The sequence below is a fragment of the Mobula hypostoma genome, chromosome 4 (genome assembly GCF_963921235.1).
Source record: "Mobula hypostoma chromosome 4, sMobHyp1.1, whole genome shotgun sequence".
NCBI classification, from domain to species: domain Eukaryota; kingdom Metazoa; phylum Chordata; class Chondrichthyes; order Myliobatiformes; family Myliobatidae; genus Mobula; species Mobula hypostoma.
In genome coordinates this window covers 10,703,285-10,937,356 of record NC_086100.1, presented here as the reverse complement: position 1 = coordinate 10,937,356, position 234,072 = coordinate 10,703,285, and the positions used below count along the sequence as shown (strand labels likewise).

Genomic DNA, 234,072 nt, shown 5'->3' with positions numbered 1-234,072 from the left:
GTCTTACATAAGCACATGGAATGGAGGGCTGTGCGGGATGGAAGCTTTAGAATGGGCCAAAGGCCCTGTACTGTGCTGTTTTGTTCTATGAGAACTTTTCCGTCACGTCATTAACTGATACAGCACTTGGAAAATTAATGGTTTCCGCACCCTCGTCTCCATACTTTGATGTTTGTCAGTGGAGGTATGTTATAAGGGTCACATGGTTCGTGACACAAGAATTTTGTTCAAAATTACTGTTTTTCCCTTTAAGACTGAATGTCCCTTTCAGTACAGTTACACTGAAAATGTAGTGGATTGCAGGTGCTAAATTGGCTTATTACTATCACAGTGTGCTTTGTATGCCATCCAAGCAAATCATTTTATTACAATACAGTTAGTATATGGTTAAACAACAGAATGCAGAATGAAATGTTACAGTTACAGAGAAAGTGCAGTGTAGGTAGACAGTAAGTTACAAGGACATAAAGAGGTAGACTGTGAGATCAGGAGTCTATCTTATGCTAGAGAACTGTCTTTTAACAGTGGGATAGAAGCTGTCCTTAAGCCTGGTGGTACGTGCTTTTGATCTTTTGTCTCTTCCACCTGATGGGAGAGGGGAGAAGACAGAATGTCCGGAGTGGGTGGGGTCTTTGATTATGCTGCCTGCTTTACTGAGGCAGTGAAAAGCGTAGACAGGGTCCAGGGAAGGGAGGATGGTTTCCACAATGTGCTGACCTGTGTCCACAACTCTCTGTAGTTCCTTCCAGTCTCAGACAGAGCATTTGCTGTGATACATTTGGATGAGATCCTTTCTATGGTGCATCAATAAAAATTGGTGAGGGTCACTTTTCTTTAGCTTCTCAAGGAATAGAGGCACGAGTGAGCTTTCTGGTCTGTGGCATCTACATCGTTGGACAAGGACAGGGTATTTCTGAAGTTCACTCTCAAGGTGGTGGTCTCCAAGTTAGATGCATGTGATGACATGATATCAAGCCACAGGTACCTGGCCTGGTTTTGGTGTTGTCGATAGAGTGGAATAATTAGAAGAGGCCTCAACAGCTAGAATATCTGTTAGGGTCTCTGCTGATGCTGCCATAACAGAGAACTTACTGGCAAGTGTGCCTGGCAGCATAGTAGCATAGTGGTTAGCACAATGCTTTACAGTACAGGCGAGCCAGATTCAATCCTGTTGCTGCTTGTAAGGAGTTTGCATCTTCTCCCTGTGACTGCATACGTTTCTTCTGGGTCCTCTGGTTTCAGTTGGTCGATTAATTGGTCATTGTAAATTGTCCTGTAATCAGGCTAGGATTAAATTGGGAGATTGCTGGGTGCCGTGGCTCAAAGGAAAGAAAGGGCCTATTCCATGCTCTATCTCAATAAAACGCAAAGCAGCTGAGTTCAACAGGTCAGGTTGAAACACAGAGCAGTCGATGTTTCAGGCCGAGACCCTTCATCAGGACTGGAAAGAAAGGAGGCAGGTGATTGGTGAGAAGTGACAGAGGGTCTCACTGAACTCCCATCAAACAGAAGATTTAAACTTCTTCAGGGTAGACATATCTCAAACAAAACTCACAGTGGAGCAGCAAATCATAAACACAAGATGCACAGTGGCATAGCATCGCATTACAGTGCCTGTGACCAGGATTCAATTCCTGCTACTGTCTGTAAGGAGTTTATGCTTTTCCCGAAGACCGCATGGGTCTCCTCTGGGTGCAGCAGTTTCCTCCCAACTTCCAAAGATGTGTGGTTTAGTAAATTAATTGGTCACATGGGTGTAATTAAGTGACGCGGTCTCATCAGGCCAGAAGGGCCTGTTACCATGCTGTATCTCTACATTAAATTAAGAGGTTCTGCAAATGCTGGAAATCTTGAACAGCATGCAGAAACTGCTGGAGGAGCTCAGCAGGTCAGGCAGTATCTGTGGAAGGGAATAAACAGTCGACATTTCAGGCTGAGTCTCTGTGGTGGTGTGGGCCACTGCTGTTCGCTGGTTAGTCTAAAGGTGAAGAGCCCCTGCTTTGGCATCACTATTGCCCTCTGAACTGTGGCTCAGCACAGGCCTGAAGAGGAAAGGATTAATAGGCCTTGTCCACCATTCTTGACAAAATGACAGCTCTTCAAAACGGTGCATTCAGTTCCACCTCTCCTGGGCCAATTGCAGATACAGCCACTTCCATTTTAAAAACCGTGCGGGTGGAATAGGCCTAGACATCAGCATTTTGATGGATTATGTTCCAGCTCCCTTCCAAGATGATGTTGGCCCTGTCACTACATCACAGGAGCTGATGCAAAAACAGTGAACTATTTAACATTTGGAAAATAGCCTTTGGAAACTGCTTTACTGTCTTTATTGCAAACTACAAGTGTTTTTCTTCTAATGTATAGTGTCGTTTAATTCCATTAAACACTTGTAGGCCGGTCGTGCTGCTGCCAATATTGTCTCTGATGGTTTTGAGAAGACATTTTGATTTAGAGTTGGAGACGTAATACTGGCCTACCACCAACACTGCAGAGCTGCCCAATATCTGGTGCAGGAGCAGCCAAAGGAACTTGCTAGCCTTGACTTTCTTTTCTGTTGCTTTGAGGTGGTATGACCACATACCACCCTCGATGATGTAATCCCAGTTGGTTTGTGTGCTATCCCTGCCAAATCATGTATCAGTTTTTCCCCCTCAGATGAATAATTGCAATATACTGTTTTGTACAATGGTGTATTTTTTATCTGTTGAATGTGCAATAGTTGTTTAAGCATCTGCTTGAGTGTTGCTGTGCTGACCCACAGCTGTGACAAAGATTTCATGATTAAATGCTGTGAAAAGCAACCATCTTAGGAGTCTTGTGCTGTCTTGCCCAATTATTTTCCCATCTCCCATGTGTGCCAGTGTTTTCTGTTTGGTTTATTAAAGTTGTTAAAAATACGCCATAATCCTTAACCAATAAGCAAATCAGTGTAGGTACTGGAAGTCTGAAATAAAAGTGGGAAGTTCCAGATACACTCAGTCTGTCGAGAGAGGAACAGAATTAATGCTTCAGGTAAATGACCTGAAAAGATCTTATCTTCACGAATTCACATCTTCAACAATTCATTTGAAGTCTTCATAAAAATTCATACATAGGAAGAGGCAATTTGATCCAGCATATGTTTACTAGCCCCAGGTTAATCCTAGTTTCCTGTTGTGACTGTGAATGAAGTCACTGGGAGACACTGAAACTGGCGATATAGCAGTCTTTATTCAGCACACAAACTAGAGACACTCTTGGAAGAACAGGCCTCCTAAACTCGAAGTACATCATATTTTTATGCACTTAAGATCAATGGTAACTCAATACAGTTTCATTGGTTACAGTGAAATTGTTTACTTAAATAATTTGGGTGGACAATGCTTCGTTTAAATTACACATAATTTTCAAACATCTAAATCTTCACAGTAACACTCCAGACACCCTAGACTGAATGTTGAACAGCATTGTCTCTCCAGCTGCATTCATGGATATGCAGACATCTCAAGTGAATGGGTGTTTTCTGATTTGCAATCAACCCCAATCTACAGCTTCAGGAAGACCAACATTGAGAGCTGCATTTTAAATTCAATCTACAATCCCCATTCAGATCTGAAGACTGGTTGCTGTTGAAATTAATATTTGCCATATACCATAACTCCAGGATATGCCCTAACAGGCCAAACATTCAGTTCAAATTTCAGCAGTCCTTGTGATGCTGGTACACTAATGTAGCATCAGATATTCAATTCTCCAATAATAGTGAAGTGTCATACAGCACAGAAACATGCCCAGCTCATTCAGATCAGCTTGTGTTTGCTTACTGAGCTGGTCCCACCTGCTTAAATTTAGCCCATAGCCCTCTAACTTTCTCCTAACCACGTACTTACCCAAATGGCTTTTGAATGTTAATGTGACCACATTGATTCAAAGTACATTTGTTCTCAAAGTGTGTATGTACTATACAACCCTGAGACTTGTCTTCCCCACAGACAGCCATGGAATCTGTTCAAAGAAAAACAATCAACCTCCACCGCCCCCCACCCCGGCACAAAGAACAAATCGCCCAAATAGCAGCAGAAAAGAATGAGCAAAAACACAGAATATAACAAGAGTCCATATTCAGTTTAGCTCATAGTGTTCATTATCTGCAGGCCGTCCTCGTTCAAAGTCACCCAAAAACCGCAAAGGAAAACGAGATCCAGAAAACACATCATAATGTGAACAACAGTCCAATCCACAAGCCGCATCGATTAAACCTTGCTCTGGCACCACCTTCCGATAGCATCGAGGGAGGGAGAGAGATTACTTGAACACAGGGACCTTCCTTCAGGAGCAGCGAGTGAGAGGGAGAGAGAAACCGTCACACACAGACATCTCTGGCAGCAGAGAGTGAGAGGTTGGTAGATAGAGTGCTGAGCATATACTCTTCCACACTTGCCTTGATGTTTTTGATCTTCGTCTACATTTTAATCAGTGAGAAATGGAGTCACTAATGGGCTCGCGCCCCATCTCCAAGCTTCGTGGCTTCGAGGAGGCCGCTCACCTCCCAGAATCCTCTTTGAGACAGCAAGGTGCCAGATTGTTCAATTGGCTTGAAAACACACATCAAATTGTCGATCACAGACTTCAACAGCATCAGAACCATATTTGAAAGAAAAGAATGTAAAAGAAGTGAAGAAGCAGTTTTGTGAACCATCTGGAGGATGTTGCCCACGGTAGCATTGTTGGCTGGCACCATCTTCAAGCTGCTCATTCCAAATGCACATCATCCTTTGTGTGAAGAATCTGATCCTCATGTTCCTTTGAAATCTCTTGCCTCCAATCATAAACCCATGCCCTTGTGTTTTAACACCCCTTCTCTGGGAAAAAGACTGTGTGCTTTTATCCTGTCTATGCTCTAACAAGTCAACCTCAATCTATGTTCCAGGGATTGAAGTCCTAGTCTACACAATCTGTCCTTGTAACTCAGGTCCCCATGTCCAGGCACATCCTGGTAAATCTTTTCTGTATTCTTTAGAGTTTAATAACTTTTTTCTATAGCAGCGAAGCCAGATCGACACAATATTCCAAGTGTGGCTTTACCAATATCTGTATCTATCTGCAACACGCATAATGGGTGTCATGGTAATGTAGCAATTAGTGCAATGCTGTTATTCAGAGGAAACATCAGAATGGGGAAGAAATCTTCCTGCCAGTTTAACAGTGATAGATTTCCTCTTGTCCTTACCACCTCACCCACAACGTTTGCCATCTCCAAAGGGATCCTACCACCAAACATATCTTTACTTCCTCCCCTCCATCACTTTCCGCAAGGGTCTCTACCCCCATAGTTTCCCTGTCCACGCATCCCTCCTGACACTGATGAAAGTGCCACACGCCACACGCTGCCTCCTTCCTGTCAGCCATTGCTCTGTCCATGCCAGTATATTTCCTGTCACAGCATAGGATTTTATCTTATTGAGCAGCTTCATGTGTGGCACCTTTTCACATGCCTTCCGAAAAACTAAGTAAATGACATCCACTGCCTCTCCTTTATCCACTCCATTTGTTAGTTCCTCGAAGAATTCTAACAAATTTGTTAGGCAAGTTTTCCCTTCACAGAAACCATGCTGACTTTCACTTATTTTTGACTTGTTTTAAAATGCATTTGTGAAATTATGGTGAAATGTTCAGGTTAAAATATTGTTACATTTTAGCTTGGGTTATATAATTGTTTGCTTGTGTGTTTGTGGGTGATCCTGACTGTAACCGGGGTGTATAATAATCACCTTCCCTGTTCGTATGTGACTGAGTTGGTTCTCAGTGAGCGATGGAACTCTGTCTGTTAATGTGCTTGTTGCAATAGAAACAGCAGTTGAGATAAACAAGCTCTTCTCGTCTGTCATCATGGACTCAATGCTTGCCACAATATACCAGGCCTGAAAAGACTTATTGGTCCAACTACATTGAGGTATGCTCAAGAATGCTCGCCAACACCTCTGGTTCCTCCGGAAGCTAAGGAAATTTGGCAAGTTGCTATCAACTTTTACCAATTTTTAATGATTTACCGTGGCGACCCACTTTCTAGCACACACGAACCGGCGCGTGCCGGCCCCAAAAAGGGCGCCAGGCTATCTTCACCAGCAGGGGGAAGATCCCACGCGTGGGAACGGGAAGGCTTAAAAGAAGGCCGCGAAGTTTGAATAAATCTCTTTTATTGCAACTCCAACTCACCGACTACGTGTCGTTATTCTAGCGCTGTGTGTGGCACACTGCTACAGTACCATAGAAACCATTTTGGCTGGATGCTTAATGGCTTGAAATGGCAACAGTTCTGTATGTGACAACAAGAAAATGCAGTATTGTGGACAGAGCTCAGCACATAATTGAAATCAGCCTTCCCCCTATGCACACGGGCACAGAATATCAAGCAAGGATGCAGTGCTGAGGCTTTAGAAAGCATTGGTTAAACCACTCTTGGAATATTGTGAGCAGTTCTGGGCCCCTTATCTAAGAAAAAAAAAGTACTGGCATTGGAGGTGGTCTAATGGAAATCATAAGAATGATTCCAGGACTGAAATGGTTAATATATGAGGAGCATTTGATGGCTCTGGGCCTGTACTTGTTGGAATTTGAAAAGAGTGAGGGACAAGATCTTTGAAACCTATGGAATGTTGAAAGGATTGGATAGAATGGATGTGGAGAGGATGTTTCATTTAGTGGGGGAGCCTAGGACCAGAAGACACAGCCTCAGAATAGTAGGACATCCATTTAGAACAGAGACGATGAGGAATTTCAATATCTAGGGGGCAGTGAACTCATTGCCATAGACAGCTGTGGAGGCCGAGCCATTGGATATTTTTAAAGCGGAGTTTGATACGTTTTTGATTAATCAGGGCATCAAGGATTATGGGGAGAAGACAGAAGAATCAGGTTGAGAGGGATAATATATTCCCCATGATGGAATGGCACAGCAGACTCAGTGGGTTGAATGGCCAATTCTACTCCTATTTCTTGTGGTCTTATGGACACTATACTTCTCACAATCCCAGTAAAACAGCCAACATAATCAAGGACCCCATCCACGTGGACGTTCTCTCTTCTCACCCCTCTGATCAGGTGGAAGATACAGAAATCTGAAACCACGTACCACCTGGCTCAACGACAGCTTCTACCCCACTGTTATTAAACTCTTAAACAGACCTCTTGTCTGATTAATGCACTCATGGCTTCAGAATTTACCTTATTATGATCCTGCACTTTATCATTTTTGTGCACTGCACTCTCTTGGTAGTTTTTACACTTTATTCTGCATTGTTATTGTTTTACCCTGTTCTAGCTCAATGCACTGTGTAATGATTTGATCTGTATGAACAATGTGCAAGACAAGCTTTTCACTGTAGCTCAGTACATGTGACAATGATGTACTTCTCTCGTAGAAGTCTCAAAGTTTTGCACAGAGTGACAGGATAAGGGGCCAGTCATTAAAAATTTGAGTCAGAGTCGTAGAACACTACAGCACAGAATTAGACTCTTTGGCCCATCTAGTCCATGCTAAACTGTTGTGCTGCCTAGTTCCATCAACCTGCACTTCCTGAGCAGTGCATACCCTTCCCATCCATGTACCTATCCAAATTTCTCTTAAGTGTTGAAATCAAACTTGCATCTGCCTTTTTTGCTGGCAGCTCGTTCCACACTCTCACCACCCTCTGAGTAAAAAGGCTCCCTCTCATGTTCCCCTTAAACATTTCACCTTTCAACTTTAACCCATGATCTCTAGTTCTAATTTCACCCAAGATATGTAGAAATTTCTTCAAAGATTCAAATTATTTTGTAATCCGTGTATGCGGTATACAACCCTGAGACCAGTCTTCCCCACAGATAGTCATGAATCAAAGAACCATGGAACAAAGCCAATAAAAAAAAACATATCAAACATCAAACCCCCCTCCCTCACGTGCAAAACATTGTGCAAACTGCAACAAAAAAAGAGTTTCAACACAGAATGCAAAACACAAAATCCAAAGGTATATTTCAGTTCAGTTCAAGGATGTTGAATCTTCAGGGTTTCCTACTCCTGATGGTGTTGGTGGACAGTTCATTAAGATGGAGATGAGACTGGAATTTGCACTCCACCGGTTCTGCAGATTTGAGGCAGCCTTTGCTCTCAAGGGTTCCAACCCCACTGTTCCACCTATTGCTCACCCAGCTCCTGGTTTTAATTCTTCCACATTTCCTTCTGGCTGATCAAACTGCCCTTGACAAACTGCCAACCCTCTGCAGTCTTTTAATTCAAAGTATTATTGCAAATGGTCACATGTCCCCAGAAAATAATCCCAGTAATTAAGCATAAATCATTATTTTTCTTTAAAGTTTTTAAGGTCCCACAGTCCAAAGATATACCAGTTGGTAGGTTAATTGGTCATTGTAAATTGTCCCATGATTAGGTTAGGATAAATCGGGCGATTGCTGGGCTGTGAGGCTTGAAATGCCAGAAGTGTTTCTTCTGTTTCCTCAATAAATAAATTAGTTTAATTAAAATGCCACCTAAATGATATCTTGGAAGTTACAGGTAGAAACAATGACAAACTGATTAGCGTCCTTGGGGAAAAAAATTGGTAGCTGCACAATTAGAGAGATTTAATAAAATTCAATTTAATGATTCAACTCATGCATAATTTTTAGATAATCCAGACTGATGATTGTCAAATGTTCTTATGCAGTTGTGAGGCTGGAAAATGAGGAACAATCGATAACTGATCACCGCAATGACATTTGTTCAGGCCATTAGGATCTTGTTGTCATGGACCCAGTTCCCACTGCACACAAAGGGAGCTTTCTGAAGCTTACAGCAATCCCAGTGGCAGAAGCCATCAGGGATGAAAGAAATAACATCAGGGGGGATGTCTCTGTGTTTCAGCCAGTAGACAGTGCCAATGAGGAAGCTGTTTATGAAGCAAAGCCAAGGAACATTCAAATCTATATAGGCTGGAAGTGGCGCCCAAATCAACACAATAGCCAACTGGAGCAGAATAAATGGCATCCAGGTCAGGGAAAAGCACAGGGTGATGTTGGCCAGAACCTGTTTCTTGCTTGACAGAGGCTGTAGCTGGGCAGCTGGATGGGAGCTCCACAAAACTATTTCTTTCAAGTAAGAATCCACGTGCAAGGATCTGACAAGGGATGTCAGATCAGACCAGCAATAAATTGAGACCAGGACAAGAATTATAAGGATCAAGAGAGACAGAAGTAGGCTCTGGTTACTGAAAGGAATATCACATTGGTACAATAGGGGGTCTAATATCACTTGCCATGCCACGTGGATCTTGTAGTCAATACAAACATAGACTATGGCTCCAATCCATAATAAGAACACAGTAAAGAGGTACGTGAAAGTCCGGGATCCATTTAAGGATTTGGAGAGATTGTGCAAATTCACAAAATAGTCAAGACCAGCCAGGAGACAGATTGGAACATGCAAGACATGGTAGATATCTGAGAAGAACTGCAGATGCAGGCTGATCTGATTTTGAGCTCCAGTTATGATGTAGTTATTCAGAACTGAAGCCATCACCATGCTTGTGAATAAAGCAAAGTCCATCAGGGATAAGGAGATGCAGAAATAGCCAATTAAACTCTGGAGCACCTTTCGATTTACACTTAAAATGAGCCAGTTGAGGACAACCTTCACAAATAAAATGACCAGCAGGATCTTCCTCGTATCAAAGGTCTGCAATAAATACATTCTGCAGCCAACTTTTATACAGTTGTTGCCATAACCATCATCCATTTTCATGATCTCTCTCCAGGATTAATTCAAAAGGGATCTACTCCTCACTGTAGTCAGAACTTCTGGAAGTTAAAAGAAAAACAAAGAAAGTTAGTCCTTCAGATATTAAAGTTCCATGATCAAGAAAATTTCTCATCAAAGACCACAAGACCATATGACACAGGAGCAGAATCAAGCCATTTAGCCCATCATCTTGTCTGCTATTTCATCACAGCTGATCCATTTCTGTCTTCAACCCATTCTTGTGCCTTCTCCCCATACCCTTTTAGGCCGGACTAATCACAAACCCATCAATCTCCACCTTAAATGTACCCAGTGACCTGGACTCCATAGCCACCTGTGTCAATGAATTCCACAGATTTACCACCCTGAGATGAAAGAAAATCCTCCTCATCACTGTTCTAAATAGACATCCTTCTATTCTGAGGTGTGCTCACTAGTCCTAGGCTCCCCCAAAGGAAAGATTCTCTTTACATCCACTCTATCTCAACTTTCCAACATTCGACTGTTTTCAATGAGATCTTTCCTCATTTTTCTAAATCCCAGCAACTACAGTCCCTGAGGTTTCAACTGCTGCTTAAAAGATAACCCTTTCATACCCAGAATCATCCTCTGAAGCTTCTCCAAAGTCAGCATATCCTTTCAAAAATAAGGAGACCAAAACTGTTCAAGTACTCCAAGTGAGACCTTGTGCCTTCTATAGCCTCTGCATTACATTCTTGCTTTTATATTCTCATCCTCTTGAAATGAATGCTAACATTGCATTCACCTTCCTCACCACCAATTCAACCTGCAAATGTACCTTTAGGGAATCCTGTATAAGGACTGCCATACCCCTTTGCATCTCATTTTTTTTAATGTGTTATGTCTGATCCCTTTACTCCCACTCTTTGCCTCCTGCCAATCAGCCAATGGTCTATCCATGCTAGTGTCTTTCCTGTAATTCCCTGGGCTCTTATCTTGTTTAGCAGCCTCATGTGTGGCACCTTCTCAAGGACTTCTGAAAATCCAAGTGCATGATATCCAACAATTCTCCTTTGTCTATCCTATCTGTGGTTCCTTAAGGTTATTATAGCTGGGAGTGGTAATGGGGACAAGCTCCCACTGCCTATTAATTGCTCCCAATGGCGAGCACTTCAAATAGCCTCTGACAACCAAGTCCTGCTCCTGGCCTTCATGTGTGGCTTAGCTACTAAGCCCGGTGGAACCATTTCTACTGACAGGAGATGGGGAAAATGCAGGTTACTGGTGCCTTAAAACCAGTCGCTTCAGGCAGATGGGGCTCATTAGCTGTGGTTGGTAGCTCATCTGAGAGAGGGAAAACTCCGATCTCAAACCTCTGCTGCCTTGCGGCTGTACCCACTCATGGGGAAGGCTTTGGGAATAAATCTGAGTAAAAAATGCACCTTTGGCAGCAATTACAGCTTTGAGTCTGTGTGGATAGGTCTCTATCAGCTTTGTTCATCTGGACACTGCAATTTTTCCTCATTCTGCTGTACAATACTGATAAAGCTCTGTCAGATTGCACGGGGATCGTGAGTGAACAGCCCTTTTAAAGTCCAGCTACAAATTCTTCATTGGATTGAGGTCTGGAATCTGAGTTAGCCAGGACATTATCTTTGTTGTTTTAAACCATTCCTGTGTAGCTTTGGCTTCATGTTTGGGGTCATTTTCTTGCTGAGAAACAATCTCTCCCAAGTCCCAGTTCTCTTGCAGGCTGCATCAGGCTTTCCTCCAGGATTTCCCTGTATTTTGCTGCATTCATTTTACCCTCTACCTTCACAAGCCTTCCAGGGCCTGCAGCAGTGAAGCATCCCCACAGCATGATGCAGCCACCACCAGGCTTCACGGTTCGGATGGTGTGTTTTTGATGATGTGTGGTGTTTGACTTAGGCCAAACATAGTGTTTAGTCTGATAGCCAAAAAGCACAGTTTTGGTTTCATCAGACCATAGAATCTTCTTCCAGCTGACTTCTACAAGTATGTGAAGAGCAAGAGGATAAGACATGAAAGAACAGGACCAATCAAGTGTGACAGTGGAAAAGTGTGTATGGAACCAGAGGAGATAGCAGAGATACTTAATGAGTACTTTGCTTCAGTATTCACTATGGAAAAGGATCTTGGCAATTGTAGGGATGACGTACAGTAGACGGCAGGGGTCGGTTCTGGGCCTGCAGCTTTTTACCATTTACATTGATGATTTGGAAGAGGGGTCTGAGTGTAGCGTAGCAAAATTTGCTGTTGACACTAAACTGAGTGGAAAATCAAATTGTACAGAGGATGTGGAGAGTCTGCAGAGGGATATAGATAGGTTATTGAGTGGGCCAAGGTCTGGCAGATGGAAATAAACGTTGGTAAATGTGAGATCATCCACTTTGGAAGGAATAATAGAAGAGCAGATTATTATTTAAATGGTGAAAGATTGCAGCATGCTGTTGTGCAGAGGGACTTGGGAGTGCTTGTTCATGAATCGCAAAAAGTTGGCTTGCAGGTACAACAGGTTATTAAGAAGGGAAACGGAATGTTGGCCTTCATTGCTAGAGGGATTGAATTTAAGAGCAGGGAGGTCATGCTGCAACTATACAGGGTATTGCTGAGGCCACACCTGGAGTACTGTGTGCAGTTCTGGTCTCCATACTTGAGGAAGGATATACTGGCTTTGGAGGCAGTGCAAAGGAGGTTCACCAGGTTGATTCCAGGGATGAAGGGGTTAATCTATGAGGCGAGATTGAGTTGCCTGGGGCTATACTCTTTGGAATTCAGAAGAATGAGAGGGGTCTTATAGAAACATTTAAAAAAATTTGAAAAGGATCAATAAGATAGAAGTAGAAAAGCTGTTTCCATTGGTAGGTGAGATTAGAACTAGGGGACATTACCTCAAGATCCAGGGGAGAAGATTTAGGACGGAGATGAGGAGAAACCTTTCTCCCCCCAGAGAATGGTGAATCTGTAGAATTCTCTGCCCAGGGAAGCAGTTAAGGCTTCTTCACTAAATACATTTAAGATACAGTTGGATAGATTTATACATAGTAGGGGGGTTAAGGGTTATGGTTAAAGGCAGGTAGATGGAGCTGAGTTTACGGACAGATCAGCCATGATCTTATTGAATGGCAGGGCAGGGTCTATGGGCCAGATGGCCTACTCCTGCTCCTATTTCTTGTGTTCTTATGAAAAGCTTGAGCATATAGAAATTAAGAAAGAGGATGTGCTGGAGTATTTAGAAAGCATCAAGTTGGATAAGTCTCCCGGACTGGATGAGATGTACCCCAGGCTACTGTGAGAGGCAAGGGAGGAGATTGCTGAGCCTCTGGCAATGATCTTTGCATCATGAATGGGGATAGGAGAGGTTCCAGAGGATTGGAGGGTTGCAGATGTTGTTCCCTTATTCAAAAAAGGGAGTAGAGACAGCCCAGGTAATTATAGACCAGTGAGTCTTACTTCAGTGATTGGTAAGTTGATGGAAAAGATCCTGAGAGGCAGGATTTATTATGCCTCTCCAAATTTTCATATGATTAGGAATAGTCAGCATGGTTTTGTCAAAGGCAGGTTGTGCTTTATGAGCCTGATTGAATTTTTTAAGGATGTGACTAAACACATTGATGAAGGTAGATCAGTAGATGTAGTGTATATTGATTACAGCAAGGCATTCGATAACGTACCCCATGCAAGGCTTATTGAGAAAGTAAGGAGGCATGTGATCAAAGAGGACCTTGCTTTGTGGATCCAGAACTGGCTTGCACACAGAAGGCAAAGAGTGGTTGTAGACGGGTCATATTATGCATGGAGATCGGTGACCAGTGATGTGTCTCAGGGATCTGTTCTAGGACCCCTAACTCTTCATGATTTTTATAAATGGATGAGGAATTGGAGGGATGGGTTAGTAAAATTTTCTGATGACACAAAGGTTGGGGGTGTTCTGGATAGTGTGGAGGGCTGTCAGAGGTTACAGCGGGACATCGATAGGATGCAAAACTGGGCTGAGAAGTGGCAGATGGAGTTCAATCCAGGTAAGTGTGAGGTGGTTCATTTTGACAGGGCAAATATGATGGCAGAATATAGTCTTAATGATTAGACTCTTGGCAGTGTGGAGGATCAGAGGGATCTTGGGGTCCGGGTCCATAGAACATTCAAAGCTGCTACACCGGTTGACTCTGTGGTTAGGAAGGCGTACGGTGCATTGGCCTTCATCAACTGTGGGATTGAGTTTAAGAGCTGAGAGGTAATGTTACAGCTATACAGGACACAGGTCAGACCCCACTTGGAGTACTGTGCTCAGTTGTGGTCACCTCGCTACAGGAAGGATGTGGAAACTATAGAAAGGGTGCAGAGGCAATTGACAAGGACATTGCATAGACTGGGGAGCACTCAATAGGTTGAGTGAACTCGGCCTTTTCTCCTTGGAGCAGCAGAGGATAAGAGGTAACCTGACGGAAGTGTATAAGATGATGAGAGGCGCTGTTCGTGTGGATAGTCAGAGACTTTTCCCCCAAGGCTGAAATGGCTGACATGAGAGGGCACAGTTTTAAGGTGCTTGGAAATAGGTACAGAGGAGATGTCAGGGTAGGTTTTTCATGCAGCAAGTGATGAGTGCGTGGAATGGGCAGCCTGCAATGGTGGTGGAGGCAGGTACAATAGTGTCTTTTAAGAGACTCCTGGACAGGTACATGGAGCTTAGAAAAATAGCGGGCTATGGGTAACTCTAGCCCTCTATTTAACATAGAAACATAGAAAATAGGTGCAGGAGTAGGCCATTCGGCCCTTCGAGCCTGCACCGCCATTTATTATGATCATGGCTGATCATCCAACTCAGAACCCCGCCCCAGCCTTCCCTCCATACCCCCTGACCCCCGTAGCCACAAGGGCCATATCTAACTCCCTCTTAAATATAGCCAATGAACTGGCCTCAACTGTTTCCTGTGGCAGAGAATTCCACAGATTCACCACTCTCTGTGTGAAGAAGTTTTTCCTAATCTCGGTCCTAAAAGGCTTCCCCTCTATCCTCAAACTGTGACCCCTCATTCTGGACTTCCCCAACATCGGGAACAATCTTCCTGCATCCAGCCTGTCCAATCCCTTTAGAATCTTATACGTTTCAATCAGATCCCCCCTCAATCTTCTAAATTCCAACGAGTACAAGCCCAGTTCATCCAGTCTTTCTTCATATGAAAGTCCTGCCATCCCAGGAATCAATCTGGTGAACCTTCTTTGTACTCCCTCTATGGCAAAGATGTCATTCCTCAGATTAGGGGACCAAAACTGCACACAATACTCCAGGTGTGGTCTCACCAAGGCCTTGTACAACTGCAGTAGTACCTCCCTGCTCATGTACTCGAATCCTCTCGCTATAAATGCCAGCATACCATTCGCCTTTTTCACCGCCTGCTGTACCTGCATGCCCACTTTCAATGACTGGTGTATAATGACACCCAGGTCTCGTTGCACCTTCCCTTTTCCTAATCGGCCACCATTCAGATAATAATCTGTTTTCCTATTTTTGTCACCAAAGTGGATAACTTCACATTTATCCACATTAAGTTGCATCTGCCATGAATTTGTCCACTCACCCAACCTATCCAAGTCACCCTGCATCCTCTTAGCATCCTCCTCACTGCTAACACTGCCACCCAGCTTCGTGTCATCCGCAAACTTGGAGATGCAGCATTTAATTCCCTCATCCAAGTCATTAATATATATTGTAAACAACTGGGGTCCCAGCACTGAGCCTTGCGGTACCCCACTAGTCACCGCCTGCCATTCTGAAAAGGTCCCGTTTATTCCCACTCTTTGCTTCCTGTCTGCTAACCAATTCTCCACCCACACCAATACCTTACCCCCAATACCATGTGCTTTAAGTTTGCACACTAATCTCCTGTGTGGGACCTTGTCAAAAGCCTTTTGAAAATCCAAATATACCACATCCACTGGTTCTCCCCTATCCACTCTACTAGTTACATCCTCAAAAAATTCTATGAGATTCGTCAGACATGATTTTCCTTTCACAAATCCATGCTGACTTTGTCCGATAATTTCACCGCTTTCCAAATGTTAAAGTTCTATTCTAAAGTAAGTACATGTCCAGCACAGCATTGTGGGCCGAAGGGACTCAGGAAAAAGTGCAATAGAATTTTAATGAACTTTTATTACAGTTGTAAGCTAAGATCATTCAGCCCATTGAATTTATGCCGACCAAAACCAGCAGGTGGACCTCCATGTGCTCATCCAAGTCCTGTTTATTTGTGGTAACAGCTCTCCCACACTTTTTCTGGAACTGAGTTCTACACCCCCACAGCTTTCTGAGTACAAACTCAAGAGATTCTGCAGATGCTGGAATTCCAGAGCAACACACACAAATTCAGGAAGAAGTCAGCAGGCCAGCCGGTGTCTATGGAGATCAATGTTTCAGGGAGATTCCTGGTGAAGGGTCATCATTATCATCATTATTACATGCTGTGTTGTATGTCAGCAATCATCGTTTCATAACCGTGCTTGTTCTTGGGAAATATTTCTACAGAAGTGATTTTGCCTTTGCCTTCTTCTTGTGATAAGCACCAGCTGCTCGTATGACCATCCACCACCAACTCCCATGGCTTCACATGACCCTGATCGGGAGGGCTAAGCAAGTGCTACACCTTGCCCAAGGGTGACCTGCAGGTGAGCAGAGGGAAGGAGCCTCACACCTCCTCAGGTAGTGATGTGTCTCCATCCCGCCGCTCAAGGGAAGGAAATGTGTCAGCCAGAAATGTTGAGTGTTTGTTCCCCTCCATTGAGGCTGCGGGACCTGCTGAGTTCCTGCAGCATTTTGTGTTTTACTCTCAACTCACCCAGCTAATACTTTTCCCTACTTACTTAAAGAGGTTACTTGTAACAGTTGAAGGTGAGGAGGAAAGATTTAAAAGAAGCCTGAGGGGTAATTTCTTCACACAAGGGGTGGGACCTCCATGGAATGAGCTTCCAGAGGAAGTGGTAGAGGCATGTATGATAGTATCATTTAGGAAGCACTTGGTACATAAAATTCTGCACCTGAATAAGGTCACTCCTCATTCACTTGGTAATTAGACAGTTTGAGGCGACAAATAGGACTATTTCAGGTGGGCATCTTGGATGAGTTGGGCTGATTCTATGACTCTAAGTCTATGGGTAATTATTGATTTCTCATCTCAGGGAAATGGCTTTCTCACTTATCCACTAATTTAATTTAATTTTATTCACTTTTTTCAGAGATACAGTGCACAGCAGACCCTTTCGGCCCAGTGAGACATTCTGCACACCCACCTCTCTTACTTAACCCTAGCCTAAATTCTGGACAATTTGCAATGACCAATTAACCTACTAACTGGTTCGTCTTTTGGACTGTGAGAGGAAACCAGAGCACCCAAAGGAAACCCACGTGCTCACAGTAAAGGCATACAAACGTTTTACAGGCGGGATAGGAATAGAACCCCAGGCTGTTGTCGTGTAATGCGAACTGATATACTACCATCAACATTGGGGCATCCACTGCCGTGCTGCCATATCAAGTTCAGTCCTGATCTCCGGTGCTGCCTGCGTGGAGTTTGCATGTTCTTTCCCGTGACTGCACGGGTTTCCTCTCACATCCTGAAGACGTGCAGATTGGTAGGTCAGTTGGCAGCTGTAAACCGCCTCTTGCTGGTTGGTGAGCGGTGGGGATCCAGAGAAAATTGATGGGAATGTGGAATGAATTTTTAAAAATGGGATTAATGCAAGAAGGTGGCTGATGGACAGGGGCTGAAGGGCCTGCCTCTGTGCTGTATCCCTCTATATTTCTCTGAGTTGGAACTTCAAACCTGGTCCACCCTCAATACGATCATGAACACAACAATGCTCCAGAAAAAAGACAGCAATAAACTGCTGTCCTGGGACATGTCTGTGGGTGGCGACGTTTCTACATCTGTGCTGTGGAGGTTCTAGAACCTTAACATAGGGTTCTTGTCGTAAGGAGCTTGCACAATGTAAGCAACACACACGAAAAATGCTGGTGAACGCAGCAGGCCAGGCAGCATCTATAGGAAGAGGTACAGTCGACGTTTTGGGCCGGGACCCTTCGTCAGGACTAACTGAAAGAAGAGATAGTAACGCCGACTGTACCTCTTCCTATAGGTGCTGCCTGGCCTGCTGCGTTCCACCAACATTTTTTGTGTGTGCTGCATGAATTTCCAGCATCTGCAGAATTCCTCGAGTTTGCACGATGTATTACTTCATGACTTGCCCGAGCAGCTGAGAGCCAAAAATGCACATCTGTAGAGGACAATGAATGCACCACAAGATCAGAATACAAGAACAAGAGATTCTGCAGACGCTGGAAGCCTTGAGTAACACACACATCGATTTCTCTCATTTCCAGTCATCTCTTCCGCTTCCCTTCTTCTCTCCTTTTCTTTTTCCTTTTCTGGTTCCCCTTCTCTCCGCTCCTACTCTCTCTTACCTCTTCCCCTTTCTCTTCTCCTCTCCTGCCCATCACCTCCCTCTGGTGTCTTTCCTCCTTCCCGTTCTTCTATGTCCCTCTCTTATCAGGTTCCTCCTTCTTCATCTCCATTATCTGTTCCACCTATCACCTCACAACTTCTTACTTTGTTTCCCCTTCCCCATCTACCCACCTTCTCCCTCACCAGATCTCACCTATCACCTGCCAGCTTGTACCCCTTCCCCATCTACCCACCTTCTCCCTCACCAGATCTCACCTATCACCTGCCAGCTTGTACCCCTTCCCCATCTACCCACCTTCTCCCTCACCAGATCTCACCTATCACCTGCCAGCTTGTACCCCTTCCCCATCTACCCACCTTCTCCCTCACCAGATCTCACCTATCACCTGCCAGCTTGTACTCCTTCCCCATCTACCCACCTTCTCCCTCACCAGATCTCACCTATCACCTGCCAGCTTGTACCCCTTCCCCATCTACCCACCTTCTCCCTCACCAGATCTCACCTATCACCTGCCAGCTTGTACCCCTTCCCCATCTACCCACCTTCTCCCTCACCAGATCTCACCTATCACCTGCCAGCTTGTACCCCTTCCCCATCTACCCACCTTCTCCCTCACCAGATCTCACCTATCACCTGCCAGCTTGTACTCCTTCCCCATCTACCCACCTTCTCTTCTGTCTCGTGCACCCTTCCATTCCAGCCCAGGTCTTGGCCCAAAACATTAACCATTCATTCCTCTCCATAGATGCTGCCCGACTTGCTGAGTTCCTCGAACTTTTTGAGTGTGTTGCTGAAGATCCCAAAAGGCACAGTTCATTGAAAGCAGCACAAAAGCTGGACAGGCTGGTGAAGAAGGCACTTAGCACTCTGCTTCTTCGGAATCAGGATCTGAATCCGAATTCATCGGTTTTGGGTAGTGCTAGTTGGAACATGGGAGGTGTACAAGTTGTTGGTGAGGCTGCACTTGGAGGACTGTGTAGAGTTTTTAAGTCATTCTGTTCAAATTTCAAAGTTCAAAGTAAATTTATTATCAAAGTACATACATGTCACCATATACAACCATAAGATTCAACAACTTGGTTGTTCAATCAGTGTGCAAAAGACGATGAACTGTGCAAATACAAAAAGGAAGGAATAATAAATAAATAAGCAAAAAATATCGACGTGAGATGGAAGCATCCTTGAAAATGATTCTATTGGTTGTGGGAACATATCAATGATGGGCCAAGTGAAGTTCAGTGAAGATATCCCCTTTCGTTCAAGACCCTGATGGTTGAAAGGTAATAACTGTTGCTGAACCTGTTGGCGTGAGCCCTGAGGCTCATATACCTTCTTATAGACAATAGACAATACACAATAGGTGCAGGAGTAGGCCATTCGGCCCTTCGAGCCAGCACCGCCATTCATTGTGATCACGGCTGATCATCCACAAATCAGTATCCAGTTCCTGCCTTATCCCCATGACCTTTGATTCCACTATCTTTAAGAGCTCTATCCGTCTCTTTTTTAAAAGCATCCAGAGACTTGGCCTCCACAGCCTTCTGGGGCAGAGCATTCCATACATCCACCACTCTCTGGGTATAAAAGTTTTTCCTCAACTCTGTTCTAAATGGCCTACCCCTAATTTTTAAACGGTGGCCTCTGGTTCTGGACTCACCCATCAGCGGGAACATGCTATCTGCCTGATGGCAGCAGTGAGAAGAGAGCACGTCTGGATAGTGGGGGTCTCTGATGGTGGATGCTGCTTTCCTGCGACACTGTTTCATGTAGACGTGCTCAATGGTGGGAAGAGCTTTACTCGTACAGGACTGGGACATATCCATTACTTTTTTGTAGGATTTTCCATGCAAGGGTATTGGTGTTTCCAGACCAAGCTCTGATGCAGCCAGTCAATATACTCTCCACCACACATCTACAGAACTTTGTCAAAGTTTTAGATGTCATGTCTGTTACAGGAATGACGCAGTTAAACTGGAAAGAGTGCAGAGAAGACGTACAGGGATGTTGCTTGGACTAGAGGGCCTGAGGGAAACTCTCTCGCTCTCTGTTGTATAGGGAGAGATTGGCCCGACTTGTTCTTTATTGCTTAGAATGTAGGAGGATGAGGGGTGACCTTAAGGAAATGTTTAAAATTATGAGGGTCATGGGTAAGGGAGACCAAAGCTAGGGCATATAGATTCAGGGAGAGAGGGGAAAGGTTAAAGGGAAGTGAGGGACAACATATTCACACAGAGGTGGTTAGTATATGGAACCAGCTTCTGAAGGAAGTGGTTGAAGCAGGTACAATACTATCATTTAAGAAGCACTTGGTACATGGAGGGGAAGGGATATTAGCTGAACGCAGAAAATTGACTCTTTGGTTTGCAGGGACTGCTGGGGCGAGAGGACCTGCATCTTGTGCTATATTCTTTTATGACTTAATGATTGTACGGAGAGCGAAAGCTTCTATCCTTCTGGTTGATGTTGGTTGAGATTAGGGAAAACTTTGAAGGAATGTCATTGGGGATCTACTCAGGCAGCTGGGGACTTTAGGTTCAGCATCTCAGCCGAGGGGCAGGATGGCTCGAAAGATCCCTTCCATTACCTTCAGGAAAAGGAGAGTAGTATGGCAGATTATCCGAGGAAACGAGGTGGTGAGGAGGTGTTCCACCAGCTCCAAGTATACCTACCACTGCCAGAAGCATGAGGTGTCTGCAGCAGCCCCAAGAAATGTTTCAAGCTGAGTGAACTTTGTGGTTTCCATGGAGATGGGTAATTGTTCTTTCAGAAACCATCACTAGTATAAATATTTGCTGAACTGCATTCAGTACAATCAAAACCAATAGGCACTTGGAAAGTCCAAACAAATATAAGTAATAACAATTAGGTTTTTGTTAAATGTCACCACTCCTGACTGCACGGTTGATCCAAATAAATCACAATTGACCTCTGACCTATGACATCGTGTAATGAGTCTCAAAATCTCAGTCTTATTGAACAATGCATGAAGCATTCCGGGGAGGAAATTTTCAAACAACTGATCTTATTTTGAATTAAATTAGAAAGTATATTATTATAATTTCAAAAACATTACATCCAATTTTCCAGTGAGCAGACGTTTTTTTTTATATAAATGTGGAATCCTGTTGCAATGCTGATGATACAATCTGAAGGATGAGGAAACATTGAATAGGTTAGGATTTTATTCCCCAGAGCGTAGGAGAATGAGGGGAGATATGATAGAGGTATACAAATTATGAAGGGTATAGGTAGTGTAAATGCAAGCAAGCTTTTATTGCAGACATTGGGTAAAATTATCTGGAGATTATAGGTTGAGGGAGAAATATACTCCTGTATACATGCATGTACGTTCGTATTCTTCTACAGCTGTAGCCCGTCCACTTCAAGGTTCGACGTGCATTCAGAGCCGCTCCTCTGCACACCACTGTCATGATGCATCGTTATTTGAGCTACTGCTGCCTTCCAATCAGCTTGAACCAGTCTGGCCATTCTCCTCTGATCTCTCCCATTAGCCAGGCATTTTCACCCACAGTATGAGGCTCACTAGATGCTTTTTGTTTGTCACACCATTCTCTGTAAACTCCAGAGACTGTTGTGCATGAAAATCCCAGGAGATCGGCAATTTCTGAGATACTCAACTGACCTTGACTAGCACCAATAATCATTCCAAGTCAAAGTCATTTAGATCACATTTCTTCCCCATTTGATGTTTAGACTGAACAACAACTGAACCTCTTGACCATGTCTACATGCTTTTCTGGGACAGAGTTTACCCCCATTACTGATGTTGACCCCCAGTGTCCATTTTCAAATCACAGAAGGGTGTTCCACTAATAGCATCAGCACAGACCAGAGGACAAAGCCTCAGAGTAGAGGGGAGGCCTTTTAGAACAGACATTAGCCAGAGGGTGGTGAATCTGTGGAATTTGTTGCCTTACTTGAGACACCTTGTCAAAAGTCTTCTGAAAGTCCAAATATACAATATCCACTGCATCCCCTTTATCTATCCTATGTGTTATCCCCTCAAAGAATTCCAACAGGCTCATCAGGCAGGATTTTCCCTGAAGGAAACCATGCTGACTTTGTACTATCTTGTCCTGTGTCACCAAGTGCTCCAAAACTTCATCCTTAACAATTGACTCCAACATCTTCCAACCACTGAGGTCAAGCTGAGTGGTCTATAATTTCCTTTTTGCTACCTTCCTCCTTCCTTAAAGAGTGGAGTGACATTTGCAATTTTCCAGTCCTCTGGCACTATGCCAGAATCCAAAGATTTTTGAAAGATCATTACTAATGCCTCCACAATGTCTAGGATGCACAGTTCATCTGGTCTGGGTGACTTATGTACCCTTAGGTCTTTCAGCTTTTTGAGCACCTTCTCCCTTGTAATAGTAACTGCACCCACTTCTCTTCCCTCACACCCTTCAACATTTGGCACGCTGCTAGTGTCTCCCACAATGCAAAATACTCATTTAGTTCACCTGTCATCTCCTTGTCCTCCATTATTATTCCTCCTGCCTCATTTTCTTGCGGTCCTATACCCACTCTCATCTCTCCTCTTTTTTTTCCCCATACTTGAAAAAGCTTTTACTATCCACTTTGATATTGTTTGCTAGCTTACTTTCATATTTCATCTTTTCCCTCCTAATGTTTCTTTTAGTTGCCTCTGTAGGTCTTTAAAAGCTTCCCAATCCTCGGTCTTCCCACTAACTTTTGGTTTGTTTTATGCCCTCTCTTTTGCTTTTCCATTAGCTTTGACTCCCCTTGTCAGCCACAGTTGTACTATTTTGCCATTTGAGTATTTCTTTGTTTTTGGAATACATCTATCTTGCATCTTCTTCATTTTTCTCAGAAACTCACACCATGACTTTTCTGCTGTCATCCCTGCCAGCATCTCCTTCCAATTTACTTTGGCCAACTCCTCTCTCATATCAATGTAATTTCCTTTACTCCACTGAAATACTGCTACGTCAGACTTTCTCCCTATCAAATTTCAAGCTGATCTCAATCATATTGTGATCACTGACTCCCAAGGGTTCTCTTACCTTAAGCTCTCTCATCACCCCCAGTTCATTACAAAGCACCCAATCCAGTATAGCTGATCCCTAGTAGGCCCAACGACAAACTGCTCTAAAAAGCCATCTTGTAGGCATTCAACAAACTCACTTTCTTGAGATCCGTTACCAATTTGATTTTCCCAATTGACCTGCACTTTAAAATCTCCCATGACTATCATAACATTGACCTTCTGACACGTCTTTTCTGTTTTCTGTGGTGATATGTGGTCCACATCCCAGCCACTGTTGGGAGGCCTGAATACAACTGCCATCAGGGTCTTCATACCCTTGCAGTTTCTAACTCAACTCTCAAGGAGTGAACATCTTCCAATCCCATGTCACATCTTTCTACTGATCTGATGATATTCTATACCAGCAGAGCCTCGCCACCCCCTCTGTCTACCTTCCTATCCCTCTGATACAGTGTGTAACCTTTTACATTCAGTTCCTAACTACATCCATCCTTCAGCCATGATTCAGAGAGAAGAGTTGGCCACAACATCATACCTGACAATCCGTAATAGTGGAACAAGATCACCCACCTTATGTCTTATACGCTGTACATTGAGATATAGCACGTTGAGACTGTATTTGCTACCCTTTTTGATTCTGCATCCCTGATGCATTGGTACTCTCCCTGCAGGTTACAATTAAGTCCTATCATCTGCCTGCCCTTCCTGACAGTCTGACTGCACACTGTGTTTGCTTTTTTACCATCCGTCCTATCCTGAGTCCCTTCACTCTGGTTCCCAACCCCCTGCCAAACTAGTTTAAACCCTCCCCAACAGTCAGGTAGAGTTTAAGGCAAAGTTTGATAGAACCTTGATTGGTCAGGGCAAGAGATGATTCAGGGAGAAGGCAGGAGATTGGGGCCAAGAGGAAAAATGGATCGGCCATGATGAAATGGTGGAGCAGACTCATTGGGCCAGATGGCTTTATTCTGCTCCTCTATCTCATGGTTTTATGGTCTTATGGAATGCACAGATGGACGCTGTTTCTTGGAGGACACAATGACCAGATCAAATTCAAGGGGATATCTAATCATGGAAATGCTGATCGATTGTCCCATTTACCCTGGAAAAAGGAAATACGGCACATGAAAAGTTTACGAACAAGGACACTCGATATATTCTCCCAAATGCAAATCGGAAGTTTCCCTATTACGGCAGGACTGATCCAAAGGAAACCGGAAAAGACCCCACACTGTCTCAGGACTATGTGGCAAGCCAAAATGGCTGGAACGTTCTCCCATATTTACCAGTGCTGGGATGAACTTTACCTTGACAGGGGTTGCCTCATGTGGGTATTGAGAGTTGTTGCACCATCCAAGCTGAGAGCTAAAGTGTTGGAGGAGCTACATGCCAGTCATCTAGGTGTAGCCATTCTGTATTGAGTTGGAGCTTATAGCTAAGCAGGGAGGATTTTAGTTTATTTAATATTTCAGTAATATTGTAAATATATTACTTGATTAAAAATTCTTTGTTGTTCACATAATTAATTGAAGGTTATATGTAAAAGTATGCGAATGGCATACGTCATCCTGCCACCATGTCATACATATTTGCCCGCCTCACTATAAGTAAAAAAACTAATCATACTTGAGTTATTCCCAGCTTCATGCTTTCTTTTAATTAGTTTTGTGTTTTGAAGTTCCAAAACACAACACTATGTCTTATGGTTTTGTGGTCTTAATACTGGCCATCTCCCTCTCCACCCTCTGTCCTGAAGCAGGGTTTCAATCCTCTCCATTCAGCACAGATGCTGCTCGGCCTACTGGGACCCTGTAGGGAGGTGCTAGTGTGGCTGAGAGAGCTCTTGAGAGAAAATCCGGGGAAGCCAGTGGACCAATGGGATTAATCAGATATATTTGAGAGCTGGGAACACCCTGATGGACCAAATACACACCCTCTATGCAAAAAGAAAATAAGATCTGATGGAATTACAAAGAGTACAGAAATCATGACCTCATTTTGGGGGATCTCCTGGTCGACTTGCTCCTGGGCCTGGCAATGCTGGCCATTCATGGCTCTGGCAGCAGACAGTTGAGGGTTTTGCAGAGTATCTGCCAGAGTTGCGTCTGTTCCTGTGTGTCCCTGGAGATGTCAGAGGTAGGTTTTTTCACACAGAGTATAGTAAGTGCCCAGTATGCACTGCCAGGGGTGGTGGTAGAGGCAGATATAGTAGGGACATTTAAGAGACCCTATACAAGCACATGGTGTGAAAGATAAACAGAGGTGTATGGGCAATGTTAGATTGAATTTAGAGGAGGTTAAAAGTTCAGCCCAACATCTTGGGCTGAAGGGCCTGTACTGTTCTATGTTGTTGATATAAACAGAGATTCAGCAAGCACTGTCATTCAAAGAACAAAATTTATTCCTGTACATTGGGTTTCAGGCAAATAACCTGTCAAAAGAATGGATAGGCAAGAAACTGTATTCTATAGTCAGTTAACCATGTACTATATGTAAACTGGAATGTACAAAGTAATGCTATTACACCTCATTGGCCTCAAAGTCCCAGCAAGAGATTCTCAGGAAGCAAATAAGAAGGCTGATGAGAATGAGGTATTAGACATTATCAATATGGACTTTAGTAAGGCACTTGACAAAGCCCTGCATAAAGACAAGAAATTCTACAGATGCTGGAAATCCAGGGTAACACACACAAAATGCTGGAGGAACTCAGCAGGTCAGTCAGCATCTAAGGAGAGGAATAATTAGTTGACCTTTTGGGCTGAGACCCTACATCAGGACTGGAAAGAATAGGGGATGGGAAGATAGTAGCAGAGATCACAGAGAGGGAGCAGTGTGAAAGGGTTTAACTGAACTCCCACCAAAGAGAAAATTTAAACTTCTTCAGGCTAGGCTTAAAGATGCTTCACAGTAACACACATAAAATGCCGGAGGAAGTCAGCAAGTCAGGCAGCATCTACGAAAGAGAATAAACAGTCAACGTGGATCCTGCATGGTAGCTAGTCCCGAATATTAAGGCACAATGGATCCAAGGTGAGTGTTGGATTTGGAGTAGGCGAGAGGAGGGGAGCTGGAAGCCAGGAGCAGATGGGCAGGGATTGGCCACCACTGCCGGCCCACCAACTGGAGAGTGTCATGGTTAAGGGTCGAAAGATTGGGAACCACTTGATGACATCTGCTCCTGGCTGAAGGCTACGGTTACCTTATAAGGTAACTGGAGAATGCACCCGAACAGGTGTATGTAACAAGATGCAAAAGTGGTTTGTTGATCGGAGGCAGAGAGAAAGGATACTTATCTGAATAAAATCTGTAAGTCTCCTGTTTCTCCAAGTTCAAGTTTATTGACATAGATGTATACCTCCAAATGTTCCTCCAGACCAAGGTGTACAACACAGTACATATAACTCACGTGCACAACACATAAAGTAATATTCCCACAAATAATAAAATATATTCCAGAAGACTGTTAAAAAGTAAACAGATGATGCTGCTGGCACTTCATATGTGATGAGACCTGGGTCATGGCGAGGAGTTCGGCAGGATCACGCCTGGGGGAAGAAACTGATCCTAAAGCCCTTGCTCTAATGCTACAGTACCTCCTGCCTGATGGTAAGGGGTCAAAGAGATTGTTGGATGGATGGGAGGGATCCTTGACAATGTTAAGTGCATTATACTTGCACAATGCAATGCTTATGAGGATAATTATTCAAAGAATAAGAAAAGTTGTTGCTTGTATTGTTCTGCTGAACATTGTGGGCATGCTATGTTGGCGCCAGAATTTGTGACGATATCTGCCCCTAGCACATCCTGACTTAATGCAAATGACACATTTCACTTTCTTGTGATAATTAAATAAACCTGAATCTGAATCTGAAACATCATACATTTTGCAATTGCACATATGATCTTCCTCCTGAATTTTCTTCAGTACAGAGACTTGAAATGGCAAATTACCAACCTTGCAGGATGTGGTGATCGCTCAGCTCTGTCCTGCCAGACAAGTGTGTGAATCCACAGGAGGTGACTAAACCTCCCGTAGATCATGCTCTGTGCTTGTCTTGGTTTCAAAAAACTCTGAGTTTCCTCTGCCACAGGGCTGCAAACTCCCTGCACTATTGATCTGATATTAAAGCAACAAGCTAGACATAAAATGTATTGGATGTTTTAAAATGGGTTTTCATGGTCAATTGGTTGTAAATTGGATCATTCCAATTAGCAGCTGCAACGTTAAAAGCATTATGGCTAGCCAATCACAGAAATAGAGACTTCTGTTAGAGAGACTTCTCTAATAGACAAGCAGCTGCAAATACTGGAACCTGGAGCACAAAAAATCTGCTGGAGAAACTCAATGGATCGACATTAAGCATTGCAAACCTACATCAGTACTGAGAGTGGGTAGACAGCTGCAGAATATGAACCCTTATCGCTGCTCACTGGCAGTGTAATCATGTCATGCTAAGCTCTTCATCCACCAGGGTTAACTATGACAAAGAGAGCACGATAGCGCCTCTACTTCCTTAGGTGTCTGCGAAGATTTGGCATGACATCAAAAACTTTGACAGAATACTATAGATGCTGTAGTGGAGGTGTCATGGTCCGGTCTATGAAATCCGCGTTCCGGTCCGTGGATTCTGGATGCTGGGTCTTCTGGCTGTCCCTTGTTTCAATTGGGCTTAGGCATAGGCACCTGATGCTCGTCTTGGGGCTGGGAGAATAAGTAGCCCTGGGTTCGAGTGTGGTGGATGGTTCGTCTTGTCAGTATCCTGTTCTTGCGTCCATGGGGTAAGTTAGGCCATCTTTGCCGTTACCCTGCGGGTTGGATCTGTCCCTTCCTGTCCTTGCCTCCATTGGGTAAGCCAGGCTGTCTTTGCCATTACCCTGAGGCTGGACTGTTCCCTTCCCTTCCCTTCTGGAGCCTTGCCTGCAACCTTGTCAAGTTCTACCACTGGAGGGAGACCGGAGCATTGCTGTGTCAAGATAAGGAACTGTCTATCGTTGAGTTGGAACTGTCTCTGTGTCCACACCTTTGCTAGGTAGGTCTGGCCATTTGTCGCTACCTATTGTGGGGAACTGTCTTGTCGTGTTCAGCATTCTGTGTAGAGCCCCAGCCCCAAGTCCTGTTCCCAAGGAGGGGTCCCAGCTCTGTGTTCCATGTCCCTGTGTTCCTGTCTCTCAAGTCAAGGCTCTGTGTTCCCGTGCTCTAGACCAAGGCTCTGTGTTCCTGTCCTCCCCAAGACCAAGGCTCTGTGTTCCGAGGTTCCTGTCGTTCCAAGTCCAAGGTTCCGAGGTTTCTGCCATCCTAAGTCCAAGGCTCGGCTGTTCCTGAGTACCAAGTCAAGGCTTTGTGTTCTCATCTTGTCCATGTGCTTCGTCCTGTGCTGGAGTTCCCTCATCTTGCCCAGGAGTCTTTCGTTCTGTCCTGTAGCCTCGCCTAGTCCTGTCGCCTCGCCTAGTCCTGTCTCCCAAGACAATGTCAGGTCTTTGCCTAGTTCCGGAGTCCGAGCCCAAGGTTCTGGGTCCTAGTCCTAGTTCAGTCTCTGACTTGGAGTCTGAACCCAAGCCTCATCATGTCCTTGCCTCGAAGTACCCATACTAGTTCCTGAGGATTGGAGGGTGGCTAATGTTACCCCGCTTTTTAAAACAGGAGGGAGAGAGAAACCGGAGAATTATAGACTGGTTAGCTTAACATCGGTGGTGGGGAAAATGCTAGAGTCAGTTATCAAAGATGTGATAACAGCACATTTGGAAAGCGGTGAAATCAGCGGAAAAAGTTAGCATGGATTTGTGAAAGGAAAATCACGTCTGATGAATCTCATAGAATTTTTTGAGGATGTAACTAGTAGAGTGGATAGGGAAGAACCAGTAGATGTGGTATATTTGGATTTTCAAAAGGCTTTTGACAAGGTCCCACACAGGAGATTAGTGTGCAAACTTAAAGCACACGGTATTAGGGGTATGGTATTGATGTGGATAGAGAATTGGTTGGCAGACAGGAAGCAAAGAGTGGGAATAAATGGGACCTTTTCAGAATGGCTGGCAGTGACTAGTGGGGTACCGCAAGGCTCAGTGCTGGGACCCCAGTTGTTTACAATATATATTAATGACTTAGATGAGGGAATTAAATGCAGCATCTCCAAGTCTGCAAATGACACAAAGCTGGGCGGCAGTGTTAGCTGTGAGGAGGATGCTAAGAGGATGCAGGGTGACATGGATAGGTTAGATAAGTGGGCAAATTCAAGGCAGATGCAATTTAATGTGGATAAATGTGAGGTTATCCACTTTGGTGGCAAAAACAGGAAAAAACATTATTATCTGAATGGTGGCCAATTAGGAAAAGGGGAGGTGCAGCGAGATCTGGGTGTCATTATACACCGGTCATTGAAAGTGGGCATGCAGGTACAGCAGGCGGTGAAAAAGGCGAATGGTATGCTGGCATTCATAGCAAGAGGATTTGAGTACAGGAGTAGGGAGGTACTAGTGCAGTTGTACAAGACCTTGGTGAGACCACACCGGAGTATTGTGTGCAGTTTTGGTCCCCTAATCTGAGGAAAGACATCCTTGCCATAGAGGGAGTACAAAGAAGGTTCACCAGATTGATTCCTGGGATGGCAGGACTTTCATATGATGAAAGATTGGATCGACTAGGCCTATACTTGCTGGGATTTAGAAGATTGAGGGGGGATCTTATTGAAACGTATAAAATCCTAAAGGGATTGGACAGGCTAGATGCAGGAAGATTGTTCCCGATGTCGGGGAAGTCTAGAAGGAGGGGTCACGGGATTAGGACTGAGATGAGGAAAAACTTTTTCACACAGAGAGTGGTGAATCTGTGGAATTCTCTGCCACAGGAAACAGTTGAGGCCAGTTCATTGGCTGTATTTAAGAGGGAGATAGATATGGCCCTTGTGACTAAAGGGATCAGGGGGTATGGAGAGAAGGCAGGTACAGGGTTCTGAGTTGGATGATCAGCCATGATCATACTGAACGGTGGTGCAGGCTCAAAGGGCCGAATGGCCTACTCCTGCACCTATTTTCTATGTTTCTATGTTTACCCAAGCCTCGTCATGTCCTTGCCTCGAAGTACCCAAGCCATGAAGAACCCAAGCCATGTCCAGTCCTGTAGCCACGTCATGTCATCGCCTAATTCTGGGGTCCAAGCCCAAGTCAAGATCCGGGTTCTGTGTCCTTGTCCAGTCTCCGGCTCAGAGTCCAAGCCCAGGCTCCTAGTTCCCAGTTTCTCGTCCTGGTCCTGCTTGCCTAGCCAATGTCCTAGCCCAAGTCTGTGTTCTTGTTCCAGCTCCTGGTCTGCATCCAGTCACGTCCCTAACTCTAGTCCTGTCCTGTTCCTCTTACTTCATTGTCTGTGTCTTGCATATGGGTCCACCATCAACACCCCTGTTATGACAGGAGGGAGTATTGACTGGCTGCATCACAGCCTCATACCAATGCCTTTGAATGGAAAATTCTAAAAGTGTATCGGATTCGGCCCTGTACATCACAGACAAAGCCCTCCCAATCATTGAGCACATCTACATGCTGTCATAGGAAAGCAGCACCCATCATCAAAGACCCTCATCACTCTTTTTTTTCTTGCTGCTGCCATCTGGTAGAAGGTACAAGAGTGTCAAGACTCGCCTCATCAAGGTCAAGAACAGTTACTACTCCTCAATAATCAGCCTCTTGAACAAAATGGGATAACTACACTTATCTATTGAGATGTTCCCACAGCCAATACTCTCACTTTAAGGTCTCTTTATCTTGTTATTTCATGCACTTGTTATTTATTGCTATTATTTATAGTTGCAGTTTCACAGTTTGTTTTTCTTCTGTCTCGTTTCACGGCCATTGGCACCCAGTTTAATGGTGCATTACCGCCACCTTCTGCTCCAGAGTGTGCAATAGACTTGCATTCTAAATCCCTTCACGCAATCACACACACACACACACACACACACACACACACACACACACACACACACACACACACACACACACACCCTAACCTACACTTTATCCTCCCATCTTTGGCCATCCTAGTACCCTATTCCTGCTTATCCATCATATCCTATATTTTTAAAAAGCCCTGTATCCCTTAAGAAAGCTAAAAATACCCTGACTTGTGCTCTCTCACCCATGCCCAGCAACCCTTTTAATGTGAATTCCTGCACCCCCAATTCCCTTAGATTAATTCTCATCATCTCTCTCTGTATCCCATACTTCCTGCAGCTCTTCCATGCTCCACTTGATCTTTCAATGATCCTGTTATAGTTACTATTCTGTAGATTTGCTGGGTATGCCCACAGGAAAATGAATCTCACAGTTGTATGTGGTGACACACATGTACTCTGATAATAAAATTTACTTCGCATCTTTGAAACTTTTAACATAAAATGCTTTTTTGGGTTAAAAGTAAATACATCCTCTGAAAAGAAAAGGGTCTGAGATTTAAAATGGTTCGCAAGAGGAAAATGCTAACAGAGAAAGATCAAAGTTCAGATTTATCATCAAAGTATGCATACCATTTACAATCTTGAGATTCATCTTCTTGCAGTCAGCCACAAAACAAAATAAACACTATGGAACTCACAAGAAGCTACACACAACAAAAACCACCACATATCCAATGTGCAAAAGAAGACAAATTGTACAGTTTAAAAAAAAAGGGTAAACAAATAACATGTGAGACATGAACTGCAGGGCTCCTGAAAGTGATTGCATGGCTGTGGAGCCCGTTCAGCATTGGGCCACAGGCCAACAACTGCTCGCGAACCTGGCTGTGTGGCATCCAAGACTCTTGCACCTCTCGCCCGATGGTACTGGTGGGAATAGAGAGAGACCGGTCACATCCGGGCAGACAGCACTGAACACCTGCTCATTTTCTACTCTCAGCCTCGTTGGTTTTAATCTCGCTTGACCCGCTAATCTGCGTGTTGTAATGGAGCTCAGCATGGGTTTGTCTTCCGCCGTCAGGCTTTGCCGCACTGTCCACTCCCAGCAATGGCTGGCCCAATGTACCAGCGCTCTCGAAAGTATTGTTTGCTGAATCTCCCAGAAGACTGCAAAAACACCAGCTCATTCAGATGGCTCGAAAGTACACCCCTTAAAGGAAAATTGCAGCAATCACGGTTCAGAAGTACGTCTATTAGAGTATCTAGTAGTTTTGTGAGCTGCCAGCAAAATGTCACTGTTGGTCACCAGTGCCATCCTGGAGACAATGTTGAACACGATGAAATCAAAGATCAGCAGTGTGTCTGTGTTGATAAGTTCACTGCCATACAATTAACATCATTGAAGCTATGATGATTTCAACTCTGTTTGTGAGACCTTGCTCTATGTGGGTTGAATTGCTTCAGTTATAGTGACCAACCAGGACTAAAACTTAGCAGCCACACTTAAAACACACCGGGCAAAGTTTAACTATGTGATCAATGCCAAATTATACACTCAGTGGTCACTTTATTAGGTACACCTGTATGCCAGCTCATTAATGCAAATATCTAATCTGTCAATCATGTAGCTCCAACTCAATGCATAAAAGCATGCAGTATGGTCAGGAGGTTCAGTTGTTGTTCAGACCATACATCAGAATGGGGAAGAAATGTGATCTAAGTGACTTTGACCGGGAAATGATTGTTGGTGATAGTTGGGATGATATGAGTATTTCAGCGACTACTGATCTCCTGGGATTTTCACCCACAACAGTCTCTAGAGCTTAGAGCGATCCATGCGAAAAGCAAAAGAGAACATCTAGCGAGCCGCAGTTCTGCGGCCGAAAATGCCTTGTTAATAAGAGAGGTCAGAGGAGAATAGTCAGACTTGTTCAAGCTGACAGGAAGGCGACAGTAACTCAAACGACAATGCGTTGCACCAGTGGTGTGCGGAAGAGCATCTCTGAGTGCACAACATCTCTAACCTTGAGGTGGATGGGCTACAGCAGCAGAAGACCATGAACATACACCCAGTGGCCACTAAATTAAGTACAGGAGATATCTAATAAAGTGGCCATTGAGTCCAGAACAGAAAACGGTACATTGGAGGAGCAGGCCTCTCAAACTACGATGTCTATACCATTTATTTTGCCACATTAAACTAAATGCCTTCTTGTCTGTACATGGTCCATATCCCTCCATTCCTCACATAATCATGTATCTCAGTGAAAGCCTCTTAAACACCACTGTCATAACTGCTTCCAACACAACCCCCCACATCTTGCAGAAAAAGAATGTCAGCGTTGGATGTGGTGACAAATATATACTCTTATAATAAATTTTACCTTGAAATTTGATCATCCTATTCCAGGCACCTACAATTGTCTGTGTAAAAAAAAAAAAAAAATCACACTCCATACACTTCCATTAAACTTTTCTCCTCCCACCTTAAATACATGCCCTCTATTATTTGACATTTCTACCCTAGGTATAAAGATTCTGACTGTCTAACCGATCTGTGGATTAAATTGTTCATTCATTATGTGCCGTGTCGTATGACCTGGGTGATCATGGTCTTCTCATGACCATGATTGTTCTTGGCATATTTTTCTACAGAAGTGGCCTTCCATTGCCGCCTTTTGGGCAGTGGCTTTACAAGATGGGTGACCTCAGCCATTATCAATACTCTTCAGAGATTGTCTGCCTGACATCAGTAGCTGCAAAACTAGGGCTTGTGATGTACACCAGCTGCTCATACGATCGTCCACCACCTGTTCCCATGGCTTCACATGACCCTGATTGGAGGTAGGGGAGGGGGTTAAGCAGGTGCTACACCTTGTCCAAGGGTGACCTGCAGGCTAGCAGAGGAAAAGTGTGCCTTAAAGCTCCTTGGAAAGAGATACATCTTCTCCCTGCCACCCTGGAAGATCTAATAATGTTATAAATTTCTATCTCAAACACGAGGAAATCTGCAGATGCTGGAATTTCAAGCAACACACATAAAAGTTGCTGGTGAACGCAGCAGGCCAGGCAGCATCTCTAGGAAGAGGTACAGTCAACGTTTTGGGCAGAGACTCTTTGTCAGGACTAACTGAAGGAAGAGTTAGTAAGAGATTTGAAAGTGGGAGGGGGAGGGGGAGATCAGAAATAATAGAAGAAGACAGGAGGGGGAGGGATGGAGCCAAGAGCTGGACAGGTGATTGGCAAAGGGGATATGAGAGGATCATGGGACAGGAGGCCAAGGGAGAAAGAAAAGTGGGGGGGGGGAAACCAGAGGATGGGTAAGGGGTATAGTCAGAGGGACAGAGGGAGAAAAAGGAGAGAGAGAGAGAAAGAATGTGTATATATAAATAAATAACGGATGGGGTACGAGGAGGAGGTGGGGTATTAATGGAAGTTAGAGAAGTCAGTGTTCATGCCATCAGGTTGGAGGCTACCCAGACGGAATATAAGGTGTTGTTCCTCCAACCTGAGTGTGGCTTCATCTTTACAGTAGAGGAGGCCATGGATAGACATATCAGAATGGGAATGGGACGTGGAATTAAAATGTGTGGCCGCTGGGAGATCCTGCTTTCTCTGGCAGACAGAGCGTAGGTGTTCAGCGAAATGATCTCCCAGTTTGCGTCGGGTCTCGCCAATATATAGAAGGCCACATCGGGAGCACCGGACGCGGTATATCACCCCAGCCGACTCACAGGTGAAGTGTTGCCTCACCAGGAAGGACTGTTTGGGGCCCTGAATGGTAGTGAGAGAGGAAGTGTAAGGGCATGTGTAGCATTTGTTCTGCTTACAAGGATAAGTGCCAGGAGGGAGATCGGTGGGGAGGGATGGGGGGGACGTATGGACAAGGGAGTCGCGTAGAGAGCGATCCCTGCGGAAAGCGGGGGGGGGGGGAGGGAAAGATGTGCTTAGTGATGGGATCCTGTTGGAGGTGGCGGAAGTTACGGAGAATTATATGTTGGACCCGGAGGCTGGTGGGGTGGTAGGTGAGGACCAGGGGAACCCTATTCCTAGTGGGGTGGCGGGAGGATGGAGGATGTCTATCCACGGCCTCTTCTACTGTAAAGATGAAGCCACACTCGGGTTGGAGGAACAACACCTTATATTCTGTCTGGGTAGCCTCCAACCTGATGGCATGAACATTGACTTCTCAAACTTCCGCTAATGCCTCACCTCCCCCTTGTACCCCATCCGTTATTTATTTACTTATATACACATATTCTTTTTCTCTCTCTCTCTCCTTTCTCTTCCTCTGTCCCTCTCGCTATACCCCTTGCCCATCCTCTGGTCTTTCCCCCCCCCGCCCCCCCCTTTTCTTTCTCCCTGGGCCTCCTGTCCCATGATTCTCTCATATCTCTTTTGCCAATCACCTGTCCAGCTCTTGGCTCCATTCCTCTCCCTCCTGTCTTCTCCTATCATTTCGGATCTCCCCCTCCCCCTCCCACTTTCAAATCTCTTACTAGCTCTTCTTTCAGTTAGTCCTGACGAAGGGTCTCGGCCCGAAATGTCGACTGTACCACTTCCTAGAGATGCTGCCTGGCCTGCTGCATTCACCATAAGTTTCTATCTGGTCCCTCAGCCTTTGACACTCCAGAAAAAAAAGACCCAAATTTGTTTAACCTCTGCATTTGGCACATGCCGTCTAACTGAGGCAAAGACCTGGTGAATCTGTTCTGCACCCTCTCCAAAGCTTCCATACTCTGACATTTAATGAGGAGAATGAGGGACTGTACGTATTATCACTATCTTTCTGGATCCTGTGAAACCTGCCAAGAAACTACCTGAAAGAACTACACAAAAACCTTTGATAAACACTTGGCAGCACGGCATTGTGGAGGTTAGCATAATGCTGTTACTGCCTAGCAGCCCCGGTTCAGTTCGCACGTCATCTATAAGGAGTTTGCACATTTTCCCCAAGACGAGGCGAGTTTCCTCCAGGTGCTCTGATTTCCTCCCGCATTCCAAAGATGTATAGGTAGTGGTCATTCGAATCGATTAAGATACTTTCCTAAGGGGTTATCTCTTAGCGGGTTGTAGGGGCCGCATATTCTGGATTAGTAGTTTAATTGGTCACATGGGTGTGATTAGGCAGTGCGGGCTTGTTGGGCCAGAAGGGCCTGTTACTGTGTAGGATCTCCAAATAAATAAAAATAAAACCTATTCTCTTCCGTCATCTCTCTCAATCCCAGACCTTCAAGCCCACCAATTCTTCACAGTGTCTTCCAATCCACAGAGAGAAGAGAGAAGCAGGACCCCGATGACTGTCTATGATTGAGAATCGTGATCAACTTAGATAGATATCAATAGTTAAATCCTCTCCTCCACCTGAAGAGCTCCTGCTGTTTAGTGGGTTAAAAGCATTTTTTGGCACAAATACAAAAGATTGAATGGCATCTACCTTGCTTCAAATTCTTTGGCTTCAGTCCCTTGCCAAACAATACAGTATTCATTATTTGCAAATGTATGGTTACTTTGAAGTTCTGAGCAATACTTTGTCCTTGGGGAAATTTAACCTTCCGTTGCTTTATCTGCAGCATATCAGAATTACAGCACTTCCAGCTTCCTCATATGTAAGATGGTGTATAGATTTGGATTCAGATTTATTTATCACATGTACATCGAAACAGACAGTGAAATACTGTGCATCATTTGCATTAACAATCATAGTTAATCTTACCACAGTAGGTTACTTTCTCAGTACTATGTCAGTATTCTCAATTTCTTTCTCATTGTAGATTAAGGTTAAGTTCATTGTACAAACACAAAGTCTTCAGATGCTGGAAATCCAAAGCAACACTCACAAAATGCTGGAGGAACTCAGCAGGTCAGGCAGCATCTATGGAAAAGAGTAAACAGTCGATGTTTTGGGCCGAGTACAATATGTTATTTAGTAGGTTAGAACTGTAGGATCGGATAGCCCACAAATTGGCCCTCTCGACCCACCTCACCTATGCTGAGACCGTGATAGTTATCTTCATTAATTCTACTTGCCTGCTTTGGGCTTATATCCCTCTACACCAGGCATTCCCAACCTTTTTTATGCCATGGACTGCTACCATTAACTGAAGCATCCATGGGCCCCAGGTTGGGAACCACTGTCCTACACCATTCCTGTCCATGGACCAATGCCTTTCAGACTCTTAATATAATTTATTCTGATTGAAAGTAGCTGAGCTGCAAGACTCAGACAAAGATCATTGAACGAAATCATCACTCCTTCATCTCATCACAGAGCATCTTAGCAGAGAAACAAGCCTTTCGGCCCACCAAGTCAGTGCTGGCCTTTAAGCACCCAGTTTTACACACAAAGCTACCATGGTATTTGTAAAAAAATCTTCTGACATTCATGTTGGTTGTCTCAAATATTCAACAGTCACCTGTACATGAGGGGCAATTTACAAAAGGCAATTTATATAGCACTCTGAATATTTTTGGGATGTGGGAAAGCCAGGTCACTGGCACAGCGAGGAAGCAGCTCTACCAGCCGAGCTAATGGTATCACTCCAATTAAAAAGAAAGTCCTAATTAAGGTTTAAGCGTCTCTTACTATACTTAAGAGTGTGCCGTCCTGGTTTGTTGTTGCTGTCCTGGTTTGTTGTTCCCGTCCTGTAAGCAGAAGTTCTCTTTCCAAAAGACCACCTCTCGTTGCCGCATGCAGGTCTCGATTCAATGGGACGGGAAGAGGTGAGGGCAATGTGGGAGGGAGAGAAAGAACTAGAAAAGAAGGGGGGAGAGGACCTTATGTACTTACTCCCTTGTCCCTTCACTCCGCCCATTTCAAACTAAGCCAGTGCCCCAGGCTAGGGGTGTGACTGACAACTCCTTCACCAGATTGCTGTAAGAGAAACAATATACCACATTATCTGTAATTGCTTTACTTTATGACTGGTTTCCAAGGTTAGGCAATTCCTTCCCCAACTCTCTTTGTAAATTAGAATATAAATAAACTCAGCGGCCGCTTTGTTAGGTACACCTATACCTAACAAAGCTTGTTAATACAAATATTTAATCAGCCAATCATGTGGCAGGAACTCAATGCACATAAACATGCAGACGTAGTCAAGAGGTTCAGTTGTTGTTCAGACCAAACATCAGAATAGGAAAGAAATGTGATTTAAATGACTTTGACCATGTAATGATTGTTGGCGCCAGATGGGGTGGTTTGGGTGTCTCAGAAACTGCTGAACTTGTGGGATCATCATGCACAGCAGTCTCTAGAGTTTACAGAGAGTGGTGAGAAATACAAAAATATTCATTGCTTGGAAGCTCTGTGAGCAAAAATGCCTTGTTAACGAGAGAGGACAGAGGAGAATGGCCAGACTGGTCTAAGCTGACAGGAAGGTGACAGTAACTCAAATAACCACGCATTACAACAGTGATGTGCAGAAGAGCATCTCTGAACACACACCATGTGGAACCTTGAAGTGGATGGGCTACAGCAGCAGACGACCACAAACCACGTGTGGTATTTAAAGATTAGCCACTGAGTGTATACACTTCACCTGATTAGAAATGCACCATCTACTTAACAGTGAGTCAAAACACTTCCATCTAGAGATTACCTTCTGTGGTTTCAAGGATACATCATCCATTCCATTTACTCACTTCAATAAAAAATATCCATTTCAGAGTCACGAAAGATTCTGAAGATCAAGATGAGGAGCTAGACTGTTTAATCTGATTTCTGGTACACAAATGTAAAGGAGAACAAAATAATTGTTACTCTGGATCTGATGTGGCAAAAGAAAATCCAAAATAAAATAAAGAACACAGTAAATATAAATACATATGATAACTTATATATGTAGATCGATTGTATGTCCATAAAGTGCACAGGAGCGACAGAAGATGACTGACAGGAAATGAGAAAGTAGTGGTGGTTGGGGAGGCATGGGGTTGTTGACTAGCCTCACTGCTTGGGGAAGTAACTGTTTTTGAGTCTGGTGGTTCTGACGTGGATGCTCATCTCGGATAGGAGTGGGACAAATTGTCCATGAGCAGGGTGGGTGGTACCTTTCATGATGCCACCAGCCCTTTTCCGGCACTTTACTGAATATATGCCCTTGATGACGGAAATCTTGAGCAACACATATAAAATCCTGGAGGTCTCAGCAAGTCAGGCAGCATATACTGAGGGGAATGACCAACAATGTTCTCTCTTTTTTTTTAACAGCTGCACAGACCAATCATTGCTCTGAGCAGGAAATTTTTACACGATCTGAAAATTTTGCAGCATTTGAAATGTTCTTATATGTAATATAAATACAATGATATTGACTGGATAACGCTGGCATTCAGTGGGCTGTGGTTTATTCACAATAAGCTACTGAGTTCCATTCTGTGTTTACTGTTGCAATTTATAACAGTTGTAACTTTGAACACTGACAATGTAAATACGTTGGAGCACTAAAATATTCCCAAGTAATGGTTGTGGTACACTTATTATTTAGAAAATGTATGGATTATACAGGATATTCCACAATTATATCAACATAGATTTCAAAATTATATTAGCATAATTTCAAAATGATATTAACATTATACAAATGAAAATTCCAGCTGTGGGCTACGTGTACGGGAGCATTCAGTTACTGTGCGGCTGTGTACCCGCATAGCTTAGAAGTAACAGTGATGATCAGTCAACATTTCTGACCAGGTTTCAGTCTGAAACATCCACTTAACTTCCCCCCAACCAATTCTGCCTGAGCCGCTGAGTTCCTCCACTATTTTGTGTCTGTACATCCATTTCTATAGCATCTCTGACGTAGCAAAATGTCCAAACTGGTTTACAGGAACATTATCTGGCAAAAGTTGACAATAGGTCTCAAAGGGAGATTTAGAGGTTTTTGGATCCTAATACTTCTGTGATCTAAAAGGTTCTTTGGAAGTCAAGAATGAGACATAATACTTGTTTCTTACAAATTTATTGTTAGATGCACCATCTACTTAACAGTGAATCAAAACATTTCCATTTAGAGATCACCTTCTGTGGTTTCAAGGATGCCCCATGTATTTTACGTCCATTGGAATTACTCACTACAATAAAAATACCCATCTCAGAGACACGAGAGATTCTGAAGATCAGGTGAAGATGAAGAGCAAGATTGTTTAATCTGATTTCTCAAACACAAGGTGACATTTTATTGGATGTTACAAAAGCAAAGGAGAATAAGAAGAAGCTTTGAGAGAATAAAAAGACCAGACTAAGTAGTAGTCATGGTCTTCTCATACTCAGTCTCGAGACAACAAAATAACAATGAACCTATAAAATTGCCAATTCATGTGGCATGACAACTGCTACTGAAAACTATGAAGTTTCCAGAAAAATACAGAAGCAATTGTACTGCCTTACTGCCTATTTCACCGTTGGCATTTAGGGCAGCAACGAAAGTCCTCCACCTCTGGCAGTTTTCTAGGTGTCCTCTCAGTTTTCACTACTGTCAGTCATGCAAGTACTGGGCGGAGACTCGGGAAAACCGTCACGCTCAGATGTAGAGGGATTCTTCATCGCTGTTTCTGTAACAATTTTGTTTGTCCAGTCAGGGATGTTAGCTCTGAGCTGACTCCTGAAGCTGGAGAACTGGTGGACCACTCTTAGTTTGGCCTCTACCCTTTGACCTGTTTGGCGTGTGTTACCATAGTAAGAGCAAGCCCTGACTCCAGCCAACATAGCTCTCTGGGTCAGTGAGGTATGCGAGCCTCCAAACTACAAAAAGATTGTGATCTTCTTGGAGGAACAGTACAGTAATTACTGGAAAATTCACTGAACAAGTACAACCCGGAAGCTATACAGGCTGAAGTCACAGCCTTATGGTTTTTCTCTTGTTTTGGTCACCCATGCCAAACAGGATTATCTTATTAAGATTTAGGGATATGAATATGCTATGTGTTTGGGAGGGTGGTGGCTGAGGATGCTGGGGTAATTGCTTATGGTTAGTGTTGGGGGTTGGATTGTAGGGAGTCAGTATGTGTCTGTGGGGATGTGGGACAAGGGTTGACGGGCTGTGGGCCAGCGTTTGTGGAGGTGTGGGCCTGGGCTTGTGGGGTTCTGTGCCAGGTTTTGTGAGAGTGTTGAGGTTACAGTTAAGTATAGGGGTAGGGTTGGCGGGGTGGAGGTCAGGGCTTGGAGGGGAGAGGGGTGGGGAGTGGAAGTGGGACCAGACAGCAGACATCCCACCTCTCCCGCATATCGATAGCGGCTCCCTTATGCCTGCAAATTATATACAATATTCCGGAACTCGATTTTTTAGAGAGAGAGAGGGAGAGGGAAAAAAAAGAAAGAAAGAAAATGAATGAATCCTGCTTGATCTCTCCTTGTGCTATCAGTTTTCTCTCTGGGCGGGTTTTACAGTCGACCACTCTCTCTCTTCCATATTCCATCAGTTCAGTTACTGCCATCTGTAATGACTCTGAAATCATCCGGACAACTGTTGGTGATGAAGTACAAAAGCCTGGCGAAGTAATTCCCAAGGTTGGCGGTGACAACCTGACTACGCGAGGCTGTCCTATACGGGCGGGGTACATTGGCGTCTTCAAGGGGATTAGAGTGGGGTTCAAATTGGAGTGAAATTCCAAAATCGTCTGCTAAGACATCTTTAAAAACGCGTTCACAGCAAGCAAATTCTTTGGGGTTTTCTCCTGAAACACTTCCACTTACAGGTACATCGAAGCCCGCGATGGGCTGGGTTCAAGCGCAGCCGTTTTCAGAAGAAAAACCAATTTTAATAAATACCCGGCCCCCACCGAGGTCTCGTCTTTAGGACAGCAAACTGTTTACCTGTGGTGCGCACTTTATATGCATTTTGAATTACACTTTATTAAATAATATGGTAATATATTGTTTTATGTGGTGTGTGTGATTATATGTATTGTGGCTACACAATGGTCCAGACAGAGGTTGTTTCGTTTGTGGACGATCAGCCAAGTGACAATAAACTTGAAGATACAGAACTTCTAAATCACTCATTTAAAATCCCCCATTTCGATGTAAAAAAGTAAGTTCTGTTCCCGACTATTGCAGGCAATGTGTGTGTTGTGACGAGAGTACACATAGATTAAGATGTTAGCTGTCCTGTGCTGGCACCAGTGGGATCAGCAGTTGGTCTGCCACCTGTCTTCAGGAGAAAGAGAGATAAGGAAAATAATGGAGCAGCATTTGGAGATGTTAATGAAGGGACGGGAGAGTTTAACGGAAGGAGAGCTGTCAAGATTGGCTCCCCCTTTGAACCCTGAACTGTTTGAAGTGATGGACAGGCGATACCCCAGCAGGGGGATAAAAAGGGACAGGTTCATTAAGGCAGACACACACGACACCCCGAGGTAACAAGACCCTGGAAGCGGTGCGTCTCCCACAAGTCGGTGGGAGGTTTTGGAGGGGTGATCACGGGACCAAGCCATAGATGCACAAGGTGGAAAGGTACGATCGGCGGGAACCTGGTGTGTGTCTGCCCTTGCCTGGGTGCCAGGTTCACCGCAGAGAACCGATCGTATCTGGAAACGGAGGGGTCACGGTCGGTGGCCTCAGAAGAAATCACAAAGGGCTCGCCCGAAAGCTGACTGCGAAGAATGTCGAAGGTCTGTGTGGAAGCCGTTTGAATATTCATTCGTTTTTGCTCTCTCTCTCTCCTTCCCCCCACTGTCCATCTCCCACGGCAGTGATTACTGCGAACTGAACTGAATTCAATTGAACTGAACTTTGCGTCACTTTGAAACTGGTCATTTACCCCTAGATGACGATAGAGCTTGATTGATCCTGTTATCTTAATTCTGTGTACACGTGTGTTTATCATTGCTGAACTGTTGGATTTATTATCCTTTTGATTAGAGTACTGTGTTGCTTGTTTCTTTAATAAAACTTTCTTAGTTCTAGTAATCCAGACTCCAACTGAGTGATCCATTTCTGCTGGTTTGGCAACCCAGTTACGGGGTACGTAACTGTGTGTGTGTGTGACTACGGACGTATATACGATCGGACGTTGTCTGAATGGACGTTAAGCAGCGCACACCTGTAATAAGGATACACCTTATGCTTTTATTTTCTTTAGGGACCACAACATATTAGGGAGGCTAATTGCAAGGAAGTCTGCTCAAGTATTTCACAGTTCTTTTCAGCAGAAAACCGAAGTCTGACAGAGAAGGTCACTAGAGCTGAGGTGTACTTTACATCTTTCATTGTTGAGCATAACCTGCCATTCCAGGTGTGTCAGCACACAGGCAAGCTATTCAGGAAAATGTTTCCTGATTCAGAAATAGCAAAAAACTATGCCTGCTCATCAACCAAGACAGCAGCTATTGTGAACATGCACATTAAGACAGAATTCAGAACTCAGCTGTCTGACAAAACACCTCTGACTGATGTCTTGCAAAATTAACAAATTCGTTGACAAAGACTGCTATGAGGTTGAGACTTCCAGTTGAGACCTCCCTGAAATGAGTTTTTGCAGGGTGAGATGTCTGAGACAGGGTCATAGAAAGGTGTGGAGTTAGGGTTGTCTAGGGTTGGGGAATGGAGGCCAGAGCCTGGGGCATGGTGGGAAGAGAGAGGGGTGGTCGTTGGCTAGGGCTTTTGGGGGTATCAGTCAGGGCTTGTGGAGGTGTGGACCAAGGTTCGTGGGGTTGTGTGCTATGTTTTGTGGGCATGTGGAGGTTACAGTTAGGGACAGAAGGTAGGAGTCTGTAGGAGAGTGGGGGTATGGAGGTTAAGGTTATGGGTAAGGTTGGGAGATGGTGGTGAGGGCTCAGAGGGGAGAGGGATGGGGAGTGGAAGTGGGGCCTGACAGGACTAGGGTTTATGGGGGGGTGAGGGCCCAGGTCTATGGGGGGGTGGGCCCGTAGGAAGGTGTGGATGTTAGGGTTATGCATAGGGTTGGGGGCTGGAGGAGAGAGGGGTCTGCCTGCTTTGCTGATGCAGTAAGGAGTGTGGACAGAGTCCAAAGAGGGGAGGCTGGTTACTGTGATGTTCTGAGTTGCATCCACAACTGTCTGCATTTTCTTCCAGTCTCAGGCAGAGCATTTGCCGTTCTACATTCAGCCAGGATGCTTTGATAAAAATTGGAAAAAGTCGATAGGAACATGCCAAATTACTTTAGCCTCCTGAGGAGGTATAGGCAGTGGTGAGCTTTCTTAACCATGAAACCAATGTGGTATAAATAAATAACGGATGGGGTACGAGGGGGAGGTGGGGCATTAGTGGAAGTTTGAGAAGTCAAAGTTCATGCCATCAGGTTGGAAGCTACACATTTTACAGTGGCCACACATTTTAATTCCACGTCCCATTCCCATTCTGATATGTCTATCCATGGCCTCCTCTACTGTAAAGATGAAGCCACACTCCGGCTGGAGGAATAACACCTTATATTCCGTCTGGGTAGCTCCAACCTGATGGCATGAGCATTGACTTCTCAAACTTCCACTAATACCCCACTCCCCCTCGTACCCCATCCGTTATTTATTTATATACACACATTCTTTTTCTCTCTCTCCTTTTTCTCCATCTGTCCCTCTCACTAGACCCCTTGCCCATCCTCTGGTTTTTTCCTCCCCTCCCCCTTGTCTTTCTCCCTGGGCCTCCTGTCCCATGATCCTCTCGTATCCCTTTTGCCAATCACCTGTCCAGCTCTTGGCTTCATCCCTCCCCCTCCTGCCTTCTCCTATCATTTTGGTTCTCCCCCTCCCCCTCCCACTTTCAAATCTCTTACTAGCTCTTCCTTCAGTTAGTCCCGACGAAGGGTCTTGGACCGAAACGTCGACGGTACCTCTTCCTAGAGATGCTGCCTGGCCTGCTGTGTTCACCAGCAACTTTGATGTGTGTTGCTTGAAATTCCAGCATCTGCAGAATTCCTCGTGTTTGTACCAGGGCAGCCTATTGGTGATGTTCACACCTGGGAACAGGAAGCTCTCAACCCTCTCAACCTCAAAGCTGTTGATGTAAACAAGAGCGCGTGCACTTCCCCCTTCCTGAAGTCAATGACCAGCTCTTTTGTTTTTGTTTACAATGAGGTAAAGGTTGTTGCTATGACACCATGTCACTAGGCTCTCTATCTCTTTCCTGAACTTGTCGTTGCTTGGAATACATTCCGCTATGGGGATATCACCTGCAAACATGTGGATGGAGTTAGTCTAGAATCTGGCTACACAGTCATGAGTGTACAGGGAGTACAGGAGGGGGATGAGGATGCAACTGACTTGCAGGTTTTTGGGATTCTGGATATATTTGCTTTTGCACAGTACATTGTCTTCTGCCCTCTGGTTGATCTTTCATTGACCATAAAGACCATAAGACATTGGAGCAAAACAAGGCCATTTGGCCCATTGAGTCTGCTGCACATTCAATCATGGCTGATCCTTTTCTTCCCTTGTCAACCCCATTCCCCAGCCTTCTCCTCATAACCTTTGACGCCACGTCCAATCAAGAACCTATCAAACTCTGCCTTAAATACACCCGACGACCTGGCCTGCGCAGCTGCCTGTGATAATAAATTCCACAAATTCACCACCATCTGGCTAAAGTAATTTCTCCACGTCTCTGTTTTAAATGGACACCCCTCTATCCTGAGGCTGTGCCCTCTTGTCCTGGACTCTCCCACCAGGGGAAACATCCTTTCCACATCTACTCTGTCTAGGCCTTTCAACATTCAAAGCGTTTCAATGAGATAATTCAATTGATTGTGTTATAGTCACTATTCTATAGATTTGCTGAGTATGCCCACAGGAAAATGTATCTCAGGGTTGTATATGGTGACGTATATGTAACTTGATAATAAAAGTTTATTTCGAACTTTGGAGTCGTTGTTTGCATGCAACAGTGGCCACACCTCAGTACACTACTTCGACAGGCAAGGGTAGCCGGGGGCCTCATACCCTGCTGAGATAGGAACAAGTCTACCCGAGAAAACAAAGTCAGCTTCAGTGGACTGGGTGAATGGAATCTGCAGTGAGATCCAACAGCCACAAGGTGGCACTGCAATGCTCCGTCGAGAGCGAAGGGCATGACAAGGTACAGAAGACGCCGTGGTCACCCACTGCAACAAGGAAGACCCCAGACTGTGATGTTTGTTCGTACCATTGCATCCGGACTTCAGAGGTCAAGAGAGTGGAACTTTCTCAGTGCAATAGCTATTCCACTTTAAAAACTTTGATGTATGTTGCTGCTTAAAAACTTCTGCACAGGTTTCCTGTCATCATCGGACGTGATGGACAACAACCGCCATCCACTTAACATGATGAGATGTCGGCCTTTACCTCCACAGTTGTAAATTCAAAGTTAAGACCATAAGATATAGGAGCAGAATTAGGCCATTTGGCCCATCGAGTCTGCTCCACCATTTCATCATGGCTGATCCAATTTTCCCCTCTGCCCCAATCACCTGCCTTCTCCCCATATTCCTCCATGCCTTGATCAATGAAGGATCTATCAATCTCTACTTTAAATATACATAAAGACTTGGCCTTCACAGCTGCCTGTGGCAAAGAATTTCACAGATTCACCACTCTCTGGCTAAAGATATATCTCCTCATCTCTGTTCTAAAAGGACGCCCCTCCGTCCTCTGGTCTTAGGCTCTCCCACCATAGGAAACATCCTCTCCACATCCACTCTATCAGGGCCTTTCACCATTCGATAGGTTTCAATGAGGCCACCCCTCATTCTTCTGAATTCCAGTGAATTCAGAAGACCCAGAGCCATCAAAAGCTCTGCATACGGCAAGCCATTCAATCCTGGAATCATTTTTGTTAATCTCCTTTGAATCCTCTCCTGTTTCAGCACATCCTCTCTAAGATAAAGGGCCCAAACCTGCTCACAATACTCCAAGTGAGACCTCACCAATGCTTTATAAAGTATCAACATTACATCCTTTCCTTCATATTCTAGTGCTCTTAAGTTTATTGTCATCTGCACAAGTCTTTGTATGCACAGGTGCAATGAAAAGCTTACTTGCAGCAGTATACAGAGCATCATATAAGTAGCATCCAAAGAAAGACATGGATTAAACATAAATTATACAAAGTTATTCAAGAAGGAAACCAGTTAGAAGAAGATGGAGTGTTGAGAGACAGCAGGTGCTGGACATCTGGAGCAACACACCCAAAGCTGGAGGAACTCAGTTGGCCAGATAGCATCTGAGGGGGGAAACAGACAGACAACATTAATGATTAGAGTTGGTTCAAGAACTGAATGTTTGAAGGAAAGTCACTGTTTTGAACCTTGTGGTGTGGAACTTCAGGCTTCTGTCCCTCATGCCTATTCAGAGCATTGAGAAGATGGCATGGCCGAGGTGGTGGGAATGTTTGATGAGAAATTTTGTGTCATTATTGGAAAGAATACGGAAGAGGGTGCAAAGGACACTTACCAGGATGCGGCCTGGATTAGAGAGCGTGTCTTATGAGAATTGGTTTGGTGAGCTAGGGCTTTTTTCTTTGGAGGAAATGAGGATGAGATGTGAGTTGATAAGAATCATAGACAGAGTAGACAGCCAGAGACATTTTTCTCGGATGGAAATTCTTAATGCGAGAAAGCATAATTTTAAGGTGATTGGACAAAAGTATTGAGGAGATGTCAGAGGTAGGTTTTTAACACAGAGAGTGGCTAATGCGTGGAACGCACTGCTGGGGTTGGTGGTAGAGGCAGAGACATTAGGATCATTTATGAGACTCTTGGACGGGCACATGGATGATAGAAAAATGGAGGACTATGTGGGAGGGGTCACTTGGTTGATCTTGGAAGAAGTTGAAAGGTCAATACATCCTGAGCTGATTGTACTGTGCCGTAGCTCTGCAGACCGACCAGCATTTGCAGTATATCTTGTGTTTATGATGTGCTGTCCTGTGTTCTTTGTATATTAACAAATGTTTGCTAAGTTTGTATTCTTTGTATGCTAAGTTAGAGTGTTGGCGCATGGCCAAGTGGTTAAGGCGTTGGTCTAGTGATCTGAAGGTCGCTAGTTCGAGCTTCAGCTGAGGCAGCGTGTTGTGTCCTTGAGCAAGGCATTTAATCACACATTACTCTGCGACGACACTGGTGCCAAACTGTATCAGCCTTAGTGCCCTTCCCTTGGACAACATCGGTGGAGTGGAGAGGGCAACTGCCGGTCTTCCATACAACATTGCCCAGGCCTGCGCCCTGGAAACCTTCCAAGGCGCAAATCCATGGTCTCATGAGACTAACGGATGCCTATAATGCTAAGTTAGCCAATTTCACGTCACCTGCCGGTGATAATAAACCTGATTCTGATTCTGATTCTGTTCTTGAGACAGCACTTGGCCTCCTTATTTCTTCCAGTAGCTTTTTTTCCAGGTCTTCCACCTAGCTCCGTTGACAATGAAAAACGTCAGGATAGCACTATATTGCAAATAAAAGCAAGGAGTTTTCTCTGGGTGGAGACGGTATAAATTTATAAATGCAATGTAAAGATTTGCTTTGTAATCCTAGCATACACTTTTGAGAAGGTCGACATCATTGCCAAAGAGATCTATAGCAAACTTACTCAACAGGTCAGGCATCCTCTTCATAGATACTGCCTGACCTGCTAAGTACCACCAGAATTTTGTGTGCGTTGGTTTGGATTTCCAGCATCTGCAGATTTTCTTTTGTTTGTGATCTGCAGATGATCTGGGTTTACGGAGTAAAATTCCTTCTTTGACAAGTTACACGGGGGAGGGGCCTTCACACCTCAGCCAATCAGAACACAGCACCGCCGTCAAGTGGACAGCTGCGCCTTTCCTGACTTCCGATTGGATGGCCTGATGTGGGCCAATCGCTGGCGAATCGTGGGTGCGGTACTCGGGCGCCGCGGCCAATCGGTATCGACGTTGTTGTTACGGGTGGGCAGGTAGGCTGGGTCTGGGGAAAGTCGGGTCGCTCTCGGGGCCTCGGCCTCGTGTGAAGTGCTGCAGCGGGGTTGGAGGTGGGGGTGAGGGCGCCGAGCTCCATGAGGGCCTTCATTTGGCTTCAGTCTCAGGGAATGACGCCTGGTTAATGTTCTATTGTAAGTTAAAGCGTCTCAGTGGGTGTAAATCAATCTCCAGGCCAGGTCTTGCATTAAGCCCTGTGCTCACCTCCCCTCCGTCTTCTGCTGAGCCCGACCCCGCTTTTTCTGCACCCTTTTATACCTTAACTCTTTTAGCCTCTGCCTTGAGTTAAGTTTCTCCCATGCACCCTGGCCGGGCCAGGCAGGTCAGGTTGCAAAGTGAGGGAGATGAGGTGCAGGTTGCTTTAGGGCTCCTCCTTCCTACGCAGTCCAGAATTGAACATCGATTTCTCTAGCTCCTGGTGATTTCTACCCTCTCCCCAATCTCTTTTTCCATTCCCCGTTCTAGTTCCTCTCCTACCCCTTCTTTCCTCCTCCCCTTTCTTCCATAGCCCACTGTCCACTGCTGCCTGATTCCTCCTTCAGCCCTTTACGTCGCTCACATATTCCCCCTCCCCTCACCTGGTTTCCCCTATCATCTACCATCTTGTACTCTTTTCCTTTCCCCTACACTCTGGCTTCTTCCCTCTGCCTTTCCAGCCCTGATGAAGGGACTTGGCCTGAAACGTCGGCTGTTCATTTCCCACCGTAGATGCTACTTGGCCTGCTGAGTTCCTTACAGTATTTTATGTCGGTGCCTTCTATTTTCCTTTCATCACGTGCACATCTAAGAGTCTTTTAAGTGTCTTGGATTTATCTGCCTCTACCACGACCCCCACCGCAGCGTGTTCCTAACACTAAGCACTCTGTCAAAAAAAAACTACCTCTTGACATTTCACCTAAACTTTCCTCCTCTCACCTTAAAAGAATGTCCTCTGGCATTGGGCATCACTGCCTTTTTTTTCCTGGAGACTGGGGGGCGGTGTTGTTAAGCTAATAAAATCAGGTTGACAGAATCTTCTCCCCAGGGTTGAAATGAAAAGACATGCATTTAAGGTGAGAGAGGGAAAGTTTGAAGGGGATGTGTGAGTTGTGTTTTTTTTTACAAAGTTGTGAGTGATAGAATACTACAGCACAGAAACAGGCCCAGCTAGTCTATGCTGAACTATTATACTACCTAGTCCCATTGACTTGCACTTGGGTCATAGCCCTCCATACCTTAGTGCTTAGTATGGGCTGCCTGGGAATGGTGGTGGGAGCAGGTTTGACAGTGGTGTTGAAGCAGTTGTTGCATGGGTACATGAATGTTCAGGGAAGGGAGGAATGTTGATCATGTGCAGCAGAAGGGATTTAGTTTAACTTGGCATCATGGACAGCTGGAGGGCCTGTTTCTGCACTGTGCTGTTCTATGTCAGGCAGCATCTGGGATGGTGGAGGGAGGGTGGGACGTGTCTGATACGGCGGCCATGGCAGTAGGCTGTGTAAAGGTTATCTGCTTCAGCTCAGAGCAAGCTGCTGGAATCGGCATCCCTGGTGTTAGAGTCTCAACCCAGAGTATTGACTGTTTCTTCCCCACCCCACAGCTGCTGCTCAGCATGTTGAATTCTGCCCATCTGCCTTTTGCTCAGGATTCCAATGTCTGTGCATCTTCTGTCTTTACCTGTTTCTTTTTTTTGTTGTGAGGTGGAGTGGGATGATGTGAAGCACAGTCGGATCACGCACTTGCCTGCCAGATCTGTGTGATATCAGGGATTGTGAAAGATTCGCTGTGTTTTCTCTATAGAGTCATAGAGAAGAACAACACAGAAATGGGCCCTTCAGCCCATCTAGTCCATGGCAAAACCATTTAAACAGTCTACTCCCAATGACCTGCACCTGGACCGTAGTCTCCATATCCTGACAATCCATGTACCTATCCAAACTTCTCTTAAACATTGAAATCGAACTTGCGTGGACCACTTGTGCTAGAAGCTCATTCCACACTCTCACGGCCTTCTGAGTGAAGAAGTTTCCCCTCATGTTCCCCTTAAACTTTTCACTTTTCACCCTTAACCTATGACCTCGGGTTGTAGTCCCACCCTACCTGGTGGAAAAAAACCTGCTTGCATTTACCCTATCTATACCCCACATGGGGTGTCTAGGGAGGGGTAGCACCTCTGGTGGGGGGTGGAGGGGTTGCCGTGCCCCTTTTCAGGACAGCTTGTCCACCTTTGGTCCCCACCTGGCGCCTAGCTCTCACCTGTGGCTCCAAGTAGCTGTAACACGCGCAGTGGCCACACTCCGGTAAACTCTGTTGGCAGAGGGGTCAAACCAGGTGAGGGTAGCCAACGGGCCTTCAACCCTCGGTGAGGTAGGGGATCTGTCTATCCCGTGTGTGAAGTCTGGCCATAGCAGATTGAGCGGAAGAGACCATTTAATGGTCCAACGGTCAAGAAGGCAGGCCAGCAGGCGTGGTGGAGCGCTTAAGAGCATGACAAGGCACTTAGATGTCCTGGTCATTCACTGCAAGAGGTGGTGATCTCTTTAAACCCACCCAGCAGAAGGCCACTGCTTAACCTGCCACGAACATGATTTCCCAATATGTCAGAGCGGCATGGAGGGAAATCGTCCGCCAAATGGAAATTCCAGATGTGACCTAACGACAATACCCCACGTAGTTTTGTCTAGCTCTATTAAATCTCGTCTCAATTTTCTACATTCTGAAGAATGCAGTCCTAACCTATTCAATCTTTCCTTATAGATCAGGTACTCCAGACCGAGCAACATCCTTGTAAATTTTCTCTGCACTCTTTCAACCTTGTTTACATCTTTTCTGTAGGTTGGTGATGAAAACTGCCCGCAATACTCCAATTTAGGTCTCACCAACTTCAACATAACATCCTACCTCTGTACTCAATACATTGATTTATGAAGGCTAATGTGCCAAAAACTTCCTTTATGACCCTATCCACTTGTGAAGCCACTTTCAATGAATTATGTATCCCAGATCCTTTTGTTCTACCACACTCCTCAAAACCTACTCTAGATGGTTATACCAAAGTACTGTACAAAACTTTGCCCTTGTCTGCATTAAATTCCATCTGCCATTTTTCCAGCTGATGTAGATCCCTCTGCGAGCCATGATAGCACTCCTCACTGGCCACTACACTCCTAATCTTGGTGTCATCCTCAAACTTGCTGATCCAGTTAACCATATTCATCCAGATCACTGATATCGATGACAAACTACAAAGGACCCAGCGGTGATCCATGTGGCACACTACTAGTCACGAGCCTCCAGTCAGAAAGAAAACCCTGTACCACTCTCTGACTTCTCCCACAAAGCCACTGTCTAATTCAATTTATGATCTCATCTTGAATGTCAAGATACTGAGCCTTCTTGACCAGCCTCCCATGTGGGACCTTGGCAAATGCTTTGCTAAAGTCCATGTAAACAACATCCACAGCCTTGCCATCATCCACTTTCCTGGTAACTTCCTCCGTAAGATTGGTTAGATATGACCTACCACACACAAAGGCATACTGACTATCCTTAATCAGTCCATGTCTATCTAAATATTTACGTCCTGTCTCTTAGAATACCTTCCAATAACCTCTCCACAAACTGATGTCAGACTCACTGTCCTATAATTTCCTGGTTTCTGTTTAGAACCTTTTCTAAACTGCGAAACATCTTTGGCTATTCTCCAATCCTTTGGTGCCTCCCCTATTGCTAAGGACGTTTTAAATATCTTTGCTGGAGCTCCAGCAATTTCTGCATTTGCCTCCTGTAGGGTCTGAGGGAAAACCTTGTCAGGCCCTGGGGATTTATCCACACTGATTTACTTCAGGATAGCCAACACCACCTCCTCTGTATTCTGTACAGGGTCCAGGAAGTTTATCCAGCTTTGCTTCACATCTATCTTAAACCTCTTCTTTTCTCATCCAGTCTTACCTCTATCAACATGTACCATGATTTCTTCAAAATAGTTAATCTGTATGTGCTGGAAGTCTGAAATTAGGGAAAAATCAAATTCTAAATTTAAAGTAAATGGAATTTGGAAGAACAGAAGCATCTTGGCTTCACGTTCATAGATCCCTCACAGTTGTGACAAAGGTTGATAGGGTGCTTAAGACAGCATGTGACCTTCATTAGTTAGAGGATTGATTTCAAGAGCTGAGAGGTAATTTTGCAGTTCGGTAAATGGCTGGTTAGACCACGCTAGGGGTATTGTGTTCAGTTCTGTTTGCCTCATTATAGGAAGGATGTGGAAGCTTTAGAGAGGGTTCAGAGAATAGTTACCAGGATGCTGCCTGGATTAGAGAGTATATTTTATGAGGATAGGTTGGAGTGAAGGAGGATGAGAGGTGATTTGATGGAGGTGTACAAGAGAGTGGACAGCCAGACTTTGTCCCAGGTTAGAAAGGGCTAATAGATGGCCACAGTTTAAGGAAAGTATGGGGGAGGGATGTTAGAGGCAGGGTTTTGCAGAGAGTGGTGGGTGTACGGAACATGCTGCCAGGGGAGGTGGTAGTTGCAGATACATTAGGAGCGCTTAGATAGGCACATGGGCAATAGAAAAAATGCAGGTGGATGTAGGAGGGAAGGATTAGATTGGAGTAGGTTAAAGGGTTGGCACAACGTCGTGGGCTGAAGGGAATATGCTCTGTGTCAAAACAAAATGCTGGAAACAGTTCCAAATTAATCGGGTAGTATCTGTGGAAGGCAGAAGTGGGAAAATGTTTCCGGTAGAAGCAATTTCTTATGAAGGGCCTACGGTTCTGACGTGGAGGTGTTTACGTTAACTCTTTCAATTTCCACAAGCATGTGTCCCGATGTGGGGAAAATGAGATTAGTGGAATTGGGCTGAAAGTTTGCCAAGGATGTGATGGCTTGAAGGGCCTGTTTCTTTGCAGTACACTTCCTGTTGTTGCGTGACCTGCTGAGTGTTTCCAGCAATTTCTGCTCTTGTATATTATTTTTGCTTTAGACCAGGCTTTCCCAACCTTTTTTTATGCCACAGATCAATACCATTAAGCGAGGGGGCCGCAGACCCCCGGCTGGGAACCCCTGCTTTAGGCTATCGGTCAGGTTTTATCTGTGCATTCATTCTATTTGTCGGCAATCTTCAATGCCATTGAGATGAAGGGTCTCAAGCCAAAACGGTAATGGCCATTTCCTACCCCAAATCCTTGTGAACAATACATAAGAGAAGTTTCTCCACTGTATCTTGGTGCATGTGACAATAATAAACCAATAATAATTAATAAGGTGCTGCCTAACTAGCTGTCCATTCAACAATGTGTCTTTTGCCCCAGATTCCAGCATCTGAAGGCTCTGCTTTCCCCTTCTCTGCCTTGCTAGTTAACTGCTTATCTATATGTCTTAAAAATGTAGCTATGTATTTGTCTCCAACACCTCTGTCAGCATATTCCAGATATCAACCTCTGAATATGATTAAAACAAACATTTCCCTTGGCTCCCCTGTTGAACTTCTATTCATCTTAAACTTGTGCCCTTTCGCAAAGGCATACTTGTCCATTGTACAATAAACTTGGGTTTGACAGTAAGACCGTAAAATATAGGAGCAGAATTAGGCCATTTGGCCCATCAAGTGTGTTCCACCATTCCATCATTGGTGATTTATTATTCCTTTCAACCCCACTCTCCTGCCTTCTCCCCATAACCTTTGACGCCCTGATTAATCAGGAACCTATCAACCGCTATTTTAAATATACCCAATGACTTGGCCTCCACAGCCAGGTCTCATCTCCCTCTGGCTGAACAAATTGCTCTTCATCTCTGTTCTAAAGTGATGTTCTTCTGTTCTGAGTCTGTGCCCTCTGGATTTAGACTCCCCCCACTATAGGAAATACTTCGTTTTTGATACCCGTACCATGGGAAAAGATATCAACTGTATGTCAATTTTGATTTTATGTTTGTCTATGAAATGAATGAATTTCATGTCACGTGTATTCATGCCATTGCATATTATCTCTCCCATAACATGTCTGATAGCATGTGCACAAGAAATTTGCAGATGCTGGAAATCTTGAGCAACACACAAAATGGTGGAAGTTTCAGGTAAATTTAGGGCAGATGTCGGAGGAAGATTGTTTATACAAAGTGGGAAACATCTTGAATGCACTGTCAGGGGTGGTGGTAGAGGCTAATTCAATAGGGACATTTCAGGGACTCTGAGATAGGCACATGGATGGAAAAAAAATTGGAAGTTTGTGGGCTGTAGAGGAGGGAAAGGTTAAATTGATTGTGGAGGAGGTTAAGTGGTTGGCACAAGATCATGGGCCGGTCGGTGTGTACTGTTCTGTACTATTCTATGTTGTATGAACTCAGCAGGTCTGAGTCTGGCTCTGTGGCTCAGAAGGGTAGGAAACTGAAGAGGGCGGCAGCAGCAATGGGTGACAGAAAGGCAATTTTGTGGACGTGAAAAGGAAACATGGAAGGTAGTTTGTCTCCCAGGTGCCAGAGTCTGTGATGTTTCTGACTGCGTTCACAATATTCTGAAAAGGGAGGATGAGTAGCCAGAAGTCGTGGTACCTATTGGTACTGATGACATGCAGAAAACGGGAGGAGGTCCTGAAAAAAGAATAGAAGCAGTTAGGAAGGAAGCTGAGAAGCAGGACCTAAGGGTAGTAATCTCGGGATTGCCACGCGACAGTGAGGATAGGAATAAAATGAGATGGCAGATAAATGTGTGGCTGAAGAATTGGCACAAGGGGGAGGGATTCAGATTTCTGGATAATTGGGACCTCTGCTGGGGCAGGTGTGACCAGTACAAAAGGGACCTGTTGTACTTGAATCTGAGGGGGACCAATATTCTCGTGGGTAGATTTATGAGAATTTTTGGGAGTGGTTTAAATAAGATGGCAGGGGAACGGGAGCCAGTAAGCTAGAACTGAGGATGAGCCAATAGGTTCACAATTAGATGATGAATATAATATGAATGTAAGGAAGGACAAGCCAATGATTGCGTACAAATGTAGACAACAAAGAGTTAAATTGTGCCACAGATGCAAAATTCAAAAGGGTGAAGAATGCAGGACTGAAGGTGCTATATTTAAATGTGCATAGCGTTTGGAATAAGGTGGACAAACTCATGGTACAGTTAGCAATTGGTCAGTATGATATTGTGGGCATCACTGAGTCGTGACTGAAAAAAGACCATAGTTGGGAGCTCGACATCAAAGGATATACTTTGTATCGACAGGACAAGCAGGAAGGCATAGGCAGCGTTGTGGCTATGTTGGTACGAGGTGGAATTAAATCTTTAGAAAGAGGTAACATGGGATTGGAGAATGTTGAATCTTTGTGGGTGGAGTTAAGAAACTGCGAGGGTTTTTAAAAAAAACTATTATGGGAATCACATATAGGCCTCCACATAGTAGCCAAGATGTGGGGTTGAGATTGTAAAGGGAGCTGGAAAAGGCATGTAATAAGGATAATGTCACATTGTAATGGGGGACTTCAATATGCAAGAGATTGAGAAAATCAGGTTGGTGTCGGATCGCAAGAGAGGGGATTTGGTTGAATGCCTATGAGATGGCTTTTTAGCGCAGCTTGTGCTTGAGCCTACCCTGGGAAAGGCTATCTTTGGGTGTTGTACAATAACCCGGATCTTATTAGGGAGCTTAATGCAAAGGAACCCTTAGGAGGCAGTGTTCATAATATGATTGAGTTCATACAGCAGTTTGCGAGGGAGAAGCACAAGTCACATATATATGTATCACAATGGAATAAAAGGAATTACAGAGGCATGAGAGAGGAGCCTTCCCAAGTGGATTGGAGGAGGATAGTGGTGGGGATGACAGCAGAGCACAGATGGCTGAAGTTTCTGGAAATAGTTCACAATATGTCCCACAGAAAAGGTTGTTCTTAAATGGCAGGGGTAGACAACCGTGGCTGACGTGGGAAGTTGAGGACTGCATAAAGGCCAAGGAAAGGGCATATGAGGTAGCAAAAGTGACGGGGAAGTTGGATGATTGGGAGCAATTAAAATCCAACAAAAGGCAAGTAAAAAGCTATAATAAGGGAAAACATGAAATATGAGGACACACTAGCAATAATATAAAGCAGGATACTAATTTTTTTGTCATGTAAGAAGTAAAAGTGAAGTGAGAGTTGACATTGGACCACTGGAAAATGATGCTGGTGAGGTAATAATGGGGACAGAGAAATGGTAGATGAACGTAATGGATGCTTTGCATCAGTCTTCACCGTGGAAGATACTAGCAGTGTGCCATAGGTCTATGAGTGTCAGAGAGCAGGATTGAGTGCCATTGCTATTACAAAGGAAAAAGTGCTAGGCAAACTGAAAGGCCTTAAGGTGGATAAGTCACTTGGACTAGGTGGATGAATCCCAGAGTTCTGAGAGGGTTGCTGAAGAGATGACGAATGCATTGGTCATTGATCTTTCCAGAGTCACTTGATTGTGGCACGGTCCCGGATAACTGGAAGATTGCAAATGTCACTCCACTCTTTATGAAGGGAGGAAGGCAAAAGAAAGGAAATAATAGGTCATTTAGCCTAGCCTCAGTGGTTGGGAAAGTGTTGAGGTCTATTATTAAGGATGAGGTTTCGGGGTACCTGGAGACTAATGATAAACTAAGTCAAAGTCAGCATGGTTTCTGTAAAAAGGAAATCTTGCCTGACAAATCTGTTAAGAGTTCTTCAAGGAAGGAACAAGCATGGTGGACAAAGGAGAGGCTGTGTATGTCCTTTACTTGGATTTTCAGAAGGCAATTTGTAAAGTGCAGCACATGAGGCCGCATAACAAGATAAAATCGTGTGGCGGTACAGGAAAGATACTGGCATGGATAGCGGAATGGCTCTCAGGCAGGAGGAGTGAGTGGGGGAAAAAAAAGGGCCTTTTCTGGTTGGCTGCCAGTGACTAGTAGTGTTCCTGGGGAAAGTATTGGGATCGCTACTTTTCACATTCTGTCAATGATTTGGATAATGGAATTGATGGCTTTCTGGCAGAGATTGTGGATGATACAAAGATAGGTGGAGAGGTAGGTAGTGCTGAGGAAGCAACACAATCGTAGCAGGACTTGGACAAATTGGAAGAATGGGCAAAAATAGTGGCAGATGGAATACAGTGGTAATGTATGATAATGCATTTTGGTAAAAGGAACAATAGTGCGGACTATTATCTAAATGGGAGAAGGTTCAAACATCAGAGGTGCAGAGGCACTTTGGAGTTTCATGCAAGACTCCCAGAAGGTTTCTTTACAGGTTAAGTCTGTGGTAAAGAAGGCAAATGAGGTGTTGGCATTTATTTCAAGGGGAATAGAATGTAAAAGCAAGGAGATAATGCTCAGCCTTTATAAGACGCTAGTCAGGCCGCACTTGGAGAACTGTCAATGGTCTTGGGCCCCATATCTCAGAAAGGATGTGTTGTCATTGGAGAGAGTCCAGAGGACTTTCATGAGGATGATTCCAGGAAAGAAGGGATCAACATTTGCGGAGTGTTTGGCAGCTTTGGGCCTGCCCTCACCGGAATTTAGAAGAATGCGGTGGAGGTTGGGGGGAGGAGCTCACTGAAACGTACTGAATGTTGAAAGATCTAGATAGGGTGGATGTGGAGAGGATGTTTCCTGTGGCGGAGGTATCCAGAACTAGAGGGCACAGCCTCAAAATTGAGGTTCTACCTCTTAGACTGAGGTAAGGATTTCTTTTTAGCCAGGTAGTAGTGAATCTGTGGAATGCGCTGCCACAAGACTGTGGTGGAGACCAAGTCTGGAAGTTGATAAGTTTCTTGATTGGTCAGGGCAGCCAAGGATATGGTGAGAAGGCAGGTGTATGGAGTTGAGTGGGATCCCGGATCAGCCGTGAATGAATGATGGAGCAGACTCAGGCTGAATGACCTAATTCTGCTTCTGTGTCTTGTGAACGTTTCATCTTCGTGACGAAGTGCCTTCGCCTGCAACGTTATCATTTCACTCCAAAGATGCTGCCTTGCTTGTTTTATGTATGAATTCTGACAGCACTATTTGTGCCTTGACTGTTTTGTGCACACTTGCCTTGCTCCTTATACCTGTTCATTGAAAAACTATGCTGCTTATGTCTTAACTTGCATCAAGACTCTTGGCACTGTGGAGGATCAGAGGGATCTTGGGGTCTGAGTTCAGAGGACGCTCAAAGCAGCTGCGCAGGTTGACTCTGTGGTTAAGAAGGCATACGGTGTATTGGCCTTCATCAATCATGGAATTGAATTTAGGAGCCAAGTGGTAGTGTTGCACCTATATAGGACGCTGGTCAGACCCCACTTGGAGTACTGTGCTCAGTTCTGGTCACTTCACTACAGGAAGGATGTGGAAACCATAGAAAGGGTGCAGAGGATGTTGCCTGGATTGGGGAGCATGCCTTATGAAAACAGGTTGAGTGAACTCGGCCTTTTCTCCTTGGAGCGACAGAAGATGAGAGGTGACCTGATAGAGGTGTATAAGATGATGAGAGGCATTGATCGTGTGGATAGTCAGAAGCTTTTTCCCAGGGCTGAAACGGCTGCCACAAGGGGGCACACAGTCCTGACGAAGGATTCCGGCCCGAAACATTGACTGTTCATTTCCACTGATGCTGCCCGACCTGCTGAGTTCCTCCAGCGTGTTGTGAGTGTTGCTTTGACCCCAGCATCTGCAGATTATTTTGTGTTTAAGGTGCTGGGGAGTAGGTACAGAGGAGATGTTGGGTAAGTTTTTTACGCAGACAGTGGTGAGTGTATGGAATGGGCTGCCGGCAACGGTGGTGGAGGTGGATACTATAGGGCCTTTTGAGAGACTTTTGGATAGGTACATAGAGCTTAGTAAAATAGAGGGCTATGGATAACCCTAGTAATTTCTAAGGTAGGGACATGTTCGGCACAACTTAGTGGGCCGAAGGGCCTGTATTGTGTTGTAGGTTTTCTATGTTTCTAATTCTATTTCTTCATATGACATTGGAGCAGAATTGGATCTTTCGACTCATCTGCCATTCGGTCATGGCTAATTTATTATCTTTCTCAACCCATTCTTGTGCTTTCTTCTCATAATCTTTGAGCCTGATTAATCTAGAAACTAACAATCTCCACTCAAAATATTCCCAATGACTTGGCTTCCATAGCCATCTGTGGGAATGAATTCCACAGATTCATCACCCTCTGGCAAAAGAAATTGCTGCTCATCTCTGTTCTAAAAGGACGTCCTTCTATTCTGAGGCAGTACTCTCTGGCCCTACACTCCCCTACTATAAGAAACATCTTCTTCCTGTCCATTCTATGTAGACTTTTCAGAATTGAATAGGTTTCATTCTTCTAAACTCCAGTAAGTACAGGTCAAAAGTCATTAAACAGTTCTCGTATGTTAACCCTTTCATTCCTGGGTTCATTCTTGTGAACCTCCTTTGACTCTCCAATGCCAGCACATGCTTTCTTAGACAAGGGCTCAAAACTGCTCACGATTCTTCAAATGTATAAAGTCCCAGTATTACATCCTCACTTCCAGTCCTCTTGAAATGAATGCCAACATTGCATTTGCCTTTTTACCACTGACTGAAGCTGCAAGTTAACCTTTAAGGAGTTCTGCATGAGGTTTCTCAAGTCCCTTTTGAAAAAATTTACCTGTTTACAAAGTATTCTACATCCTTTTTCCTTCTACCAAAGTGCGTGACCATACACTTCCTTACAATGTATTCCATCTGCCACTTCTTTGCCCATTCTCCCAATCTAAGTCTTTCTGCAGACTCCCTGCTTGCTCAACACTATATTTTCATGCACTTTTGTATTTGTTGACCTGTGTTGGAGCATCTTGTTCTTAAAATTCTCAAGTGTTTCCAGATTCTTGTCATCTTGCCCCTCTTATTGAATACTAGCATTTTATAGGATAGCAGGAGTCCTGCATTCAAATGGAGGACAACCTCAATGATTGGAGTCAAACTTGTAATCCAGAGCCTGTAAATATTTTGCAAGTCGAGGCTTTCTATAAATTCAATAACGTGCATAATCCCAGTGACAAATTAATTAGGTACATCTGATCCTTAATGCAGACATTTAATCAGCCAATCATGTGGCAGCAAGTCAATGCATAAAAACTTCCAGGCATGGTCAAGAGGTTCATTTGTTCAGAACCAAACATCAGAATGGGAAAGACATGTGATTTAAGTGACTTTGACTGTGGAATGATTGTTGGTGCCAGATGAGGTGGTTTAAGTATCTCAGAAACTGCTGATCTCCTGAGATTTTCACACACAGCAGTCTCCAGAGTTTATGGAGAAAGGTGCGAAAAACAAAAAATATCCAGTGAGTGGCAGTTCTGAGAATGAAAATGCCTTGTTGATGAGAGGGGCTAAAGAAGAATGGCCACCCTGGTTAAAGCTGACAGGAAGGTGACAGTAACTCAAATAAACGCGTTACAATAGTGGCGTACAGAAGAGCATTTCTGAATGTACAACACATTCAGCCTTGAAGTGGATGGGTTGCAGTAGCAAAAGAACATACTGGATTCCACTCCTGGGCCACTTTATTATGTACACTCCTGAATGTGCTTTCAGTGTTTTCAGTCATGAAGATATTGATGAAAATTTTAAACATTTTTGTTCCTCTCAGTTGTGGATGGATTCACCGGGCAAGTCTGCTGCCCTGAATGGGGAAGAGAGCACTTCAGCCCCCAGTGAGTCTGGAGCTGGGCCTGAACGCAAGCCCTGTCCCGGTGAGGAGAAGTGGGATCGTATGAAGTATTGCCGGTCATCCAAGAAGCATGAAGAGGTCTCACCGCCACTATCTGAGAAGCTAGACTCCAGCTCATTGGCAAGAAAACAAGATCAGTTGTCACCTAAGAGACAGGAGCAGGTAGAAAAGTCCCCACGGAAAAGTAAAACCCATCGGAAGGTTGGACAGAGGTACAGTGTTCCTACCTACGGGAAGGAGGGGGTTGTATTGCTTGTGTGATACCCTGGTTTAAGGCCTTGTTTTAGTTTATTAATACAGTTATGCTATTGGGTATTTTTTTGTAGATTTTCTCAAAATGCAGTGAGTGTCACTTTAATTATATTATACAATCAAGTATTTCATTTTTCATCATTATCATCATTAGGTGCCATGCCCAGTTTCAGCTTTGACTGCCATGGCCCACACACTCCTGTTTTAGTCAAGTGGATCAATTCATTGGTATTCATTTCGAGTTCTCTGGCTGCTGTCTCCATCATCATTTGTCTTTGTCTTCCTCTTGCTTTCTTCCCTTCAATCTTTCCCATAATTACCGTGCATTCTAACTCCTCTTTCCTAATCATGTCCAATGAAGTTATGTTGCCTTTTCATGATCTCATACATTATTTCTCTTTTTGCGTTTGCTCTGTTCATGACATCCTCGTTAGATATTCGTTTTGTCCATGATATTCTTTGCATCTTCCTCGAAAACCACATTTCTGCTGCTTCAATTCGTTTCCTCATGTTACTAGATATGTCCAGCATTCTGAGCCATATAACATAACTGGATAAACGTAACATTTCAGTACTCTGAGGCGGGTTGTCATGCCTAGTTTTGTATCGGTCAGTATACTCTTCATTCTCGTAAAGGTGTCTTTTGCCATCCCTATTCTTCTTTTATCATTTTTACTGTTTAAAATATTAAAAAAAATTAGTTGGTTAAGTTAGTCTTGTTAAATTAGCCAATAGGATTTGTCTTGTTAATTTTATTTTGGAGAGTATGTGGGAAAAGAACAGGGAAGCCATTTTCCAGACAGCGTGGGATCGAAGAATGAAAAAGGAAGTGGACAACGAACATTTCAGACGAACATGATGAAACCATTACAGAACCCATTTGGAAGGGCAGATACTGCTATCAGAAAACCCTAATGCAGACTTTGGTTTCACAGAGAATGTGCAGATAACGTTTAGTTACCTTGGAGAAAGTTCGACGCCTTGTCCTTGGATGTTGCATGGATAATTATTTATGTTTCACTTGCAGTGGGTTATATATGTGTAATGGGCTATTTTCTTTATTCTGTTTGTTATAGTTTAAAATATTTTGTCAGTACAATTTTAATCTAAGTTTATACTGGTTTGATCTAAATTATTGCTTGTTGAACAGTGAATTTGCATATCATATTTACCTTAGATATGTTTGTTTATTGGAAATGTCCTTCTTATCATTATTCTCCATGCATTGTAGAGTTATATTTCTGTTAGTTTGAATTCACAGTAAAAGCTGATTCATTACGAGCCTACAGTGAGAGGGTTATACTTGTGCCTTGGAAAGCCGTTTTATTTCTGTGGTGAGGTTACAGTAGCTGTCAGTGTCTACTAATGTAGCAATTGAGATGGACAAAGCAAATGTAGTGAAAATTACAAGATTTAGTAGAGTAAAGGGAGAACATCATTGTGGGGAGCTGAGGCCATCTGATGCTCGAGGTCTTCAATGGATGTTGCTTCCTGATTCTCCACGTTTGATATGCAAGCCAGGGCAGTATGATGTGGAGAGCAAGCTGAAGCCCACGCAGCAAACTCCCCCTTTTCCATGTAGCTGATGAAGTTCAAACAAAATGTATTATCTCCGTACCCATATGATACCATGTATAACCCTGAGATTCATTTTCTTGTGGGCAATCACAGAAAATACAAGAAACACAATAGAATCAATGAACGACCCACCCAACAGAATGGACAACAATGAATGTACAAATAAAAAAAAAACAACAAACTGCAAATACAAAGAGGAAAAATAAATAATAAATACAGGGAACATGAGATGAAGAGTTGTTGAAAGTGAGTCCATACTTTATGGGCACAGTTCAGTGATGGGATGAGTGAAGTTGAATGAAATTGTCCCCCGTGGTTCACGATGGCTGAGGGGTAATAACTGTTCCTGAACCTGCTGGTATGTGTCCTGAGGCTCCTGGTGGTAGCAGTGAGAAGAAAGTATTACCTGGATAGTGGGGGTCCTTTCCTGTGACAGCACTCTGTAGATGTGCTCAGTGGTGGGGAGAACTTTACCTGTGATCGGCTGGGCTGCATCTACTACTTTGGGCATAGGTGTTTCCATACTAGGTCGTGATGCAGCCAGTCAATATACTCTCCACTACACATCTATACAAGTTTGTCAGATTTTTCAAAGTCATGCCAAATCTTCGCAAACTTCTAAGGAAGTACAGGCAGTACGGTGCTGTCTTCATTATTTTACTTGTGTTCTTTCTTCATGTTTGCCCTCCTGTAAGGCTGATTCATCACCACTTTTGATTTGGCAAACAACAGTGGTGATATCAGCAAAATTAAGTATGGCGTTGGAACCTTGCTTATCCTGACAGTCATAAGTATAGAGTGAGTAGAGCAGAAACATACGTACTGCCTTCTGGTGTCCCTGTTCTGAGGGAGATTATGGAAATGATGTTGCCAATCCAAATTAACTGGGGTCTGGAAGTGTGGAAATCGAGGATCCAATTGCATAAGGTGGTATTGAGCCCTAGAATTGAAGCTTATTGATTAGTTTTGAGGGGAAGTTGCAGCCAATGACAAGCTTTCTGATGTTTGCATCTTCATCATCCAGATGTTCCCTGATTGAGTAAAGAGCCAATGAAATGGCATGTGCTGTGGACCTGTTGTAGGAAAATTGGAATGGATCCAAGTTGCTTCTCAGGCAGGAGTTGATATGTTACCTCACCAGCCTCTCAAAGCACTTCATCACAGTGGATGTAAATGCTACTGGACGATCATCATTAATGCAGGTTACCACATTCTTGGGTACTGGTGTAATTGAGCCTACTTGAAGTTGGGTACCTCAGACTGCTGAACTGAGAGATTAAAGGTGTCTGTGAATACTCCAGCCAGTTGATTAGCATAGGTCTTTAGTACTCAGATGGGTACCCTGTCGAGGCTGGACGCTTTCTGTGGGTTTATCCTCATGATGGATGCTGTCACATCGGCCTCACAGACTGAAATCACAGGGTCATTGGGGGCTGTGGGAGTTCGTGAAGGTCCTCCATGTTTTGATCGTCAAAGCAGGTATAAAGGCATTGAGGTAATTGAGGGCAAAGTCTTTGTCACCTATGTCGCTTGGTTTCACTTTGTAGGAGATGGTAGCATTCAAACCCATCACAGCCGTCAACCATCCTTTAGTGATTCAAGTTTGGTCCAGAATTGCCAATTCACATGTGAGATGGCGTTCCAGAGATTGTACCTGGATTTGTTGTACTTAACTTGTTGTCAGACCTTAATGCCACTGATGAGGCTCTCAGTAGATTGTGGATCTCATGGTTCATCTAGGGCTTCTGATTGGGGAAGACTTTTGTGAGGATCCACTTGTCTACAGCTGTTTTTATAAACTCCATGACAAACTGCTGTTTGATTTGGATCCTCGGTCTTTGAACGTGGCCCAGACCACTGAATCGAAGCAATCCCGTAGCCACTCAGCCTCCTACAACCACCTCTTTTTTTTTGTCTTTATCTCTGGAGCTTTGCTTTTTAGCCTCTGCCTGTTTGCAGGTAAGAGCAGGATAGCTAAGAGACTAGATTTCCAGAAAGGTGGTCTAGGCATGGACCAGTTACAGATCTATGGTAGTGTAACAGTGGTCAGGTGTGTTAGGACCCCTGGTGCTGCAGGTGATACGTTGATGATAATATGGCAGCGATTTCTTTAAACAATCATGACTGAAGTCTCCGACAAGGAGTTGAAAGGCTTTGGAATAGGTTGTTTCTTGTTTGCTAATCGCAGCACTCAATACATCAAGTGCTTGCTTATCTTCCTTTGGCAGTATGTAAACTGTGGTCAGGATCACAGAGGAGAACTGTTGATAAATAGAATGGTCAGCACTTAATCATCAGCTATTCAAGGTCAGGGGGACAAGAGTCCAACAAGACTGCTGCATCCGAGCACCTCAGAGTTTATCACCCTCACCTTTTGCCTTCTCTGAATCAGCAGTCCAATCTATTGGGACTCCTGCTCTAGATTTTTCCTTTTGGGGTTTACTTCCAAAGGTTTCCTCACAAGTGGGTGTAGCCGCAAGGCAGCAGAGGCCCGAGGTCAGAGTTTTCTTTTTCCTTGATGAGCTGCCATTCATTGCTGATGAGCCTTGCCTGCCTGAAGCGACTAGTTCTAAGGTGCCAGTAACCCACCTTTGCCCCTTCAGTCAGTAGAAGCGGTTCCACTGGACTTAGTAGCTAAGCCACACATGAAGGCCAGGAGCTAGACTTGGTTATCAGAGGCTTTTTGAGATGCATGCCATTGGGTGTATTTGATAGAAGGCAGGAGAAATTAATTAGTGATACAGCACGGAGTAGGCCACCCCTTCCGGCCTTCGAGGCACACTGCCACAGCAACCCCACAACTCTGGTTAACCCTAACCTAATCATGGAACAACTTACAGGGACCAGTTAACCCACCTGGTTTGTCTTTGGACTGTGGGAGGAAACTGGGGCACCTGGAGTAAAACTAGGCATTCTAACTTCTGTGCTACCATGAAGCATATGTAGAATGGGGTTGAGAGGGATGATAAGTCACACAGGTCAGCATTTAACACCATCATTTCCACAGTCCTGACTGAAAAGCTACAAAGCCTGTACCTCCCTCTGCAACTGGATCCTCAACTTCCTATCTGGCAGATCGCAATCTGTGGTGTTTGGAAATAACATCTCTACCTCTCTGGCATCAACACTGGCATTTCACAGGGATGTGTGCTTGGCCCACTGCTCTACTCTGTCTACACCCATGACTGTGTCGCTAGGCATAGTTCAAACAGCATCTATGAATTTGCTGATGGTACAACCATTGTTGGCAAAATTTTAGATACCGTAGTGATGAAAGGGTGTATAGGAGGGAGATATCCCTGTTGAGTGATGTCACAGCAACAACCTTGTACTCAACATCAGTTGATTGTGGACTTCAGGACGCGTAAGATGAGGGGACACAAACTAATCCTCATGGAGGAATCAGAAGTGGAGAGAGTGAGCAATTTCAAATTCCTGGGTGTTAACATCTTTGAGGGCCTAACCTGGACACAACATATTGATGTAGTTATAAAGAAGGCAAGATAGCAGCTATATTTCATTCGGAGTTTGAGGAGATTTGGTTTGTCAACTAAAACACTTGAACTTCTGCAGAAGTACTGTGAAGAGCATTCTGGCTGTATCATCATCTGGTGTGGGGGGTGGGGGTTGCTACTGCACAAGATCGAAATAAGTTGCAGAAACTTGTAAAATTAGTCAGCTCCATCATCGGTACTGGTCTCCGTAGTATCCAAAACATCTTCAAGGAGCGATGCCTTAGGAAAGCCGCATCCATCATTGAGGATCTTCACCCAGGTCTTCACACTGTTACCGCTGGGAAGGAGGTACAGAAGTCTGAAGGCACACACTCAGCGATTCAGAAACAGTTTCTTCCCCTCTGTCATCCAATTTCTGTATGGACATTGAACCCATGAACACTACCTCACTACTTTTTTATTTGTTATTTTTGCACTACTTGTTTTAACTTATCTATTTCATAGATATATACTGTATATACCAGGTAAATTTCCAGGTTATTTATCATGTATTTCATTGCACAGCTGTCATAAAGTTAACAAATTTCACAACATATGCTGGTGATATTAAATTTGATTCTGATGGAAAATTAGAGTAGATTCGATGGGGCAAATGGTCTGATTCTGCTCCTATAGGTCTTGTGGTCTAACAGAGATGGAGTCATATGGGATATGAAGACATACTGTTCCTCTTAATAAGTTATGTTTTTAAGTGTACAATCTTAGATCAGATTTATTACTGATTTAGATGAAGTGAAGTTGGTTTGTGACAGCAGCAAGTGCCAAGACAAAGTTAACTGTAAATTATAAAAATAAATGATGCAAGAACAGAAAGGAACAATGAGGTAGGATTTCTGAGGCATTCAGAAATCTGATGATGGAGGGGAAGAAGTTTTTCCTGAATGGTTACGTGTGGGTCTGAAAGCTCCTTTACCACCTTCACGATGGTAGCAAGAAGGCATGTCCCGAATGTTGAGGGTCCTTGGCGATGGATGCTGCCTTGTTCAGGTGCGTCCTCTTGAAGATGTCCTTGATGGTGGGGAGGGTTGTGTTTATGATGGAGCTGGCTGAGTCTACAACTCTCTGATTACAGGTGTGAGGAAAGAGCAGGGCACAAATTGGATTGTTTTTGAAGATTTGGCATGAGCCAAGATGAAAGGAACAACCTCCTGTACTATGTGTCTTCTATTCACTTTGACACCCTTTGGACAGCTAGTACTGACCTTTAGAGGTTCACGTTGCTTGCTTCTAGAATTTGAGTTCTGGTGAACTTGTGCGTAGAAATAATAACTACTTACCCTTGAAGTTGCATGTTGACTCTGATCCCTTTTAAACACATCCCACTTATCGGGTGCTATTTTCAACTCTAGCAGCTGTTCCCTCCCAATCTTCCTTTGCCAAATCTTGTTTAATACTGTTGGAAATTCGCCTTCCTTCAGTTTATGGCCCTGTCTTCGACCAACCTTATCTTTTTCCATGGCGACCTTAAAGCTTACTGAACTGTGGTCACTATTCACAAAGGGTTCCCGCACAGATACTTCAATAATTGGCCCATCCTTGGTCTCTGGGATAAGGTCTTGATCAGTCCCTCCACGCAAACCCCCCCCCCCCACCCTGTGGGACTCTACATACTACTTCAAGAAACCCTCTTGTATGGAATTTGGAAATCTTACCCCATCCAAGCCCTTGAACTAAGACAATTTCTCTTGATAGTGGTAAAGTCACCCCCCCCCCCCCAAACCACCTTTGCTATCTGGCTTGGTATCCTGTTCTTTTAATTCCAACTAATTACCAGGAGTTCAATAGTCTAAGGCCTATCAAAATGATTGCCGTACTAAATTCTACACACACAGTGTCATTGTCCAGTCCCTCCAAGGTATCCCAATCTATTGCTGTAATGTTCTCCCTGATCAGTCACGCACTACCCCCTTCCTTTTGTACCCTGCCCTGTCACACCTGAAATATTTGTACCCGAAAAACACTGAGCTGCCAGTCTTGTGTTTCTGTGATCGCAACAATATCATGATCCCATGTTCTGATCCAGTTTGATAGATTGTCTCTCTTGTCTGTGAGATTCCTGGCACTGAAGGCAATATGGTTCAGCTAACCAGCCAGCTTGTGTTTTCCCCTCCTTTCTGTTTCTGCTCTCTCCACTGGATTTGCCTGTTCTGTTTTTTTACGTGAGATACACTGTCACGGTGAGTCTCAGCCTTTGCCTTTATAGTCTGAAAATTCCCAAGCAGGACTGGACCTGAAGACCACAGTACTTATAACCTCAACCACTCCATCATGGCTGATTTATTATCCCTACCAACTCCATTCTCCTGCTTTCTCCCTGTGCCCTTTAATGCTCTGACTAATCAAGAACCCATCAATGTCCATTTTAAATATACCTAGTGACTTAGCCTGCACAATTGTCTATGGCAATGAATTCCACGAATTCTCCACCCTCTGACTAAGAAATTCTTGCTCATCTCTGTTCTAAAGGGATGTCCTTCTATTCTGATCATGTCCCCTCAGGTCCTAGACTCTCCCATTGTAGGAGACATCCTCTCCACATCCACTCATCTAGGCCTTTCAATATTTGATAGGTTTCAATGTGATCCCTCCTCATTCTTCTAAACTTCAGTGAGTTCAGACCCAGAACTACTGAACTTCCTTGCTGATATACAAGTGATCCTCCAGTTCTGGTGCTATCTATAGTTGTACAGTCATTATAGCCCCAGGAGAGATCCCAATTAACTAAAAACCCAAAGCTGCCCTATCTATGCAGCTTTTTAAATGTGAATTCATCTTCCTATTTTTAATAGTCATAGCACATCAGTGCTCATCCCTGCATCAGGCAGCATGGTCGGCACAATGCTTTACAGTGCCAGTGATCACCCATTGCGGTTCAATTACTTCTCCCCCGACTGCATGAGTTTCATCTGGGTGCTCCAGTTTCCTCCCACAGTCCAAAGAGCTGTGCCGGTTAGTAAGTTAGTTGGTCATTGTAAATTGTCCTGTGATTAGACTAGGGTCAAATAGTTGGGTTGCTGAGTGGTGTGGCTCGTTGAGCCAGAAGGGCCTATTCTGTGCTGTGTCTCTAAATAAATAAAATATAGTTACAGAGAAAGTGCATTGAGTTCAATTCCACTGCTGTCTGTAAGAAGATGCTACATTCTACCCATGACTGCCTGAGTTTCCTTTGACTGCTCCGGTTTCCTCCTACATTCCAAAGCCTTACAGGTTAGGGTTAATAAGTTGTGGGCATACTTTGTTGACGCTGGAAGTGTGGCAGCACTTGCAGGCTGCTCCCAGTACATCCTCATACTGTTGATTGTTGATGCAAACAGCCCATTTCACAGTATGTCTCAATGTACATGTGACAAATAAAACTACAGTAATATTTTTAATTTTTTCAAACTTTGCTAGTCTAGTAACAGAAGTTACTCATAACTGTTACACTCAGTGCAGGTTCTTTTGTCTGCTGGTTTACAGCTTAAAAACTAGGACAAGGTATCTTCCGATTCTAATTAACTTTCAAACCTGAGATAATGGATTTTTAAAAAAATTTCTAACATAATTGTAAGCTAATTTTTATCCAATTCTGAGGTAACCAGGAAGGGGCCCCCATTGAAGGGGTTTGTCATATCCATTCTGGGGCAACTCACTTGACTTTGGTCTCCACCAGACACTCAGCTTTCACCCCTGGCTCCAAGTAGCTGTTTGCACGCAACAGCAGCCACACAACCTCGACAGGTGATCTCAACCAAGTGAGGGCAGCTGGTGGCCTCATATTGCGGTGAGATAAGGACATACCTGTCCGGGCATGCAAGTGAGCTCTGGTGGACTGGGCATGTGAGATCTGCTGTGGGATCCAATGGCCAGGAAGGTGGTACTGCAATGCGCTGTGGAGAGTGAAGGGCGTGGCGTGGCATAGAAGATGTCATGGTCATTCACTGCAGCCAAGGAAGACCCCAGTTGGTGATGCTTGTTTGTACAACTGGACCCAGACTTCTGAGGTCAAGAGAGTGAAACTGTCACAATGCAACAGCTTTTCTATTTTAAAAACTCTCCCATCCACATTTCCGGTCATCATCGTATACGATAGACAACCACCAATTCTGATTGTGGGGAAAAACTTGCACTGTTAAACAGAATTACCAATCATGCAACATTAAATTTGGTAGAATAGCGTTATTGCTGTGCCAGTAAACGAGGTTCAATTTTGTCTCTGTCTGTAAGGAGTTTGTACGTTCTCCCTGTGACTGCCCCCGGATGCTCCGGTTTCCCTACACATTCCAAAGACCTACGAATTAGTAGGTTAATGGGTCACATGGGTCTAATGAGCGATGCAGGCTGTTGTGCTGTTACTGTTCTATATCTCTGAATGAAATAAATTCAGCAAATGGCAAAGCCGAGCTCCCCCCTGTCTTTGGTTGTGCTGTCATCTCATATAATCCTATTTTTCCTTTCCTCATTCTGTTAAATATTTTGCATGATGCTGGAGAGGTAGTAATGAGGAACAGGGAAATGGCAGATGAACTGAATAAGTATTTTGCACCAGTCTTCACTGTGGAAGACAACAGAATTGCTGGAAGTTCGAGAGTGTGAGTGGTCAGAATTGTGTGAAGTTACCATTATTAGGGAGAAGGATCTTGGGAAACTGCAAGGTCAGAAGGTAGATGTGTCACTTGGACCAGATGGTGTATACTCCAGGGTTCTAGAAGAAGCTGCTGAAGAGATGGTGGAGGCATTAGTAATGCTCTTTCAAGAATCACTTGATTCTGGAATAGTTCCATAAGACTGGAAAATTACAAATGACGCTCCACTCTTCAAGAAGGGAGAGAGGTAGAACAGCGGTCCCCAACCACCGGGCCGCAAAGCATGTGCTACCAGGCCGCGAGGAAACGATATGATTTGGCGATATCAGTGAGCTGCACCTTTCCTCATTCCCTGTCACGCCCACTGTTGAGCTTGAACGCATGCGAGGTCATTATCCACGCGTCATCCATGTCAGCGCGGGAAGAAGATCAACTCCTCGAGCTTGCAAATGATGGCAGGCTGAAAATTATGTTTGACATAACATCTCTGCCGGCATTCTGGATCAAAGTCAAGGCTAAATATCCTGAGATAGCCATGAAAGCACTGAAAACATTGCTTCCATTTCCAACATATCTCTGCAATGAATGCAACGAAAACTAAATTGTGGAATAGACCGGACATAAGGAACCCCCTTCGAGTATCGCTGTCTCCCATCACCCCTCGATGGCACCGTCTTGTTGCAGGGAAGCAAGCCCAGGGCTCCCACTGATTCAGCGATATTGGTGTGTTGCAATGATTTTATATGTTCAAACAGGGAGAATATGTGCTGTGTGTTTAATATCCAAATGTTACTTAAAATATTATGATGCTATTGACTTATAAGTGACTTATAATTGACTTATCAGTATATTCATGCGAGGAAAATATGTGCTGTGTGTTTAATATTAAATTCGTTAGATAAACCCTTTTAGAAACGAAATTGAGTGTATTAGCCACTTATCACCTATATTCCGGTTGTGATTAACATCCCCCCCCCCGGAAAAGAATCACCAAAAACAATTTGCAGAAAAAAATCGGCGTGTACACGCATGCGCACTGGTGCCCGCACAAGGCTTCATGGTCATGGTAGTCTTTCTCGGGGTAAACTCAACATATTTGACTGCTACTCTTGTCGGTTGGCAACCCTACCGCATCCCCCCCCCCCGGCTGGCCAGTCTGCAAGAGGTAGAAGAACATAGAAACATAGAAAATAGGTGCAGGAGTAGGCCATTCGGCCCTTTGAGCCTGCACCACCTTTCAGTATGATCATGGCTGACCATCCAACTCAGAACCCTGTATCTGCCTTCTCCCCATACCCCCGATCCCTTTAGCCACAAGGGCCATATCTAACTCCCTCTTAAATAAAACCAATGAACTGGCCTCAACTGTTTCCTGTGGCAGAGAATTGCACAGATTCACCACTCTCTGTGTGAAGAAGTTTTTCCTCATCTTGGTCCTAAAAGGTTTCCCCTTTATCCTTAAACTGTGTCCCCTCGTTCTGGACTTCCCCAACATCGGGAACAATCTTCCTGCATCTAGCCTGTCCAATCCCTTTAGGAATTTATATGTTTCAATAAGATCCCCCCTCAATCTACTAAATTCCAGCGAGTATAAGCCTAGTCGATTTAGTCTTTCATCATATGTAAGTCCTGCCATCCCAGGAATCAATCTGGTGAACCTTCTTTGTACTCCCTCTATGGCAAGAATGTCTTTCCTCAGATTAGGGGACCAAAACTGCACATATTACTCCAGTGTGGTCTCACCAAGGCCTTGTACAACTGCACTAGTACCTCCCTGCTCCTGTACTTGAATCCTCTTGCTATGAATGCCAGCATACCATTCGCCTTTTTCACCGCCTGCTGTACCTGCATGCCCACTTTCAATGACTGGTGTACAATGACACCTAGGTCTCGTTGCACCTCCCCTTTTCCTAATCGGCCACCATTCAGATAATAATCTGTTCTCCTGTTCTTGCCACCAAAGTAGATAACCTCACATTTATCCACATTAAATTGCATCTGCCATGAATTTGCCCACTTACATAACCTATCCAAGTCACCCTGCATCCTCTTAGCATCCTCCTCACAGCTAACACTGCCGCCCAGCTTCGTGTCATCTGCAAACTTGGAGATGCTGCATTTAATTCCATCGTCTAAGTCATTAATATATATTGTGAACAACTGGGGTCCCAGCACTGAGCCTTGTGGTACCCCACTAGTCACTGCCTGCCATTCTGAAAAGGTCCCGTTTATTCCCACTCTTTGCTTCCTGTCTGCCAACCAATTCTCTATCCACATCAATACCATACCCCTAACACTGTGTGCTTTAAGTTTGCACACTTATCTCCTGTGTGGGACCTTGTCAAAAGCCTTTTGAAAATCCAAATATACCACATCCACTGGTTCTCCCCTATCCACTCTACTAGTTAGATCCTCAAAAAATTCTGTGAGATTCGTCAGACATGATTTTCCTTTCACAAATCCATGCTGACTTTGATGATTTCACTGCTTTCCAAATGTGCTGTTATCACATCTTTGATAACTGACTCTAGCATTTTCGCCACCACCGATGTCAGGCTAACCGGTATATAATTCCCCGGTTTCTCTCTCCTTCCTTTTTTAAAAGCTGGGTTACATTAGCCACCCTCCAATCCGCAGGAACTAATCCACTTGGCACGTGGCCAAGTGGTTAAGGCATTGGACTAGCGACGTGAAGATTGTGAGTTCGAGCCCCAGCCGAGGCAACGTGTTGTATCCTTGAGCAAGGCACTTAATCACACATTGCTCTGCGACGACACCAGTGCCAAGCTGTATGGGTCCTAATGCCCCACATTGGTGTTGTGGAGAGGGGAGACTTGCAGCATGGGCAACTGCTGGTCTTCCATGCAAACTTGCCCAGGCCTGCGCCTTGGAGAGTGAAGACTTTCCAGGCGCAGATCCATGGTCTCGCAAGGCTAACGGATGCCTTTTTTTAAATCCAGAATCTAAAGCGTTTTGAAAAACTATCACTAATGCATCCACTATTTCTTGGGCTACTTCCTTAAGCACTCTGGGATGCAGACCATCTGGCCCTGGGGATTTATCTGCTTTAATCCCTTCAATTTACCTAACACCACTTCCCTACTAACGTGTATTTCCCTCAGTTCCTCCATCTCACTAGACCCTCAGTCCCCTACTATTTCCGGAAGATTATTTATGTCCTCAGTGAAGACAGAACCAAAGTAGTTATTCTGTTGGTCTGCCATGTCCTTGTTCCCCATGATCAATTCACCTGTTTCTGACTGTAAGGGGCCGACATTTGTCTTAACCAATCTTTTTCTTTTCACATATCTATAAAAGCTTTTACAGTCAGTTTTTATGTTCCTTGCCAGCTTTCTCTCATAATCTTTTTTCCCTTTCCTAATTAAGCCCTTTGTCCTCTGCTGGACTCTGAATTTCTCGCAATCCTCAGGTGTGCTGCTTTTTCTGGCTAATTTGTATGTTTCTTCTTTGGAGTTGATACTATCCCTAATTTCTCTTGTCAGCCACGGACGCACTACCTTCCCTGGTTTGTTCTTTTGCCAAACTGGGATGAACAATTGTTGTAGTTCATCCATGCGATCTTTAAACGCTTGCCATTGCATATCCACCGTCAACCCTTTCAGTATCATCTGCCAGTCTATCTTAGCTAATTCACGTCTCATATCTTCAAAGTTACCCTTCTTTAAGTTCAGAACCTTTGTTTCTGAATTAACTATATCACTGTCCATCTTGATGAAGAATTCCACCATATTATAGTCACTCTTACCCAAGGGGCCTTGCACGACAAGATTGCTAACTAACCCTTCCTCATTGCTCAATATCCAGTCTAGAATGGCCTGCTCTCTAGTTGGTTCCTCGACATGTTGGTTCAGAAAACCATCCCGCATACATTCCAGGAAATCCTCTTCAGCACCCTTACCAATTTGGTTCACCCAATCTATATGTAGATTGAAGTCACCCATTATAATTTCTGTTCCTTTATTGCACAGAAACAGAAACTACAGGCCAGTTTGTCTGACCTCAGTGGTCGGGAAGATGTTGGAGTTCTTTATTAAAGATGAGGTCTCAGGGTACTTGGAAGCGCATGATAAACTAGGCCATACTCAGCATGGTCTCCTCAAGGGGAAATCTTGTCTGACAAATCTGTTGGAATTCTTTGATGAAATAGCTGGCAGGAGAGACAAAGGAAAATCGGTTGATTTGTGTACTTGGATTTTCAGAAGGCCTTTGACAAGGTGCATGGTATTACAGGAAAGATTGTAGCATGGATAACGCAGTGGCTGATTGACAGGAGGAAAAGAGTGGGAATAAAGGAAGCTTCTGGTTGGCTGCTGGTGACTAGTGGTTTTCCACAGGGGCTGCTTCTTTTTGTCAATTACTTGAATGAAGAAAATTCACAGAAGACATAAATGAAGTTGGCTGAAGGAGCAGGTAACTTTGAGGAAGTAGAGAGACTACAGAAGGACTTAAACAGATTCGGACAATGGGCAAAGAAGTGGCAGATGGAATACAGTGTTAGGAAGTATATGGTCATACAATTTGGTAGAAGAAATAAAAAGGTAGACTATTTTCTAAATGGAGAGAAAATTTAAAAATCTGAGGTGCAAAAGGATTGGGGAGTCCTTGTGCAGGATTCCCCACGTGTTAATTTGCTGGTTGAGACAGTAGTGAGGAAGGCAAATGTGATGTCAACATTCATTTCGAGAGGACTAGAATATAAAAACAAGGATGTAATGTTGAGGCCTTGCTTCGATTAAGTTGAGGAGCTTTGGACCCCTTATCTTAGAAATGACCTGCTGACAATGGAGATGGTTCAAATAAGGTTTACAAAAATGATTTCAGGATTGAACTGCTTGTCATATGAAGAGTTATTGATGGCTCAAAGTTCAAAGAAAAATTTATTATCGAAGACTACACACGTCACCACATACAAACCTGAGATTCTTTTTCCTGCGGGCATTCTTAGCAAATCTACAGAACAGTATCTGTAAACAGGATCAATAAACAACAAAATGTGCAAATGCAATTATAAATAAATAGCAATAAATAATGAGAGCATGAAGTAACAAGATAACGAGTCTGTAAAGTGAGACCTGTGGGATCTCCAGAAATAGAATGAGTGTAGCTTTTGTTCAAGAGCCTCATGACTCTGGGCCTGTATTCACTGGAATTCAGAAGAATGAGGGGTGACCTAATTGAAATTTACTGAATGGTGAAGGGAGGATGAGTGGGCTCAGGGAGGATGTTTCCAATGGTGGGAGATTCTAAGATGAGAGGACACAGCCTCAGAATAGAGGGCATCCTTTTAGAATGGAGATGAGGAATTTCTTTAGCCAGAGAAGGGTGAATCTGTGGAATTCGTTGTGGGAGGTGGCTGTGAAGGCCAAGTCTTTACGTATATTTTAGACAGATGTAGATTCTTGATTGGTCAGGGCATGAAGGGATACAGGGAGAAGGCAGGAGATTGGGGCTGAGAGGGAAAATGGATCAGCCATGATGAAATGGTGGAGCAGACTTGATGGACCAAATGGTTAATTCTAATCCTCTATTTTACGGTCTTGTTCATTTGAAGGGATCTCTCTGTACAATGCATGAGCGAATGTCACAGAGTAAATTCCTCCTTTTAATTATATTGTTTCGAATGTTTTCCCCAATTTTAACTCTTTGGTTATTAAAATATATGGTGTTCTACTTTGCTGTCAAAACCACAAAAAGGACTACTTTGCAGTTATTTAAAACTTTGGTAGTTTTCCTCCCTACAACAAACTTGAACTTTTCAACTCAACAGCCACTCACCTATTGACCAAAATGTCCCAATTGATTTCCAAAACTGGTAAGTATCTTATGTAAAGGGTTTAATGGAGATGGTCCAGAGAATTATACCCAGAATGAAAGGATTAACAAATAAGAAGCATTTGATGGCCATGGGCCTGAACTCGTGAGAGGTTAGAAGACTGGTGGGGGCGGGGGCGTAATCTCATTGAAACCTACCGAGTATTGAAAGGCCTTTGATAGAGAGGATGTGGAGAGGCTATTTCCTATGGTGGAGGAGTCTATGGTGAGGGCACAGCCTCAGAATACAAGGATGTCCCTTTAGAAAAGAGGTGAGGAGGAATTTCTTTAGCCAGTGGTGGTGAATCTGTGGAATTCATTATCACAGACAGCTGTGCAGGCCAAGTCAACTGGGTACCTTTTAGATAAAGGTTGATAGGTTCTTGATTAGTATCTGTCAAAGGTTATGGGACAAAGCAGGAGAATGGGGTTGAGACGGATAATAAGTTAGCCTTATTGGAATGGCAGAATACTTGATGGGCCGAAAAGCCTAATCCTGTTCCTATATTTTCCAATCTAATTGTTGCCTTTATTTTGTTTCGATACGTTTTTAAAATTTTAATTTTCAAGATGTGATGATCAGTTGCATGTAAGGAAATGAGATGTGTTCAGCTTTAAGTGTCGCATAGGATATTATTGCATAAGACTTTGTGCCTTCGGGGTAATAGAATTGCATGACTAAAAGGTTGTTTCTAAAGATTTGCCTTCTTCGTGATGGCTCTTATATGCTGGTCCAAGGACAGCTCCTCTGATATGATTGCACTAAGGAATTTAAAGTTTAGATGAAGAAGAGAGAAATGTAGGGACAAAAGATTGTGAGAAATTGAGAAATTCAGCATTGATATAATTGGGTTGTAGGGTTGTAGGCTACCTAGACAATATGGGGAGACTTTGCGTGGTGGTAATCACTACTGGATCAGTAATCCAGAGACCCAGTTATACGCTGGGGACATGAGTTTGAATCCCACCAGGGCAGATTGTGAATTTAAATTAAAAAAAAATCTGATTACCATGAATCCATGTTGATTGTCATAAAAACCCATCTGATTCATTAATGACTTTTAGGGGAGGAATCCTGCCATCCTTACCTGGTCTGGCCTGGTTGACTCTTAAAAACAGAGATGGGTCATACCTCGACACTTTTATCCCCCCCTTGTTCAATCCCTTCCCACCTATGTTTGTGACACTTCTCACGCTCTGAATTTTTTCAATGATTTTAAGTTCCCTGGCCCCCACCGCCTTATTTCACCATGAATGTCCAGTCCCTATAAACCTCCATCCCCCACCAGGAAGGTCTCAAAGCTCTCTGCTTCTTTTTGGATTCCATACCTAACCAGTTCCCCGTACCACCACTCTCCTCCGTCTGGCGGAATTAGTCCTTACTCTTAATAATTTCTCCTTTGGCTCCTCCCACTTCCTCCAAGCTAAAGGTGTAGCCATGGGCACCTGTATGGGTCCCAGCTATGCCTGCCTTTTTATTGGCTTTGTGGAACAGTCCATGTTCCAAGTCTATACTGGTATCTGTCCCCTCTTTTCCTTTGCTACATCGACGACTGCATTGGTGCTGCTTCCTGCACGCATGCTGAGCTTGTTGACTTCATTAACTTTGTCTCCAACTTTCACCCTGCCCTGAAATTTACCTGGTCCATTTCTGACACCTCCCTCCCCTTTCTTGATCTTTCTGTCTCTGTCTCTGGAGACAGCTTATCTACGGATGGCTACTATAAGCCTACGGACTCTCACAACTACCTGAATTATTCCTCGTCCCACCCTGTCTCTTGCAAAAATGCCATCCCCTTCTCGCAATTCCTCCATCTCCGCCGCATCTGCTCTCAGGATGAGGCTTTTCATTCCAGGACGAAGGAGATGTCTTCCTTTCTTTAAAGAAAGGAGCTTCCCTTCCTCCACCCTCTACTCTGCTCTCAAACGCATCTCTCCCATTTCCTGCACATCTGCTGTCACCCCATTCTCCCGCCACCCCACTAGGGATGCGGTTCCCCTTGTCCTCACCTACCACCCCACCCCTCCGGGTCCAACATATAATTCTCCATAACTTCTGCCACCTCCAATGGGATCCCACCACCAAGCACATCTTTCCCGCCCCACCTTCTGCTTTCCGCAGGGATCGCTCCCTACGCGACTCCCTTGTCCATTCGTCCCCCCCATCCCTTCCCACCGATCTCTCTCCCGGCACTTATGCTTGTAAGTGGAACAAGTGCTACATATGCCCTTACATTTCCTCCCTCACCACCATTCAGGGCCCCAGACAGTCCTTCCAGGTGAGGTGACACTTCACCTGTCAGTCGGCTGGTGTGATATACTGCGTCCGGTGCTCCCGGTGCGGCCTTCCATATATTGGTGAGACCTGACGCAGACTGGGAGACCGTTTCGCTGAACACCTACGCTCTGTCCGCCAGAGAAAGCAGGATCTCCCAGTGGCGATATATTTTAATTCCATGTCCCATTCCTATTCTGATATGTCTATTCACGGCCTCCTCTACTATCAAGATGAAGCCACACTCAGGTTGGAGGAACAACACCTTATATTCCGTCTGGGTAGCCTCCAACCTGATGGCATGAACATTGACTTCTCTAACTTCCATTAATGCCCCTCCTCTGGTGCTCCCCTTCCCCTTTCTTTCTCCCTAGACCTCCCATTCCGTCCCATGATCCAGCCTTGTATCCCTTTTGCCAATCAACTTTCCAGCTCTTAGTTTCATCCCATCCCTCCTGTCTTCTCCTATCATTTCGGATCTCCCCCTCCCACTTTCAAATTTTCTTTCAGTTAGTCCTGACAAAGGGTCTTGGCCCGAAACGTCAACTGTACATCTTCCTATAGATGCTACCTGGCCTGCTGTGTTCCACCAGCATTTTGTGTGTGTTGCATGGGCAATAAATGCTGGCTTCCACATCCTGTAAATGAATAAATAAAAATAAAACTTGACAATATAAAGTGTTGTTCTCCAGTTTGCAAATAACCTGCCAAGTTCCTTCAGCAATTTGTTTTTGCAAAGGTCTAAACCTGTGTTAATTGTAGTTAACCACTCAGCCAGTGGAATATAATATGAGGTAATCCACAGTGGGAGAACAGAGAAACAAAGTTAGTAGAAAAAGAGGTGAAAGAAATTTGTAGTACAAAGGATCTAGATGTCCTTGTACTTGGAAGAACAAAGTTACCCTGCAGGTACAGCAAGTGATTAAGAAGGCTGATAGGATTGAGGCCATTATTGTAAAGGACTAGAGTGCAAAGGTTTTGCCACTTTAGGAACATGAGGAATAGAAGCAGGAGTGGGCCAGTTGCCACTTATACATGCTTCAGCAGTAAACAAGATGAAGGCTCTCTTTACATTTTGGGGCAGCATGGTAGTGTATTAGCTAGTGTAATGCTCTACAATGCCAGTGACCCTGGGTTCAATTCTCACCATTGACTGTAAGGAGTTTGTACATTCTCCCAGTGACTGTGTGGGTTTCCACCCACATTACAAAGATGTATGGGTTAGTAGGTTAATTGGTCACTTGGCTATATTGAGATGGTGTGGACTTGTTGGGCTGGACCATCCTACGTATCTAAATAACAAAAAGTAAATAATTTTATTTCCAATGTTACTTTTCCATATTCATTTATTTTTAATGTCCAAACATTTATTGATCCCATTCCCTATCCTAATTGGGCACTGCGGGCTCGTGGGGCTAAACCACATCTCTAAATAAAATGAAATAAATAATTAAATACACAGGAAAGCAGTGCCTTCATCAGAAGTAGAGTCTGTTACAAATGTTAGCGTGCAAAGTAATGATGCTATTGGAAGATACTTAGAAAATGTCAGTGCAACGACAGTCAAAAGTGGATTTAAAAAAAGGCAACTATCTGGAGGAATTTTTCAAGAAAGGATAGGTAGAGTAGAGGTAAATCAGTGGGTACAATGGCTCTGGAATTTAATAAAATGTGAGGATATTGTGCAGAATTATAGCACGTGGGATAAGACCATAAGATATAGGAACAGAAATAGGCCATCGAATCTGCTCCGCCATTTAATCATAGACTGATGATCCAATTCATCGTCCTCTCCATTCCCCTGCCTTCTCCCCATACCTTCTGATGCCCTGGCTAATCAAGAAGCTATGTATCTCTGCCTTAAATGCACACAATGACTTGGCCTCCACAGCCACTCGTGGCAACAAATTCCACAGATTTACCACTCCCTGATTAAAGTAGTTTCTCCCCATCTCTGTTCTAAATGGACGTCCTTCAATCCTGAAGTCATGCCCTCTTGCCCATAAGTTGTGCCCACTTGTTCAATTGTGGGTAATGTACTGGCATGGATTGAAAATTGGTCCACAGATGGGAAACAAAGTAGGAATAACAGAGCTGCTGAAGGGTCTCAGCCTGAAACGTGGACTGTACTCTTTTCCATAGATGCTGCCTGGCCTGCTGAGTTCCTCCAGCATTTTGTGTGTGTGTTGCTTGGGTTTCCAACATCTGCAGATTTTCTCTTGTTTAATAACAGGGCTTTTCCAGGGTGGTAGGTGGGTGACTAATGAGATACTGCAGGGATCAGTGTTTGGGGCCCATTTATTTGCAATACATACATACTCTACAAAAGTCTCGGGCATATGTATTTTGCTGGGGTGCTTAAGACATTCACAGTACTGTAGTAATTTTCTGTATTGCACTTTGCTGCCACAAAAAGAATCAAATTTCATGACATACGTGAGTGATGATAAATCTGATTCTGATATGGGTCTCTATTGTGTACTAGAGTGGGAAGGGAGCAGGGAGAAGGGAATCATAGTTGGGGAAAGGGGAAGGGAGGGGGGCACCATTCAGTCATGTATGATTTATTTTTCTTTTCTTCACCCCATTCCCCATTCTCCCACCTTTTTCCTGTAATCCTAAATTAGGTTGCCAAACAAGAACCTGCTAATCTCTCAATAAGATACACCCAATGACATTGTGTTCATAGCCCTCTGTGATGAGAAATTTCAAAGATTTCTCTTCTCCCCCCCCCCACCCCACCGTTGAAGATTTTTTTTCTCATCACAGTTTTAAAGGGGCCACCTCAGCAGGTCAGGCAGCATCTATGGAGAGGAATAACGAGCTGACGTCACACAGTTCCTGTAGCATTTTGTGTGTGGATTTCTAGCATCTAGGGAATCTCTAGTATTTGAAGGGACTTTCCTTTATTCTAAGGCCATCTCCTCAGATCTTTGACTTTCTTATTAATGGAAGGATTATCTCCATGTCCACTCTATCCAGGAGGTTGCCAAGGAGGTTGATGAAGGGAAGGCAGTGGGTGTTGTTTACATGGATTTTAGCGGTGCATTTGATGAAGTCTTGGGAGACCAGAAGGTTATAGCCAAGGCAAATTGGCTTGGCAACTTGAGATCGACAATATTATGCTCACTCATTAACCTACTCCAAGATCAACCTAACCATTCAGTCTCACATAGCTTTCCATTTTTACTTCATGTATTAGGAATGGGGAACGCACCCCCATATTCCATCCACTTAATTTATGCCAATAAAATTGCTGAATGTGGATGCCATTGAGATGTGTCCAGCTCCATGCGAGAAGCTCTTCCACTGAAATAAGTACACTTACTGAAAGTGTGCCATGTCCAATCTGGAGAATGCTCAGTCAGTTATTCCTCAGCACAATGCTGGGAAATCCAAGCAACACACAAAATGCTGGAGGAACTCAGCAGCCAACTTGAGCCGTCGACTGTACTCTTTTCCATAGATGCTGCCTGGCATTCCACTACCAGATTCCATGAGGACCCTGGGGTGGAGTGCAGTGTGAGGGCATGGATCAGATCTGCAGACCCAAAAGCTAGGAAATTCATGATCGTTTGTGTTTATGCCAGGAAATTGGTTCTTCTGGGTCTCTGTAGCTTTTTAGTTTCCTCACTGGGTTTCCTTGTGGCAAAGAAGTCATGCAGATGTTAAACTTTTGGGGTGTAGAATATACAAATGGGAAAATTATGGTACAGATATAAAATATTAGGCTGCATCTGGAATATTGTGTACAGTTTTTGTCACTACGGTATAGAAAGGATGTGATCACCCTGGAGAAGGTGGAGGGGAGATTCACCAGAATGTTGCCTGAGATGACTATCTCATTTATAAGGAGAGCAAGGCTTGTTTTCCTTGGAGCTAAGAAGACAGAAGGGGGAACTGATAGAAGTGCTCAGATGTAGTAGAGGCATTGTTATAATTGACAACAGTAAAACTTTCCCTTAAGAGGTATCTAAAAGCAGCACCATAGATTTAAAGTAAGGAGTTTGCCAGCAGAAGTAATGGCTACAGGTTCAATTTCCACATTTAAGAGAAGGTGGGTGTGTGGGTGGGAGGGATATGGAGGTCTAACTAGGCATGTGGATCGGAGAGAAATGGAGGTCTATGATCCACTGTTTGGGGTGGGAGGGGAGGGCTATGGAGGTCTGTGGTCCAGGTGTGTATGGGAGTGATATGAAGCTGTATGGTCCAGATGTATGCGATATGAAGCTCTATGGTCCAGGTGTGTAATGGAGCGTTATGAAGCTCTGTGGAAGGAGATGGAGGTCTGTGGCCCAGGTGTGTGGGTGGAAGGAGAGGGATATGGAGGTCTATGCCTGAAGGACCTGTTTCCATGTTGTGTGGCTCCAGGACACTGCACCCCTGCCCCCCCCCCCACCTATGAAGAAAATTACACTCTAAATTATCTCTATGTTTCTATTGGTTTAATCTACTGAACCAAAGTAAACGTGTTTTTTAAAATTTCCTCTTATCTTATTTCCATACAAGCTGCATATTTGCTCTGCTAAAGTCTACTGTCCAGAGACAGCTGCATGCTATGCAAGGATACACTGTGCTTTGGCAAAACACATAGCTTTGTATTCGGAACTAGCACAGTACTGGGTGACCTAACTGTTACTTCAGTGGACGACTTCTGTCTTGTTACCTGTTAACTTTGAGTGCAAGCATGGCTTCTGTGAAACAACCCTTTGATTACCGCAAGCACCTTTCATATATAAGCTAAAGGCTATGTTCCCCTGTTAAAGTTCAGTCATATTCTTAGTGAGTTTTAGTAGAACTTAGCACAGCACAAGAACAGGCCCTTTGGCCCGTGATGTTTTAAGACCATAACACGTGGGAGCAGAATTAGGCCATTTGGCCATGGAGTCTACTCCACCATTCTGTATTGGCTGATTTATTATCCGTCTCAACCCTGTTTTCTTTGTTATCTTTGACACCTGTTATGCCAAACTAAATAAGTTAGTGATTAAATGCCCAGCTAACTTATTCTTCTACCTACACAGTATCCATATCCTATCATTTCCTGCACATTCATGTGTCAATCTAAGAGCCTCCTGAATAGCTTTATTCTACTTGCCTGTACTGGGCTCCCTGGCAGCACATTGCAGGTACCCCCCATTCTGTATGTGTTTAAAAGAAAACTTGCTCCGCACGTCTTTGAACTTACACCCTGTCACCTTAAAACACACGCTCTGTGGTATTAGATGTTTCTACCCTGAGAGAGATACCAGCTGTCTGCTCTATCTCTGCCCCTCACAATCTTATAAACCTCTGAGATCCCCCCCTCAGTTTGGAACATAGAACAGAACAGTATGGTACAGGCCCTATCCCACAATGTGCTGACCTTTTAACCTACTCCAAGATCAATCTGACCGTTCCCTCCAACATAGCCTTCTATTTTTTTTTCTTTCATCCATGTGCTTATCTAAAATTCTTTTAATTGTCTCTAATGTACCTGCCTTGTACCACCAGCCCTGGTACTGTGTTCCACACACCCACCACCCTGGGGGGGCGGGGGGGGGAATAAAAAAACACCTCTGACATTTCCCCTATACTTTCCTCCAGTCGCCTTGAAATTATTTCCTCTTGCATTAGTCATTTCTAACCAGTGAAAAAGGCACTTGTTGTCCACTGGATCTATTCATCTTATCTTGCATCTCTGTCAAATCACCCCCATCTTACTTTGCTCCAAAGAGAAAAGCCTTAGCTCACTCTACCTATCCTCATAAGACATGCTCTTTAATCCAGGCAGCATCACAGTAAATCTTCTCTGCACCCCCTCTAAAGTTTCCACATAGTGAGGCGACCGGAATATTCCAGATACTAAAGCATACAATTTTTTTTTGTCCATCAGTTTTGTAAATTTTCCCTTAAATATATATGCTGATATATGTTTGATTCTTTGTGTTAAGGAGGTTCACCTGCATTTCTTATTGCATTTATTAGTCATTGCGTACAGTCTTCAATGGAAACATCATTGACTAATCCTCTATGAGACCTTAAGACCATAGGACATGGGAGCAGAATTAATCTATTCAGCCCATTGTACCTGCGCTGCCATTCTATCATGACTGATCTGTTATCCCATTTTCTCCCTGTAACCTCTGACACCCTTACTAATCAATCTTCGCTTTAAGTATACCCAGTGACTTGGCTTCCACAGCCATCTGTGACAATGAATTGAACAGAATCGTCTCCCTCTCGCTAAAGATATTCCTCTTCATCTCTGTTCTAAAGGGACATTCTTGCATTCTGAGGTTGTGCCTACTGGTCCTAATTCTCCCACTATAGGAAACGTCCACTCTATCTAGGCCTTTCAATATTTGATAGGTTTCAATGAGATCCTTCCTCATTCTTTTATACTCCAGCGAGTACAGGCCCAGAGCAATCAAACGCTCCTCATAAGTTCGCACTTCCATTTATGGAATAATTTGCATGAACCACCTCTGGGTGTATGAATCCAATCACAAACATGTGAAAATCTGCAGATGCTAGAAATCTGAACAACACACAAAATGCTGGAGGAACTCAGCAGCCAACTGCAGCCGTCTACTGTACTTTTTTCCATAGATGCTGCCTGGCCTGCTGAGTTCCTCCAGCGTTTTGAGCATGTTACTCTGGATGTATGAACTTTTTTCTATTTTTTTAAAGAAAAAGATAGATAATTTTGAAGCCCTTCATCTGGTCACACTATCTTGTGGATAGAAAAGTTCCTGTTGGCTCACCAGGTTTTGATATGCGTAACCAGTGTTTGAAATAATTCAATAAATGTGATTTATCGCAAGTTCAACAATATTGAATATAGCATACAACAGGAATTCTGCAGATGTTGGAAATTCAAGCAACACACATCAAAGTTGCTGGTGAACGCAGCAGGCCAGGCAGCATCTCTAGGAAGAGGTACAGTCGATGTTTCAGGCCGAGACCCTTCGTCAGGACTAACTGAAGGAAGAGTTAGTAAGAGATTTGAAAGTGGGAGGGGGAGGGGGAGATCCAAAATGATAGGAGAAGACAGGAGGGGGAGGGATGGAGCCAAGAACTGGACAGGTGATTGGCAAAGGGGATATGAGAGGATCGTGGGACAGGAGGTCCGGGGAGAAAGATAAGTTGGGGGAGAACCCAGAGGATGGGCAAGGGGTATAGTCAGAGGGACAGAGGGAGAAAAAGGAGAGTGAGAGAAAGAATGTGTGTATATAGATAAAAAACGGATGGGGTACGAGGGGGAGGTGGGGCATTAGCGGAAGTTAGAGAAGTCGATGTTCTTCTAACTTCGATGTTCATCTTCTAAAGTCGATGAACATCGACTTCTCTAACTTCCGCTAATGCCCCACCTCCCCTTCGTACCCCATCCGTTATTTATTTTTATACACACATTCTTTCTCTCACTCTCCTGTTTCTCCCCCTGTTCCTCTGACTATACCCCTTGCCCATCCTCTGGGTCCCCCCCCATCTTTCTTCCTGGACCTCCTGTCCCATGATTCTCTTGTATCCCCTTTTGCCTATCACCTGTCCAGCTCTTGGCTCCATCCCTCCCCCTCCTGTCTTCTCCTATCATTTTGGATCTCCCCCTCCCCCTCCCACTTTCAAATCCCTTACTCACTCTTCCTTCAGTTAGTCCTGACGAAGGGTCTCGGCCTGAAACGTCGACTGCACCTCTTCCTACCGATGCTGCCTGGCCTGCTGCGTTCACCAGCAACTTTGATGTATGTTCCCTGCTGTTTTGGCTGCTTTTGTAGTGTCACCAAGCTGTGTTGCTATTTTTAGTGGTTTGTGACTTGTCCAGATCTCTCCATTTCTCAGCCTTTCATCTGGGCCTATGTAACTTCGTTTTTTTTCTTGTGAAAATGTTCTCCATCAGGGTTGTCTCGATTGATGAGTCTGAACCAGTAGGCTGTTTGTAGCTGGTTAGTTATTCATTCTGCTGCTTGTTCCTTGATTCTTTTTGTTCTGGCCTTCGATTTGAGTCTGTAATGCATTTCATGACAAAGGCCCTTTGGAAATACTTTTGATTCATTCGGGTCTGCAATGAGCGGAGAGCTTGTAGGTAGGAACTTGTACAAGAGATTGTGCCTTTTGACAATATAGCTTTCCTTTGGTAATACATCTGAAAATGACTTGGAAAATTTCCAGCATCTGCAGCATTCCTGTTGTTTGGGAGATCAATAGCCTGTTTTAAAAGATATTAAGCTACTAGCCATTAGTTTATCTTGTGTATCATTGAGTAGAATTTTTTTTACTTGGGTTGGTTAGACTGTGGAGCTGTCAACATGGGGTGTGATTTAGGTGGCTAAATTAATTTTGAGAACCCAGGTGAGTTCTTGAGGAAGAAAGACATAGAATAATGTGTGGATATGTTGAACACTATTTGTCTGGAGTGGGAATTACAGGCATCTGACTGCAATTCTCTACAAAAGATTGTGAGAGCTGCTGAGGGAATCATCGGGGTCTTTCTTCCACCCATCGGAGATACTTATCAGGAGCACTGTATACACAGGGCCTTCCCACCTGTCCAACAATCTCTTTGATCCTCTACCATCAGGCAGAACATAGAACAGTACAGCACAGTACAGGCCCTTCGGCCCACAATGTTGTGCCGACCCTTAAACCCTGCCTTCCATATAACCCCCCCCACCTTAAATTCCTCCATAAAGGTATCGTGGCATTGGGGCAAGGACTCTTGGGATAGGAACCTGCTTCTTTCCCCAGGCCATGAGACTACTGAACTCCCACACCACTCAGGTCTCATCTCATATAAAGTGTCAGTATCACTATACTGTTTACTTTTTAACTTGTGTCATAAACGTACATTTTTAAATTTGCACATTATTATTTAATTTGCACTGTATTATTTAATTTGTGGTAATGTTATTTCATATGTTGCATGTAAGCCATATGTACTGTGTTGTGCAACTTGGTCCAGAGGAACATTGTTTGAACTTGAACAAAAGGAGGGTGAGAGAAAATGGTGCATAATGACTAGTATAGGATATTAAGTCAAAATAATTATTTTAGAACTGAAAGCCAATCTGTGGAACATTGGACGGATGCTGTCCAGATGTGGAGTCCTGTTTTATTTAAAACTTATTCCATTGTTTTAACAAAATTATATCAAAGTCATTGATCAGTATAGCACAGAAACAGGCCCTTGGACCTGCCTACTTCATGCCAGTCCATCGACCTGCACGTGGATCACAGCCCTCTGTATTGGTAGCATAGTGGTTAGCGTAAAGCTGTTACAGAGTCTGAGACCCGGGGTCAACTTTCACTGCAGTCAGTAAGAAGCTTGTACATTCTTACTGTGACTGCATGGGTTTCCTCCAGGTGCTCCAGTTTCCTCGCACATTTCTAAAGATGTGTGGGTTAGTAGGCCAATTGATCATATGGGTGTAAATGGGCAGAGTGGACTCGTTGGGCCTGAAGGGCTTGTTATTGTGCTGTATCCCTAAATAAATAAAAGTAATACCCTTCCCATTCATGCACTTATACAAACATCTCTTGCGTGTTGCAATTGAAACCATTTCTGCCGATAGCTCGTTCCTCGGAGTGAAGAAGTTTCACATGACCTCTCGTTCTAATTTCACCCAAACTCAGTTGAAAAATCCTGCTTGCATTTACCCTATCTATACCCCTCATTTTCTATATCTATATCAAATCTCCCCTCATTCTCCTACCTCCAGGGAGTAAAGTCTTAATGGGTAAATGAAGCTGAACTGAGATCAAACCTGTGGATTAAGCTGTTGCATTCACAAAACAATACCATTAATGTAATTGCAAAGGCCTAGATAGCGTGGATGTGGAGAGGATTTTTCCTGTAGTGGGAGAGTCTTGGACCAGAAGGCACAGTCACAGATGAGGGGAAACTTCTTTAGTCAGAGGGTGAAGAATCTGTGGAATTCATTACCACAGACATCTGTGGAGAACAAGTCTTTGGGTCTACTTAAGTCGGAGGTTGAAAGGTTCTTGATTGGGAGTGCCAAAAGTTATGGGGAGAAGGCAGGAGAATGGGGTTGAGAAGGATAATAAATCAGCCATGATAGAATAGCAGAGTAGACTTGATGGGCCAGATGGCCCTATTCTGCTCCTATGCCTTACGAACTGGTGGTCTAAAATATTCTTAAGCTTCATTTATTTTCCACAGATGGCTAGGTAGCTCTCAACTGAGATATTACATGAATGCAAGGAAAGTGATAAGTAAGTTATAACACCAATGTTGTCTCTTTCAGACATGCACATTTTCTTCATGGCCCATCACCTGATACACATTTTGGACCCAAAGCCTCCATTCTGCAGAACTCCACCAGCATCGTGTAAGTAGAAAGCAACTTTTCCTTCAAGCTGACTCTGAAGTTGGGCAGTCACTGCTTTGTTAATGAAAATATAAGAAGCATCGCAGATGCCAGAATTTGAAATAAAAACAGAAGATGCGGTAAACACATAACAACTGTGAAATGACATAAGAAATTAACGTTTTAGGATAAAGTGTGAACAATGGTCAATGTTAAATTGCAGCATGGATGGACAGGTAAAAGGGAACTATCTCTGTTAGTGAGACCAGGGCTGCCACTGTTTACAGATCTATCTGTTCCATAAATTAGTGAGGGCATTTATAGAAAGAGAACCAAATGCAGACTAGGTGATCATTTTATGGGGCTTGAAGTTCCAGTTGCTTCTGATTTTAATTGTGCAATCCCATACCCAATCTGAATGATCTCTTGCACCCAGCACTGGACAGGCCACACTTGGAGTTTTGTGAGAAACGATGAGAGGAGCATTTGATGGCTCTAGGCCTGTATTTGCTGGAGTTTAGAAGGTTGGGGCGGGGGGCTCATTGAATCCAATAGAAAATTAAAAGGCCTTGATAGAGTGGACTTGGAGAAGATGTTTCTTATAGTTGGGGGGGTCTTGCACCAGTACACCCCTTTAGAACAGAGGTGAGGAGGAATTTCTTTAGCCAGAAGGTGGTGAATCTGTGGAATTCATTGCCACAGATGGCTGTGAAGGCCACGTCATTGGGTATATTTAAAGCGAAGGTTGATATATTCTTGATTAGTCAGGGTGTCAGAGGTTATGGGGAGAAGGCAGGAGAATAGGGTTGAGGGGGATAATAATCAGTCTTGACTGAATGGTGGAGCAGACTTGATAGGGTGAATAGCCTAATTCTGCTCCGATGTCTTATGGTTGTAATAAAGCCAGTGGAGAATTCTGGCATCCCCAACATTGTGTCTGCTGAGAGAGAAAACAAAAGTTAACATTGTAAGTAGAGAGATTGGGTGTGGGAATGGGCTGGACAGCTACATTAGTAGGCAGTTCAAAGTTTCAAAATGTATTATGAAAGTACGTATATGTCATCATTTACTTCCCTGAGATGCATCATTTTGTGGTGATCTGCAGATGGTATAAAGAAACACAACAGAGTCAGTGAAAAACTACAACGTTTGTACACACAAAGATGACCAATATGTAAAAGAAGGCAAACTGTGCAACTACCAAAAAAACCCAAATGTAATACATAATATTGAGAACACTGGTAAAGTTCGTGAAACTGAGTCCAGAGGTTCTGGACCTCAAACCTTACAAAGTGATCACCTAATTACTTGGTTCCTTCAATATAGAGAAGGCCATCTTATGACCTTCAGTAAAATAGAAGTGCACATGAATTTTTGCTTTGCCTGAGAGGACTATTTGGGTTCCTGGGTGGTGGGAAGGGACAAAGTATAAGAGAAGGTGCTGCATGGGGTAGTAATGTGAGGAAGAGAGTGGTGGATGGAAAAGAGAGAGCAGGAGGGAAATGTTCCATTCGCAATGTTGATGCTTCCTTCTGAATTTAAAACTGACTCATTTTCTCAAATTTGCAGTTTTGCTGAAGGATCCTTGACCTGAGGTGTTAACTGTTTATCTTTCCACAGATGCAGCCTGACCTCTCGGGCAGTTTTGTTGTGTTGGTGGGTTGAGTTCAATTACTGCAGTTTTGCTAACTTATCTGGGAATCCCTGAATGGGAGCAAGGAATGTACAGTTGGTATTATTATTGAGATACAGCGTGGAGTAGGCCCTTCCAGTCCTTCGAGCCACGCATCCCAGGAACTCCTGATTTAACCCTATCTTAATCACAGAACAATTGACATTGGCGAATTAAACTATCAGCTGGTATGGCTTTCAACTGAGGGAGGAAACCGGAGCAGCCGGAAGAAACCCAAGCGGTCATGGGGAGAATGTACAAACTCCTTACGGTCAGTGGTAGGAATTGAACCTGAGTCACTGGTATTGTAAAGCGTGTGATAACCACGGCACCACTGTACTGCCCTTGTCAGAAGGCATTCTGTCATGTCTCTAATCTAAACAGTGCAAAGCTGCCCTTGCTGGGAAAGTTTAATTCTCTTAATACTGCTGCTATAATCAGCTGACAGTACTATGTCCAAATGCTGGAATATTTTGAAGCGGGCATTAAAGAAAGAAAATATGGAAATGCATATTAGTATCAGTAAAGCAGAGGTTAAGTGTATAATCTGGGAAAAAATCAACCAAATGTGGCAAGAAAGATGGGACAGGGAGGGAAAAGGGAGGCATTTGTATCAAATGCAAAAAAGTGTTGCAGGTACTAGGGTAGGTAGTGGATACAGAAGAGAGGAAACTGTGTGAACTAGGTTAAAGCTGGGGCACTGTGCATTAAACAAAACATTGAAAATGATAGGGAAACACCAGACAGGATTGTGTGAGGAATGTCAGGAAGAGGAGTCAGTAGAACATAGAAGCATAGAAACATAGAAAGTAGAAAATACTGCCATTCAGTACGATCATGGCTGATCATCCAACTCAGAACCCTGCACCTGCCTTCTCTCCATACCTCCGATCCCTTTAGCCACAAGGGCCATATCGAACTCCCTCTTAAATATAGCCAATGAACTGGCCTCAACTGTTTCCTGTGGCAGAGAATTCCACAGATTCACCACTCTCTGTGTGAAGAAGTTTTTCCTCATCTCGGTCCTAAAAGGCTTCCCCTTTATCCTCAAACTATGACCCCTCATTCTGGAACATGTAGTTCTGAGTTGCAGGAAGTATGGGATACAGAGGGAGATGATGAGAATTAATCTAAGGGAATTGGGGGTGCAGGAATTCACATTAAAAGGGTTGCTGGGCATTGGTGAGAGAGCACAGGTCAGGGTATTTTTAGCTTTCTTAAGGAGTACAGGGTTTTTTTTATAGGATATGAAGGATAAGCAAGAATAGGGTACTAGGATGGCCAAAGATGGGAGGATAAAGTGTAGGTTGGGGGGGGGGGTGCGGTGTGTGTGTGTGTGTGTGTGTGTGTGTGTGTGTGTGTGTGATATTTAGATTTAGAATGCAAGTCTTTTGCACACTCCGGAGCAGAAGGTGGCGGTAATGCACCATTAAGCTGGGTGCCAACCACCGTGAAACAAGACAGAGAAGAAGATGATGGCCAGGCATCATCACTGAAGATGATTGCAGGGTTTGTCAACGAAACGTTGGTTATAATGGAAACCTGTATATGACTTGAAACCTGAGAGGAGTTTATTGGTGGTATAGCAGTTTATCACCTTCTACATTTTTCATTACCCATATGGTGTCATTGTTTTAGTTATGTAGTCTATAAACTAATTTAATAAGGAATTTCCCTTATCCATAAAAGTGATAGGTTTTTCAGAAGCTCTATCTTTTATATCTTTATTTCTTTGTCTTTCATCTCCTGGGATTAATTCCCCTCTGAGCATTGTTTCTCAGCTCTTTACTTAGTTTGCTTGGTATTTGTGTTTGTACTCTAAAATAAATTGAAATATTGGAATTAAGACTGCACACCATTCTTGTCTCCTGGAATAACCCTAAGGATCAGAAACTAAAAAGTACCTATCTCAAATTTTAGTATCCCCACATTCAATGTTCCCTCTAATTTGTAGTAGTCAGTGTGCACAAAAATCTTACGTTGTGCAGATTTTTTTTCCTGTGACAAAAGTATGTGCGCACTGAATGTACATATGGGACAGTTTATGCAGATTTACAAAATATTTGACATAAAACTGCACAGAATAACAACAAAATAACATACATATTTAAGTCATTCAGTTATTTTATTTCTCTGTCCTGTCTTTGGCATTTACCCATTCTTTGTAAACTCTATCTAGATTAATAGAACTTCCATCCAATTGATAGCTTTTGATTCTCATTAATATATCCAAATGACACTCACCTAAACGGTTTCTCAGCTTGTTTTTGAGTTGATTCATTAGGCTAAAACCTCGCTCACAGTCCGCACTAGACGCAAGAAAGGTTCGCCCAATGTCCATCAACTGTACAAGGTTGCAAAACTATTCATTTTGAAGTACAAATGCTACCATTTGAGCAAAGTTTGAAATCGGTTTGGATTTAATTTTTTCTTGCACGGAAAACTTGAAATCATTAAACTGTCTAACTGTTACAATATTGTCATATTTTGAAAATCATGATATTTTAGACATAAGCCATTAACTTGTTCATCGCCAAATGTGAACTCACAATCTGCAATTGCGGAGAAATCAAAAGCTGACCATTCTTGTACCTCAACTTTGATTTCCTCTGGGTTTGATCGTTTTCACTCTCGCTCATCTGCACTCAACCGTAACATGCGTAGCACTCCTGTAACAGGTAATGACGGGTTTTGTTGCCTGAGCTTTTGTACACCGTCCAAGTGCGATTTACTTGCCAAAAGACGCTTCACAAGTCAAGTTTCCAAATACCATCCCACTTCTTTCCACTAGCAAATTCTCTAGCAACTTTCGCATCACGACAATACAAACAGATAACTCCAGTTTCCGAATCATACGTAAATATTTCTTGTAGCTGAACGTTCATGACCTCATGAGCTTTCGGTGTAACAGTTTCTACTATTGAGTTGTGATGTAATGTTGAAATTGTACAAGGCATTGGTAAGGCCAAATTTGGAGTATTGTGTACAGTCCTGGTCACAGAATTAGAGGAAAGATGTCAACAAAATTGAGAGAGTACAGAGGAGATTTACTAGAATGTTACCTGGGTTTCATCTCCTAAGTGACAGAGAAAGGTTGAACAAGTTGGGTCTTTATTCTTTGGAGCGTAGAAGGTTGAGGGGGGACTTGATAGAGGTATTTAAAATTATGAGGGGGATAGATAGAGTTGATGTGGATAGGCTTTTTCCATTGAGAGTTGGGGAGATTCAAACAAGAGGACATGAGTTGAGAGTTAAAGGGCAAAAGTTTAGGGGTAACATGAGGGGGAACTTCTTTACTCAGAGAGTGGTAGCTGTGTGGAATGAGCTTCCAGCAGAAGTGGTTGAGGCAGGTTTGATGTTGTCATTTGAAGTTAAACTGGACAGCTATATGGACAGGAAAGGAATGGAGGGTTATGGGCTGAGTGCAGGTCGGTGGTACTAGGTGAGAGTAAGAGTTTGGCACGCACACACACACAGCCTAGAGGGAACTATGCCCACAATTGTTAGCCATCCTTATTCTTCACTTGTCCATCTGTTTCCTTTTCTCATTCACTTAAAGCAACTCTTACGTGTTGTGTCACGTGATATGTTTCTTGATAATATTCCTGTGAAAACTGTTGTGTGTTTTGCAGTTCTAAAAAATTACTGTTGTGAGAATTCTTTTAGATGAGGGTAAATATTGATTGAAAATCACCATTGAAAATGTTATTTCTGGATTGGAGTATGCTGGAATATATTCTGCATTTGCATGTGTAATTCTTTATTCCTACTTCTATCCAGGCATATTCAGGATCCAACTAGTCAAAGGTTGACTTGGGACAAACCACCGACGAACGTACTGGTCATCAAAAAAGTCAAGGATGAAGCTCTTCTGGAGCCATTCAAGGAGTTGTGCACTTTTCTCATTGAGGTGATACAACACATTAGTGTGCTTTTTCTATGTCATCATAGATTTTTCTTTGGAACCTGCGTGTTAAGTTGTTGCAGGAAGGGGAAAACGTAGTGGTGTTTGAGAATGAAATGGTGAATGGTCCCATCAAAATGTTGGAACGGAGTAATGGACATTACATTTGATCATAGCAGCAAAAGTAGAGGATAACCCATGGAGAAAACTGAGGAAGAAGGTGGAGATAAGAGTGGTGGGTGCCTGGAATTTGCTTCTTGGGATGGTGGAGGTGGCAGAAACATTAGAAATTTTCATGAGATGTTTAGCTGGGAACACGAATGGGAAAATGGAAGGATATGGATATTGTGTAGGGAGAAATTTATTGAATGCCAGCAGTCCTTAAAAAAAATCTTTAGACATAGTTTAAATTTGTTGGCATTCAACTGTATACATGTATACCGTGAAATTAAATATACCTGTGGACCACAGTGTCGAGATGCACAATAGTTAATGTCAGGTGGGAACTAGAGAAAGGAATTCAATGTGAGACATTGACTTGCTCCAGAGAAATTGCCTTGCCTGGTGAGTATGTCCAACAGTTTATGTCCTGACGAAGGGTCTCAGCCTGAAACGTCGACTGCACCTCTTCCTATAGATGCTGCTTGGCCTGCTGCGTTCACCAGCAACTTTTATATATAGTTATGTTTACAGCTTTGATTATGCTTTTTCAACACATTTTCATCTGGAGGGTGGGGTGTCCGGGATGTTTTTAAATTTTGGAGATTGATTTCATTGGATATTCCAGTCACTTGAAATCTTGGAGAAGCTGTCAGCTTTAATCTCTAGCCTGTACCAAGCTGAGGTGAGAACAAAGGCTGACAACAAATGGGCCATTCAGTCCATTAAGCCTGTTCTTCTGTCAAGTTTTTATTCAGTTTTTTGGTCATCTACTATCATCTCCCTCTTTTGGCATGTAACCAAATTTTGATAATGATATTGATAATGTATATAAGCTACCTTATGTATTTATAATTATTGTACTTTATCTTATTGTGTTCTTTAGCTTGTGTGTTTTTGTGCTGCATTGGATGTGGAGTAACAATTATTTTGTTCTCCTTTGCACTCGTGCACTGCAAATTTATTAAACAATCTTGAATCTTGTAAGGGGCTTTGACATTTTTCCATGCTAAAGGTGTGGTATAAATTAAGATTTCTTTTGCATAATCAGATTGTGCTCATTGTAAGTTGATTCCATTAATATCTTCTTTACGCCCTTTGAAGCTGTTAGCACTTCATTCTATTCTGGAATCAAATCATGTGATTTGATTTCTGATTTCTAATCTTGGTTTTACAGATGATAGTCATGAATTTTGCTGTAGTTTTCTGTTGCTTCTGAGAAGCAGCAAAATATTGAAGGTGTATTAATGCCAATGCCAAATACCAACTGTCAATAACCTGGGGTGGAGGTCACTGTTAACTTGAGACCTAACTGGTCTCACTACATAAATACTGTGGCTACAGAGCAGGTGGGAGAATGTGTGACTTGCAGAGAGTCACTCATCTGACATTTTGTTGTCTTTCATCATTTACAAGGCAAAAGTCGAATGCATGATGCACAAGTCTTTACATGTCTGGATGACTTCAGGAGAAATGTGTCTCCTTTTCACCCACTTATCATCAACAACTCTACAATTAGCTCCGCTTCTACATTCAGGTTCCTGGGTATCATTATTCTGCAATACCTTATGGGAAAATCATATCTCCTTCATTAACAAAAAGGCTCGGCAGAACATACTGGTGCCATTCTACACTGCCATCATAGAGAGCATCTGCGCGTCAGCCATTACTGTTTGGTTCGGTACAGCATCCTCTCACAATATACAAAAACTACAGTGAACTGTTACATCAGCAGAGAAGGTTGTTGGCTGCAGTCTGCCATCACTGCAGGACTTGTATGTGTCTAGGACAAAGAAGCAGGCAGGAAAAATCATTGTGGACACTACTTACCCGAAAGACTGCCTTTTCCAGTAGCTCCCCCCCCCCCGGAAAGCATTATAGGGCTAATAAAACAAAAACATGCCATCTTAAAAGTTCCTTACCAAAGGTGATTAATCAGTACAGCCATTCCAGATAGCCACCCTCACCCCCCCCCTCATCTTTTACCTCTGTTCTACACTGCTGTGTAAACACTTTAAACCATTTTTTGATAACATGTCTATAAAATACAGATGGAGAATTAGGCCATTCATCCCACTGAGTCTGCTCCCTCATTCTATCATGGCTGATTTATTATCGCTCTCAAATACATTCTTCTGCCTTCTCCCCGTAACCTTGGACACCCTTACTGATCAAGACCCTATCAAACTCGGCTTTAAATATACCCAATGACTTTGCTCCAAGCAATCTATGGGAATGAATTCTACAAATTCATGCATTCTAAATACATGGAAGTATTTATGCACATTTTATTCCATAGCCATAATTTAATCCCTAAATTTATTTTCATTTAATTTTTTATAATTGATGCTGTTTTTGTTGCATGTCTCGACGCCACACCTCAGCAAATTCCTGATGCATGTAAATGTATCCAAAAACTTGGACACCATAGACAAAGCTTCCTACTTCATTGGCAACCCTTCATCTCCCTGGATATTCAGTCCCTCCATCAATGTAGCTCAAAGGGCGCAGTTGTCACTTTTCTTCCAGGCAGTGCATCCTAGATTATAACATGATATTCCAACAGCACCTCTTAAACCAGAGTCCTGGTCGCAAGGGTGGGGGCAGACTGGAATTCGTAGCCCAATGGTCTAGGACCCTAAGTCAGGGAGGGGGTGGGTTGGTTTGGAAGTCGTAGCCCAATGGTCCAGGACCCTGGGTCGGTGTGGGGGGGATGGAGTGTTCTGGAGGTTGTGGCCCAAGGCTCTAGGACCCTGGTCGGTGTGGGTGAGGGGGTAGTCTGGAAGTTGTAGCCCGATGGTCCAGGACACTGGGTTGGGGGTGGGGTGTTTTTGTCTGGAAGTCGGAGGCCTGCTGTATACAAGTCTGGAAGTTGGACACCTAGAGGTGGCCTGCCTTGGGATTGGAACCTGGCTATGTGTGTCATCGGATGGGTGGGAAAGAGAAAAGGGGCTTATTTTATTGTTCTGTTTTGTTGCTGTGATTGTGTTGTTGGTGTTGTTTTGCTGAACACCGTGGACATGCTATGTTGGCAGTGGGAAGTGTGTTGAAACTTACGGGCTGGCCTCAGCACATTCTTGGGTTGTATTAGATGTTAATGCAAACAACACATTTCATTCAGTCCCCTCTACCACCACTCTGCTCCGTCTAGCGGAATTAGTCCTTACTCTTAATAATTTCTCCTTTTGCTCCTCCCATTTCCTCCAAACTAAAGGTGTAGCTATGGGCACCCGTATGGGTCCTAGCTATGCCTGCCTTTTTGTTGGGTTTGTGGAACAATCTATGTTCCGTGCCTATTCTGGTATCTGTCCCCCACTTTTCCTTCGCTACATCGACGACTGCATTGGCGCTGCTTCCTGCACGCATGCAGAACTCGTTGACTTTATTAACTTTGCCTCCAACTTTCACCCTGCCCTCAAGTTTACCTGGTCCATTTCCGACACCTCCCTCCCCTTTCTAGATCTTTCTGTCTCTGTCTCTGGAGACAGCTTATCCACTGATGTCTACTATAAGCCTACTGACTCTCACAGCTATCTGGACTATTCCTCTTCTCACCCTGTCTCTTGCAAAAACGCCATCCCCTTCTCGCAATTCCTCCGTCTCCGCCGCATCTGCTCTCAGGATGAGGCTTTTCATTCTAGGACGAGGGAGATGTCTTCATTTTTTAAAGAAAGGGGCTTCCCTTCCTCCACTATCAACTCTGCTCTTAAACGCATCTCCCCCATTTCACGTACATCTGCTCTCACTCCATCCTCCCACCACCCCACTAGGAATAGGGTTCCCCTGGTCCTCACCTACCACCCCACCAGCCTCCGGGTCCAACATATTATTCTCCGTAACTTCCGCCACCTCCAACGGGATCCCACCACTAAGCACATCTTTCCCTCCCCCCCTCTCTCTGCATTCCGCAGGGATCGCTCCCTACCCAACTCCCTTGTCCATTCGTCCCCCCCATCCCTCCCCACTGATCTCCCTCCTGGCACTTATCCGTGTAAGCGGAACAAGTGCTACACATGCCCTTACACTTCCTCCCTCACCACCATTCAGGGCCCCAAACAGTCCTTCCAGGTGAGGCATCACTTCACCTGTGAGTCGACTGGGGTGATATACTGCGTCCGGTGCTCCTGATGTGGCCTTTTATATGTTGGTGAGACCCGACGCAGACTGGGAGACCGCTTTGCTGAACATCTACGCTCTGTCCGCCAGAGAAAGCAGGATCTCCCAGTGGCCACACATTTTAATTCCACATCCCATTCCCATTCTGACATGTCTATCCACGGCCTCCTCTACTGTAAAGATGAAGCCACACTCAGGTTGGAGGAACAACACCTTATATTCCGTCTGGGTAGCCTCCAACCTGATGACATGAGCATTGACTTCTCTAACTTCCGCTAAGGCCCCACCTCCCCCTTGTACCCCATCTGTTACTCATTTTTATGCACACATTCTTTCTCTCACTCTCCTTTTTCTCCCTCTGTCCCTCTGAATATACCTCTTGCCCATCCTCTGGGTCACCCCCCCCCATCTTTCTTCCCGGACCTCCTGTCCCATGATCCTCTCGTATCCCCTTTTGCCTATCACCTGTCCAGCTCTCGGCTCTATCCCTCCCCCTCCTGTCTTCTCCTATCATTTTGGATCTCCCCCTCCCCCTCCAACTTTCAAATCCCTTACTCACTCTTCCTTCAGTTAGTCCTGACGAAGGGTCTCGGCCTGAAACGTCGACTGCGCCTCTTCCTATAGATGCTGCTTGGCCTGCTGCGTTCACCAGCAACTTTGATGTGTGTTGCTTGAATTTCCAGCATCTGCAGAATTCCTGTTGTTTACATTTCATTGTGTGTTTCATTGTACATGTGATAAATGAATCTGGAGAAAGACAAGGATGGCCAGTGCATGGGTCCCCCTTTAAGTTGCATGCAGCTGTATTTGGATATATTGCTTCATTGTGACTGGATGTAAATCTGAGAAGTTCCTAGAAGGAGTTTCATTGGGAAAACTACAGCATTTAAGGTGGCTTAACACAACCTTTTCAAGGGCAGCTCCTGGTGGACAAAAAATATTTTTTCCAGCTAAGCGCTGATTCTGAAAGGGAACAATGGAATTCAAAGGTGTCATGGTTCCATTTCTGCTTTTTAAGTCATGTTCAAGTTCATTGTCATCCAATCTTATTGCCAAATGAAATGACATTCTTCTGGACCAGGTTGCACAACACAGGACATAACTCGCACATAGCACAAAGTAATATTACCGCAAGTAAACTAACAAATAATAAAAGATATTCCCAAAGGTTGGGATTTGCATATAGTGCATTTATGACTCCAGTCAAACAGTAAACAGTTCTTCATATGTGATGAGATCTGGTGGTGGCAGGGAGTTAGTCTACTAATGCTAAAGATAAATGCAGCATGCTGCCTATCTGAAACTCTTCAAAAGCCTTACTGTTCCTAAGCCCATCATCACTTCTGCAGCAAAGGCAGCTGACAGCAGCTCACTAGAGTCCTCTGTCCTGGGCTCCAGTCTTTCAAGTTGTCCCCTGGTGTAGCACATCTTCTAGATCCTTCCAGGAGTGAGGTCTTTCGAACTTCTGTTGGTGTTCCTGTAGGTTTGTGTTTTTACGGGATGGGGTTGCTAGCCCTGTTTCACAGCCTGGCTGGGGACTGTCCAAAGTATAGTTATTTTTGTGTTAATTCGTAGGTCACACTTGTTCCCCTCTTCCATCCTACCCTCACTCTTTGTCAGCTTGAGAGAATCATGACATAGTGTTCCTAGCCGGCCTCTGTTAGGGCAGAATTATTTCTCCTTCAGAAGAAGGAAAAGCTGACAAGTGGATGGTAACCCCTGGTGGAAAATGATAGTAGCCTGGTGGTAATTGGCAGGATGGACATGGGAAAACGAGATAAATTGTCCTTGTACTGAGCTGTGAGCTGGGGTGCATGGTCTGGAAGAAAGATGGAATTGGATCCAATAGCAATTTTTCAGAAACAACTTGTGTAAATGCTTGACCTTATTAGAGCTCAGGGCATCAGAGTTCAGAATTCAATTCCGATGGCATCTGTAAGGAGTCTGTATGTCCTTCCTGTGGAATGTGTGGGTTTTCTCTGGGTCCTCCGGTTTCCACCCATAGTCCAATAACGTATCAGTTTGTAGGTTAATTGGTCAATATAAATTGTCCTGTGATTAGGCTAGGGTTAAATCATGGGTTTCTGGGGGGTGCGGCTGGAAGGGCTGTTCTGCACTGCATCTCTAAATAAGTAAAGTAAAATTAAATTAAAAAAATACAATTTTAAAGGGCTCTGAGGCAAGAACGGGAGTGAGACACAATGTTGCATGTTTAAAAGGGCAATGCAACTGAGTAAGGGGTGGGAAGTTCAAGGGTGATATTAGAGGAAGGTTTTTTACTCAGAGAGTGGTTGGTGCGTGGAATGCACTGCCTGAGTCAGTGGTGGAGGCAGATACACTAGTGAAGTTTAAGAGACTACTAGGCAGGTATATGGAGGAATTTAAGGTGGGGGGGTTATATGGGAGGCAGGGTTTGAGGGTCAGCACAACATTGTGGGCTGAAGGGCCTGTACTGTGCTGTACTGTTCTATGTTCTATGTTAATTAGTTAAAACAAAATCCTTGGGGTAGACTCTAAAGAAATGTTCTCCTCTTTTTCACCATGCCTTTGTATATCCAGGAGAAACACTTGGTTGTATTTGTTGAGAAGAAGGTGGTGGATGATGCAGCGCTCGCTAAGGATGTAGACTTTGAGCGCATCAGACAGCAACTTAGCCCCTTCCGAGAAGGTGAGATGATAGGCACGGGTACCATCATTGTGTAGATTTATTTAAAGAATAAATGTAGCTGTTATTAATTTCCAGCATCTGCAGAATTCCTGTTTGCTGTTATTAATTTAGTATTTTGGGATATGGGTGTTGGTAGGAAAATCAGACTCTACTGTCTTTGCTTGAGTGCTGTTACATTAGGGTGTAGAATTGATATTTTTCTTTGAGTTTAACTTTCCTATCCTTGTATTTTTATGTATTTTTATATAATCACCTATATACATGTAATTGCTCAGTGTAGTTTCCAGTAATTACAGTACAGTCGCTCTTTATTTTTCTAGAAGCTTCAAAGTTTTTCTGCAGCAGAATTCACGCCCCACTTGAATCCTTATTTTATTGGTTAATTGTTATCTCTGAAATTAAAAAAAAATCTTTTATCTGACATCACAACTTCTTTTCTGTCATCTTTCTTTTTGTTTGTTCTTTGAACTTGTAACACAGCCATAACCACCGAGTTTTATGCCTCATTCTTGTCTCCCAAAGAAACTCCGTGCTAGTATCACCAGATCAAACTGTGCTCTTAAGATGGCCAACTTGAACTGCTGTAGTTCATATGATGAAGGTTTGTTTCTCCATCCCTTAGCTGAACCATTAACTGTAGATGAGCCTGTGGTATAAGTTCTATTTTTTGTTTTTCATTTAGCCATATAGCATGGAATAGGCCCTTCCAGCCTAACAAGCCACACTGCTCAGCAAATCACCTCTTTAACACGAGCCTAATAACAGGACAATTTAGGTCATGACTAATTAACCTACTAACCGGTACATCATTGGACTGTGGAAGGAAACCAGAGCACCCGGAGGAATCCCACACGGTTCATGGGGAGAATGACAAACGCCCTACAGACAGTGCCAGAATTGAACTCCAAGGTCCGGAATGCACCAAGCTGTAATAGCATCTCACGAACTGTTATGCTGTCGTGGCGCCAGTAGTTCTGGATTGTCTTTCATTGGGCATCAAGAAATCTGGAGAGATTTAATGACCCACTGAAGGAAAGAGTAGCATTCCCAAAGGCCTAGGCACTACGAGTGGAATGAGGAACATGAGGGAATGATTAGACAAGAAGGAAAATGGGCGTCAAGTGAAAGAGCTCCGTGTTGAAGGAAAATGTGTGGAGTATTGCCGGGGATGAAACTAAAGAAGGCTGACATTTTTCATGGTGTATGTAATACTTTGTTTAGCGATTTTGTCTAATCTGTAAATCAAGTTGGGTATATGCAGAAAATGTGACACTAATATATGTACTTATTATCCTGGAGTCATTTTTTTTATTCTATTACAACTTTAAGCAAGTCTACAGAGAGTTTGGCCTCATCACGTAGGACATCAATAGAGTAGCTCCGTAGCAGCGAGCCAGCTAGTTTAAATAACATCAGCTATGCTAATGAATGACACCTGTTAAACTGACCTCACCACGTCTTTTACATTTTAACCCACCATGGGCAATAGAAAAGTCACTGTTGCAAACAGTGCAGCAAGCAACATTGTCATTATTTTTGAGGTCGACTGTAAAGCCCGCCCACAGGGAAAATTGATAGGTCTACTTACCACGAAGAGAGACCAATCAGGATGCTCCCTCCTCCCCCTTGATTTCCAGGATATTGTAGATAATTTGTGGGCGTCAGGGAGCTGCCACCAATATGCGGGAGACTCGACCTTCCGGGAGAGTTGGGATGTCTGAAAATTTAGGAGGAACTTGGCACATTAGATAGCATCTTTGGAGAGGAATAAACAGTTGTCATTTTGGGCCAAGATCCTTCAGCTAGTCCTGATTAAAGGATGCAGCCTGAAATGTCAATGGTTTATTCCTCTCCATAGATGCTGCCTGATCTGCTGAGTTTCTGCACACCATTTTGTGTGTGTTGCTCTGGATTTCCAGCATCTCCAGGATCCCTTGTGCTTATGGAAATTTAAGATGTGAATGTGATTGAAGAGTACGTTGAAATGTGTAGCAAGAAATTACTGGACGAACTTAGTGGCTTGAGCTGCATCTGTGAGGGACTGGTGGAATTGTTGATGGTTGGGTTTGACATTTGCAGTCTTTGTGTTTACGTTGAAATGTGTGAAGTAGATGTGGTTAAGAAAGAAGAGGACAATTAGAAGATGAGATTTAAAAATTGGGCGGCGTGAGCTTGTTGTGCCAGAAGGGCCGTGCGGTATCTGTAAGTAAATAAATAACCAGAAATAGAGGGACCAGAGGAGGTTAACAAGAATGATTCTGGGAATGAACAGGTTAATGTATGAACAGTGTTGGAGGGCACTGGGACTGTGCTGTAGTTCATAAGAACGAGGGGGAATCTCATTGAGACTTATCGAATATTGCAAGGCCTGTTCAGAGTGGATGCTTCCTACAGTGGGTGAGTCTTGGACCAGAGGGCATAGTCTCAGAATGGAGGGATGTCTACTTGGAACAGATATTAGAGGGAATTTATGTAGCCAGAGGGTGATGAGTCTGTGAAATTCATTGCCATGAACAGCTGTGGAGGCCAAGTCATGGAGTATATTTAAAGACACAGACATGAGGAAATTTGCAGATTCTGGAAATTCAAGCAACACACACAAAAAATGCTGGTGAACGCAGCAGGCCAGACAGCATATATAGAAAGAGGTACAGTCGACGTTTCGGGCCGGGACCTTTCGTCAGGACTAACTGAAAGAAGAGATAGTAAGAGATTGGGGAGGGGGGGATCTGAAATGATTGGAGAAGACAGGAGGGGAGGGGTGGATCATGGGATGGGAAGCCTAGGGAGAAAGAGAAGGGGGGAGGGGAACCCGGAGGGTGGAGAGCAGGCAAGGAGTTATAGTGAGAGGGACAGAGGGAGAAAATATATTAAGAAAATATTAAATAAATAAATAAGGGATGGGTAAGAAGGGGAGGTGGGGCATTAACGGAAGTTAGATAAGTCAGTATTCATGCCATCAGGTTGGAGGCTACCCAGATGGAATATGAGGTGTTGTTCCTCCAGTCTGAGTGTGGCTTCATCTTGACAGTAGAAGAGGCCGTGGATAGACATATCAGAATGGGAATGCGACGTGGAATTAAAATGTGTGGCCACTGGGAGATCTTGCTTTCTCTGGCGGACAGAGCGTAGGTGTTCAGTGAAACGGTCTCCCAGCCTGCGTCGGGTCTCGCCAATATATAGAAGGCCACATTGGGAGCACCGGACGCAGTATATCACACCAGCCAACTCACAGGTGAAGTGTCGCCTCACCTGGAAGGACTGTTTGGGGCCCTGAATGGTGGTGAGGGAGGAAGTGTAAGGGCATGTGTAGCCCTTGTTCCGCTTACAAGGATAAGTGCAGAGAGGGAGATCGGTGGGAAGGGATGGGTGGTACGAATGGACCTGACGCAGGGTGGGAGACCACTTCCCTGAACACCTACGCTATGTCCGCCAGAGAAAGCGAGATCTCCCAGTGGCCACACATTTTAATTCCACGTCGCATTCCCATTCTGATATGTCTATCCACGGCCTCCTCTACTGTCAAGATGAAGCCACACTCAGACTGGAGGAACAACACCTCATATTCCATCTGGGTAGCCTCCAACCTGATGGCATGAATACTGACTTATCTAACTTCCGTTAATGTCCCCCCTCTCCCCTTCACACCCCATCCCTTATTTATTTATTTAATATATTTTTTATATGTTTTCTCCTTCTGTCCCTCTCACTATAACTCCTTGCCTGCTCTCCACCCTCTGGGCTCCCCTCCCCTCTTCTCTTTCTCCCCAGACTTCCTGTCCCATGATCCTCTCCCTTCTCCAGCTGTTAGATCCACCCCTCCCCTCCTGTCTTCTCCTATCATTTTGGATCTCCCCCCTCCCCCTCCCACTTTCAAATTTCTTACTAGCTCTTCCTTCAGTTAGTCCTGACGAAGGGTCCCAGCCCGAAATGTCAACTGTACCTCTTCCTATAGATGCTGCCTGGCCTGCTGCGTCCACCAGCATTTTTTGTGTGTGTTGCATGAGTATATTTAAAGCAAAGGTTGATAGGTTCTTGGTTAGTTGTGTCAAAGGTTATGGGCAAAGGCAGGAGAATGGAGTTGAGAAGGATAATAAATCAGCCATGATGGAATGGTAGAGCAGAGTTGATGGGCTGAGTTGACTAATTTGTTCCAAGTCTTATGGTCTTGTATCCCAGGCAATTAAGAGGTGGTTGAGAAGACATCACAGATCTCCAAAAATTATTTTCTTTGTCTGTAGACCTGGTAGCAGAGTGTGAATACTATTTAAAAGGGGAAAAAGATGAACACGGTAACTACAGGCTATCAGCCTGATGCCAAATAATTAGGTGTTAAAAGATCTGAAGGTCTATATAAATAACAAAGGAATGGTGGCCCATGGATTTGTCTGGCTTGATTGATGAGGAAACCCTAATGCGAGGAAACCGTAACCCTAACCCGAAAGGCTGGTAAAGTTGAAACATTTGATATAGACTGCACATTTTAGCAAAGCAATTCACTAAGTCACAAATGGCAGCATGATCAGAAAGATATAAGTATTTCAATCTAAAGGAGGTTAAATCCTGATAAATACAATGTAATGCAGCTTGGATGAGGACATGAATTTCCTCCATGTACTCAGGCCATACACATAGGAACAGAATTAGGCTACTCAGTCAATCGAGTCTGCTCCACCATTCAATCGTGGCTGATTTATTTTCCCTCTCAGCCCTATTCTTCTCCCCGTAACCTTTGACACTTATTGCTATTTATTTATATTTGCATTTGCACAGTCTGTTGTCTTCTGCACTCTACTTGATCTTACATTCATCCTGTTATAGTTAGTATTCTATAGATATGTTGAGTATGTCCGTGGGGAAAATGAATCTCAGGGTTGTATGTGGTGACATAGATGTATTCTGACAATAAAATTTATTTTGAACTTTGAACCAATTGACTTGTGCTGGGTATATAATTTATAGAGTGGGAACAGCCCTTCTGATTGACTTTTGGGATATCTGAATATTTTTCCTCTCACTTGGCCCAAGTAGCTGTGGTCTTTCATTGATTCTGTTATGGTATTATTCTATTATGAACTTACTGAGAAAGCCTTCAAGAAAATGAATCCCAGGATTGTATATGGTGACATAAATATACTTTGATAATAAATTTACTTTGAACTTTGAAAGTGATCATATGATTAGTATGTAACAAAGTTCATCACCCAGTTTTTTTTAAAATCCCAGGTTATGATGAGCTTTCGGGCTGCATAGACCTAATTATTTGTCTTGGTGGTGACGGCACGTTGCTCTATGCTTCCTCACTCTTTCAGGTATGTTTGTTTTTGGCCTCAGCATCTTCTCACCAAGAAATGGCATGCGAACATAGGACATAGAATAGTACAGCACAGTACAGGCCCTTTGGCCCACAATGTTGTGCCGACCCTTAAACACTGTCTCCCATATAACCCCCCACCTTAAATTTCTCCATATACCTGTCTAGTAGTCTCTTAAATTTCGCTAGTGTATCTGCCTCCATCACTGACTCAGGCAGTGCATTCCACGCACCGACCCACGCTGAGTTAAAAACCTTCCTCTAATATCCCCCTTGAACTTCCCACCCTTACCTTAAAGCCATGTCCTCTTGTATTGAGCAGTGGTGCCCTGGGGAAGAGGCACTGGCTGTCCACTCTATCTTTTCCTCTTAATATCTTGTATCTTATATCCTATCATGTCTCCTGTCATCCTCCTTCTCTCCAGGGAGTAAAGCCCTAGCTCCCTTAATCTCTGATCATAATGCATACTCTCTAAACCAGGCAGCATCCTGGTAAACCTCCTCTGTACCCTTTCCAATGCTTCCACATCTTTCCTATAGTGAGGTGACCAGAACTGGACACAGTACTCCAAGTGTGGCCTAACCAGAGTTTTATAGAGCTGCATCCTTACCTCGTGACTCTTAAACTCTGTCACTTGACTTATGAAAGCTAACACCCCATAAGCTTTCTTAACTATTCTATCTACTTGTGAGGCAACTTTCAGGGATCTGTGAACATGTACCTCCAGATCCCTCTGCGCCTCCACACTACCAAGTATCCTGCCATTTACTTTGTACTCTGCCTTGGAGTTTGTCCTTCCAAAGTGTACCACCTCACACTTCTCTGGGTTGAACTCCATCTGCCACTTCTCAGCCCACTTCTGCATCCTATCAATGTCTCTTTGCAATCTTTGACAATCCTCTACACTATCTACAACACCACCAACCTTCGTGTCATCCGCAAACTTGCCAACCCACCCTTCTACCCCCACATCCAGGTCGTTAATAAAAAAAATCACGAAAAGTAGAGGTCCCAGAACAGATCCTTGTGGGACACCACTAGTCACAACCCTCCAATCAGAATGTACTCCCTCCACCATGACCCTCTGCTTTCTGCAGGCAAGCCAACATTTGGCCCCTTTCTGGATGTCCAAATGCACTGTACAACAAAGACGTACTTTTAAGGTTTAAATACTGTAGAATCAAAATCAGGTTTATTATCACTGACATATGTTATGAAATTTGTTGCTTTGTATCAGCTGTACAGTGCAATATATAAAATGTACTATAAATTACAATAAGAAATATATTTAGGTAGTGCAAAGAGAGAGCAAAAGTAGTAATGTAGTGTTCATGGGTTAATTGTGTGTTCGGGATTCGGATGGCAGAGGGGCAGAAGATAAAAATGTTCAGTATGTGTCTTCAGGCCCTGAACCTCTCTGATGGTAGTAATAATAAGAAAACAAGACATGGGTGGTGGGGATCCTTAATGATGGATGCTGCCTTTTTGAGTCATCACCTTCTGAAGATGTCCTCGATGCTGGGGAGGTAGTGCCTTTGATGGAGCTGGCTGAGTTAGCAACCCTCTGCAGATTTTCTGATCTGTGCAGTGGCCCTTCCATACCAGATGGTGGTGCGACCAGTTAGAAAGTTCTCCAGGTTATGTCTAGAAATTTGCTAGAGTCCTTGGTGACATACCAATTCTGCTCAAACTCTCAATGAAATGTATCTACTGGTGTGCCCTCTTTATAATTGCACCAATATGTTAGGCCAAGGATAGATCTTCAGAGATGTTGGCAACCAGGAACTTAAAACTGCTCAGCTTTTTCAATTCTGACCTGGTGATAAATACTGATGTGTGTTTCCTCGACTTCCCCTTCCTGAAGTCCACAATCATGGTCTTCGTGACAAGTGCAAGGTAGTTGTTACAACACCACTTGACCAGATCATCTTTCTTACTTCTGTATGTAATACAGATTTGAGAAAGAAGCTGATAATCTGTCTGCACTCCAATACTGACTGAACAGTCAGTGATCCAGGTACATTTGTTCCCATTCATGTTCCCCTCCCACAACCCCACCTCATCCCAACTGTGGAACCGAAGATTCCAGAGGAAAAGGTGACTAGAATCTAAGCAACCACAGCAATTAAATAATTTTAAACAGCGTGGGTACAGACTGCACCTGGGGATGGGGGTGTGTGGGTGTGGTGTAAGAAGAAAATACCACTGGCTTCCTCAGAGTTAAGGAAGAAGTTATTTATTCAAACAGCGTGGAGTAGGCCCCTCTGGCCCTTCCAGGAACCCCTGACAAACCCGATTAACCCTAACCCAATCATGGGACAATTTACAATGACCATTTAAGCTATCCGTATATCTTTGGTGTGTGGGAGGAAACCAGAGGATGTACAGAGACTCCTTGCAGAATGGTGCTGGAACTGAACTTCGAACTGTGGAATGCATTGTACTGTAATAGCGTCATGCTAACTGCTACGCTGCCATGGGTCCCTAATGTGCAGCACTGGGTTAGCAGCTGATGAAATGCTTCTGAAATGAATTACAGTAGAGCCCACCACAAAGATTCTTTCTCGAGGTATAGATTCTTGTCCATTGGCTTTTAGCTTTTATACCTGAGCCATGTGTTTGGTCATTTTTTTTTCTGTATGGTTATAAGGAGGGAATGGTGGCATGGCTAATAAAGCTGTTCCATCCCTACATGATGGTCCAACCCTGAGTCCTGGCACTAACTTGAACACATGGGTTTATCAGAAGATAATGGGAGCCAGCCAGTGCAAAAAAAAACTCTCTATGGACTCTGTGTATATTTCTCGCTGCCTTACTGAAGCAGCCAGCACAATCAAAGAGGGTCTTTGAGCCTGGTGCTACGCGCTTTCAGGCTTTTGTATCTTCTGCTCAATGGGAGAAGGAAGAAGGGAGAATGTCTAGGGCAGAAGGTACAGAAGCTTAAAAGTACATGCCACCAGGCTCACAGACCACTTCTACTCCATTGTTATCAGACTACTGATTGGTTCACTAGTATGGTAAGATGGACTCTGGACCTCATAATCTACCTCACTATAACTTGCACCTTATTTTCTGCCAGCGCTGTAACACTATTCTGCATTCTGTTATTGTTTTACCTTGAACTACCTCAACGCACTGTTGTAATGAAGTGGTCTGTAAGAACAGTATGTAAGGTAAAGTACGCAAGCTTTTTATTGCATCTCTGTACATGGGACAGTAATATTCCAAATGGACAGGGGCTCAGAGGTCACATATGAAAGTAGGGGCCATTACCCTTCACTGTATGGCATTGGCAGTTTAATTACATGTGGCTAAAGTGCTGCGATCTCTTTTCAGACCAGTGTCCCGCCTGTTATGGCATTCCATCTTGGCTCACTTGGATTTCTCACTCCATTTAAATTTGAGTCCTACAGAACAGAAGTAACCAATGTAATTAAAGGTAAGAGCAAAACTTTCTAGATTATTCTGTTGGCTGTGTGCATGGATATAGAATACTGGTGCACAGCAAAAGGCCTCTTGACCCATGATGTCTCTGCTAACCCCATATAAACTGCATATCTGCCTGCATGTGATTTATATACCTCAATTCCCCACCTGTTCATTTGCATATCTTGGTGCTTCTTAAATGTCACTTGTATCTTCTTCTGCCAACTTCCCAGGCAATGGGTTCCAGGCACCCACCACTCTGTGTTTAAGTATAAAAGAAACCTGCCACATAAATCTCCTTTGAACCTTCCGCCTTTCATCTTAAAGCTATGCCTTCTAGTTGTTGACATTTTCATCCTGGGAAAAGATTTTGACACTCTATCCTATCTTTGCCTCTTTGTGATTTTATGAACCTCTACCAGGTTGCCTCATAGGCATTGCTTCACAGAAAACATCCTGAATTTGTCCAACTTCTCTTTGTAGGTCCTACTCTCCAATCCTGGTGAACATCTACAGTCTCTCCAAACCCTCCACATTCTTCCCGTAAGCAGAACTGCACAGAACCGTGACCTAAGCAGTTTTGAGATGTATTAGATCAAAGATACACTGTGGCTAATTTATTGGGTACCTCGTTTACCTAATAAAGTGGCCAGTAAGTGTATGTTTGTGGACTTCTGCAGCTGTAGCGCATCCACTTCAAGGTTCAATGTGTTGTGCATCCAAAGATGCTCTTTTGCACCGCACTGTTGTTATTGTTGACTTCCTGTCAACTTGAATGAGTCTGGCCATTTTCCTCCGACCTCTATCATTTAAAAGGTGTTTTCACCCACAGAACTGCTACTCACTGGATGTTTTATTGTTTTTGCACATTCTTTGTAAACTCTAGTTACTGTTGTGCTTGAAAACCCATTGACGGCTCCTCCGTTGAGATCGTTAAGAGCGCAAGATTTCTTTGTGTTCACCTGGCGGAGAATCCCACCTGGTCCCTCAATACCAGCTCCATAGCCAAGAAAGCCCAGCAGCATCTCTACTTTCTGCGAAGGCTGAGAAAGGTCCATCTCCCATCCCCCATCCTCACCACATTCTACAGAAGATGTATCGAGAGCATCCTGGTTCGGGAATTGCACGGTCTCGGATCGCAAGACCCTGCAGCGGGTAGTGAGGTCAGCTGAGAAGATCATCGGGGTTTCTCTTCCCACCATTACAGACACTTACACCACATGCTGCACCCGTAAAGCCAACAGCATTGTGAAGGACCCCATGCACCCCTCATACGAACTCTTCTCCCTCCTGCTATTTAGCAAAAGGTACTGAAGCATTCGGGCTCTCACGACCAGACTGTGCAACAGTTTCTTCCCCCAAGCCATCAGACTCCTTAATACCCAGAGTCTAGACTGACATCTACATCATTTATTATTATATTGTAATTTGTCCTCTACTGTGCCTGTTTTCTTGTTTATTATTTATTGTACCGCCCTGCACTGTTTTGTGCACTTTATGTAGTCCTGTGCAGGGTCTGTAGTCTAGTGCAGTTTTTATGTTGTTTTACATAGTCTAGTGTAGCCTTGTGCTGTCTCACATAGTCTAGTGTAGTTTTGTGTTGTTTCATGTAGCACCAGGGTCAAGGAGGAACATTTTCATTTTAACTGTGTACTGTACCAGCAGTTTATGGTCGAAATGACAATAAAAAGCGACTTGACTTGACTTGAGATCAGCAGTTTCTGATATACTGAAACTACCCTGACTGGCATCAACAATTATTCCATGATTAAAGTCACTTAGGTCTCTATTCTTTTCCATTCTGATTTCTTCTCCATTTTGATGTTTGGTCTGTGCAACAACTGAACTCTGGACCATGTCCGCATGGTTTTATGCATTGAATTGCTGCCACGTTATTAGATATTTGCATGTACAAGCATGAGTACCAAATAAAGTGGCCACTGAGTTTCTGACAGAGTAGTTTTCTTCTGTCCTTTTCTATGCCTGGACAATTTGATTGTCCTGCCCACTGTAGCGCTAGATTAAAGAAAAAAGTTTAAATTAAGGATTTGTTTTGCTACATTTTCTGGTATAATGATCCACCAGTATTGTAACCCTGTCCTTGTTATTTTACTGGGGTAGTGATTTTTAAACACTTTATGCATAATGAGGGTAAAGTAATTTATAGAAATTATAACAGTACAGTGCAACTGTTGGTCTGTAGACTGCCATGTCTAGGCAATTGAGGTGCAGATTCTAAGTACTACTTAAGTACTGTCAGTGACTGCTTCCACCACATGCTCAGGCTTGCCACTCTCTGGGTGAAAATGGTCCCCCCTCAGATCCCCTCTAAGTCTCATTCCCATTATCCTTTAGTTTTATTTAGAACACATTTGGCCCCTTTGGCCCACTATATTGTGTTGTGTTTACTTTAAGAAAAAATCTACCTTCACCATCTTCTTGTGAACGAACAGAAAAGGCTTTTTTAAAGCTCCATTTTTCTATTATCCATGTGCCTATCTAAGAATCTCTCCCAGGAGTCCTGGGAGACCCAGCGTCTTCCAGGGAATTACACCTACGTGAAGTGTATCAGGCTGCAGGTCCTTGAAGACCAGGTTAGGGATCTGGAGCAGCAGCTGGATGACCTTCGGCTGGTACAGGAGAGTGAGGAGATGATCAGTCAGTTACAGGGAAGTAGTCACCCTGAAGTTGTAGGAGCCGAGTAGCTGGGTGACTGACAGGAGAAATGGAAATATGAATTGGCAGTGCAGAGTACCCCTGTGGCCATTCCCCTCAATAATAAGTATACCGCTTTGGTTACTGTTGTGGAGGATGACCTCCCGGGGAATGCCATGGAGTCTGTGTTACTGGCACTGTCTGTGGTGCAGAACGGAAAGAGGGAGAAGAGGGAATGGGTTGTGATAGGAGACTTAGTAATCAAAGGAATAGACAGGAAATTCTTTGGATATGAACAGGACACCTGAATGGTATGTTACCTCCCAGGTACCAGAGTCAGGGATGTCTCGGATCACGTCCACAACATTTTGGAGTGGGAGGGAGAGCAGCCAGATGTCTTGGTACATATTGGTAGCAATGACATAGGAAGGAAAAGCAAAGAGGTCCTGAAAAGGGAATTTGGAGAGCTAGGTAGAAAGCTGAAAAGCAGGACCTCCAGGGTAGCAGTTTCTGGATTGCCTCCAGTGACGGTAGAAACCAGATGATTTTGCAAATTAATGTGTGTCTGAGAAGCTGGTGCAGGGGGCAGGGCTTTAGGTTCTCAGATCATTGGGATCTCTTCTGGGGGAGGTATGACTGTTCAAAAATGATGGGTTGCACCTAAACCCGAGTGGGACCAATATTCTTGCGGGCAGGTTTGTTCAAATCTGATGGCAGAGGGGAAGAAGCTGTTCCTGGAATGTTGAGTGTGTGTCTTCAGACTTCTGTACCTCCTCCCTGATGGTAGTGATGAGAAGTGGAAATATCCTGGATGGTGAGGGTTCTTCATAATGGTTGCTGCCTTGAGGCATTGCCTCTTGAAGTTGGCCTTGATGGAGTGAGCCTAGTGCTGGCCAAGTCTATAACCCTTGCAGCTATTTTCCATCTTGTGCTTTTTTTTCCCCATCCCATAATAATTTAATTACTTCTATGCTCTCTCATTTCTTGTCCATATTTTTTGAGGAATAATCTGAATTCTGGAAAAATAATGAAGTTCAAATTTGTTGAGAAATCTATAAATTGACATGCATGGGTTAGCAGTGTGATGGGTGAGTAGTAAGAGGTAGGTGATTGTACACAATGCTGAAAAGAGAGGAAATGCTTGTGCAGATATATTCAAGCATTATTGTCTCTGAAGGAGCAGGGGGAAGAGTCATAGAGCACAGTAACAGACCCTTTGGTCCATCCAGTCCATGCTAGCCTGATTTTCTATCTAGTCCCATTAATCTGCACCCAGACCATGTCCCTCCATAGCTCTCCCATCCATGTATCTATCTAAACTTTTCTTAAATGTTACAAATGAACCCGTGACTATCACTTCCGCTGGAAGCTCGTTCCACAGTCACACTAAGCTGTGAGTGAAGTAGTTCACCAGTATATAATTCCTGAGGTGTCCTGTTTTAAGCTGAATGCAGTTTTGCTCAGGTCTCTGAACAAACAAAGCATGACCTATAGCATTTGTATTTCTATCTTCACCACTGCCACCTGAATAACACAACACACCTGAATAGCACTTCAACGCAGGCTCAAACTATAGACAGTAAATGAAAAATAAAAAAAAAGCAGATGATGGAAACTTGAAATAAAACAGAAATTTCTGCAAGTACAGCATCTGTGGAGAGAGAAAGTTTCACCTGAGCCAATTTATTGAACATTTCAGACATTTTCTGTATATTGTGCTGCAGAGGTATTTGCTTGAGATGATGGCTCTACTGTTTAGGCCCGAGCAATAGGCAAGGCTGTTAAATGAAATTTAAAAAAAATTAACAGAATCCAGATGCTGGAAATCTAAAATGAAACCAGAAATGCTGGAAAAACTCAGCAGGTCACACAAAAGCAAAATTTTTCTTTTTTTTTAAAATCAGTCATTAATCTGTGAAGCCTTACTGAATTGCTACTTGAGCATATCCAGAGTTGGACCCTAACATGACTGTTCAAAAACTAGAATGTGGGTGCAGACTGTCTCTGGATAATAAACAGGTTCTGTTGTAACAGAACTTTCAAAATTGGTTTATTTCTAACGACAGAGAATACACTGAAGTACCCATTCCTCTGCAGGAAATAAAAGCACATCACCAGAAACTTTGACAAACTTCTATAGATGCACATTGAATAGTATCCTAACTGGTTGCATCACGACCTGGTATGGAAACACTGGGAGACTTCCGCCTGCTGCTTAATTTTTGTGGCTGCGTTTAATTCTTCCTTTTCCATAGGTTTAAACTCTGAATTTTTAACTTTTATTTGTCTGATCTTGGAGGGGAATAGTTGTCATTATTTCACAATCTTTAAGAAGTGGAAAGCAGCTTTCTGAATCCAGCAATGGAAAGGGAAAAACTTCGAAAGAAAAATCAGAAAATATGCCTGTCTGGGCTGAGCGTTTAGAACGTGCGTTGATGGCTCTCGACAAGAAAATAGATAATAACACTTCTGAGATCAAGTCATTTCAACAGAGTTTTCAGTTCGTAGAGGAAAATATTATTTCCTTGAATTCTGAGCTTAAAGGGTAGAAGCGTCAGCGGATATTTCAGCCCGCTTGGAACAGTCTCAACGCAAGATTATCAATTTGGAAGCAAGGTCTCGTCGGAATAACATTCGAATTGTTGGACTGATGGAAGGATCTGAGAGTGGGGATTTATTGGATTATTTTGCTAATTTGTTTCAATCTCTGTTTCCGGATATTCTACCTCAGCCTCCCGATATTGAAAGAGCGCATAGAATTTTCACTTAGAAATCTCAAGTTCCAAATAAACCAAGGTCAGTTTTGGTCAATTTTCTTCATTTCAAAGTTAAAGACCAAATCATAAAATATGCAAGGAAACAAAGTTTTTAAATTCAAGGGTTCCGAGATTCGTTTTTATGAAGACTATCCATGGGAAGTTGTGGAACAGCGGTTGACTTTGTTCCAGCTGTGAAGATAGCCCGTGATAAGGGATTATTCCCATCACTTCGCTATCCAGCCCGATTAAAATTATTTCCTAAAAATTCAACTCCAAGTGTTTTTTTTGGATCCCAAAGCGGCATTGGACTATGTTAATTCTATCTTGGAGGTGGCTGAGGTTTGAATGGTATTAAGTCTGCTGAATAATTTTCTGAAAGAGAACAAGCTTTGAAGATTTCTGATACGTTGAAAATGTCCTTTGATTGATGGGCCATTTAAAGAAGATGTGAACTACTTGATTTGACTGATGAATGACTTTTCCGAATCTGTTTGGTATACTGAGTGAATTAACACAGCGGACAGATTGTTAACTGGTTTGATTATTTGTTTTTATTCCAGTTTCTCTTCTAAAAAGTTGTTTTTAATTGGGCAGTAAGTCAAAGGGATAATGGTGCTGATTTTTCTTCGTTAGAGATTACGTAGACATTTTTCTTTTTGTTTAGGTTTAATTTTATTGTTTTGATGTCTTTGGAGATTGTTTTTGCATTCCCCAGTTTATTTTTAATGATTAAACATAAACGTCTTTTGTTTCCTCTACAGGGCTTTCTTACTTTAGGGCCTTGTGTTTTTTTTTTGTAAATGGGGGGGCGGGAGGGTGGAAAACTTTTAAAACCACTATTTAAATTGAGCAGCTCGCAGAGTTCTGTTTCATTTTTCTTTTTCTATGGGGACGCATCCCGGCCTACTCTTTTTCTTTGCCGGATTTCTAGCTTTTGGGATGGTGGGAGGATTGGAGGTCGTTTCGAACTATAGGTTTCATTGTAGGATTAATTTCATTTTTTTCAGTTTTTGTTTCTTCTTGTATTTTTTCCCATTACGGAGTTCCGGAGCATGCGTGGTTATACTTATCACCGCCATTTTTGATTAGCCTGCGTTGGTATGCGTGTATTTATATGTTAACATTTTTTTTATGGTACTTAAATAGATGAACGTTATTAGTTGGAACGTACGTGGCTTGAATCACCCTATTAAGTGAAAGAAGACATAAAATTATTAATCGATTCCAATCCGATATAATTTTTGCTCAAGAAACGCATATCAGAATGAGCGATCAAAATAGATTTTTTAAAATGTGGAAGGGTCTTCAATATCATGCCACTTGTCAGAATAAAACAAAGGGAGTATCTATTTTTATTAAATCTAATATTTTATTTATCCAAGAAGACATTGTGTCACATACTAATGGCAAATTTGTAATTGTCAAAGGAACAATTTGTAATAGAAAAATTGTCCTGGTTAATCTACATGGACCTAATGTAGATGATCCTTTTTTTAAAAACGCATTTGGTTTATTGCCAGATTTAAATGAATATATTTTGTTAATGGGTGGTGATTTTAACCGTTGTTTAAATCCTTTAATTGACAAGAGTTCAACCAATCAGCGGCTTCCGAATTGTTCAGCATCACTTATTAACTCTTTTTTAATTGATTATGGTTTGATCGAAATCCGGAGACATCTACATCCTAATGACAGAGATTATTCCTTTTATTCACATGTTCACAAAAAAATATTTGAGAATCTATTATAGCTGATTTCCTATTTTTGTCCAAAGTCCAGAAATGTAAATATGACGCTATCGTTGTTTCGGATCATGCGCCTTTAAGCTTGGCTTTTGAATTGAATGATGTCGATATTGCAAACTTGCCTTGGCGTTTTCCAGAAAGTTTATTACAAAGTTTGGACTTTGTCAAATTTATTGAGACTCAGATAAAAGGTTTTTTTCTTTTTAACAATACAGGAGATATGTTGAAATTGATTATATGGGATACATTTAAAGCATATTTGCGAGGTCAGATAATCTCCTATTTAGCAAAGCTTAAGAAACAGACAAAAATAGAGTTAGATAAGATTTCAAAACAAATTAAAGACTTGGATAATATTTATGCAGTCTCTCCTAACATTGATTTATAAAAACAAAGGGTTGAACTTCAATCACAATATAATTTACTATTAACTTATCCTATTGAAAGAAATTTGCTTAAATTGAAAAGTCAATTTTATGTGTTTGGAGATAAAAAATAATAAGCTATTAGCATCCCAATTAAAGGCAGCTGGAGCTAAAAGACAAATTTTAAATATTTGTAAGGGAGACGGTAGTTTAGCTTGTAATTATGAAGACATTAATAAAATTTTTCAAGACTTTTACAGTGAACTTTATAAATCTCAGTTTCCAGCTGATCCTTCTAAAATGAATGTCTTTTCACAAAAGATTGATTTTCCTAGAACATCTGTTGAAGATCAACAAACTCTTGATACTCATATTACTAAAAAATAATTCAGAAAGTTATTCTTTCAATGCAATCTGGTAAAGCTCCTGGATTGGATGGTTTTTCTGTAGGATTTTATAAAAAAGAATCGAAAAATTGCTTTCTCCATATATGTTGGAAATGCTTAAAGATTCTTTTTTGTTAGGAGAGTTACCTCCCACATTTTATGAAGCTTCTATTTCTTTAATTCTTAAGAAAGGTAAAGACCCGACTGACTGCGCTTCATATAGACCTATTTTATTATTAAATGTGGATGTTAAAATTCTTTCAAAAATAATGGCTAATCGACTGGAGAATATTCTAGCTAAAATTATTTCCCAGGACCAAACAGGTTTTATAAAAGTCCGTTATTCCTTCTCTAATACTTGGAGACTGTTAAATGTTATATACTCACCCCTTTCTAAGACTCCCCAATGTGTTGTTTCTCTTGATGCTGAAAAGGCATTTGAAGGAGTTGAATGGAAATACTTATTTAACGTTTTAGAGAAATTCAACTTTGGCACTAATTTTAATAAGTGGATTAGAATGATATATAAAAGCCCTATTGCTACTGTTATTACTAATAATTGCAGATTTTTTTTCGACTTTCGCGGGGTACGAGACAAGGATGTCCGTTAAGTCCCCTGTTATTTAATTTGGTGTTAGAACCCTTGGCCATTGCACTTCGTGAAGCTAAAGACATCCATGGAATTTCCATAAATGGGACTATTCCTAAGATCTCCCTTTATGCTGATGATCTCTTAGCTTATGCTTCGAATCCTGAAGAACCCATTCCTAGTTTATTAAAATTATTAAATGAAATTGGAAAGTTTTCGGGATATAAACTAAACCTTTATAAAAGTAAATTATTTCCTCTAAATGATTCTGCTTCTATATATGATGACATTTCTTTTAAAGTTACGGACTCTGTAATTTTTATTGATGATAATACCTAAATACTTAAAAGAGACCTTTATAGAGCTAATTTGGTTCATTTAGTGGATTTTATGAAGCAGTTATTTTGTAGATGGAATCCACTTATACTTTCGTTAGCTGGCCGAATTCATGCAGTTAAAATGCTGATTTTACCAAAGTTTTCATATGTATTTCAAAATATTCCTACTTTTTAACTAAGAAGTTTTTTGATCAGGTTGATTCTATTATTTCATCTTTTGTTTGGAATAATAAAAGACCAAGAATTGGAAAATATCTTTTACAAAAACTAAAAAAGGATGGAGGTCTTGCTCTGCCTAATTAAGAATGTATTATTGGGCTGTTAATATACGTTATGTGTGTTCTTGGTTATATTGGACTGATAAAAATGAGCGACCACCTTGGGTTGATTTGGAATTGAAAGCTGTGAAACAATTTTACTTAGCTTCGTTATTAGGAGCTTCTTTACCTGTACAACTAGCCAAAATTTGTATTCTAAATTTATATCCTATGATTAAGCAGTCATTAAGAATTTGGTACCAGTTTTGTAATTTTTTTAATTTCAAAAAATTTAACCTTCATAGTTTAATTTATCAAAATTATTTATTTAAACCTTCACTAAGTGATCCTACCTTTTTTCTTTGGAGGAATAACGGAGTCTATTCCTTCATGGATCTGTTCTAAGAAGGCCGATTGATGTTTTTTGAGAAATTAGTAACTAAATATTCTGTCTTGTACTCACATTTCTTGCAGTATCTTCAGGTTAAACATTTCTTACAAGAATATTTAAGTAATTTTCCATATATACAAGAATCTGACCTGTTAGACATTATTTTAAAAATGAATCCTTCAGTGAAAGGTTTTATTGGGAAAATTTATAATTTACTATTACAACAGTACAATTATCCTTTACTTAAGATTAAGCAAGTTTGGGAAAGAGAGCTTAACATGACCTTGATAATAGAGGATTGGTTGCGAATTTTGAAGTTGGTTTTAACTCTTCTTCCATTTGTGCCAGTCACTCTTTAATTCAATTTAAAATTGTACATCGTTACTATTTGACAAAGAAGAGACTGTCTAAAGTATTTCCTAATGTTGATAGTCAGTGTGATAGATGTAAAACTGAGACAGCTATATTGACACATACGTTTTGGTCGTATTGAAACGGTTTTGGAAATCTATTTTCTCTACAATTTCTAAGGCTTTAAAAATTAATTTACAACCTAATAAATTGACAGTTTTGTTCGGCATTATCCCTCAATATATTCATGGTATTTCCATATCAGACCAACATGTGATTGCATTTGTTACACTATTGGCCAGAAAGGCTATTTTATTGAAATGGAAAGATGCCTCTGCTCCCACTTTGATACAATGGTTCTCTCAGGTGATATTATGTCTTAGTTTGGAGAAAATCAGAAGTTGAACTTTTGATCCTCGAATTGACTTTGAGAAAAGGTGGGGTTCTTTTGCCCGCTACTGTGATTTGATTTGAGTTAATTAAGATTGTTCCCTTCTGATTCTTGTGTAAATGGACTTGGTTGGCGGATTGATGTTTTTCTTTTATGGAAGCTTGTATGGCGTATAGCTCTGGGGTTGTGCTCCCAATGGTTTTTTTTTGTTTTAGTTACTCGGGAGTTTTTTTCCTCCTCTTTTCCAAAAAAAAATAGTTTTACCATTTTATTTTTTCTTCTTATTATTGATATGTTGTTTAGCTTTGTTAATCAGTTATTTGATAATTTCTCATTGTACATATTGACATGTTGACTTGATTACTTTAATTTTTTCTGTTGATCTTCAATAATAATTAATAAAGAAGATTTAAAAATAAAAATGGAAACACCAGTGGACAGGAATAGAAATGTGATGGCAAAGTCTCCCCACCAATGAGTACCTTTGCAAGGAGCGCTGCCATAAGGAAACAGCAACCATCATCAAAGATGCCCACTAGCTCTACTATCCTTGGGCAGGAAGTTTAGGAGCCTTGGGTCCTACACCATCAGGTTAAGGAACAGTTATCCTACAACCAACAGGCTCCAAAGCCAGCATGGATAACTTCACTCACCACAACTCTTAACTGATTCCACGACCTACAGACTCACTTTCAGCGACTCTACAATTGCAGTTCTTAGTATTTTTATTTGAACAATTTGCTTTCTTTTGCTCATTGGTTGTTTGCCAGTCTTGGTTTATGTATAGTTTTTCGTTAATTCTATTGCATTTCATTATTTTCCTTTAAATGCCTGCAAGAAAATGAATATATGTACTTTGAAAATAAATTTACTTTGAACTTTTGATAAGAAACAACAGTTAGTAAAAATGTAAGGACAGGAAACTAGCTCAGTCCTTAGAACAAAGGCACAAATTGACAAACCTATGTTGGAATTTTGAATTTAATATTTTGACAGCTTTTATGTTGGGGTATTCATAAGAAGGGCATTCATAACTTGGAGATGGCCTATGATATGAGGAGTGCAAAACTTAAGGTATTGACAGCTGTAGATTTGAGCAAGCAAGAGAGAAACTTCCAGAAGCTTAAAGGATTAATAGAAGCATTCAAAACATTTTCACGGGCCTATGAATATTAGTCAAGAGTGCAGTTTTGGATGCTAAGTTTTGGTCTTGGGATATTCCCATTCTCTGTGACCAAGTGCTTGGGCTGCTGGGACTCAAGGGCCTGAGTTTATAGTGAGGGTATCTTTTCCTCAGGGAAAGAAAATCAAAAATCAGAAGGCATCGATTTAAGATGAAAAGGGAAAGGTCTACGAGGGACTTGAGCGGCTACTTCATGATGCAGATAGTGCGAATATAGAGGAAGTTGCCAGAAGATGTGGTTGAGCCATGTACAAAAGCAACACGTGGAGAAGTATATAGATAGAAAGGCTCTATCGGAATATAGGTCAAACACAGGCAAATGGAACTACTTTAGATGGGATTTGTAGTATGTATGGTTAAGTTGGCCTGAAGGGTCTGTTTCTATGCTGTGTTTCTTTATGACTCACAAGTAAGTATAGGGGGGGACTGTGGGCTGGTGCCGTGAATAGATGAACTGTTTTGTAATTGGTGCCTTTATTGCTATTTTAGCCAGTGGTGGAATGATCAACCCCATAAGTGAACAGAACTTAATTTGGTACCTTGTCTTTGAACAGGAGATGCCAGGATAATTTTGAGGAGTCGCCTGAAGGTGAAGGTGGTTAAGGATTTAAAAGCAGCAAAGCCAGAGAGCAAGTACCAAGTGGAGGATAATGGACTGATCCCACAGAGTCGGATTGACAATGAGACACAAAAAGCCTTCATGCAGATACATGTATGTAAACAATGACTACTGGCCCCTTTGCAAACTCCTGTCAACACAAGACAACACAGGAAGGAACAGCAAGGCCATGGTCACTAATTAGAAATGTTATAAAAACCTGTTCAATTTGCACCAAATTGTGCGAGCAGAAGTTTCTATTTTATATAGCGTTGCTCTAAAGACCTGATCAAGTTTGTAGATTAGCTTTATTTGTCATAAGTACATCAAAGTGAAATGTGTCATTTACGTCATCGACCAGCACAGTCCAAGGTTGTGCTGGGGGCAGCCCACAAGTTTGGCCATGCTTCTGATGGCAACATAGCATACCCACAAGTTTTTAGCCCAAAGCCGTCAATCTTTGGATTGTGGTAGGAAACTGGAACACCACAAGGAAACGACATGATCATGGGAAAAACAGACAAACTCCTTACAGACAGTGGCGTGCATTGAACACTGATCGTCGGCACTATGAAATGTTATGTTAGCCACTGTGCTACCATGCCTCCCAGAGTAAGCTCCTACCCTATAGCTCCAACAACCTGTGTTCAGTCCCGATCTCTGGTGCTCTCTGTGTGGAGCTTGAATGTTTTCCATGGGCTTTCCCCAGTGCTGGTTTCTTCTCCAATTCCAGAAACATGGGATGTTTGGTTAACTAGTTACTGTAGCTTGCCCTTTGGTGGTAAAATCTGTGGGGAAGTGATGAGAAGGTAGATTTTTTTTACACAGTGGTGGGTGTGTGGATCACATTGCCAGGGAATAGTGGTAGAGGCAGATACATTGGGAGCATTTAAGAAACTTGGGTAGGCACATGGATGAAAGAAAATGGAGAGTTTATGGGAGAGAAGTGTTAGATTGATCTTAGAGTAGGTTAAAAGTTCGGCAAACATTGTGGGCCAAAGAGCTGTATTGTGCTTTTATTTTCTATTTTGCAAAAGTGATGTTTGAAACAAAAAGTATTCAGCAAATTGAAAATTTGTGATGTGTTTGTAGTCCACATCTGCATCCCAGATCTTGTCTTGTTTCCTAATGACAAAGATGGCCATTTCAGCTCATTGAGCCATTCGCAGCTCACAGACCAATTGCATCCCTCGCTGATTTTCCCTGTAACCTGTTCTACGCACTGGGAACAACTTGCAATTGACAGTTTACCTTCTACCCCTTAGAATGTGGGAGGAAGCTAGAGTAACTTGGGGAAACCCACGCAGTCACAGAGAGAAGGTGTAAAATCCACACAGATGGCATCAGAGATCAGAATTAAACTCGGGTTGCTGGAACTACGAGGCAGCAGCTCCCCTAGCTGTGCCACACTGTCCTGTCTTGCATTTATCCCTTGCACTGTTAGCATTACTGTTGCTTTTCTTAGACCTAGACCTTAAGAAATAGAAGCAGAATTGAACCATTTGGCCCATTGAGTCTGCTCCACCGTTCTATCATGGCTGATTTGTTAACCCCCTCAACCCCATTCTCCCGTCTTTTCCCCATAATTTTTGATACCCTGACTAATCAAAAATCCACCAACCTCCACTTTAAGTATACTCAAATGACTTGACCTCCCCTGCGATCTGTGGCAATGATTTCCACAGATTCATCACCCTCTGACTAAAGAAATTCCTTCTCATCTCTGTTCTAAAGAGGCAGTCTTTTATTCTGAGACTGTGCCCTCTGGTCCTAGACTCCCCCGTTATATGAAACGTTCCTCTCCACATCTAGGCCTTTCAATATTCGATAGGTTTCCATGAGATCCTCCTTATTCTTTTAAACTCTGCTGAGTACGGGCCCAGAGCTATCAAGTGCACCTCCTACATTAACCACTTTGTTCCTGGGATCATTCTTGTGAACCTCCTCTGGACTCTCTGCAATGCCAGCAGATTGGAAACATCATCTCTACGTCCTCTCTGGTCTTGTATTTGTGCTTGTAGATTTGGACAATGTCTCTTGTGTTCTTACTGAAGAGACCAATCAAGGCAAGTTCAGATTCACACTTGGCTACCTGAAGCAAAATATGCATGATAGATAACATTAGGTAAAAACTACTGCTAATTGCATGTTGTGAAGTTACATGAACTTCACATATTTTGCTTAATGCCGTTCATTTACCCTGGCTGTGAGAACAAAGCGTGCCAATGCAGTGAACATTGACTCTTCCGAATGCATGTTGTTTCAGGTACTGAATGAACTGGTTGTGGATCGAGGCCCTTCTTCATACCTCTCCAACGTGGACTTGTACTTGGATGGGAGACTCATCACTTCTGTCCAGGGTGACGGTAAGAATAATAATATTCGTAATTCCCTAGAGCATAGGAGAATGAGGGAAGGTTTGATGGATGTGTACAAAATTATGCGAGTTACAGATAGGTCAGTGTAAGCAGGGTCTTTCCACTGAGTAGGGGTGGGACTTGAACTAGAGGTCATGGGTTAAGGGTGAAAAGTGAAACATTCAAGGGAATCTTGAAGGGAGCATTTTTTTTTACCCAGAGGGTGGTATGAGTGTGGAGCATGCTGCCAGCAGAACTGGTTGATGTGGGTTTGATTTCAACATTTAAGAGACATTTGGATCTCTTAAATATCCAAATATTTAAGATATTTGGAGGTGTATGGGGGGGGGGGTTATGGTCTAGGTGCAGGTTGATGAGACCAGGCAGATTAAAAGTTTGGCACAAGCCCCACAAAAAAAGGTCTGTTTCTGTACTGTGGTTCTACGATTCTATGACTCTTTATTCGGCAGTTTATTCACACACTAGTTAGAAATTTTTAAGACTTCATTCTTTCGGCACCTATTGCCCTGATCTAATTCACCTCTGGTTTTGTGTGGATTTTGTGATGTTTGATGTGTTTTTGGACCAGATAGTTTGGTTTTTCTGACCTGTAGCTATAGAGTGTGTATTAACATAGGCCTAATGATCATCACATCACCCAAGTCAGTGCCTCGGGTTGAACTCAACTATTCGCAATCCCAGCATCGTATTCAAACTTGATATCCTTTGCATCACCGAGTCCACCACTTTTTCACCCTGTCTCTATGTAGTTGTCCCTCGTGTATTTCTGTCATCTCAGTCCTTTTATATTCCTCTGGGCAGCATCCCATCCTTCAGTTCATACAATTCTTGCTCCATCTGTTCTGATGCCTACGTAGTTCTGTTTGTGCATCAAAAGTATTGTGTACTGACCAATCCTCAGTGGCCACTTCATGGTCTTCTGCTGCTGTAGACCAACCACTTCAAGGTTGGATGTGTTGTGCATTCAGAGGTGCTCTTCTGCACACTACTGTTGTGTTATTTGAGTTGTTATCACCTTCCTGTCAGCTCGAACCAGTCTGGCCTCTCTCATCAACAAGGCAAACTGCAAGGGTGAAAAGGTGGTGGACTCTGTGATGCAAAGGATATGGAGTCTAAAATGGCATAAGAAATGCATTATTTAAAGTGCAAAGCATTTCAAGCAGCACACTGAAACAAATGACAGGGGTCATTGACCGTTTCATTGGTCAGAAGGCATACTTGGGAAAAGGCTGAGGAAAGATTGTCTAGTTTATTAAGGCTGACAGCCTTATACATCATTGTCCTTCTTTGTTACAGATGACTGTGGAGACCAAGTCATTGGGTGTATTTAAGATTGAGGTTGATAGATTCTTGGTTAGTCAGGGTGTCAGATGTTACAGGGACAAGGCAGGGAAGTGAGGTTGAGAAGGATAAATCAGGCATGATTGAATGGGCTGAATGGCCTAATTCTGCCTCTGTCTGATGGTCTTCTTGGGGGACACTAGTAAGCAGCTTAAATACATTTAATTTTAGGGCGCCTGTTACCTACCCCATTTAAATGGTGATGTCATCCTGTCTCTCAAATTTAGCTGCCCTGCTTTTAAAGTTGCGTAATTTACTCCTGCATGGCGTATTTAATTCCAATGGCTCCTTGTGAAAAGAAGAGACTCTCTAATGCATTTTAACTACAGTAATTCACACAGTAGAACAGAGTTTCAACAAAAATGTGCAGCATAAGTTGGTCTTGTCAGTGAATTGGCTTATTATTGTCACAAGTATCAAGGAACAGTGAAAAGCTTGGTGTAATGTGCCAACCATGTAGATCATTTCATCATCTCAGTTTATTGAGGTAGTACAAGGGAATGCAGAATAGAGTGTTACAATTGCAGACAAAGTGGAGTGCAGGGAGATAATAAGGTGCAAGGCCATGATGAGGTAGAATGTGAGGTCAGGAGTCCATCTTACTGCACCAGGGGATAGTATAGAAGCTGTCTTTGAGCCTAGAGGTATGTGGATTAGGCATTTGTACCTCCTGCCCTTGGGAGCAGGGAGAATGGTTAATGTCGGTGCACTGTATCAGATCAATTGTGGGTGCACATATTGCTGATTGGCAGGTGATGAATCAATTGGGTCCCCTATGTGCGGGAGGTAATCTCTTTTGGGAACAGACTTTAGAGTGTGCATATTTTTTGTTTTGGCGGAATCAGTTCATAGCTCCCACACTAAGTTATCCAGACAGTAACATGACTCGGGTAAAAGTGGTTAATCACTACTCTGTTGTCATTCTTGCTCTGCGCTACGTAACATTCAGGAATGAATCAGGTATTTAATTAAGTTAACTGCTTTACTGAGGCAGCGAGATATAGACAGAGTTCATGAGAGTCCATGGTTTCTGTGGTGTGCTGAGCTGTGTCCACAACTATCTGCAGTTTTGTACAGATAGTTGTGGACACAGTAGTTGTGGTCGTGGCTAGCAGAATGGTTGCCATACCAAGCCGTGATGCATTCTGTTTTCTTTGGTGCATGTGTAAAAGGTGGTGAATGTCAAAGGCTGCATGCCAAATTTCTTCAGCCTCCTGAGACTGTAGGGTTGCTAGTGCGCGTTCTTGGCCAAGTGATTGTGCTGTTGTTAGTACTCTATTCCTACATCCCTTCATCTTACCTCTGCCCTCGATTGTGGTTGAGGTGAATTGCTACATTAAAGCTTCCCCTTTAAACTGCCTCTTCTGGTACTATGTTACACATTCTCACAGTCTCTGGGTAAAAGAAGCTCTTTTCTGGGAATCTCCAGGGGTGTGGGGTTCCCGAATTACCTGTGGATGGGTATGAGCTTTGTGCGTGTTTGCTTTTTTCAGGAGTCATCGTGTCTACGCCCACTGGTAGCACTGCATACGCTGCAGCTGCAGGTGCCTCTATGATGCACCCTAATGTCCCGGCCATCATGATCACACCCATCTGCCCACACTCCCTTTCGTTCCGACCCATCGTAGTACCGGCTGGAATGGAGCTAAAGGTGAGCACGTTAAGATCAGTTCATAGCATGCTGCATCAGCCACCTTTGTGATTAATATGTGTGGCACAGTACGTAATGCTTTATAATGCCAGCTGTAAGATCGAGGTTTGGTTCCCACTGCTGCCTGTAAGGATATGTTCTGTAAGGAGTCTGTATGTCCTCTCTGTGACCGCGTGTATTTCCTCCGTGTGCTCTAGTTTTCTCCCACATTCCAGAAGCAGTAACTATGGACACGCTATGTTGGTGATGGTGCCAGAGCTTGGTGATAGCTGCGGGTTGCCCCTAGCTCCTCAGAATCAGAATCTCACTATTGCCGTTTTGAATTGATTGTGGTTTGGTGCCAAGCATAAAACACAGGACAATACCATAACAGACAACACAATAGCAACCAACGGTTTACAAGACAATAGTGCAAACAGCCATGAGCAATCAACAATTAGCAGAACGGTCATGTGTGCAAAAGTCAATTATCAAACTTAAATAAATGTGAACATATGAACAGACTCAATAATTATGATTTGAACAAAGAAACCAGGAAAGTACTTAATGGATGTTGGCAGGGACAGTTAGGGTATTACACCTGAGTAAGTTTTGTTGAGAAGCTGGATACCTGCAGGAAAGAAGCTGCGGCGATGAAGTGTAGTCCTGGTGGTGGTGGACTTGTAGCGTCTCCCTGATGGCAGTTTGATGAATGGATGACTCCTAAGATGGGTGGAGTCAGCAGTGACTATTTCAGCTCTTTGCTGTGGCGATGAACAGGTCTTTTAATGTCAATAGCTGACAGCCAGTGATCTTCGCCACAGGGCCAACTATTCGCTGCAACCTGGAATTGTAGAGTGAGGAGGTGGCGGGAAACTAAATGGTCATCAGGTGGTCACAATATTCTCAATGATGGCTGTGTAAAGATTCATCAGGATATGCCCGGAGATGTTAAGTTCCTTAAGCTGGCATAGGAAGAACAATCTCTGCTTGGCTTTCCTAGTGATGAGCGAATTGTGCTTGTCCCACTTCAGTACTGGCAAGGATTTGAATGGCTTGACCAGAAGCACAGCCTGACTATTAATTTCCAAAGGTGGGTGCAGGTTGGGGGTTGTTGGTGGAAGTCGGTCCTTATTTCCACTGTCTTGATAGTATTAAGTTCCGTTGTTATGAGCACACCATGCTGCAAAATAGTCTACCTCTCTTTGATAGCAGATCACATCACTATTGGTTTGAGACGAGCTACTGTGGTATCTTCTGCGAACCTGAAGATTTTAATAGATTTGTCTGTGGAGCTACCGTCATTTGTGTAAAGTGAGAACAGGAAGGGTGAAAGAACACAGCCCTGGGGAGAGCCTGTGCTTATAAAAATTGGATTGGATAACTAGAAGCCCAGCCTTACTACCTCCTTCCTGTCAGGAAGTTCATAATTCACTGACAGACATGTAAATAAGCAACAGGACTCAAACTTTTTCCTCAAAGAAAGTCCATATTTATTGTTACTAATTAATTAATCAATGAGAAACTCTGCTCAAAATTATTATAGCAGGCAAGAGAACTTTTTAGATTGCCAATTTAGGCATATGCTCTCAAAATGGTTTGTCACCCCTCCCTGGTAATGATGTGCCAGTGGTGTCTCTGAGTACATTCTGCTTGGTGATTTTTGGTTTCTCTATTCATTCAAGGGGCGTGGACTTCACAGGTTGAGCAAACATTTATTTGTCTCAGTCCTGATATAGCATTTTGACCCGAAATGCTGACTATCCCATTGCCTTCAAAGAACCTTCATAATGTGTTGGGTTCCTTTAGCAGCTTGTATTTATATTCCTCTAGATCCCAGTAACTTTGGGCCCCTTGTGTTTCCATTTAATTGTCCATTTCTAATTGACTTTAAGGTGGCAGTGAACTGCCTCTTGACCACAGTAGTCGCTATTTTGCAGCTTTGTAAAACTCAAGTTAGGCTGCATCTGGAGTATTACGTACAGTTCTGATCACCCCATTGTAGGAAGGATGTTGAGACTTTGGAGGATGAGAGGTTAGACAAACTTGGGTTGTCTTCACTGGAATGCCGGGGCTGAGGGGAGATCTAATAGAAGTTTTTAAGAGGTACAGGTACAGCAGGCAGACAGTAATCTCTCCAAGGGTTGAAACGTCTAATGTCTGATGGCAATCACAAATGAGAAGATCTGCATACTGTGGAACTCCAAGCAATGCGCACAAAATGCTGAAGGAACAGCAGGCCAGGCAGCATCTATAGAAAAGAGTACAGCTGACGTTTTGGGCCGAGAACCTTCATCAGGACTGGAAGGAAAAATTGATAAGGAGACAGGGTAAGAAGTTGGGGGGAGGGGAGGAAGAAACACAAGGTGATAGGTGAAAGCAGGATGGGGTGTAGGGGTGAAGTGAAAAGCTGGGAAGTTGGTGAAAGAGGTACAGGGCTGGAGAAGGGGGAATCTAATTGGAGAGAACAGAAGGCCATGGAAGAAAGAAAAGGTGGAGGTGCACCAGAGGGAGGTGATGGGCAGGTAAGGAGATAAGGTGAGAGAGTAAAGATGGGAATGATGAAAACCCAGGAAGGGGCTTTTGGTCTTCTTTGTCAGATTCCCTCTTCTTCAGCCCTGTATCTTTTTCACCAAACAACTTCCCAGCTCTTTACTTAATTCCTCCCTCCACCCAGTTTCACCCATCGCCTTGTGTTTCTTTCTCCCCTACCCCGCCCCACCTTCTTATCCTGTCTCCTCATCTTCTTTTCCCTCTAGTCCTGATGAAGGGTGTCGGCCTGAAACGTCGACTGTACTCTTTTCCATAGATGCTGCCTGGCCTAATGAGCCATCGTTGTGTGTGTGTGTTGCTTGAATTTCCAGCATCTGCAGATTTTCTCTTGTTTGTGGTTGGACTACAACACTGTGAAGTCTCTTCCAGGGATGCCTACCCTGAAGAAGTTTAAATCTTCCTTTTGACAGGAGTTCAGTGAAACCCTGTCTCACTGCTCCCCCTCTGATCTCTGCTGCCCTCTGACTCTTCGACCACGTGCTCACCCAGACCTGCTACCACAACTGCGTACCCTTCCTGGGCCTTCACTATTCCCCATTCCCATTTTTCCCTTATCTCCTTACCTGCCCACCACCTCTCTCTGGTGCTTTTCTTTCTTCTACGGCCTTCAATCCTCTCCTATCAGATTCCCCCTTCTCCAGCCCTGTAACTCTTTCACCTATCAACTTCCCAGCTCTTTATTTCATCCATCTCCCTCTCGATTTCACCTATCACCTTGTGTTTATGCCTCCTCTCCCCCTCCCCCCCCACCTTACTTTTTCTCTCCAGTCCTGACGAAGGCCTGAAACATCGATGTATTCTTCCATAGATGCTGCCTGGCCTGCTGAGTTCCTCCAGCATTTTGTGTGTTGCCAATATATGAGGGCATGCATTTAAGGTGAGAGGATTAATTTCAAAAGAAATGTGGGAGTAAGTTGTTTTTTTTTACAGAATGTGATGCATGCTTGGAATGCATTGCCAGGGCTGGTGGCAGAGGCAAAAACTTTAGTGGGCATGGCCCCTTGATAGCTCCATAGTCGTCATGAAGATCTCGCACACTATTTTACAGGCATCTTCCTGTGAGAATAGATGAATAAACCTCGCAAAAGAGCACCTATAATAAATCGGCAATCTCTCAGATGGCGTGGAATGTGTGGCTACACTTAGTTAATTATTTAGAGCATAGCACACAGGAGCAGAGCCAGGCCATTTGGCCCATTGAGTCTGCTCTGGCATACTCTCAAGGCTGATTTATTATCTCTCTCAACCTCAGTATTCTGTCTAATCCCTGTAACCTTTGATGCCCTGACTACTCAAGAACCTGTCAACCTCCGCTTTAAAAATACCCAATGATTTGGCCTTCACAACCGTCTGTGGCAATGAACTCCACAGATCACCACCCTCTGGCAAAAGAAATTCCTCCTTATCTCTGTTCTAAATGGATGTCTTTCTATTTTGAGGCTATGCCCTCTGCTCCCAGACTCACCCACTATAGGAAACATCCTCTGCATATCCATTCTAACTAGTCCTTTAAAAATTTGATGGGTTTCAGTGAGATCCACTTTATTCTTCTAAACTCCAGCAAGTACAGACCTAGAGCCATCAAATGCTCCTCATATGTTAACGCTTTCAGTCCTGGAATCATTCTCGTGAAGCACCTCTGGACCCTCTCCAATGTCAACACATCTTTTCTAAGATGAGGGGTCCAAAACTGCTCACGATACTTGGCAATGTGGTCTGACCAATGGCCTTATACAGCCTCAGTATTAAATCCTTGCATTTGTATTCTTATCCTCTTGAAATGAATGCCAACATTGCATTTGCCTTCCCTACCATCAATCAACCAATGAGTTAACTTTTAGGGAATCCTGTATGAGGACTCCAAATTCCCTTTGTAGCTCTGATTTTAAATTTATTTTATTTTATTTAGAGACAGTGCAGAACAGGCCCTTTGGGCCCACCGGATTTCTCCACCCAAAAACTCGCATTTAACGCCAGCCTAATCACGGGACAATTTACAGTGACCAATTAACCTACTAACCATTACGTCTTTGGACTGTGGGAGGAAACCAGAGCACCTGAACAAAACCTGTGCGATCACAGGGAGAACATACAGACTCCTTACAGATAGTGCTAGAATTGAACTTTGAAATCTGGAACGCTCAGAACTGTAATAGTGTTGTTCTAACCACTACCCTACTTGAAAGCTGTCCCTGCACATCCTTAGCTGCGTTGGTTGTTAATCCAAACGGCACATTTCACTTCATGTTTCGATGTACATGTGCAAGTGAATCTAAATCAGCAGTGTGCAGAACTGTGAATCTGGATTATGTGCTCAAGCCTAAACATTTGATTTGATTCCTCTGTGGAGATGCTGGTCTTGGCAGGTGGTGTGACAGTTGGGCTTGGTGTCTTTGGATAACGAAGTGTTCACCTTTTCACTCACAATTACAAACTGGTCACCGTGCTGTGAGCTGCATTTGCTGGGATTCGCAGGGCACGAGTGATTTGGTTTTGTCAACACCAGTAGTTACTGTATGGACATGAAGAGTGGCTGCTTGGCAAGATGTAACAGGTCTGTCTGTCGTCATTGGATGTAGAAGAGGAGAGACAACAATCAGAGTGAAACGTGTTAGATCGAGCTTTATTGTCATTGCTGAGGACACCGAGATTGCATTTAGTGCAAAACAGCATACTGGCAATTCAATTACTGAAAACACAATGACTACCTTTAAAATAACATCTGTGTTATTAAGAATGACATCTAAGTTACAATTAAATTAAAAACAAACAACTCTATAATTAAAAGGAACAGTTGCTGCACTATTCAAGTACTGTACATATCAATGTTATAAAATACAATGATTAAGTATAACAGCATTAAGAATTAAAACTGAAATATAAGAAAATAGAGTTCTGAAATCAAAGGAAATTAGCTGTCCCATTTAAACCCATTAAAAATATTGCACATGCCTTAGAGATTGTCCATAGTGCCTCTGGATTATGAGAATTGATATTGGACCACTGGAAAATAACGCTGGTGAGGTAGTAATTGGGGGAAAAGAAATGGCAGATGAACTTGTAAGTGCTTTGCATTAGTCTTCATTGTGGAAAATACGAGCAGTATGTCAGAGGTCCGTAAGTGTCGGGGAGCAGGAGTGAGTGCCATTGCTTTTACAAAGGAAAAAGTGCCAGGCAAACTGAAAGGTTGAGGTGGATAAGTCACTTGGACCAGAGTCCTGAGAGAGGTTGCTGAAGAGATAGCAGATGCATTGGTCATGATCTTTCAAGAATCACTTGATTTTGGCATGGTTCCGAAGGACTGGAAAATGGCAAATGTCACTCCACTCTTTAAGAAGAGAGGAAGGCAAAAGAAAGGAAATTATAGGCCAGTTAGCTAATCTCAGTGGTTGGGAAGGTGTTGGAGTTCATAACTGAGGATGAGGTTTCGGGGTACTTGGAGACTAATGGTAAAATAAGTCAAAGTCAGCACAGTTTCTGTAAAGGGAAACCTTGCCGTACAAATCTGTTAGAGTTCTTCAAGGAAGTAACAAGCAGGGTAGACAAAGGAGAGGCGGTGGATGTCATTTACGTGGATTTTCGGAAGTCATTTGGATAGTGGAATGGCTGACCTGCAGGACGCAGCAAGTGGGAATAAAGGGGATATTTTCATGGTTGGCTGCCAGTGACCGGTAGTGTTCCTCAGGGGTCAGTATTGGGACTGCTACTTTTCACATTGTTGGTCAGTGATTTAGATAATGGAATTAAAAGTTGCTGGTGAACGCAGCAGGCCAGGCAGCATCTCTAGGAAGAGGTATGGTCGATGTCTGAGCCGGAACGTCGACTGTACCCCTTCCTAGAGATGCTGCCTGGCCTGCTGCGTTCACCGGCAACTTTTAAGTGTGTTGCTTGAAATTCCAGCATCTGCAGATTTCCTCGTGTTTGCATTAGGTAATGGAATTGATGGCTTTGTGGCAAAGTTCGCAGATGATTTGAAGATAGTTGGAGGGGTAGGTAGTGCTGATGAAGCAATGAGGTTACAGGACTTGGACAACTTGTACTGCTGCTGTGAAATTAACAAATTTCATGACGTGGGTGATAATAAACCTGATTCTGATTCTACTATCAAGGAGGTGTTGATGGTTCAAGAGAGCTCCTCTGCGATGTTCACTTCTAACAACATAAAGTTGGAGACCTTTTCCATTGTTCCACTGTTTTTCGGCACTTGAGCAGTTCCGACGTTATTATTTAACTCAGTGCCATAAATACCATTTCCAAAAATGATAAACACAAAGCTCTGTAAAATAATTGTGCGTAGACACTCTGATGAGCACTGTGAGCTTACAATTGGTCTGTATTTGCTTTCTGTAGATAATGTTGTCACCTGACACCAGGAATGCGGCGTGGGTGTCATTTGATGGAAGGCGGAGACAGGAAATACAACACACCGACAGGCAAGTATCTCACTCCTCTACCTCTGACCCCTTTATGTTCTTTATGCTGCAGTAGACTGGAGATTATCACTGGTGGGGAGGGGTGGGGGGAAGAGTCTAAAGTCATAGAGTCAAAGAACACTATAAAGTCAAAACAATCCCTGCTGCTCATCTAGTCTGTGGCAAATGTTATTATGCCTAGTTCCATCAACCTACACCTGGACCGAGCCCTCTCTAACCCTCCCATCCATGTACTTACACAAACTTCTCTTACAGTGCCTATAAAAAGTATTCACCCCCCCCCCCACCCCTGGAAGTTTTCATTTTTTATTGTTTTGCAACACTGGATTTAATTTGGCTTTTATGACACTGATCAACAGGAAAAAAAAACTTTCGTGTCAAAGTGAAAACAGATTTCTACGAAGTGATCTCAATTAATTACAAGTATAAAACACAAAATAATTGATTGCATAAGTTTTCATTGGTGCAGCCAATTGGTTTTAGAAGTCACATAATTAGTTAAATGAAGATTAGTGTGTAGACAAGGTGTTTCAGTTGATTGCAGTAAAAGTACACGTGTACCTGGAAGATCCATCTGTTGGTGACTCAGTATCCTGGCAATAATTACACCACAAAGCCAAAAGAACACTCCAAGCAACTCTGTGAAAAGATTCTTGTAAAGCACAAGTTAGGAGATGGATACACGAAAATTTCACTGAATATACCTTGGAGTACATTTAAGTCACCCATCAAGAAATGGAAAGAATATGGCACAACTGTAAATCTGTCTCGAGCACGTTGTTCTCAAAAACTGAGTGACTGTGCAAAGAGGGGACCTATGGCAACTTGAGGAGTTACAAGCTTCAGTGGTTGAGATGGGAGGGACTGTGTATACAACTGTTGCCCGGGAGCTTCACCCGTCGCAGTTTCATGGGAGAGGGTCAAAGAGAAAGACACTGTTGGAACAAAAACTCACATGAAATCTTGGCTAGAGTTTGTCAGAAGGCATGTGGGAGACTGTGAAGTCAGCTGGAAGAAGGTTCCATGGTCTGATTAAACCAAAATTGAGCTTTTTGGCCATCAGACCAAATGCTGCTCATCATCAGAAACCCACTACTGTGAAACATGGTGGTGGGTGCATCAAGTTGTGGGGATGCTTCACTGCAGCAGGCTTGTGAAGGTAGAGGGTGAAATGAATGCAGCAAAATACAGAGAAATCCTGGAGGAAAACCTGATACAGTCTGCAAGAGAACTGCAACTTGGAGAGAAGATTTGTTCTCAAGCAAGGCAATGACCCCAAGCATAAAGTCAAAGCCACTCAGGAATAGCTTAAAAACAACAAAGTTAACAACCTGAAGTCGCCAAGTCAGAGTCCAGACCTCAATCCCATTGAGAATTTGTGGCAGGACTTGAAAGGGGCTACACATATCAAAGTTGCTGGTGAAGTTGCTCAAATAACCTATATACTTCCATCCCCCATCAGGAAGGTCTGAAATAAGTGTTCACCAGCAACTTTGATGTGTGTTGCTTGAATTTCCAGCATCTGCAGAAATCCTCGTGTCTGCGCTTGAAAGGGGCTGTTCACTCACATTCCCTATGCAATCTGACAGAGCTTGAACAGTTTTGTAAATAAGAATGGAGAAAAATTGCAGTGTCCAGATGTGCAAATCTGATAGAGGCTTATCCACACAGACTCAAGTTTGTAATTGCTGCCAGAGGTGCAACTACTAAATACTGACTTGAAGTGGTGAATCTTAACTGACATGTGGCTGTTGTGTTTTACTATTTATTGTTATGTTTATTATTTAGTGTTGCGTTTGTTATGTTATGATTGCACTGCCCCTGAGAAACGTCGTCTCATTCTGCCCTGCAGAGCTGACGTATGGTTAGAATGACAAAGTTTTTTGAATCTCTTGAACACTTATGCAATCAATTATTTTGTGTTTTATATTTGTAATTAATTTAGATCACTTTGTAGAGATCTGCTTTCACTTTGACATGAAAGTGTCTTGTTCCATTGATCAGTGTCAAAAAAGCCAAATTAAATCCACTGTGATTCAATGTAGTAAAACACTAAAACATGAAAATCTGTGGGGGGGGGGTGGGGTGGTGAGTAGATAGATACTTTACTGACCCCAAAGGAAATACAGTGTCACAGCAGCATCACAAGTGTAGATATAAATATTAGAAGAGAGGTAGAAAGAACAAAAAAAGTTACCTCAACCAATCTAACAGAGGTTCATCACTTCCCCGGCTATAGGTAAGCTCATTATAGAGCCTAATGGCTGACGGTAAGAATGATTTCGTATAGTGCTCTTTGGAGCAGTGCAGTTGTCTTGTCTATTACTAAAAGTGCTCCTTTGTTCATCCAAGGTGGTATGCCGAGGGTAAGAAATATGGTCATGCAATTTGGTAGAAGAAATGAAATAGATCTTTCCTCGCGTCCTTTGTTCTATCAGAGCCTCCAGTGTGTGCAGTTTAACTATTATAGCAGAACCAGCCTTTCTAATCAGTTTATTGAGCCTGTTAGCGTTACCCATGTTGATGCCATTGCCCCAGCACACCACCGCATAGAAGATTGTACTGGTGACAACAGACTGTAGAACATGTGAAGGAGAGGCCTGCATACTCCACAGGACCTCAGTCTTCTCAGGAAGTAGAGGCAACTCTGGCCCTTCATGTACACAGCCTCTGTGTTGGTGCTCCACTCAAGTCTGTCATCCGAGTGCACCCCCAGGTCCCCATCACAACCACATCCTGGCCATCAATACCAGGGGGCAGTGCAGTCTTAGTCTTCCTAAAGTCCATCATAATCTCCATTGTCCTACTAACGTTGAGCTGCAGATGATTCAGCTTACACCATTTGACATAGTCCTCCACCAGGGCCTTGTTTTCATCCTCCCTTTATACATCCAACTATTGGTGAGTCATCAGAGAATTTCTGCAGAGGACTTGACTCACCACTATCTAAAGTCTGAGGTATACAGGGTAAACAGGAGGGGAGCCAATACAGTGTCCTGTGGGGCCCTAGTGCTGCTTATAGCCATGTCTGACACACAGCTCTGAAGCCGAACTTAATGTGATGTGCCAGTTAGGTAGTCCATTATCCACGATACAATGGAAGTGCCAAACTGCATTGAACGGAGCTTTTCCCACAACAATAAGGACTGTATAGTATTAAAGGCGCTTGAGAAATCAAAAAACTTGATCCACACAGTGCTGCCCTCTAGGCTGATTTTTATAGGCACTGTAAATGTTTCTGTCAAACTCATATCCACCCCTTCTGCTGGCAGCTCGTTCCACTCTCACCATTCTCAGTGAAGAATATTTAAGGAAAACCTTACATTATTCTTAAGTATTTCACCTTTCAGTCTAAATCTGTGACCTTGAGTTCTAGTCTCACCCAACCTGAGAGGAAAAAGTTAACAGGTATTCACCCCATCCTATCAAATCTCCCCTCATTCTCCTCACTCCAGGGACTAAAGTTCTAAACTATTCAACCTTTTCCTTTCATTCATGTGTTCATGTCTCGGTGACATCCTTGTAAATCTTCCCTGCAATCGTTCGATCTTATTGATATCTTTCCTGTAGGTAGGTGACCATAGATAACTCTTCTTCATAGAGCTGATTAGAATCTGGTTTAATGTCACAGACATATCTTTTGAAATCCAGTGTTGTTCTGTGGTATGCAATACATAAAAAAACTACAAATTGCAATCATATATACTATATTATAAAATGTATATTTTATATATAAATAAAAGTGCAAAAAGAGAGCAAAATTATTGAGGTAATGTTCATGGGTTGTTTCTTGGTCTGTTCAGATATTTGTTGGCAGAGGGGAAGAAGCTTTTTTCTAAATCAGAGTGTGTATCTTCAGGGTCCTCTACTTCTTCCCTGATGGTAGTATGCCGTGGGTGATGGGTGTCCTTTGTGACAGTAGTTGCCTTTCTGAGGCATCACCATTTGGAGATGGCCTTAATGCTGGGAAGGTTATTGCCTATGATAGAACTGGTTGAGTTTGCAACCATCAGCAGCTTTATCCACGATGAACAAAGCAATTTGCTGTTGTGAGATGACACTATACATTTTAAAGAGTCATACAGTATGGAAACAGGCCATTTGTTTCAGCATCTCTATGCTGAGTAATGGGCACCCATCCATAGTAATCCTGTCTTCCACATGCAGTCAATTCAAGTGCAGGTTCTAAATACTTTTTCAAAGCTTGCCACTCTCTAAATCTCTTTCCCATTATCCTAAATCTATGTCTTCTAGTTTTATTTACCTCTGTTAGAAAATAGAACAGTACAGCACAGTGTAGGCCCTTCAGCCCACTATGTTGTGCTGACCTTTTTAAACTAAGATCAATCTAACCCTTCCCTCCTATATAGCCCTCCATTTTTCAAGGAGTCTCTTAAATGTTCCTAATGTATCTGCTTTTATCACCACACTGGCAGTGTGTTCCATTACTGTCTAGGAAAAAAAAGTTCTACCTCTTACATCTCCCCTATAATTTCCTCCAATCACCATGAAATTATGCCACCTTGTATTAATCATTACTCTCCTGGCAGAAAAATGGCTATCCACTCCCATCTATAGTTCATACCTTCGATCAAGTCACCTCTCATCCTCCTTCACTCCAAAGTGAAATGGCCTGGCTTTCTCGATCTATCCTCATAAGGCATGCTCTCTGATGCAGGCAGTATGCTGGTAAATCTCCTCTGCACCCTTGAATGCTCTGTATAATGAGGTGACCAGAACTGAACACAATATTCCAAATGTGATCTAATCTGAGTTTTATAGAGCTGCAAAATTAACTCAGTGATAGGGGAGACATGTCTTGTTGTCTTCCTCACCTGTGCCTTTCATAAGTTAGTCCAATTCTTTATAGTTCAAGGCAACTAATCAATGCAGCATCTGGTAAACCTCCGCTGTACATCTATTTATCCCTTCTGCCTAGGGGATGTCCATATCCCTTCATTTTCTGTGTAATCTTAAGAGACTCTTAATGTATTTCCCTCCACTACCACTCTGACACCACTACCTGTAAAAACAAAACTTGCCACATACATTTCCTTTGAACTTTACCCTTCTCACCTTTAATGCATGTCCTCTAGTATTAGTTTTGACCCTGGTTAGGAGATACTTGTGTGCACAATCTATCCCCTTTGTAATCTTATAAATATCCAACAGCTCTCCTACTGCTCCAGAGAAGACAACCTACTTTAGAAACATAGAAACATAGAAAATAGGTGCAGGAGTAGGCCATTCGGCCCTTCGAGCCTGCACCGCCATTTATTATGATCATGGCTGATCATCCAACTCAGAACCCAGCCTTCCCTCCATACCCCCTGACCCCTGTAGCCACAAGGGCCATATCTAACTTCCTTTTAAACATAGCTAATGAACTGGCCTCAACAGTTTGCTGTGGCAGAGAATTCCACAGATTCACCACTCTCTGTGTGAAGAAGTTTTTCCTAACCTCGGTCCTAAAAGGCTTCCCCTCTATCCTCAAACTGTGACCCCTCGTTCTAGACCTCCCCAACATCGGGAACAATCTTCCTGCATCTAGCCTGTCCAATCCCTTTAGGATCTTATACGTTTCAATCAGATCCCCCCTCAATCTTCTAAATTCCAACGAGTACAAGCCCAGTTCATCCAGTCTTTCTTCATATGAAAGACCTGCCATCCCAGGAATCAATCTGGTGAACCTTCTTTGTACTCCCTCTATGGCAAAGATGTCTTTCCTCAGATTAGGGGACCAAAACTGCACACAATACTCCAGGTGTGGTCTCACCAAGGCCTTGTACAACTGCAGTAGTACCTCCCTGCTCCTGTACTCGAATCCTCTCGCTATAAATGCCAGCATACCGTTCGCCTTTTTCACCGCCTGCTGTACCTGCATGCCCACTTTCAATGACTGGTGTATAATGACACCCAGGTCTCGTTGCACCTCCCCTTTTCCTAATCGGCCACCATTCAGATAATAATCTGTTTTCCTATTTTTGCCACCAAAGTGGATAACTTCACATTTATCCACATTAAATTGCATCTGCCATGAGTTTGCCCACTCACCCAACCTATCCAAGTCACCCTGCATCCTCTTAGCATCCTCCTCACTGCTAACACTGCCACCCAGCTTCGTGTCATCCGCAAACTTGGAGATGCTGCATTTAATTCCCTCATCCAAGTCATTAATATATATTGTAAACAACTGGGGTCCCAGCACTGAGCCTTGCGGTACCCCACTAGTCACCGCCTGCCATTCTGAAAAGGTCCCGTTTATTCCCACTCTTTGCTTCCTGTCTGCTAACCAATTCTCCACCCACACCAATACCTTACCCCCAATACCGTGTGCTTTAAGTTTGCACACTAATCTCCTATGTGGGACCTTGTCAAAAGCCTTTTGAAAATCCAAATATACCACATCCACTGGTTCTCCCCTATCCACTCTACTAGTTACATCCTCAAAAAATTCTATGAGATTCGTCAGACATGATTTTCCTTTCACAAATCCATGCTGACTTTGTCCGATCATTTCACCGCTTTCCAAATGTGCTGTTATCACATCCTTGATAACTGACTCCAGCAGTTTCCCCACCACCGACGTTAGGCTAACCGGCCTATAATTCCCCGGTTTCTCTCTCCCTCCTTTTTTAAAAAGTGGGGTTACATTAGCCACCCTCCAATCCTCAGGAACTAGTCCAGAATCTAACGAGTTTTGAAAAATTATCACTAATGCATCCACTATTTCTTGGGCCACTTCCTTAAGCACTCTGGGATGCAGACCATCTGGCCCTGGGGATTTATCTGCCTTCAATCCCTTCAATTTACCTAACACCACTTCCCTACTAACATGTATTTCGCTCAGTTCCTCCATCTCACTGGACCCTCTGTCCCTTACTATTTCTGGAAGATTATTTATGTCCTCCTTAGTGAAGACAGAACCAAAGTAATTATTCAATTGGTCTGCCATGTCCTTGCTCCCCATAATCAATTCACCTGTTTCTGTTTGCAGGGGACCTACATTTGTCTTTATCAGTCTTTTCCTTTTTACATATCTATAAAAGCTTTTACAGTCCGTTTTTATGTTCTCTGCCAGTTTTCTCTCATAATCTTTTTTCCCCTTCCTAATTAAGCCCTTTGTCCTCCTCTGCTGAACTCTGAATTTCTCCCAGTCCTCAGGTGAGCCACTTTCTCTGGCTAATTTGTATGCTACTTCTTTGGAATTGATACTATCCCTAATTTCTCTTGTCAGCCACGGGTGCACTACCTTCCTTGATTTATTCTTTTGCCAAACTGGGATGAACAATTGTTGTAGTTCATCCATGCAACCTTTAAATGCCTGCCATTGCATATCCACCGTCAATCCTTGAAGTGTCATTTGCCAGTCTATCTTAGCTAATTCATGTCTCATACCTTCAAAGTTACCCCTCTTTAAGTTCAGAACCTTTGTTTCTGAATTAACTACGTCACTCTCCATGTTAATGAAGAATTCCACCATATTATGGTCACTCTTACCCAAGGGGCCTCTCACGACAAGATCGCTAATTAACCCTTCCTCATTGCTCAAAACCCAGTCCAGAATAGCCTGCTCTCTAGTCGGTTCCTCGACATGTTGGTTCAAAAAACCATCCCGCATACATTCCAAGAAATCCTCTTCCTCAGCACCTTTACCAATTTGGTTCACCCAGTCTACATGTAGATTGAAGTCACCCATTATAACTGCTGTTCCTTTATTGCACACATTTCTAATTTCCTGTTTAATACCATCTCCGACCTCACTACTACTGTTAGGTGGCCTGTACACAACTCCCACCAGCGTCTTCTGCCCCTTAGTGTTACGCAGCTCTACCCATATCGATTCCACATCTTCCCGGCTTATGTCCTTCCTTTCTATTGCGTTAATCTCTTTTTTAACCAGCAACGCCACCCCACCTCCCCTTCCTTCGTGTCTATCCCTCCTGAATATTGAATATCCCTGAACGTTGAGCTCCCATCCCTGGTCACCCTGGAGCCATGTCTCTGTGATCCCAACTATATCATAATCATTAATAACAATCTGCACTTTCAATTCATCCACCTTATTACGAATGCTCCTTGCATTGACACATAAAGCCTTCAGGCACTCTTTTACAACTCTCTTAGCCCTTTTTAATGCTTGCCCTGGATTTGTCGGCCTGCCACTTTTACTTTTCCCCTTTGTACTTTTTGCTTCTACGCTCACTTTACACCCCTCTGTCTCTCTGCACTGGTTCCCATCCCTCTGTTGTGAACTAACCTCCTCACACCTAGCCGCTTTAATTTGATTCCCACCCCCCAACCATTCTAGTTTAAAGTCACCTCAGTAGCCCCCGCTAATCTCCCTGCCAGGATATTGGTCCCCCGAGGATTTAAGTGTAACCCGTCCTTTTTGTACAGGTCACACCTGCGCCAAAAGAGGTCCCAATGATCCAAAAACTTGAATCCCTGCCCCCTGCTCCAATCCCTCAGCCACGCATTTATCCTCCACCTCATCGCATTCCTACTCTCACTGTCGCGTGGCACAGGCAGTAATCCCGAGATTACTACCTTTGCGGTCCTTTTTCTCAACTCCCTTCCTAGCTCCCTATATTCTTCTTTCAGGACCTCATCCCTTTTCCTACCTATGTCATTGGTACCTATATGTACCAGGACCTCTGGCTCTTCACCCTCCCACTTCAGGATATCTTGGACACGATCAGAAATATCCCGGACCCTGGCACCAGGGAGGCAAACTACCATCCGAGTCTCTGGACTGCGTCCACAGAATCGCCTATCTGACCCCCTTACTATCGAGTCCCCTATCACAACTGCCCTCCTCTTCCTTGCCCTACCCTTCTGAGCTACAGGGCCAGACTCTGTGCCGGAGGCAGGGCCACTGTCGCTTCCCCCGGGTAAGCTGTCCCCCCAACAGTACTCAAACAGGAGTACCTGTTGTTAAGGGGCACAGCCGCCGGGGTACTCCCCATCACCTTCCTTTTCCCCTTCCCCCTCCTAACCGTGACCCACTTGTCTGCCTCCCGTGGCCCCGGCGTGACCACCTGCCTTCCACTCCTCTCTATCACCTCCTCACTCTCCCTGACCAGACGAAGGTCATCGAGCTGCAGCTCCAGTTCCGTAACGCGGTCCCTTAGGAGCTGCATCTCGATGCACTTGGCGCAGATGTAGACGTCCGGGAGGCTTGGAGACTCCAGGGCCTCCCACATCCGACACCGAGAACAGCAAACTGCCCTCACAGTCATAATGCCCCTCTCCTCAAATAGCAACAGAAAATGAATGTCAAACCTTCCTCGCCTCACCCGCTTCCGCCTAAGCCCGGTGAGCCGAAGCCCTTAAGTCTTCACTCTGCTCCCGGCTCACTCCGCCGCCCGCAAACTACGCTGCCCGCTCTATGAGGCTCTGTTCCTTTTAAATCTGCCGCGCTGCACTGCCCTACGTCACACGCCTGCGCAGTCCCGCCTCTCAGAAAGCCGTTGGAGAAAAAAAAATAACGAAAATTTCAAAAATCTCTTTTTCGGCACTCCCACTCAGACTCTCAGACTCCTTCTTCGAATCAAATCCGAAGCAGGATGTCTGCCCTTTTAAATCTGCCGCGCTGCACTGCCCGACGTCACACGCCTGCGCAGTCCCGCCTCTCAGAAAGCCGTTGGAGAAAAAAAAAATAACGAAAATTTCAAAAATCTCTTTTTCGGCACTCCCACTCAGACTCTCAGACTCCTTCTTCGAATCAAATCCGAAGCAGGATGTCTGCCCTTTTAAATCTGCCGCGCTGCACTGCCCGACGTCACACGCCTGCGCAGTCCCGCCTCTCAGAAAGCCGTTGGAGAAAAAAAAATAACGAAAATTTCAAAAATCTCTTTTTCGGCACTCCCACTCAGACTCTCAGACTCCTTCTTCGAATCAAATCCGAAGCAGGATGTCTGCCCTTTTAAATCTGCCGCGCTGCACTGCCCGACGTCACACGCCTGCGCAGTCCCGCCTCTCAGAAAGCTGTTGGAGAAAAAAAAATAACGAAAATTTCAAAAATCTCTTTTTCGGCACTCCCACTCAGACTCTCAGACTCCTTCTTCGAATCTTTATTCAATTTCTCATAGTATATACCCTCTAATCCAAGCGACATCCTCATGATCCTCTTCTGCACAGCTTCCATGTCCTTCCTGATGTGGGGAAACTAGAATTAAACAGTTGTGCCCTTGCCGTATCAGAACCTGGGTGGTGGGGTGGCGATGTCCTTCTGCTAGTCTGCAGGTCACCCTGCTTAGCCTCCTGATTGGGGTCACATAAAACCATGGGAGCAGGTGGTGGATGGTCGTATGCGCAGCTAGTGTACATCAAGTCTTGGTATGCGACCACTGATGGGTCTCTAAAGAGTATTGATAATGGCTGGGGTCACCTGCCTTGTAAGGACACTGCCCAGAAGAAGGCTATGGCAAACCGCTTCCATAGAAAAATTTGCCAAGAACAATCATGGTCATGGAAACACCATGATCGTCCGTGTCATATGACATGGCACACGAATGAATGTATTAGATCCAGCAGTCTGGAAGATGAAATGTTGTATGGTGCTACTTTGAAGCAATGAGTGCAAGATCAGAGGGAATAGGATAGTGTTAACATATTATGTTTTCCATTTTAGTATTACAGTAACAACATCCTGCTACCCAGTGCCATCCATCTGCTGTCATGACCTTGTGTATGACTGGTTTGATAGCCTTGCCGAGTGCCTACACTGGAACGTCCGCAAAAAGCAGTCGCGCTTTGAAGAAATCACGGATTCTTCAGACACTGAATGTTAGTCCGAGGTGCACGTTCATTTCCCCCTATATCACTCTCCTTGCTATTTCCCTTAAAAAATAAATCCTAACCCCCTTGAGTTAGGCTGAAAGGGTATGCATCCCATTCACATTAATTGGAAGACTACCAGAGTAATATTTGATCAGCTACAATTATTTTGTCTTCCTCTCTCTGGAAGCCCCCTTCCATGCCCAATTCCTAGTACCTTCGTCACCCTGAAGAAAAGAAAATTCCTGCAGTCAGAAAACCGGGAAAGATGGTGAAAATGCATCAGCTCCCTTCACTCGGGACTGGAATTTGGATATTACTGCTTTCTTGCCTTTCTTTCAAGGTGCCTTTATAAGCAAGTTAGCAGATTTTACGGAATGCATCCTCGCTGCAGATGTAATGTTAAAAATGGAATATGACAGTTTCACCCGAGACAGAAGAATGGAATGAAGTATCACTCCAGAGACCTGAAGACAGTCTCGTCCCATTGCTGAGGAGGTGCTGCAGAGTCAGACCATCGTTTTGGATGTGTTGGTAAGCAAAGGTCCCATGTTCTCTCTTGCGGGCATAAAAATTTGTTGTTACTTTGAATTACAGATCTTTCTCCATTGTCCTACCAACATTTGCTTCCCTATTGACCATGATTGAAGCAGATTCACCATTGTTGCTGTTTATGGGATCTTTTAGATTGATTTCTCTATTTACCACAGAGACGACACCTGAAGAAGGAACCTGATTTGGATATATATTGGAATCTCCAGTGATTATAAGCCATGCTATTGAAATGCATATTTATTTTTAGCCAAGACATTACTTCAAGTCTAATGCTTGCGACATCATTACTGACTGGCACAGTTGAAGTTTATTTCCAGTTGCTGAATGAAGGGAAGTTGGCCATTATTTTGTTTCCCAAGTTTCAGCATTCCAGGATGTTAAAATTTGCCACTTTGGATGGAGAGGTGTAACTACATTGTCCCTTTGGCAAAAATAGAAAATAATATCTAGGAAAGATACTATTTCAAAATGGTTATTTTTGAGGCCTATCATTAGTTTGCAACTTAGTCAAGTGAGACTTGTTGCGAAATTGGCAGCCTATATTCCTTGGCTTGTTTTCTTAAAGTTAATTCATTCAATTGCCCCACATTTAAGTGCGGATGAGTTCAGGCTGCAATATCAGCAAACCAATCTTTCCTGGGGAATTCAAACTTCATTCCTGCCCAGTCTGATGGGATACAGTTATCTTCACTAGCCTATGTGGCTTTTGCCTGAATGGAGATTTCACCTGGTTTAATTTCCATTGTGCATGTCTACAACGTAATTCGTCAGTCTTGGATCCAACTTGTGGATGATCGTTGTTCTGAGAGCAGGGACGAGGGCAAAGGAGGAGCTATGCATTGGGGCTACAGTGCTAAATGCCCAACAGCTAGCAAACACTGCATTTCGGGTGATGATCAAAATTCAATGTTTGCACCCTTTAACTTAAGGAGGTCAAACTAAAATAATTTCCAGCTGTAATTGACATTAATGTTCCCAATTTAACTTACAGATAATATGTCAAAGAGAACCAAATTCAAAAATAATATCTACATTTTCATAATGGATGAATGCACAGGATAGTGAGGTAGATATTGAACTTGGTGCAGATACACCCATAACATTAAAACAGTTTACATTTCCAGTTTAAGTATATGGAATATTATACAAAATTACCAAAGATTTTTCAATAAACTATTTTAAATCTTAAATCATGCTACTCTTTTACTTGGTTAAATTAACAGGAATGCAGTGTATTTGATAAACATGAGATTCTGCAGATGCTGGAAATCTAGAGGAACACACACAATCCTGGAGGAACTGAACAGGTCAGGTAGCAGTGATGGAAATGAGTAAACAATCAACAGTTCAGTTGAGACCTTACTGATGAATGACAATTGTTTAGTCATTTTCATAGATGTTGCCTGACCTGTTGAGTTCCTCCAGCATTTTGTGTGTGTTGCAGTGTAGTTGATGTAACTTTAAAATCATGCTGGCATTTGGTTGAGAGGTACCAGCAATAAATGGGATGTGGTAATTGAAGTTCCACAGCATTTCTGTCTGCTCACTTTCAACATTCATTTGACCCTCATACCCTGCATCTGGGGCCCTCATACTTGATGCTGGAGAACTCAGGGGGTCAAGTACATCTATGGAGGAAATGGACAGCCAAGGTTTCAGATTGAGATCTTACCAGTCAGATGAAAAATCTTCACCAGAAACAATGACTTCCCATCCTCTATCCCAACCCCAACAAATGTTCCTCCAGCTTCTTGTTTTGCTGCTCCAGATTCCAGTATCTGTGGTCTCAGCTGCTTGGGACCAATAGCTCTGGCCATTGGGAACCAAGATTCTTTCCAATCTATACTTGTTCATGAATGCCCTCAAACACTGAATCACTTTATGTTGTTGAAAGTTTAAAGATGTGTGAAAGAAGCTTTTTGTACAAAGGGTGGTTGTGAGGCAGGTACAGTGGCAACGTTTAGGAGGCATTTAGATGAGCAAACAAACAGGCAGGGAATGGAGTGATGTACAGGCAAATGGGGTTAGTCTAGATTCACATGGCGGGCCGAAGGGCTTATTCCTGTATTGTACTGTTCTGTCCTATCTTGACTTCCCTCCATCTTCTTTGAGTCCACTCTATTCTAGTTTCCCTTGCTTTAATCATACAATTCTGATGACCAGTGTTCAAATTTTTTTTAACAATACTGTGCTTTCTCCACTAGCATGGGTTGCATATCTCTCTGGCTTGCACTATATCTCATTTCCTGCACTACTGCTCTCACCCAGGACAAAAAGTTCCTCATTCTCATCTTGCACTCCCACCTAGACTCCAGATTCAAAAATCATACTTTAATTTCTGCCTATTATAGGGTGACAGCTCCAACAGACATCTTCCTTTTGTAGTATTTTGAAGGGACAGACCTCTGACTCTCTGGTCCACTCTTCCATCACTAGCAATGGCCACCCCCACTCCAGGCACCTTCCCCTGGAACTACAGATGCAATTCCAGCCCTTTTCAGTTTTCTTCTGGAAGCCCAAGCATTTTTTTCAGATGAGGCAGTCTTTCAGATTTACTCAATTCAGCATTTCATCATGGCTAATCCAATTTTCCTCTCAGCCCCAATTTCCTGCCGCCTTCCCCTATCCCTGACCAATCAAGAATCTGTCAATCTCTGACTTAAATATACATGAAGACTTGGCATCCACAAATAACTGTGGCAAAGAATTCCACCTCATCCCTGTTCTGAAAGGATACTCCTCTGTTCTGAGGCTGTCCCCACTTGCCTTACTCTCACATGGTAGGAAATATCATCTCAACATCCACTCTATCAAGGCCTTTCACCATTCAATAGGTTTCGATGAGGTCACCCCTCATTCTTCTGAATTCAAGTGAATACTCGCCAAGAGCCATCAAACACTCTTCAGGAGACAAGCCATTAAATCCTGGAATTATTTTTGTGTACCTCTTTTGAATCCTACCAGTTTCAGCACATCCTTTCTAAGGAGCTCAAAACCTCAATACTCCGAGGTCTCACCACTGCTTTGTAAAGTCTCAACATTACATCCTTGTTTTTATATTCCAGTCCTCTTGAAATAAACGCTAATGTTGCATCCTTTCGTGCCTTATTTTTGTATTTTGTCTCCATTTAGAAAATAGTCAACGCTTTCATTTCTTCTACCAAAGTGCACGACCATATATCCCCCAATGACGTATTCCACCTGCAATTTCTAATGCCCATTCTCCTAATCTAAGTACTTCTGTAGCCTCTCTAATTTCCTTAAAATTACCTTCATATCATCTGCAAATGTTGCAGCAAAGCCATCATTCAAATCATTGACATATAATGTAAAAAGAATTGGTCCTAACACAGACTCCTTTGGACCACCACTAGTCATCGGCAGCCAGTCAGAAATGGCTCCCTTTATTCCCACTCTTTGCCTCCTGCCAATCAGCCACTGCTTTATCCATGCTAGAATCTTTCCTGTAATATCATGGGCTTGCAGCTTGTTTAACAGCCTCTTGTGGCATCTTGTCAAAGGCCTTCTGAAAATCCAAGTAAACAACATCAACCAATTCTCCTTGGTCTATCCTGTTGCATTTCTTTAAAGAATTCCAACGGATTTGTCAGGTGAGATTTTACCTTGAGTAACCATGCTGACTACGGCCTATTTTATCATGTGTCTCCAAGCGCCTTGAGATCTCATCCTTAATAATCAACTCCAAAACCTTCCCAACCACTGAGGTCAGACTAACTGCCCTATAGTTTCCTTCCGTCTCTCTCCCTTTTTGAAGGGTGATGTGACATTTGCAATTTTCCAGTCTTCCAGACCATTCCACGATCTAGTGATTCTTGATAGATCATTACTAATGCCTCCACAATCTCTTCAGCAACCTCTTTCAGAACCCTGGGATGTACATCATCTGGTCCAAATGACTTTATCTACCTTTGTTTCCCAAGAACCTTCCCTCTAATAATGTTAACTTAATGCACTTCATGATCCCTGACACCTGGAACTTCCACCATACTGCTAGTGTCTTCCACAGTGAAGACTGCTGCAAAATACCTAGTTTATCCATCATTTCCTTGTCCCACGTTACCAACTCTCCATCATCCTTTTCCAGCAGCCCGATATCCACTCTCGTCGCTCTTTTAAACTTTACCAAAACTTTCTCCAGAAATGTATCCTCTTTTATATTAATGGCTAATTTACTTTCATATTCTATCATTGCCTTCTGTTTGTTTTTAAAAGCTTCCCAATCCTCAACCACACGATGCTCTAAAAAGCCATCTCGTTGGCATTCTAGAAATCCCCCACTTAGAATCTGGTACCAACTTCATTTTCCCAATCTACAATGACAAAAATAATACAATTGAACACTTACCTGACATCAGTTTAGGCAATAATCCCCAGAAAGAAGCTAGCCACAGAAGCTCTGCTTTAGTTATGGGACAGAAATCTCAGTCATAAAAAGAAAAACAGTTCCTTATTACTTAAGTATGGAAAATCCCGTGCTGCTTGCCCCCAATTTTGTGATGAAGGCTTTCAGCATCTTACAGCAGAAAGTAGGCATCAGACCCATTCCCAATCCTAACCCCACATATTATTCAAGCTCCTTTTGGAAGCTACCAATCTGCTTCTAACAGTTCATTGCAATTAGTCAGAATAACTTTTTCTGCCTTATTTTGTTAAAAGTTAGACCAAACTTGGAGTATTGTGTTCAGTTTTGGTTGCCTCATGAACATAGAATAGTACAGCACATTACAGACCCTCAAACCCTGCCTCCCATATAAACCCCCACCTCAACTTCCTCCATATACCTGTCTAGTAGTCTCTTAAACTTCACGAGTGTATTTGCCTCCACCACTGACTAAGGCAGTGCATTCCACGCACCAACCACTCTCTGAGTAAAAAACCTTCCTCTAATATCACCCTTGAACTTCCCACCCCTTACTTTAAAGCCATGTCCTCTTGTATTGAGCAGTGGTGCCCTGGGGAAGAGGCACTGGCTATCCACTCTATCTATTCTTCTTAATATCTTGTATACCTCTATCATGTCTCCTCTTATCCTCCTTCTCTCCAAAGAGTAAAGCCCTAGCTCCCTTAATCTCTGATCATAATCCATACTCTCTAAACCAGGCAGCATCCTGGTAAATCTCCTCTGTACCCTTCACAATGCTTCCACATCCTTCCTATAGTGAGGCAACCAGAACTGGACACAGTACTCCAAGTGTGGCCCAACCAGAGTTTTATAGACCTGCATCATTACATCGCGACTGTTAAACTCTGTCCCTTGACTTATGAAAGCTAACACTCCATAAGCTTTCTTAACTACCCTATCTACCTGTGAGGCAACTTTCAGGGATCTGTGGACATGTACCCCCTGATCCCTCTGCTCCTCCACACTACCAAGTATCCTGCCATTTGCTTTGTACTCTGCCTTGGAGTTTGTCCTTCCAAAGCATTCCACCTCTCACTTCTCTGGGTTGAACTCTATCTGCCACTTCTGCATCCTATCAATGTCTCTTCTGCAATCTTCAACAATCCTCTACACTATCTACAACACCAGCAACCTTTGTGTAGTCTGCAAACTTACCAACCCAGCATTCTACCTCCACACCCAGGTCGTTAATAAAAATCACGAAAAGTAGAGGTCCCAGAACCGATCCTTCTGGGACACCACTAGTCACATCCTCCAATCTGAATGTACTCCCTCAACCACCACTCTCTGCCTTCTGCAGGCAAGCCAATTCTGAATCCACCTGGCCAAACTTCCCTGGATCCCATGCCTTCTGACTTTCTGAATAAGCCTACTGTGTGGAACCTTGTGAAATACCTTGCTATAATCCATGTAGATCACATCCACTGCACTACCCTCATCTATATGCCTTGTCACCTCCTCAAAGAACTCTATCAGGCTTGTTAGACACACTCTGCCCTTCACAAAGCCATGCTGACTGTCCCTGATGACACCATGATTCTCTAAATGCCAATAGATCCTATCTCTAAGAATCTTTTCCAACAGCTTTCCCACCACAGACGTAAGGCTCACTGGTCTATGATTACCCGGACTAACCCTACTAACTTTTTTTGAACAAGGGGACAACACTCGCCTCCCTCCAATCCTCCGGTACCATTCCCATGGACGAGGACATAAAGATCCTAGTCAGAGGCTCAGCAGTTTCTCCCCTCGCCTCGTGGAGCAGCCTGGGAATATTCCGTCAGGCCCCGGGGACTTATCCGTCCTAATGTATTTTAACAACTCCATGAAAGGAAGGATGTGGAAGGTTTAGAGAGCATGTCTTATGAGGATAAGTTGAGTGAGCTGGGACTTTTTATAGTGATAGAGAATGAGAGGTGATATAGGCACATGGAGGGTTATGTGGGAGGGAAGAATTAGATTGATCTTGGAATTGGTTGAAAGGCCATCACAAAATTGTGCCATTCTATTTTAATTTCAGAATTGGTTATTCTATCAATTATTTAAAAATAAGATCTCAAAGTTCCTTTCTAGAGTGCCAGTTCTATCTGGACACAATTTGTATCAGAGTTTAGAGAAGGTCACAGGCTGTGATGTGAGAAAATTATAGTTTTGGCCTTGCTAAAAACCAGTATTTTTACTTGACCCTTCTAGAATTAAAATGAAAAGGTAAATCAAGAGCCACACAATTGTTTCACTTTTTTAATTGCATTAAAGGATACATTTAATTCCTCAAATAGCTAAACAGTTATTGTTTAAATAATGTTCCAGTAATCATAAAGACAAATCTTTAAATTATATAGCAATCCAAATATGGACATAACTGGGTTTGAACAAGAGCAAGGAGCAAGCACTTCCCCTCCTCTCACTCTCTCTTCTCTCTCTTTGCTGCTGCAATACACACAAAAGAGCACTGGCCAAGAGCTACACTATACGATGTACGAATACTCAAAAAAACCATTTGAGAGCAGGTTCATACTCACTACCAGAAAAACAACTGGCACGCTGGCAAATCTTTCTCCAAGAAAGACACATGATAACAGAGAAAAAAAATGCTTTATCATTTCATTAGGAAAAGCATATGAATATAGAAAATTCCTACACTACCAAGTATTTCTTTTCTGTGCTATAGTTTAATTAATTAAACAGTAACTACAAAGTTATGTGGTCCATGTTCAGGATACTCTGTGAAATGTCAGAGCTCAGTTCAATACCGCACGACAAACAGATGCTGGAGACTAATTAAGTTCCACATTTAACTCAATACATCAGCCACCAGGAAAGTGTCAGAGGTCTAATGGATATAGAAAGGCTTGAAACTGACTAAAACATTTTTTAACACTTCTAATTGGCTGGCCGTGTGTGTTGCAGTTGAAGGGATATTAAGAAACAAGATGTTAATTATCAATAAAGTCTGAAATTCTATTGCAAAAGGACTTATTGAGTAATAGGGTCAATGAGATTCACAATGGCATCAGGATTTCCTGTGTAAGTGTTTCATTTTTTTCCAGTCCTTCCAAACCACATGCAAGTCTACAGCTGCAGTTGTCTGATAAAACTTACATGCAATGCGAAAATTACAGCCAGTTGAGTATTACTTTAGCTGAAACATAGATCCAATTCAAAATCATTTCTGCATCATTTTTGGAAGGAATATTTTGTATGGCCAAGTTGAATTGGCACTTCCCAACCTTTCTTATTCTCCTCACTGCTGAAAGAGGTTAAAACTAATAGATGTTGGAGAATAATTACATCCATTCACTAATCTCATGCTTTGAAGGGACAGAAATTCTTTGGCTACACAACCTAAATTTCTGAAATTATCACATATTGTGCATAGCCCAAGCATCATTTTATTTATTCCTAATTATAAAGGCAATCCTTAAATATTGTTTCTGCATACGTTTAACCAATTCCATCCACAGCAGTTGGAAAAATAAACACTTGCTTCTATTAATTGTTAATAACGGTAAAGATGTCAAATTTTAACTGAAATGGAAGGACTGCTTGATGTAGCAAACAAGACACATTTAATGGTTTGTTGCCAGATTCAAGGAGCTTATTAAACAGAAATGGACTTTTCTATTTTGGTTTAGCTTTCTGTTTCTTAACAGAACTCCCACCACCAGATTTGCACTCTTACTGGTCAAACTTGCGGCAAAACCGGGAGACCTTTCAAAGAAGATCTGGCACCCACACATTCTCCAGACCTCAAAGAACTGCACTGATGTCAATTGCCTGGATGATAGCATCTTCCAGCTTTACAGCAACATGTTAATTTGCTGTTTATTTGAGTGTAGATGGTAAGTTCACTGAGCCTAGAGAGTACGGATGCTAGGGATGTGGGTATTTCAAACCACAACTCTGAGATTTTGCCCCTCAGTTCTTTCTGCTGAGCAAGGATGGACAGACAGCTTTGTGAATTTCTCTCAGACCACTGAATGGGCCGTATTTGTGATGGGAAATTCATAGTCTTTGAAACAAAACACTGAGGAAAATTCTATGACTCCCTCCAACTCCACCAAAATGTAGTGGCTTTTGATCATTGTGTTTTGAGTGGGACAATTTTAAAATGCTATGCTTATTATGCAGTTTTAAATTTCACAATTTCTCATTTGTGGCATCCACAATTGACCAGATGTCCCCAACAATGTGGAACTGTCTCCACCATCAGCTCCTTGTGCTTGACTGCCGGAGATGAAAGTGTCCCTGTTCTATGACTTGCTGTGTAGTGGTTGTGTCGTCTCCTCCTCCTCCTCCTCTTCTTCCTCGTCCTCGTCATCTGTGGGCTGATCTAGTTCATCTTTAGTGATCATTTCAAAGTCATTCCCATTACCGCTGCTATGCTGGGAACAGTCATCATCCCTCCGGTCACTGTCCGTGTCTGACACCCTTTCTGCAACTGCGCTCTCCACTGCCACTGATGCCTTTGCTCCCGAGTCTTCTCCTTCTTCCTCCTTCGCCTCTTCTTCGCTGAGTTGTGGCTGTTTTTCCTCACCAGATTTCTTGGAGTCCTGTTTAGGCCCTTTATACTCGTGTGTGTATAGGGGCCTGAAGGAGTCTATGAAGCCAACGTCCGCTGTCAGGTTTGGCAAAAACCAGAAATGGTGGCGGCCACCAGTAAGGAGCCAGATTAAGAGGAAGAGAATGCACCGAGCTGCAAGGATTTGAAGAGATGAATATATAAGCATCAGTACTAAGCAGCAGTCAGTCATAAAAGTCACACTATTACCAAAAGATAAGGCCACCTCCTGGACACAAAATTTAATGGAGCCTGAAGACTCACACTCGAAAGTTTAGGAACAGGTTCTTCCCCTCCATCATCAAATTTCTGAATGAACAATGTGCCAACCCATGAACTACCTCAGTAGTTCTTTTAGTTTTTTAAAAAAAAATATTGCACTGTACTGCTGCCACAAAGCAAAGAAAAAAACGTGTCAGTGGTATTTAAGAGGCTCTTAGATAGGCAGATGAATGGTGGGATATGGACATTGTGTAGACAAAAGAGATTACATTGGTGGGTGTTTAATTAGTTTGGCACATTGAAGGCCTGTTCCTAAGCTGTACTTCTGTTTTCTTTAAAAATAGTCATGGGGGCGGGGGGGGGGAGGGGGAGGGTCAGTGAGGAACCTCTTGGCCAAATTAAAAAATTCGGCACTGATATCCCAATCTCGAGAGTTAAGCACAATAACCTTGGCAGAGGGAGCGCAGCCTTGCAAGAGGGATGACGATGGGAAAATGTGCTATGACCATAAGATGCAGGAGCAGTATCAGGCCATTTCGCCCATCAAGTCTGTTCTGCCATTCAATCATGGCTGATTCATTATCCCCGTTCAATCCCGTTCTCCTGCCTTCTCCCCATGACCTTTGCCGCCTTACTAATCAAGAACCTATCAACCTCTGCTTTAAACACACCCAATGACTTGGCCTCCACAGCTCTCTAATGCAATGAATTACCCAGATTCATCTTCCTCTGGCTGGAGAAATTCCTCCTTATCTCTATTCTAAAGGAATGTCCTTCAATCTGAGACTGTTCCCTCTGGTTTTGAGATTCCCCCACTACTGCAAACAGCCTCTCTATCCAGGCCTTTCAATATTTAATAGGTTTCAGTGAGATTGCCCTGTCAATCTTCTAAACTCAAGCGAGTACAGGCCCAGAGCCATCAAATGCTCCTCATACATTAACCCTTTAATTCCCAGAATCATTCTTGTGAACCACCTCTGAACCCTCTCCAATGCCAGCACATCCTTTCTTAGACAAGGGGCCCAAAACTGATTGCAATATGATGCTATTCAGACATGTGGAGTCCTCTCCCTGGCCAAAAGTAATTTATTTCTCTACTAAAATCATGAGGTTATCTTTCCAGAGTGGCACTGTACAGCAGATCTGTGCTCAGTGGCTTTACCTTCCCTATATCACAATAAAATTGACAAATTTTATTACTGTTTTGTAATACAGGACATCCTGAAAGGAGTGTGATATAAAATGCTGTAGCTTCAGCTTCATCTCCTTGACTATTTTCACAGAGTCTTACAGCATTAAACAGGCCCTTCAGCCCAACTCGTCCATCATGCTAGTCCTATTGAACCCAGCACACATTTCAATCATATATTTACTCATTTTGAGATATAGGCCCTTCCAGCCCTTTGCGCCCAGCAACCGATTTTTAACTCTAGTCTAATCACAGCACAATTTACACTGACTAATTAACTTATTAACTGGTACATCTTTGGAATGTGGGAGGAAGGCATAGCACCCAGAGGAAAACCACGTGGTCCTGGGGAGAATGTACAAACTCCTTACAGAGGACACTGGGACTGAATTCCGAATTCTGATGCTCCAGGCACTTGTAATCTTGTGAAATTTATTTGTTATAGAAACATAGAAACATAGAAAATAGGTGCAGGAGTAGGCCATTCGGCCCTTCGAGCCTGCACCGCCATTTATTATGATCATGGCTGATCATCCAACTCAGAACCCAGCCTTCCCTCCATACCCCCTGACCCCTGTAGCCACAAGGGCCATATCTAACTTCCTTTTAAACATAGCTAATGAACTGGCCTCAACAGTTTGCTGTGGCAGAGAATTCCACAGATTCACCACTCTCTGTGTGAAGAAGTTTTTCCTAACCTCGGTCCTAAAAGGCTTCCCCTCTATCCTCAAACTGTGACCCCTCGTTCTAGACCTCCCCAACATCGGGAACAATCTTCCTGCATCTAGCCTGTCCAATCCCTTTAGGATCTTATACGTTTCAATCAGATCCCCCCTCAATCTTCTAAATTCCAACGAGTACAAGCCCAGTTCATCCAGTCTTTCTTCATATGAAAGACCTGCCATCCCAGGAATCAATCTGGTGAACCTTCTTTGTACTCCCTCTATGGCAAAGATGTCTTTCCTCAGATTAGGGGACCAAAACTGCACACAATACTCCAGGTGTGGTCTCACCAAGGCCTTGTACAATTGCAGTAGTACCTCCCTGCTCCTGTACTCGAATCCTCTCGCTATAAATGCCAGCATACCGTTCGCCTTTTTCACCGCCTGCTGTACCTGCATGCCCACTTTCAATGACTGGTGTATAATGACACCCAGGTCTCGTTGCACCTCCCCTTTTCCTAATCGGCCACCATTCAGATAATAATCTGTTTTCCTATTTTTGCCACCAAAGTGGATAACTTCACATTTATCCACATTAAATTGCATCTGCCATGAGTTTGCCCACTCACCCAACCTATCCAAGTCACCCTGCATCCTCTTAGCATCCTCCTCACTGCTAACACTGCCACCCAGCTTCGTGTCATCCGCAAACTTGGAGATGCTGCATTTAATTCCCTCATCCAAGTCATTAATATATATTGTAAACAACTGGGGTCCCAGCACTGAGCCTTGCGGTACCCCACTAGTCACCGCCTGCCATTCTGAAAAGGTCCCGTTTATTCCCACTCTTTGCTTCCTGTCTGCTAACCAATTCTCCACCCACACCAATACCTTACCCCCAATACCGTGTGCTTTAAGTTTGCACACTAATCTCCTATGTGGGACCTTGTCAAAAGCCTTTTGAAAATCCAAATATACCACATCCACTGGTTCTCCCCTATCCACTCTACTAGTTACATCCTCAAAAAATTCTATGAGATTCGTCAGACATGATTTTCCTTTCACAAATCCATGCTGACTTTGTCCGATCATTTCACCGCTTTCCAAATGTGCTGTTATCACATCCTTGATAACTGACTCCAGCAGTTTCCCCACCACCGACGTTAGGCTAACCGGCCTATAATTCCCCGGTTTCTCTCTCCCTCCTTTTTTAAAAAGTGGGGTTACATTAGCCACCCTCCAATCCTCAGGAACTAGTCCAGAATCTAACGAGTTTTGAAAAATTATCACTAATGCATCCACTATTTCTTGGGCCACTTCCTTAAGCACTCTGGGATGCAGACCATCTGGCCCTGGGGATTTATCTGCCTTCAATCCCTTCAATTTACCTAACACCACTTCCCTACTAACATGTATTTCGCTCAGTTCCTCCATCTCACTGGACCCTCTGTCCCTTACTATTTCTGGAAGATTATTTATGTCCTCCTTAGTGAAGACAGAACCAAAGTAATTATTCAATTGGTCTGCCATGTCCTTGCTCCCCATAATCAATTCACCTGTTTCTGTTTGCAGGGGACCTACATTTGTCTTTATCAGTCTTTTCCTTTTTACATATCTATAAAAGCTTTTACAGTCCGTTTTTATGTTCTCTGCCAGTTTTCTCTCATAATCTTTTTTCCCCTTCCTAATTAAGCCCTTTGTCCTCCTCTGCTGAACTCTGAATTTCTCCCAGTCCTCAGGTGAGCCACTTTCTCTGGCTAATTTGTATGCTACTTCTTTGGAATTGATACTATCCCTAATTTCTCTTGTCAGCCACGGGTGCACTACCTTCCTTGATTTATTCTTTTGCCAAACTGGGATGAACAATTGTTGTAGTTCATCCATGCAACCTTTAAATGCCTGCCATTGCATATCCACCGTCAATCCTTGAAGTGTCATTTGCCAGTCTATCTTAGCTAATTCATGTCTCATACCTTCAAAGTTACCCCTCTTTAAGTTCAGAACCTTTGTTTCTGAATTAACTACGTCACTCTCCATGTTAATGAAGAATTCCACCATATTATGGTCACTCTTACCCAAGGGGCCTCTCACGACAAGATCGCTAATTAACCCTTCCTCATTGCTCAAAACCCAGTCCAGAATAGCCTGCTCTCTAGTCGGTTCCTCGACATGTTGGTTCAAAAAACCATCCCGCATACATTCCAAGAAATCCTCTTCCTCAGCACCTTTACCAATTTGGTTCACCCAGTCTACATGTAGATTGAAGTCACCCATTATAACTGCTGTTCCTTTATTGCACACATTTCTAATTTCCTGTTTAATACCATCTCCGACCTCACTACTACTGTTAGGTGGCCTGTACACAACTCCCACCAGCGTCTTCTGCCCCTTAGTGTTACGCAGCTCTACCCATATCGATTCCACATCTTCCCGGCTTATGTCCTTCCTTTCTATTGCGTTAATCTCTTTTTTAACCAGCAACGCCACCCCACCTCCCCTTCCTTCGTGTCTATCCCTCCTGAATATTGAATATCCCTGAACGTTGAGCTCCCATCCCTGGTCACCCTGGAGCCATGTCTCTGTGATCCCAACTATATCATAATCATTAATAACAATCTGCACTTTCAATTCATCCACCTTATTACGAATGCTCCTTGCATTGACACATAAAGCCTTCAGGCACTCTTTTACAACTCTCTTAGCCCTTTTTAATGCTTGCCCTGGATTTGTCGGCCTGCCACTTTTACTTTTCCCCTTTGTACTTCTTGCTTCTACGCTCACTTTACACCCCTCTGTCTCTCTGCACTGGTTCCCATCCCTCTGTTGTGAACTAACCTCCTCACACCTAGCCGCTTTAATTTGATTCCCACCCCCCAACCATTCTAGTTTAAAGTCACCTCAGTAGCCCCCGCTAATCTCCCTGCCAGGATATTGGTCCCCCGAGGATTTAAGTGTAACCCGTCCTTAAGTGTAATCAGCTGTATGATGATTATAAACAAGAGGAAATCTGCAGATGCTGGAAATTCAAGCAACACACACAAAATGCTGGATGAACTCAGTGGGCCAGGCAGCATCTATGGAAAAGAGTATAGTTGATATTTCCGGCCAAGACCCTTCAGCAGGACTGGAGAAAAAAGGATGAGGAGTAGAGTTAAAAGGTGGGGGGGGGTGGAAGAAACGGGAGGGGGAGGAGTGATGTAAAGATCTGGGAAGTTGATTGGTGGAAGAGATACAGGGCTGGAGAAGGGGGAATTTTAATAGGAGAGGACAGAAAGCCATGGAAGGAAAAAAAGGGGGGGAAGAGCACCAGAGGGAGGCGATGTGCAGATGAGGAAATAATGTGCGGGAGGGGCAAGGGAAAGGCGGTGGGGTGCCATCTAGAAATTGACATTGGAAGCTACTCAGGCGGAATACAAGGTGCTGTTCCTCCAACCCGAGTGTCACCTCATCGTGACAGTATTGGAATGGAAATGGAAAGTGCAATTAAAATGGGTAGATTCTGGTGGATCTCGCTTTTTCTGGCGGATGGAGCATAGGTGCTCAGTAAAGCAATCTCCCAATCTACGTTGAGTCTCATTAATTTGTTTCATTTAAAGATACAACCTGATCAATGAGCCGGAGGTGCCCAATTACACTCCTGTGACTAATTCAACCATACATCTTTGGATAGTGAGAGGAAACGAACACCTGCAGGGAACACACGTGGTGGTGGGGAGAACGCATAAACTCCTTACGGACAGCGGCAGGGATTGAATGCATGTCACTGGCGCTATTGCGAACACTACTGCTATGCTGTTGTGTAGTTAGCGTGGGCACGCAAGGTGGAAAATAATCAATGCAGATCTTCACTCACCCACTGCGAGGAGGAGGATGCTGGCCACGAAGCAGCCCGCAGCAACACTGAGGTAGTAAACACCCACTCGCATCTCCGCAGGCCACAACGGAAAAAGTGTGGCAGCTATCACCGCAATAACTGTTCAACAGCCAAACACACACAACGTTAGTCCAGCCCTCCTCTGAAGTCAAGACAGACCGCTAGAGCAAGTAAGCAAAATAGGGAGGGGTGAGGTGGCAGTGCACAGGGGGGAGAGGGTGGATGAAGACATGAATGGGGTAATAAGCATACATAAATCGTGGTGCCTGACGGCTCCTTGAACCTTTTACCTAATACCAGTCCCATTGCAAACGTCTTGAAATGAACAGGATCATAAATCCACACATAAACCTGCAAAACAAAATCACAGAAATGGACAGAGTATTCACTCCAAACACTGGAAGTACAGAAATAAAAGCACAAAGATGCTGGTAACTATTCAGATCAGGTGGTGTTGGAGCAGCGACAGGGGTTCAATTTTTGCCGCTTTTTGTAAGGAGTTTGTATGTTCTCCTTGTGACTACGTAGGTTTCCTCTGGGTGCTCTGGTTTCCTCCCACATTTCAAAGACATACGGATTAAGGTTAATAAGTTACAGACGTTATGCTGTGCCAGAAGAATGGCAACACTTACGGGCTGCCCCTAGCACATCCTCAGACCATGTTGGTCATTGATGCAAATGACACAGTCACCGTATGTTTCACTGTACAAGTGATAAGTCTAATCTCATTGAATCTTGGGAGCTGCCCAGCACAATTTTTGCTGCTTTGATTTGATACAAATGACACATTTCACCGCATCTTTCGATGTATACCTGACAAATAAAGCTAACCTTTAATTCCATTATTGTTTATTCTCTCCACATTTTCATTATTTCCCCCCCAAGTCCCCAGATTATACCACTCACCCACACACTTGGGGAAAGTTGTAGTGGCCAGTTAGTGCACGAGGAAATGCATGCTGTTGCAGGAAAGCCCAGAGACAGTACCCGATGTTAAGACTGAAGCCGGAACTTTGCCGTTGCAAAGCTGCAGTTATACCAGATATACCACTGAGCTTCCCATTTTTAAAACAATCTTGGGGACTAAAGGATCAGAGTTAGCACCAGGTTCCAGTTCTAGACTAGACAGTTCTATGACCCTTGCTGGGGTCAGAATGGAACTAAGTGGTGACCGTGCTTAGTGGGGCAAGAGGTACCGACGACCTCTGACCATTGGTCACCAGCTTGGAAAGGGTTTCGGAAGAAGCTGTTTTTAATTTTAAAAATGGGGAGCCCAGTGGCATATCTGTTATAGCTGCTGCCTTGCAACACCAGAGTCCCGATGATAATCACTAAATGTCAGAAACCCATTACTCTGGGCCATTGCCCTGTATCAATGGGACTGTACTGCATAGCATCATCTGCACAGAGGGCAACAAGACAGGCCTCCTTGGGAAAGCTTCTACAGCTGATGATTACCAGGGAGGCACAGTGGCAAGCAGTGAGTGTTATGCTTTACAGTGCTAGCAATCAGTGTTTGATTCCCATTGCTGCCTGTACATAATTCTCCCCATGCCTGCACAGGTTTCTTGCAGGTGCTCTGGTTTCCTCCTACATTCCAAATACGCCCAGTCAGGGTAACAGGGTAAGGGTTAGTAAGTTGTGGGCATTCTATGTTGGCACTGAAAGCAGCATTTGATTTGATCAACTGCAGTGGCCATTGATGCAACAACTGAAGCAAACAATGCATTTCACTGTATGTTTTGATGTTTCAATGTACATATGATAATAAGGCTAATCATTTTTATTTCTTTTGTTTTACCTCATTTCCATCAAGGAAAAATTGGTCATTATGCGGCTCCAGTTTAAATTTTCTTTTTGTTTCCTTCTTTTTCTTTGGTGTTCCTGGAGCTTCATCCTAAAAAAAAACAATACAGTTTTGATGTACTATCTTGCAGCTGTGAGGGTCAGGTTTGGAAAAGTGGAAAGAATTACCAGAATGAAAACGGACCTGATAAGTAAATGCTTCACACTAACTGTCCTCCAGTCAAATCACTTAGACTCTACATAGCCACTCCTCCTCCTTTGAACCCATCAATGCTAATTATTCCAGCAACGCCTGTTCACAAATACCACAATTGCACCACTATTACTCAGCTAACTTTTCCTCTTAATTTCTTAAAGAATATCCTTAATTAATGTTCCAAATGTTTGTCAGGTCTGGCACTTTACCTGTCTAACTTCATCTTCATAATTATTATAATTATACAGCGGCACAGTAGTTTAGTGAGTGTAACACTACTACAGTGGGTTCAATGCCTGCAGCTGTCTATAAGGAGTTTGTACGTTCTCTCTGCGGCCACGTGGGCTTCCTCTGGATGGTCTGTTTCCTCCCACATTCTAAAGGCATATGGGTTAGTAGGTTAGTTAGACAACACGGGCTTGTATAATAATTTTAATCACCTCAATCAGATCTTTTTCTGATGGTAAAGAACTCCTGAGTGATCTTAGAAGTGTACAATCACACTTTCTAAGAATTAAAAAAAAGCTGGATGGGCCAATCGCAAGTATTTAGGTGTGTGTATGTTATAGAATGGGTCAGTTATAAGTCTTGAGCTGTATCAAGTTCAAGTTCAAGTTGAATTGTTATTCAACCATACACATGTATAGAGCTCAACAAAACAGCATTCCTCCAGGTCCATGGTGCAAAGCAGAGTAAAGACAGTCACACACAGCACATATAGTTATGATAGCACATACAGTCACACAAATAGTATTAGCACAAGTCCCTGTGGCATGGTCTGCAGACTGGAAGTGCATGGGATGTTGTCCTGCAGCCACGTTTCTACAAGAACAAACATGCAGTAGTTCCCCATCTTGCGCTGGGTCAGCCGCAGGCAATCCAGCTCATTTTCCAGGAAGCAAATACAGGACAGCAGCGCCCACGGAAGAAGCCAGCCCCCGACCCAGCACGGACTCCAATGCGCTCACCGTATGAGGGTCTGGTCTGCTTAACAACTGAGGCCACACAGCTGCCCCTGCCATCGGTCTTGACAATGAACCAATCAACTGGACTTGCTATATTACCAGTGTCCAGCCATTTGCTGGATACAGACAGGAGGCTGCAACCAAGAGTGCTGCCCTTTTACCAGAAGCCTCTGAACTCCTCCACAATATCTAAACTTTTGCTCTCAATTTCCTCTCAGTACCAGTGACAGGTACTATACAGAAACACTTCCCCAGGAGCAGTGGTGATGGTGGGGTGTTCTGCCCAACTTCCAGTCCTGAATTTAACTAGGCCAACCATCTTTCAATGGTTGGTACTGCTGGTATCTTATTCCATTTCAGTGCTGAAGGATCATGGAACAGCAGTTGTTCTGAGGCTTTTTAGGCCCAAAACTTGTGGTCAGCATTGAGTTGCTTCTGCTTATATCTTCACTCAGAAGAACACTCAATTATTTTGCATGGAACTTCCATCCTAAAACTTGCAGTCCTGAGAACTGCCAAACCTTTAAAACAATGAATGTTTCTTCATGCTGAACATGACAAAACTACTAAAGGTATTACACTTTTTGTTTTGCTTTGGATTTCCAGACTGCCCAAGTATTAATAACTATTTAAAATATTATAAAATATGGACATTTTTGGAAAAGCAAATACAAAAAAAATATAGCAGGGAAACAGGCCCTTTGGTCCAACTTATCCAGCCCAACCAAGATGCCCTTCTAAGCTGGTTCCATTTGCCCAAGTCTGAGCCATTTCCCTCTAAACCTTTCCTATCTCCGTACCTGCCTTAACCACTTCCTCTAGCAGTTCATTCCAGTACCCTGATAATATAAATATACTGATCACACTTGGTAAACATATTGCTTCTCAGGTTCCAATTATATCTCTCCCCTCTCACTTTAAACTGCTGCCTTCTAGTTCTTGATAATCCAACCATGAGAACAAGAAGGTGCACATTGACCCTATGTCCCTGATGATCTTCTGTAATTCTATAAGATTACCACTTTTTCTCTTACCCTCCAATAAAGTCCTAACTGCTCAGGTCTAGTTTTTGGGTCCAGTCATTGGCTAGTCTGCCGTTCAAGGCCTGAAGTTAAGGCCCTCATCCAGGGTCCAATCCAGTTTCATCAGCAAATCATAGGTCAATACTAAAGATCAAAGCACGAAGATAAATTGGAGATCCAGATCGAAGCCCACAGTTCGATCAGAGGTCTGGATCGAAGCCCACAGTTCTATCGGAGGTCCGGATCGAAGCCCACAGGTTGATGGGAGGTCCGGATTGAAGCCCACAGGTCGATGGGAGGTCCAGATCGAAGCCCACAGGTCGATCGGAGGTCCGGATCGAAGCCCACAGGTCGATTGGAGGTCCGGATCGAAGCCCACAGGTCGATTGGAGGTCCGGATCGAAGCCCACAGTTTGATCGCGGGTCCAGATCGAAGCCCACAGGTCGATCAGAGGTCCAGATCGAAGCCCACAGGTCGATCAGAGGTCCAGATTGAAGCCCACAGTTCGATCGGAGGACCGGATCGAAGCCCACAGGTCAATGGGAGGTCCAGATCGAAGCCCACAGGTCGATGGGAGGTCCAGATCAAAGCCCACAGGTCGATGGGAGGTCCAAATTGAAGCCTGAAAGCAGATCGGAGGTCCGGATAAAAGCCTGAAAGTTGGTTGGAGGTCCAGATCAAAGCCTGAAAGCTGGTCAGAGATCTGGATTGAAGCCTGAAAGCTGTTTGGAGATCCGGATCAAAGCCAAAAGCTGATCGGAGATCTGGATTGAAGCCCAATCAGAGACTCAGATCAAAGCCGAAAGGTAGATCGGAGGTTCAGATCAAAACCTGAAATTTGTAAATGCAAAATGTGTCACTCAACAGTGACCAAATGTACATTGGGAGACTCCATGAAAGGGTTCAGAGTTTATAAATCTATCTCATCAATACCTGAAATTAGACACTGCACCCAGTACATCACTTTTAAAATCTTTACTTGCTATTCCTCTTACTCAATTGCACGATTCGTTTACTTATTCATTTTTAATTTTTTAACAGCACATCACTGGCAGGGGCCAGAGTTTATTATGCCATTACACTGAACTATCCTTGATCTTCGAAGATTGCTCTGTCATGTCACAGGGCTATAGAGATTCATGTGCACAAAAGGCATTAATGTATCAGCTTTGTTCTTAATGCCCCAATTCAACAGTTTTATGAGGACATTTGGCCCAACTGATCCATGCTGACCAGGATGCCCATATAATCTAGTTCCATTTGCCCGTGTTTCACCCACATCCCACTAAACCATATTTACATGAGGTGCTGCCTCAAGTAGGTAAAATCTGTCATCATTAGCTCCCACTGGGGAGCAGGTACAGAAGCCTGACATCCTGCACCACCAGATTCAGCAACAGCTACTTCTTTTCAAACATTTCGTTCTTAAATCACTACAATTTAGCAGCACTATGAGCACTTTCCACTACAATGGACCTTTTCCCATTCTAATTGTGTTGTTACTTGTTTAACTTTAATTCATGCTTAATCCATGTATGACTGTTTTGTATTTGATGCCTGTGACACTGCTGCAAGTGTATTTTTCATTGCTCATTTGTATTCTGCAAATGTACATTTGACAATAAACTTGACTTTGTATCTTTCCTATTCGCATACTTGTCCAAATGCTTTTTAAATGTTCTTCATGTACCTGCCTCAACCACTTCCTCTGGCAGCTCATTCCATTCACAGACCACCCTCTGAGTGAAAATATTTGCCCTTCAGGATCTTAGTAAATCTTTTCACTGCGTGAAAAAAGTCAATCTTTTATTCCAGTTTACACCATTAACAGGATTTACTTTCCGACCTCATGCAATGGAATTTGATCTCAACTGCATCAATATTGCACAGTTCTGGATTACGTAACCACTGTCCTGATGCAGGGCTTCGACCCAAAACATTGACAATTCCTTTCCTTCTGTTGATACTGCTCGGCCTGCTGAATGTCTCTCATGGATGGTTTGTTCAAGTTCAAATTTATTGTCATTCAATCACACATGTATACATCTAAACGAAACATCGTTCCTCTGGGGCCACGGTGTAAAACACTACATACAGTCACACACAGCACATACAGTTATGACAGCACATACAGTCACAAAATAATATTAGCACAAGTTCCTGAGTGGCCTGGCCGGAAAATTGACAGTTTAACATAAAGTGTAAGGTGCATGTTTATATTGAGAATAGAATAAAATAGTACAGCACAGTACAGGCCCTTCGGCCCACAATGTTGTGCCGACCCTCAAACCCTGCCTCCCATATAAGCCCCCACCTTAAATTCCTCCATATACCTGTCTAGTAGTCTCTTAAACTTCTCTAGTGTATCTGCCTCCACTACTGACTCAGGCAGTGCATTCCACGCACCAACCACTCTTTGAGTAAAAAACCTTCCTCTAATATCCCCCTTGAACTTCCCACCCCTTACCTTAAAGCCATGTCCTCTTGTATTGAGCAGTGGTGCCCTGGGGAAGAGGTGCTGGCTATCCACTCTATCTATTCCTCTTATTATCTTGTACACCTCTATCATGTCTCCTCTCATCCTCCTTCTCTCCAAAGAGTAAAGCCCTAGTTCCCTTAATCTCTGATCATAATGCATACTTTCTAAACCAGGCAGCATCCTGATAAATCTCCTCTGTATCCTTTCCAATGCTTCCACATCCTTCCTATAGAGAGGCGACCAGAACTGGACACAGTACTCCAACTGTGGCGCAACCAGAGTTTTACAGAGCTGCATCATTACATCGCGACTGTTAAACTCTATCCATCGACTTATGAAAGCTAACAACCCACAAGCTTTCTTAACTACCCTATCTACCTGTGAGGCAACTTTCAGGGATCTGTGGACATGTACCCCCAGATCCCTCTGCTCCTCCACACTACCAAGTATCCTGCCATTTGCTTTGTACTCTGCCTTGGAGTTTGTCCTTCCAAAGTGTACCACCTCACACCTCTCCGGGTTGAACTCCATCTGTCACTTCTGCATCCTATCAATGTCTCTCTGCAATCTTCGACAATCCTCTACACTATCTACACCACCACCAATTTTTGTGTCGTCTGCAAACTTGCCAACCCACCCTTCTACCCCCACATCCAGGTTGTGAGTAAAAATCACGAAAAGTAGAGGTCCCAGAACCGATCCTTCTGGGACACCACTAGTCATAACCCTCCAATCCCAATGTACTTCCTCCACCACGGCCCTCTGCCTTCAGCAGGCAAGCCAATTCTGAATCCACCTGGCCAAACTTCCCTGGATCCCATGCCTTCTGACTTTCTGAATAAGCCTACCGTGTGGAACCTTGTCAAATGCCTTACTAAAATCCATGTAGATCACATCCACTGCACTACCCTCATCTATATGCCTGGTCACCTCCTCAAAGAACTCTATCAGGCTTGTTAGACATGATCTGCCCCTCACAAAGCCATGCTGACTGTCCCTGATCAGACCATGATTCTCTAAATGCCCATAGATCCTATCTTTAAGAATCTTTTCCAACAGCTTTCCCACCAGAGAGATAAGGCTCACTGGTCTATAATTACCCGGACTATCCCTACTACCTTTTTTGAACAATTAAACGGTATAATTTTACTGACACTAATATAATAAAACAAGCAGTCACGTAAACAGATGAAACAGCAGCAATAAAAGATGAAAAGTGGCAGGTGCAAGCTGAGTGTGTTGGCACAGTTGGGGGTGGGGGTTTGGCAGGGCGTTCATACAGGGTGTACATGTGTGCTGGGTGGCAGCAGGGTGTTAACAAGTCTAATAGTCTACGGGAAGAAGCTGTTATTGAGTCTGTTGCTACATAACCACTGTAGCAGGGGAGATAATGCTAGTGATCCCAAACACTAGTTGCCAGTTTAATGTTCCCACAACCTGTTAGCTAACTTTCATGGACTCCTTATATCATCTAATCGACTATTTAATATTATTCTATCTTTCTTTTTGTATTTGCAGTTTTTTGTCTTTTGCACACTGGTTGAATGCCCATATTGGTGCAATCTTTCATTGATCCTGTTATGGATTTCCTCGGTGTGCCCGCAAGAAAAAAAAAATCTCACAATTGTTTATGGTGACATATATGCACTTTGATAATAAAGTTACTTTGAACAATAGTCACTCCATGCCTGGATATTGAATATTTAAGGTAAAATCAGTGTTGCCCTCAGCTCATGTATTCTGTTGTGTACTGAAGCTCAACACAGTAAAGCAATGACCAATACATGACTGGTAGAGATAAGGGGAACTTGGACAGGAACATGGATAGGCTATAAGACATAGGAACAGAATTAGGCCATTGGCCCATTAAGTCATGGCTGATTCATTATCCCTCCCCACCCTATTCTCATGCCATCTCCCTGCATTCTTTAACACCTTTACTAATCAAGAATCTATCGATCTCCACTTTAAATATCCCAATGACTTGATCTTCACAGCTGTCTGTGGCAACAAATTTCATAAATTCATCCCCTCTGGCTCTCAAGGGTAGATACTACCAGAAGCTTTATACTGGGGAGCATGTATTCACTCCAGGATGAGTGACTTTCCTGCTGACGACAGTTTGTAATAAGGTTCTGAAGGTAAACCTCAGACTCTATGTGAATTCTTTTGACCTACATTACTGTGCTACAATACTCTGACTCTGAACCCTCATAAATTATTGGAGTATGCCAACTGAAGGATTTGGTACGTCATGTGAGGAATCTTTGTAGAGTATAAGCAATGACTTAGATCTCTAGAACCAGTTGGCTTGTTTATTTCTTCTAAGCTCTTTGCAATGCCACAGTAGCATAGTGGTTAGTGCAACACTATTGCAGCTTGGAGTTTGGAGATTAATCCTGTAAGAAGTTTCTTGTCCATCCCATGAGCTTGTGGGTTTCCTCTTGGTACTCCTGTTTCCTTCCACAGTCCCAAGACGTACCAGTTAATTGGTCAAATGGTCACTGTAAATTGTCCTGTGACTTTGTTAGGGTTAAATAGGTGAGTTGTTGGGCGATGCAATTCACTGGGCCTATTCCATGCTGTCTCTCTAAATAAAAAACATAATAGATCTCTTACCTTCTTCTCTTTCTTAATCTCTTCTTTTTCACTATCCTTTTTCTTCTCTTTCTTACTCTTCTCATCCTTCACCGTTTCCTTTTTGCTTTTCTTTTCCTCCTCTTTGCTGCTGTCATTCTTCCCCTTCTCCTTTTTGATTTCCTTCTCAGACTTTTTCTTCATTACTTTCAACGCTCGGTGGAAGAACTGCTTCTTGAGAAGCCTGTTGACAATTCAGGGTGGGGGCGGGGAGGGAAAGCTTTAGCTTTTCGGTTAATGTAGAAATATCATTTAAAAAAAAAAATTTGTCAATGCTAATGGGAAGTCTGCAAGACTGACAGCTGCCCCCGGTAACTCAAATTGGATAACCAGCTCTCAACCAACTTCACTAAGATAGTTAATTTTGTCATTATATCATTGGGATCACATTATACACAAATGAGTAGCCTACAATGACTATATTTTAAAAGTAATTAACTGGCTGAAAGACCCTTTGGGACTTCCTGAGATTGTGAAAGGCACTCAAGAGAAATGGTTGCCTTTGCTACATATCTACTTTCTGCATAACGACTGAAATTATGTTTATTACTTTTCACGGCACAATAAACATTGCAGTGTATGATTAAACCTTCTTACTGAGCCATGTTCGTAATGGTACATGCTGTGCAACTTACAGTGCTGCAGCTAGGAATCCAGCTCTCCGAGATGACAACATGAGCACTCGAAAGCCCGTGCCCAAAAGAGCACGCCTCCCACACGTAGGAGGCCCTATGGATTCATCACGCGACTGATCAGCTGCATGCGCACTTGCCACATTCTCTCAATCGATCTAATATGGTACAATGTTATTAAATTTAAAATAAATTTAATAACATCATTTCAGTATTTATGCATAAAGCTATGGTCATAAAATTGCACAGTAAAGAAATGGGTCCTTTGCCTGTCATATTCTTGATGACCAACATGACCAGTTTATACTAAATTTGCCTGCATAAGATATACTTCTATGCCCGTGGCTAAAGGCATTGTCAAGTTTTAAGACCATAAGATATAGGGCCAGAATTAGGCCATTCGTCCGATTAAGTCTGGTCTACCATTCCATCATGGCTGATTTATTATCCCTCTCAACCCCATTTTCCCACCTTCATCCTTGTCTGAGGCTGTGCTCTCTGGTCCTAGCCTCCCCTCTGTTGGAAACATCCTCTCCATATCCACTCTATCTAGGCCTCTAAGTATTCAATATGTCTCAGTGAGATACCCCTCATTCTGTGATCTCACATACTGTTAAAGATGGGGGTTATGCATTAGTAATTAATGTAAAAACTCTGCATCTTTAGGCGAGGCACTAAAATAACTTTTATTAGATTTCCCCTGAATCATGGAAAAACTATTTTCACCATTCCAACTGTTGGTTCCCCTTACTGTAAAGCTCCATTCCACTGAATACCTGATTCCAGGTTAAGTGTTCAAACTACCATCAGATTTCTGGTTTACTTTATGTTAAATGATCACTTTTCCTCATTGCCTCAACTTATAAGGATATGTGTGGACAAAAACCAGGAGTGATCGCAGTTGCACTGGGGTACTGCTGCAACTGTATTGATAGAACAGATGTCTATTACTAAGTGGAATAAAAAATTATTTCCTATTGCACATTTCATCACAGGTAAAGCCCTCCCCACCATTGAGCACATCTACAAGGAGTGCTGCTGCAGGAAAGCAGCGCTCAACATCAAAGAACCCCACCATCCAAGCCATGCTCTCTTCTCACTACTGCATTCAGGAAGGAGGTACAGAAGTCTCAGGTCCCACACCACCAGGTTCAGGAACAGTTACTACCCTTCAACCATCAGGCTCCTGAACCAGTGTAGGTAACTTCACTCACTTTAACAATGAACTGATTCCACAACCTAAAGACTCGCTTTCAACGACTCAATAACACGTGTTCTCAATATTATTTGTTTTTTTATATTTGCACAAGTTTGTCTTCTTTTGCACATTGATTGTCTGTCCATCTTTGTGAGTAGTTTTTCACTGATTCTTTTATATTTTATTTACTCTACTGTGAAATTCTATAAGAAAATAAATCTCAGCTTAGTATACGGACTGTGATAATAATTATAAATTCACTTTACTTTTACCTAACATATTGAGGGGAAGCTCAAAATACTCAATAAAATGCAGACTTGTGCAGTTAACTCCCACTCTTACATTCAGATTTTAGTCGTGAGCTAGATTTGTTGGAGTACTGCAGAACTGGTTAAGTACTGAGTCTACCACTCGGTTGATTTAAATTTGATTTTTAACATAAATTTGGTTTGTTGTCACCAAGCTACCTCAACCCAAAGAAAAAAGCTGTAGTGGGTTGTAGACTTAGACAACTCCACCATGAGCACAATCCTCCCCAACATTAAGGGCATCTTCAAAAGGCATTGCATCAAGAAGGTGGCATCATCATTAAGGACCCTCACCATTACACACTTTCTTTTCATTGCTACCGTCAGTGCAATGTGCAAGAATTGGAAGATGCACACTCAATTTCTTCTCCTCTGCTATCAGACTAATGAGTGGTCCATGAACACTGCATCACTATTTTGCTTTTTTTTTTACACTACTTATTTATTTTTGAATATATTTCTTATTGTAACTTATTTTTTTATGTTGCACTGTTGCTGCCACAAAACAAGAAATATCATGACTTATGACAGTGATAATTCTAATTATTTCAAAGATCATACGACTCATTATCAGTATCTATTTATTATCATTATTTGCTTTCTATTTGTAGCAAATCTTCATTTGTTCAATGGGTGTTTGTCAGTCTTTGTACATAGTTTTTCATCGATTCTACTGTGTGTCTTTGTTCTACTATGAATGCCTGCAAAAAAAAAAGAATCTTGGGGAAGTATGCGGTAACAAACGATACTGTGCAAAAGTCTTAGGCACATATAACAAAATTCTGTGAAGTGGAAATGTTTTCAAAAATAATAAAAATGAGATGTTTCTAAATTTCAAAAAAATATGAAGAGCAATAAATAGTAAAAAACTAAATCAAATCAATATTTGGTGTGACCACCCTTTCCCATTAAAACTGCATCAATTCTCTTGGGCATATTATTGTGCAATTTTATAAGAAAAATGGCTGGTTGTTTCAAGCATCATGGAGAACTTGCCACAGTTATCCAGCAGACTAGCTGTCTTGCTTGCTTCTGCCTCCCCAGATAATCCTGGACAGCTTCAGGGATGTTGAGATCAGGGCCCTGTAGATGCTATACCATCTGAAACTGTAGAAAAAATCTAGGACGCCCAAGACTTTTGCACAGTACTGGAGTCATAGAACACTATAGTATAGAAACAGGTTCTTTGGCCCACCTAATCCATCACAGACCATCAATCTGCCTAGCTCCATTGACTTGCACCGGGCCAGAGCACTTCATACCTGTCCCATGCATGTACAGTACATAAATGTAGTTTGCTAACAAATTTACTGTGAACCTGCATTCTGGGTGACTGCCTTTCCTCTTTCATGCATTCTGATTCATTGATGCTGGTGTTATTAACAAAGGCAGAGTTAACAACATAGTAATAAAGGAACTGCACACACCTGTTGCAATATTCCACTGCTGATTCCCTGGTTGTAAAAACAGCCTCCTCTCCTTTCTTTGCTTTTGCCCATTTAGAATCCAGCAAGCAATCTATCGCTTTGGAAGCTGAAACGTGATGGTAGTACAAGTTTAAATTCATTGTCGTATGCTTGCACTTATAGGATATAAATATGAAATTAGCTTTTTGCTGCAAGGACACCATAGACAAGTAGAGGTTGACAGGTTCTTGATTAGTAAGGGGATTAGTAATGTGATGGAGAGGGATAATAAATCAGCCAAGATAGAATGGTGGAACTGACTCGAATGGGAAAATAACCTAAATTTACCCTGCTTATGGTCTATAAAACAAATTAAAAATAAAATTATATAACTTTAATGAGTGCAAAATAAACGTAATAGTATTAGCAAGCATTTCAAAGTATAAAGCAGTGATTACTGAATAGTGCTCAATTCCAGTAAACTTTTAGGAGTTTGTACGTTCTTGTGGTGACTACATGGGGTTTTCCCCGGGTGCTCTGGCTTCCTCCCACATTCCAAATACGCATGGTTAGGATTAGTGAGCTGTGGGGATGCTATGTTAGTGCATAAAGCGTGGTGACAGTGCTCGCAGCACAATCATCCAATGCCATATTTAAGTTTGCTGAGGACACCACAGCTTTTGGCCAAATCAAAGATGGTGACAATTTGGTATATAGGAGGCACATTGAAAATCTGGTTGAGTGGTGCCACAACAATAGCCTCTCACTCAATGCCATCAAAACTAAACAGCTGATTATCGACTGCAGGTGGAAGAAATTGGGGGTCCATGAATCAGTGCCAGTGGGATCGGAGGTGGAGAGGGTCAATGAGTTTAAGTTCCTGGATGTTATATCAGATGATCTGTCCTGGGACCAGTATGTCAGTGCCATTTCAAAGAAAGCATGCAGTGCCTCTACAAGAGAGCAGCATCCATCACTGAGGACCCCCATCATCTAAGCCACATTCTCTTCTGCTGTTACCATCAGGAATGAGATACAGGAGCCTTAAGTCCCACACCATCAGGCTCGGAAACAGTTATTACCTTTTGACCATCAGGCTCCTGAACCATCACTCACCACAGCACTGAACTGATCACTGAACGCTCCTTATGGACTGCCTTTCAAGGACTCTACAACTCAGGTCCTCAGTAATTTTTTGTGTAGTTTGTTTTCTTTGCATATTAGATGTTTGTCAGTCTTGCTGTATTTTTTTCATTGACTGTATTATATTTCTTTGTTTTACTGTCAATACCTGCAAGAAAATGGACTCCAAAGTAGTATTGGTGACGTGCTTGGATAATTTACCTTGGACTGTGTTGGTCGCTGACGCTAAAACATTGCATTTCACTTATGCTTTGATGAACATGTGACAAATACAGCTAATCTTGTTCTTTATCCATGTTATATCTGTGTTTAAATCTATGAACAATCCATCACCCAATCTAATCTAGTCTCAGCAAACTACATCTAGCTTTTACCTTCATTTCCCTTGACTGTTATTTGTGACAGTGAGCTCCACATCATAATACTTGGTAATGAAGCGTCCAATGCACAGATTGAAAAGAGGCTGCAGAGGGTTGTAGATTCTGCCAGCTCCATCACACACACACCCCTAACCATCAACAAGGACAGCTTCCAGAGGCACTGCACAAGAAGGCACCTCACCTTCCAGGACATACCCTACCAACGGGGAGGAGGTACGGGAGCTTGAAGACCTCCACTCAATCACTCAGAAACAGCTTCTTCCCCTCCACCATCAAATTTCTCAATGCTCCACGAACACTATCTTGTTACTCCTTTTTTAATTACAATATTTTTGTAATTTACAGTAATTTTGTTTGTTTGCACTGTACTATTGCCACAAAACAAGTTCATGGCCCAAAACATTAACTCCATATTCCTCTCCATAGGTGCTGCCTGGCCTCCTGAGTTCCTCCAGCATTTTATGTGTGGTGCTCTGGATTTAATGCATCTGCAGAATCACTTGTGCTAACAAATTTCAATCAAGATTGTTTAATGTCATTTCCTGTACACAAGTGTAAAGAAAACAATTGTTATTCCCAATCCAATACAGAACAAAAAAAGATCCACAGAAGATAAAGAACACAATAATAAAAATACACACCATAAATATAAATACACACGACCATAAGACACAGGAGCAGAATTAGGCTATTCAGCCCATCGAGTCTGCTCTGCCATTACATCATGGCTGAGCCTGGATCCCACTCAACCTGCCTTCTCGCCATATCCTTTGATGCTCTGACTGATCAGGAAGCTATCAACTTCCCCCTTAAATATACTCATAGATTTGGCCTCCACCGCAGTCTGACAGAGCATTGTATAGATTTACTACACTTCGCCTAAAAATATTCCTCTTTACCTATGTTCTAAGGGTTGTCCCTGAATTTTGAGGTTGTGCCGTCTAGTTCTGGATACCCCTACCACAGGAAACATCCTGAAAAGCATCCACCCTAGTCCTTTCGACATTCAGTAGATTTCAATGAGATCCCTCCCCTCCCCCCCCCGCATTCTTCTAAATTCCACAGAGTACAGGCCCAAAGCTGCCAAATGCTCTTCATATCCTTACCCCTTCATTCCCAGAAGCTAACTCGTGAACCTCCTCTGGACTCTCACCAATGACAACACATCCTTTCCGAAATATAGGGCCCAAAACTGTTGATAATATTCCAATTTGGCCTGACTAGTGTTTCATAAAGGCTCAGCATTATCTCCCTGCTCTTATATTCTATTTCCCTTGAAATAAATGCCAACATTACTGTCCTGACGATGGGTCTCGGCCTGAAACGTCGACTGCACCTCTTCCTATAGATGCTGCTTGGCCTGCTGCGTTCACCAGCAACTTTGATGTATGTTGCCAACATTGCTTTTGCCTTCTTTACCACAGACTCAACCTGTAAATTAACCTTCTGGGAGTCTTGCACGAGACTCCTAAGTCTCTCTGCGCCTCTGATGTCTGAACTTTCTCCCCATTTAGATAATAGCCCACACTACTGTTCCTTTTACCAAAGTGCATTACCGTACATAAGACGGCTTATATACATAGATTGATTGTATGTCTATACAGTGTTGCTGGGCTGTATGTAATGTGACTGACAGGGAATAATAAAGTAGTGGTGGAGTTAGTGGGTGGAGTGGTTAATCAGTCTTACTGCTTGGGGAAAGTAACTGTTTTTGAGTCTGGTTGCTACTAGCCTTCTCTCTGATGGGAATTGGACAAATAGTCCATGATCATCATGTGTAGTTTCCTTAATGATGTTAAAGACCCATTTCAAGGACATATATGTCCTTGATGGCATATCTCAGTGATAATAAATCTATTCTGAATATGATGTATTTCCTCAGGTCCTCAGTACCAGTCTTGTAGGGAAGTGGAAATATTTTTCCCTTATCTACTGTACCAAAATATAACTTTAAAGATAAATATCATGGATCTCCATTTTCTCCTCTTGAGAATAAATGGAACCCAGCTTTCTTGTGCATTGTAACCTCTCATTTCTGGTGTCATTCTAATAAAGTATTCTTCACAGTAGCTTTAAACTACAATAAAGTAATATTTCTGTCTGATTCTATAAAAACAAATTCTTCATATAGAGACAGGAGGGATGGATTCTGCACAGTGACATGATCCACAACACCATCAGTGCAACCAGAAGTCTACGATGCACCAGTTAAGAATAATAATAACTTATTTATACAACTAACACACACAAAAATGCTGGTGAACGCTGCTGCTAACATTAGTCCTGACGAAAGGTCTCGGCCTGAAGCGTCAACTGTACCTCTTCCTATAGATGCCGTCTGGCCTACTGCGTTCACCAGCATTTTTTGTGTGATTAGTCCTGACGAAGGGTCTCAGCCCGAAACGTCGACTGTACCTCTTCCTATAGATGCCGTCTGGCCTACTGCGTTCACCAGCATTTTTTGTGTGAGTTGCTTGAATTTCCAGCGTCTGCAGATTTCCTCGTGTTTGCGTTTTTAACTTAGTTATACAGCACTTTTCATACAAATAATGTACATAAAGCGCAAACATTAAAAAATTGAATGAATTCACTTTATTTCTTACACCCTTCATATACATAAGGAGTAAGAATCTTTACGTTATGTCTTCATCTAAATGTACAATGTGCAATCATAGTAATTTATAATAAATAGAACAGTCAATGTAATATAGAGTACACTCAAGTCGGTGTAAGTTCATCAGTCTGATGGCCTGGAGGGAGAAGCTGTCCCGGAGCCTGTTGGTCCTGGCTTTTATGCTGCGGTACCGCTTCCCAGATGGTAGCAGCTGGAACAGATTGTGGTTGAGATAGCTTGGGTCCCCAAAGTGAAATAAATTTAAACGTGTCAATAGTGCCTGTATCCCTCCACAAACAAGAAAAAATCTGCAGATGCTGGAAATCCAAGCAACAGACACACACTGTGCTGGAGGAACTCAGCAGCCCAGGCAGCATTTATTCAAAAAGTACAGCCGATGTTTTTCCATAGCTGCTGCCTGACCTGCTGAGTTCCTCCAGCATTTTGTGTGTATCTGTATTCTTTATAGTTTTAGGTATTGGATTCCATAATTTAGGTGTGGAATTATCTTATGAGGGAGATTGTTGGTAAGAGAGTGACGGAAGAAGACCTGAGAGCTTGAGCAAGATCATAAAAGAAGTTATTCTGTGATGAACTCTGGTCCCAGGCCATTGAGGGCTTTAAAAACAAGAAAAAATATGACGGTTCAGCAGCAAGAATGCTGTTCAGCTCATTTTATCTAAAGGTCAATAATCTTGTGACAAAGGTCACTGAGAAACACTCATAAAACAAGGTGATCAACAATGGAAAAGTTTCCGGAGGGAAGTTATGGAGTGGTGTGCTGTTGAAGGCTAAAGTGTAAAGACTGACAGGTAGAGTTGTCATTTATTCATTATACGGATTTTTCAGATCTGAACACATTTGCACTTGCCAGAATATTTTAAACAGACAGATATTGCATTAGATTTCAAAACTAACAGTTATAGTTTGTTGCTGAATTACAGTATTTGGAACTAAAGGGGTTAAATGGATTGGCGATGACCTGATTGAATGCCAGAAAAGAATCAAGAGGCTGAATGCTGCACTCTTGTTCCTATGCCCAAACACTTTAGTTATCCTCAGCTAACAGGATGAGGATAATAAAGCAACGTTATCATGCCAGGTTAGGAAAGGGGTAGTTGTTAGCGAAATGCTATTACAGTACCAGAAACCTGGATTCAATTTCCCACCGCTGTCTGTAAGGAGTTTGTTCTCTTTCTGACTACGTGGGTTTCCTCTGGGTAGTCCAGTTTCCTCAAACATTCCAGACGTAAAGGTTAGTAGGTTAATAGGTCGCACGGGTATAATTGGGTGGTGCGGGCTCATTGAACTGGAAGATTTTGTTAACCTGCTGAATCACTAAATTAAAGTTAAATAAAACTGTTCGTAAGCTGAACAGCTTGGAAGTTGAACCAAGTTCCTACTCGGCAGAAAACACCTGTAGCACCCCCCCCACCCCACATATGGTAAAACCATCCCACGTCTATTCATAATTACAGGCTGTACGCAAGTTGGGCACTCATAAGCTGGGGAGGACCTGTACACACATAAGTACACAAAGACTAACTTACATAGATGTACTATACTGTGCATATAAACAAGTGTCAATATATTTTGCGGAGGCAGAAATTGATTTTAATGGTATGTTGTGATCTTACCAACAAAATAATCGACTCTATGCCCCATCATGGTAGTGGACTTGGTTGGACAATTGAAACGCAAGTACTTGGCCACTGCTTTCTCCTCTTTCGTTGGTTCTCCAACCTCCTTAAAAAGAAAAGACAATTTAAATTGGAAAATTATGATTTTGACTGAGAAGTGGTCATACCAAATATTGCTCCCAATCAAAGCCGATTTGAAATTAATCAATTTTAGGTGAGTCTGGATGAAGTGTCTCGGCCCATAACATCAATTGTTTATTTCCTACCACAGATCCTCCAGCATTTTGTGCATGTTGCTCAAGATTTCCAGCATCTGCAGAGACTCTTGTGGTTAAGATTAATTGATATATAACCATATAACAATTACAGCACGGAAACAGGCCATCTCGGCCCTTCTAGTCCATGCTGAACTCCTACTCTCACCTAGTCCCACTGACCTGCACTCGGTCCCTCCATTCCTTTCCTGTCCATATATCTATCCAAATTAACTTTAAACGACAACATCGAACCTGCCTCAACCACTTCTGCTGGAAGCTCGTTCCACACAGCCACCACTCTGAGTAAAGAAGTTCCCCCTCATGTTACCCCTAAACTTCTGCCCTTTAACTGTGCATTATGCACAGTAATACAGAACTCACTGAACTGTACAAGGTTGTGCACCAGGGTTATTTTGCACCCTTACTAAAATCGAAAATAATGCATTTATGTGGATGCATTTGTCGTAAAAGAACAAAGTATGTTAAGCTGCATAACTTGCCCCCCCAGGCTGAAAGACTTCCTAATACCATACTACTACCCAGTAAACATTAATTACAACAGCGCAAGAATTAAGTATATTTAACTACATGTCGTATATGCACTTTATGTCACCTTGCAAATCCACGGAATATTTTAATCTGTTAATATTATCTTATGTGCTTTATGTGATATATGTGCTTTGTTTTGCACCTTGGCCACAGAGAAACAATGTTTCATTTAACTATATACATGTGTATAGTTGAAGGACAATAAAGTTGAACTTGTGACTGTAGTCTGCGGCAACGGAGAGACACTGAAGCTGGTGATACGGAGGACTTTATTCATCATAGCAAGCAGGCATTCACCTGGAGATCTTCTTGGTAGAGCCTCCCAAACTTCACGTACATTACATTTTTATACCCGTAAGATTAAAGGTGATTCAGTACAATTTCAATAGTTAAATTGTTTACTTCAGTATCAACGGAAAAAGAATGCTGGAGGAACTCAGCAGGTCAGGGAGCATCTCTGGAAAGGAATAAACAGTTGGCATTTCAGGCCGCAGCCCTTTATCAGGACTGATAAGTAAGGGCGAAGCGGGAATAAGAAGGCGGGGCTCCCTGACTTGAGCTAAAAGATAAAGACCCCAGCTGTTTCCTTTTTCATGCATTGTTTTGCCAGTTGATGCAAGCTCAATGTAGCTTGAATTTCAGTAAAATTTCAGCTACATGCATTAGAGTGAAGGTGTATAAGGTCTAGGAGTATTTTGACCTGTTATTCACTGGAACACATTGTGGGAGTTAATGTAGACATGTTGACCTTTACAGTAATCTTAGTGAAAGACTGCATGCTAAGACACCTTTCACCTGAGTGGAACAAAACAGTGGAAAGCAATATGAGGTTTGATCTTGTCTGATGGAAAAAGACTAACACATACAATGGGGGTTTTGTCTGCTTTAATAACTGCCATTTTTAAACACAAGAGGTTCTGCAGATGCTGGAAATCCAGAGTAACCCACACAAAATTCAATTGGTTTTGAGGGCCTAGATGAGGTTCGTGAGAATGATTCCCAGGAATAAAAAGGTTAACATATGAGAAACGTTTGGTTGCTTTGCTTTTAGGTAGTTGCACGGTGGGTTTTTTTTTGGAGTTTTTTTTTTCTTTTTTTCTATTGATATATATATAAAATTTAGTATACTATTATGTTATCTTGGTTTTTTATGTTTAAATTACATTGTAGTATTTTTTTTGGTATTGATACCTTCTGTAATTTTATTATATTTTAACATTGTATTAATGTTTATATGGCTTACCTTTTGGTATACTTATTCAATAAAAAGATTTAAAAAGAAAGAGAAACGTTTGGTGACTGGCCCTTTTCTCAATGGACTTTAGCAAAATAAGGGAGGATCTTAAAAAAGGCGAGAGCGGATATCAGATCACTGGAAAATGATGCTGGAGAGGTAGTAATGGGGGACAAAGAAATGGCAGACAAATAAGTATTTTGCATCAGTCTTCGCTGTGGAAGACACTAGCAGTATGGTGAAAGCTCCAGGTGTCAGGGGTCATGAGGTGTGTGAAGTTACCATTACTAGAGAGAAGGTTCTTTAGAAACTGAAAGGTCTGAAGGTAGATAAGTCACCTGGACCAGATAGTGTATACCTCAGAGTTCTGAAAGCGGTAGCTAAAGAGATTGTGGAGGCATTAGTAATGATCTTTCAAGAATCACTAGATTCTGCATTGGTAGCTGAAGACTGGAAAATTGTAAATGTCACTCCACTCTTCAAGAAAGGTGAGCAGCAGAAAGAAAGGAAACTAAAGGCCAGCTAGTCTGACCTCAGTGGTTGAGAAGATGTTGGAGTTGATTATTAAGGATGAGGTCTCAGGGTACTTAGAGGCACTTGATAAAAAGAAAAGGCCGTAGTCAGCGTGGCTTCCTTAAGGGAAAGTCTTGCCTGACAATCAGTTGGAATTCTTTGAAGAAATAATAAGCAGGACAGACAAATGAAAATCGGTTGATATTGTGTACTTGGATTTTCAGAAGGCCTCTGACAAGTTGCGACACATGAGGCTGTTTAACAAGCTATGAGCCCATGGTATAACAGAAGAGATCCTAGCATGCATAAAGCAGCGGCTATTTGGCAGGAGGCAAAGAGTGGGAATAAAGGGAGGCTTTTCTAGTGGGCTGCCAGTGTCTAGTGGTGTTCCACAGGAGTCTGTGTTGGGACTGAATCTTTTTACGTTATATGTCAATGATTTGGATGATGTAATTGAAAGTTTGGTTGTAAAGTTTGCAGAAAATATGAACGTAAGTGAAGCAGCACTTTGAGGATGTAGAGAGGCAACAGAAGAACTTAGATTAGGAGAATGGGCAAAGAAATGACAAATGAAATACAATGTCAGGAAGCGTAGGGTCATGCACTTTGGTAGAAGAACTGAAAGGGTTGACTATTTCTTCTAAAGAAAACTGAGGCACAAAGGGACTTAGCAGTCCTTGTGCAGGATTCCCTAAAGTTAATTTGCATGTTGAGTCTGTGGTGAGGAAAGCAAAAGCAATATTAGCATTCATTTCAAGAAAGGCTAGAATATATAAGCAACGATGTAATGTTGAGACTTTAAATAAAGCACTGGTGAGGTCTTACTTGGAGTATTGTGAGCAGTTTTGGGTTCTTTATCTTAGAAAGGATGTGCTGAAACAGGAGAAGGTTAAAAGGAGGCTCATGTAAATGCTTCCAGGAGTGAATGGTTTGTCATTTTAGAATGGAGATATGGAGGTATTTGTTTAGCCAGAGAGTGGTGAATCTGTGGAATTCTTTGCTAGAATTAGCTGTGGAGGCTATCTTTATGTACATTTAAAGCAAATGTTGATAGATTCTTGATTGATCAGGACATGAAGGGATATGGGGAGAAGGCAGGAGATTGGGACTGACAGGAACATTGGATCAGCCATGATGAAATGGCAGAGCAGACTCAATGGGCCAAATAGCCCAATTCTGCTCTTATATTTTAGGGTCTTATGGTCTATGTCATTGAAACCTATCAAATATTGAAAGGCTTAGATAGAGTGGATGGGGAGAGAATGTATTCCTCTGCTGGGGAGTCTAGGACCAGAGGGTGCAGCTTCAGAATAGCAGGACATCCATTTGGAACAGAGATGGGGAGGAATTTCTTTAGCTAGAGGGTGGTGAATCTATGGAATTTATTGCCACGGATGTGTGGCCAAGTCATTGGTATATTCAAAGCGGAGGTTGATAGGTTCTTGATTAGTCAGGGTGTCAAAGGTTACGGGGAGAAGGCAAAAGAATGGATCTGAGAGGTATAATAAACCAGCCATGATGAAATGGTGGAGCAGAACTAATTGGCTGAATGGCACAATTCTGCTCCTACCTTATATGCTTTTATGATATAATTTCTAAAATGCTAGAGGAACTCAGCAGGTCAGGCAACATCTATGGAGAGGAATAAACAGCTAACATTTTGAGCTGAGACCCTTATCAGGACTGTTTGACTGATGTGCACAGCTGGACTGATTTAAAGATTTACAGTAAACGGTTCAAAGCAAATGTAAATAAGCCAATGCCAGAAATACTCAGCAGGCCTAACAGTATCATTGGACAGAGCAAAGGAATTCCGGTTGTTTCAGGTCAATGACCCTTTAGTAAAGCTGAGAATGTCAGCTGCAGCTATGCAACTGCATCTGACGGCTACAAGCTTCAGCAGGTCAATTGAGATGACGAGTTGAAAATTATTTTCTCCAACTGGTATATGTAAGTGTTTGTTTCTCCTCCTAACACCTCGATCTTCTATTCCCTTTGTCCCTGAAGCACTTGTAAAAGCATCTCTGTTATTCACCTCATCCACTCATCACCGCAAAGTGCAGTGTCTTCACTCGTCACATTGTCTTCACTCTGGGTAAATCTTTGCTTAAATTTCTAACTGGGTTAATGCTGGATCATAAAACAAGTCACAGGGGCTGAATTTTGCCATTCAGTTCTTTGAACCTGCTCCACCATTTCATCATGGCTGAGTTATTATCCCTCTCACCTCCATTCTCCTGCCTTTTCCCCATAACCTTTGACACACTGACTAATCACGAACCTATCAACCTCCGCTTTAAATATACTCAATGACTTAGTTAAAGAAGACCATGGCAATAAATTCCAGGTACTCCACCCTCTTGCTAAAGAGATTCCTCCTCACCCCTGTTCCAAATGGATGTCCCTCTACTCTGAACCTGCATCTTCTGGTCCTAGACTCCCCAACTATAGGAAACACTCTCTCCACATCTACTCTATGTAGGCCTTCTAATATTTGATAGGTTTCAATGAATTCCCTCCTTTCTTCTAAACTCCATCAAGTACACCATTAACAGCAAGTTCTGAACACCGTAAGTGGAAATATCTTCCGTGTGCCACCGTCAAATCCATCATTTTAACATCAAAGTTCATCATGCAACCCAGTGGTCACTTTATTACGTACCTCCTGTACCTAATCAAGTGGTTACTGCGTGTCTGTTCCTGGTATCCTGCTTGCTGTGTGTTCAGAGATGCTTTTCTGCATATCACTGTTATAATGCATGGTTATTTGAGTTACAGTTGCCCTCCTGTCAGCTTGATGATTTTCCTCTGACCTTTCTCATTAACAAGGCATTTTAGCCCAGAGAATTGCTGCTGAATGATGTCTTATGTTTTTGCAGCATTCACTGTAAACTTGAAAGACTGCTGTATGGGAAAATCCTAGGAGCTCAGCAGTTTATGATACAAATCACCCCATCTGGCACCAACAATCATTCCATGGTCAAAGTCACATTTCTTCCCCATTCTGATGCTCAGTCTGGATAATAATGGAATCTCTTGACCATGCCTGCACGCTTTTATGCACTAAGTTGTTGCCACCTGATCTGATTAGATATCTGCATTCACAAGCAGGTGTACAAGTGTCTCCCTCTGCAACTGGATCCCTGACTTCCTCAACGGGAGTCTACAATCTGTGCGGAATGTAAATAACATCTCCCCCCACAATGACAATCAACATTAGCACACCTCAGAGTCGCATGCTTAGACCACTGCTCTACTCTCTCTACACCCACAAATGTGCGGCTAGCACAGCTCAAACATTCATCTATAACTTCTCTGATGACCCAACTTTTGTTGGCAGAATTTCATATGGGGATGAGGAAGCATACAGGAAGTAGAACAACTGGTCGAGTAATGTTGCAACAGCAGCCTTGCACTGAATGTCAGTAAAACCAAGGAATTGATTGTGGACTTCAGGAAGGCAAAGTTGAGGGAACCCACACCAGTCCTCGTTAGGGGATCATGTGGAAAGAGTGAGTAGTGACTGAGGATCTATCCTGGGTCCAACATATTGATGCAATTACAAAAAAGGCACAACAATGGCTCTATTTCATTCAGAGTTTGAGGAGAATTCGTACGGTATGTCACCAAAGACTCTTGCAAATTTCTACAGACTTACTGTGGAGAGCATGTTAACTGGTTGCATCACCATCTGTTATGGAGGGTCCACAGCACAGGATCAGAAAAAGCTGCATAAATTACAACTGTCAGTCAGCTCCATCTTGGGCACTAGCTCCTCCAGCATCAAGGACACCTCTAAAAGGCAGCATCCATCATTAAGGACCCCGCCCCCCCCTCTTCTCATTGCTACATTTAAGGAGCAGATACAGGAATCTGAAAATGCACACTCAGCATTTCAGGAACAACCTCTTCCTCTCTGCCATCAAATTTCTGAATGGACGATGAACCCATGAACATTACCTCAGTATTTTTTTTCTGTCTTTTTGCACTACTTTTTTTTCAATATGTACTTATTGTGTTTGATGACTCAAAGGTTGGGGGTGTTGTGGATAGTGTGGAGGGCTGTCAGAGGTTACAGCGGGGCACTGATAGGATGCAAAACTGGGCTGAGAAGTGGCAGATGGAGTTCAACTCAGATAAGTGTGAAGTGGTTCATTTTGGCAGGTCAAATATGATGGCAGAATATAGTATTAATGGTAAGACTCTTGGCAGTGTGGAGGATCAGAGGGATCTTGGGGACACTCAAAGCAACTGCGCAGGTTGCCTCTGTGGTTAAGAAGGCGTACGGTGTATTGGCCTTCATCAATCGTGGAATTGAATTTAGGAGCCGAGAGGTAATGTTGCAGCTATATAGGACCCTGGTCAGACCCCACTTGGAGTACTGTGCTCATTTCTGGTCGCCTCACTACAGGAAGGATGTGGAAGCCATAGAAAGGGTGCAGAGGAGATTTACAAGGATGTTGCCAGGATCGGGGAGCATGCCTTATGAAAATAGGTTGAGTGAACTCGGCCTTTTCTCCTTGGAGTGACGGAGGATGAGAGGTGACCTGATAGAGGTATATAAGGTGATGAGAGGCATTGATCGTGTGGATAGTCAGAGGCTTTTTCCCAGGGCTGAAACAGCTGCCACAAGAGGGCACAGGTTTAAGGTGTTTGGGAGTAGGTACAGAGGAGATGTCAGGGTTAAGTTTTTTTTACGCAGGGAGTGGTGAGCGCATGGAATGGGCTGCTGGCAACGGTGGTGGAGGCGGATACGATAGGGTCTTTTCAAAGACTTTTGGATAGGTACATGGAGCTTAGTAAAATAGAGGGCTATGGGTAACCCTGGTAATTTCTAAAGGTAGGGACATGTTTGGCACAACTTTGTGGGCTGAAGGGCCTGTATTGTGCTGTAGGTTTTCTATGTTTCTATTATAGCTTTTATTATGTATTAAAATGCACTGCTGCAAAACAAATTTCACGACTTATGCCAGTGATATTAAACCTGATTCTGATAACAGAGTGCCCACTGAGTGTAGATCAGCCATGATTCGACAGAATGGTGGAGAAGGCTTGCGGAGGGATAAAAGATGTGCCTCTGTTTCTTACATTTTGATCATGACAGGCAAACGGCTAGGTTCTCAAAACTACATACAGTCCACTTCAATACTTTATTTCAAACAGCACTGATGAGCTGCCACTTGGCTGCAGTTCAGTCTTAAATCAATAAACAGTCAAAACGAAGGACTAACACAGAGGTTTGCCCACAAAAATAATACTGGATTAATGGTCCAGAGCTCTCTTCCTGCACCTCCGTTCAAACTGCTTCTGCCAAAAATCACAATACTTATTAGAATTGGGCAAGTCCCATGAGAACTTTTGAAAACTTCTTTTTCCTCCAAAGTTCAGAGTAAATTTATTATCAAAGTACCATGGGCATTCAACAGTAAATACAAAGAAACACTACAGAATTAATGAAGAACAGCACACAACAAATAGCCAATGTGCAAGATACACCAAAACGTGCAATTACAAAAATAAATCAGAAACACAAAATAATACGGAATAAATATCAAAAACATGCCTTTGTAATTGAGTCCACAAGTTGTGGGAACAGTTCACCGTTGAAGTGAGTGAAGTTATCCCCTCTGGTTCAAGAGCCTGATGGTTGAAGGGTAATAACTGCTCCTGAACCTGATGGTGTGGGACCTAAGGCTTCCGTACCTCTTCCTGATGGCAGCAGTAAGAAGTGAGCATGACCTGGGTGGTGGGGATCTTTGATGATGGATGTTGCTTTCCTGCGACAGCACTTCTCCTTTGAAAAGCTGAATAGCATACACAAATCCAGTAATCTGCTATCTGCCTTTTGCCCGTTATTTCCAAGGAAAGATACGATTAACTTCGAGCAATACACAAAATGCTGGAGGAACTTAGCAGGTCAGGTAGCTTCTGTGCAGAGGAATAAAGAGTCGATGTTTCAGGCTGAGACCCTTCATCAGAACTGGAGAGGAAGGAACTGGAGAGGAAGGGAGCTGAAGCCAGAATAAGAAACTGGAAACCTTACCTGGTCTCACCTATTATCCCCTCCCCCACCTTATTCTGGCTTCTGCCCCCTTCCTTTCCAGCCCTGATGAAGCACCTCGACCCGAAACGTTGACTGTTTATTCTCCTCCACAGATGCTGCCTGACCTGCTGAGTTCCTCTAGCATTTTTTGCATTGCTCTGACTGTCTAGCAGTTGCAGAATCTCATGTTTTCCATTAGCTTAGGAAAGCAACAAGACAGTTATTACTTTTATTATCCTTGATTTTAAATCCTTCATTGGTCTCTTCCACTCATTTAGATTTAATAAACTCAGTCATCTCTGGTTTCACTTGTTGCATCACCATTCGTTTTGCCACAGCTTCAAGCCTGGGTTTTGAGCAATGGAATTTTTCAATCTCTCACTAGTTAAGAACATTGACTTTAAAAACAGTTTCTGAACCAAGCTTTCAATCAGCTGTCCTAAATGTCAAGAGGCTTGTGCCAAATTTTTGTTTGATTTTACATAAGTATCTTGTGATGCTTTGGGTGATAAGTAAATGCACAGTGATGTTGAATTATGAAAATCATGCTCCCTTCTGAGAGTTACATATGCCAGGATGTTCTTAGCACTGCTTGGAGCTACTCAAGGAGAAGAGAAATCATATCTGTCTGCTTTAAGGGAGCTCCATCTGTTTCAGCTTGCAGGGTGAATGACTCATCCACTCTTACATTAACCAGCATAGTGGATTCCAAATCAGCCAGCAATGAGTGTATTAAACAGGGGAATTGTTATTATGCATTTGGAAACAACAATGGATATGTCAGGTCAAACGTGACCAAAGTAAAATTTGGCATCAAAAGCATATAATTACAGATTAGGTGCTAGAACTTAACCTAGCGTTAAAGGAGTGCTGTATTTTTGGTGTGGTGATCTTCTGGATAAGCTTTTAAATCTTCTGCTTGTCAGAGGGAAGAAGGAGCATATATTGAATAATAGCAAAGGCTTTAGTTATGGGGATAGTCTGGGCTTGTTTTCTTTAGGGCGAAGGAGACTGAAGGGTGTCTAATGTATAAATATTGTAAGAAGCATAAACAATGTATGAAATTGTCAGAAGCACAAATAGAATAGACAGCAAGAATCTTTTTCTATGACAGTAAAAAAACAAGTGAGCACAGGTTTAAGGTGAGGGTAAGGTGTTTCGACAGAATTTTTTTAAAATCAGAGAGTGGTTAATATCCGGAACTCATTGTCAGAAGAGGTGATCACTGTGTTACAGAAGCATTTAAGCTGCATTTAAATAGGCAAAGATTAGAAGGATATGGAGCTAAAGTGGACAGTTGGGATTAGTGTAGATGGACAAAAAGATCAGCATGGACAAGGTAGGCAGAAAGCCTGTTTCTATGACTATAAAACACATCTGCAATGAAACGAATATAGCACAGTACAGTAACGCTACTACCGTGCCAGCAGCAGCCAGTTCAATTCCCACTGCTACCTGCAAGGAGTTTGTACGTTCTCTAAGTCAGTGGTCCCCAACCTCCGGGCCGCGGAGCATGCAGGGGTGCAGCGGTAGCCGGAGCACAGCCAGCACATCTTTAAGCAAGAAGACGAAGTAAACAAGCAAATTAATTAGGTGCCGCCCGGCACGTAAATTTCGGCCCAGATCAGAGGCGATTGTCGATTTCACTTGCTCTACGTGATGTTCACTCCTCTTTCCAGGGCACTGGGGCTTCTAGCTGTTCCACTGTTTGGTCAATTTAAACGCCAGCCAGACAGGCTGAAAAGACAGGGCTGTCAGGATCGAGGTGACATGTTGAACCTACACAAACTTCTAATAAAGTATAGGCGTTGCCGTGCTTTCTTTGTAATGACAGTTACGTGCTGGTCCCAGGACAGATCCTCTGACACTTTTCAGAGAGAGAAACATCGATCCTTAATGCCAAAGAATTTAAAGTTATTGACTCTCTCCACTTCAGTTCCTCGAATGAAGACTGGCTTCTGGGCGGCACCTAATTAATTAGCTTGTTTATTTCGGCTTTTTTCTTAAAGATGTGCTGGGTGCGCTCCGGCCACCACTGCACCCCTGCATGCTTCACGGCCCGGAGGTTGGGGACCACTGCTCTAAGTGACCATGTGGGGTTCCTCCTCGTGCCCTGGCTTCCTTCCACATTCAAAGCATGTATGGGTGAATGAATTAACTGATCATGGGGTGAAAGTGGGCAGCGCGGGCTCGTTGGGCCTGTTACTGTGCTGTGTCTCTAAACGAAATAAATAACACCTGCAAACATTCTGCACTGACATACACTGGGACTAATCTGAAAAAATCTTCCTTGTTAATCAAATTTTAAATATTTACCTTGACCTTCTAAGCTCAGCCACATTACAGCAAACACCTATTCATTCTCTGGACAGTAAGATGTAGGAGCAGAATTAGGCCATTCATCACATGTCGGCTCCACTATGCTATCATGGCTGATTTATTATCCCCGTCAACCCCAGCCAGTACAAAAAACAACACTTTTTTTCACCTTTTTTCAGTGCTACCACACTGTGCCAACACCACGCCAAATCTTGCTTAAACTTCCCGCATATTAAATTGACTTCCCGCTCGGACTTGCGAGGGCTCCGCTGAGAAGCAGAATGTGCAGCTGGAACTCATTCTAATGCCGTCTCATAGAACAGTACAGGCCTCTCGGCTCACGATGTTATGACAACCTTTTAACCTACTCCAAGATCAATCTAACCCTTCCCTCTCTGTCTCTAATGCATTTGCTTCAACCACCACCTCTGGTTCCATGTACCCACCACTCCCCGGGGGAGGGGGAAGAAATTTGTTTTTAACTAGAAAGGAGAAATCGATATTCATGCCTTCCAACAGATACTGTCTTGACTTGCTGAGTTCCTCCAGCATTTTGCATGTGTTACTCTGGATTGCAGCATCTGCAGAATCTTGTGTTTGTGATCATATTCAGCAAGTTTCCTTTGTCAGTAATTTGGTTTATGTATCGCTTGTATACGCTGTTACAATTCCCTATATAATGGGTATTCATGTACGGTTGAATGACAATTAAACTTCAACTATACATTTGGTTCATATCTCCTGTAGCAAGAGTGTCAACTGTAAATCGGATCACACCTCTTCAACCATCTTTTTAGCCACGCATTTATCTGTGAACGTTCTGTTTCTTCATCTCTCTAACTCCTTAAAATCTGCCTGCAGCTCATCCCTTTCTAACTATATCCGTAAGACATGGTCTTCTTGGACTTCTTAAATCAGAGTATTGAGTACAGAAGTCGGGATATTATGTTTAAGTTTTTTAAGACACAGGGAGGCCAAATTTGGGGCAACCTAATTCTGCTCACCAACCTACAGGGAAGATATCAATAAGACTGAAAGAGTACAGAGAAAATTTACAAGGATGTTGTCAGCACATGAGGGCCCAAGTTATAGATAAAGCTTGAATAAGTTAGGACTTTATTCCCGAGAGCGTAGGAGAATGATGGGCAATTTGAAAGAGGTATATAAAATTATGAGGGGTATAGACAAGGTCAATGCATGCAGGCTGTTTCACTGAGGTTGGGCGAGACCAGAACCAGAGGTTATGGGTTAAGGATGAAAAGTGAAATGTTTAAGGGGAACATAAAGGTGAACCTCTTCACGTAGAGGGTGGTGAGAGTGTGGAACGAGCTGCCAGTGGAGGTGGTGGACGTAGGGTCGTTTGCAACAATCAAGAGAAGTCTGGAAAAGTACTTGGAGGCTATGGTCTAGGACAGGGGTAGGCAACCTTAAGCACAAATGATTTTCTAGCATGCGTTATTCATTAATTTGAGGCAAAACATAACCAGATGTATTTAAATGGATAATTCCCACATTTCAAGTTTTTTATGGCATTTATCTGGCCCACCGTCTGCTCATTAATACGCGATCCAGCTCACAGAGGCAAAAACGTTGCTGACCCCTGGTGTAGGACTAGATAGAATAATAGCACAGCCTAGATGGGCTGAAGGGTCTATTTCAGTGCTGAACTGTTCTATGACTTTAATTAAGCCACTTGGCCCATCAGGTTTGCTTTGCCATTCCATTGTGGCTTATTTGAGGTCAAGGGGGGAGCATCCAGACAACTTGTGATCCAACCCAAACCTGAAACTGGTGGAAGAATTTGATACATCACAACAGCCGTGAAGGCAGAGCAAGGCTGTAGCAATGAAGTGTCCCTGGTCGTCTTGAACGCCATGCCACTGGACCCTGACCTCAATCTGTCAAGGATCATGTTGTGACTGACTGTGCATCAGCCTCCCCACATTAAAAAAGTCATGGCATTCTCCATTAAGGAAATAACCCCTCGGGAGAACATCACACTCCACTCATGTGATCGCACTACTACATGGCTGATTTATTATCCCTCTCAACTCCATTCTCTTGCCTTCGCCCCGTAACCTTTGACGCCCTTACTAATCAAGAACCCATCAAACTCCACTTTAAATACACCCAACACACATCAAAGTTGCTGGTGAACGCAGCAGGCCAGGCAGCATCTCTAGGAAGAGGTACAGTTGATGTTTCGGGCCGAGACCCTTCGTCAGGACTAACTGAAGGAAGAGCTAGTAAGAGATTTGAAAGTGGGAGGGGGAGGGGGAAATCCAAAATGATAGGAGAAGACAGGAGGGGGAGGGATGGAGCCAAGAGCTGGACAGGTGATTGGCAAAACGGATATCAGAGGATCATGGGACAGGAGGCCCAGGGAGAAAGGGGGAGGGGGGAAAAAAACCCAGAGGATGGGAAAGGGGTATAGTCAGAGGGACAGAGGGAGAAAAAGGAGAGAGAGAGAGAGAGAAAGAATGTGTGTATATAAATAAATAATGGATGGGGTACGAGGGGGAGGTGGGGCATTAGCGGAAGTCACTACTGCAAAGCCTCTTCCGGTGATGCCTATTCACTACTTTAAATACACCCAATGACTTGGCCTCCACAGTCGTCTGCAGCAATGAATTGCACAGATTCACCATCCTCTGGCTAAAGAAATATTATTAGTACCAATGTGGGGCATACGCTCTGGCTGCTCACACTTCCTTTTCGTATTTGTCCAGTGATATCCCTATACATGACTGTGGGGAGTGAACCTGTGTTCCGTAACTAGACTGCCTGTCAACTCCCCTAATTATAGAGTCCCAAATAACCACCTAAACTAGCTCCAACCTTGCAAACAGATCAGTGACATCAGTTGGTGCTCAAGGTGCAAAACCTTGGGCTCCAGGTGATGTCACTGATAAGGATGCATTCTGCATTTTTTTTATCAGCGCTGCACGTGCATTTTACAGGGCAGAGGTGCCCTATTAGTGATCAGCATACTGCTACGACCACAAGGGATTCTGCAGGTGCTGGAAATTTTGAGCAACACACAACTGCTGGAGGAACTTAGCAGTTCTGGCAGCATCTACAGAGGGGAATAAGCAGCAAACATTTCGGGCTGAGATCCTTCATCAGGACTGGAAAGGAAGGGGTCAGAAGTCAGAATAAGGTGGTGGCGGAGGGGAGAGGAAGAATTACAAGCTGGCAGGTGACACGTGGAAAAGGCTGAAGAAGCAGCAATCTGATAAGAGAGGAGAATGGACCTTGGGAGAAAGGGAAGGGAGGGGGGAAATCAGAGTGAGGTGATAGGCAAGTGAGGAGAAGAGGAAAAATAACAAGGGAACCAGAATGGGAAATGGGATAAGAGAAGAGGGACAGGGGGAAAATTACATGAGATTCGAGGCCACTGGAATGGAATATGAGGCATTGCTTCTCCAACTTGAGCGTGGCCTCAACGTGGCAGTAGAGGAGCCATGGACCAGCATGTCAGAATGGGAATGAGACTGGGAAATCAAATTGAAATGGGTGGCCATAGGGAAATTCCACCTTTTGTGGTGGACAGAGCGAAGGTGTTTAATGAAGCAGCAGCCCCCAATCCAAATCAGGCCTCACTAATATAGGTGAGGCCACATAAGGAACACTAGATGACCCCAACAGACTCACAGGTGAAGTGCCAGGTCTGTTTGAGGCCCTGAATAATGGTGAAGGAGGTGGTGTACGGGTAGATGTAGCACTTGTCCCGTTTGCATGGTTAAGTGCCAGGACGGAGATCAGTGGGGAGGGATGAGTAGACAAGAGACTCACAGAGAGAATATTTTACTAAATTACTTTATTTTACACATCTTGTTGAACTTTAATTCCCAAGGGCTACTTGAACCAAATGCCAGTTTAAATTCGCTGACTTGCTATCTTTCAGGATGAGAATGAGGCTACAAATTCCAAATTCACTGCACACCATAAAAAAAAAGAAACACGGGAATTTTAGAAGATACAAAAGAAAACTGCAGGACAGACATCATTTAATATTATGACATTTAGCTAAGTTTCAGGGCCAGTATTTCCTTAGTACAAGTCCACAGATTATATTTAACACTCCTGGAATATAGAACATTACAGTACAGTCCCTATGGCCACGATTATGTGCTGACCTTTTAACCTACTCTAAGATCAACCTAACACCTCCCTCCTACATAGCCCTCCATTCTCCTATCAACTACGGGTTTCATAAATGTCCCTAATGCATCCACATCTACCATCACCCCCTCAGTGGATTCTACGCACTCACTACTCTCTGCGTAAAGAAACTACCTCTGACATCTCCCCTACACTTTCCTTAAATCACCTTAAAATTACGTCCTCTTGCATTAGCCATTCCTGCCCTGGGAAAAAAGTTTCGTCTCTCTGGTCTATCTATGCTTCTTATTTTCTTACATCTCTAACACGCCACTCATCATCCTCATTCGCTCCAAAGAGAAAAGCCCGAGTTCACTCAAACTTTCCTCATAAAATATGCTCTCTAATCCTGGCAGCATCCTGGTAAATCTCCTCTGCACCCTCTCTACAGCTTCCACATCCTTCCTATAATGAGACAACTAAAACTGCTCACCATACTCCAAACTTGGCCTAACCAGGGCTTTGTAGAGCTGCAATATCACCTCATGGCTCTTCAACTCAATCCCCTGACTACGGAAGGCCAACACACCATGCACCTTCGTAAGCACCCTAATACACCGCATGGTGAAACATTATGGAACCAGGCACAATGTTAATGCTGTGACAATTGAGTGACTCCAGTCAATCACAGAGCTACTACTCTTAACAGATTCCACGACTTTAACCACAGCTTGATCCACCAAGAAAAAACAAAATGCTGGATCTGGTACATTAATCAGTAAACTATGATATTCAAGCTGTCAAACGTCAGCATAGGCACAAGCAGATAACAAAATCTAGTCAAGGTATTCTAGTGCAGCTACAGCACTGACGTTTATGATAAATGGAACATTGGCATACTATTTATTGTCAATAGAAAAGACAAATTGATCCAACTACTGTTCTAATGCCATTCACACTACCATGGAAAGGGGTGGGAAACAAAAACCTCTCTCTACTCTCCCTTTGGTAACTCAGAATTAAGAGGCTGCTGATTTGACAAGTTTCTTGTCACGTGTCCAAGCGCCGTGAAGTATAGAACAGTACAGCACAGTACAAGTACTTCAGCCCACGATGTTGCGCCGACTTTTTAATCTACGCCAAGGTCAATCTAACCATTAACTCCCACATAGGTCTCTGTTTTCCTTTCATCCATGTGCCTATCTAAATGTTTCTTAAATGTCCCTAATGTATCTGCCTCTACACCACCCTGGCAGAGTGTTCCATGCACCTACCAATCTGTGTAAAAACACAACAACTCTGATTCCCCCTTCCCTATAATTTCCTTCAATCACCTTTAAATTATGCCCCCTTGTATTAGCCATTTCCACCCTAGGAAAAAGTCTCTGGCTCTCCACTCAATCTCTGCCTCTTATCATCTTGTATAGATGACTCTTTCACTTCAAAGATAAAACATGCTTTCTAATCCAGGCAGCATCCTGATAGATTTCCTCTGCACCCTCTCTAAAGCTTCCACTTTCTTCCTATAATGAGGTGACCAGAATGCTCCAAGTGAAATCGAACCAGAATTTTATAGAACTGCAGCACTACGTGCCTCCTTAAATCACCGTATCAACTTACGTGGCAACTTTGAGGAGTCTACGGACCTGGACCCCAAGATCCTCCTGTTCCTCCACACTGCTAAGAATCTTGTCATTAACCATGTACTTCAAGTTTGTGACTTTCAAGTGACTTTTCATGTAACTTCAAGTTTGACCTCCCAAAGTGTACCACTTCACATTTTTCCACAACCTTTTTTTAAGATGAAGTGACCAGAACTGAACACAATATTCACAGGCACACCACTTGGTCTCAGACCACACACAGGCCAGAACTTGTAAAAAAATTTCTCTCAGCTGAGAGCCAAAGAAAACAGACGAACTCCTTGTCCAATTCCATCAGGATAAACCATTCATTGCCTGTTGCTCTATCATCTATGCACCTAACATGAGTTTCTTAAATGCTCCTAATGTACCTGCCTCTATCACCACTGTTGTTTCACAGACTCATCACTCGCTGGGTAAAAATCCTACCGCTGACATCTCCCCTATATTTTCCTCCAATCACCTTAAATTATGCCCCCTTTAATTCAGCTGATTTCGTCTTGGGAAAAAGTCTCTGCCTATCCACTCCATCTATGCACCTTATCTTATACATCTCTGTGCTGTGCTCCAAAGAGAAAAAACCCTAGCTTGCTCAACCTATTCTCAGAAGGCATGTCCTCTAGTTCGGGCAGCTTCCTGGTAAACCTCCTCTGCAACCTCTCTAAAGCTTCCACATCCTTCATATAATAAGGCAACCAGAACTGAATACAATACTCCAAGTAATCTGATCTTGTCTACCTAAGCAAGAATGTTCTTGCAAAAGCAGGTGTGCAACTAAGGTCCACCAGATTTATTCGTGGGATGAGGAAGTTCAGGGAAGATTAAAAACAATGTACCTTTACATTGTACCTTTCTTTCTCCCTAGGCCTCCTGTCCCATGATCCTCTCCCTTCTCCAGCCTTGTATCACTTTTGCCAATCAACTTTCCAGCTCTTAGTTCCATCCCTCCCCCTCCTGTCTTCTCCTATCATTTCGGATCTCCCCCTCCCCCTTTCAAATCTCTTACTAGCTCTTCCTTCAGTTAGTCCTGACGAAGGGTCTCGGCCCGAAGTGTCGACTGTGCTTCTTCCTATAGATGCTGCCTGGCCTGCTACGTTCCACTAGCATTTTGTGTGTGTTGCTTGAATTTCCAGCATCTGCAGATTTCGTGTTAATGTACCTTTACTCTTGTGTTTGGAAGATTGAGGTGTGAACTCATTGAAACACTCATTTCAAAGGGCTTGGGTGTTTACAAGAATGATGTTTCCTGACTGGGAGATGTAAAATCCAGACTCACTGTCTAAAAATAAAGGTTGGGCATTCAGGATTAAATTTTAAAATGTTCTTCAGTCAGTGGACAGTGTATCTCTGGAATTCTCTACTAAGATTGCTGAGGAGACTCAGTTGCCGAGAATATTATGAAACAGCATCTATCCATTATTTCATTCTAAGGCAATCAAAGGACACAGCATCATGCAGGAAACTGATGTAAAAAGTAGTGGATACAGCCCAGACAGGATAAAATCTGCAGAGGCTGGAAATCTGAGCGATACACACAAAATGCTGGAGAAACCCAGCAGGCCATGCAGCATCAGTTCATACATGGATACAGCTCAGATCGTCATGGGCAAAGCCACCCCCCACCATTGAGCACATCTACAAAGAGTGCTGCCACAAGAAGCCGCATTCATCAAGTTCCCCCACCATGCACGTTCTCCCTGCTCTCATCAGGAAAAAGGGATTTCCTACACCACCATGTTGTTACTTTTCAACCATCAGGCTCCTGAACTAGCATGGATAACTTCACTCACCATCATTGAACAGAACCTATGGACTCACTTTCAAGGACTCCACAACTCATCTTTTCTGTATTATTCACTGCAATAATTTATTTTTGTACTTGCACTGTGGTTGCTTATCGGTCCTTGGGTGTAGTTACTGATTTCTCAGTTCTACTGTGAATTGGAAGAAAGTGAATCTCAGGGTTGTATGTGGTGCCCATACACATACTTCGACAATAAATTTAATTTGAACTTTGAGATGAAGGATCTACGTGATCTGAATGGCACAACATACATGAGAAGCTGAACAGCAAATTCTGGCCTCTGTAATACTTTGCTGTTAATAAGAATGTTGTTCAGGAAGGAATACAGGCTTTTCCCACCTACAGGCACTGGACTTATGGAGCCCCTTAAAACTGAATCGAGAAGGAGCCTGGAACTTGGAAGATGTGGTGACAATTGTGGGCTGTCCCCCTGATAAAGTTTGAGGGAATGGGGGATTCTCAGATTCTTGTAAACAATGGATTCAGTACCGACTATGTCTGTGACTGCAGTGTGCTTGAATAATGTCTCACAGCTGCCTTCTTTGGAGCAAGATGATTAAAGTTCACCGAGATCCACATCAGATGTCTCTGGGCTTTTCACACCTTTTGATTTTGACAAAAAGCAGTACCTGATGGAAATTAGACAGAACATTCCTTTCTTAATTAAAGCACAAATGTGACGGATGTTCTTATCTTTGAAATTAAGTTGTGGCTCCAGCAAACCAGGTAGGACATTCCCTTTTTATTTAAGGTGGCTGGAGTGTCTAACAAACTGATTGTACTCTTGTATCAATAGTCCACTGACTTGACCGGAATAGTTATCAGACTGATTGTTCTGTGTATCAATAGTCCATCGACTTGGCTGGAATGATTATCAAACTGATTGTTCTTTTGTATCGGTGGCCTTATAACTTCTGACAATTCTGACATCGGGCAGTGAACTTGTAGAACCACCGGGGAGATGAGACAGGGTCTCTCCCTGATGTCGGGTCCAAGTTCGCTCGCCGGCTGAGCTCGAAGAAATAAACGGGTGAAAAGATAAGTAATGATCTTTTTGTGCTGTCGTTATTTGATCCAGCAAAGTTACGTTTACACCCCGCACATCCTTGGGTGCGTTGGTTGTTAATGCAAATGACATACTTCACACCAAGTATATGTGACAGAGAATCTGAAATCTGGAATTCGTTGTCAGAGGGCTACTTAGGCCACGTCACTGGGTATGCTTTATTTTTATTTAGAGATACAGGGTGGAGCAGGACCTTCCGGCCTAATAAGCCACATGGCCCAGCAACCCACCTATTTAACTCTCGACTGAGCACAGGACAACTTGCTGTACAATGACCAATTATGTTTGGACTGTGGGAGGGAAGGAAACTAGATTACTCGGAGGAAACTCATGGGGTTCACAGGGAGAACATACAAACTCCTTATAGACACCACCAGAATTGAACTCCCAAATCCGGAACGTTCTGAGGTGTAATAGCACTAACCGCTATGCAACTGTGGCACTCACGTTTTAAGGCAGAGGTTGATGAGTTCTTGCTTGGTCAGGGTGCTAAGGTTTATGCAGAGAAGGCAGGAGAATAGGGCTGAGAAAACAAATAGAAAGACAGACATAACTGAATGGTGGAGCAAACTCACTAGGCCAAATGGCCCAATTCTGCTCCTATGTCCGATGGTCTTATGGAATCCAAGTGACTGCAAAGCTCAGTGTTGGAGATGTCATCTTATGTCACTTTAGTACAGTGGCTGAGAGACCTGTTGCAGCAGTAATACAACAAAGATCTGCTGTGGAGGCTGAGAAAAAAATGTGGCTACGACCTCTAAACACAGCTCTTGGCTTGAGAACACAGTCACCGGTCACACACCTCGGGGCTGCCAGGGTCAGAAACCAGAACCTGCAAACACGTTGGATGCACTGGACAAGGACAGGTAGATGAGTGTCTCTGAACATTCCCAGCAGCAGACTCCTTACACGTCATTATCTCTTCTTCTGAGCTCCCTAAGTGGCCAATTATGCCTCTCGTAATGACATGGTGGGAGCTGGTGATTATGGAACCTCCCATTGTTTATATGCTGCATAAAACACTTCCTGTTAGTTCTAGTGCTCTCTGCAGATGTTAGAATAACACCGAGGCTACGTCCACACTAGACCGGATAAATCCGTAACCGAAGACTTTTCTCTTCGTTTTGACCCTCCGTCCGCACTGAAATGGCATTTTCCTCCCCTGAAAACGGAGCTTTTCTAAAACACTCTCAAGAGTGTTTAAATCTGAAAACGCCGGTTGGGCATTGCAGTGTGCACGGGGTAACCAGAGGTTTCAAAAAACCTGTCGTCCCTTTCATCGGTGAGGAGACCATGGCTGTAGGAAATGCTTCCAGGGTGACCCCTCTGTGGGAATGGGGAAGATGTTGGTGGGGCCACTCAGGGGTCTGTGTGTCCGTATGTGTAGCTATTGTAGTGGCTGTGAGGCTGGTATGTGGTGGTGAAAAGTACTGGGGGGGAAGTCATCATATTCCTCATCATTGCAAATCCCTCTGCAACAGAATAGTCAGTCTTTCAATGTTCATCGTCAGCCGGGTCATACTGTCCGTGAACTCCCTGTTGGTTGTCTCCATACACTCCAGTAAAATTATCCGGTCTAGTGGAGGCGTAGCCTAAGACACCAGCAGACACTTCTAACATTGCCTAGTCAGATCTCTCAATGTCTCCTTAAGATTCAAGATTGTTTAATGGCATTTCCAGTGCACAAGTGTAAAAGAGAATGAAATAATTGCTACTGCAGATCTGATGCAGCACAAAAATAAACACAAGATAAAGAAGATAATAACAAAAAACAGAATAAACAAGTACATAAGACAGCTTTTATACACAGATTGATCGTATGTCCATAAAGTGATGCTAGGCACAGGAGCTTTGGTACACAGGAAAACTCTGACAGGAAATTTTACCCCCCTCCCCTGCCCCCCCAATGCTAGCATGAATGGCCCCTTAAACTATGAGAAAAAGCACTTTGACTGTTCAATGATGTTCTAAGCTGAATCCCCTTAAACTCTAATATGTGAAGGCAAGAATGGAAAAAGGTGCTGTATTAAGTGGTGGCATTAAATGCACATCTGGTATCAGCTGCTCAGATCACAGACGATTTCCCAATGGGCATCGTTTCATCTGGAAAAGGTCACAAAGTCCACTCAGATTTTGTGTTTTAAGCTTCAAAGCAGGGGCTAATCAAACCAAAAATGCAGGACAAAAAAGCTAATTGCTGTCTGTAAGACTTTTGTTTCTCACATTTCACACTGCCAAATTCAACAAGGAAAATTGTGTTCAATGCATTAAATAAAAAGCTAATAATGGACAAGGTTGTAATCCACTTCTACAGGTCTTCACAAGCCATTTCCCTGCTGTTTTATCTCTCCGTGCCTATCCAGCCCCCAAACCCTCCTCTCATCCCTCAACCTATCCATTCTTCCATGCTCTAATCCGGCCACATTCTGCCCCCCTGTCCATTTCCAACCCATAGACTCCCTGTCCCGCTACTGCCTCCTCCTCTGTCACCCACCTCCCTCCGCGCTCCCGCTCCTCTGCCCCCTACCTCCATCCGCGCTCCCGCTCCTCTGCCCCCTACCTCCCTCCACAATCCCGTTCCTGTATCCTAACTCCCTCCGCGCCCCCGCTCCTCTGCCCCCTACCTCCCTCCGCGCTCCCGCTCCTCTGCCCCCTACCTCCCTCCACAATCCCGTTCCTGTATCCTACCTCCCTCCGCGCTCCCGTTCCTCAAACCTCTACTTCCCTCCGCGCTCCCGCTCCTCAAACCCCTATCTCTTCGTCCATCCCTTCACCCTCCACCTTCTCCACGTCCTCTTACCCCACCCCCGTCCCACTACTTTTCACCCCTCTCCATCCCGTCCTCCAGTCTACACTCTCCCGACTCCTTATTCCTCACTGTTTTCTCCCCCCACCTGCCCGACCCCTCTCCTCCCCCCAGAATCCGCCGCTGACCCTCACTCCGCTACCTGGCTCCGTTTCTTCTGCTTGCGTCGCTCCGCCATGTTTCCGACCCGAAGTGACGTGTAACGGGCGACCAAACATCGCGAGACTTCAGCGTTCCGCCGCCGCCTGCGCCACCACCTAAAGGCCGGGAGGTGACATTACATGCCGCTGCATCGATTCTAGCACTGGATGGGGAACAGCATGCTGTTTCATCGCCCCCTTGTGTCTCTGATGGGAAACGGCATGCAGCCGCATGGCCCCCTAGCGTTTGGAAAAGGGAATAGCATGCAGTTGCTCCATCTCTCACGAGTTCGAGCCTTGAATTTGGAAGCTTTAGCCACATCTGTCTTTCACGAACATGAATGGGGAGGGGTGGAAATGTGCTGTCATATCCCCAACAACAACAGCACAAACTGACGAATGAAACAAACTCCCCTGTCCTCTGCCAGGGACCCGTGACCCAGGAGGGAAAGAAAGAGGTTGGACATAACTTAACCTGCAGCGTGATGCCTCCCACATCCATCCCAATGACATGCGGGTTGGAGAATTAATTGGTGACTGTAAATTGTCCCCTGTGTGTAGGTAATGGGTAGAATCTGAGGGCAACAGTTCATGGGGACGTGAGGAGGATAAAGATTAACCAATTTGCCCCGGGATCAATAAAGTATGACTATGATTATGACTATGACTATGACTATGAAAAAACGCCTAATGTGGGATTGATGTAAATGGGTGGTTTTGGCTGGCTCAGATACAGTGGGTCATAGGACTTGTTTCCTGCTGTACCTATCCCTATGAATAATTACCTCTAAACACTTTCAGAGGGCCTTTATATTAACTGCAGGAAGATGGTCTGGAACCAGTTATAGGCTAGCCCAGCTGAAAACAGAACCATTCTTTCTCTGAAGGACATTAGTGAACCAGACGAGTTTTACAACACATACAAAATGCTGGAGGAACTGTGCAGGTCCAGAAGGATCTATGGAGTCCCGATGAAGAGTCTCGGCTAGAAACTTCAACATTTGATTTCCTTCCATAGATGCTGCTTGATCTGCTGAGTTTCTCCAGTATATTGTGTGTGTTGTTCAAGATTTCCAGCAGGCCTCTTGTACGATATTATAGACACTTGCTTTCACAATCTACCTTGATCTGGCTTGCACCTTATGGTTTACCAGCACAGCACTGTCTCCCTTCACACCTTATTCTGCATTGTTACTGTTTTACATTGTATTACTTCAATGCACTGTGGAATAACATCATCTGTATAAATAGCATGCAAGTCCAGCTCTTCTTGTATCTTGGTACATGTGACAATAATTAACCAGCACTAATCTGCAAAATCTCTTGTGCCTCTCAATTCTACAATACAGTAGTTTGTGGTAGCCACGCTTGCAAATGAAAATACTTTCCCTCCCAAATTGCAGAATATTAATCTATAAAACAGAAGCAGAATTAGGCCATTTGGCTCATTGAATATAGTTCACCATTTCATCATGGCTGATCCATTTCCCTCTCAGCCCCAGTCTCCTACCTTCTCCCCATATCTCTTCATTTGCTGACTAATCAAGAATCTATCAACCTTTCCTTAAATTTACATATACTTGGCCTCCACAGCTGCCTGTGGCAACAAATTCCACAGATTCGCCACTCCCCGACTAAAGAAGTTCTTCCTGATCTCTGTTCTAGTAGGACACCCCTCTATTCTGGGGCTGTGTCTTCCAGTCTCAGGCTCTCCCACTATAGAAACATCCTCTCCCCATTCGCTCTATCAAGACTTTTCATTATTCGGTAGGTTTCAATTATGTCACCCCTCATTCTTCTAAATTCCAGTGAATACAGGCCCAAAACCATCAAATGCTCTTCATACGGCAAGCTGTTTGATCCTGCAGTCATTTTCATGAACGTCTTTCGATCCTGCTCCAGTTTCAGCACATCCCTTCTAAAATACAGAGCCCAAAACTGCTCACATACTCCAAGTGAGGCCTCACCAGTGCTTTATAAAGTCTACACATTACATCCTTCTTTTATTTTCCAGTTTTCTTGAAATAAGAACATAAGAACATAATAAATAGGAGCAGGAGTAGGCCATCTGGCCCGTCGAGGCTGTTCCGCCATTCAATAAGATCATGGCTGATCTGACCATGGACTCATCTCCCCCTACCTGCCTTTCCCCCTACTATACAAAAGTATATCCAATCTTGTCTTAAGTATATTTACTGAGACAGCCTCCACTGCTTCATTGGGCAGAGAATTCCACAGATTCACCACTCTCTGGGAAAAGCAGTTCTTTCTCATCTCCGTCCTAAATCTACTCTCTCAAATCTTGAGCCTATGTCTCCTAGTTCTAATGTCACCTACCAGTGGAATCAACTTTCCTGCCTCTATCTTGTCTATCCCTTTCATAATTTTGTATGTTTTTATAAGATCTCTTCTCATTCTTCTGAATTCCAGCAAGTACAGTCCCAGGCAACTCAATCTCTCCTCATGGTCAAACCTGCTCATCTTTGGAATCAACCTGGTGAACCTCCTCTGCACCGTCTCCAAAGCCAGTATATCCTTCCTCAAGTAAGGAGACCAGAGCTGCACACAGTACTCCAGGTGCGGCCTCACCAGTACCCTGTATAGTTGCAGTATAACCTCCCTGCTCTTAAATTCATTCCCTCCAGCAATGAAAGCCAACATTTCGTTTGCCTTCTTGATAACCTGCTGCACCTGCAAACCAACCGTTTGTGACTCATGCACAAGCAAAATAAATGCTAACATTGCATTTCCCTTCCTCACCATAGACTCAACCTGCAAATTAACAGTCACCGGCGACCAACCAGAAAAGTCTCCCTTTATTCCCAGTCTTTGCCTCCTGCCAATCAGCTACTGTTTCATCCATGCTATAAGCTTTCCTGTAATACCATGGGCTCACAGCTTGTTTAACAGCTTCATATGTGGTACTGTGTCGAAGACCTTCTGAAAATCCGAGTACACAACATCAACCCTGCTTATTTTTTCTTCAAAGGATTCCAACAGATTTGCCAGGCAAAATTTTCCCTTAAGGGAACCATGCTGACTTTGATCTATTTTATCATGCACCTCCAAGTACCCCAAAACCACATTTAACAATCAATTCCAATGTCTTCTCAACCACTGAGGTCAGACTAACTGGCCTACACCTTCCTTTCTTCTGCTCTCTCTTCTTGAAGAGTGCAGAGACGTTTGCAATTTTCTAGTCTTCTGGAACTATTCCAAAATCTCATGATTCTTGAAATATCATTAATAATGCCTCCACAAGGTCTTCAGCCACCTCTTTCAGAAGTCAAGAGTGGACATCATTTAGTCAAGGTGATTCACCTAACTTCAGACCTTTCTGTTTCCCAAGAACCTTCTCTCTAGTAATGGTGTCGTCACTTACTTCATGGTCCCTGACACCTGGAACTTCCACCATACTTCCACAGTGAAGATAGGTGCAAAATATTCAATCAACTCGTCGCCATTTCGTTGTCCCCATTACTACCTCCCCAGCATTGTTTTCCAACAGTTCGAAATTCACTCTTGCCTATCTTTTACACTTTATGTATCTGAAGGAACTTTTGGTATCCTCTTTAATATTGTTTGCTAGCTTAGTTTTGTATCCCATCTTTACTTTCTTAATGATTTTTTTAGTTTCCTTCTCTTGGGTTCTGAAAGCTTTCCAATTTTCTGACTCGCACTAAATTTTACTCAACTCTATGGCCTCTCTTTGGGTTTTATGTCAGCTTTGACTTCTCTTGTTATCCACCTTTGTGTCATCCTGCCTTCAGAGTACATCTTTCTCTTTGGGATGTAAATATCCTTTGCCTTCTGAATTGCTTCCAGTAATTCTAACCATTGCTGCTCTGTCATCATCCCTGCCAGTGCTCTTTTCCAATCAATTTTGGCTAACTCCTCTCTCATGCCTCTGTCATTCCCTTTACTCCACTGTAATACCCATACATCTGACTTTAGCTTCTCCTTCTCAAATTTCAGGGCGAATTTGATCATATTATGATCACTTGCCCCTATAGGTTCTTTTATCTTAAGCTGTCTGATCAATTCATTGCATAACACATAATCCAGAATAGCTGGGCCCCTAGTGGGCTCAACTACAAAATGCTTTAAAATGCCTTCTCGTAGGCTCTCCAGATAACCTTCTCTGGGCACAGCAGCAGGCCACATAGTCTCCCCTCTTCGGCAGCAGAGGGATCCCGCCAGTGATCAAAAGGCAGGCATGGTGCTCACCTGCATTCACCTTGGTGTTTCAATCTCCCTCATCACTTCAGTTGGCAGACAATGGAAGCTTTAACTGGTGAAATGGAGTCTAACATGAGCTCGCACCCACCACAGCCTCCTCACCATGAGGCCCACGCTCGCTCCCTCTGGGTCCCGGAACCCTCTCAGAGACAGAAAGGCACTGGATCACCCAAACAGTCTCCAAACTGCAAATCAAAGTTGCTTGAATTTCCAGCATCTGCAGAATTCTTGTTGTTAGCGTTTCCAAACTGCAAAATACAGTTCCAGAAACACATTCAAGAAGATAAACAAATGTAAAATAATAACAACAACAATAATAATAATAAAAGGGGAGGGGAAGGAACATCGACTCAGACCATGAGAGGCCTGCGTCGGGCATTTTCATGCCTTACAAGGTGCAGATTGGAAGTCTGTGTGGGGCGCCACTCCTCACACAGACACTAGAGCAATGTGTGATTAAGTGCCTTGCTCAAGGGCACAAACACGGTGTCACAGCTGAGGATCGAACTAGTGACCTTCAAATCACTGGACGAACGCCTTAACCACTTGACCACGTGCCCAACACTAGTAATAATAATAAAAATAATAATAATAATATTAATAACAACAATACTTTATATAACAAAAATAGTTTATTGATCCAGAGTGGAAAATTCTTTTGTTACAGCAGCAACTTTTAAAAACACACTTAGCAGTGTGCAGACTTAACTAATAATGAGGTACAGAATAATAATATACACAATAATAACTCACCTATGTTCAATAATAATATATGAAATAATAAACAGAGACTATTACACTGTGAACACGAGGAAATCTGCAGATGCTGGAAATTCAAGCAACACACACAAAAAATGCTGGTGGAACCCATTTTTACAGGACCCTCCTGACGAAGGGTCTTGGCCCGAAACGTCGACTGTACCTCTTCCTGTAGATGCTGTCTGGCCTGCTGCGTTCCACCAGCACTTTTTGTGTGCGTTGTCTATTGCACTGTGATGTGTGTACTCCTGTTGCACAGAGATGAATTTATTGGATTTGGTAGGAGAGATTTTCTGCAACAATCCTTGTGACAGCGGGGCTGAATGAGACTGTTTGAAAAGGTGCTCCGCAGTCTATTCGGTAGGTCATGGAGAGGATGTGCCAGGCTTTCCATAACGGATAACAGTTTGTTTAGTTACCTCCTCTCCACCACTAACTCAAAAGGCTCTGGGTTGAGGCCAAGGACAGATCCAGCCTTTTTGATAAGTGTATTTAGTGTTTCTACATCACCAGCACCGATGCTGTCTCCCCCAACATAAAGCAGCAAAGAAGACCACACTCGCTACAATAGACTGGTAAAAGATCTCCAACAACCTGCTGCACACATTGAAGGATCTCAGCTTATAGAGTCTGCTCATCCCCTTCTCGTAAACAGCCTTGGTGTTGCTTTTCCAGTCAAGTCTGCTGTCGAGGTGAACACCCAGGTATTTATCCTCCTCCACCACCGGAACGTCTTCTCCCAGAATGTATCCAGGACTTGTCACAGCCCTCTTCCTCCTAAAATCAATCACCATCTCCCTGGCTTTGGCCATATTCAGGAGCAGGTGAACCCTCCCGCACCACTCCACAAACTTGTCCACCAGCTCTCCTGCCCATCTCTGATACACCCGACCACCGCAGGCAGAGTCGTCAGAGAACTTCTGCGAGTGGCAAGACTCAGATTTGTGCTGAGTCTGAGGTGTGCAGTGTGGACAGAAACAGAGGCAGGACAGTCCCCTGTGGCTCTCCAGTGCCACTCGCCACCACCTCAAACTGGGGTTTATCTGTCAGGTAGTCAGTGATCCACGATATGGGATCTGTCTACGCTCATCCTTTTCAGCTTCTTGTTCAGAAGAAGCGGCTGGATTGTATTGAGGGCACTAGAGAAATGAAAAAAAGCAATTCTCACAATGCCACCAGCATCATCCAAGTAGGAGTGAGATCTCTGCAGCCTAGAGATAAAAGGAGTGAAAGGAGACAAAGACATGAAAGGAGTGAAATAAATAGTTAAGCCAGAAGATGTTGACTCTGGGAACATTGTATGCAGGCACCATCTTGACCGGAAGTCCTCACCTGCCACACTCTGCGTTCACTTTATTCAGCACACCTGCTCGTTAATGCAAAGATCTAATCAGCCAATCGTGTGGCAGCAACTCGATGCATAAAAGCATGCAGACATGGTCAAGAGGTTCAGTTGCTGTTCAGACCAAACATCAGAATGGGTTACAAAAATGTGATCTATGTGACTTTGACCGTGGAATGATTGTTGGTGCCAGACAGGGAGGTTTGAGTATCTCAGAAGCTGATGATCTCCTGGGATTTCACTCACAACAACTTTACAGACTATAGTGTGAAAAACAAAAAAAATCCAAGGAGTGGCAACTCTGTGGATGAAAATGCCTTGATAATGCGTAAGGTGAGAGGAGAATGGCCAGACTGATTAAAGCTGACAGGAAGGAGACAGTAATTCAAATAGCCACTCGCTACAGTAGAGATGTGCAGAAGAGCAGCTCTGAATACATAACACATTGATCCTCGAAATAGATAGGCTGCAGCAGCAGAATACCAGGAGAACACACCCAGGAGTTACCATAGGAGCTACCTAATAAAGTGGCCACTGCGTGTATTTTGGAATAGGCCCTGAGGACTGAAGAGGAATGGAGGGGCCAAGGAGCACAAGAGCACACTGTAGTTCATTGAGCATGGTGCCACCTCCAGAGAGGGTGGTGAGGAGGTTTGGCTTCAGTCTGGGTTCTGAGTACAAGATTTGGGACATTAAGTCACAGTCGTACATGGTGTTGGTGAGACCGCAGTTGGAGCATTGTGTACCCTTTTGGTCACCTGCTTTGGGAAAGACATTATTAAACAGTGCAGAAAATTTTACTGGGATATTGCCCGGACTTGGGCACCTGAGGTATAGGGAGAGGTTGGACAGTGGGGATCTTTATTCTTTGGAATATAGGAGATAGATGGTGATCTCATAGGGGTGTATACAATCATGACGGGTGCAGACAGGGAAGGGAGACTAGAGGCAGAGATTTAGGGTGAGAGGGAAGAGATTTAAAAGGGACTTCAGGGACAACTTCTTCATGCTGAGGGTGGTGAGTTTACGGAACTAGCTGCCAGAGGAAGTTGTTGAGGCAGGTACAATAACAACACTTTGAGTGTATGAATAGGAATGGTTTAGAAGGAAATGGGTAAAAGGCAGACAAATGAAGCTAGTTTGGTGGGCATCATGAGCCAGTTGGACCATAGGGCCTAGTTCCATGCTGTATCCCGTTCAAATACAAGTTCAGTTTATTGTCATTCAACCGTACGCATGTACACCACCAAGCGAAATAACATTCCTCTGCACCAATGCGAACAACGAGTACATACACCTGCACCTCACACGCATAAATACATAAATTAATATTGCCACAAATAAATTAGCAAATAATGAAGCGTATCTATGACACGTTAAAAAATAAACAGTACAACACCACTGGCACTTCATAAGTGATGACACCTGGGTGATGCAGGGAGGTCAGTAGGCCTCACAGCCTGGGGAAGAAGCTGTTGCCCATCCTAACAGTCCCTGTTCTCATGCTACGGTACCTCCTACCTAATGGTAGGGGGTCAAACAGATCGTTGGACAGACGGGAGGGATCATCCACAAGGTTAAGTGCCCTGTGTATGCAGCCTTCCTGATAAATATCCTTGATGGATGGAAGAGAGACCCCGACAATCCTCTCAGCAGTTCTTGCAATTCTTTGTAGGGACTTGTGGTCAGATGTCTTACAATTCCCGTACCAGACGGTGACGTAGCTGGTCAGGACACTCTCGATGGTGGTCCTGTGAAAACGGGTTAGAATGTTGGGGTGTGGATCCTGGCTCAACTCAATCTCCTCAGGAAGTGGAGACATTGCAGTGTTTTCATGACCAAAGAGGTAGTGTTGAGGGACCAAATGAGATCTCCCAATAAGTTCACTCCTTCCCGTTTAGGTGGGTGACAACCTACTGGTAGTTCAAAAGGAAAGGAATTTGACTAATAACATTATTATTAACCTTTTCTGAGGCAAATTGTGGTAAACTATCACCACAAACATTGAAGGTGAGAGTGAAGACAACGCTGATTGAAAGGATGAGCCGTGCTGCTGCATTGCAAAATCGAAGTGTCACTTGTTCAAGAAGGGGTTGCAGATGGAGCTGGAGTGAGTGATTTGGAGAGGAGGAGTTGAGGTGAAGGGGTTTCAATGCCTGTTCAATTAACCTGGGTGCAAGTTTGGATGTACTAAGTGCTGAGCCCTTTTGGAGCGTTGAGAACGGCTTCGGGCTGGGTGGCGACGTATAGGCCGAGAATGTATCGCTGTGGTAGGGCCCGGGTCCCAATGTGAGGCACGATCCGCTGTTTGGACAATTTAAACACAGGCCTGGGTAGACTGGGAGGGCAGGGTGTTGGGTCTGGAGGTGAAGGTTGGGCCAATATCACTTGCTCTCCCGCGATATGATGAACTGAGACAAAGGCTTTGGGCCTACTCCAGGCCGTTTCAGGGATTCGGATCTAAGGACTCAATCTGGTTCGGAATGCTGTTGCTCGTTGCTATTGTTTGCATGATTTGTGTTTTTTCTCTTTTCTCTGCACATTGGTGGGGTGTTCGTCTTCATCTGTTTCATTGGTTCTTTCGGGTTTCTTGCTTTGTGTCTGCCTGTAATGCTTTGATAATAAATGTACTTCGAATTTTTGAACTTTGAATCCAAGAAAATTGGGGCTCCTAACTCTCTCCACTGAGAGTTGTAATGAGGAGTGGTCTACCTACACCTTCCTAAAGTCCACAATCATCATTTCTTTCGTACATATAGTTATGATACAGCACATATAATAATGATACAACACAACACAGTCACAAAATAATATTAACACGTCACTAGCCTGAAGATTGATGGTGCATGGGACGCTGTTGTGGTACCATGTTTCTATAAGAACAAGCACATAGCAGTTACTCACCTTGCACTGGGTCAGTTGCAGATGAAGGTAATCCGGTTTGTTTTTCAGGGAGCGAACACTGGAGGGCAGTACTGACAGGGGAGCTGGCCTGCTGGGTTCAGCCTCTTAACCTTACACATATCCTAGTGTGCGTTCTCATACTGCTTCTGGCACCTCCTCCTCTGGCTGGCTGTAACAATCTATTAGTACATTCTCCACGCGACCGTGGGAAGGAGGCTCAGGAGCATGAGGGCACACATTTCAGGAACACCTTCTTCCACTCCGCCGTCAGAGTTCTGAATGGTCCATGAACCCGTGAACATTTCCTTGTTATTTTGCTCTCTTTTTTGCACTGCTTATTTATTATTTTTATATATCTTATGGTAAATTATGGTAATTTTTAATGTATCACACTGTACTGCCTGAACCTAATGAAGTGACCACTGACTGCAAGTACCTTGATGTATGAAAAGGAAAAGAGAGTGCAGAATGTGGTTTTACAGTGACAGAGGAAGTGCACTGCAGGTGGACTGTACGGCACAAGGCCACGACAATAGATTGGGAGATCAAGAGTCAGCTGCCTGTAAGGAGTTTGTTTGTTCTCCCCGCGACCATGTGGGTTTCCTCCAGATGCTCTGGTTTCCTCCCACATTCCAAAGATGTACCAGTTAATTGGTCATTGTAAATTGTCCTGTGATTAGGCTAGGGTTAAATCGGGGCATTGCTGGGTAGCTTGGCTCGAAGGACTGAAAGGGCTATATGGCAATAAATAAATAAGTAAATATGGGAGCTCTAATAAACTCTTCTCGGGCTTCCAGCCGGGTACAAGTATCATTTTTAACTGACGTTTTGATGACAAACTCTGCCACTGTCATTAAAGATGATGCTTGGGCATGTTTAGTCCGGTGTATTTATACCCCCATTGTCCGTCCTTCCTGATTGGTTAGCCCTCACCCAATCAGGTTTCCTCTGTCCCACCTTGTTTACAATAGAATTCCAGTTCTTACTTAGAGTGAGATTTTCACCTTTGTTAAAATTCTCTTGCTCTGGGGTCTATTTAAGAGTCTGATAACAGTGGGGTAGAAGCTGTGGCAGCAGGTTTTTGTATCATCTACCCAATGTGAAGGGGTAGAATGTCTGAATTGGGAGGGGTCCTCAATTTCATTGGCTGCTTTACCGAGACAGTGAGAAGTGTATACAGAGTCTTTGGAGGGGAGGCTGGTTTCCATGATGTCCACAACTCCGCATATTGCTGCGGTCTTGGGCAGAGCTGATGCCATATTAAATTTTTATAACTTTTGGTAATTTTTATGTCTTCCTCTGTGCTGCTGCCACAAAGCGCCAGCTTGCACGACATACGCCAGAGATAATAAACCTGATTTTGACCCCAACAAAAATTTCCCTGCGAAGTGACTTCGTTACGTTCCGTGGCCGGACTGTGGCGACACCTGCTGGAGGTTGTTTGTATGTGCAGTCTGGTGAAGAGAGGGCTGTAGATGCTTTATTTTATTTTTATTTAGAGATACAGCACAGTAACCAGCCCAACGAGCCTGTGCTGCCCAATCGCAGTCATGTGACTAATTAACCTACTAGCCTGTACATCTTTGGGATGTGGGAGGAAACCGGAGCACCCGGAGGAAACCTATGTGGCCAAGGGGAAAGCATACAGACAGCGGCAGGAACTGAACCTGTGTTGCTGGCATTGTTTAGCATTGCGGTAATTGCTACATGACCTTGCTGCCCAGCATGTGAATTCTTCATGGTAGCATTATCACACCACTTTTGATGTTAGGGAGACGTCGGAAATTGGACCAAATGTCTGGTCGAAGAGAGGTTGAGAGGGTTCATTCTGGAGCTCAGTGCTGAAGTCGTTGAAGGTACCAGCCGTACTGGTGTGGTGGCACACCTGAGAGCCAAACTGTACAGTGTTTTAGAACGCATTTCAATTCGACTTCCCACTCCTGCTCTGGCATGTCAGTCCATGTCCTCCTCGATTGCCATGATCAGTCCAAACTTCAGCTGCTGCTGGAGCCCAATCCACTTCAAGGTTCGATATGCTGCGCATTCAAAGGTTGTCTTCTGCACATCATGTGTTTAGTTGGGTAACTGTTGCCTTCCTGCCAGCTTAAAACAGTCTCTTTTGATCTCTCTCATTAACAGGGCATTTTCACCCACAGAACTGCTGCTCACTGGATATTTTTTTGTTTTTCACACTATTCCCTGTAAACTCTGGAGACCGCTGTGCATGAAAATCCCAGGAAATCAGCAGTTTCTGATACTCAAACCACTCTGTCTGGCACCAACAATCATCCCACGGTCAAGGTCACTTGGATCACATTTCTTTCCCATTCTGATTGGTCTGAACAACAAATGAACCTCTTGACCATGTCTGCATGCTTTTCTGCATTGATTTGCCATGACGTGATTGGCTGATTAGATATTTGCATTAACGAGCAGATGCACAGATGTATCTAATAAAGTGGTCAATGAGTGTATAATAAATAAACAAATAGTGCTGAAAGAGAGTAAAATATTACATGAGTTCATGGGCCATCCAGGAATCTTATGGTGGAAGGGAAGAAGGTATGTCCTGTTTCTAAAGCGTTGAGGCTCCTGTACCTCCTGTTTGATGGTAACAATGAGAAGAAAGCAAGTCCGGGGTGGTGGGGACCCTTCGTGAAGGATGCCGGCTTCTTGAGTCAATGCCTGTTGGAGATGTCCTCGATGGTGGGGAGGATGGAATTGGCTGAGATGACAATGCTCTGCAGCCTCTTGCGATCCTGTGCATCGGCTCCTCCACACAAGGCTGAGATGCAACGGCGTCACAGTACATCTGACCTGAAACTATCAAATTAAATTCTGCCACTGTGTAGAAATTTTAACTTCAGTGAATTAATCAGTTTTAATAAACAACGATCCTGGAGTTATCAGATGCTTGGGAATGGGACCAATTCCTAGAGGCAGGAAGCATGTTCCCGATGTTGGGGGAGTCCAGAACCAGAGGCCACAGTTTAAGAATAAGGGGTAGACCATTTAGAACGGAGTTGAGGAAAGACTTCTTCACACAGAGGATTGTGGTTCTGTGGAATGCTCTGCCTCAGAAGGCAGTGGAGGCCAATTCTCCGGATTCTTTCAAAAAAGAGTTAGAAAGAGCTCTTAAAGATAGTGGAGTGAAGGAATATGGGGAGAAGGCAGGAAAAGGGTACTGATTGTGGATGATCAGGCATGATCACAGTGAATGGTGGTGCTGGCTCGAAGGGCCGACTGGTCTACTCCTGCACCTATTTGTCTATTGTCTATCGTCTATTGTCAATTGGAGCAAGAATGAAGCTGATAGGTCAAAAAATTTTGCAAGAATCATTAGATTGGAACGGTTCTGGAGGACAGGAGCACTGCATGTGTCACTCCTCTCTTTAAGAAGGGATGGAGGATAAAGACAGGAAATTATAGGCTAGTTGGCCTGACTTCAGTGCTTGGTAAGATGTCAGAGTCCATTCTTAAAGATAAGGTTTTGGGATACATGACTGCACATAATTTTCTGGAATGCTTGAAAATTGCAAATGTCACTTCACTCTTCAAAAAATGAGATAGGCAGAAGAAAGGAAACTATTGGCCGGTTAGCCTGACCTCAGTGGTTGGGAAGATATTGGAGTTGATTGTTAAGGATGAGGTCTCGGGGTACTAACAGGCACATGATAAAATAGGCTGTAGTCAGCATGGTTTCCTCATGGGAAAATCGTTTCCTGACAAATCTGTTGGAATTCTTTGAAGAAATAACAAGAAGTATAGGCAAAGGCGAATCAGTTGATGTTGTGTACTTGGCTTTTCAAAAGGCCTTTGACAAGGGGCCACACATGAGGCTGCTGAACAAGTTCAGAGCTCTTTGTATTACAGGAAAGATTCTGGCATGGATAAAGCAATGGCTGATTGGCAGGAGGCAAAGAGTGGGAATAAAGGGAGCTTTTACTGGTGGGCTGCCAGTGACTAGTGGTGTTCCACAGGGCTCTGTGTTAGAACCGATTCTTTTTACGTCATAAGTCAGTGATTTGGGTGATGGAACTGAAGGCTTTGTTGTAAAGTTTTCAGATGATATGAAGATAGGTGGAGGGCAGGTAGCTATGAGGAAGTAGAGAGGCTACGGAAGAACTAAGGCAGATTAGGAGAATGGGTAAAGAAATGGCAGAGGAATACAGTGTGGGGAAGTGTATGGTCATGCACTTTGGTGGACGAATTAAAAGGGTAGACCATGTTCTAAATAGAGAGAAAATTCAAAAATCTGCTATTTTAAGGTCTTTGGAGTCCTTGTGCAGAATTCTCTAAAGGTTAATTTGTAGGTTGAGTCTGTGGTGAGGAAGGGGAATGCAATGTTAGCATTCATTTCAAGAGGACTAGAATATAAAAAACAAGGATGTAATGCTGAGACTTTATAAAGCACTAAGTGAGGCCTCACTTGGACTATTGTGAGCAGCTTTGGGCCCCTTATCTTAAAAAGGATATGCTGAAACTGGAGAGGGTTGAAAGGAAGTTCACAAAAATGATTTGAGGATTGAATGGCTTGTCATATGAAGAGCGTTTAATGGCTCTGGGCCAGTATTCACTGGAATTCTGAAGAATGAGGTGTGACCTCATTGAAACCTATTGAATGGCGAAAGGCCTTGAAAGAATGAAGGTGGAGAGAGGATGTTTCCTACGATGGGAGAGTCCAAGACCAAAGGACATGCCTCAGAATAGAGGAGAGTCCTTTTAGAAAGGAGGTGATGAGGAATTTCTTTAGGCACAGAGTGGTGGATCTATGGAATTCTTTGGCACAGGCTTCTGTGGAGGCTGTCTCTATGTATATTTAAGGCAGAGGGTGACAAATTCTTGATAGGTCAGGATGAAAGGAGACGGGAAGAATTTCTATTTATGCAAGATTTTTAATCTATTCAATATATGTATATGGTAATTGATTGATTTATGATAAAATAGGCCAAAGTCAGCTTTGTTTCCTTAAGGAGAAACTTTGCCTGGCAAGTTTGTTAGAATTCTTTGAGGAAATAACAGGCAGGATAATCAAACGAGAGTTGGTGGATTCTGTTTACTTAGTTTTCAGGACTTTGTCTGGGTGCCACACATGAGGCTGCTTAACAAGTTAAGAGTATATAGTATCACAGAAAAGATACTAGCATAGATAGAAGATTGGCTGACTGGCACAAAGCAAAAAGTTGGAATAAAGGGGACCTTTTCTGGTTGGCTGCCAGTGACTAGTGGTGTTCCACAGGGGTTGGTGTTGGAACCACTTCTTTTCATGTTACAAGTCAATGATTTGAATGTCAGAATTGATGGCTTTGTGGTCAAGTTTGCACATAGCACAAAAATAGGTGGAGGGGCAGGTAATGTTGAGGAAACAGGGAGTCTGCAGAAGGACTTAGACTGACTAGGAGAATGGATAAAGAAGTGGCAAATGGAATAAAGTCTAGGAAAATGTATGGGAATGCACTTTGGCAGAAGGAATACGGTAATTGATTGATTTATGATAAAATAGACCAAAGTCAGCTTTGTTTCCTTAAGGAGAAACTTTGCCTGGCAAGTTTGTTAGAATTCTTTGAGGAAATAACAGGCAGGATAATCAAAGGAGAGTATTTTCTTAATGGGAATGTAGACTATTTTCTTAATGGGAAACAAATTCAGAAAACAGAGGTGCAAAGGGACTTGGGAGTCCTTGTGCAGGATTCCTTAAAGGTTAACTTACAGGTTGAGTTGGTAAGGAAGACAAATGTGATGTTAGCTTTCATTTTGAGAGGAATGGGATAAAAAGGCAAATATGTAATACTGAGGCATTATAAAACATTTGTCAGACCATAGTTGGAGTATTGTGAGCATTTTTGGGCCCCTTATCTAAGAAAGGACATCCTGCCATTGGAGACGGTCCTGAAGAGGTTTACAAGAATGACCCCAGGAATGAAAGGGTTAACATACGAGGAGAACTTGGAGTTTAGAAGGGGGGGGGGCGGATCTCATTGATCCATATCGAATGTTGAAAGTCCTCGACAGATTGGATGTGGAGAGGGTTTTTCCAATACTGGGTGAGTTTAGGACCAGAAGGCACAACCTCAGAATAGAATGACAATGCTTTAGAATGGAGATGAGGAGGAATTTCTTTGGAATGCTTTCTTTTATTAGTCGAGGCACTGAGTTCAAAGGTCAGGATGTAATGATACAACTTTCTCAAACTCTGGTTCGGCCACATCTGGAGTATTGCATGCACTTCTGGTTGCCTCACTATTGGATTGATGTTGAGGCCTCGGAGAGGGTGCAGAAGAGGTTTGCCAGGATGCTGCCTGGTTTTGAGGGCATGTGCTATCACAAGAGTCTGGATAAACTTGGGTTGTTTATTCCGGAGTGTTGCAGGCTGAGGGGAGATCTGATAGAAGTTTACTAGATTATGAGAGGCATAGATAGAGTGGACAGAAAGTATATCTGTCCTCTAGAGGGTGGAATTCATTGCCACAGATGACTGTGGAGGCAAAGTGATTGGGATATTGAAAGTGGAGGTTGATAATTTTTTGATTAGTGAGGGTATCAAAGGTTAGGGGAGAAGGCAGGAGAATGGGGTTGAGAGGGATAATAAATCAGCCATGATGGAATGGTGGAGCAGGTTCAATAGCCTGAATGTCCTAATTTGGCTCCTTTAGTACAGTACAGTAACAGGCCATTTGGCCCACAATTTTATGCCAATCCAGCTAAAAAGCAAATCAAAAACACCCAAGCACTAATCCCTCCGACCTACACTATGCCCATATCCTTCCACCTTATTTATATCCATGTGCCCTTCCAAACATCTCTTAAAAGCCTCTAATCACTATACCAGGCCGTGCATTCCAGGCATCCAACACTCGGAGTAAATATTTACCTCTCACATCTCCCTTGAACTTATCCCCTCACCTTCAATGCGTGCCCTCCAGTATTATATACTCCCTGCCCACTCAATCTATGCCTCTCATAACCTAGTAAACCTCTATCAGATCTCCCCTCAGCCTGCAACACTCCAAAATTCTCTTATCTTTCCACCCCTGTCCTTCCTTCTAACAGGAACATATCTTTCCTGTACGCTGTGCAATTTATCTTTAAACATCCTCCAAACGTTGGATGTGAACTTGCTAGAGAAAAGGTGTTCCCAATTAACGCTTCTTAGTTTCTGCCTAATGCCCTCATATTTTTCCCTACACCAATTTAAAATTCTCCCACAAGTACCATATCTATCCTTATCAATAGCTATCCTGAAAGTTAAGATGTTGTGGTCACTATTCCCTAATTGCTCACCCACTGAAAGGTGAATCACCTGGCCAGGCTCATTACCCAACACCAGGTCCAGTACAACCCCTCTTCTCTTTGGGCGGTTCACATGTCGATTTAAGGAACCTTCCTGGATACAATTAACAAACTTAGACCCACAAATTTACAGTAAGAAGTTCCCAGTTCATATTAGGGAAGTTGAAATCCCCCATGACAACAACCTTATTATATTTACATATTTCCTTAATCTGATTACATATCTGTCCCTCAATGTCCCAATGGCTATTAGGGGGTCTGTAGTACAACCCAATCAGTGTAATTGCATCCTTCCTATTCCTGAGTTCCACCTGAATGGACTCAGAGCCTGACCCCTCCATGATGTTTCCCCTGAGTTCAGCTGTGATATTGTCCCGATTAGTAGTGCAACTTCTCCCCTCTTTTACCTCCTCCTCTATCTGTTCTAAAACTTTGAAAACCTGGTACTGTATATTAATTACCCATTCCTGCCCCTCTCTCAACCAAGTTTCATATGGTCTTATAGCATTCTTGTCTTGTGACTGAATGACCTCTTTCAATGTTACAGTAGGTATAACATTGATATTAAAACCTATCTGAAGTCATATGGCAAATGCAATTTGCTGTCTTTATTTTAATTTTTATTTTCTGGTACAGCACAGAGTAACCCTTTCCAGCCCTTCGAACCAAGCCACCCCATCAACCCCTGACAAACCCAATTAACCCTAACCTAATCATGGGACAATTTACAATGGCCTATTAACCTACTTGGTACATCTTTGGTCTGTGGGAGGAAACCAGAGCACTTGGTTAAAACCAACACACTACATGGGCAGGATGTACAGACTTCTTACAGGTGGCGCTGGAATTGAACTCCAAACTCCGGAATTCTCTGAGCTGTATTAATGTCTTGCTAATCGCTACACTACCAGGATGCCCAGAGGATCTTTACTGGGCCCAGCACGTAAGCGCAATTACAAAGAAGGCATAGCAGCACCCCTACTTTATTAGAAGTTTGCAAACTTCTATAGGTGCAGGGTGGAGAGTATACTGATTGGTTGCATCACAGCCTGGTATGTAAACAACAATGTCCTTAAACAGAAAAGCCTACAATAAGTAGTGGATACAGCCCAGTCCATCCCTTCCCACCACTGAGCACACCTACAAGGAGCACTGTGGCAGGAAAACAGCATCCATCATCAAGGACCCCCACCATCCAGGCTACACTCTCTTATCATGACTGCCATGAGGAACAAGAAACAGAAACCTTAGGTCCCACACCACCAGGTTCAGCAACATTTAATACCCCTCAACCATCAGGCTCCTGATCAGAGTGGATAACTTCACTCACCCCAACACCGAGATCCGAGCTTATTCCATAACCTACGGACTCACTTTCAAGGATTCTACAACTAATTTTCTCAATATTATTTACTACTGATTTATCTATTATTATTATTATTTTGTTTTTCTTTTTTTGTGCTTGCGCAGTTTGTTGAATTTTGCGCATTGGTTGTTTGTCTGTCTTTGTGTGTAGCTTTTCACTGATTCCATTGTGTTTCTTTGCATTTACTGTGAATCCCCTGAAGAAAGTGAATCTCAGGGCAGTATACGGTGACATATACATGTGAAATAAACTTACTTTGAACTTTCAACTGTAACACCTTATTCTGTATTATTGTTTTTCCCATGTACTACCTCAATGTACTGTACTGATATAGTAAGGTGATCTGTATGGACAGCACACAAAGTTTTTCACTATACCTGTGACAGTGATAAAGCAATTTGCTAGCTTAATGCGAACAGTTTTTAATTGGGTGCTCTAGGTGGTGAGGAATTGTATCATGCATTACCTTTGGGTCAGCATCTTACCTCTGGAGCCCCCCGTCTGCTCAGGTGCTCTTTTCTCTAATTTTCCTGACCTTTGTGCACATTTTAATCACAGGAGACTGCTCTCTCTAAATTAATATTAAGTTTTTATTAAAGTCTGAATGCTCTGCGGCTTTAAATCCGTTGGGTGTTACCAACATAATGAGGTTTTCAAAATAGATAAGCCTCTAAGGCAGATAAACAATCTGAAATAATATACTTCAAAATACAACTATTCCGATACCAGGTCCCACATGGAGTTAGGCCACCCAAACTTGCCAAAGTTTGCCATGTGTCCACCAGCACTAAGCAGATCTGGAATGAATATGGTGTTAAAAAATTGAAAAGAAGATTTCAAAAGGCAACGATAAAAGCTCAGATGCACAAGAGGTTCTGCAGATGTTGGAAATCTTGAGCAACACACACCAAATGCTGGAGGAACTCAGCAGCTCAGACAGCATCTATGGAGAGGAATAACCAGTCAATGTTTCAGGCCGAGACCCTTCAATAAAAACGCCTTTGAATCAGAATCAGAATCAGGTTTAATATCGCTGAGATATGCCACGGAATTTGTTGTTCTGCAGCAGCAGTACCCTGCAATTTATAAAATTAATATATTACAATAAGAATACACAAAAGATAAATTAATGAAGAAGGAGAGGAAAGCAGTGTTCTCTGGTTCATGGACAATTCAGAAATCTGATGGTGGAGGGGAAGAAGCTGTTTCTGAATCATTGCATGTAGGTCTTCAGACTCCTGTACCTCCACCTGATGGTAGTAATGAGAAGAAGGTATACCCTGGATGGTAAGGGTCCCTAGTGATGCACACATTAGTCCAAGTGCAACCTCAGTAGCTTCTTATACAATTGCAACATAACGTTCCAACTCCCATACTCAATGCCCTGATTGAGGGCACAACTCTCCTCGCCATAAAGGGCACAGAGTCGTAGAGTCATAGAAAACTACAGATCAGAAACAGGCCCATTGGTCCAACTAGTCCATGCCAAACCATTTAAACTACCTGGTCCCATCTACCTGTACCAGACCATAGCCCTCCATACTCCTCCCATCCATGTACCTATCCAAACTCCTCTTAAGGGCTGAAATCAAAATCCCAACCACCACGAGCTGGCAACTCATTCTGTGCTCTCACCACCCTCTGAGTGAAGAAGTTTCCACTCATGTTCCCCTTAAACATTTCACCTTTCACCTTCAGCCATGACCTCTAGTTCTAGTCCACCTTATTGACTGCCCGGTCTACCTGTGCTGCCACATTCAGTGAACTATGCACCCATACCAATAGGTCTCTCTGTTCCACCACGAATTGGGCTGACTGTGGGTATGCTACCTGCTGCTGGTGGAATTCTGGGGGCAGGTGTGAAGTGATTCTCAACCGACCGCATTATCAGGTGGCGATAGATGCACTTTCAAGATTCTTAAAGATTTGATTTATTTGTCAGATGTGCATCAAAACACCTAAACACACAGTAGAAAGCATCGTTTTGCATCATCGACAAATGCAATATGATTATCTGCTGGCTGCAGCTCACAAGTGACACCAGCAACATAGCATACCCACAATTTACTAACCCAAATCCGCATGTCTTTGGATTGTGGGAGGAAACAGGAGTACCCATGTGGTCCCAGGGAGAACGCACAAGTTCTTTACATGATGGGCTCAGAGTTGAGTTCAAAAATGGAGTGATGGGAACGGGGTGGGTGGTAATTAGATGCACTGACACTCATCTAGTGCACAAGGACAAATTGTAATGGACCATGGGCAGAAGATAACCCTGCCATTCTCTGCAGAAATGCTGACTAAAGTTTAAGTTCGGCATGAACATTTTTCCAAAATGTCTTTATCTAGAAGAGTAAGTCTTTAAAGATTAAAGATCAGCTTCATTTGTCACATGTACAGTGAACACTGAAACACACAGCGAAATGCGTTGTTTACGTTAATGGTCAATGATGAGCTGGGGGCAGCCCCTGAGTGTCGCCAACACAGTATGCCCGCAATTTATTTACCCTAATCTGTATGTCCTTGGAATGTGGGAGGAAACCCACATGGTCACAAGGAGAACATACAAACTCCTTACAGACAGTGGCAGGAATTGAACCTGGATCATTGACAAGTAAGATCACAACTGGGAAAAAAAACACCAAGTCCATTTTAGCGTGAAGTGATCCAAGTGGTCATAGTGTTGCTAGACTGTAGTGACAGGGTTTTGCCAGCTGGTTCAAGATGGGGAGGTACAGTAGCGTAGTGTTCAGTGTAACACCACTACAGCACCAGATATTCGGGTTCAAGTCCCGGTGCTGCCGATAGGGAGTTTGTACATTCTCCCCATGACTGAGTGGGTTTGTGCTGGCTGCTCCAGTTTCCTCCCACATTCCAAAGTAGTACTAGTTAGTATGTTAATTGGTCACATGTGAAACTCCTTTTTACCAGCCGTCTGTAGAGATGTGGCTCGTTGGCCCCTCAGTAACAGCTATGGAGTCAGCAGTGAGAAAACCACCTTCATCAGACTCCGTACGTATCGGGTCGCTGTGACCTGGGTCCCACCAGACCCTGGAAGTTGGGATGTCTCGCCCGCTCAAACCCTGATCGGAGTGAACTCTTTCTTTTCAAATCTTTTTATTATTATATTATTCAAAAATAACATGAGCACATTGAAGTAAGCAAGACTTACAAAGTCTCAAGGAAAAAAAAATATTATTTTGAAGATTGAAAATTTTTGGTGATAATAAAAAAAACCCAATAAGCAGGAAAACGTGGGGAAAAAACTCCATTAGGCATACAACCCCGTCATACGAAAAGCTTCTAAAGATAAACATCAAACCTCCAGCAAGAAAAAAACCCCAATTTTACAATTAGATCGTGAAGGAAATCTATCAATTAGCTCAAATGATAATAACAAGCAAATGAACCCCATCTTTTCTCAAAATCAAAATAACTATCAACATTAGGAAATATTTTAGACAGTCTCTACTTCGTCAAATGGTAATGATGTACAATTTTAAATTGAATCAGTGAATGACTAGCACAGATCGAGAAGAGTTAACCAGCTTCAGAATCCGTGTCCAATCCTCCGTCATAAAAGTCAAATTGAGTTCCTTTTCCCAATCTTGTTTAATCTTAGATAAAGGACGCTTATCCCATTGTAATCATAAATTATAAATTCTTCCAATAGAACCCTTTGTCGAAGGGTTCATACTCATAATAGTATCTAACAGGTCAGCCTCCAATATGTAAGGAAAATTACTTAAATATTTTTGTAAGAAATGTCTAACTTGAAGGTATTGTAAAAAGTGTATGAAAGAGAATATTTATCAACTAATTGATCAAAAGACATCAATCTATCTTCTTTAAATAAATCCAAAAAAGAATAAATACCTTTATTTTTCCAAAGTAAAAAAATTTGGATCACTCAAAGAAGGCTTAAAAAAATTAATTTCGATAAATTAAACTACAAAGTTTAAATTTTTTAAGATTAAAAGAATTGCAGAACTGGAGCCAAATTTGTAAAGAATGCTTAATCACAGGGTATAGGTTTAAATTAGCAACTTTAGCTAATTGTATAGGTAAAGCAACTCCTAATAACGAGGTTAAATAAAACTGATTCACAACTTTCAATTCCTGGTCTACCCAAATTGGCCGATCGTCCTTATCAACCCAATATAACCAAAAGGACAGGTATCGCACATTAACAACCCAGTACTACATTCTTAAATTAGGCAAAGCGAGACCTCCATCCTTTTTCAACTTTTGTAGGTGACATTTACTAATTTTTGGTCTTTTATTATTCCAAATAAAAGATAAAATAATACAATCAATCCGATCAAAAAACTTCTTAGTCAAAAAAACAGGGATATTCTGAAATAAATATAAAAATTTTGTTACAATCATCATTAACTATATGGATACGACCGACAAGTGAAAATGTAAGTGGACTCCATCTACTAAATAAATACTTCATAGAGTCTACTAAGGAACGAAATTGGCTTTATAAAGATCCTTATATTTTTTAGTGATTATAACACCTAAATATCTAAACGAATCCGTGACTTTGAAAGGAATATTATCATATATAGAGACAGATTCATTCAAAGGAAACAATTTACTTCCCGAAAAATCTCCAAATTCATTGAATAATTTTAGCAAGGCAGGAATAGATTCTTCGGGATTAGATATATAAACCAATAAACTGTCAGTGTAAAGAGAAATCTTATGAATGGTCTCATTCACAAAATCCTAAGAATATTTTTAGCTTTAGGAAGAGCAATAGCAAGGGGTTCTAATATTAAATTAAATAACAAAAGACTTAATGGACAACCTTGTCTTGTCTCCCATGAAAGCTGAAAAAAAGGAGACCTACAATTGTTAGTGACAACAGTAGCAATAGGAGCTTTATATATCATTCTAATCCAATTATTAAAATTAACACCAAAGCCAAATTTCTCTAAAACATTAAATAAATATTTCCATTCGACTCGACCGAACGCTTTGTTAGCATCCAAAGAGATAATGCATTGTGGAGTTTTAGAAGAGGACGAATATATAATGTTAAATATTCTCCGAACATTTGAAAAAGAATAGTGACTCTTTATAAAGCCAGTTTGATCTTTAAAAATAATTTTACCCAAAATATTCTCCAACCGATTGGCTATTATCTTTGACAGAATCTTAGCATCGACATTCAGTAATGAAATAGGTCTTTATCCTTTTTAAGAATTAAAGAAATAGAAGCCTCATAGAAAGTAGAGGGTAAATCACCTTTCACAAAAGAATCCTTAAACATTTTCAACATATATGGAGAAAGTAATTTTCCAAATTTTTTTGTAAAATTCTACAGGATAGCCATCAAGTCCAGGGGCCTTATCAGATTGCATTGAAAAAATAGCTTTATGAATTTCGGCTTCAGTGATTTGGGCATCAAGAGCTTTTTGATCCTCAACAGAAATTTTAGGAAAAGCAATCTTTCGTAAGAAAGCATTCATTTCAGAAGAATCTACTGGACATTGAGATTTACAAAGTTCAGTATAAAAATCTTGCAAAATCTTACTAATTTCTTCATATTCCCAAGCCAGGGTACCATCTTTCCTTAGAATTGTCAAAATTTTTCTTTTGGCTCTAGCTGTTTTTAGTTGAGATGCGAGCAGTTTGTTATTTTTATCTCGAAACATATACAATTGGCTCTTTAACTTAAGCAAATAGCCTTCAATGGGATGAGTTAGCAGTAGGTTATATTGTGATTGGAGTTCCACCCTTTGTTTGAATAAATCAATATTAGGGGAAATTGCATAAATATTATCTAAGTCTTTAATTTGTTTTGAAATCTTATCTAATTCTGCTTTAGTCTGTTTTTTAAGCTTAGCTGAATAAGAAATGATCTGACCACGTAAAAATGCTTTAAATGTATCCCATATAATTAATTTGGACGTACCCCCTATATCAATAAAAAGAAAAAATTCTTTTATCTGGGTTTCAATGTAATTGACGAAGTCAGAATTTTGCAATAATGTCTGAGTCATGTGCCATGGTGGGCGGGCAAGAGTGACATCATCAAATTAAAAAGACAAACTCAGAGGCGCATGATCAGATATAGCAATAGCATCATATTTACAATTTTTAACACCAGGCAAGAAGCGGGGATCGATTATAATATAATCAATCCTCGAATATTTTTTATAGACATGTGAAAAGAAAGAATATTCTCTGCTATCGGGGTGCAGATACCTCCATAATTCGATCAATTCAAAATCGATCAAGAAGGAGTTAATAAGAAATGCGGAGCGATTTAGAAGTCGCTGATTGGTTGAGCTCTTGTCAATCATAGGTGATCTGAGTGAATTCTGCCCACTTGCAATTACTCTTCAGCAAGAAATAGCAGATTGTACACTGCATACAATTGTAAAGAAAGTATATTTACAAATTTCATCTTTATCAAACAGTTAAAAAAGAAAAGAAAAAAATATAAAGGGCCCATTACAGTTAACCCAGTCCAAATGTGCACGTAAGTTGGAGCTCATCTTGAAGTTGTCTTTAATTCATGTGCAGGATTCATGGTCTGCATGAAAGCACGCACCAGCTTCCGAATGTCGCTCGAAACAGAGATGGCATTCTCAGCTATCTTCCCTCCTGTCTTCTCCCAGCTTCCATCAAAAGAACCTCGATACACACCAGTGTCCGTCACAAAAACCTCTCTGCCCAGCGGTCTCTAGAATCTTCTTGCAATCCCACCATCCTGATTGGACGACACTGCATTCCTAAGCATGAACATCACAACTCCTTATCTTTAACTCAAACCCAAACCTGCTGAAAGCAGATCCGACTGCTGTTATAGAACTGCTAAAATGAAGTATCTACAGCACAGCAGTAAAAATCTTAATCAGGGCATTACACGTGTGTATACTTGGGCGGTGTGAGCTTGTTGGGCTGGAAGGGCCTGTTACTGTGCTGTATGTATAAATAAAATAAAGATAAAAGGAACCCAATATTTGAAAGCAAGTAGTTGTTCCTGAATCTGATGTTGCAGGTTTCAGCCTTCTATACCTCCACCTCAATGGCAGCTGCAAGGAGAGGGCATGGCCTGGATGGTGGGGACCTTTGATGATGGATGTTGCCTTCTTGAGGCATCGCCTCCTGTAGGTACAACCAGCGGTGGGGATGGATGTGTCCGTGATGTACTCGGTATTTTCTGTTTCCTAAATGGGGAGAAAATTCAAAAATCAGAGGTGCCAATGGACTTGGAAGTCCTAGTGCAGGATTCCCTAAAGGTTACTTTGCTGGTTGAGTTGATGGTAAGGAAGGCAAATGCAATGTCAGTATTCATTTCAAGGGGACTAGAATATAAAAATAAGGATGTAATGTTGATTGTTTATAAGGCATTGGTCAGACACACTTGGAATATGGTGAACGGTTTTGGGCCCGTTGTCTAAGAAATGATGTGCTGGATTTGGAGAGGGGTCCACAGGATGTTCAGGAAAATGATCCCAGGAATGAAAGGGTTAATGTTAATATTTAAGGAGCATTTGATGACTCTAGGTCTGTACTTGCTGGAGTTTAGAAGAATGGGGCTGGGGGTGGGGGGTAGGGTGGGAAACTCACTGAAACCTGTTGAATATTCAAAGGACTAGACAGAGTGGACATGGAGGGGATGATTCCTATGGTGGGGGACTCTAGTACCAGAGGGCACAGCCTCAGAATAGAAGGATGTCTCTTTAGAACAGAGATAGGAGGAATTTCTTTAGCCGGAGGGCGGTGAATCTGTGAAATTAATTGCCACTGAAGGCTGTGGCCAAGTCATTAAGTATATTTAAAGTGGAAGTTTGTTAGGTTCTCGAATAGTAAGGGTGTCAAAGGTTCTGGGGCAAAGGCAGGACAATGGGGTTGGGGGGAGAATAAATCAGCCATGCTGGAATTGTGGAACAGACCAGATGGGATGAATGTCCTAATTCTGCCTCTATGTCTTATGGAGTCCACAACTTTCTGCACCTTCTCTGCAATCAGATTGTGCTTTGACCATGAGCCTTTCCTTTACCAGATGCAGTACAATGATTCCAACGTTACAATAATGTATTCTCATTTCACAACTGCTCTGTTGTTTTTATCTCCAATAGCCTGTCACTTTCATACTGTATAAAAGATCAAACTCCTGCCACCTTACTGATCGAGCTGTTCTACTCTCGATGGGATATAGTGGTCTCTATCTCTCAGTCGCCATTTCTACTTCTGAGAATCATATTGTGTTCAGAAACAAAATCAGGTTTATTATCACTGACTTACATACCCCTTCCAGTCCTGATGAAGTGTCTCAGACTGACTGTTTATCCCCCTTCTTTGATGCTTCCTGACCTGCTGAGTTCCGCCTGCATTTTGTGTGTGCTGCTGAACAACTCCGGCATCTGCAGAATCTGCGTTGTCCACTGAGTGTACGTTCATGGTCTTCTGCTGCTGTAGTCCATCCCTTCAACGTGTGACATGTTGTGCATTCAGAGATGGTCTTCTGAACGTCACTGTTTTAACCTGTAGTTATTTGGGTTAGTGTCAACTTCCTGACAGCTTGAACTAGTCTGGCCATTCCCCTCTGACCTCTCCTTTTAACAAACATTTTTGCCCACCGAACTGGATTTTTTTTTCTGTTTTTGGCACCATTCTCTGCAAACTCTAGAGAACGTTGTGCATAAAAATCCCAGGAGATCAGCAGTTTCTGAGATACTCAAACCATCCTATCTGGCACCAACAATCATTCCACAGTCATAGTCACTCACAGTAGATCACATTTCTTCTCCGTTCTGATGTTTGGTCTGATCAGCAAATGAACCTCTTGGCCATGTCTGCATGCTTTTATGCATTGACCTGCTGCTCATTAGATATATGCATTAATGAGCAGGTGTACAGTGTAGCTAATAAAGTGACCACTGAGTAGAAGAAATCTCATGTTCTTCTACTAGTTTATATTTACTGCCCATTCCCCATCTTACTTCTTCCTGGATCTATCCTTCAAAAATTTCTTGTTGAAAATCCTTACAGCAGCATTTATCAATTTCCAGCCATCTTCTCCTCATTCCTCTATTCTGGAAGCAATATTACATCTGCAAGTTGGGTAAGAAGCTGCAGAGAGTAATGGACTCTGCCCTATACATTATGAGGACTACCCTCCTCACTATCAGTGGTACCTACAGGAGGCACTACCTCAAAAAAGCAACATCCAAATCAAAGATCCCCACCATCTTCTTGTAGTTACCTTCAAGCAGGAGGTGCAGAAGCCTGAAATCTCTCACCATCAGAGCTACTGCTCTTCAATCATTCAGTTCTTGACTGACTCACTTACTTAAAGCCATCACCCCTTCTGGGGGTTAGGCCACGAACAGCAGCTCACCAGAGTCCTCTATCCTGGGCCAGTTCTCCACAGGTGTGGCCTATCTTCAAAGATCCTTTCTCTCGCAGGGATGAGGTCTTTGGAGCTTCTGTTGGCATTTTTGTAGCACTGAGATTTTACAGGATGGGGTTGACATCCACTTGTCCAACCCTCCTCTTTTCACAGCTAGGTTTGGGACTACCCATGCAGAGTTATTCAGTTCTCAAACTAACCAGCAAAACTCTAATTACTACCTCAGTATACCAACATTCTGACCATTTTGAACATTTTGTACTACAATGAACATTTTTTTATTGCAGTTGTTTTTATTCTTGTAAAAATATGTATAATTTATGTTCAATATGTGTTTTCCTTGTGAATGCTGCTGCATGTGTTTTTTATTGCACCTGTACATTCATGCAAATTGTGCATATGACAATAAACTCAACCTTGACTTTAGCCAATTACTTATTACTGCATCATTTTGAACAGTTAAGCCAAAAATGAATAGAGTGGACACGGAGAGGATGATTCCACCAGTAGGAGTGTGTAGATTCTGAGGGCACAACCTCAGATTAAGGGGATGTTGCCCAGAAAGAACTACAAAATACAGATGAATGAGCAAGAATGAGGTAAGGACAGTGGAAACAAACAAAATGAAAGTAACACACATCAAAGTTGCTGGTGAACGCAGCAGGCCAAGCAGCATCTATAGGAAGAGGCGCAGTCGACGTAAAATGAAAGTATTTGTTCCTGCCATGCAGGAATGGAGGCAGCCATTTTGTAAGGTTGTCCTAGAAGCCACCATTTTACGAACTGTTTGGTGAACTAATTCTTCAGGGATAGCATATATAGGAAAGATGTCAATAAAATTGAGAGAGTACAGAGGAGGTTTACTAAAATGTTGCCTGGGTATCATCTCCTAAGTTACAGAGAAAGGTTGAACAAGTTAGGTCTTTATTCTCCTTTCCCAAGGAGAAGGATGGGTCAGTTCAGTTCATTGCTCCACTCTGCACTAAACTAAGGGTCTGAGGATGGACTCTCTTCGTGGACTTCAGTTTAGAACACTATTTACTTGTGCTTATTGCTTGCATGATTTGTTTCTTTTTTCTCTGCACAACGGGTGTTTGGTGTTCTCTTTTTTTAACGAGTTCTTTTGGGTTTCTTTGTTTCATGGCTGCCTGTTGAGGTTGTATAATGTATACATACTTTGATAATAAATGTACTTTGAACTTTGATTTCCTAGATTATCCATTTTTGAATAAAAATAGATCTTTTTAATGTGAAAAACTATAAACTGTGAAATTTTGATATCAACATCACCAGATCACTGATAAGCTACTGTCAGGTGCAAAATGTAGTCCAAAAGGCTCTGAAATTAAAGAGATAAGGTACGGTGGAGAGGAAACTTCCTGATAGCTTTACAAAGTCCTGATTAGTTCACATTTATGAAACTTTTAGATTATTACTAACATAAAAGGTGAAAACAACATCTTGTTTTTCCGTCTCTACAAAAAAAAAACAATTGGCTCTCATTATATTGTGAATAAACAGATTTTGTTTGCATCCTGTCACTTGCCAATACAATTTATTTGTTATTCTGCTCTGCAGCATGGGTACCATGAAAAATAATTAATCAGATTTCAGGATGCCAAAAAATGAAGTGAGTTACTGTAATTAATTTCTAACCCTGTGTCCTCTAAATTCATTAAATGAAGCATGAGTATGCTACAGATATGGGACATGATTTAATATTTGCCTTGAAGTTATTTTGTTATTCTGTCATAATTCCATCTCATTCATTAGCAGAGGTAATAAACTCCACTCACTTCGAGCAGCTGTGCCTCTATTAACTCTTTCCTCAACATTTCAGTAAAGACATGGAAAACTTTTATCAGATTTTCTTGTTTTAAACTTTTTCTTTTATCTGATTTTAATGTCTGGCTGATCAACACACAAGAAGCTGAAGGAACTTAATGGGTCTGGCAGCATATGTAGAGGGATATGGATAGTAAGCATTTTGGGTTGAGACCTATTGACATTTACACACCATTATTGTTAACCAAAAACAGTCCTGAAGTCTACAACCATCAAAGAAATATTCTTAACAGTGTAACTTACAGTCATAATCAAAGAACACCATGCTCTCTGGAATGGACAGCATGTTGTCTATTAGAGAAATTCAGCTCTGGTTGCCTTGTTAGGATGTGGAAGCTTTAGAGAGGACTCTTACTAGGATGCTAAGAGTCCTCTCTAAAGCTTCCACATCCTAACAAGTGAGGATGTGAGTGAGGGCATTTCTCTTTGGATCAAAGGAAGATAAGGGGTGACTTGACACAGGTTTGCAAGATGATAAGAAACTGAGAACAAATGGACAGCTAGCACCTATTTCCCAGGGTGGAAATAGCTCAAACAAGGGGAATGATTTAAAGGTGATTGGAGGAAAGTACAGGGGAGGGCCAGAGATAGGTTTTTTTGCACAGAGAGTAGTAGGTGTACTGCCACAGGTGGTGGTAGAGGCAGATACATTAGGGACATTTAAGAGACTCTTAGACAGGCACGTGATGATTGAAAAATGGAGGGCTATGTGGGAGGGAAGGGTTAGAATAATCTTGCAGCAGCATATAAGGTTGACACCACATCGTGAGATGAAGGGCCTCCACTCTGCTGTACTGTTCTATGTTCACACTGACAGGAGGGGAAGTCAGTGAATTTCAAGAGTCTGGAATGTAATCAGTGAAGCCTGGAACTGCATAGCATGACTGAAACAGATAAAACCATGAGATATTAGAAATAGAATTAGACCATTCAGCCCATCGAGCCTACCCCAGCCATGACTGATTTTTCAACCCACTACCCGTAACCCCTTACCAATCAAGAACCTACCAAACACACCCAGTTACTTGACCTCCACATCTCACTATGGCAATGCATTCAGAATCAGAATAAAATTGTTTGTTATTGACTTACATATGTGACATGAAATTTGCTGGCTTGTGGCAGCAGTATAACACAAAGAAATAAAATTATTATAGTTTACAACATAAATAAATAGTGTAAAAAAGGAATAATGAGGTTGTATTTAAAAGGTTCGTGAACCTTTCAGAAATCTGATGGCTGAGGGGAGGAAGCTATTCATGAATTGTTGAGTCACAAGCAAGAAAAAATCTGCAAATGCTTAAAATCCGAGCAACACACACAAAATGCTGGAGGAACTCAGCAGGCCAGGCAGCATCTATGGAAAAAAAAGTAGTCATCATTTTGGGACTCCTGCTGAAGGGTTTTGGCCCGAAACATCAACCGTATTTTTTTCCATAGATGCTGCCTGGCCTGCTGAGTACCTCCAGCGTTTTGTGTGTGTTGCCTGAATTGTTGAGTGTGTGTCTTCAGGTTTCTGTACCTCCTCGCTGATGGTACTTATCAGAAGGGGGCAAGTCCTGGATTATGAGGGTCCTTGATTGGTGATGCGTTCTAGAGGCATGAGTTATTGAGGGTGTCCTCCATAGCAGGGAGGGATGTGCCTGTGATGGTACCCGCTGAGTCTACCAACCCTCTGGCTGAAGAAATTCCAGGAAGTCCCTGTTAAAAGTATTAACTCCCAATGCTAATGATCCAATGGGCATAGAGAGAATCTCTATTTACTGACGGTACCTTTATTGGCTCAGTTAACAAACTAATGTAGATACAAAACTAAATACCAGTGTGCACACCCACTATGACCCTCCACAACAGCCAAAAGTGGAGACCATGAGATCATACGATATCGGAGCAGAATTGGTCCACTTGGCCCATCGAGTCTGCTCCACCATTTCATTATGGCTGATCCATTATCCCTCTCAGCCCCAATCTCCTGCCTTCTCCGTGTATCCCTTCATGCCCTGACCAATCAAGAATCTATCAATCTCTGCCTTAAATATACCTAAAGACTTAACCTCCACAGAGACCTATGACAATCAATTCCACAGATTCACCGCTCCATTGTAAAAGGACACCCCTCTGTTCTGAGGCTGTGTCCCATGTTCTTAGACTCTCCCATCATAGGAAACATCTTTTCCACATCCACTTTATCG

The 234,072-nt window shown here is 43.0% G+C and overlaps 3 protein-coding genes across 5 annotated transcripts; 1 reads left to right on the top strand and 2 right to left on the bottom strand.

Moving 5' to 3' along the window:
• Positions 1–8,743: 8,743 nt before the first annotated feature.
• On the bottom strand, positions 8,744–9,754 carry gpr160 (G protein-coupled receptor 160). Its single transcript, XM_063045196.1, has one exon. It carries the CDS (start codon positions 9,752–9,754, stop codon positions 8,744–8,746), a length of 1,011 nt encoding a protein of 336 aa, XP_062901266.1.
• Positions 9,755–49,001: 39,247 nt separating this feature from the next.
• nadkb (NAD kinase b) lies at positions 49,002–148,066 on the top strand. Of its 2 annotated transcripts, XR_010017605.1 has the most exons (13): positions 49,002–49,138; positions 61,579–61,871; positions 89,921–90,004; positions 95,436–95,565; positions 102,394–102,502; positions 107,729–107,814; positions 111,154–111,256; positions 123,208–123,365; positions 125,518–125,617; positions 128,464–128,621; positions 135,504–135,586; positions 146,223–146,902; positions 147,079–148,066. XR_010017605.1 is itself a non-coding variant. In XM_063045301.1 (12 exons), the coding sequence occupies exons 2-12, from the start codon at positions 61,585–61,587 to the stop codon at positions 146,380–146,382; spliced, it is 1,458 nt and encodes a 485-aa protein (XP_062901371.1). In that variant the 5' UTR covers positions 49,002–49,138; positions 61,579–61,584; the 3' UTR covers positions 146,383–148,066. The 2 variants fall into 2 exon arrangements, 1 of the variants encoding a protein (XP_062901371.1); XM_063045301.1 differs by having other exon boundaries at positions 146,223–148,066.
• A 5,480-nt stretch (positions 148,067–153,546) lies between these two features.
• Positions 153,547–202,862, bottom strand: sec62 (SEC62 homolog, preprotein translocation factor). Of its 2 annotated transcripts, XM_063045304.1 has the most exons (9): positions 202,762–202,817; positions 200,261–200,336; positions 180,279–180,387; positions 174,526–174,631; positions 170,943–171,144; positions 163,656–163,751; positions 162,145–162,205; positions 161,834–161,953; positions 153,550–156,042 (listed from the first exon to the last, which is right to left on the bottom strand). In XM_063045304.1, the coding sequence occupies exons 3-9, from the start codon at positions 180,307–180,309 to the stop codon at positions 155,600–155,602; spliced, it is 1,059 nt and encodes a 352-aa protein (XP_062901374.1). In that variant the 5' UTR covers positions 180,310–180,387; positions 200,261–200,336; positions 202,762–202,817; the 3' UTR covers positions 153,550–155,599. The 2 variants fall into 2 exon arrangements, with proteins under 2 accessions (XP_062901373.1, XP_062901374.1); XM_063045303.1 differs by lacking the exon at positions 200,261–200,336 and having other exon boundaries at positions 153,547–156,042; positions 202,762–202,862.
• Positions 202,863–234,072: the final 31,210 nt, after the last annotated feature.

Bases quoted from the DNA above. Each gene is read 5' to 3' on its own strand.
- gpr160 (XM_063045196.1), bottom strand. From the start codon at position 9,754: ATGGATGATGGTTATGGCAACAACTGTATAAAAGTTGGCTGCAGAATG.
- nadkb (XM_063045301.1), top strand. From the start codon at position 61,585: ATGGATTCACCGGGCAAGTCTGCTGCCCTGAATGGGGAAGAGAGCACT. The intron at 102,503-107,728 runs GTGAGATGATAG...TTAAAATCCCAG, and splicing joins ACTTAGCCCCTTCCGAGAAG to GTTATGATGAGCTTTCGGGC. The intron at 135,587-146,222 runs GCAAGTATCTCA...TTTCCATTTTAG, and splicing joins GAAATACAACACACCGACAG to TATTACAGTAACAACATCCT.
- sec62 (XM_063045303.1), bottom strand. From the start codon at position 202,797: ATGGCGGAGCGACGCAAGCAGAAGAAACGGAGCCAG. The intron at 163,752-170,942 runs GTAAGAGATCTA...GTTTTTTTTTAG, and splicing joins AGATTAAGAAAGAGAAGAAG to GATGAAGCTCCAGGAACACC. The intron at 161,954-162,144 runs GTAAAAGGTTCA...GCTGTTGAACAG, and splicing joins TGCAATGGGACTGGTATTAG to TTATTGCGGTGATAGCTGCC.